The sequence below is a fragment of the Amblyomma maculatum genome, chromosome 4 (genome assembly GCF_055883805.1).
Source record: "Amblyomma maculatum isolate TAMU_Amacu chromosome 4, ASM5588380v1, whole genome shotgun sequence".
NCBI classification, from domain to species: Eukaryota; Metazoa; Arthropoda; class Arachnida; order Ixodida; family Ixodidae; genus Amblyomma; species Amblyomma maculatum.
Genome location: NC_139347.1, coordinates 57,244,526 through 57,532,883, shown reverse-complemented (window position 1 = coordinate 57,532,883; position 288,358 = coordinate 57,244,526). Strand labels below are relative to the sequence as shown.

General features: G+C 46.7%; 5 protein-coding genes across 7 annotated transcripts; all 5 read right to left on the bottom strand.

Moving 5' to 3' along the window:
• Positions 1-84,124: 84,124 nt before the first annotated feature.
• LOC146191131 (uncharacterized) lies at positions 84,125-202,150 on the bottom strand. Of its 2 annotated transcripts, none has more exons than XM_084601609.1 (5): positions 201,535-202,150; positions 108,299-108,379; positions 95,108-95,999; positions 90,947-91,006; positions 84,125-85,720 (listed from the first exon to the last, which is right to left on the bottom strand). In XM_084601609.1, the coding sequence occupies exons 1-5, from the start codon at positions 201,601-201,603 to the stop codon at positions 85,503-85,505; spliced, it is 1,320 nt and encodes a 439-aa protein (XP_084457735.1). In that variant the 5' UTR covers positions 201,604-202,150; the 3' UTR covers positions 84,125-85,502. The 2 variants fall into 2 exon arrangements, with proteins under 2 accessions (XP_084457735.1, XP_084457734.1); XM_084601608.1 differs by lacking the exon at positions 201,535-202,150 and adding an exon at positions 131,019-131,546.
• A 29,524-nt stretch (positions 202,151-231,674) lies between these two features.
• Positions 231,675-238,457, bottom strand: LOC146191130 (uncharacterized). Its single transcript, XM_084600275.1, has 3 exons — positions 238,346-238,457; positions 236,290-236,401; positions 231,675-231,774 (listed from the first exon to the last, which is right to left on the bottom strand). Exons 1-3 carry the CDS (start codon positions 238,455-238,457, stop codon positions 231,675-231,677), a joined length of 324 nt encoding a protein of 107 aa, XP_084456401.1.
• A 3,831-nt stretch (positions 238,458-242,288) lies between these two features.
• On the bottom strand, positions 242,289-260,062 carry LOC146191129 (uncharacterized). 2 transcript variants are annotated; one of them, XM_084599883.1, is made up of 3 exons: positions 259,789-260,062; positions 243,740-243,851; positions 242,289-242,585 (listed from the first exon to the last, which is right to left on the bottom strand). In XM_084599883.1, the coding sequence occupies exons 1-3, from the start codon at positions 259,895-259,897 to the stop codon at positions 242,486-242,488; spliced, it is 321 nt and encodes a 106-aa protein (XP_084456009.1). In that variant the 5' UTR covers positions 259,898-260,062; the 3' UTR covers positions 242,289-242,485. The 2 variants fall into 2 exon arrangements, with proteins under 2 accessions (XP_084456009.1, XP_084456010.1); XM_084599884.1 differs by lacking the exon at positions 259,789-260,062 and adding an exon at positions 249,743-249,854.
• A 1,189-nt stretch (positions 260,063-261,251) lies between these two features.
• LOC146191128 (uncharacterized) lies at positions 261,252-269,262 on the bottom strand. Its single transcript, XM_084600273.1, has 4 exons — positions 269,163-269,262; positions 265,606-265,717; positions 263,324-263,492; positions 261,252-261,341 (listed from the first exon to the last, which is right to left on the bottom strand). The coding sequence occupies exons 1-4, from the start codon at positions 269,260-269,262 to the stop codon at positions 261,252-261,254; spliced, it is 471 nt and encodes a 156-aa protein (XP_084456399.1).
• Positions 269,263-273,692: 4,430 nt separating this feature from the next.
• Positions 273,693-286,333, bottom strand: LOC146191127 (uncharacterized). The gene is made up of 4 exons (XM_084600272.1): positions 286,216-286,333; positions 282,845-282,950; positions 274,761-274,855; positions 273,693-273,970 (listed from the first exon to the last, which is right to left on the bottom strand). The coding sequence occupies exons 1-4, from the start codon at positions 286,331-286,333 to the stop codon at positions 273,693-273,695; spliced, it is 597 nt and encodes a 198-aa protein (XP_084456398.1).
• Between the last annotated feature and the right edge of the window lie 2,025 nt (positions 286,334-288,358).

Genomic DNA, 288,358 nt, shown 5'->3' with positions numbered 1-288,358 from the left:
AAAGCGGGTTCAACGAATGTATATACAATCAGCCGCAGAGACTTTCTTTTTTAAAATTCTCACATCAACCTTACTGGTCAAAACGTGGCTTGCAAAAGGGACTTTTGTACCATGGTCATTAAGAAGAACAGAAGGCTGGGCGAGTTGGTTGCTATAATGGATACCATGGTCAGTAGACTGTCGCCTGTGTCAGCAGCCAGCCAGAAACTATAGATCGTTGCTTTGTGTATTGCCGTGTTGCAGTGTTTTTTTGGGACATTCTTCAGCGGACTCTCAATGAGGACATTGATATTACGCCCTGTACTATAAGATTTTTGCCTACAATGAAAACTTCTGAGGCGCCATGTGACCTTTTTGTGCTCATGGGACTTTTTAGCCTGTGGAACAGCCGCATGACAGATCGCCACTCAGAGCCACCACGTTCATCGAAGTCTCTGTTCAGAGTACAATATGCTATGGTGCAGGGGGTATATGCAGCGCAGGATCGACCTCCTGCCTGGTTACCTTTACTTGATGCATGTATATGTCTCCCGGAATTTTGATGTGTGGTCAAAGTGAGAGCTCGATGCTGGTGTAACTGTGTATTGACAGGTTGCGGAATGCGACCTGGTTAAATTGCTCGAAGTACTTCCATGCAATAAAGAAAAAAGAAATCCTGGGCGTGACGCAGTTGGTTAAAGCTGTCGGCTGTGGATCCGATGAATGGAGGTTCGATTCTCGGTGGAGACAATATTTATTTATTTATTTTTAACTAGCATCCTTACGGAAGAAGGAGAATTATGATGACCGTTTCAAGATCCCGGACGTGGCACAGTTGGTCAAAGCGCTGGGCTGGGGATCCGAAGGATGGAGGTCCGATTACCGGTGCAGATGGTATTATTAAATTATTAATTACCAATGAATTTAAATTGATATAGATCCTGTAATAATTTCGGGCGCTCACGAAATAAAAGAGGGGGACACATACCATATATATTTACGGGAAACTCCACCTGGAGCTCCCCGTTTCGGACCTGCGTTCACGAAGGTGAACTTTGATAATATGGCATAATAACTAGTCCCTAAATTTGGGCCCAGCTCTGTTAACTCTCTCATATTCGTCAGCACACTGTTGTGAGGTACACAGTTATGATGAATGCCAGCCTAAGGTACAAAACGGCTCTTTTATCAAGCCGTTCGAATATTACTACACTGCACAGAATTATCATGTCTTTCAGAACCCAAGGATAGCTGGCTCGATACCCCAGTTCTGCTAACTAGGCGATCCCATGTTTCCTGTGACGTCACACAAACTACCGACCAATCAGCGCCTGGCCAGGCCGCCTGCAAACTGCCACCTGCCGGACGCTTGCTCGCGATTTTTCGCTCGCAAAGCGGACAACGCCAACGGCAGATTTTCTGCAGAATGTCACTTCACGCTATCGAGTTAATACTTTATGAGATGGTTCGCTGTTATATTGAGACTTTCCCAGTATCTTTCGAGCCATTAAAGGATACATGAAAAAACTGCCGATGATTTACCTTAAATAAACCTATGTGTGTAAGTGAAAGCTTCATTACTAAAGGCTACACGTGGTAAAGTTCTTTATTTACAGAAGAAGAAGCCGGCCAAATGGAGCATGAAGATTCGGAAGCTGACAAGAAGAAGATGAAGTAGGAAAAGAAGAAGAAGAAGAAGAAGGGAATCGAGAGGATAAGGACAAAACATCCTTATTTATATATACTGCGAGGGGGGGGGGGGGGGGGCTCAGTTCAGGGTCCCGTTGGCCGTGGCTGCAGTAAGATTCGGAGGACGCCAAAAAGAAGACAGAAGATGGGAAGAAGCAGAAAACTGGGAGCATGCGCAGTTGTGGCCTGCGCTTGGCACGGTGACCTTGGCTTTACATAAAGCTCTCGCTTTATGTAAAGTTTGTGTTGCATATGTCTCCTCCCATAGCCAGGCTCATGTCTGGCGCGGGCCCGTAAATCCAAGCTTCTGGGTGGCTGGAGCGGGACTACAACACGGGTGAGCAGACACCCGAGAGCCCTCCGCGGAAGCGGAGAGGACTCAGCTGTGACCTGATGAAGAGGGACAGGTCAGCCTGGTGGCATTAATTTGTCATCGAGCAAACTAAGGCAGTTTTCCCGATGATGGGTGGATTGACTTTTGGTTGGTCACTGGGAGGGGCTGCGTCCTCCTGTAACCGAGAGGGGTGCAACCATTGGCGATGAAGTTCTGAGGGATAAGGCTGGGAGCAATAGCGCGCTCCTGTAATCGAGAGAGGCCACGCCGGTGAATGCTCAGACGGCCGACTGGAACCTCGGAGCCTTGTGCACTCTGAGGAAGTCTACCCCGCTAAAGCGGGGTAGATTCTCGGGCTTAGGAACTGCTACGCTGGGGCCCACTGAAAATGACAGCCTTTACCGATGATGTACCCTATTGATAAACGGGACTAGGGATAAGGCTGGGGAGCTCCCAACTCCCTGTAATCCAAGGTGGAAGCCGCTGGAGTTGGAGGTGACCACTCCTCGTAGCGGGAAATAAGAGTCTGTTCCCCGCCGGTGCAGTCCAGGGATGGGCTGTGCCGGCTAAGTCTCTATGTATGGACGCCGCGGGGGAATCCCCGCTGACTAATGTCATCAGGGGTAGGGGCAACCCCGTGTAACCCAGCCCGCGAGGAGGCATGGGGGCGCTGTTAGAGACTGTCTTCACTCCACCTCCGGCGTGCCAGGTCCGTCCTGGGAAACACTGAGGCCTTCGGGCGTCTCAGCAGGCTAAGAGAGTGAAGGCGAAGCGAAAGCAGAACTGGTGCAAGCACCCCTTGAGAGTCTGTCAGTAGTACCGCTGTGAGACCAGAGGGGTGGAGGATGAAGCCTCCACTCGCGCTTCCGGTACGTAGGCGGTAGGTCCCAAAGGTTTTGGAATACGGGGCCGGCGTCCAATCCAAGACGCTTAACAAAATTTGGTAGAATCGGGCTCTCGCGTGGAGCGCTGCACGAAGAGAGTTACCGAAGTCGGGGGCGCGAAGGCGTCTGGCAGGGGTGCACGCCATGGGAGTGCACCACGGGTGTTGCGATCCCGCCTGCCCGAGCACGTGGGTGCGACCCACAACACGACCAACGCGGTGGCAGTAGTTGACAAGTCCGCCACGCGCGCTGGGAGAGCTGCAGGATTCGTTTTCAGCTCGACGATGACCAGACGTAAACTGGGACAAGAGCGGTCCCCGGCGTGGGTGTCCGCCATTTTGTGGGACTTGGCTCTTGGGAAGGGGCTCGGCCTGGGCGATCCCATGTAAGCCTGGGGGATACTTGTTGGCGAGCTAAAACTCTTCTTTGGCCACCGAAGCGGTGGCCTTGTGGTAGAGCACCCGCCTCGCATTCGGGAGGTACCGGGCTCGATCCCTGGTGCCGCCGGTTACCCACCGGTTTTTAAATGGGTACAAGCTTTCCTCCGGCCTGGTGCTCGGCTCTTCTGGGGTGAAATGCTTGGGAAAAGGGGTCACGGCCCAAATAGTTGGAACCGAAGCGGTGGCCTTGTGGTAGAGCATCCGCCTCGCATTCGGGAGGTACCGGGTTCGATCCCTGGTGCCGCCGGTTACCCACCGGTTTTTCAATGAGTACAAGCTTTCCTCCGGCCTGGTGCTCGGCTCTTCTGGGGTGAAATGCTTGGAAAAGGGGTCACATAATGGACTTATTCAAAAATAGAGGCGAATAAACTTTTAAAAAGCAATAACGTCAAAATTAGGCGTTATTGCCGTCGTAGTCGGCGTTGCGAGCGAAAGATCGAGGGCGCGACTTTGGTAGTTGGTGGTATAGCTGGTGACATAGCACACTTCTCATAGCCTACATCACTTTCAAAGCGCCCTCGGTTCATTTGTGGGCCTTATCAAACCGCTTAAGAGATAGACTGTGTCCACCACATGGGTTAGAGCTAGGGGGCACAGGAGTGTCTTCTCTTCTGTATCGTCCGCTTGGTCCGATCTCCCTGGTGCACCGGCAGAGATCTGTACGGTAACTTCGCCGTATAAGGCACCTCTTAATCGTATCCTCGTCGGCCCCGGCGTTGGCGCAAAGCAAGACTGCAAAGCTCGAGTCTGCTGCCACTCGTCCAATTGGTGAAGATGTTCGCAGAAACTGGATGCGACCGCCTCGATATCGTGTTGGGGTTCCTAGAACAATACGCTGCTTTAAAAGGGCACTTAAAACTCGGCATTGAAGCTAATGACGACCACCAAGTGCCTTGCTACCTTCCAAGGTACCGCCGCCATCTTTATGGACATAATAATGTGGATCTTCGTCGCCAGCTTCTGATCTAAGTTGAGCAGCGGCTTGTCTCTTATCAGACGCCCTTAACTACTGTTAATAATATCTTGTTCCAAGGACTGGACGATGGAAGCCGCATTGAGGGAAAAGTAACCTAACTCTATACTGTCCAACTGCCCATCCAAGACGTAGTGCGCAGTGCAGAATTGTCCTGCAAAAAGGCACATCACTATTTTTGGTTAGTTGATGTCAGCGCCGAATTCGTTAAGCTTTGCATGTGGAGGAGAAGAGGTCATCCACAGGAGGCTTGGCCTGGAGTCATATTAACTTTGTCGCGTCACACACTTAAAAACGGAGCTGATAAGTGTACCGCACAATTCTTTTTTCTTATCCTAAATTAGTTGGACACATATTCGTAAATGCCAGGAATTGGTTGGGCCTTTTGCGGGTTTGTTTCGGCGGAAAACCGCAGAAAGCTATATGTAAGTTATAGCGGGTACTTCCGTATGAGCCTATACGTTTTGTCAAGGACACCTTCTTTTTGCGTTTTTTCTTGTTCGATGTCCACATGGATTACTTCCCTCCGAATCAGTCTTCTACCTGGATGACACGGGCAGCATTTTGCTGAGGCAACACGGGGCTAGTTAGAGAAACCCCAAGGTTAGACATTTAATTAAATGCTTCGAATTTCAAACAAGTCCTCGGATGGTGATGCTGGAAGCCTGTCCAGCTGCCTTTCAGGTATACTACTGCGCACTCCTCTCTGTCTTCGAGCAACCATCCTCTGGCATGCACAAAAACGCTCGCGAGCCAACCGACTGCCCGCGGTGCACCGCTCGGGCAGCAGGCAGCGAGCTATACGGCGGCTCGCCAAGATCGCAGCGGAGGCGGTCGTGAAGTCTAGATCGGGGCTGGCCCCTGACCTCTTCATCCGTCTTGCTCAGCCGACGGCCGAAGCCCGTCAAGCCGCGCGCGACCGGCTTCTCCTCTTCTCTCCTCCGCCTGACGCATGCTGTATGCATCGCCTCCCGCGAGGCTAGAGCAGGGTCCGTGGAGCGTGCTTCGCCTCGTCCTCGGCGACATTCGGCTTTGTCGCGGCCGCCCTGCCGCCGCCACTCGCGCGTTGCGCACGGCGTCGTCGGCCTCTCTCTGTACACAAAGCGACGGCCGGCGCGCGGCGAGCACCGCTTCGTCCGTCCGAGCAAGAGTACCTCGTCGTGCGACGGAGGAAGCCTGTCGCGCGGTTGTCCTTGCTCGTTTTGCCCGACGTTTCTTTTCCAGGCCTCAGCGCGCTCTTCCTTTAAGCTGTTACGGCTGACACGTGGAAAGAGAGATTCAAAGAAATGAGGCGTCGGACTTCTCGCTTTCCGCCCATATTCGTTTTGTTTTCGATTTCGGAATGGTTGTAAGGAGTGCGGTGAGAGAGGTAGGAGTGAGACTGTCCCGTGGTGAGAAGGGCATCTTCGGACAGCGCATTCCTCACGTCCTCTGCCTGTCTCGTTTGTTGTGCCATCGTGGGGAGTAAAGCATCGTGTCACGGTTGTCGCGCAGCACGCGACTCGCTAAGCCGGCCGTCGCTGGCCTTGCTGGTTTACCTCTAGTGTGAGCGCCCCCGTAAGCCATCGTTCTTACCGAGTAAATTATTGTCCATTTTTTTTCTTCAAACTTTTGAAAGCGAGTACTATGGCCCGGCTGAGTTCTGACTGTATATTGTGCTGTTCAGTGTCATAAGGCCAAGATTGTTTGTGCTGAACTATTGTAGTTACGGAAAAATTGTATCTGTTTGGTTTGGTTTGGTTTCTGGGGTTTAGCGTCCCAAAGCGACTCAGGCTACGAGACGCTGTAATAGAGGACTCCAGAAATTTCGACCACCTGGGGTTCTTTAACGTGCACTGACAACACACATCACACGGGCGCACGGTTTTTCGCCTCCGCCGAAAAGCGGCTGCCGAGGCCGAGATTCGATCCCGCCTCCTTGGGCCAGTAGTCTAGACCTCCTCGATGTTTAAAAACAAACAAGGCGACCGAGGTGGCGCTGCGGTAGTCTGCGATCCCACGGTAGGCAAAAAGCACGGGAGCGGCACTGTAGCCAAACTTGGTTGGTTGGTTGGTTGGTTGGTTGGTTCATAGGAAGGGAAAGGCGCAGTATCTGTCGCACTTGCTCTGTGGACACCTGAACCGCGCCGTAAGGGAAGGGATGAAGGTGGGAGTGAAAGTGGATAGAGAGAAAGGGGGGCCGTAGTGGAGGGCTACGGAGTAATTTCGACCACCTGGGGATCTTTAACGTGCGCTGACATCGCACAGCACACGGACGCCACTTCGTTTCGCCTCCATCGAAACGCAGCCGCCGAGGCCGGGATTCGATCCCGGGAACTCCGGCACAGTAGTCGGGCGTCTTACCACTGCACCACCCCGGCGGGGCAGCCAAACTTGTCAAGAGTGCGTTTTCGTGATGTGCAGGCGCCTTTTCGGCAGAAAATATAACCATCTGCTTAGGGGCTTTTTATGAACCTGACAAACGTCGCGTCGGGTCCCCTTTTAAAAAGAAAGGACAAAACGCAAAGGAAGAGAGCAAAACAGCAGTCACTCGTTCCCCATTCAAAACTGGCTATTTCTCTCAAATAATCGATCTCTACCAGCATTCTGTCGAGTACATGTACACAAGGCAGTACACTGGCAATGTGACACCATGGTGCCATGATGACATGATCCCGCGGGGATCGTAGCATCACTGGTGATGTGACGTACTAAATAAAAAAAGCTCTACGCACTCGTTTGCCTCTTAAAGCGTGCTCAGACGAATGAGGCACACCTTAGATTTGCGCAGATTTAAGTTGTCTCTATTTCCATGACCTTGAACGGGACATGCTTCTCCATTCCAACTCTGGGCACTAAAGATATGTATGTCTGGTCGCTGTTCCTCACAGCATCACTCTTATTGGCATCGCTTATGAGAGGAACACGACTTCAGTGTAAAACAGATACAAAACCATTGCAACTTCGAATATCCTTGTTTGCCAAGAGAAAACAGAGGACTTAAACTAAGTGGAGTTTGTCTGTGCAGTTGTAGAGGAGACGCCGGTCGCAAATGAATAGAGGCACAAGTAAAAATGGCAATGCAAAAGTTTTCATATATCAAAAAGTAAGAAACGTTAGATCTTTTTTATATGTGCTAGCCGTAGCAATTGAACGTAGTGAAAATGCCAGAGTTGTCTATTTCATTCCTCAGTGAATGAAGCCATTATCCACCCTCCAGAAGACTGTCCGCTAGCCACGTTCCGACAGCACTCCACTCGCTTTGGGGATGCTAAAGTATGCTGATGCTAAAGCTTAAGGGCGGAATGCTACGGCGCTACAATAAACGTTGCTACTAAATGTGTGTCAATGCAGCCCGACGTGGTCGTTGTCGCCCTGCTGCTGCAGATACTTCTTATAGATGGCGACAACTGGTGTTGGCCTTCCTAATCGCTTTGGATGCATGGAGCAGCCGCTGCTGTATAATTAAGTACCATTAGGAACAAGTCTGGTCGCTGCAGCTGTAGAGGTGCATATACATGGTTGTGGAATAAGCCTAGCGACTTCAGGTCGTTTATCAGTTTTCAATTCTCGCACCGTGTTGAAATGATTTTGTACTGTTCCGAATTATAGTCATATGAATTTTGTATGGCACAAAGGCGACTATAGCCGGATACAACTCAAGAAAATACCTGATTTTCTCCCGCAAAGGACCCCTGTAGTAAATGGCGTCGATTGATCCTCCTAACATCGTGGTTTATTCCCTTAGACTTGCTAACTTGACGACGCGAGGTGTGCCAGATGAAGGGGGTTTGCCACGGCTACTCTATACCGTGACTTAAACGTATTAACCACCGCGTTATGAGAGGCAGCCGGCCTCATTGGCTGAATGGCCTCCTATCAGAAGCACCTGCCACTTTTGTTCTTAAATTGTATCCAACTGCGGGCTCTGTTGCACCAGATACAAGCTTATAGCATGCTGTTACATGTTTCTGTCATTGAGGTTAAATGTGTTCATCTTTACTTTTCATTTATTTTATTAGTAGATTGCGGGTTAATCCGCAACATTCTTTTGTTTTTCCACCACGGCAGCCACACACGGCATTGGTTTTATTCAATTTCAAAATGACATGCGGAGCTGTCCATAGACGTGTCAGCACACAACAAAGCGCAGATTACAACTGTCGCCTAGCCAGTCACCGCGTTCAGTCATGCATGCATTGCCAGGTGTCCAGTGCAGAAAGGCACGGCGGAAACTCCAGGTAAAATATCCCGTAGCACGGCTTTCTTCGCCTTCTAGCTAGATTGCAGAGTTGGGATTGCATTTGAAAACATTTATTGAGCACAATCGCGGCGACAACTTAGAGCCTCGAACGCGGAAAAGCTTATCCAATTGCATGAAGGAACGAAAACCTGACTCTTGATAAATGCACATCCATACCACACTGCCGTACAAGGTCCATCCGTATGAACGGGAGGTCATGCATGACTCCGGCGCCACTCGATCGGAGTTGAGGAGGGTGGCTAACTGACGTTAGCTGTGAAAGAGAAGGCTTGCAAGTGTCGAGTCGTCGACTAAAGACAAAAAAACAGTGTATTTCGTCGCGTAAGGATGTGTGTACACCATTTCGTAATAGGGCCCCTTCCGTTTCCTTGCAAAATTTACTTGCCTTTCCGCTGTTTTGAAAATAATGACGCATCCTTAGCTGAAATTATCCTACATAAGGATGCAAAAATTCGGGAATGTATACAGTTTGCTGTAGCTTGACAGTCTCTGTTGAAGTCGATGGCAGTACTGGTAGGCCTAGCATTCAGCTGGCGGTATTGTATACCGACTACCCTTTAGATTAAAGGCTTCAAGGAAGATAACATTGAAGTTAACAAGAACAATGTAAACCCTCAAAGCAAAGAGGAGGGCGCGACGGGAACGGAACACGGTCCTGATTAAGGAGTCTTAATAGCAGTCCGGAGTCTGGATGACAACGTCGAGATTTCGATAACTCTGCCGCACAGGCTAGAACGTAATAACAACAAACTTCGTCGGATCAACGGCGAGCTATGCTCCTCTGCCAGAGGACTCTTGGATCTCGGTGAACCACCCGCGTAATTACTTTGTATAAATAAAATTTATTCTCTCTCTCTCTCTCTCGTGTGAGTCAGAATGCTTCGAGACCGTCCAGTATGACGAGAAAGATGTCCACGTAATTGTATCTGGCACTCAAAGCAGGCATAACTGCAGCGGAGGCAACAACAGCTTCGTCGTGCAAGTGGTCTTTGAACAAGCGGCACTGCCAGCGTAGCCGCACTGGAGATATTTAACGGTGGCAGCTAAATGGCTGCCATTTTGGAAGCGTTAAAGGAATGATATGCTATAAATTGAGGGGTCTTCAAGTACAATACTTGAGAACGCTGCTATCAAGTAACTCCAAGGCGTAGAGGTGTTTTATGATTGCGCAGTAAACATTCTAGCAAGAATGTTAGGAGACAAGAGTGGAGTTGAATAGGAGTACCTCTGAAGATTAAGGACATCTACAAGTCGATGCACGGGGGCTGCGCTGTCTGGGTGACCACGTACAAGATCACATATGGGGGCTAAAGGGCAAAGAGTGAATCTATCAACATACGCTTCACTGCTGTCTGAGACAAAGTTGCCGGCTCTGCCGAGAAGAAAGATTGTCGCATTTGATGGCCAGGCTGACCGAGAGTTAAGGATAAAAGCCGAGCTCGATTATATCTTAGGAGCTACAGTAGCCGATCTTTCTGCTGCTCTGATGACCGACAGAACGGTGCTGCAAATGCTTCTGTTGGAAGCCAAAAGCAGAGAGCGCTGCTAAAAATGCGGCAGTGTTGTGAGTGAGGGTCACCAGCCAAAGCACAGTTAGTTCCCAAGACTGCTTCAGAGTTCGTGCACGACAATCCCCGCCCACGGCAAGCGTCGCGGTGCTGCATGGTCATTCGTCCGGCGCAAAGAAATCTTTCATTTTCAAACTTCAATGAAGCATAGTACGGATATCAACCGGGCAACCATCTCCGTCGAAGGAAGAACTTAGCACGGCTAGACATTGTTTTCGCTGCACAAGACGGGGCTCCCAGGCGAAAGACTGGAGATTACATATAACTTGTATGCACTTAAAACGACAGCACACGTAGATAGTTTGTAATTCCAACTGGAAAGTAGGAAGCAGCGGCGCGACAAACGAAGCGATATCCATGGCCCCACCTGCCACCGCAGCCAACGTACACTCGGCAATCGGGAAATTGGCAAAGAAGTCAGTGAAAATTTATCCGCTGCTGAAGTCTCACGAACGCTGAAAGTTCAGTCTTGGGACAGAAGGAGTTCCACTTAAACACATTCAGCTGGGCTAATTCAGAAATGGTTTAATTCAGGGTAGTTGGGCTTCGTCTGCAGGGACCATATGGCCAAAAATAAACGAAGATAGAAGTTCAATTTGTATGCAGCGACGTCCTGCAAGCTTCGATTGAGCCTTTTGCGCAAGGAATGAAGCCGGGAGTAAGGCATTGATAGCAGATAAATTTATGTATGCTGTAATGTCAGCAGTACCTGGAATCAGAATACTAATTGGTTCAGAGCAGCAATGGACGTTCAGAGGTTTGCCGTCACAAAGACGACTTATGTTTAACAGCGGTTCACACCGTCTTAAGGTGAACGTTCGGAGGTCCTTTCAATGTCACCATAACACTGGTTTTGGCAGTCAAACCTTTATGTATATGCTGAGAAAAAGGGTTGAGTCCTCAGACCAAACTCAAACCACACTTCCGGAAATTATTGAAGGCTATCAGTACAAACGATAAGCCCGAAAAGTGTACATAATTTGGACATTTTCGGGGAAAGAATGTTTGAACGTAATTTTTTCGCATATTGTACAACATCACGATAACAATCAATATACCTGCAGGTCTCCTCTCGTCAGGCTTCTAGTTTTCATTTTTTCTATTAATCTTCAAACACGCACTTCGTTTGCATTTCCAACGCAGTGTTACTTAATTTTGTGAGCGTATAAAAACTTCATAAGCAAACTTTCGATACGCATCGAAGCTTAGATCGTTTATACGAATATGTAAACTGATACTAGTATTTTACATAATGCGCAATTGCCTCACAGTTATTGAGAACCACATTTCATTGGTTTTCTGTGGCAGTTTTAATTACTCGCAGAGAACGCAAGAACTTTAAGAGGAAAATTTTGCCACGCATCGAAAGCTTAGCCCTTTGTTTCATGTTATCCACTATAAAGAGCTAGTTCATGTGTATGCTGGTAACTACATTGGACAAAAAAGCTTTGTTTTCGCCGCTCTAGATGACGCCACGATACCGCGGATTATTTAAGACAGTTTTAAAGATGGCTGCCCCTTTTTCGGACGGTAAGTGACATCCATCTGCAATATGTTTTGTTGTAACTCGCTTGTACCCATAATTTGAGCAAATAATTGTATAGAAGATATAGATGAGACACTCGGAGACAAGTGATGCAAACACTGTGGCTGAGTAAAGCGAAGATAATTTTTCAGAACAACTTTTGTAAACTTTCCACTAGAGTGGACATCATGCATGGTGCGAAAAACCGTGCGTACAGAATATGTGACCATTTTCTGCGGCCTATCACTTTCGCTCCTTATAACATCAAAGGCACGGGTTCTGAAGTTTCCTCATTTTTGTAATGCACTACTACTCTATTCTCCGTATGATGCAGCGGGTTAAAAAGAAGAAATCATTAACTGATATCGAAATCGACGAACCGTTTGACTTTTCATTCTCACAAAGTTGGCAGTTATCAACGCATGCATGATTCTTGTACCGCTGTCTCACAGCAGAGTGCACCATCGTACTTAGCCATTTCAAGCTGTCGGTGGCGACAGGGCTAGTATAAACTGAATCAAATGCTACAGGTGATGAACCCGATCCTTCTATGGACCTACAAGCAGCTTCTGTCGCAGTGAAACGAAGACCACCTGTGAAATCAGGCATGGTTTCCAAATATATGCGTTACGGCAGCGTCAGTCATCTTCCTCGTCAGCAAGCATATACCGCTCAAGGTGCAAGATGAGCGAGTGCAAGCGCAAGATCACGTGTCCCTGCGGAAAGTGGAAGGTGTGTTTGTGCGTTGATGGCAAGAGAGACTGGTTTTCTTTTCTTTTTTTTTTTTTTTAGTGCTGTTTCACAATGCAGTGTAACACCGCGTCTAGCCTTTAGTATTCAAGCCTACTTGACAACAAACCTCGACAGCTGAAAAAGGAAAAAAAAAAAAAATAAGAGAGAAAACCATTACTCTGAACATCGGACACCGGAGCTCGGATTCACGTTGTTCTCTGAAGTTGACATTCTGTATCTTGTGTAATAAAAATTTTGAAAGGGGAACATTTTTTTTCTTTGGTTCTCTTGGTTGCACAAAATAGAAAACCAGAAATAAAAGAAAGCATTGCTGTTTGTACCCGTAATTTTTCATCGTGCAAAAAGGGTTAGAACGCTCCTATCAATATGGGCATAACGTTCGGTACTTATAATATCCTGCTGTTGCCTCACAAGCAAAGAGCATTCCAGAGTACTGGATTTCTCCAGTCCTAAATTTTACACAGAAAGGCGATCGCTACGATGTTGCGCCGCCGTGGAAGGGAGAAAGCGCCGTGCTGATGGATAGCAGAACCATGCCAAGGCGCCAACTAAGCAACTTTAAGCAGCTTGGTCGTGACGACGAAGTGACGAAACAATATTCCTAGACTGCTACAGGTAACATGGAAGCGGGATATACGGGAATAGTTCAGTTCCCAAAGGAAGGAAGACCAGCCATATGAGGCTGTAGGCTGCGCCAAACAGTTTTTAAAATTTAGTCGATCACTATAGCGTATAGCGTTCGTCGCGTCATCGCCACCACACGGCAGGGATTCCCGAATGACCAGCTAGAAAAAGAACGAAATTGATCAGTGACTTGGTGCGCATTGTAGAGCAATTTCGCCATTACGAGGTAGAAGGTGTAATGTATATATATATATATATATATATATATATATATATATATATATATATATATATATATATATATATATATATATATATATATATATATATATATATATATATATAGAGAGAGAGAGAGAGAGAGAGAGAGGACATTTCTGCATATCAGCGTCCGACCGAAGGACAGAGAATGGAGATGCGATGATGTTTCTTTTGGTATTAACAGCCCATCAAGAACATTTGTCCAACGTAGGGGAATGACGAATGTCTGAAGCACCGTTTGGCACTACAGCAAACCCTTGCCTTCTCGCAACAACACTTCTACATCATTTCGAGAAGCAGAAGTGCGCTTCAAAAGAAACAGCCGGCATACTGAAGGACAACTTATGTGTTCGGCTTGGGGAGAAAAAATGAAACCGCGACGTCTTAAAGATAGCGACTGAAGCAGCAGACACAATGAAAAGGTTAGTCGTGGTTTAACCCTGTTTAAACCGCGGTGAATCCGTGCGAAAACCCAAGTCAAAGGTGAACCCAAAGATCAAAGACCATTTCTTCCTTGGACAATGTCCACACTCTGGTGACCCCGAGTGGGCAGGGGGTTTGTAATGCTATATATACATAACCTGGCTATGCATGACTTCGGCTCTTTTTAGTTTCAAAAGTACGCCCTCAAGGTCAGGTGTCGCACAAGTTCCGCGATCGGATTTGTTCGTTGGAACTAGCGCATTCGGGCTAATTTTGCTATCACCGTTAGATGGAAGCGTAATATCAATTTTGTGAAAGGAGTACCGCACTCAAGGGTGTCTTACTTCTGCTTCGGTACGCCGTTCCGCATATTAGTTTGAGGTACGCAGTGTCCCCTGAGAGTTGAGGTATAGTTTACGCGCACCTTGCGTTTTGCGAAAATTTCTCTAGATTCGTCTTTTTCTTGAAAGGCGTTTGAGCTGCCCACCTACAAGCTGTTTCTAGGGTAACCAGGTTGAGGTCCGAGATTTTGCTCGGCTGTGGTGTCCGTATGAACATTTTTGCACTAAAATGCAGTAATGTGCCTGCGGATGTGGATGTCAAACTTAGGCGCAGTGCGAAGACCACTGCGCCCACGAAGCATTGCACCGCCTCAGACGATACACTAAGGATGATTTGTCCTCATTGGATGTCCGCAAATGACCACATGACAATATCGCTCGCAAACGAACTAACAACTTGACCAGAGGGAGCCACACGAAACGAGCGGTGTTGCAGCCGTCAGCAACAGTGATCGAATCGACCTTTTGGGTCGTGTGTCTCCATTTGTCGGCAGAGTAAAGATACTCTTTCAGAGACTGAGAGAGAGAGAGAGAACAACTTTTATTTAAAATGCCTGCAGAATCGGTTAGGCTCCCTCCAAGCAGGGAGGACAAGCTTTTACCGCGACGCGGCCACTACGTCAGTCTCGTGCGTTGTGCTCCTTGAGGTCTTGTTACGTCCCTCGCTACTTCCGCGGGTTCGAGAGGGCCGCCGCCCCCTTCTTGGGGGTGCTGCCCCCCCTCTCCTCGGTTTCGCTCGGTCGCTGCCTCTCTAGAGCTGCCGAGACCTGCTGGACGGCCTTGAGTTGTGTCTCTTGATCATAGCTCCTCGTTGCAGCCTCTAGCTGCGGCGGGATCGTCGTCTTCTCGCTGGCTTCGCGCGGATTTACGCTACAGTCACAAAGGATGTGAGCCGCGGTGGCTCTCTCCTTCGCGCACAGTCTACACATGTCGCTCGCGTGCACACTCGGACACATGTGCTTAGCTAGCACCGGGGTGAGCAGGGACCCCGTCTGTAACTGTCTGTATAACACTGCCTCCTTCCGGGTAAGCCCCGGGTGAGGTGGCGGCATAGTCTGTCTGTTCAGTCTGTACCATTTCACTATTTCGTTGAAGGTGGTCATCTTGTCCTTGGCACTGCGCCGCGACCAAGACTCCGAGTCGGCCGTGCTTGCAGCCGCGCGGTTGGTTAGTCCTCGCGCGGCCGAGTTGGCCGTCTCGTTGTGGTTCACGTTTCCGCGTTCCGACCCGTCACTGCCCATGTGGGCCGGAAACCACTTGATCACCACAGGACTTTTGTGTCCGATGTCTTCGGCCTTGCGCAGTATGCGCGCGGCCTCACTACATACCCTACCCTTGGCGTAGTTCTTCACTGCCGTTCTAGAGTCACACAACACTGTAGTGCATCCGGGGTCGGAAACGGCCAAGGCGATGGCCACCTCCTCCGCCCGGTGCGCTTCTCGAGTCCGGACGCTCACCGCGGTCTTCGTGGCACCCGTCGATGCCTCGACAACCACCGCCGCGTATGCGTCGGTGTTCCCTCGATACTCCGCCGCGTCCACGTAGGCGGCGCCTTCTTCTCTGGCGTGGAGGTCTACGAGAGCCCTGGCCCTCGCCAACCTCCGCTCCCTGTTGTGCTCGGGGTTCACGTTCTTCGGGATCGGGAAGACCCTGAGCTTTCTGTTGATGCTATCTGGTATAGGTACGTCTTTCTGCTGCTTGCCTTCCCTCGGTTCGAGGCCAAGGTCCCGCAGTATCTGTCTTCCGGTTCTCGTTTCAGAGAGACGCTCGAGTTGCGCCGTTCTCTGTGCTTCGGCTATTTCGTCCAGCGTGTTGTGGACTCCCAGCGCCATGAATTTTTCGGTGCTCGTGCCCCCGAGGAGACCGAGTGCCGCCTTATACGCCTTGCGTATGGTGGCGTCTATCTTGTTACGTTCACTCGGCCTCCAGTTGTGGAAGGCGGCCACGTACGTTATGTGGCTAACTGCGAAGGATTGAACGAGCCTAGTCAGGCTCTCCTCCTTCATCCCCGCTTTTCTGTTGGACACCCTCTTGATGAGTCTCATTGCCGCAGCCGCTTTGCCCGCGAGCTTGTTGACCGTTTCACCGTTGGCTCGGTTTCGCTGGATGAGCAGCCCGAGTACTCGAATCTTCTCGACCTCCGGTATTACTTGTCCTCCCGCCGTTTTGACCGTGATCTTGGGACGTTCGTACTTGACTTCCATATTCTTTCTTTTCCTGCCCGTTCCTTTCGGGGGAATCACCAGCAGTTCTGACTTGGCCGGAGAGCAAACGAGTCCAGACCCGTCCAGCTGCTCCTCGATGGCGTTGACCGCTTCTTGCAGCGTTGTCTCGATGTGTCCGTCGCTTCCTCCCGGTACCCATAGCGTAACGTCGTCGGCGTAGATGGTGTGCCGGACTCCCGCTACTCTTTCTAGCCGGGTGGCCACCCCGATCATCACGAGGTTGAAGAGTAGCGGGGAGATTACCGACCCCTGCGGTGTTCCGACGCTGCCCAGCTTCTCTTCGAGCTGCAGGTCTCCCGCACAGATTTTGGTGGTCCGTTCCGTCAGGAAGTCTTTGATGTACTGGTATGTCCTCCTGCCCATATTTAGCTTGGATACTTGGGCCAGGATAGCCGAGTGCCTCACTTTATCAAAGGCGCTCTGCAAGTCCAGCCCGAGTACGGCTCTGTTGTCCTTGGTGCCCGTCGTATCGTCGATGATCTCGTTCTTCAGTAAGATCATGGCGTCTTGCGTCCCGAGTTTGTTCCGAAACCCGATGATGGAATTTGGGTAAAACTCCGATTCTTCCAGGTAACGCTGCCACCTGTTCATGAGAACGTGCTCGAGGACCTTTCCCACGCACGAAGTGAGCGAGATCGGCCTGAGGTTCTCTATGTTGGGCGGCCTGCCAGGCTTGGGGATGAGGATCGTCTTGGCTGCTTTCCATTGCTTGGGTAGCCTTCCTTCTTGCCAGCACTTGTTGTAGAAGTTCGTGAGCGTTTCGATGGCCGCTTCGTTGAGGTTCTTGAGCGCTCTGTTGGTCACTCGATCGGGACCCGCGGCAGACCTTCCATTGAGATCCTGCAGGGCAACTCTGAGTTCCCAGGTCTGGATGTCGCGATCTAGCGTCTCGTTCTCTTTGCCTTGGTAATCCGGGTGTCTTTCCGTGGGGGTGGTCGGCAGGTACTTGGCGTCCAAGCGCCGCTTGACCTCGTCTTCCCCGTGTTCGCAGATTGCCTTGTGTAGGATCCTGGCCAGGTTGTTGTGTTGGTGGCCCTTGGTCTTGGTTTCGTCGAGAAGGTTCCGCAGCATGTTCCACGTCTTGCCCTTGTGCATCTGTCCGTCGGCTTCGTTGCAGGCCTCGTTCCACTGTTGGGTGCATAGCACCCTGCAGTGGACCTCGATCTGCCTGTTGAAATCGGCGATCGTCTTCCTTAGACTTCGGTTGGTTCGTCGCTTCTGCCACCTCGCCTTTATGGACTGCTTGGCTTCTATCAGGTGGGCCAGCCGACTGTCCATCTTGTCTATCCGTTCGTCCGTCTCTAGCTCTTTGGTGGCTCCTTCCGTCGTCTCAACGACGTTGGCCGTCCATTGCTCGATGTCCGTAATGTCCACTTGCTCCGCGGGTAGCGCCTTTCGAAAGGCGTCCCAGTCCGTAATGCGATGCTTCCTTATGCCGGTGTTGCCTTGGCCTTCGAGCGGTACGACGACCTCCACGATGTAGTGATCGCTGCCCAGCTCTTGGCCCGTGTTTCTCCATTTCGCTTTTCTTGATCCTCCGTCAGTTTTGACGAAGGTAAGGTCCGGAGTTGTGTCTGTCGTAACAGATGTGCCGATCCTGGTGGGAAAGGCCGGATTCGTGATTAGGTTCAGTCCGACGTCGGTGGCGTCTTGCATCAGCTCTCTCCCCTTGACCGTCGTTCTGTGGTAGCCCCAGTCTTGGCTCGGAGCGTTAAAGTCTCCGCACACTACGAGCGTATTGCTCCCCGCGACTGAAGTTGCCTTATGGAGCAGTGCCTTGAATTTCTGTTGTCCGTGGGACGGATTGCTGTAGACGTTCATCAGGAAAGTGCTCTCCTTCCTCTTCTTGCCCGTGATTACTTCCACCGTGCAGTGTTCGATGGCGCTTCTGCCGATCATTTCGTGTTCCACGAAGGTGATCCCTTTCCTAACGAAGGTGCAGACCCCTCTGCCCTTGCCCTTGGACGTGTCCCTTTTGCTCGGCGGGCTGTCGTGCGACCGGTAGCCCGGCAGTCTCGGCGTCTCTTCGCTGTGTGTTTCTTGAATCATTATGACGTCTGGTTTCCTTGTTAGTTGCTGCAAGTGTTGCTGCAGCACCGCTCTCTTGCCGGTAAAGCCGTTGCAGTTCCAGTGCCAGACCAAGAGGTCTCTCACTGGTGGTGTGGATGTTGCTGTACGTGCTGTCCCGTCCATGATTGCTGCAGTTTGGCGATGATCTGTGCTTCCATACCTTGTATTTGTGCCTGTATCTGCGTCTGCAGCTGTGCTTGCGTTTGCGCCATCATGTTCTGGATCGTGCTCTGTATGTTCGTTGTCATCTGCTGAACCGTTTGCGTGAGCGCAGTAAGGCTTTCGTTGGTTACCTTGCTGATCGCCTCGAGACGGTCGAGTCTGTCGTCCTGTTTTTCGATTCTCTCCATTGTCTTTCGTTCCTTGGCGCCCTCTATGGCTCTCCTCTTGGGAGCCGGTCCCGCCGCTTTCGTGGCTCTCGGGTCCACCTCGACCTCTGGTTCGTCCTCGGTTATATCTTCTTGTTTCCTCTCTTGTGCGGGCTTCGGCAGCAGCTGCTGCTTTTGCTGCATCGCAATTAATGTCATTAGCTTCGCGTTGATTTCCTTGATGGTTGCGTCCTGTTCGGCGATTCTCTGCTTTAGCTTCTCGTTCTCGTCTCTTAGGGCTTTTAATACCACCCCGTTCTCTTCTTGGAACTTCGTGGCGTTTTGCGCCGGTGGTTGTCTCTTCTCTGCCATGTTTGCCTTGACTGTTTCGGCCCAGGCGACTCTTTCCCCCGATTGCGACGGTCTGTGGCGGCTGGCGCTCCTGCCTCCCTTGCTGTTGTCCCTCTTGCGGCTGCTGTCGCGCTGCCTCGAATCTCCGCGGGGTCTCTCGGCAGACGGCTCTCGCAGCGGCGGAAAGCTTTTCGGATCCAGTTGTTGCTGCTTGGCTTCCATCCCGCGTTCCCATTGCCGTTTTTTGAGCACATACGGCATCTTGTACTTGTTCTTGCATTCCCTCTCGCCCGTTGGATGCTGTCCCCCGCAGAGCCTGCACTTGGGCTTGCATTCGCGTTTGTGATCCTCGCTGGGGTTCGCGATTCCGCAGCCGAAGCATACTCTGGTGTTGGGATTCGGGCATACGTCTCTCCTATGGCCGATCTTGCCGCATTGCCTGCACACGTCAAAGTGCTTGCGGTAAAGCCCGCACCTGACTAATATCGAGCCATACTTGACGTAGTTCGGTACTTTCTCTCCTGCGAAGAGTACTATCACCGTGGTTGTATTGCCGATTCTGTGCGCCTCCACCGCTAGGGGGTTGCACGGGTTCACGATGTTTTCGGCTATCTCCTCCGGGGTGTCGTCTACGGCTATGCCTCGGATGACTCCCTTGACCGTGCCGTCCGGCGCCGTTCGGTAGGCGCTGACTTCGTATGTCCTGTCTCCTACGTTAAGGGTTTTGACCTTAGAGTACAGCGTGGCACGCCTCTCGTCCGGGGTGCTGACCACGATGATGTTTTGCTGCGCGTTCGTGCAGATGGTGTCTGCTTTGGCTTCTTCCTTCGTTACTCGAGCAGCCGCCATGACGGCCGACATAATTATTGAAACCTCAGTTCTCGCTACGTTGAGACCTCCCCGTGGTCTCATGACTATCTTAGTGTCTTCCTTCGGCATGTCCATGGGCATCCTCGCCGCTTTCGTTACCGAGGCTGCAACTCTCTTAGCAAAGCTGGCCCTAGTCTTGGGTCTAGACTGGAGAGTAATGGCGGCGGACTCACCGTTTTCCTTGCCGGCCATGATCTGCTTGACGCGCTTGCCGGAGGCCGACCAGCCTTCGACTTCTTCCGGTGTAATGTCCTCTCCTTGAACTTCAATGCACGTACGCCCGCCGTAACTGCCGATGCTTGGTGCTGACGTCATGTTGTCTTCCATCGACGTGGCCACTTCCATTTCGGACGCCATCTTGGTCGTACTCGTCGCCGGTTTAGGCCTAGCGGCCGGGCCCGTCGCCACCGGTGGCCGTACTCGTGGTAGGCCGACGTTAGGCTTAGAGAAAAGTCCTCGTAAATCGGGAGAATCACGTACCGCTTGGTCAAAACTGGTACCGGTCGATGCCCCGCACCTTCGCGCACACTTTGGTACCAAATATATCGCGGTAACTGTAAATTAACACTGCGTTAATTGGCATAATAGCAGGGGCCGATGAGAAGCACGTCCCCTCCCGTCGGCGACCGCAGCGCCACCTTTCAGAGACTCTGGGTAAAGAAATTAGGGTGAGACGGGCGGTTACCGTGGGGTTTCAAAGTGGAGTGGGCACAGTGGTGTTCAGATCTCGTAATTGAGGAATAGTGCGCTTCCCACGCTGAATCGTACACAGTCATTTAATCTCTAGGCAGATGCTTTGCGATGCTATATAGCACGCACGATTAGAGTTCCTGCTCCTATCTGCGTATTCAATGTGACAACGGCAATGTGAGCGCTGACTAATCATTTGCAAAATCAAGAATAGCACCTCTTAAGGCTTTAACTCCCTTTACCTCGACTTGAATTGATGACAGCCCTGGTCGGAACAAGAATGGTCACACACAAGATATGGGGCTTCAGGTAGTTGAAACCTACTTTGGTTCTGGGTCGGCAATTTCTCTACAATGGATTGGGAGCTCAGACAAAAACTGGGCACATTTAGTGCAAATAGATTTCACCAAATACTCGGCAAAGATGGAATCACTGCCCAGGTGCGGAAAATCCAGCTGCTTATGCCTCACTCGAGGAATGAAAGCAGAGGCACTCTTTACTAACGCAAGTTGCTAGTAGGGCCCGGAATGGCTCGCGAGAGCCTCTGATAAGTGGTCATCGGCGAATTGTCTGCTCAAGTCTACAGTATACATTGATAGATGAAGAAAAATTACAGAATTGCACTTAGTTTCGCTTAAAAGCTTAATGGCGAAAGCGTCCTCCTTCATCTCTTCTTGCTCTTCTGTTTACCTCTTCTCTTCTTCCTTTATCTTGCGTGTTTGGGTACTCGTTATATAATTTCATTCCTTTCTTTTCTTTGGCTTCGTCGTCAGAACCTATTGCGACGTCCTTAGCGGGAAATTACGTTACATCAGAACCTATTGCGACGTCTCGCTGGCACATCTCGCGGAATCTCGCTGTCACATCTCGCGAACACATCTAGTGGGATATCTCGCGGACCATCTCGCAGACGCGAGATATTCAACATGAGCAAGGCGTTCGCCTTAAAAGAAAGAAGCTGTCCATCCAGCTTCTCACTGAGGCATCGCATCCGCCTCCTTTTCTACACGCAGACAATTTCAGTAGTTGCACCCGCTTGTTGAAAGGCATGCGCATGGGTGACTGATGGGGTTCATGAGAAAGTGCATCACTGAAAACGAAACAGCTCATGCGTACCCCACAGCAGAAGAGAAACGTGACCCTGAAAAACCTTCGACAGTAAGGGGTGCATGTTCACAGTCTGAGGTCAACTCTCTCTTTCTTTCTCTATCTCTTGATTGCTTAATGACGTCATCGCAGGAAATCTAGTTCCGGCCCTTCCTTGACGCCGACGGCCAGTTACATGTAAACGGCAGTTAGACTTGGCTGTTTCGCAACGCCAGCTCCTCGGTGTGAGATGTGGTTCGTTGCGTGCGACATATTGCAGAAGGAAGACGCAATTGGACGTACTCCTTGGCACCAATGTACAGCAGAATTCATTTAGACTATTTACAACTTCTTTACCATTCGACCAGGGTGGTCGCTACCGTAAAGAACGATCGAGAATGTCACACCAGAGTTCGCCCGCAGCGAGACCTCATACCTTGCCTGAACGACCTAACTCGCGCTACTCGTAGCGGTTCCTCCTTTTTCGGAGCGCGGCCAGTCCAGACCTTGATTCGGTCCGACCTCTCTCATCCGACTTTCCACCATGATACCCACAGGAATTTTTTTTTTTTTTTTGAGCCAATAGGCGAGTATTCTTCAGATTTTAAATGGCACAATGGCCCGAATTTGTTTACTCGCATGCACAGGGTGCATTCCACAAATTCGTTTCATCTCTTGTTATTGAAGAGGTGGTAAATAGACCCTTATCTCAAACAGCTATGAAACAACAAACGCACTCTCAAACGCGACATCGACAAGCTGCGCGCACAGCGCTGATACACATTTCGTTTGAACTCGGCTGCCTATCGGCGGGGTGTGGAAAATAACATCAAGCATCCCATTTCAGCGCCACATCTCGCATGAATTGGTGTACGCCAGCAGTCTTCCATGCGCCACACTTTCCAACCGCCGAAGAGCAAGCTTTCCCGAAAAGGGCCGCAAACTTCACCCACGAACAATTCACCAGGGATCGCGACACAAAAGCCCCGTCGCTGAGCGCGCGTCTTTTTCTTTCCTTGCTGCCGACACAGCTTTTAATTTTTAGCTCGAACGGTCGGACGAGGGAGGTAAGGGCAACGCGAGGAGCTGTTAGAAAAAAAAAATCAAGGCGAAGACCAAAACAGCCGCCGGCTGTGTAGATGTACAGGGCCCGCTGCTCGGTGGCGTGCAAACTCAACTCAGGTTCCTCCATTGTTTGCATTTTCCCGGAAGACATAAAACAGACGATGGTATAGACTCCCGAGGAACCATGCGATCACAAAGCTTGTTATCAAGCAGCTCACCTGCGGACCCTTCACGAAAGGCTACCGACAACAATGACAGAAGTGCGTAATAAATTTGGATGCGGAGCGGCTGTCAAGCAATGGAGATCATCAGAAAGGGTCCGAGCGCCCCTCCCAAGTGATAGGTTGAATGATAGCCGTGCTTTAGGTGTCACTGGTACTAACTTTGCTAGACCCTTGTACACAATGACAAGGAGGATTAGCTCCAATATCTGCATCCCTCTTTTTACCTACGCTGAAGTGATGGCTGTTCAATGGATCTTGTCTCCAATTTAACGACAGAGTGTTTCTTGCTTGTGTTGCTCGTGGGGGACGCTATCTAAAATTTATAGTGACAATGCAGTCACATTTCAGAACGCATGAGATGACATCAGTGCGTTCCGGAACATTCGCAGTACAGAAATGCAAAAAATGATTGCAGTTCACAGAAGATCACGTGGAAGTTTATTATTGAAAAGCAGCCTAGTGGAGAGGCTGGTGGGAACGGATGGAAATATTCGTAAAAGTTACATTAAGGAAATTATTTGGAAGTGATGGCGAAGAGAGTATCTGCTTCATCTACTCTCGATCCACACATCGGCAATAACTCTGGCAAATACCACGCAAGAAGAAGACATCATCTTTCTCCACTACGTTGATGCACCAAAACGTATGGGGTAGATAGCTCACATAGTGTAATTATTCAAATGACGAGACGGCCACATGCACTCTGCGCCATCAAGACGTCAATCGGAGTCAATTTACAGCGGCCAATACTGCTCCTCTACCTTCTAGAGACTATATTGTAAACGAGTCTACTTATTTTTGACGCGGAAGACGTAGTGGATCAAGGCAGGAGTGTCAAGCACAGCTCTCTCCCTAGCTGAAATGCAGCACTGAGAGAAATCGTGGCCCACTACATTAAGTACCAAAGACGTGACCCTTCCAAGGCTACACGTCGACATCATTAGACCATATAAGCCACTTCCCTTCAAGCTACGTCGGAGAGAGGAAACTGTAAAGAATGTGATATTGTTAACTCGAATGTTCAAAATAAAAAGAGACCGTAGCGGCTGTATAGGAGAAACGGGCCGTAAATTCAACTGCTCAGGCGGGAGGAGCTGAATCATTGGCTGCGCTCGTACAGATCGTCATTGCGCCGGGCGATACTCTAAAGTCTTTCTCTGGTCGCCATTCTTACAGCTAGCCAAAAATATCTGCCAGGAACTGATTATCGACAATGAAACCGCCTAAAAATATCCGCAAAGCAAGGTATCGGCGCGTTCGCGATTAGCAATCTAAGTAAGCGAATCTTTGCACATAGCTTGAAAGCTGCCCTGCGTTCTTCCTCAACCGTTCAAGTTCAAGTAATTGAAATGCACTTCCTCTTAACCTTACACATCCTTCGAGGTGTACACCATTAACAGCAGGCGCCAAGTTAAGCGCTTCGCAGGCACGTTATAGCACTAAGCACTTCCTTGTCCGCTGTGGAGGCGGTATACTGCATATATATGCACATACAAAGCTGGTCTACCACGGAATTAACATTCCTGCTCAAGCACCGCGGCCAAACTAGCGAGCCCATGGCGGCGGCTATCCTCTCGTTCACGACGGCACACTCACTTGGCATGGTATTTCTCGCTGGGCGCACGACGCGCGTAATACTACTATACCTATAGTATGCGCCGGACCTGTGAATGAAAGAGCCGCCCAGGAGCACGCGTAGCAAGCAGTTTCTTTTCATCTTTCTAGCCTCCCTTCCACTTACGCGCCGGGAGAACGTCTTGAGCGACGAGTCTAAGCGGCCGCCCCGCGGACACGAAGCCGTGACGGTGTTGGCGTGACCGGGCACGCGTATAAGGTCTTGGCCGAGGGATCGCCGAGTTGACCATTAATAGATCGCCTCTTCAGCCACGTCTCTACGCCGAGGTGAGTTGTGCTGCCCTGCTCGTTTCCGGTGTGCCCTCGCGTTTGCGAGAGGTCGCCGCGTAGGGGAAGGTCAGAGGTTGACACCTACGGCCCGGCCTCCGTCTTCTAGCGCCTGCTTCTGCTGTTGCTGCTGTTGTGGTCACGGTCTAAGGGTTAGGTAGTGCACACACGATGGTGTCTGCGGATCAGGTGCTGCGTGCAAAACGCCTGGCTCGCTTGGAATCTCGTGTCGCAAGTTTTACGAGTACACCTTTCGAAATTACTAGAGAGGGTTGTGTGCTATAACGCTGTGCACTCGGGTACCGCCTTAAGGAAGAGAAAGGTGCAAACACAGCCCGGCTTCATTGGAGCACAGTGCTTAAACTCTATTTAATAGTTCTGCTGTCCAGCAGTGCTTCGATGTTTTACAACGCAGAGGGTCTGTTCATTCCCCGTTCATGCCACAGGTCTTTTACCATGCTTCAGTGTCGTCCTCTCCATCAGCCTCCTTGCACCCACTGTCAGTCTGAGCTAGCTATTGTTTCAAAGGTCTTCCTGCAATGCACATCGATACCTGAGTGTTTACCATCCTCAATTACTCTTCCTTCGTGAGCTTTCTCTTCCCTCATTCACTATGTCATTAGCGTAGACAACCGGTTCTCTCATCTTCGCAGTACGCCTGCTTCCGTTACGCTATATCATCAAGTATCTCGCTAGACAAAACGCCATCTACAGTCTGGGGATGATACCTCGGAGCACTATAAGCTAAACTAAACACTTTACGGCTGCAAGGGAGTTTCGAACCCGAAACGGCGCGAACAGATCTTCTTCGCTGGCCATTGCACTGGAACATGCCATACCGATGCCGTAGCCGAACATTCGGCGTACTAAACTGCCATTCCTGCGTGCTAAAATCCCAGCTTTGCATGACGTGTGTTCATCGACTTCCATTCGTGCGCCGTGTATCCGAAAACCGACACGGAAATCAAGAACAAAGTACTTTCACATCAAAATCGCTTTTGACTAAGTGTCTCGCTATCAATAAAGCCATCTTTCCATGGAATGAAGTAACCTCGGAACAGCCACGGGGAAACCTCAATTAATCCCGTCTTACTAGAGAACAGTTCGTCCATGAATGGTTCCTGAGGAGTGTGGTGTTCAAAAATCTCTAGGCCAAAGTTCGGCGTTTAACAGTACGGACGGACATTTACGAAACTTCTGATACATAATGTCTGTCAAAAACAAATGCATCATTCTCACATCTAACAGCTTTGTAGGCATTCCAAGTGCCACGATATACCGCTGAAAAGCAACCCCTGAGGCCACGCCTCCTTAAATGGTTATGTCGTTACAGAGCATGTCGTCTTCGAACACTTGTTTTTACTGAACCTAGAGAGATGCATTGTAGTTTCGATTTTCGGTACAAGCTGCGGGTGCTAGTGCCATCACATTGAAACAAGATTGATAGTACGAGGTAATTAAGTAAAGCTATAATCACGACCGTCCTCATTGCAAGCGCGCATACAATAGCTCTAGAAGCAGTTGCACATCCTGCTTCCTTTCCTCGTTAACCCTTCGCTTACCCCATCTCCGTCTCCATAGTATTTTATGCTGCTATTGCCCATCACATAAGTAACAGTTTCCGGTTTCCCGGTTGCTCGCTCTGACATTTCTGACGTGCGTGCCATTGACGTCGCGAGCCCTTGCAGCGTGGCGCGTATTATCAGCAGGAACAGACTCGCCACGATTCGAAGCGGCGGTATCACATAGCGTAGAATGCGTATACACACGCAGGGTAGTTCAAAGAATTAAGGCACAACTACATACTCATTCTGCAGCGAGCGGCGCTTCTTTTATCGCGCGATTTCGCCGAAGCTTCACCGCGGGGAATTTCCCGTGCTTTACCGCGCTACCCTGGGGTCTTTTTCGCGTAATCCCTCCCGCGGCGCGGAGCCGCCGCCGGTTCGAAGTTCATTCTGTCTCATCTCATACGACCTCTGCACACTCGCTTCTTGTTAACGCGCACTGACGCCATTAATACAGATTTCACTCAGTACGTGCTTTCTATTTCTTGGTTTAGCGTTTTAGTTTATTTTTGTTTCGTATTACATTATACGCGGAGCAGACTCCTTGCATTGCTGAGCGCATTCCTAAACCAGAGCACAGTGTAGTTAAGTACATATCGTGTGCGCGATACCGCAGGAACGAAAGCCTGAAGATAAAAAAAAAAAAAAAAAAAAAAAAAAAAACAGCGCGCGTGTCGACAAAGGGACGCCTATGGCGTTGGCGTTGGCTTGTCAGGGAGAGAGGGGGTGTAAATAAAACAGGCACTAAAAAAGAAACTATATCTCGTAATCTCATCTCTCGCCTGGGATGTTTAAGCGCGAACGCGATCGTTTTCCAGGAAGCGGCACTTTCCCGCCTCCGCCTGTATACACACTCGGCCGGTGCCTTATGGAAGAAGGCGGAACGTACAGGAAGAAGAACGCGAATGAGAAAATAATAGAAAGAAGAAGGCGCAGAGCCAATCTTTCGGCGCCTCGGTGTGTGCGCACTCTATTTTGTGTACCCATGTAACGCAAGAGCACCGTGTTCTGTAGTGCACCGGCTCAGAGTGTTGTTACATAGCGCGAGACCGCACTCGAGACATGCGGGATGGAGAAACTATAGAGTTGGGAAGTAGAGGAGGGAATAGAAGAGTGAGCGGAGAGGGTGAGGGTTTGTGGCTGGCGCCGTGTAGTACGGCTCGTCGTGTAGTAGCCCTTGTTCCACCTGTTCCTTTGTCTTAGAGGAAAGGACAACGCGAGAGGCGTCGATGATGGCGGCAGTAGAAGAGCGCCGTCGCGTCGCGCCGTCTCGTCTGCAGGTCATCGCAAGGGGTCAGAGGTCACACTGCCCTCAAGCGCGTTCGCTCGCGCGCCGGGCCTCACGCGTTGTTGTGGGCGGAGTGGTTGGCTGATGGTTGCGGCGGCGGCGGCGGGCGCCGCTTGGGTATAGTACACATGTAGCTTGGGGTCCGGTGTGCGTGTGTGCGCACGAGTCGGCCCTAAGTGCAGTTGTATACGAGGAAAAGAAACGAGTGAAATGGAAAGACGGCAAGAGGAAGAGAACGAAGAAACGAGAGAAAAAGAAAGGGCCCGAATGAGTGGCCCTTTAGCGTTTGCGTGCCGTGCCGGTGCCGGCGAATTAACGTGAAAGTGAGGGGGTGTATTTCCGCCGCTGCTGATTGCGAACAGCATGGCTCGACCCTTGCGCTGCAGGCTGTGAGCATCTACGCGCTTTTTTTGCGCTTGTAAGAACACCGCGCTGATTATCCGCTGACTTGCAAGAAATTGAGTGTGCAGTTAAAAAAAAAAAAATAAGAAAACGGAAGGTACCAACGATGGAGGTTAGGGGCGCTTTTAGGATTATTATTCTCGTGAAAATGACCGCCGGACCTGCCACGCTTGTCCTGGTGGAGGGGATGGGCAGCTCACGGAAGTGAAGGAAAGGAGGAGCAAGGGGACGGACAGCGGGCGTCGGAACTCATTAGGTGAGCACGCGGCTTGTCTTCACTGTGACGTACCTGTTTCGCACGAGAAAGGCGATGGAAAGGTAATCTCCCACGTGAGTTGTCGCGCGTAACTTGAGCAACCATTTCGAAATCTAAAGGCACTTCGAACGCGAACTGAACCGGGTGCATGACGTTGTCACTAGCCTAGAGTTACTCAGCCTATTTTTATTTTCGCGAGCAATCTGTATTATGTTTAATTAGTTTTAGTTTAGTTTTTAAACATTCGTCGCAGACCATAAGTGCGGTGCGCAGAGTTGTAGAGCATCTCCGGAAATCACTTAGTAAATTGTTTCCCGCACCATATGTCTCACGTAGTATTTTTTTTTTTTTGCGTTACAAGGACAGACAACGAAACGTGAAAAAGAAAAAGTCACGTGGTGTAACAATGGCGCACTACTAGCGAGGTCATTTCAAGTGCTTGGCGTATGAACAAGGTCGGCTGCAATATGACTGTGGCCACACCGAAGTGACTCTACGTGGCCACCAGAGCGGATTCGCCTGCCTTTGAGAAAGGCCTACCACTTACCCCAAAATACATTCGGTTTCTCATTGCTAATAACTAGTCAAATTCCATATGATGTGCCATCTGCTCGGCTTCATGCAATACGGAACCCTAATACTAATGCCGCCCTGTATGCTCTCATTATATGGGCATAAGCTGCTTGATGCGTACAAGAACCAAGGTGCCTTTGAACTTAATAAATTCATGGATATGCCTTTGCAGAAATGTAAGTACTTTTCTGTGCTAGCTGCATCCACTTGACCCCTGCGAACTTCTTAACCTCATCCGCCCACTTAACTTTCTGCCGCCTCCTGCTACGTTTTCCTTCCCTTGGAATCCAGTTTGTTACCCTAAGCGACCATCGGTTATCCTCTCTTCGCACTACATGTCCTGCCCATGCCAATTTCTTCTTTTTTTGATTTCCACTACAATGTCAGTAACTTGAGTTATTTCTCTGACCCACTCTGCACGCTTCCTATCTCTTAATGTTACCCCTACCATTTCTCGTTCCATAGCCCTCTGCGTTGTCCTCAACTTAAGTAGAACCCTCTTGGTTAGCCTCCACGTTTCAGCCCCATAGGTGACTACAGGTAAGATGAAACTGTTGTATACTTTCCTCTTGAGCGATGCCGGTAAGCTGCTAGTCATGATCTGCGAGTGCTTGCCAAATGCGCTCGATCCCAATCTTATTCTTCTTGTTATTTCCTTTTCATGGTCCGGATCTGCGATTACTACCTGTCCTAAGTCATGGATGCAGCTAGCCCAGAACCGGGCTAATTGGAGAAATATGGGAGAGGCCTTCGCCCTGCAGTGGGCATAGTCAGGCTGATGATGATGATGATGATGATGAAGTACTTTTCGCTGTACGTGCGTGAACAGGTAAAGAAAGTTGTGGCGACAGTATAGCGCTCTCGTGCAGTGGCCAACGATGTTGGTCTGTTCGCGCATTTCCTGCATGTTTATTTTATTTATTTATTTGGGTGTAGCTCGCTTCGGACAAACACACAAACAACTGCTTTTCGTCGGACTGAAAGCCTACGTGCTAACGCACGAAAATAGCACATTCAATCTACGTTACGCGTTCGGCGATTTGTTTCATTACGATACACGTTCGTTTTCAATTTGTTTATTTTTCCTTAGACCGGTAATTAGTACAACACAACTTGGTGAGTGAAAAGATACTATCGAAGCTGCATGTATCTTTAATGCAGTTTGTCCTTGGTAACTAATTACCAACGCTAGCATACAGAAAAGTGCTTAGAATAAGTCTTGGGAGACAGGTTCCGGACCTACTGCGAGCAGCGCATCTCTTCTGTTAATTAAACGTAGCCCCCAAATGAGCTCCTCCCCTGTGCACGTCAGAGGAGTGTTTCTCACGGGAATAGCCGCGAAACTCGCTTCCATTAAGAAGAGATGGCGATGCATACATTGGATTACAGGCGCCCCGGCCGTTTGTCCAGAGGCAGCTGAGGGCCTGGAAGAAGGTGCCGGAAGGGCAAAGAGAACGACAGGCGGGAGCAGTTGGACGGCTTGTTACATGCGGTTCGACACTGCGACCAGCGGATGTATCGCTTGGAGTTGGCGCAGCCGACGTTCACATACTGACATTCGCAAGACAGTGAAGAAGAAAGACGCATGTTCTCATGTTTTTTGTTGTTTTTTTTGACGCAAGGAAGATGTTTTTATTGCAAGGGCTTCTTTTTATCGACGGTTGAAGAGGACGGCAGAGTAATTAGTTTCCGGTGCTTAAGTAATCTCTAAACAAGCTATTTATCTTACTAATCGCCGATTAAGCATTGCAAACTCACCGGCGCCCATTTCATGTGGAGCCTTCTGGAATCGTAACGGTCAGGTCAAATCGGTCAGAAAGGTTCAGTGTATTTCAGTGTATTACAAAGCTTGAACACTACGAACACAAGAAGAAAAATAAAGCCATAAAATTCAGCACACAATGACTCTCCAAGCCAAGTGGGAATCCAGAAAAAGCCAGCGCTTTACACTAGTCTCTACAGTCTCCCCTCTCTCTCTCTCTCTCTCTCTCTCTCTCTCTCTCTCTCTCTCTATATATATATATATATATATATATATATATATTATGGGCACAGAAACATTGCTGAGCTATAGTTACCTTACTTTTTAGCCCGAGGAAACACAATAGGTTACGTGCTCCACGTCACCTTGAACATTCTCTGTCCCTCATGTTATCACAATTGTCTATCCTGCTCCAGCACGATCACTCACTCGAAAAAGGTACGATATTATTCCAAGACAAAAAAAAATCTATAATAAAAACAAAATAAAAACGATACACCTTCTATAAGAATAGCAGAATCGGTGAATCTCGCTGAGGTCTTCAGGTTGTATATTTCGAACTACAGTCGGCTGGACGTAACATGCACTATGTCACTGTCTCTTTCGGCATCCATATTCATTTGTCTTTCCTCGTCCTTATTCGCAAATGAGTCTCGGACACGTCCTCCTGTCGGTGCAGCAACTCCCTATGCTGCCGATCACGGACAGCAGACACCCGGTCCAGGAGCCGGTGCGCAACAACCCTACGGACGCAGTGCACGTCCTTCAAGTCCCTCCAGGAGGCACCTCTTTACGGGTTACTCTGCTCGAGTGTCGTACGGGGCCCACTCGGTCGACTGTACACACGGCCCAACACTTAATGCGTGCACCGGGCGCGCACTCTGGAGTGTGAGATTAGCAACGACTCGTTGAGAGAGAGCTGGTCCCTGCAGGGCAACCAGCGGGCTGCTCTGGTGGCTTCTTCTCCCGTCTCGTCGGGACTGCGGCGGTTTGTGCATACTGGGCTCCACTTGCCCGCCGAGTAAGGAAGAGCAAGACTGGCGCTCCATTTGCAGAGCAAATCGTAGCGGCGCCGCGCGCTACCCCAGCGGGCATGCAGTGTCCCGCGGTGACGCGCCGATGGAAGTCCCAAGTGGCTCCCGTACGCGCTGAAGAATGGATCTGCCAATTGACCTGACTGCCTCTTCTTTCACCCCGCTCTTCAGCGCGCTCGAAGCCGGCACTCGCGGCTGCTGAAGGGCATGACGTGCAGTGGTCATCTGGAATTCCTGCTCTTTTGTGTACTCGGACCGCTGCCGTACGACTGACTGTGGGCTCAAGCCCGTTCATCCTGCGTTTGTAGCGAGCATTGGCCGTGATTGAGTTGGAGACGAGTGGCGGTTGCTCCTCATGTTTGTCATGACGTTGGCTCGCATAGCACGCAGATGGAGTCTAGACGCAGTACTTGTCAAGTTCACAGCCGGCGTGTGACGTCATTTAGTAGCCTGGATGAAGTTTTGTCTGTTCGTTGTGTTAGCAATACAAACTTAGCGATGTCTGGCGGTGGCCTGCTGCAATGACAAAGTGCGCTTATTTTGCAGTGCACTTTGTTCCGAGCACAAACACAATAGGAAGACAAAACTACGCGCACACATACAAGATCGACCTACTGGGATAACTGACATTAGACGCGTAGTTGCGTTGCCATTCTTTTAGAGAATTAGCGTGGTGTTCGTTCTGTTACAAACGCTAAATTCGCCAAGTGTCTTACTTGCGGGGGGGGGGGGGGGGGGGGAGGGGTAAGGCCGTTGTTTGATAGAATCGCAGGTAGCATTTCAGAACCTGGTACCGGCAATAACTAATAAAAGGAAGTAATTCTTCGGATGGCTTAATGTGATGTTTGGTCAGATAGCTGGAGTTTAAACGACTATTTAAGTGTTTACATTGGTCTGTTGAATTCAACTGGCAGTTAACTATATGGCCTGTAAACAGTCCACTCCGTTAAGCATATTTTGACACCTGTAGTGGTCAAGGTCTCGTAGTAAAAATAATGCACAGTAAAGATATAAGAGCATTCCAAAATGTGGCACTCTCAGGTTGTGTGGCTTCTTTCTTTCCTGCCTCTACACAGCCACAGAAAGACGAGGAAGAAATGAAAGACATTCAAGCGACAGACAAGGTGCGCATACGAGTGTATCAAATTTCCGAAGTGCTCTGCGGCGAACTTTTAGCATTGTGAGCAGTGAATAAGAAAGTACGTAATGCATAAACCATTCTGAGCCATGATAATGTTTCTCGTCTCGGACACGTGGCCAGCCAGGTCCATTGTAGTCCAGTTTTCTCCCTTTCTTTTCTTTCTATATTTCGCTTCTCCTGCGCGACGACAGAGATGGGGCCACACTCCCTTTCGTGGCCTGCGGAGACAGCGTTGGACGGGTTTTTTTTCTTCTTCCATCCACCTGAGTCGCCCGATGGTTCTTCAGGGGCCTGGCTGGCCGCACTTCCCCCCTCCGTTGGGTTGGGCCGGTAGAGGTCAGCCGATCTCGACCCGCTTTGGCCGGCTGCCCAGGTGCGCGCGTTTCGCGATGCACCACAACGGGCTGCACTTTCTTCTCTCCCCCCACCCCACATGATTTTTTCTCTCCCTTCTCGACCGCTTCTTTTTATGATGTAACTGGGCGCCGAAAATGATATTATTCTCTTCCTCGGGCTAGGAACCATTCCTACTCTCTCCTCCTTTTGTACTCGTGCATAAGATACGAAAAGTGAATCTCCATTGAGAGCAAGGGCAGCTTAGAGCCCTGGGTCAGCGTTTATGTACTCTCGTCTCTCTCCGCCTGGAAGAACGAACAACAAAATGCAGGTGCTTGAAGTTTGATTCCTGAAACCTTGTAGCATAACGTTCTCGCTGCCTTAATCACTGAGAGGCCAAAATCGCAGTCAGTGAGCTGAATTTCTGAGAAGGCTCTTAGCTCAATGCCACCATTTTTGGTCAATTCCTCGACAATGGTCAAGTGCAGGCACAGGCATGGTGTCTAGATGGGTGCACACAGCGCGCACGCAAAGCTGTACAATTCGTTTATGCACAAGTGAAGCTGAAATGGAGGTCGAGCATTTGTACGCGTCAGCTGCTAATGCTGGGTGTGTCCGCGGACATCCAGTCTGTCCCCCTCAACGATGTCTTTGGGGACATTTTCCCGCATTTGCATTGGCGTCTGCATCTTTCGAGCTTGAAGTTATACACAGTTTCACTCACGCACTCGTCATACCTGAAACAGTGCTATCACGCAGATCGGCACGTGTACCTGGATTACAAGGTACAAACTGCAGGCACTGCAGGGACGCGTAATTCTAAGGTGGCTTAAACTCTGTTCTGCTGCTGAACTCAGGGCCTTTGGCTGAACCGCAGCTGCAGATTCTGCGTGTTGAAACTTATGAAAGGCCTGCTGCAGGTCTGCCTGTGTGGTAGAGAATTTGGTGGGTGGTCGAAATTATTCCTGAGCCCCGCACGGTTGTCCACCTCATTCCAGCTGGATTGGAAATTCATCAGTCATTATTTAACTGCTGACTATGGGCAGTGTTCCCAGACATCTGAAGAGCAGACTTTAAATAGTTGGCCAGCTGGTACGGGCCAAGCGAACTCGTGCGCTGTATGAAAATACAGTAAACCAAAAAGACTCAATGGGGGTGTGGCACAAGATGTCGATGCAATCTGCAAGAAAAATTATACAAAATTGTTCTGCAGGAGCACTCATACATACAGGCAATTAACACTCTGGTACTAGGATATAGATGGTATCATGACCCTTTTCTTTTCGACCAAAAAAAAAAAAACGCATTAAATTTTTCAACATTTTAGGCTTCAAATAATTTCCTATCAAAAACTAAGGCTCCAGAAAAATAACAAAGAAGCTTCTTATTTTCTGCCTTGGAACGCTACTAGCTTGCGTTTGGTTTTAAACATTTTGACGTTGGTTGAGAGGTGAGCCGCAGAGAACGGAACACTCTGAGCAAATTTCTCGGAAACCCGACTCTTCGGGCTAAGGGGTCTGGGGTCTGTCATATATTAACAATCAACCCTCTACACACTCACTTGAGATAAGAGATACAAGGCTGGCGAGCGTTGCATCGACTGCCTGTGCAATGACTCCTTCCCGAAAACACCTCCCAAAAGCAGCTAACCCGTAGCGAAACGTCCGGTTTCTTTTTTTTTTTTTTTTCGTGTACACAGCATTCAAATAGAAAATGAATGAGACAAAACCGTTCCAGGTGTTCAGCGCAGCCTGTGTAAGACCCTTCTTTATTAGGAGTTTGATTTCGCTTGCAGGGTTGTACGCCAACGAAACTTGTATATGGTAGAGGCGTATCTTAATGATGTTTTTGTCATGTTAGTGGTTGGCTATAATTAGTTCCAGGGACAATCATTCAAGGCTGTCATATTCGGAAAGGCGGCCAAGATCTCGATAAAAAACAAAAATATCTTACTTTTCTGCTCTGCTTTGTGTTCACTGTGAGGTTACCTTCAATTGTTGCATCTCAATCCGAAGTTGGGCTATAACTCCTAACTGTTCCGCACCCTATAAGTTTATCTACCTTATAAAAATATCAAACCGAAGCTGAATTTGCACATCAGTAGCGCAGTGACATCTGAAGAAATTGCAAATATGAGTTTATAGCCACGCCGCGATAAAGAAAAGCAGGAACAGGTCACATGTGGCAAAAACGTTTTCTTTTGAGTGGTATAAATATACCGCTTTTGTTTTCTAGGTCTCACTGTGTGTGCTAACTTAAGTTCTGCACATTTTCGCGTTCGATGGGTGCACATCATTGGGCATTGCGTTTGGCGAGAAAAGCTGCTCGTTGTGGTTTGTTGGCTAAAACCGTGGTGATATTACATAAAAAACACAGTCACAACCTGTCAATCTATTGGCCGATATGTACACTGAAAGAATTGACCAAGAGGAGCGGGGATAATTGATCGGTTTGGGATAGAATAGTGACTGGTTTATGATGCGATCTTTGTGCAATATACGGCCTGTAATTTCTACAACTTGGAGAATTCGATGTTCGCTCATGGCGAATGAGTGTAGGAGGTTTGGCACTCGTTGCCTCATGGTTCCCGTGTAGGCAATTTCTTATCGCTAAGTGGTCGCCATGTGTAATGACCATAAGTCGAGTTCAGGATAACCACGTGTCTCTCCGGTAAATATGTAAGCATCAACTTTTAATGCAGAGAGTTAACTACCCAGACCGTATTCCCAAGGTTTTCGCGCCGTGGAGTCTATAGCCGTAGCCACAACGACGGTACAGGGGATATTCGCGTGAAGTATGGGTGCTATCTTCGTTGGGAAGCGTGCATCCTTTAACGGTGGTCTGTGGCAGTCGACAACAAGCCGATTAAGCAAGCGCTTGCCTTTCATCATGCTTAGTGCCCCGGAATAACGGTTACTGTGCTTTGAGTGTATACTTTTTATAAAAAACTGTTTCGTATAGCAGCAGCAAAAATCTTTTTTATTTTCTTGGGGGGAGGGGAAGGGGGGGGGGGGCACCGAAGCATGTTGGCAGCGTCAAAATGCAATACTCGAGTGGCAACATTATGTCGTGAGCAAGAGTTACCTTTTTTCCTTCCTGAGTGTGTGGGGGAGGGCGGGTAGGTGGGAGGGTGACGATATAAAGCTGCACAAGATCATTTGCAATTAAGCCTCGATCGAAACAGCAGTGCCGCCTCAGTTGAGCATCAAAGCCAAGAACTCTAGATCAGCAGCATAACACATGTGCACTGTATACCCCTTCGACGAGCTGAACCAAGCTGGCGTAATGGGTTCGATATAGTTCAAGCTTCCCACCTGTAATAATTTGTAGACTACACGGCCCACGGGAGTCTTAGAACGTCCGTGGCGGGTATCCATCACTATAATCAGCATTCAAAGCAATGATGCTTATGGCAGCAGCCAAATTAAATGTTGTTTTCCCTTCTGTGCCGTCTGTTTTGCCGCTGCTATATATAGTTACCTTGCGTTCTAGCCTTAGATTGGCTTGAGCTTCTTTCTAACTAGGCACGTTTGTAGGCTAATATCCAGTCGTCGAGATAGCCCAGGTAATACAAAAAAAAAAAAAAGTAGAGATGGCTTAGTAGCTATGAAATTAGACTGGCAAGTAAGTGCAAGGTCGTGGCATCGAATCCCACCCTTGGCGGCCACTTTCACATAAAAGTGAAACATAAACTCGCCGGACAGCGCTGAATAACGTTGATAAAAACCCAAGGGGTCGAGATTAGTAAGAGACCTCTCCTTGCATACTCCGGGAGGCTGGAAACCCCTGCACATAAACCACAAATAAACATCTACATTTGCTCAGCTCTATATTAAATTTTAATACGCTGCTAAACTATGTGCGCGCTGCTGTATCCTTCACAAAGAATGCAAGGGCGCCTTGGCTTCTGATTGTCCACAGTTTTGACGTAAAAGGACATGCTTCGGAGAAGGCTATCGGTGCGAGTGACCGCGCTTAGCATGCTGGTCTTCTGAATTATTTTCTTGTTTTTCTTTGCCTGTGCACGGTGACGCTGTCCACCGGACCGAAACGCAGAAGCGTGATCCTTTGCTCGCCCCGAAATGCAAGAAAATAAGTGTCTGGACAGACCTTCTTACTTCGGAGTTTTTCGCTTCTTCTGTTAGCTTCTATCTCTTTTTTTTTTTTCTTGAAGCAGCAAGCGAAGCGACCTCTGTGGCTTATAAAACGGGCAGGCTGCTCGCAGACACTTACGCGGGGCTTCTATACAGCATCGCCCGCACTACGTGCGCGGCGGCGTCCATGAATATTTCATACGGTCCCTCTCATAAATCCACTGACGCGCGAAAACACAGCTGAGATGGCGGTCCTTCTTCGCTTCCTTTATGGGACTCTTTTTTTCTTATTCTTTTGTTATTCTCAGCCTCAGCGCTATACAGCCTTTCTCCGCAGCGCGCTCCTGGGCCCCAGGTTCTACGCGTGTGGTCCCGGAACCATTGTCGCTGGTTCTAGACCGGACAAAGAGATCTGGTGGTCGCAGGGTCCTTCTCCGGTGGCGATACTCCACGCAGCGGAAAGTGAAGAGGTGCGACCATGTATATAGGATAGTGTATATATGCGTGGCTACGAGGAATGTGGCGATATTCGAAAGAGCTGGTTTAGATGAGATGCATAAGAAGTTTGATCTGAGGTGTTTCGTAAACACGTCCCTCACTTTGCCGATATGCGTAACCTGCAAAGCGGGTCCTTTCGTGCGGCTGCTCCTGATTTTCTTTTTCACCGCCAGTTCGAGAAGGAGGGTTTACAGGGTGTTAACAATCCTCAAAGCACTTGCGCTGAGATGGGGAGCTTATATAAGCCGGATGCGCACTTGACAGTTCTTTGGAAGAGCAAATAAAAAAAGATTTTCACTTACGCAATCTTTGCATATCACATGCAAATCACGTTGAGATATCCGAGCCGATGCATGTATGTCGAAGAAAAAATTATTTTTGTTTTTGCCTTTGGTGCCTCACAAAATAACTGTGTTTGGCACTCCTGCAGAATTTAATGAAAATTTGTAGCAGGTTCGACTTCATATGTCCTCTGAGTAGAACTGAAGAATTGCCTTTTCTAAAGCTTATCAGCTAATCAATCAAGTTCATCATAATGTTCATCGTCTAGGTTCATCGCTCGACAGCCTGCTGAGCACATTGTTAAATACAACAAAATAATATCATGTAGGGTGCATAGTGTATAGTATGTGCATTAGGCAGCATGAAAGGGAATCTCGCTCGTCTGTTTCTAACGTGCACGCACACTGTGAGGCGAACAAAGTGTTTCGGTTTTCGTCACAATTCCTCTTGATTAACGAAACTATATACGAAAAGAGCGCAAATACAAATCCAGTGAATGGGGCAGATTTAGCATAGCTGCATTTATATGTTCAAAGAGGAAGTTGGCCCTCAAGGCTAAATTTCTTTGCGCGTCGTTTCCCTTCATACGTGGCGCTATTATAAAACGCGGCAACGTGTCTGTATGCAGCGTTAAGGCAAGCCTTTCGTGAATCCTCTCCACACTGTCACAACTTCAGCCAAGGAAGTCAGATATGTGTACACCACTCATATGCCTGGGCATGCAACAACGGTTGTGTTGCCAATGTCGAGACCTGTAATTCTTGCGACTTTCTCGCATTGTACCATTAAACACCATGGTATATAGCTACGCCTATCCTCTGTGGCTGGCTTAGTCACACGCTTTTCGCTGAGGAGAAGCCAGATCCATCCCGCCATGTAATGTGTATACGCTCGGCGTCCTTCGCCTCGCAAGATGAGCTCGTCTGCGCTCTCTGCATGAACAAATAGTGGCCCTCGCGGTGGTTGGTTGCAACGGGCATATAAATGCGAGCCTTGTCAGCTTCGTCAGGTGGCTGGACTCGAGATCTTTCACAACGCGCCCTCGGCGCGTAAAAGGTGCGCGCTTCTTTCCTGAGACGTACTCGCAAGTCTGACGGACGTTTCTCCTCCATGCGGGCATAACAAGTTATAAGACGGGCTGGGCTGACGCAAGCGCATCTCAGCGCGTACTCCATTTGCTACAACTAAAGGCAATTATACCGTGTCATGCATCGTGTAGCGTGAAGTAACGATCAATAATTGTATACAGAGTAAGTAGTTGCAGCAGCTGTAAATTCGGGTACCGTGTTGGGGCTGCCGTAAACAATATGCCCCAAACACGTCATGCACTTTTCTGGGAATTAAAGTCATTGCTCGTGTTTAGCATTGCATTGATAATTACAATGAACTCTTTCGAATTTGTGCAGTCACCAGTCGTTTTGTTATAGTTATTGAAAAAGTAACTGGAAGCTTTGAGGTAAACGTGCTCCCAGCCGGCTTAAGTCCATGTCACCAGATACCGTATTAATTTAAGCTTGAGCCACGCTGCAAGTGCGTGAACAGACTTCTGTACCCCGCTTTAACTGCACAATACGATTGTCACATGAGTCAGAAATAATTAAACACATGTGTGGCACTAATCCTAAGGTGTTTAACGTCCTAAAGTGACATCGGCTGTCAGGGCAGTGGATGAGAAAGCGGAGGGCTCCGCTAATTTCGATCTCCTAATAGATCTTAAACGAGAGCTGGCGTCGCACAGTGCTCGGGCACCTTGCGTTTCGCCCCCATCGAAATGCGGCCGCCTCCACCGGAATCGAACCCGTGTCCTTGGGCTCAGCAGCCGAGCACCCCAACCGGTGAATGGTGCTTCGTGCACCATGTGCGCTGACAGAAGTGCTTATGTGTTAGTCATAACGTACACTGCTCTCAAAACGCAAATCGCACGTCTAAGCACGTCGGACGAATCTTCACGAATTCAGCTTTAAGTTTCATTATTTTACTCATTTTTGTCCCGCAATACGAAAACATGATTTATAAATAAAACCCAATATTCGGTGCGTAGCTATGCCTGCACCCCCCCCCCCCCTCCCTTTCCTCCTCTTTCCTGTCATGCAGACAGAAGGGACCTATCTCTTTCCTTTTTTTTTTTCTTTTCCAGGTGTAAAAAGGGGGGGGGGGGGGGTGAAGACAGTGTGGAATAGGGGGAATTCCGTCGGGACGCTTGTCACTCTTGCTTAGTTCGTCCACGCGCTTCACTCCTGTGATGTTCCTCAGACGCCGGTTGCGCTTCGGCCGCATCGCGGCGCGCCGATCACGAGGCGCTGCTCAAGCCATGCGCCGTCTTTCATTGCTTTTGGACAGGCGGGAGCTGCATTAGCTTCGCTCTTGCGCACATCCTCTCTTGTGGTTATTTCTTATGCAGGAAATCTTTCTCTCTTTTTCTTTCTTTTTTTTTTTTTGTTAGATTTGTTTCGGCTTGCCTTATCCGACATTTTGGTCCCATGTCATCTGCATTCATTCTAGGCGACCACCGCTGATGCTGATGTCGGCAGCTGCTTATGATGTAATAGAGTGTCCGCGCAACGTCTGCGTGGCTCGCTGTTTGATTGGGGACACGAAAAAAAAAAAAAAAGAGAACGAATATCTGAGGTTGGAGTGAAAAGCCGTGGCCGTGGCGACGATGGCGAAGCCTGACGTCCGTCCCTAATGTTGCGGACGCGCCCACAACGGTGCTGTGGTCGGCCAGGACGGGACGGTGGTGACGGTGCCTTCACTTTTCCCGCTTCGCTCTCTCACTTGTTCGCGTAATTTGGCTTTCACATTTTTATTCACCGATATCGGTGCCCCACCGGACATACGCGTCACACGAGGGCTGCTCTAAGTGTCGAACACTGAGTGAATGAAAGTTCGTGGTTGACAGCACTGCCTTTCAGTGCAACGTATCCTTTTGACGACGACCGCAGCAAAAGCGAGCATTGATATGTTCCAAGAATGAGAGAATCTGCATTAACTCGGGAACATAGGCGGTGGTTTGACCAGCGAAAGGTGATGGCTAAGCGATGTCATTAACACGTCAAGGCTTTACGAGCATGCGTGAACGCCTTGGTAAGTCACTAACTAAGCCCTGAACAAGAGGCATTTGCCAAGTATTGCGATGCGAATTTATATACTTAATTCCCTAATTTATCCCCATACATATGCATAAAAATTTTAACGATCGGAATAGGAAGTCTACCTCACTAAAATCGTTGAATAACCTTATGTGCTCCTTTATTTGCAGTCGAAATAGGTTTTGCTAGCAGACGTACATAATTCATGCAGATGCGAGCCTTTAACATGACTTGGAAACAGCAGGCTAAGACCCATAAGGTATCACTGAAAACGAAATCCAATTACTTAATTTCAAGTAGCTCAAAGTTAACAGCGTTCTTCATGGAACCGCGTCTGACGGGTGTAATCCATCATTTATTGGTTAAACGTTACTTTCTCGTTTGAATAAGATAATCAGACATTTATTCTTCTTTTCTGCTGGTCGACGAGAGTATATGTAAGAATAGTAAATAACTGCACAAAAGGCGTGCCACGATTTCTGTGATATCTCATGAATGGTGTTTAAGAGAGTGCGTTGTTGGACAAGTCGGTTAAGCATGACACATATAAAGTGTCATGCAAGGCGCCCGTGTGCTGTGCGATGTCAGTGCACGTTAAAGAACCCCAGGTGGTCGAAATTACCGGAGTCCTCCACTACGGCGTCTCTCATAGCCTGAGTTGCTTTGGGACGTTAAACCCCCCAAACCAACCAACCAACATATAAAGGGTGCACAAAGTGACAAGGACGGGAAGCGCAGTCTCGAGACTTTGTGCGCAGTATCCTTTATTTGCATCATGGGTGCGTTTTTTACACGCACACCAGGGCTCACAGAACGTAAACCTGTAAGAGATTCTGCATTATCGATGTCGCCAGAAGCAATAACTCTACCAAGAATATTTAACTTGTTACTACAACTCGACGTCAAACAATCGCTAGATCCTAGCGACATTTCAAATGCCTTCCACCGTCATTACTCCGACAGTTAAGCCCCCCCCCCCCCCCCCCTTTTTTTTTTTTTTTTTTTTTTTGCGCGCAATTTTTACAGCGTCACTCCAAACGGCTGCGCTGCCAACCGACTGGCTCCGTGCAAATGACCTTCCGATTCATAAAGAAGGCAATAAACTACTTGTAAACAATTACAGGCCAATTTCACTTACTATACAGTCATCTGCAAAATGGTGGAGAATATAATCTGCAAGACAGTTATCACTTACGTAATCTACTTTACTTCAAACAGTATGGCTTTTTCAAAGGTCTTTCTACGGTAACCCAAATTCTCAAAATAACTCATGACTTTGCTGCAGTAACTAATTCCATGACTTCAAGCTGACGCAATATTCACTGACTTTTCCAAGGTCTTTGACAGGGTGCCCCATCCGAAATTAATTAACAGGCTGAATGCTATAGGTATCGACACTAGCGTAACTGACTGGATAGCCGGGTATCTTTCAAACCGCATGCAGTACGTTAAAATATAGGTGAATGTGAATCTGAAGAACTAGATGTCTACTTCGGTGTTCCACAGGGGTCAGTGCTGGGTCATTTTAGATTCTTAATATTTGTTAAGAAAATTCACTCTCATGTCGAACCTAATATAACTGCAAGGATGTCTGCAGATGACTGCGTTGTCTACACCACAGTGCGCACAATTAAAGACCAGGCACGTCTCAATTCATCCTTGACTAACACGGCTAGGTGGTGCCAAAAATGGGGAATGGAAATTAACAATGAAAAAAAAAAAAAAACTACTCCCATGAGCATAACTCGAAAACAGGTGTTCCTTAAGTTTGCTTATCATCTAATCGGACTACAAGTAGCAGAAGCTGACGCAGTTAAATATTTAGGGATTACTATCACAAACACATTAAAATTGGATATCCACATTAATGAAACGTGCACAAAAGCGTATAGACAGCTTGTATTTTTTCGGAGGAAACTTGCTGGTACCAGCTAAAGTAAAGCTAGCAAGTTACAAGTCCCTGGTACAACCAATCCTGGAGTATGGCAGTATAATCTGGGATCCACATCAAGCGTACCTGAACAATCAATTAGAAGCCATGCAAAACAAAGTCCTTCGGTTTATGTTTATTTTTTTCACAGTACTCACGGCACGTCACCGCAACCACACTACGCAACACAACAGGCGTCCAAACTTTGAAGAGCCGATGCTTTTAAATTTATTTTTTACTTTCTCTATCATGACTGAATGGATATTAACAAACTCGAATACCAGCATTCACCCAGAAAAACCCATGAAAAGACAGTAAGGTCTTTTATCACCCGCTGTAGCAATTTAGAGTATTCCTTCTTTCCCTCCATTATAAAATTATAGAATAAGATGCCACGTGACGTTGTAACTGCCTTATCTGCAGAGGAATTTACTACCAAGGTGGAAATATGTTTTGCTCAAGTGCAACATTGTGAGCAGATGCATTTATGCTGGTGGCTGTAAAGCATCAATTCACGGAGTGTGTAAGTCTTTACAGAAATGCTCAATGTTCCTTGTTGTTCAACGCTCCTTGCTCAGTGCTCAATGTTACTTGTTATTCCGTTTTTTTTTTTGTTTTTTTTTTCCTAGGATGTATTGTAAGTTGTTTGTAAAATTGTGATTTTCTACCCACTCCTGTATGAGCTTGAAAAGAAAAAAAGACTTGCAGAATTAATAAATAAATATCTGGTTCCTATATGTGCCGAGTTCCACGACAAAACATTCCTGGACAGACAGACGCGGTAGCGATCGCTTTCTTTGTTCCCTGATGTCAAAGCTCTTCTTTGCCGTCGCTGCTGTTTTTCCAGGCTTAGCGCAGAATACAGAGACACAAAGAGGTTGAAGTAAGAAATGGCGGCGGGCATGTGCGGACATTCTATCAATAAAAACTGAATCGTCTATGCATCATCAGCCACATCCTTTGCTACGAAGGGGAGACGCATGAAAGAAGTAAGCTAACATTTCTACGCTAAGCAACCCCAAAGAAAGTAATGAATGATACATCTGGGCTCCTGGTGCTCCGAACTCGCGGTCAGGAAACAGCGCATTTGCTATTGAATGTGGTTCAACACTCCCACAACCAGCTTAAGTTTCTTTGCCGTCTTGATTGCCTATTGTCACCAGTCTGTCTGCGTTTATATGCGTATGTTCCTTCTAAATAAAGGTCAATTGAAAGTAGCACTTTGCTTACCTGTTTACTTCGATACCGTTGACCATCTATGCTTCACAAAACTTCAATAAATTTCCAATGGGTCCAACACGTCACTTTGGCTGTCTGCAGTTAATGAGGAATGAAACTAATGGTAGCCTGCCACGAAATTCATTTGACTTCCATGGAACCCTAGAAAAGCCAGTCACTAGGTTCGATAAACATTTTATATTTTTGGGAACATATCAACACAGAGAAAAAAGAAAAACGAGCTAGTAAGCGATGGTTTAGTCAGCGCACTCGAGCCTCGAGTAGGTAGTTCACAAAGCTCACACACAGTTTGATGTCGGCTTCGTGCACCTTATCCGCCGTTGCAGGGCCAACGAACTCACGCCTCGTTTTTGGCGCCATCACCGGGGCCAACAGCTCGGCAAGCCCTTTTTTCCCTTCCTTCCTTGTGCACACGAAAGACCTGCCAGTGAGAAACACCTCATGCAAAGCAGCATCACCTCTTTCTTCCTGTTTCCTCCCTATTTTCGAAGCCCGGCAGAGAAGGACCTTCCGGACATAGTTTATTTTCGGGAGGCAGAAGAGGAAAAGAAAGGAAAAGGGTAACAGGTAAAAGGAAAGGCCGTTGAATTCCCCTGGCCACCCGACGTGCCAGCGAACTATGCCGGCCGAACACGTGCGGTAGAAGCTTTGGCGGTCACGACGGTGCGAGTGGGTTGGTTCCGGGTAATCAAAAGTGAAAGCGCGCGTTCGCAATAAGGGAAAAGATGGGGATAAAAGAGGGAAGGACAGCCCGAGAAGGGACTGGCAAGAAAAGGAAGGAAAACAGAGAAAAAAATAAATCCCGGTGGATGACGCAGCGGAGCGATGCGTGTCAGCGTTGACGGTTGGGCAGGCTCGCAGAGTGACGGGAACCTCCCCTTTTCACGTTTGAGGAAAAGCTCCCTTTGATGCCGCCTGCCAAGGGAGGAGAGGGGAAAGCGGGCCGCAGCGCGCAACCCTTTTGTGCGACGCGACGTTGCGTGGACGGCCTGAGCGACGCCCCTTGATTAATGGTGGTTCGGACAGCGCGACGCATGCACGTCAAGTCACGCGGGCCGCGCGCTTTGTGTCACGCCGTCGCGAAGGGTGCTTACGTAAGGAGCCCTGCACGACGAGCCGCGCATTCTCTCACAGTTGCCTTGCCTGGTTTTGAGCGCGCTGGATGGCGTTCGCGCCATATATTCGACGAGGCAAGACGGCGGCGATGGTGCGCCAAGAAAATGCTCTGGGCGCGCGCCCACACCCACTTTTTTGGCTGCCGTTGCCTCCTCTCTTTTATTCTCTATTCTTTGACGAGCCCTTAGTGGACGTAGAACTATAGTGGAGTCAGGTTGCCGTTGCGTGCATTTCGGCACGTATTTAGTTTTCGCGCCACGCATTCTGAAAGTGTATACATCCTATCACGTTCAATGTGACACATATATGATAGAAACTTGACACATAGTTGAAGCTTATTAAGGTGCCTTGGTCGGTCGGCGCTTCCCAGCTATGTCGACGTGCGCCACCTTCGACTCTTACCTTGACTACATAAAACAATTTGTCTTTCCTTCTTATCGCTGAATATGTCAAAGCTTAGTCTAGGCTTTGTTCATAAAGTATATCATATATCTACACATTCAAATAAAATCAACCGCCGGTTGTTTACACTTTAGAACAATAGCGCTTTTTGAGTAAAAGCCTTTGACTGCAGTGTTCGCCTCTTCACGATGATAAGAACTGCTCTTTTCGAAAGCTCCCGTGGGATCAATTTTTTAATTATGATTTTTGTTGGGCATCGTGTTTCGGGTAATAATGCGTTTATTTGCGCTTAAGGAACTGAGGGAAACGTTTACAATTCAGCCATGTAGTTTGGCAAGAACTTTGGGTACTGTTCGAAGCTTCCTGGTGCTAGCTGTTTGTTTTCACGGTGAGGCGGTGAGATGCATGGGTCGTTATACTGTTTCCTGTTTTTTTTTTTCTTTTTTTTTTTTTTTTTTTTTGCTGTTGGCCTTCTAATTCGGCGAAAACTGCTTTTTTATATTGGTTTCGCTGGGTTAAAATTCAAGTTCATTTACATGCGCGCCTGCTTACGGCTGTACGTCGCGAATAGTTTACGCAGACTTACGTGTAATCAACGAAATAAAGAAGAAAAAGACCCCGTCGATTAAAAAGGCGCCCGACATGTCTCTGGATTTCCCCGCTCCTTTCCTTTCTCTTTGCGAAGCCACGCAGCAGTGGAAATAGTTTGCATATTACTTGCCACACTCTCTTCAAGATAGCATCCTTTCAGCATCATTTCTGAAGCCTGAAGACTTGGCTTTGCGTCACGCTATACACAGCGAGTGCAAGATGTTTAAACACAGAGGCAACGATGCAACACAAACGCTTGAATGCAACTAACACATCTAACTACTAAACGGTGGACATAAACAGATGGGATATTTGCCTTGTTTCACTGCTTCTTGTATGCATGCCTCAAATATTTTTATTGTTTAAGAATTTGCGGAGTATGCCAGGCTATGAATACCTGCACTTCATATGGGCGTGGATTACTACGCGAGAGGCAGAGTTTTTCTGCACCCCAGGAGCGCTGGAATCTCGCTTCCTTCTCCGCACTTTTTCGTCCACAATCGTTGTCGACTGCGTATATTAATAGCGAGCGTTCTATGCGGCAAAGCGTCCAAGGCGCACCCATTTTTCTGCATGCGGGTCTCGACCGTCTGGTTGTTTCTTGGCTCCCCCTGCTCTTCAGTCTCCTGCAGGCTTAGGACATCCACCTCCTTGGGAAATCGCAGTACATATGTTCTCTTTTTTTTTTTTGTTTTTTCAATTTCATCTTTTGACAGTCATCCTCCTTTCGGTGCATTTGTGTGGGTGACATATACATTTTCGTGGAATGTTCTCCGAGCAAAATCTCCATAGTCGTCGCTAACCACCTTTCTTCTATTTTTCCACCTGCATTCTTCGTTGCGTTTTCTTTGTTTGACCACACCTTACTGGCCGTCGGAAGTCCCCCAGGAGAGGAAGGCCTCGCGCGACGGTTGCTTGTAAGGGTGCGGATGCCTTATTCCTCGGCCACTTAATGTACTATCATTGAAAGAGAAAAAGAGGGTGGTGCGTTTGCTCTGACAGCTACTACAGGCCCTTTTTCCTGTCCTTTTTTTGACAGCGATCTCTTGCTTGTAAGACCGTGAGACCGGGTTAAAGTGAACGTACGTGTATACAACCTTGCCTTTGGAAACACCAAGTCGTCCATGTTATCTTTTAGACCTTAAAGATTCGTACAAGATACGAATAAATAGCGTGCATGGTCTCAAGAAAGCAAAGCAAAACACAGCTTTTTTTTTATTTATTTATAGTCGTGGCTTCAAGGATACGTAATTGCGAAAAAAAGGGCTTTTATACAGCTGATTGGCTTCTTGAAGTTTTGAGATAGCTTCTTTGTTACGTTAACAACCATGTGATATGCGCCTGAAATTTAACTACATCAACAGCAGTAGCACGGTACAACCATTTCTTACCAAAAAATGTAAATTTTATTAAAGGAAAAACAGATTTCTGGGGGAAAATTGCAAGTGTAGCCTGCCAAAAGTCATCCAAAGTATGAAACTCTGTCATCCTTGCAACAACGGTCATATGCCGACAACCAGCTATTTTGGCCGATATCTAAGAGTCGATTCCTCGATTACTTATTCGTACATTTTTGCCCTAATTTCCTTCTTGCAGGACAACTTATCGGGTTCGGAACCTCTCTGTTTAAGGGCACAGCAATTTCATTCTCCTATTTTCTGCTATCGAGATGAAAATCTACAAATGAAAGATAATTTCTTGCATACTTATTTTAAATAACCAACACTCCCACAGGTAGAGAAGAAATTAATAAAAACTACTTCATTCATTCATTACAGAGCTTTACCTTCTGTATTTAGCGAGGTAAAAAGGCTTGGTAGCAAAAGTGGCAGCGTATAGCTTGCTACCTCCAGTAAAGGTATGCTGTGGAGATTAGCAGGCTTCTTTGTGAAAAGAGTCGCCTACGTAGCAGCGCCAGCAAATGTGAGCACTGCTGTAGCTAAGAAGTATACGGCGGCGGGAGGTGGATGCTGCGTCGCGAGGCCGGATGGGGTCAGAGAGGATGCGGAAGAGCGATAAGGGGATTCGCAGTAAGGCAGGGCTCCTATAAACCGCCCTAGATAACAGCGCGATTTCCTATGCACCTATAAAGAAGGAACCAGGATGCCACCTTTTGTGGCACGTGCTGACAGGAGGCACGCCGGCGGTGGCAGAGGATGCGAAGTATGTTGACTCGAGTTGCCGCATCTTTTTCTCAATAACTGCGCTACTTTCGTGTTGCATCCTGTTGTAAAGTACAATGGCCGAGACTCGAGAGGTGATATGCCCATAGCTGCCGTGTTCTGTTCGCCTAAACTGGCCTCTCCGAGTGCACACTGAAGTAAATTACGCAATGAAAATTTAAACATTTGTTGGCACGGTGCTTCTAACCATGTACTTTTCACTTTGTGAAGCACTTTGTGAAGCACTTTGTGAAGCACTTTGTGAAGCACTTTGTGAATAACTTCGTGAAGCGATGACCATACCTTGCTGGCTGCTTCCTCAAGTGACGGTGTTTGTGCGCTTAGTTAGCTAAAATAATACGAATTATTTCTTCCAGGAAAGGGGGACATGGACTGGAAACTGCAAGTGAGCCAATAATATACAGAGACATCGCATATTTCACAAACGCAAACCATATTATAGTCGGATACAGGTCAAGAAAAAAGCTGCAAACAGCCCTCAGAGGATGCCCCCCTTCCAGCCTGTGGCATCGCTTCAAATGTGTGACGTCGCGGCACACACGGGAAAAGAAAGAAAAAAACACAGAAAAACGTGTTCTCCCGTGCTCACGGTCTCGCGGACTTTTACCAAAATGGCCGCCTCCGGTTTTCGCGTTCGTCCATCGGTATCGCCAGCGGTGTCATCTTGCAGGGCTCCATGGAGCCATACGAAGTGGCACCGCTGATGCAGTGAAGAGCAGAACAACGAAACGGTTTCGTGAAAACTCGATATTATTCACCATCAGAATTTGTCGTTTTTCTTGTTGTACTCTGATGAGCAAATGACTATCGATCGAATTGAGTAAATGCATGTATTTTTTCTGGAACTCACGAAGCATTTAGGAACTATTTGCCAGCACGAACTTACTCGAAGAAACCATGCACGTTCCAAGCGCTACTCGGTGCAAGGCGGCCGGCCCTGACGTCAAGGTATAACTCGGCAGCTATTGGTTGGAGTGGGGGAAGTGGGGGGGGGGGGGGAGTCCTTTTATAGTTTGATGCCGCTTTTTTTCTTAACCTGTACCCGACTATAGCAGCTAATCTAGATTTTTTTTCGAAGCGGAATAACAAGTGTACATTGGCAGACACATCCGTTACATTTGTTCCTTGCGTAATGCATTCACATGGCATGAATGTGCCAGTGTATTACACAGCTGCATAGACTGCGAAACATGGCTCACATACACCCCAAATAGAGTGACCTCGCAGTTCCGGTCAAGCAAAACGTGTCTTTTCAAAGGAAATCAAGAAGCATCAGCCAGCCGCATCAGCTGGAACAGAGATTCACGGCGCATCACAGGCTCAGCTTGAAGGCGCGGCAAAGTGGATGTTTTCAGCTACGTATACGACGCGCATTGCGGGATGCATTGAGCCGAGATAAGCAAAACTCACGGCGCGTCATGAGAGTTTCTTATCTTCGTCTTATGCGCGTTCATGTCCGCTCCGTGGTACTTCTTCCTTATCTGCGTAGAAGTCAGATGACATTACTAGGAGCGATGCAACATACTTGACTCACCTCGCTCTCTGTCACGCTAAAGATTAGGAAAAGCAAATAGTGATTCTATTCTATATTAGGCATCGCATCCTATACTTTGTTTTATCGTACTAGGTGATTGAGGAGGACCAGAACGGGGTTCCGGTCCCGAAGCTGAAGCCTTTGGTCTTGATGACATTGGTCGATTTATGGATGGTGTCAAGGCTGCAGCAGTGGTGGAGTTAGTTTGGCGTTACAAAATGTGTAACCGAATATCGGGTTATCGACCCTTCGGGACCATGTCTTGAAACGAGCGCCTGTAAAGTTCCTTTTAATTTCGAACACTTGTCATAAGGCCTAAGTTAGAAAATCGTGTAAGCTGCTTCCGTGCAAGAACCCCTTACTACCATCGTCTTGAAGTGATCATCTAAGCTCTTTAAAAGACCAGTCACTGAATTTGGGGCACCCTATAGAATAAGTAAATAAATTTATTTCAGAAAGGGATGGATCTGAAACTTGATTTTGGGAAGGGAAAGAGGATTAGTGACTGGTAATTCCAGGCTCCATCTCCTCTGCCGGGAATATTTAATTTCAGCGCCGTCGTGTGTAAAGTATCGAAAGCGTGAATAATGTTGCAGATGGGACAAGCCCAAATAAAAAGAAAGGTTGAATAATTTAATTCCAGGCACGCAAATTAAGACAAGAAGCATTTCTTTCCCAGATCCTGTTACTCTTAACCGCTGATTAAATGAACGCGTTGTCGAGAAAGCAAGATAAACAAAAAAGTGTCATATTGAGGCGCACTGTAAACTCAGCGATTGGTCACGTTAGTGAACGATCACTCTTAAATGTTTTGTCACAAAATGTTTTGATGATTTCCTTTCGTGTTATATTGCGTGGGCGCATTAGCCATTGGTCGCACATGGTCTTCTGAGCTTCTGAGTGCGTTACGCGAATATCTTATAACTACATGTTTAACTACTGCGAAAAAAAAAAACTGAAATAATATACCTATTTTTTGAGCAGTGGCATCGTATCGCCGCTGGGGATTATTCTTCTTCTTCTGTGTTAATCTTATGCACTTATGAGCTTATTTTTGTCTGGGAGGTTCTGTTTGGTTGGTTTGTGAGGTTTTTAAAGTCTCAAAGCGACTCAGGCTATGAGAGACGCTGTAGTGGAGGACTCCGGAAATTTCGACCACCTGGGGTTAATTAACGCGCAGTGACATCGCATACGGGCGCCTTGCTTTTCGCCTCCATCGAAAAGCGGCCGCCGAGGCCGGGATTCGATTCCGCATCCTTGGAAACAATAGTCGAGCACCGTAACCTGTGCGCCACCCCAGCAGCGTGAAAACTAACTCCGCATTGCGCTCTCTGTCCTCATGCTCTTTATTACACTGCAGGATATGGGATTGGCAGCAGCAAGAAAAAAAAAAAGTAATTGGGGGGGGGGGGGGGGTTGCACAGGGACCTTATCTCAACAGAATCTTTATGTTAAAATTAAGACATTTGCAGTACAAAAACAGCGAAATCGAGGTACTAAGCAGTAATGTAAAGAACCGGTTTCTCTCCATGGACCATATAATACAGATCATGAAGGTAGAACATGAATGTCAGTCGCTATCTTCTCAGATCTCACCCTTCGCTACCCTTAATACTGTTGTAAATATTCTGGGTCAGGAATGACAAGCATTGCTTTTAAGTTCTCATTCCAGTTCGCTCCATTTCACCGCTCCCCAGTGGCCTCCGTGCCTCTGCTATCAGAACCGGTCCTATAGCCCGCCATTCGATATAAAAAGGGCACATTATAGCAGCCACCCGTGGTATCGGCTTTGAGCACGTCTCTTCCATCGCGCTGATGCAACGTTTGCGGGGGGACAAGCAGATGTTGTCGTCGCTTGGGAGATGACACTAACGTAGTACGACTTCCCTCCGGTGAGCGCGTTATCAAACAGTCCCCCTCCTTGTATCGTCGACGCCGCACGACTGGCGTAAAACACCTCTGGCTCACGTACGGAAAGTGATAACGGAAGCGCGATTGCTCAAGCTGTCGGAAACGGAACCGGGGGTCAAATCCGCGTCGCGGAAACCCCCCTGCTCGAGCGGGCGATAAAATTTTGCCGTGGCACGAGGCTTTTCCTCTGACAGGCGGCGTTTCAATGCGTGGAGTGGACGAGGCTGCGCCGTACAGCGCATCTCCAGTCTCCTTATACTCAATGTCCCGTGCGTGAAGCAATGGCTCAGCGCAAGACTTCGACAAAGCGAACTTGGTTGAGCGGCTGCAACTACGTTCTCTCCTTTTCATTGATCGAACGCAGAAATCGTTATATCGGGAAACGAAATGACAGTCGTGACACGCGGTGTTAGTGCCTCTATCTGTATGTAGTAGGTCTTCTCGCACGTCGAGCACTTCGGTCGCCATTTTGTGTGTGCCGAATTGTACCGACGTGGCATTGAACCCTGAATGCCTTAGAAGAAACAAGTATAACGGATCGCACGTTTTAAACGTTCTACCAAGCACCAAATGGAACGCACGTAAAGGGTAGTCTGTTAGGTCAAAAGACTGGACACTAAAATAAGTAGAAAAGGGACGGGAACATGACAAAGAGAGGAGACATGAAATTTGCTTGGATACGATGGCTCGTGACAAGGCTAGATGGCGGACGATGGGGGAAAGCATTTGCCTGATCATGAAAGTATCTGCAATACTATACGGATGACGATTGTGAGGATGATGGGGGGGGGGGGGGGGGGGTGGATGAGGTGGTCATAAAGCATAATGTCGAGAGGCCTTCGTCGCTGGTAAATCTGCATGGCGCTTTCTAGAGCTTCAGCACGCATTTCTTGTGCAAACAAAACGCTGTCCACTACACTTGCGTTGTTCGCAAGGCTCAATGAGAAGCGTCGTGGTACGCCCGCTCCAGTGAGGCTAATGTTCACACCACCTCCGCGTCGCGCGCGCGACTGACGTCCCACACGCTATGGAACGGCGCGATTCCGCTGGTTGGCGGCTGAGTCGCGCGTGGTGCGACGATGCCGCCGGACGTCTTCTCAAGGTCGCACCCTGTCGCGTGGATTGCACGTCGCTCAGGCAGCGGCGGCGACTCGCTACAGACGTCAGCTTCTTGGAATGTCCGCTTGTCGCACCGGTCGACAAAGAGCGCGCGCCGATCGCGGTGCTCGCTTCCTGCCTTTGCCCTGATGATTGCTACACGGAGAAGAGGAGGCGTAGGAGTGGAAGTGCATTTTGCTTCCTCTTGTTGTGCCGTCTCGACAAAGATTTAGGTTTGGTTACAGCGGTAAACGTTCCGTGCTCTAACGTAGTGCTGCAAGCTTTCTAGCCCTCGAAAGACAGACACAACGCGAAGAAGGCAGCACATGCGCTACTGAAACTAAAGACAGTTGCGTATTTCGAACTCTTACACTCTTCATCATGAACAACCAACTTGCCCAATTAGCTGCCCTCATCTGCAAGCTTCTTCGCTGAAAATAAATTTTGATCACTCTCTGAATTGATCACGGTGCTGAGTGCTGACACACTTTTACGTTTGCCAAATACAACGTTCAATTTTTACCAATGGCAACGCTCTAATCTGCTGTTTGACATTGCAAATGAAAGTTGCGCCTATCGCGACCTTAATTTTTTATTTTATTTGCAGTCTCGCAAACGTACCTGTCAAGCGAAGATAAGGCATGAATTTCGTAGGAGGGTCTCTTTCCACTTTATCCAGCGACAATGTGTGAAACTATTTCCCGACTGCTGTAAACAGCGTATAGTTTGTCAGCGTTCCCAGGTGACCGAAGGGGATGTTATTCATGAAGATGGAGCTTAGCCACAAAGACAAGTGGGCATTGTTGACACCTTGCAATCTGTGGTAGTTTACCTGAGTACATACCTATTATAGAGGAGAAACCAAAATATTTTTAAGCATTCCGCAGGTACGTTGGACGAGTTCGCCTACGGACACTTTTGTGACCAAAATGTTTTACTCTATGCAGCCTTCGCTCTAACTTTTCCTCCTCAGAGTCCGATTTGTTCTTGATACCATTATCCGCGTCGCCGTCGGTGCTGTTGCCGATGTAACCGAGCGAAAGAGAGTCACGGCCCACGGGAGAGTCAGGAAGCAAAGGGAATATTTTAGAAGAGAAAGAAGAGCCACCAGCTCAGCCTAGCTCGTTCATGGCTCTTCTTTCTCATCTGAGAAATTCCATTTGGCTCGGTGATGAAATATAAAAAGAAAAGAGTGCTTTGTAACAGCACATACATACATACATACATACATACATACATACATACATACATACATACATACATACATACATACATACATACATACATACATACATACATACATACATACATACATACATACATACATACATACATACATACATACATACATACATACATACACATACACACACATACACACATACATACATACATACATACATACATACATACATACATACATACATACATACATACATACATACATACATACATACATACATACATACATACATACATACATACATACATACATACATACATACATACATACATACATACATACATACATACATACATACATACATACATACATACATACATACATACATATACAAGCTTCTCAAATTATTTGCCTCAATATGTTGAAAAAAGCTTAAATATATGCGCTCAAATTTCGCATTAATAAGTATCATAATGGTCCTTAGACTTTTTTCTTGTTTCGAGCCCTTCAGGAAACGTAAAACTTACGGAGGGCACTTGTGACTACTCAGGCGCTGTGGTTACGGAGGCGTTAATGATTCATCGTGAATTCTATTGCGAGCTCTATTGACCACAAGCATGCACACAAACTCCCGCTTGTCGCTAGCCGTAAAGCGTGCGTTTCTTGGCGCAGTGGGTATAGTATGGCTGGCTTACAGCGCAAGGGTCCGAGTTTCGCGTTTCGCCTGGAACCTATAAAATCTTCCTTTAAACGAAATCAGTTCCTGTATTTAAAAAAAAAAATCACTTTATACATTCGATGGCTAATGCATTGCACGTCACGTTTTGTTCACTTCATTGCACGCTTGACGTTACATTTATGTGAGCGTTTTGGGGCGTTTGAAATTGCCGTGCAATGTCATGTGGCTGTGATATCAAAGGGGTCCTAGACGACGCCGGGTTTCATTGTCGATTAGCCATATAATGTTTTGGTTTGTTTGTGGAGTTCAACGTCCCAAAGCGACTCAGACTACGAGAGATGCCGTAGTGGTCGACTGCAGAAATTTCGACCACCTGGGGTTCTTTAACGTGCACTAACATCAGCACACGGGCGCCTTGCTTTTCGCCTTCTTCGAAAAGCGGCCGCCGCGGCCGGGATTTGATCCCGCATCCTTAGACTGAGAAGTCGAGCGGCCTAGCCACTACACTGCACTGCGGATAATGTTTTCGCACGGATAAGTGTGCCGCACGTACTCGCATACTGGTCGAGGCGTCCTATGGGTCAGCCTCGATCCTAAGCGGATGAAAACTGTTCTGACTTTGTATTGATCAACCCAAGAACATCAGCCGCTAATGTTCTGCATGTAAGGTGACTGGCACAGTAAACCACACACCGGAAGAGTGGCAGCATCGCAAAAACCTCATCACCAGTGAGCTGGGATTCTATCCTACACCCTTGGACAAAGCAATCGAATGCACTGACAAGTTACAACTGCACCACCGCGCGGCGGAATCCAGCTCGATGGGACAAACAGTCGAAGTCTCCTTATGGAAACGCCGGGAAACCGTAGCTCGTGAATTTCTTGCTCGTTGCCGTGGCAAGAAACACTGAGCAACAATAAAAGTTTGGTATGTAGGCATGAGAACAAACAAGACGCGACTCATGCTGTAGCGGATCCTCTTTTGGGCCAAGAAACAGCTTTGTGAAACGTATAACTATGGGCACATTTCCTGCTATTCTTGACGGCTTTAGCCCACTCATTGCACACTGTCTGTTTTGCCTTTCGTGTTAGCAAGAATGCAGTTACAGCTTCTATGAGAACAGTGTCTATGCAACACGCTTTAGGGATCTCAACTAAATGCCTGTAAAGGACAGGTGCTTGAAGCCACTCGAACCCGCTGCCTGCCACCGTCATTCCTTCCCTATACGCTGTCAGTAAACCGTCAAGCGGTTCCAAAACGCAGCGTGCCACGAGTGTCAGCCATTTTCCTCGGGGCTGAATGCTGTCTTTGACTTGAGTCGAACAGCCTCAATTTGCGTTGCGTATCGCTCCATGTAACACATCCGCTATTTGAGTAGCTGGCTCGAAGAAGTGCTGAACGAAGAAGAAAAAATTGCGGACTCAGAAGCAGCCCCCTCTCTTGAGAAGAAAAATGCAGGGCACTTAACAAAACTGCGCTGTAAAAACACGATATTATTCTGTTTATCGCCCGGCGCTTCACGGATCGTCTCCTCGCGATGTTTGACGTGACCCCTGCATGGCCCGAGTATACCGGATCTCTGCAGAATCCGCTCGCTCACGGGGATGTAATAAAAAGAAAAATACAAGAGGGATAACTGCAGCCTTTGTCCGAACAGTGCCGCTACACATGTCAGACACGCGAGCAGCCATGCTCTCGGTTCTGCCTGCGCTACCGCGAAGCTTCACGGGCGACCCGGACCGCTTCCATCCCCCTCCCCCCCTCTCCCCGCACACACACTTGAACGACGAAGAAAACACCGGCATCAATGTGTAATGCCAGGCCGCGAGACAGACCGATCTTTTCGGTGGGCGGGCGTATACTGCGCGGAAAGCAACCGACCACTGGCCGGTGTGATGTGCCTGTATCGCTGCCGCCGAACCGCCGCATGGCTGGCTCGCGCCGACATCGCGGTTTTCCGTCGCTGAGTAAGACCCGAGAGCAAAGCGGTCTTTTAAGAAGCGCCCGCCGGCCTGTTTAGTCGTAATGAGGGGTCTTTGTGCTGCTCTAATGGCCCTAAGTACCTTCGAGTGGCGCTAGGTGGCGCGCGCGATGCGATTCGCGCGCCCCCTATGCAGGCAGGCAGCCTTGCGCCTTTCCGCCTGCGGAAGACCTTAATGACCCGTTGGGTGGACTTTTTGTTTTTTCTCTTTCGAAATCCGGGACTGGCAGGCAATGCATCATAGTCAAGTGACTCTCTCGGCCATCGCCAGTTTGGCTTTCGACTGCGTGCAGCGGACGTGTCGAACCTTCGACGTCAGTGAGCAATGGCTTCGCTTCGACTCCGGATAGCGGAATAGGGCAGCATGTCGCGTATTGTATCTCATTTGATTGAGTCCGAGTACATTCTGAACAAAAACTTGTATATTTACGCAAACAATCAAGCAGTAAGGCGAACGTCATTCGAACCACCGTATATGCATGCATACTCAACGGCGTGTACTGAGCGTTGAGACGTTATTCTTCTTGCTTACTGCTCGTGAGAAACCGCCCAAAAGCTGTGTTGTTTAATGTAAGCAAAATACCAACACGCTCACTAGCTATTTTAATATCTGGTGCATATGTATTGTTTATCTGGCAGTACAGACCCATTTGCGAGCGCGGCATTGTATAACGCTTGTGATATAAAGCGGCCTACATTAGACCGGGTGTGATTACTGAATGACTCAACTCTATTGGCTATTCGAACGCCCCCCCCCCCCCCCCCCTTCCTCTTCTACGCACACGCATTTCGGCAGCAAACTAAAGACAAGAAGAATCTCAAGTGGAAACGCTTAGTCACACGGAACGTATATAACAGACAGAAACGCTTGCAGCGCACTCAGACGTCTTGACGAGCCCAAATGACCCTCGATGGGAGTCGTTTTGGTTAAGTGATCTCCCCTATGAATAACTATGGCCCGCATATATTGGCGAACAAAGTGAAGCGCGCTCAGAATGCGTTGGGGCAACGTGCAATTGACCCCTACCATGGCGATGGCCGGGTGCATGCGGTTAGAAAGCCAAAAATGCGCACCTCGCAAGCGATACCCACCGCCGGACATGTTCACGCGCATGTGCCAGCCGAGAGGTGTAATTTATTACTCGAAGCGAGCAGCCGCGCGCATGCCGTACCGGACGGCCAGACGCTCCGATATGGGCTCGGACGGTTCGGGATCACCGCCGGTTCTACTGCGTGGTGAACCTAGGCGCGCGCGTTCAAATACGTGTAGAACTATTTCATGTTTTTCTCGTTTTGTATTTGAATACAGGTCATCAAACCGATATGACGGTCTGGAGGTGCAAAACGTCTGCGTGAAATTTTGTTTCAACCTTAGCAAAACTGCTCTGTAGGGTATTTGGCTTTCCATTCGCCGAGCAGGAGCTCTAGCTCGACACACTAGGGCCATTTGTTTAACCTACGCCAGCTAAACCAGTGTAGGAAATCTCCTATACCTACAATGGATTTTTGCTGCGCTAGTGTAGCTGGTGTAAATTAAAAAAAAAAAGGCCCTACTATCTCTTTCGGCCGTTCTGTGACAAACGCTGCATTTAGGAAGCACATTCGGATTAGTGAACTTGCGCCACGTTGGCCCAAGTTTTGAAATCAACGCTGCCTTTTTTTTTTAATGGGCGTTTACGAGGTGCTACCAAAAACTTAGGAACATATAAACAGTGAACTGGGTGCAGTGCACTTTTCTGGCAATGTGTACAGTCTTTGCAAACAGTGCAGAGCCCAGGGGATCTGCTTCTGAGCCATGTTGTGCCACTGATTTAGCATTATTTGGAGGTCCTTCCCGTTGGAAAGGGTAGGACAAAAAAAAAAAAAACCTTTTCGACATCAAGAAATTCGGCACACAGGAAATGCATTACAAAGGCGCACGAAGTGGCTCAGGAGCAGACCTCCTGAGCTCTACACTTATGATAAAGACTGTATGTGGCAAGGAGTCTGCATTGTGCGTCAGTGTGCTGACAATCGTGCAGCTGTGAGGAAGCGTTGTTTTCTTGAGAGTAATTTGTCAAGGCTATAAGTTTCAGTGCTTTGGCGTGTTTCCTTTGATGGATTTGGATGGAGTTGGATGGCTTTTCCGGAGGAGATAATATGAGCAGTGTATGGGTGGCAGGGCTCTCGTTAGACATACAACGTTCGCTTTTTTTCCTATGCAAGATGAAATTGTGTAAGCTTAGATAGGCTCATTTCTTAAAGCTTATAACATCCCAAATAGGCATCGGACACGAGGGACGCCGTTGTGGAAGAGTTCACAAGCATCGACCACCTGGATTTATTATTTTTTTTTTACATCATGCACTGAAATCGCAGGGCATACGGGCGCCTTTTATTCCGCCTTCATCTAAGCGCGGCCTCAGCGATGAAATTGAGCCTCGGACAGATAGTTGGGATCAACTGTCGAGCGCACTAACCACTGACCCACTACAATGAACAAGGGATATGCTCCAAATATATGACACGGCAAACACTGTTCCATAGGATATCTACGCGGGCTCGTCATTATTACGTCAAAGCTATTGCAGTGCAAAATAATCTACTTCCACGAAGTTCAACAGGGGGGGAGTTTTGGGCCAGTTGGTTCGACATAGTTGAGGAAGAAAAGGAACCGCGACACAAACAGGAGGAAGAAGAGGAGTGGACAGGACCGCTCGTCCTTTCCAATTTTCGTCTTCGTCCTGTTTGTATCGCGGTTTCTTTTCTTCCTCTACTTCCATGAACGGTGGCGGCAGGAGCGCGCGCAGCAATCGGAGAACAGGCGCGGTCAGCGCCACGGTGGAAGAGGGAGGGGGGTGCACGAGCTAAAGTGAACAAACGCAGCGGCGAACGGTGGCGGCAGGAGCGTGAGCAGCAACCGAAGACTGACTGAAAAACTTCATTGAGCAGAAATAAGGGAGGAGGATGTGTAGGTGGGGTCCCTAGCCTGCACGCGCGGATAGCAGCGGGAGCAACCGGAGAACACTAGGAGGGGGGGGGGGGGGGGGTAGTACACGCAGCGGCGAACGGTGGCGGCAGGGGCGCACGCTGCCGCGGCTGCAGAGCTGGTTACGAGGGACAATGGCTACGGCAACGAAGACGCGAAACGCAGGAACGGGCGCCAAAGAGCTGCGCTCTAAAAGGGTCATTGTATATATAGCAGCGCACTGCGTTCTAGTCATGAAGCGATCAGCCTCACATAAAATGGAGCTGCTGAAATAGAGCAAAAACACCCCTCCCGCCGTGTTCACTTAGGCTATGCTACGCTGTCATTAATTTCAAAATGGCCGCGATTGATCTTTTTTAGTGAGGACGTTACGACCTTGAATCCATTGTTGGGAACATCTTTAAATACAATTTTCTCAGCGATAAATGCGAAACAAACGCCAAACTTACCTTAAAAAAAAGCCAAATAATAAACTTTTATTTGCGTATGGTAACATAGAATTGTCCTCGGTCGTCAGCCATCTTGGTATTTTTTCTTTAACTTATCCTCTATCGAAATGCGCTTGCAGCGGCTAGAATTCGATCTCACGTCTGTACCACTAAATGCCGCCGCAGCGGATCTGACGCCACCAAAGCACATGGGCACGCACACATTCCTTTCAAAGGCAGCATTGCGAGCTGAGTGTCAGCAAATGCGGGTATATTGTACCTGGAGCAGCAGCTTACGATCCCTATCATTAATCGGCTGCCCCCTCTAAAGAAGCACTTTGTCATTCGCCTCATTGACAGCTCCGCGGATGATCTCCGCCTTCAAGAGCATTCCCGCACGGTGCACTTCGTCGTAATTTGCTCTTGGAGGGCGCGTGCGATTCGAGGCGTCCGCTCCAGGTGCGCGAAATGCTTCGCTCGTCAGCGAGTCATTTGTATTGCCTGCTGCTGAATAGAGAGAGAGAGAGAGAGAGAGAGAGAGAGAGAGAGAGAGAGAGAGAGAGAGAGAGAGAGAGAGAGAGAGAGAGTACTTTTGCTTCAGTTGCTAGACGAGTTCCTTAAGAATTCTAAATGGCTGAGCTATGCAGCTAATGACTCATATTCAGCTGCGGCTCTGAAGTAGGAGTGAAGTTATTTTCATTTTTGTCTTCCTTTGCTGGAGCGTGTGAAATGTACGGCGACCTCTTACGCCCCGGCATGGCTTGATGAAAGAACAAAGCAACCAGTATGTTCGTATGGTCAAACTTTATGCAGAAGAGTCGGATTCCCTTTAGTTTATTTTGTGTGAATGTGAAACCTAAATAACGCGGTTCACCCTCCGACAAGCTGTTCGTTACCCTAAATTTCTGTCGACTTGTGGTTGGCATTCCGATGCAACAGGTTACGTATACGGTATATGAGTCGGTTTGATTATGATTTCAAGCGGTGCTGGTTGTTAACACAGTGAAAGGGTAGTGAAGGTTCATGCCTAGCGATTATTAGTTTACATTTGAATATGTGCTCATACAAGCGTCTCATAATATGTGGCAGATACAAGAGGATACCACGTACACCACATCTGATCTATGGGAACAAGGAACTTATTTTCCGTCTTCTTTTTCTTTTTTTAGGTACATTTCAGTATAGATTATCCAGGCGCTGTATAAAAAGGCATAGGAAACGAAAGCTCCTGGAATGCTCTCTTCAGTTTTCACTGCTTTAGTGACCGTTGCGCGTGCGCATATTTGATGAGGCGAATATGCAAAGCCGCTGATGGAAACATGGATGAAGGGAACCAATATAACGGTGGATTGTTTTGCTCATTTCCGCACCTATACTTTTTGCCGGTCATTACTCATTAGTTTGCCGGTCACTAACTTATCAAATATATAACAGGGAGCGTATACTTCAGTAGTCTATCGCCATCCTCGCAGCAAAACTATTCATCCAAGAGCATAGGCGGTGATTACAACAGGGTATACATGGCAGAATAGCTGCAGTACGCGATACATTGCATAAGCCAGAGGGGATTAAAAATGCTACATGGGAACATCTGGTATGCACAGCTCTTAGTTCAGAAAGCAGTTATTGCACTCGTGGAGGCTAACTAGAAAAAGGCGTTAGTGATACTTGAGTCTCACCGCGGATTCGACGAGTGATTGGGAGTCTATCTTGGGGCAACAGAGCATCCAACCGCAGTAAGCTTTTACTACTCAAGAAAAAAAAAAAAAAAAAGGGACAGCTTCTGCGGGTCCTGTAATGACAATGCAAGTGCGGCTAATAGTTACCTTGCTCTTTTAACAGATGAAGCGCGCAACGTGACCGCACAAGCGAGGCGCGAGGAGCCCACTCCCCGTTATTCGCTCGCTATAAATATAAGCGCGGCAGAGCTCTTGCATATACCGTGATAGAGACGCTTTCTCGGGGCCCGCGGCACCGCACCGTCGTCCAATCCGTCTTCATCCGGCGGGTGAATCTGAAATGCAGATGAATGTAAGCGAGGCCATCCTCCCGTGTATTCGGGACATCCTCGACAGCTCGCAGCCTCCGAGAGTCGCTGCATTGTCCCGCCGAGACCCCGGGGCGCGGACTGCGTGGCTAGACTGATCTGCGTGTATATACGGGCTCGCAGTGCCAGCAGCAAGTAGTCAGTCACTCGACTGGCGCGAGGCCAGCGGGGTCTGCATACGTGCGATTCGGTTGCATCTATATACCGCGGTAGGCTGTTCGGCTGCGGAGGCACACTGGCGTAAATGGAAGGTGGGAATTTCGGAATGTCGAGGCGCGCCGCCCCCGCTACTCATTACGGCCGATCGGCTTTCTCGTGCATGACTAGTCGTTTGTTCATGCTTTTGTTTTATTTTACTCACTAAGTCTTTGTTACTCCGTTTCAAGTTGCTGGTCGCGTGCGGAGTGCACCATGTATGTCGCCACCGTCTCTCTTCGTTGTTATTCTTGTCTAGTATCAGTAAAGCTAATGCCAGTTCTAGCTGCATTGCAGAACTGGTTTTGCGTGACGAAACTAAATGGTCAAGCCAGATGTAGGGCAAGGCATGCTGTGAAATGTATGTGAGATAAAGATACAGGCTCGATCAATACCACGAATGCACTTGGTGGAATGAACATCTATTTGACCTCCTACATTATTCTGGGGTAAGGCAGGGAAGAAGAAAAGAGAGAAATAGAGTCATACACCATCATAAGTTTACGGAACGCAGTTCTGTTCACAGAATTTTATGCTTTGCATAGGAGTAACACTGCTTGGAATATGTATTAGCTCAGGGTGTATTAGGACACTTAGAGTTATGACGTACGCTATAGGAGGCGAATGAAATTCATTTTCGGAAAACTTTACTTACGAAGCTTTCAGAGGGAGGCTTACACGGCGGTGATGCAGCATCATCAATATACGCAGCTCCCCGCTATAGCAACTGGTTGCCATGGCGACGAGCAACTCAACACGACTATCAGCGGTATGGTTGCCACGGCAGCCTTAAGGTTATGGAAAAAGCCATTCACAAACAATGTGCGCTTAATTGAGTAAAATTAGTGAAATTTTGTACCGCAAGTCCTGAGTGGAGTCGTATACGGCTAATGCAGAAAACCATAATCTGGAGTTTTACTTATAGATAATCGCTTATGTAGTGCTCTAACCATTCGCAGTGATGTGGTTTTCTTGAAAGATGAGCCAAAACATATCCTGACAGTAACATACTTAGCAGCAGGCGTGCTTAGGGCGGTTATATGTGCACAGCGTTGTAAAGGACGCTATCGATTCTGAATAAATCATACGAGTTTCGCATGATGCATTACTCGCGTCATACTTTTACCCCATAAACGTCACTGCAGGGTCGAAAAAAGGGCAAATGACAAGGGTGGGGGGGGGGGGGGGGGGGGATGTTACGCATATAGTCACGAGCACTGCGCATTTCATCTTTTAGGCTATTTCAGCTAGGGAGGGAGGAAAAAAGAAAGGAAAAGAGGGAGAGGGAGAAGGTGATGACTGGCACCAAGTAAGTCCTTTCATGCCGCCCTCAATCCATCCTCGCGGAGCGCCGTCATGAAAGAAGAGAACCCCGGCGGTGGAGATATATACATGCCGGAGCGTAAAAATCTTGTTGTGGCAACAACACAAGTGTGGCGCGAAACGCGTACTTCCCCGAGGAAGTGATCCATCAGACCGTGGAGTCGGAGTCACCGCGTGAGGCGCTTGAAAAACCTGTCGCGTTCTCTCGCTCGCTACGGAGGAGCAGCACATCGCCAGCATCTTTTGCAAGTACGCTAGTTCCAAGAAAGAAGGCTCCCGAGATGGCGCGGGTGCATGGACAGACGCCACGGCGGCGACGTCACTCCTGGCGGCTTCGTTTGGAGAGCGACGCGACGCGCGGTTGATTCTTGCGGATGCTGAGGAGGCGATGCGACTTACACGCGTTTTTCAGGAGAGCTCCATTGTGCACTATGCGGCCGCCGTCACCAGAGCCCTGTCTCGCGGGCGTCTGTGTCACCAACATGAAGGGGGAAAAAATATAAAAGTAGTCGCCGAGTAGGGGGACATCTCCCATTGTCGAGGTCGTCCGCCGCTGTCACGTTGGTGATCGAACGGATTTAATGCGAGCTGATCTCGGATTGCTCTTCCGGCTCTTCACCACCGCCACGGATGAGTCTCTGTCAGCGGTGTGCCGCCCTGCCCTATTCATTGGGTTCGCGCGACCAGAGCGAGCGCCTTGTTCGAGAAGACGCTGCCAGAAGGCCTCCACATAGACAGCGGCGTTGTTCAATTGGCGTTCAGAGCACACACACACACACGTAAAAGAAGTGGGGTAAAAAAAAAATAATAAACTTGCGACAAAAAATGAAAGGAGCTGTGCCTTTATAGAAACAGTGCTTTATACCCCGTGGTGAGGGGCTGGCCAGGCTGGTTGGCGGTACCGAGGGATACTAATTGGAAGCTGATCGATCGGTTAATCGGCTTTGCTGAGGCGTGCCTTCTTTTATTCGCAAGAGCGTCGGCGCCTTTCGGCGATGTGCGCTGCTGTTGCTGCATCGGTCCCATCGCTCACGAGGTGTCGGGGACCATTGGAGACGGTCCGAGCGCGGCTCCGAATATGGTCTTCTCTTCTCTTCCTGCTGCCTTCTTTTGCAGGCCGGCGTATAACAGCCCTGCTCGCCTTACACGCACCATTTCTCCCGCGGCCTTTACGGGGTGGCTCACTGTCCCCCCATGCACACCGTCTTGCGTATTCGCTGTCAGCGTTGCGCACTGCGGAGTTCCCGTTCTCATAAGCACGCCCGTCTGTCGTTACGTACAATTGATACTTGCTTACGTGGGATTGGGGTCATCTGACTTTTCGGACACTGCTGCGCGTCCCCATCGTCAGCTTTTCCATCTTGCCCACTTTTTCAATCTCCCCTTTTCCTTCAGCTGTCTTTGCTTCTTTTTATTGAGCGTATATCGCTTGTGCGGTTGCATGCTTGTACATTGCATTTGTACCGTTTGGGACTCGTAGCACCGTTTTTCTTTTTTTTTTTGTTATTTATCCAATGGAAACGTAGAGCAGAAAGAGACGAGACGGCGTTGTTGTTACTTACGAGCAATTAAAGATTAGGAAAAATAAAAGATTTGCTTCCGAGCCACAACTGGCGCAGACGAAAATTTCACTTTGAAGTGTTCGCGCGTCTAACCTTTGCGAGAAGCTCGTATGTGTGTGTGTGAGCGCGATTTCCTTTTTCAAGAGTATACGTATAAGCAATATCGTCTTTAAAGTTCTCGTATAAAGTAGCTTACGAGGCCTGTTAGCAGGCTGACAGTTGCAGTCATCATTAAAACGCGCCTGTATGTATTTCTCTTCGCCTCACTAACTGTGAGCTGAACCCTCAATTTTTCTACGTATTCAGCTACACGGGGCACTTTAGAGCTATGACAATAGACGCATTTGTTTTTTTTTTTGTTTGTTTTTTAAGGAAGCCTGTGTACAAAACTGTAGTAATTGAGGGTCTATTAAAGCTTTGCCAATAAAACAGAAAAGAGCTCAAAGGACCGTTGTGCCATGAGTGCGCAACCCGGGATCCGGGAACAGCTGTTGAAATATTTTGACGCGACAGCGGTAAAGGTCCCATGTCGCAGATAAGCCGGTGTCGGCGTTGTGGTTGTAACGCAAAAGTCAGAAGAAAGTAAAGCAACAAAGTTTTGCGGAAACCCGCGGAGTAGACCACGGTTCCTTCGCAGTGCGAGGAGAGCACGCAACCACTCCGCCACAGAACAGCATTGTTTTTCTCCGAATAAAGTAGGACCTAATGTGTACATTGCCTTATGACTGCAATATAATGTTTAGGTGTGTCACTAGAAACAAATTAATTACTGAAGTAATGGTTAAGCGAGAAGCAAAGAACATTTACCTGCTATGCGGTTCTCACTGAAAAATTCCTTCCATCGCACGGCGCTGCCGCAACACATGGCGCGAGCTGCCGCCCGATTCAAAGCCTTATGCATGCATATATCGTCTTCAAAGCATTAGGGGTTAAACGCAATACCTCGTATGATTTTTCGACTAACGCTCCCTTCCTGTCCGCGGTTTCAATACATGGCGCCAGGCCGCTTAGCTTCTGCTCGGCGGCGCTCTTCGCTCAGCCTTCCCACAAGCGCCGCCGCAGATGGATCCAGCTGCATTTCTCCGCTCCTGCCATACTCTCTTTCTTGCTTGCGCAATGAACCCTTCTTCGGGTGCGTTCTGCGGCACCCACCCTGCAGCTGCGCATATTTTAACTCTAAATCCTTACTAGCCCCATTTCGCCACAACTCGTCTGGCTCTGTTGCTGTTTCCAACACTGGATGGTACCAATAAAGATGCCTTCTCAAAAGCAGTTGTTCAGTCGCAGAAAAAGCGAGTGGGATGACGGCACGAGCCCCGCCGGGGTGGTGCAGTGGTAAGACGCCCGACTACTGTGCCGGAGTTCCCGGGTTCGAACCCGACCGCGGCGGCTGCGTTTCGATGGAGGCGAAACGAAGTGGCGTCGTGTGCTGTGCGATGTCAGCGCACGTTAAAGATCCCCAGGTGGTCGAAATTACTCCGTAGCCCTCCACTACGGCTCCCCTTCCTCTCTTTCCACTTTCATTCCCACCTTCCTCCCTTCCCTTACGGCGCGGTTCGGGTGTCCACAGAGCAAGTGTGACAGTTACTGCGCCTTTCCCTTCCTGTGAACCAATTTATTTTTAACGGCACGATCAACTGATAGCGCCACTGCAGTGTCCTTCCCTCATATACCCTCTGGCACTGCATTTGATCGTACGGGAATGCTAACGGAGCTCCATATGGCGCCAGATTTTCCAGTGTCGTGCCACTTTTTCCATTTAGCATCACGAGCTAGTGAGTTTCGAGGCTAATTTGTAAAAGGGATTCGAAGAGACGACATGTGCACCTCCAGTTGCATGCCTTAATCACCTCACCATGTGACGCAGCGGGAGCTGTGAGGAGAGTGGATAGGGCGCCGTCAGAACATAGAGTGCAGAGGGCATCGGTGCGCGCCACGGGAGGGAGGAAGAGTGGAGAGCGGGCATCGCGGCAGTGCATCGCATGAGACTGTTTTTGACTTCACATACGCAGCCGGTTCTCGGTGTCTCTGAGGAATTTTATTAGCGTTGTTCATTGCCTTAGGGCATAGAGGTTCGTCACTCTCCCCGTACCTTCCTCTCCCACAGTAACCATCCTCCGGTTGCCCACTTTTACCCTTTCGTAAATGGATGCCCGGCCGTCGGGGCCGCTTAACGACGGAGGTTCGAAGTATGGCGTCTGTGTGCTGCGCGATGTTAAAGCACGTTAAAGAGCTCCATATGGCCAAATTTTCCCGAGCTCTCCACTACGCCTTTTCTCATTGCCTGAATTGCTTGGGACGTTAAACCATATATAAATGAATCCAACCCATGCACTTCTGGTTTCCCGTTGCACCATCCTTCGGTTACGCATTTGTACGCCCTCGACATACGAAGGGAGGATCTCGGGGCAGCACCCACCTTTGCACATTCTTACGCTCCTGCCATGACCTCCAACCTTCGTAGTTGTTGCCTTCAGAGTGGTTACCAAGACAAGTCACCCTCCGCTTGAGCATTTGGCATTCACATATACCTCCTCCTTCAGTATTAACCCTTCTTCTCCTATACTGGTGAAGAAAACAAAGGAGCAGTTATGCCTCATCAGCAGGAACTCCAAGTGGCTTGATTTTTATCTGTTCTAGGCCGTCATTGCACCCGCCACCGCTTCGGTGGTGGACGACGGCTGTTGTTGCGGCGCGCGTCTTTCTCTCCCTCTTTCTTTTCTTTCTTCTCTATTTTCTCTTCTGTCTGCACGAGGCAGCGGAGGTGGCTCAGCTACAGAGCCAGTAGCAGGCCCGTGCATTTTCTTTTCTTTCTTCCTACAGCCACAACAACAACAAGTCGCTTGAATGTTCGGATTTCAAGCCGATGAGGTCGCTTGAATTTGGTCCAAGTCCCTAACTTTGTAAAATTTAGAGGGCCTCTTAGGTGTTCCTTAAGAGGAGAATGGCGAAAGCCAATCCTTTCTCTCCTGTCATTTGTCTCTCATCACTCGCCTCTTATCGGCGTTCGTTGCAGTGCTACATATAATTATAATCGGTTTACAAGACAGGAAAGGCGCAGTATCTGTCACGCTTTCTCCGGCAAGTGTGAGGTTGGACGTAACGCCATCGCGCTCTTGTCGCGTGGCATTCTTTGGTGCACGTTCAAGTGTGACATCGCAGATGGCAGGAAAGCTAGACAAGAACTAATCTCGTAGAATTTCGTGGAATGTGACAAATCTCGCACAAATCTCGTGCACGGGATTTCGTTTCATGAGCGTTAAAAAGTACTTCGCTCCTGCAACGACCTCTACTTAGCCATCATTCTCCCTAGCAGCCACTCACAACACAGTGTTTCTTTGCCTCTTCTTTTTGAGGCCGTTCTGGGGAGAAAGAGGAGGACGTCTGATCAGGAAAGGTCGATCCCGCGTTGGCCACCGGCTGGGGTATCGACCGGCGGCGGGCCCGAAGGGGACGTAGCAACAAAGAGGCGTCAGCTGCGGTCACGCCCGGTCACGCCCTCTCGCCGGGAGGCGGGACCGGTAATGACCCGATTTGTGACGTGGTGCCGGCGCCGCTGCGTGGGCCGCGGGCCACTGGTGTCACTAGCGCCGCGGGTGCCCCGGGCTAATTGAGTTGTCACGGGCGCCCCTCGGTACACACACGATGTGATGTCGACTCTCGCTCGGCCGTCACGGAATCGAAAGCGAATCACCGCTAAATAAAAGACGGAGAAGGAAGGAGAAGAGATGAGTGAGTCTCAAGGCACGACGTCCGACACGACACGCGCTCTCTTCCAGCTGACCGCACGGCGCTGTTCAAGCGCGTCACGGAACACAAAACACGTAAGCTCCTACACGGTCGCTGTCACGTTGCGGCGTCGCGCAACTCGTTCCTCACCGCGGGGCTCCTTCCCTCGTGCCTATCCGTGACTTCACCGCTGCCTAGGGAACGAGAGGATTATTAGAGACGGTGCTATATGATGCCGCCTGCAACTGGAGGGACAGTCAGAAGAGGATGTGGAAGCTTCAACATGTTATATCTACCGGGTTCAGGTGTCCATAGAAACAAGTGTGACAGATACAGCGCCTTTTTCTTCCTGTGAACCAATTATTATTATTATTATTATTATTATTATTATTATTATTATTATTATTATTATTATTATTATTATTATTATTATTATTATTATTATTATTATTATTATTATTATTATTATTATTATTATATCTACTGTCTGAAAGTTTATGCAACACTCGAACAAGATTCAGGCTTGGTTACTGAACTTTCTCCCCGAAAAAGGCAGAACTAAACAAAGTTAGAGTTTGTTGTAAATAAACAAGCCCTGGTCATGTGGATGGAACTATAAAATGTATGTGTCCTATAGAAGTCTATTGATGAGGATTTAACTGCGTCGGAGCTTCCTTCCACTTGGTTCGCAAGCTGGATTTTATCCCCCGTTCACTGGCGCGCAGAAACCGCATACCTACCTTGATCGCCGAGCCACCGCAGGGGGTCCTTCATCGAACTTAGCACCGCGGCGTAATGCTTTCCCAAAATAATCTGCGCAGATAATTAAAATCAGCACTTGCTTAAGAATGCTTGTGTGGCATACAATTTGTGACAACATGTATAGGCTGCAAACTGCAGGCTACTCAGAATAGAATTGAAATTTTCCCATACACCAATACTCTTGCGCCCTGCCGTGGTGATGCAGTGGTTAAGGCGCTCGACTACTGTGCCCAAGGGTGCGGGATCGAATCCAGGCCTCGGCGGCCGCTTTTCGATGGCGGCGAAAAGCAAGGCGCCCGTGTGCTATGCGATGTCAGTGCGCATTAAAGAACCCCAGGTGGTCGAAATTTCCGAAGCCCTGCGTCTCTTATAGCCTGAGTCGCTTTGAGACATTAAACCCCACAAACCAAACCAAACCAATACGCTTGCGTGTCATGACTGGCACACATGCCGCAAGACAGAAGAGCGCCAATCGAACAAAGGCACATTTCCCCAACAGAAAGAAGAATGGGACCAGTGTACTTTCGCAGCGCTGTTATCATTGTGTATAAGTGCGCTCGCATTCTATAGAGAACTCATGCGTACATCATCTAGCGCATGCTATAGCGCGGCGACTTTGAAGTACACCGTTATCTCCTGTCCCACACAGGGATTTTTGTTCTGCACCCTTTCAGTTTTTGAATGTAATAAGACTACACAAGCATTTATAAACGAAAAAAAAAAATAAATGGTTCGGAACAGTTTCTGACCAGGCAGTAAGAATGCAAGTGCCGAGTTCGCCTACAGACTTTCTTCGCGTTTTACAGTCATGCGCAGGGTCACTGGGGCGCGCTGCTATTTACGAGTGGTGGCTAAGCATTCTGTTTATTCCTGTCCATGCATTTTCCGCGTACGTTATAGTGAGACCAGCCAACTTAGAGTAGTGTAGGATATGTCGATTACTTAAGAATCGCAGCTCTGCAAGTTGCGAAAAACCAAGAAGTTGCTACTTCACCTATACTGCGCAAACCCTCCTAATTCCCGAACGGCCACCCTCCCCTTGCAATTCATTCCTCTGCAGTTTCGCTGGTCTCAATAGGCGCAAGGAGATGCTGACGGAGACATTCTTTTATTATTTTAAGAGCGCTTACAAGCAGTGATTGACTATTTGCTACGAATGCAATATTGACCCGACGTACCCAGTCAATATCGCAAAGCGGTGCCGAATCCTCCAGTCTGTTTCTCCTCACTGCTCCGGAGCGCTGCGCAAAGCCCTCCAGTGCGGCGTGCGGAACAACTCGGATGCAGATTATGAAATCTAGAGGTTCATGAAATCAGAAAGCAGGCTCGTATTTAAAAAAAAAATAATAATAATGAGGGTAAGGGGGATGTGAATTTCTTTGGTTTATGCATCTGCTTCGCTTACTGGAGGTACCGGGTCCGATCCCCAATATCGACATGTACCTACTGGTTTTCCAATGGGTACAAGTGACACTCGGCTTTGTGTTCAGCTTTCCAGTGGTCAAAAGTTTGAAAAGGTCTTAGATCAGGCAGTTTTTTTTTTTTTTTTTTTTTGACGAGCTTGTGATTCGTTCCACCACTAAACGATCGAAATAGGCACCGTACAGTAAAGATCACTTGTGGCCCTTTCCTTTGCCTCAGCGGTGGCTTAGTGGTTTCAGCACCCGCTTCGCATGCCGGAACAGGATGTGCTGGGTTCGATTCCTAGTTGCAAGGCCCATCGATCAGCTGCCTAACGGGCTCAACGTTTCCCCTGGCTTGTAATTACGCTGTATGTGAGGCACATATAAGGCATATTCACCACCCAAAAACAAATTCATCTCTACACCCTTGTTCGAAGTAAGAAGTCACTCTGGGCCACTCCCGAAAACTACTCGCTACTTTACTTGCCTGGAAAATAATATACTATTCTCTTTCTCCCAGTTTCATTCTCAGAATACACTAGTTTGGGAATGCGTTCGCATTTGTGTCGAATATTTCAAATATTCAAACGCGCACACTTTCAGTGGAATGTCGGTTGTTTAATTTCCACTGTCATCTCGCCAAATATGTTTTGTGCTGGCGGATTCACTCTAGCGAACTTTCACTTGCAGTGCAAGGCACGTGAAAAAATTTTCAGGCCACTTATAGGGTCTTCGGACCGTGCAGTGTATAGGGCTCTTACGACGCTCCCGAACCTGAACATCTCTGCAGGGCGTAGGACAAGGAATATAATACCATTATCTCATTTAAGAACCTCGATAGTCTCAAAGGTGTCTTGATTTAAAAATGGTCGTCGATTGCGAACCACTGCGCGTATTTAATCATTGTATAGGCAAATGCGCTGCGTTCTTCGGCAGCCACAGGCGGGCCATGAGAAAATCGTGCTGAAGCAGCTCCAGACATAATGTGTGCGCTTTCAAAAACGAGCGCTGCCGTCAGTGGCCGATACGACTGCGCGCGCACGCGCGCGGTGATGAGGCAACACGACGGAGGAGGAGCTACCGAGACGCGAAGGGGAACCGGCCGGCCGCTGTCCACCATTCCTGCTGAGATTGAGAACGACGCAATGACCCAAAGTGAAGAAACAACAACAAAATGAAAACAGAGGAAGGTAAAACGCGATGTACGCTGCTGGCAGTATTGAAATCGCATGCGAGGTCTTTCACGTGGGCGCAAGGAAAGGAGGTAAAGAGAAATCGAGGAAGGATCGCATGCCCAGCCATCTATTGTGGCCAGGCTTGAGAAGAGAAGAGAAGTAAAAGGAAAGGGAGAAACTGCCAGCATTTTGCTTGAATGAAATGTCAAGGTGAAACGCTCTTTGCTCGCTAAAAAGTGCGCGGGGATAGTTGTCTGTCGCTCAGGCTCGAGTGGCAGAAGGCAAAAGCCAGCCAATATCCAGGGAAGTAGACGGTATACGGGTCGATCTACCACGAGGCGTTTCGGCTCGGCCGTGCATTTCTTAATTTCCTGCCCTCGTCTAATAGCTATATGCTGTCAGAACTACTTCAAGCCAAGACGGAGTTGCAGCGCGTAGTCACGCACATTCGACCCTTTTTCTTTTTCGGCTGAAGGGGGCGTTGTGTCTACAATATATGTCGTACATCCTGTGAGTAGTAACCATAGTTTACTTGCTAAGCCGCACGGCAAGAGACATATGCACAATCGCTCTCATTAATGACGCCAATTCTTTTTCCTTCTCTTTTGTCTCCTTTACTAACGTTGTACCAATAGAAATAATGCTTGTTTTCTCCTGCGCAACGGTACAGCCTTTCACGTTTGGTGTGTGTTTTGGTCGCTCTCCTTTCATGAGCTGCTGCAACAATGCCACGCTGGTTGCAAAGTATACAGTCCTGCTGTGGTTTCGCGATTTCACGGCTGTGCCTTCTATATCACTGATAGTCCTAATTCACATCCAATGATGCGCTCATGTATGTGACTAGATGCAAGCTTTTTGCTATCAGCTGAAAGATGCAGGCAGAGAGTAATGAAGGCGTTCCGTTGTTCGCAAACAGTGCCGATTTCCGTGGTGCATTGCGCTTCCGCTCCCGTCCATTCCATAGAGTTTCTTACTCTAACTAGAGGAAAAGCTGAGGGCGCTGCACTTCAGCCACCATGGGCGCGCTAAGAATCATGGGCCGGTGTGCTACTTGTTGCGGGACAGTTGGTTTTTCTCAGATGCATGGAGTGGCGTTACTATGATGTTTTTATTTCATCATCATCATCATCATCATCATCATCATCATCATCATCATCATCATCTCAAGGTTTGTACATAGACCGCAAAAGTCATAGTAGCGAAGGCGCAAAAGCAGACGTCACCAATACAAGGTTTCTGTTTCTCGAAATGCCACTAAAAACTTCCTTAAGTAATTGTGCAACCATAGATATTTCCAAAACATTTTTTTCCTCTTAAAGTGTGCCTATTAAGTGCGAAATATTGGTATTTGTGCTGCTCAAAACTGAGCCAATGGGAGAAAGAGCCATCGCTTATATTGGATAAATCTCACACTGACATGCTGTTTCTCTCTCTTTTTGCAATTTATAGTCACAATATGGAATGTTAGGACATTGTTTACGGTAGAACAATTTTTATCTTTGCATTAGTTTTGGCCAAAAGTTGTAGTTCTGCACTCGGTAGCTCTCCGGCCTATGATGCCTTGAGCGCCCATGGTGGCGAAACTGGTCGTCCGGAAACTCCATGTAAACTCCCATAGATGGCAGCAGAGCTTTCCCTCTAGGTAAGAGTAAGAAACTCTATGGCCCATTCTACACTCAAATGGGCGCGTTTTTGTGCCGTGTGCTCAAGGAAAATGGTGTGCTTTTACGGCGGTCGTATTTCACTGAATTGCGTGGTTTGCTAGACAGAGACTTTGCATTGCTAGCAGTAGATGACTCTCAATTTTCGTCTGCGCAACCTCTCGCTCATATCCCTTGGTACACAAGTCTTGGACGTTCGCATTGACCACTCTCGTGGAGCACTCTATAGTACGATAAGGGTTTAACGTCTCGAATCTGCACGTGAACAGGCTATGGGGTACGATGTAGTTGTGGGTTGCGGACTTATTTTGCTCACTGAGGTTTTCAGTTATACATCTCCCAACAGACGGGAGATATCACTGTGGGATATTTCACTCCGCTTAAACTCCGTTTTTCGGCATGCCGATCTTTCTGGCCGTAAATATCGGGCACAGAACTTTAGAGATTCTTAGAGATTACTTATTTTAGTTTAAGTGGCCTAAGTGTTATCAGTTCCGTCGGACAGTTCCAGATGTCCCACGTGTGGATGGCAATGTGCAAGACAGCGTTATAGCCAAAGCACGGGAGCGCCGGGAAATTACGCGCGAAAAGCCATCGTTGTTTTGTCATTGAACGGGATTCGAAGACTGTCAAGCTAAAGCTTCTCTGGCTCTCAGAACATCTCGAAGATTTCTACATCCGTGATGCCCTTCTATACAGCAGATCGCTCTAGAGAGTTTCAGGTGGGAATGTGTACATTGGTTCGACGCACTGCCTTGACTTTTGCTGATGACGTCCCTGTCAAAGATGTGCCTCATCTTTTTTTCAGGTGTGACGTCTAGAGTGGTCTTACAGTTCCAGGAAGACTGACTGTGTGTCTCCGTTGCCACAAGTTTGGGCATATACGCGCTGTCACTGCCGTACTCTGTGACTTTAGGCTTTTCAGGCATATGCTACAAAAGAGTGTATAATCTGGTATGCTGGTAAGCTCCTTTGTGGCGGCCATGCTGGTGACGACACTTTGGAGAAGCATTTGATGGATGCAACAGAGGCCCTGGACGCTGCTGTTGACATGCCGGCCGCTACGTCATTCGAGGAAAGACGTGTTTGGTGCCGTTCCTGCATGGTGCAGCATTACACTACTCCGTCTTCACAGACGAATCACAGACGAGTCATCACAGAAGAATTCTAATATTTCATGCGGCACATTTTTGGACAAAATTATATAGTTGTATAAATGTGCTTTTTCATTTGTATCAATAGATAAATGCAGTAAAGGGAGGAAACCTTGGATGACATGAGATCTGTTTAGATTAATCAAAGTTCGAAATAGGCTTTTCAGCCAGTTCGTAAAATCAAAAGATTTAACCCTCTTGGAAGAGTATAAAAAATATAGAAATAAGTTACGTGATGATATAAAAATATATAGAATTAACTACTACGCTGAAAAATCTACCGATGTCTCATTTGACCTACAAAGAACTTGGCATACATTCAAAGATTTTCTACATAAACCGGGGGAAAAAAAATGCACCGACTCAAATGTCTATTGGAAGAACCGTTCTTAGTGATAAAGCTATTGCCAATGAGTTCAACAGACACTTTTTGGCACCTGGAGGTTTTCGTACAGCAACGCCCAATAATGCTGAAAAATATGTATAATCAAATTTGCAGCATAGCCCTTTTTTATATCCCGCCTCTTCTGCAGAGGTCAAGGACATAATACTGGGCCTCAAAAATAACTATTATTGTGTTTTTGAGGGCATTAAGGCAGCATAAGCTAAAGCAATCGCTTACCTAAAAGCTAACCTACTATATCATCTGACAAATACAGTATTGACAACAGGAGGTTTTCCTGACAAAATAACAATAGAGTGACTACTTTTTTTAAAGGCGGTGCGGCAAATATGATAACTATCGACCTATAGCTGTTCTTCGATTGCTTTCCAAAATAGCTGACAAAGTCATTCATACTAGAGTTATAAGCTATATCAGAGTCAATATTAATAAACCTGATATCATCTCATTTTGTCACCGCGGATTAAAAAAAAAATCGACTGAATCGGCCTTGCTTAGCATCAAGGGCAAGCTTACCAAAAACATAGAAAATAATTTTTACACATTAGGTGTTCTCCTAGATTTTAGGCATTCGATTCGATTAAACATGATGTACATCTTAACAAATTGTCGTATTATGGAATACGATGAGTTCCACTCAAATGATAGCAGAACTACCTTTCATGTCGCCCTCAAAATGTTGCACTAAATGATTACACATCTGAATCTGAGCTCATTAAATTTGGGGTTCCCCAAGGGTCAATTCTAGGTCCTACTATATTTACTATCCCGCAAACTCCTGTTGTTATACTTTATGCTGACGATTCAAGTGTACTTTTTTCTGCGCAAAATTTAGGCTTCTTACTGTAAATTTATGACTTCGAAACTTATCTGTCTGACTTGTTGCAAATGAGCTATCATTAAATGTTGACAAAACAGAGTGCACTGTTTTCACTGCTGTTAACAGAGCTGTTCATGTTAGTAATTAAGTGATATTTGAGTCCGAACACTAGAACGGGTTTCAAAAATCTAATTTTAGGTATTCAGTTTCAGGAAAACCTCCGTTGGTACTTCCATGCTCACTTTATTAAACGCAGTGTTGCGCAATACATTGATATGCTTAATAGGTTCCGTTTACTGTTGTCTCGTTATTTGCGGCATCAGCTCTATTTCCGCACTGTTCAATCGAGGCTACATTATTGCCTGCTTGTGTGGGTGACCAGGTCAAATATGGAAAGCCTGTATTTATTGAGAAAAATGCATGCGCTTCATTGAAAACTTATCAAGATTTGATTCAACGCCATTATATTTTAGGCCGAATCGAATCCTGTGCGATTGCCAGAAGTTGCTTGTGTTTGGAAAGTGATCCAGCACTATTCATTTCAATATAAACAAAACACGGACCACATTAAGAATTTAGGAAAACCAGTTTTGTCAAAAATAAATGCAGGACGAACTATAGAACGCAATTATTCAGTTGACAAATTCCTAACCTGCTGAACATCTATCGTTACCTGATCGATGTCATGAAAAACTGTTCCTGTCTATGTGCTTTTCAAAAAACAGGCGAAGATTTTCTTCTTGATATATGTTTAAACTATAGCTCGTGCGTGCGAAAACGCAATGTCAGTATTATTGTTGTTGTTTAGAAGATCATGCACCGCTTCTTGGGATATTTTCATTTTCGCTTTGGCAAGTGACCTTATTTGTGGTTATTTCCTATCCTGAATAAGAGTGTTTTGTGACAAAAGTGTTCTTTATATACGTATCTCCATTGCTATGTGGAAAACCTTGCAGTCTTCCTGCAATATTGTGCAATTTACCTGTGACATTGAATATGCTTTATGTCCAAACTGCGGCCGTAATGCAGGATGTCTGGAGCCTAGTCAGGTCACCATGTGAGTCACCTTTAGCTCTATTCGCCCAGACAATTGCATTTGTCTGAATTGTAATAAACTAAAACTCAAACATTTCCTGCATCCGCGCCTGTGGCTTTGTAAATGATCCTTACCCCATATCCCTCTCAAGCGCTTGTCAGTAAGACATTTAGATGACTTGTCCTTCTCAGAAGCGTCATGCTACGTCCTCTCCATCTAAATCGGATCATCACCATATCGAGACTATGAAAAGTTCGCTAGCAGTTACGAAGAAATCAGATGGGTTCAAAAAGGAGTTGCTGCCGGATTTTTAAAGCAATAGCCATAGCTTCAATCTCTGTACTCCGATGGAACTGTCACTATATCCCATCTTCTTACCACAACCTGCAGCAGCTTATTCTTAAATTTACTCCGAACATTATCTTACTCCCAGAGATCTGGCTTTCTCCTAATCGTCCTTTTTCAGCTTAAAATTACCGTGTTTTTAGCGTTGATCACCCAAACGGCAGTGGTGGGAGCTTGTTGGTTTCAACGAAATTGCTCCATCGCGTCGCGTGAAAGTGCCTCGATTTATGTGACCTGATTGTGAGTTTCTTGCAGTTGAAATCCTTGGTCCGCAGTGTACACAATTGCAAATATATACTTCGCCACAGGTGTCCGTACATGGAAGGATGGGCTAGGTGCTTTACTGCGTAATAACTGAAATGCAATTTTGGTTGGAGACTTCAATTCGCATCATGTAATAGGAAGTTTCAGGTCTATAGTTACTTCGGTTCTGGGTGTCAACAAATGATGTGCATTATTACAACATTCAGGCCATTGCTTAACTTATATGAGGGCAAAATCACATTCTGTTCATCTAAAGAAAAATATTCGTCATTATCCTCTTCTCAATTTTAGTGGAGCTTGGACGCCAACAGAGTAAACGGCGCCTCGGTGTCAACCAGCGGGAGAAAGAGAACACACCAAGAGTTCTAAAAAACAAACAAAATTCACTCAGTGATATGATGTGTCCATTGGATGCCATTTGGTTACGTCACACAACCCGTGATTCGCACTTGACCAATCGCGATTATACTTGCGTTTTTCGCCGCGTCGGGCGAGGCCAGCGTGTTGCTGCGTGCGAAGTGAGAAGAAAATAGCGCAGCGATCTAGCGTCAGAGTAGTTTTTTTTTTCGGCTCCTAATAAGTTGAGTCGTCTGTGCACAAAAAACGTTTTCAGAACTCAGTAAGGCGGTTGGCTGCACCCGGGACCTCGTGGAAAAATTTGTTTACTGCATTGAAAATGTTACCTATCAAATTCCTCTCTACTGTAAATGGTAATGATGCCGGCGACGGTCTGTTCAACTGCTGGCCTTCGAAAGGGCTCTCCTCTGCTGACTGGCGGTCTGTTGAGATGTGCCTGCTGGGCACTTTGGAGAGCTACTCGGAATCGAACGAAGTTACAGCATGTTATTGCAACTCGTCTCTTCTCTCCGAAATGATGGTCGACTATTATATTGACGAATTAAATGTATTCCAGGTTAGCAAGTAAACATAAGGTGACTAAAAGCACCATGAAATTGAAATGCCGGATAATGCTTGGAAATAGAGCTGCCAAGATGTTTCCGTCATTTTGACCATATTTTTTTCTTTTTTTTTTTTTACAGTAGGTCTGCCTAAAACAGCAGCTAATGCTGTTTTGTACTTGGAGGCGCAGATACCTATTCTAAATTCGCAGTTTCAGCTTCTCTGTGAGAACGCTTTTAAGGTCCTTGGAGCCTGTTCCTGGATTGACCAACCCCGTATTTAGAACGAGCCCAGCTCAGTTCTTTCGTAAAGTATGGCCTATAAGTATAAGCTTCCTCAGCTTTTGTTCCTTTATTCCCCGCTATTGAAAATTTCCGTTTCAATAAATTCTTTAGTACAAGTGAGCCACAGGCGGCGTGATACTGCATTCTCATTCGGTGACACTTTCCTAGAGAATGCTAAAATTTTGCCTGCCAATGTATTAAATCGGCTTATAGAAGAGTACCTAGACAATTTTCCTTGCAATATTGCCGTTTTTTGCAGTTGTTTCCCTACAAAATGAAAAGACAGCTACTGGCATATACTCCCGGACTTTTGGAGTTATTCATTTCGGGCTCCTGACTATACACCTATCTTTGTCAATGAGTTTCTCGCGATCGATACTACCTTAAAAAAGTTCCCTTCAATACCTCTATGGTTATTATACCTTCAGACGGTATTTCTGTCTTGACAGAGCTCGAAAATTCAAGGGATACTCCGCTTCGCCTTTCCTTTCATTTTTTTATTCCGCCACATATTGCAGAAGTTACCGCTTCCACTGGGTCCCTGGCCACTATGGCATTACACCGAGTGAGAGGGCTGACTTGTTAGCGAAGTCTGGTCTTGGTGCACCTATTGTCACGTTCGTCCCAAGTACAGTATACTTAACTAAAGCACGCTTTCAACGCTTCCAACATCTCCACTACCTGAGCCATGAGCCTCTCCCCGTTGTAGCGGATCGCCAACACCTGAAATTTCCTTGGATTGTGCGGATATGTAGTTCAACGCAATGTGAAAAGTTCATGACCTTCTTGCGTTGCAAAAGACCCCGCTTGAATATTTATTTGCGCCGTTTAGGGCTATCTATGACCAACCTCTGTGAACTTGTGGCGAAATTGAGTCTATAGACCACTTTTTCCTCTCCTGTCAGCGGTTCGCTTCTCTCCGTAGAATTTACTTGCAGAGATCCCCTTCTCTCGTCTAGGGCTTCCACTATCTATTCCGATTCTCCTATCGTTCAAGGCCAGCGCCAAAGGATACGCTCTGAAACCAGTCTGCAATTCCATTAATTGCCGAGTTGGATCGAATGGATAAGCACAGGGGCCCAGCACAGCGTGCGTGAAAATGTTTTCGTTTGCTGTAGGCTTATCTCATCAAGTAGCAAGAAGTAGGGTTCCTCCAAGTAAGATGCTGAGATAAGAAAAGACTGCGACTTTCGCCGCAGAAATCAGCTATTAAAAGAAGTATTCACTTCATCATCAGTCGGAGTATAGTACTCCGTCAATTAATCCTGCCATGTGCTAGCTGCACCCACCTGACTCCTGGGAACGTCTTAACCTCATCCGCCCACCTGACTTTCTGCCTCCCCCTGCTACGCTTTCCTTCCCTTGGAATCAAGTTTATTACCCTTTTCGACCATCTGTTATCCTCTCTTCCCACTAGACGCCCTGCCCGTGCTGATTTCTTCCTTGTTTTCCACTATAAATGTCATTAACTCGAGTTATTTCTCTGACCCATTCTGCGCGCTTATTATCTCGTAACGTTACACTTACCGTTTTCCATTCCATAACTCTCTGTTGTTCTCAACTTAAGTGGAACTCTTTTAGTTAGCCTTCACGTTTCAGAACCACAGGTGAGTACAGATAAGATGAAACTGTTGTATACTTCCCTCTTGAGCGATACCGGTAAGCTGCTAGACATAATCTGCGAGTGCTTGCCAAATGCGCTCCATCCCAATCTTATTCTCCTAGTTATTTCTCTTTCATGGTAAGGATTTGCGGTTACTACCTGTCCAAAGTATACATATTCGCCTACCAATTCCAGTGCTTCGCTACCTATTGTAAACTTCTGTTCCTTCCCAAGACAGTTGAACATTACTTTATGGCGCATTCGGTTAGGGGGACGAGAGCAGAGGCGCAGAGCAGTGCAGAACAATACAGGAGGAGCACACGCGAGCGAGGGTGCAACTGTCCTCCCACGGGAACGCTCTCGGCGTGTCGAGAGCAGCGCGCCACAACCATGTGACCGCACTAGCCCGCAGTGGCGGCAGTTGCTACCCGAGGAGAGGCCAACGCTCCGTGAAGAATCGCTTTTTTGTCTGCCTTTGTTCTCACAACGCGTCGATCTGCCTCCTTTGGCCCATTCGACGCCAGCAGCGACTCTCAAACATGCATACAGCACCTCAGCAATGCTTTCCGCTCGGCGAGCGCCGACGCTATGCAGCCGCCATTTTAAGCGTCGCCGACTCTAGAGAAAAAATATGGCTCGGATATGACGCTTTATGCCATGTGACTTCCTCTACACTCGCTTTAGACGAGGGAGCAACCAAGAGTGCACTCGGGTGCTCTCGGCGGAGGAGAAGCCCTCCTCCTCTACCATTGGAAGCCAGTGATTCTACTCCTGCTCTCACACTGGAGGGCGCCCGCTTGTCTGAGAGGACTTTCGAAGTGCTCTCGAGTGCGCCTGCTCTCCCACTCGAATTCGCCATTAGTGTTTGCATATCGATTTTCAAACCTATTTTTCTACTCTTCCTGTCTAAGTCATCAATCATTCTTTGCAGTTCATTCCCAGAGTTATTTAGTAAGGCAATATCATCAGCAAATCGTACATTACTGAGGCATTCTTCGCCCCGCAGGGGTGGCGCAGTGGTTAGGGCGCTCGACTACTGTTGCCAAGGGTGCCGGATCGAATCCCGGCCTCGGCGGCCGCTTTTCGCTGGAGGCGAACAGTAAAGCGTACGTGTGCTGTACGATGTCAGTGCACGTTGAAGAACCCCAGGTGGTCGAAATTTCCGGAGTCCTTCACTGCGGCCTCTCTCATAGCCTGAGTCCCTTTGGGACGTTAAAACTCCACAGACCTGACCAGAGGTATTCTCCATCAACGCTTATCCCTAACTGCTCCTATTCCAAGACCGAATACTTCATCTAAGCAAACTGTAAATAGTACTGGGGAGAACGCGTCTCCTTGTTTTTCTTTGTGGAAACTTTTTTATTCTCTTTATGTAGAAGTATGGTTGCTGTGCAGCCAGTATAGATATCTTCCAGTACTTTCACATAGGGCTCACTATACTTGTTCATTTAGTAGTAAGTGATTTTGTTATTGTAGAAAAAAATAAAAATAGTAAAGGAAGGAAAAAGATTGTTTGCCTACGCTTGTATCTGCTTTCGAAATGAGCTGAAGCACCTGAACAGGGGCGGCGGAAATAAAGAATCAAAGAGGTGAGCGACAGGGAGTAAGGACAGTTTAGATTAAAAGGTAAAGGAGTATAATACAATAATGTACATTGTTCATTTACTAGATTTCATTTTTCTCTGCTTGCTGGGCGGCCCGTGAGGCAGGTGATCGGTACAAGAACGGCTGAAAAAGGTCAAGACGACATCAAGACAACACGCAAATTACAATGTTTAAAAGGAAAAGATGGCACTTTCGTTTTATTTCACTTTCAGAGCAAACGTATTTTACAAGTTTTCCAAAAGCTCCTTGAGAAATGAACAAAGTCATTAAAAACAATGATGCCACTTAACATTATAAAAGGGAATGCGATAGCATTTGAGTTCTCAGATGCATTTATATGACGCTTTTACGTCAATGTTTTTATTTATTTTTTTGCTGCATTTGTCACTACACCACCTAACACCTAGCGGCAGTTGAGGTAGGACACAAAACTTTTCTGGTCATTACAGCATTGCTTGCGTATAAATCAATTTAAATTAAAAAAAAAAAAAAAACGTCAAGACCAGCTCTGCAATTTTTCGGTAAACCACGTCCTTTGACGCCGGGTTTCATCAGCAAGTCATCCGAGGGTAAAAACCTCCATTGAACAGTACAAGTGCAACATTCCGTGTTGTTTCGATTTCGGGGGTTTAACTTCCCAAACCGATTCAAGCTATGCCGTGGTGCCATTTTTAAATTTGAAATCTATTTATGGCGCTTCGTTATTGATCCTTCGTAGTCACGTGACCTCCACGCCGTGCCGCACTATTTCGGCCAATCTGGGAATTTCGTCCGAATTTTTTCAGTGGCCAATGGAACACTTCGAATTTTACTCTTGTAGGCGGAGTAAAATTATATGGCATCATAACTGGCAGGTCCAAGGGTGGTGGGGCGACAGGAAATCGAATGCTATCGCATCGAAAAAACCATGAAAGGAGACAAAGGCACTTCCCGCACAAGCATCGGCATGCACATGGCGGTGTGTGACGCTGGTGCTCGGTTGCCATCATGTGCGCTTGCAGTAAGCCGAGTCCTAATCTATGAAAGTATTTACAATAAAATGTATGGCACAAGACAGATCGATTGAGCATAAAGAGAGATGGTGTGACCGTTCATCGGTCGCTTTTGAGCACAACAAGAAACAGTGGGTGTCCTTGAACAGACGCCACATTCCAAAGGTAATAAAGAAAGGCAGTAGGATCGATGAGCAAAATGTGGCGTTTTTGCCTCGTTTCTTAACTTAAAAATGGGAGCTATAAATCGCAGTCAAAAACATTCAGGCACAATGGTGCATAAAAAGAAGGCATGATTCAATCTTTGTCTCACTTTAGCTCTTATCACTGCGCTCTTTTGGACCACGCAAGTTTTTGGCCATGGTGAGCAAATTTGCATGTGCAGTGCAGATTGCAACTGTGATAACCGCCGTAATGCGCATAAGGCACAAGCCCAAAAATTTTGCTGAACTGTTGCAAAAATGTTGTCAGAAACAGGCATGGTTTTAAGTACAAATTATCACTTCGATTTTCGAACGTGTTGTTTGTAAATCAAGTTCAAATTTCCGACCACATAAAGGAAATAAACATCGAAATGAAACAATCAAGACCACTCTTTAAGTTGACACAAGTGTGCAAAAAAGTGTCACCTATTCACACATGATGACAACTACAATTCGCCTCACAAGCTGTTTGCAGCACTGCGACCTAGTCCAATCAAGATATTGCACACTATAATAGATAATTGTGCTCCTATGCCCCTGGCGCACCCCGAACTGGTGTGGTGGGGGCGACAGCAAGATCACAATTATCTAATAGTGCCCAGGGGCGAAAAGTACTTAGGGGCACAATTACCCATTATAGTTCACGTGGTTAAATGGATCGGGGATCCCCTGCCTTTCCCAGTGCTGCAAACATCTTGTGAGAGGAAGGAGAGAAGACAGAGAATAAACAAAGATTTGCCTAACGGCGTCGTATGGCACAAAAAAAAGTTTCCATAAATAAATTCGATTGCGGATAGCAAAGCAGCCAAATTCTTCATTTAGGCGCTTTACAGGTTTATACAAAAGAAGCATGCAACTTTTACAGGCAATTCCTCCATATGATCCAAACATGTACACATCATATTAGAAGCATTCAGGGCATGTTTTGCGGCAAGCGTCATTGTTTTATCCTTTCTTAGTCAACGCTGTGCTGTGTCGAAAAGCCAATTCACGTGCACGTTCATGAAAATGCTGCTCTGGCCAATCCTCCGGCGCCGGTTTTAGCGCAGTCAATTTAGAACAGCCCAAACATTGATTAAGCGTGTTGCACTCTCAGCGAAGCTTCCAACGTACTAGCAAAGAAAAAAGAAAAACAATGCAAACTGTCTCGAGAACGTGAGCCAGAACATGTCAACAACAGTGGACAACAATAAAAACCAACATGATTCCGAAAGACGCGCAGATCTAATTACAATGACAGAACACGCTCAGACGTTCCGCGACTCGAAATCGGTGTCTCTTTGGAGACAACCTCGCGCTTGAACGCCTTACGTAATGGCACTTGATGAATTCTCAAGAAAGCACTGATAAAGGCACAGGAGGAACATGCTTCTTCACAGTCCACGCTACGGTGAGTGGGGTGCCCGCTAGGCGGCGCCGTATCGGCTGAACAACGCGCTGCTTCGAGTCCAGTTCTCGTTTATCTAGGTTCGCCAGTCTCAGACATTGAAACAGTTCGAGGCGCGAGCACACACACGTGCACACACGCACTCACACGGACCAAGATGTAAGCTTCTGAAACGTCTCCCATCTCTTTCGAGCTCCGCGACGGAGACGACCATGCCTCCGAGCGGTGGCGTCACTGGTCCACTTGCGCGTTTGGCTTCACCGTGCAGAAGCAGCGGCCGTGGAAGGAAGAGACGTCTTTGGCTCGTGCCTTTTCATGTGCAGCGCCAGGTGGTCAGACCGGGCGAAGGAACGCATGCATGTCAGGCACTTGAACGGCTTTGCGCCCGTGTGTTTCCGGTAGTGGCGCGTCAGCTCGTCGGAACGAGCGAATCTCCACTGGCAATCCGCCCAGGTGCACCGGTACGGCTTCTCTCCTGGGTTCAGGAATAAGAAAGTTTTCAATTGATGGACCTTATCGGCTGAATATAACACATGCGTTAGTTTTCTAGAAGCTCATCCAATCACTGGCCCCTCTGTAAGGCTAGGGGTGGTGTGAACGGAGAAGGTTTCGTTCAACCCTCGCCGATCGGCAGTTTTTGTGCATTTTCTCTCAAAACAATTTATCATTGTGCAGGTTTCCTTTCATTTTTAGTTTATGCCTTGCACACACATAAGCAGCAAATAAGTGAAAAGAGGCGATGTAAGGGATAGAGCAGCGAAAAGTGCCTATTTCATCGCCACCACCACAAATGCACTCGCAGAGAAGGATGATCGAATAAATCGAATGGACACTTGTCTGCGCGTAGCGCAGGCTCGTAAATTCGCGAGTTTATTAATTCATCGCGCGACACATGCATCTACTGTTTGTTGTTCTGATTTTTGACGAACTGATACGCCGATTCATTGCCACACTTTGTCCGTATATCCGTGTAGGTGACACTGGCTATAGGGCCAACCTTCCTGTCGTATAAGCTTTTCCGAAGTATGCTCTTTATGTCTTTTTCTGGCGTGTTCAGATACCTGCATAACAAAGGCGATAAATATCAGGCTTAATGGATGTCCGTACGCATTTTTTTGCGATTTCTCATTTAAAAATCCTGACAAAAGCAAAGTCATGTTAGCTGTTGACATCGTAAACTGTCGTGAAAGACCGAAGCAAGACGGAGAAGCAGATCCGAAAATCCATATTATTTTTGTAATATCCTCAGCGAAGCGCTCGCCCTGTCTTCTCCTATGTCTGTGTCTGTGTTATTTGCGCTAGTCTTTTTATTTATGGTAATATCCTAACCATGAAGGCTTATATATTAATGACCAAGTGTTAAACGAGGTGCAAGCAGGCGCAGCTTGTGTTGCTAGCAGCGTTGGAGCAGAGCTAATATTCTGAAGTTTAAAAAGATAGCCTATTTGTCGTGCAGAGGGAACATGTTACATTCATCTGCATGGCCAGATGTGAATGTCCTCTCTTTTCTACCGCTGTGGCCATTGGTTCAGAAATTGCAGGGTTTTTTTTTTTTGTTTTTTTACTTCATCTCAATGCGCGACAAAGTAGCCTCGTATTCAATGTGCCCTGGTCCGGCAATCACTTTCAATGCTTGACCCCGGGTACAAGAAAAAGTGGTCCTTTCATGAACGCGGTTTCTTCAATTGCACGCCTGCAAATGCTAGATAAAAAATAAAAATAAAAAAAAAAACTCAGTGGGATGATTTTTCGGAAACCCACGAGATATTTGCGGACGAATAGCAAGGCTCCCATCCGGAGTGTCTGGTTCCGAAGCAACGCAGAACTTCCATTTGCACAATTCGGAATAAGACGTACGGCATGCCTACCACACGTTGGCCCGCCCGAGCGATTACGACGTCCCATTCAATCACTCCCACTTTTATTCTCTTTTCTTCCTATCGCTGCACTCTCCCGCCTCCAGAGAAAATAGTATCGCATCCCCACTCTGTGTCCAACCGCAAAAAAAAAATAAAGAACAGCATAGCAAGGAAGGGGGGGGGGGGGGCAAGAAAGGCTGCCTTCCTTTGCAGGACACGTTAGAAAGTGAACCAAAGTGAACCGGGGTTGGCAAAAGAGAACTTAAGTTTTTTAAAGAATGGACGCATCATTGCACTGGCGTGGTGGCCGGGTACGTGCAGCGAGAGACAGGAATAGAGGTGGACGTGGTGGCGACGACGTCTGAGTAGAATGGAGGCCTAATGGAATAATGTGGTTTCCATCGGAGGATACACGCAACGCGCTCACTCGCCCCACACCGCGTTCCCCCTTCGTTTTTACGCCCGATTGGAGACTTTCTCCGACGCCACGACTGTCCCTCCACACGCAGCCTCCATATCCGTCTCACAGTTTTTAGTTTACTTTTCTTGATAATGCCTTCCTCTCCTCGCTCCCCATTGATACTCCCTCAATGAACCTAATCGCTATTTCCCCTCCCGCTCCTGTGTCAGTGAGATTGGGCAGAGTAACAAGCTCCTCCTCTTTTTCTTTCTCAAAGACCGACTCAAAAGAAACGAAGAATAGAGAGAGAAAAGCCCCAGCCCTACGTGCGCGTTATACAACGTAACCCTGCGCGTAAGCGAAGAAATACGGAGGCTGGGAAGAAGAGAAAAAGCGAAAGAAAGAAGAATCGGCTCTCGTCTTCCCCTACGAGTCCGATGCCTCACGAACACGTCGTCCCCTTCAAGGTCGCAGTATTTTACGGTCTCCGGTCGCATCGCAATAACTTAGCGACTGAAGGAAAGAAGGAAGAAAACCCACGGCTTTGGGATCGGTTCTAGTCTGTTCCTGGCAGGAAGGATCAGGGTAGTCAAGTTCATCCGGTCATTACCGGTTTACGGTGCGCTGCAGGAACAAAAGAACGCGCGCCGCTCTGGTTTTCATGCACGGAGTGCGGAAACGGTTCGTCACGACGAAACAGTGATCCTCTGCGCTCCCGCTGTCTGCGCGACCGGGTTTCCTTTCTCATGGTCTGCGTACCCAGTCATCCCCATTTTCCTCCCCCTCCCCCCCCGCGTAGTCCCCATAGCGTCTGATGATACAAGTTCTAAAAGCTACACTTTTAACTGGAACTTATGTGGAAACAGATGATAACAAAAACTTACGTTGAAACACAGATGGGCCTGTAATATACCAACGTCTCTCAGGGGACGCGAATGCCACATGTTTCATCCTTCAACGAAAGCTATGGAAGCTCAAGCACGAGCGACTCCTAAGTCACTACACAGACAGCGTCCATGCGGCCACTATCAAAGGATAAATTTGGAGCATTTCCCATGTGCACTGCAGCGCCACGTACTGCGCGCAAGGCAGCATGTGCTTCACTCTTCTGAATTCAAGGTGGAGACCTAAAATATGCAGCGCAACATATTGCGGTGGCTGTTCTTTCAAGCCAGGCTAAGGTAAATTCACGAAAAAAAAATGCATTAGGGAGAAAAATATATGACCTAGTAATTTACGATTATTTTACCGGTCGATTATATCGCTCTTCTGCCGTCGGCATACTCGCTGCCTCGTCATAAGTGACACCTAAACAAGTAATCTCATCTATGGCTGTTATCGGAGACCGGACGGCCGATTGGAGAAGAAACAAGAGATTGAATTCGAATCATGAAAAGAATCGCTATAAGAGGCCCCTACAGTGTATGTTTTCATGTTATGTCATACCTACGTCACCAGCTTATGCAACAACTGAGCCCCGCCTGACTGCTCGAACACTGCGCGCATAACGCTTCAATATGAGCGACGCACAAAAGGGCCCGGCGTAAGCGAGGGGAGGAAATAAACGGGGCAGCCAACCGGGGATTAGGACCACTTTCCGGCTGACCGGCTCGGCCCGTCAAAACTTTTACGAACGGACCGCATAAGCCGTGAGATTGTGAAATGGGGCGGCACACCACCAGTACTGCCGCGGCCGGTCCTGTCACTGCCCTGTGACCGAGCTGATCCGTACGGGCAAGCGGCCGCGCCGCGAGCGCGCGCGCGCGCTCAACTACTGCTTGAAGTTTTGAAAAGCGGCGATCGCGGTGCGATGACTTCCGGAGCGCGGTCAATGGGCCAACGTTTACGGCCGCCGGTCAAGGCAAAAAGGCATCCGTCCGTGGAGGGTGTGGAACAACGTATAGGGCTTAGCCAAAGCCGGGGGATCGATCAGCGAGAACAACGGCCTTGGGACAAAAAGCATCTGTTTGGTCCGTTGTTGTCAGTTTTCCACGGTTCTCCTTTTCCTCTGTCGTGGGATAAGATTGCGTACAAGTTATATGTCAGGAGCCACAATATGACCGACTACGACGACAGCCGGGGGCCTAAGAAGTATGGCGTAAGCAAGGGAATATGCCACTGCGTTTCGATGTCCCTTGTTATACCGTTAGTTGGTCTTTTTGCCAATTTCGCAGGTATATGCAAGCAGCGGAAGTGGTGATCGCACAGTATGGTTCCTTACAAAGAGCTCGATGGCACACGCCGTTGCGGATTAAAGCGTAAACATTCATTGAGGGGGAGGGGGTTCAAGTTGCGGCAGTGCGGGTGGCAGCAAATAATCTAGGGTGCATTAGATAAGTGCACATAGATAAAGCACAGACAAAACGCTGACGCTGCGTGAACAATTACTAACGCGAACTTATCGATGCGAAAACCGACGCTGGTAGCATGGGATGTCGTATATAAATAAAAACTGGCACTAAACTTACTGACGCGAATATTCGTTGTTGAAATGCTGACTTTACATGTCAAAGCTTTATAGGCCATCATGGTATAATTCAGGCCGCGTTAGTGAACATCGATTTCTATTGTCACAGTTGCCAGTTCCTCGAGTGCGAAAGGGAATACTCTCGTCACTCATCCATGACTTTGAGATGTGCCATGAATAATGAGAGCCAAGGTTCGTGGCTCAGTAGTACACCCAGTGTTCCTCATACTACTACTGATAATCAATAGATTACCCGAGTTTCGTGCTGAACCGGCCTGTAGTAACGTGTCCGGAAGACTCCATGGTATGAATCAACCCAGATCAAAACCAGCATATCATATCTAAGGAACGAAACGAGAAATTCGGGGTGGGAAGAGACTGTCGAAAACAAATTAATATGCTCGTCATTTTACGTATAGAGATGGGCAAGCCAACGGGACGATCTACTCCAAAGCTTTTAAGAGAAACGTCGAAGATAAAGTAAGTTGCCAGCTAAGTGCATTAGTTAAATGTAACTCGAGGTTGAAACCACAAAAATACTGATGTGGGAGACAAGCAGTAGTTTGTTATTATAGGGGAACGATCCCCAAGGGGGGCGAAGCGTAGGCCTATTTACAACAGCTTAAGCAATGTATATCGGACAATGAGATTAAGCAGTCTGATGAAACAATGTTGCCGCGGTTGGCGTTACTCGAAACCAGTTTAAAATGAATTGGACAACTCACTCTCCTGAAGGAGCACACAGTACGGCCTCAAGCAGCATAAAGCATGGGCCCAAGTTGTTGTCTTGGCAACGCCGATACTGTGTAGGAACAGACTTGATGCGCACATTTCCAATATTAGGCCAGTGTTTTGTGTTGCTTGGGCCAGGTGGCAACGGTATTCGCAATGGTGGTGGTGGTGATGATGCACGTGCAATGCCTTTTAGCTGCTCTTAAGGTAAACAGCAACATCAGTGCAGTAAAGAAGACTTACCAGTGTGTATCCTCTGGTGGGCTTTTAGATGAGAGCTTTTCGTGTACACCTTCGTGCAGCCTGAAAAAGAGAGAAAGAATATCAGGCGAAGAGAAATGAGCCACGAGCTTCAAAATATGCGTTGCCTTCCCGCCTTCATTTCCTGCGCCGAAGCTTGCGCGGTGCACTCAGTATAGAACATTAACTGCAGAGCCACCGCCAGCCACTCGCAGTCACGTGCGGAAGGAACGCTAGCTCCTTCTCCTTGCTTGTCTTACATAAAACAAAGCGGATAAATGAAAGACGAATGTTGCCGCGGTCACAGCCCCCGTGGGGCAATTTCATTTCATCGTCGCCGGCTTCGCGAGTACACTCTTCGGCAGCAATAGGAAAGAGAGAAAAGCACGGCTGGAGGGGAGAGAAAAATGTTCATTGAGAAAAACTGGTTGCCAAGAATGCGCGCGTAGACATCTCCCCCTATCCTACCTGTGTCTCAACCTCTCGCCCTCCATCTTCACTCCCCCCACCTCTCCCTCTTCTTTCTCGTACCCTGTTTTCACGCAACGTAGGTTCAGGAGCGACGGCGTTGCTGTCTCGGCCCGAATCGATCTCCCGGAGTCTTAGGAATGCGAGGGAAGAAAATCCTTCTCCAAGAAGCGATCCAGGAGGGCTATCAGGAGAGGAACGAGAGAGAGAGAGAGACAGAGGGGGGGGGGGGGGGGGGGGGAGGATGTTACGCTGTCATTGCATCGAGAAATAACGAAGGGGGACATCTAGTTGGCAGCGCATACCTGCTGCAAAAAGCGAAGCCTGTTGTATACCTGTACGCTTGCGCAGTGACGATGAAACGAACGAGAGCCGAGAAGAGGTCCGATAAAGGAGGAGGAAGAGGAGATAGATTAGGTGGGGAGTGAGGGAGAGGGTTCTTGTACGGCGCAGATGTTTTGCCCGAGGCCATGATTTTGTTTTGGTTCTTTAACCGTCGCGCGGGCTCGCCGCGCGGTCTGGGCGGACCGCGAAGAAAGGGGCTGGACGGCGCTAGAAAGCCGCACGTGGGGACGTTCCTCGCGACGCCTCCGGTACACGGTCGCCCGGCGTAAGTGTGTGCGTGTGTCTGCTTGTCCTCGCTCTACCGGGGCTCCCTCGGGGGCAAAGCGACGCTGATGCTTATCGGCGGCCGGCTCAATTTGCGACGTTCAAATTGCAGTCCTGTCCGAGCGACAAGCCGAAGCGTTCCTTCCTTCGCCTCCTCCCTGTATACCTTCTGTAACCTCCGCATACATATATTGGCGTCCTTCCTGTGCCGGTCACTCGCTTACTTTTCCTTCTGTTTCACCTTCGTGCTTGATATTATCCCCCCTCCCCCCCCCCCCCCCCTTTTTTTTTTGTGCCTTTGGCTGCGGTGCCCTGTATAGGTCGCACAGTCTCGCGGTGACCGGCTCGTTTAAAGGTGGCTGTTTTATGTTTTACCTGGGTGTCCAGTCCGGCGCGGTGGCGGAGGTTACATTGCTGGTCCAAAATATGCCAGGAATGAACGGCGCGCGTGTGCGACCGATCGTTCCGCTGGCCAATGAAGATGAGGAGGACGTAGATTAGGATACAGGAGAGGATGTCTTTTAAGAGTCTATGACTCGCGGTAAGCACCGTCTCCTTTCTCTCCTGCAAGTGTCTCACCAGGCTAAGACCATGCCGCCCTCATCCCTCTTTCTCCTCCTTTCATCTGTATTCCTCGCGTTCGCTTTTATTTGCATGCAGTCATAATATGTAATGTCGTTCTTTGTCCGCGGTCGCGACGTCCTGCGCGTCGACGAGCGAGGTACTAAAATGCACTGCTGACCGTGTTCACACATGTCACTGTTGTATATGTCAGACAACATTGTATTAGCGCGAACTACACGGACGAAGAACTAGAAAAGAAACCAGAAAAGCAATAGAGACGGATGACAGGGCCCATTGTACTAGGAAGCAAGTTATGCAAGCCGGCAGTATTGGTGTTTGTTTTCTATGCTTTCAAAATTAAGACAGCAACGAGCACAACTTTCTGCATCAAGTATATCTTGATCGTATGCACGGTACAAGCAGCCAACACAAAAGACACTGCTCAGTGTGGAAGATCGAATTTACGTAGACAAGTCTGATGGTGTAGTGTCTTATGTGCAGGCTGTTTTATTGCGAAAGCAATACTACTCGCACTTTCAAGGCTTCGCGTGACCCGGCCGCTGTTACGTCTTACCCACGTGACGCTGTGACGTCACACCCCATGTGACACACGGGCTGACTGGAGCTGCCAACTTGGGTCTCTCATTTCACATGGGACGGTTATATGTCAGAATCAGCCAGCTAGGACCCTGGCATTCACGTTACCCCTATAGGCCACTAAGGCACGTTCATATGGATTGGTTAAAGCGGGGCTTTATATGTGGGCTGAGGAAGAAGAAAAAGAGGAGAAGAAGAACGCTCGGTCACCAGCAGCTAATGCTTTCGCTCAGTATTTGGTTCAGCAGCGTTGAACCCTTGTAATTTTTTGCCGTGCACCATGAACCAACTAGCTCAAAATCAAGTCCTTCTGTTCTGATGGCCTCTTAAAGGAGTTACGGCGCGCGATGTATTAAAGTCAGTGAAATAAAGGGATAAAAAAAAGCGGGGAGGGGGGGGGGGGGGGGATGTGCAGACCTGACACCACGTGCTAAGTTATTTGTCCACCTAACTGAGCTTAGCCAGATTGAATAATTTATTCCTTTTACTCTTTTTTTCTGCGTACTTAAGGATAAGAATTTATTTCACCAACATCACATTCAGTTCCTCATGATAGCGAACCTTCACTTAATGAAACAGCTCTGGATCTACCTACCGGTTGACAGAGTTTCTTTTTGGTTTTTTTTTCCCCCTTTTGTGTGTGTGTGTGTGTGTGTGTTGGGACCGTTAAAGTCGTATGGTCGCGTACGTAGAGCAGAATCTGTTGGAATCTGATTTGATTCGATTAATTTCATTTCTATGATTTGACGCCCTGAGGCGACTAGGATATGAGGGAAGCCTTGGTTGCGAGATCCGAGAATTTCGATAAACTGGGGTTCTTTAATGTGCACTAACATCGCACCGTACACGGGCGCGTTGCTTTTCGCCTCCATAGAAAAGCGGCCAGGATCGGATCCCCGCGTCCTTGGGGTTCAGCGCGGTCGAGACTCGAGCGCCCTACCCAGTGACTCACTGCGGCGGATGTCAGAATCTCCTCACGGTTAAAAGCACTACTAAGTTACAAGAAACACCCGTTTTTAGACTGATGTTATTACATATGTCGTAACTGTTTTAGAGTAATGCACTGGTATGTAATAAAGAAAACCTTAGACCTGCTGCCCCACCTTTTGCGCAAACCGCTGCTAAAAAGAGTTTGATGGCGAAAACAGCCTTGGCCAGACGTCCGTGGTGAGAAGGAATCAAAAGGGTGAAGAAAACGAACCGTGCTATCCTCTGCTACATATACTGGCTGTTGTAAAATTTTAACAAAATATGGATACCGACGGTGGTTCGACTTCCGTCAGCATTATCTATAGCATGATTGCATGAGCTCGTCTTTCGTGCACCATGTCTCCTCCACCCTCTCCTCCCTATTCATGACATGTGTGTCAGGATTACAATGGTCCATCTTTCCTCATTGACGGTTGTATATATACTTTAATGTGTACGGCGGAAATGTATGCTGGTTTTTTTATCTGTGATTTATCTGCATTTGAGCTTAAATGGATGAATTCAATGTGGATTATGAAACAATGCTGTAAAAAATTACGTTGCCTAGAATCTGACTGAAATTTATTGCGAAATTCGTATTCTTCGTAAAATATTTCATATGACCACCTACTCTTTTCGTGCTACGTCCCACCACTGTAACGGCCTCACGGCCAACGGTATTTGTAAATAAATAAATCTCGATGTTTAAAGCTGGCCGCATGGGCACCAATCAGAGCATCCGCGCAGCTACATACGTGAAGGGTTTGGCGAACTTCGACCGAAGGGACCCATTAGGGACCCACTATTGCCCCACTATGGACCCACTAGAGACCCACTATGCCCTCTATTCCTTCATGAAAACATAGGTTCTCTTTTCGTGCTCACCGGGAAAGTCGCAGTAGGTACCCACTATTCCATCACGAAAACATAATATATACGCTCGCTTTTCGTGCTTACCGGGAAAGTCGCAGTGGTGGATCCTGCGCTTCTCAAGCTCCGGGTTGTTTCGCTTATTGTAGCGTAGGCCCGAGGGCGCAGAGCGGCTGGCGGAGGACGTCGCCTGCTGAGCAGGCTGCGGAGGACACTCGGCCGGGTACGGTGGCGGAGGCGTCCTCCTCGAGGAGCCCAGCGGGCCGCCGTCAGTAGCCGGGCTACCGGGCTCCGAGCTGGGCGGCGTGGGGGGCGCGTACACGTAGCCCAAGGTGAACTGCGGTCCTCCCACCATGGTGCTGAACTTGAAGTTCGCTGAAGGTCCCGTAGCACCCTGGGGCGAGTAGCCACCGCTCCCGGGGTAGCAGGAAGCTTCGAGCTCCTGCTTGATGCCAGGCCCCGCTCCGTACTGACAGGGCGCCAGCACCGAAGCTTCGCTCTTTACCGGCACCATGCCCACTGGTCCGGAATGAGGAGGCGGCGCAGGCGTACTGTCCGGGTCCCGGACATTGATGCTTACGTTGATGTCCTGCCACATGCTGTTGAAAGGGCCCGCTCCTCCAGGCGGCGTGGCTGTGGGCGGTTGTTGGTGATGAAGGTGATGCTGATGTGGTTGTGGAGGATTTGGCTTGGCGAACACGCTGTCTTCTGGCTTGGGGGAGGCCGGATGGTACGAGCGGTAGTCTCTCCGCAACTGTGATGGCAACTGGTACGGGTGGGGGTGGGCCAGGTGGCCCTGAGCGTTGGCGTACGAGACGTAGGACATGCCGTCGGTGGGGTCGGTCTGGTGGCCTTCAAAGAACTCGTCCACCTGAGAAGCACTCTCGCGTCGAGCCTTCTGCTGGGCACTCGTTTCGGAGAGCCGTGGCCAGTCGTTAGGGCGCTCCAGGTAGGTGTCGAGGTCGAGCTTGGCAGAACCCTGCGCAAAGGAATTGAGGAAGCGTAACGTGTTTGTCAGATGTGTGTGCTTAATTGTCACAATTGCGTGCACAATCACAACGGTCTCCTAATGACTTCTTGAATGACTAACACTCCACTGCTTAGACGCAAACCACGATGTCGTTTTGTGTGTGTGTGTGTGTGTGTGTGTGTGTGTGTGTGTGTGTGCGTGTGCGTGTGTGTGTGTGTGTGTGTGTGTGTGTGTGTGTGTGTGTGTGTGTGTGTGTGTGTGTGTGTGTGTGTGTGTGTGTGTGTGTGTGTGTTGAAATGAGTACGAATACTAGTTTTCGATGGCAAGGTACCGATTGCAGCTCTACCTAATCCACTTACTATACATCGGTGAATTTAGCTTGCCGATGCGAGCGTTAGCTGGCCAAACATTGGAGCCAGTCGTTCGGACAGTTACTGAGTAAACTTCCAGGCCACGTACGATCAGTGCTCGTCTACGACCTCTCGTAAAGCTCCTCAAACTCACCGCCTCTGATCTCTTAATTTACTGCATATAAATAAAGGCACGCAATTTAACGATCTAAATAAAAATAAGAAAGTAAGCAAAATATTTACATATCAATATATGGTACATTTTATTACACAGAGATCCATTTTTCTTCAATTTTCCTCAAAACATTCAACGCCGCACTACTTAACGCGGTCTAGATATGCGTTTGATTTGAAAGCATGATGCTTGTTATAAACTGATTGGTACAAATATCGCATTGGTTAGTGCTAATGCATTTATTTAGCAAAAAAAAAAATATTGAGAGAATCAGGACCGCCCACGCGTATTAAGGCGAAAGGTCGGTTGTGCCGCGACGCCCGATTCCCACGCTTACTCTTTAGATTTCTCTAGGGTGCCTAGCGCCCTACTGCAGTGCGCGCCACCACGCGACCGGCGGCGTGATGCCCTCTGTGCATCTGTGGTTAGAGAAGCCATATCCTTCTTCTCTGACAGCGCCTTGTCCTCTCCTGTCCTAGCTCATCCTGTCCTGACGGCGCCCACTCCACTCCGCTATTCCTCCTCCTTTAAAAACGCCCGCTACGCTAGGTCACGTGGTGTGGTGCGGTGATTGGAGCATACAATTGGAAGCAAAGATATGTTGGATTGAATTTCCAACGCTAACTATACTAGGCGGTGCATGCCAGGCAAAAGACACCACCCGTAACGCTGCACAAAGAACGGCTACGTCGCAATTTTGATAACGTCGCGCCATAGGCGACACGGAGAGGAAGGAGGGAGTTGCTATGGCAACTTTCATGCGAGAGGGCCACCACGGATGCAGAACGAGGTGCGGTGAGATACCCGATCTTTATTAGCTCTCCTAACCACATACTACACACTAATCCACTTTATACCCATTTACCACAATTACTTTTTACTTCTGACGCTACGCCGCATCATGCGACTTCGTACACTACTTCTACCGACATGTTCTGCGTTGCATGAGATCTATATAATGATTTCGTCTTAGTAATAACAACACCATTAGCCAAGTAGGTCAAGACTCCTGCCAATCTACCCGAAAAGTGCCGTTGGCAATAGCAACGTGTATGGACGTTGGGTCAGTTGGCGCTGTTGTGTAATTCAAGTGCCACTCTCACGACGAGAAAGAGGCAGGAGGCTAGAAATTTCTCCTCCTATCTGTGACTCACAAAGCGGAGATAACCTCAGCTTTCTCGCGCCGGGAGACAAGACCGTTTCCATACATTCACCTCAGATGGGGGCACTTGTGACTCAGAAGGACTGAGTCAAATAACACCTGGCACGCTGCCTGACCGAACATAAAGACGTGCCCGCGAGTACCGGAAAAAGAGAGGGTTGATCACATAGCAACGGCAGCAATAACGTGGTGCTCGCGCATGCCAAACAAACGTCGTTGCGGTCCAGTCGCGTGGGCGGCAAGCTTGCTGAAAAGCGCCGTCGATGGGGACACGACCTCGAAGAGCCACTCGCGTTAAGCACACCGCTCGCAAAAGGGGGAAGTCGGCATGACCTGTGCCGCCTGGAACGCGATTCCACGAACTGACGACACGCGTGGGTTCTCGGGCCCATCTGCCGTTTCCTGCATCGGACGATGCGTGGACGACGACCACGAGAAAGCTCCACCGGCCAAACAAGACGCCCGCATCTCTGCACTGACGCCAAAGCCTGCGCAGTTTTCGCATCCTGCCTCACTTCCCGATTCGGGCCTGTCATAACATTATAGTTTGTTTGTTTTTTCTTCGACTGAGAAGACGCGCTCGCAATTCCGGTGATGCTGTACGCTAATGTAAATAGCAGATGAATATCTATAAACGGTCCCATATTATTCTTATCACCTTGTCACTTCCTGATCACTTGTGCTCCTGTTTCGTTAATATTTACTCTTGATCATGCTGTTATACATGCCTGAAATTTTATTGCACTTACGCCACGTTACATAATCAACAATCAATACAATGTTCAAATATGCAACAATGCCAAATGGGATTAGAAGTATGTGTAAAGTAATTAGAGTAAATATTTTGAAGGTACTGTTGTCGTTTATTTGTATCCGCAGTCGTGCATGTATATATATTCGTATTTGTATTTGTATTCGTATTAATTATGCTCTCTTGTCATCGGTCATCCTCGCCTTCAATACCTTGACTGACCGCTGGTAGTGATCTCTCGATTAATGTTAGGACAAAATATTGAAACAGGGAAATAATCGTACAAGGTATGGTTCCTAGTTTGACTATATGCAGCAGAGAGTGCACAGCAAAACATTTTCTTATTCGATATGATATTAAAGTGGCTGATAACGGTGTGACAAAATCAGATTGTGGTTTAATGCATTTCCCAGTTTTATTTCTTGTATAATGTATACAATTCTTGTAGTCTTTATTGACGAACTCACTTTGCCCGCAGTGTTTGTGGTGTGAAGCTAAATTGGATAAAGCAAGTATACACGTATCCAAATGAGTTCGTCCATAGAGAGTAAAAGAGAGACACGTATACGCGCTTCGCGCTTGTCAAGTGACGTTTAAGACGTACTTTTATCTTTTAAGAAAGATTGTTCAAAATCTGTAAAATCTATCACCACAAGCGACTGTGTCACTGCACCATCACCCTGTACCCACATAGTCCTTGCAGAAAATTTCTGTCGCACGACACGGCTTCACAAAGCAAAAGTATCCAAAAAATCATGGAGGATAAATCCGATTGTTATCGCAGATTTGTCACATCGGACGTCTGATCGTCCCGTATTCTTTTTTGACCGCATCGACCATTCTGACACCAACGTATAAAGTTTGGGCGCGTGTGTGTTGCAGCGATGATCAATATGTAACAAATGAATCAGCGGCAAATCAAGCGCCCGGGCAGCGGAAGTTACAATGAGGCACCCGCGCTCTTTGGGATGAGCAAGGCAAGGCTTCCATGCACGCCTCATGGTCGGAATATAAAGTGCCCCACCAGTTGTACGCTGCTGTTAGTCCTGCGCGGGCAAAGCAACGATGGTGCCCTTGGCCTTGCCCGCCTACGCTGGGTGAATCAGGAGCCCCCATTGAAGGGGTGGGCAAGATAAAGGGTGCTCCCTCAATGGTCGCGTCATTCTGCCCACATCGATGTTTCGCTGCTATTCGGAAATGAGACGGCGCATGTTTCTTCTTTTGTGGCGATATTTGCTGGAACTTTGACATTCACAAATCGCCAACACTGAATCAAAGTACCAGGAACAAAAAAAAATCACTCCGACACTGCGTAAATAACGGCGTCCGTTATCAGATTTACGTGCCGTATCGCGTGCTTCTTGCACAGCTTGCGTTCGTTTATCTGCCACCAAAGTTACTTTCTAACTCAAGAATGGTCTGTATTGCGTATTCCACGTCTAGCGATGTATCGAATATCCTCCTCACGCGTTTGGACCGGCTGCCTATCTACACAAAGAGTTCAGAGTTCAGCATTCTCAGCTGCAAGAGTATCCGTTCCGTCCTGCATTCTGTCTTTGTTTACTGTTTTATCTTTGGCCGGATCAGCGAAGTAAGGAACATTAGCCGACGGAAAGAAAAATAAAACAAGGCGGGAGGGGGGATTATTCACGAAGAAAGATACACGACGAAGCCACATCCGACGTTGCAAATGGGCCCTTCCTGGAAAAAGTCGCGTTTAAAAGAAAGACAACTCAAAAATAAGAAGCCGCAGCAGCAAGCAAGAAGGGATCCTTTAATACAAGTAATGGAAACAAGTTCCAGTCTCCGAAACAAGTTCCAACCACGGCCGAACTCCAATATATTTTTCTTGTTGCTTACAACTGCCCACAATCCGTTTGAAGCCTTCACTAGGCACCGGCCGTCCCGCCAGCCACCATAAAGCCGTGCCTGTACAAGATGTTCTTCGCCACATCTTTTGCCACTCTCCCTCCCGTAAGTTATGCCAGATCACCGGAAACGCGCCATCGTTTACGCAGCCCGCGCTATCCCAGAAGCCTCAGCACGCTGCGCACCGCAGCCAGCGCAGTGCGCACGTCTGACACGGCGTGTTGAAAGTCCTGATCGAGCAGGCGACACGTCTTCGAAAAGCAATTCTTCCTCACCCCCATCCCTCCTCTATTTTCTTTTTTCTCCCGTCGGACTTCTCCCGACGCTTCTTTTTCCACTGATCTCGTTTTCTTGTTCTTTTTTGTCTCCTTGTTGCGTTCTTGTTGTTTCGGCGCGTTCCCACAGCGTTCTCTGAATGCAGAGCCGCTCTCGAGCGGCGATTCGCATTCGAGGCACGCAGCCAACGCTACATGGGGCCATCGCCATTCTAGCGCGTAAATGTGCCCCCGTAGAGTACGCGCGCGAGACAAGAACCGGCGATATGGCAGCGGAGCCGAGCTGCGGACTGACCAGTTCGCATCATTCTGGCCGACAGCGCGAGGATAAAACGAGGCGCGCTTCCTCACTTCTTTTAGTTTTTTTTTTTTTTTTTTAATGCTCTATTTCAGCGTACGAAGATACCCCCTCCCTCCTTCCCTCATTATTATTCTCAGGGTTCTGAGCGGTTTATTCTCTTTTCTGTACGCATCTGTCAAGGCCACGGCCCTGCGGCTTACGCAGAACCGATGGGCTAGAAGGAAAGCGTAATGCCCGAGACCAGACAACACACCCTGACTGTTTTTTTTTTTTTTTTTTTTAATTCCGTGTTTTTCTCAGTGATATTACCTCTGCTGTTGCGCAACGCGGCAGGAGGTATTCCAGCTCCCACATGCGCGTGTTTAGTGTACTGCGTAAAAGAAAGATGCTACGTGAAAAATAAACTATCATGAATCCGTATTAAAGAACCAGCCTCATTGCTGAGTAGAAGCGACGACAGAGCTGCCTAGAAGCGAAGATAAAGCAGGTATAACGTGCCACTCCTCGAACAACCACTACTAACTGCATGCTGAGATGCGGCGGGAAGGCGTTTGAGCCAACAGATAAGAGATGAAAGTATTAGCAACCGCACTTCGAATTTTACCATGGCCGGTTCGCATAAAAGGTGATCAGGACAAGGTTTCACCCCTTATCCTCAACCCCACCCGAGAGAACTGGGAGGCGACCCTGTCCGGCTGATGCTCCCTAGAGGCCCAAAAGGTCTTAACGCAGCGCGCCCGGGCTGCGGCAAACGCCAATAGAGTGCCTGTCTAGGCATCTCACCTAGTGTATATACCTCTCTATAATATAATAAATGTTTTCACCACCACCACCCCCTTATCACGTCGCAATGTAGAGCTATGCTTCAGAAGCGGCGAGTCCCTTGTATAACATTCAAGCACGAACTGTGCAGAACACATGCGCCCGCTTGAAGTGCTTCTTATCACGATGGCTAAAGATCTGCTGTATATATGTATGCTGAACTCAAAATGAGAACCACGAATTAGCAAGGTGCAAATATTTGCGCGCTTCTCTTTCTAAAGAGCCCCTACATCAATCTAGCAACAATATGGAGCAAATATATTAATTTGTGTTCTCCGGAAAGCAAGCGCTACTCGTGGGACTGAGCGGACGCTATGCGTGATTTTCACGACCAAGACGGGCCCCACAATTGATTCAACGCTGTGGAGTAAAGCAGGACTACAGTGGTCGGCCCGATAGCACCCCGCACTTTATACCCAAACGTCGCCCAGAACGTTCAATGCGTTTTTCGACGGATTCCGTCCTTCTACAATCACATCAATAATGCGTCACTCGTTCTCAACAGAGCCATGCCTAGCTACCGCGCGCTGGACATATTTCCCCTTGCGGAGGCTCTGGCTTCGGCCTGCAAGGCCAGCGAGGGCCGCATGTCCGAAAGGGTGCTCTCGACCAGGCGCCAATGTAGATTGCAGTGAAACGAAACCAGTACGAACTTTTCACTTCGGATTGCAGCCAGATTACGGGAGGGGGAGGGGGGGGGGGGCTTTGTTGAATGAAGGGAAACGCTTCCCAGCGGCCAGCTGCTGGGGTGGTGGCAGCCTGGAAGCGAAAACAAGGTGGAGGGACGCACAGGGTGGAAGCTGTCCGTTCAAGGTCGCGGCGGGTACAAAGGGATCCCCGCTCGCTGCAGCAGCGTGCAGGACCTCACTGGGCACTGCGCGGACAGCAGCAGCGGCCCTTTCAGCCCTGCTGACCTTGTACGGCTCGCTGAGAAAGCAACGGAGAGAGCGAAAGCAAAGACGACCGGAAAGCGACAATGGATCTCCCAGTCCGTTCTGCTCGGACGGAACCCAGGACTGCCGCTGTGCGGAAGAACGGAAAAGGGTCACTGTGTTTGTGGGTCTGCCGGCCGTGCCGAAAAAAGAGAAAGATGAATCTACAGATGCTTTTCCAGGAAGCCCTGCGGTTCTTTACGGTACGGGAGAACTTCACTCACGCGAGAACCGCAGCCGAGGAACGGGGTCGTAGTAAAAGAAGAGGCCCGTAAACGAGCCGCGTTCTTCCCTTCTTTTCGCTGTCTCTCTCGCCCTCTCTCGTGAATGGCAGCGAGAGTATTTGGAGGGGGCCGCCCGCAGCCGGTGTGAAAGAGGGGCAAGCTTTGCTCCGGACAACGTCGGTCCCGTATGCCACCGGCCTTCTCCAAGTTTGTGGCACTCGCCCCCCTCAACGCACGTTCGGTCAACAAGGCCTCTGGCAGGCCAGCTCACTACTTGCAAGGGGACGGCAGGAGGCCCGTTCACTCTGGAAAACATTTCTGCGCACGACGCCAAAGGCTTCTGCTTTTGTATTTTTATGGCGCACCGTTGTGTGCGCGCACGTGGCCACGCGCGTAGTATGTTCCACCGGGAAATTGCAGCCCGCTGCGGAACAGCCAGGAACAAGGAAGTGAGCGCGCTTCTGCAGTGGCGCGGGCGATCCACGTACCCGCTGTGCTTGCATGCCGCCGATGGCAGTGGTGGCACTTCGTCATTCTGACGCTTTCGCTCCAGGAGGGGACCCACCAGTCCTCGCAGTTTTTGACGGTGGCGGCGCCAGTCCGGTCTTCTCGGACTAGTCTTCTTTCCTTCGCGCGTTCCACGCAGCATGCGCCCCAGCGAGGATTTTATCGCGCCTCACCCCGCATATATTGTCCCTGCTGGGACTCGGGGACCCAGTTCATTCACGAGTCTCAGCCGGAAGAGCGGGCATAGCCGCCGTGGTTCCGTTTCCCCCCTTTGGGCCCACCCTCACATCGTGCTTCTTCCTTTCTTCGCCTTGCATAACGACGTTCTTCACAATTTCGCGTCGTGAACGAGGAAGCTGCCCCTTAATCTCTCTCTAGGGACTGAAGCTCGTACGACGCTGCCGCCGACGAGTGACGTCAGCACGCCGTTCCATATGGCGGGCCGTCCATCCGCCCTGCATATGGTCGTGTCGCTTGCCGACGACGTCTCGACGCGGTGGCAATCGTTGCTACAGCAAGGACACGAAAGCGCACGCGCGCATTTAAGACGGTGGTTGTGCGCGCGGACGGAAACTCCTCAGCGGGAACCGTCATCATCGCTTCCGTCTGCCGACATGCGCGGATGATTGAACGAGACGACGGCGATGCTCTCGAGCGACAACGGAAGAACGCGTAATTGCAGCTTCCCCGTTCGTTTTTCATTTCGAACGGCAAAATGAAAACATGACCGGCGTTCTACCGAAGGAACTTGGTCGCTCTATTTATGAAGCAATCGCCACGACGCACTTGTTTGCATGCAGAAGGTCAGATATTGATAACGTGTGTATCGGAAAGACGGCACAACAATCAGAGCAGCTTTGATGACATTTCTGCCGGTTCTATACCGACCGAGAGACCGTGTAAACACGAACCTCACGCCCGCGCTCTCCAGCAGAGCTCACGCGATATTGATATCCGCAGGAAGTCTTATCATCGAGAGGAGATAACTCCGACCCAAGCAGCACGTGCGTTTTGTTTACGACAGAAGCGTGACATCGAGGGGAACGCATAGGACGAACAATAAATGTGGAACGAAAAGACATTTCTCGCATGGTGTAATAGCGGTTCTATGAGGAACTCATAGAACGGGGGCTTTCCAAAGATGGGAGGGAGGGGGTCCCAGAGGGATAATGTAGAAGCGAATTTGAATCGGCGCGAACAATAACGGAACAGAACCTGACACTCGCAGCTGTCTCTTCTCGTATAACAGAGCATTCTGCACGGAAAGAGAGGGAGAGGGGAAGAGAACCAGGCCGAGGAACGAACCGCGGTCTCCCGTGGAGATGATGGTGGCCACGTCCGCGGCGGCGTCTTCGCTAGAAAGACGAAACCGCGAGAAACGTGACGCACGTGTTTCTCGGAGCCCTCAAGCGGAGCTGCTGGATGCGAAGAGGATGCGTTCAGCCGCGCGCGAGTGAGTGCTCGCGCGGTTGCGACCATGGGAAACACGGATCTCACTACTGCGACGCGGGAAGCAGAGGAGACGGCACCAGCGACAATGCTCGCTTCTTTCGCCAGTTCCCAGACTAGCTCATGCACTCAAGTGTCACCGTTCTTTCGCTTTCTTTTTAAATTTTTTGCTCTTGGCGTAGATGGGTAAAATGCGACAGTGATGACACACGGGTTCCGATATCGCGCGATAATGAGTCACCGCCGATCTTCGGATAAGAGTGCCTGCTGTCACACATGAGTGAAGAGGGAAAAAAAAATGACGTTTCCATTTCCAGTTCGATGCCCGCATAGTGATCAGCTCTGAGTCGCCAGAACGAGTGACGACAGAGTAGTCGAGACGTGAAAAAAAATCGTCACACAGGGAAGTGACTATGACATAAGGGACGGGGATCCCTGATGATTCCGATATTAGGTTACATGGGAGTCATGAGAGGTTCCAATGCAGTTATGATAATCACCGAGTAGTGCGGTAGCATTACTTTTGGCGTCACCCAATCGAGTGCAGAGCCACACTGTTCAGGCAGCGACATGTATGAGACTTCATGATTGACCAGCTGAACTCCGTGCAGCTCCGTGTACTCCGTTTAGCTCCGTGGCGTCGCATCCTTAAAGGCGGGTCTTTGAAATGTCCCCAAATTTCATTTTCCGCTGCCAACACTCCAACGACATCTCCAATCCCAATATTCATCACCAATGCAGTGGAATATTCATCACTAGCAGCAGTGGAACAACAAAGCGACGGTGAAATTTAATTCAAAGGCGCAGCCGGAAGGTAGTCGACTGTAAAAGCGAAATGTGAAACAATATTGCTAAGCCGATTTTCCCATCTCATTGCGCGACACACATGCACAGTGTTTTGTTTTTTTCTCCTCCGGTATTATATCTGTGTTACGCTGCTGATCAAGAAGGTGGCTTCGCAAATCAGGGCAACACAGAATCAGCCTGTTTTGTGAAGGTCCCCCGAGCACCCACGACCCCATCCACCTCCGGCTTCGCTGTTCATACCAAAGAGCAGGCGCGACCGGCCGCCGCTGATGGCGGCGGTGGTCCCCTTTGTCGCCGCCTCTACCTCCTGACCCCGGAGGTCAACTCGGGACTGTGACCCCGAGCGCGGGGGTGGTGGTGGTGAGGACGTGTCAGGTGCACGTGCGGGTCGCGCGCTGGCTGCCATCTGACGCCGGGTGAACTCCGCAGTCTCAGAGGAGGATAAATAAAGCACGCACATCACCGCCTGCAGCGCGCGGTCCATGCATTGTGCGTCTTGTCTTTTAGCCTCGCTTAAACTTCTTTAGTCATTTTAGTTTCTTTGTCGGCCCTCCGCGAGAGGGATGCTAAACCCGCGTGGACGAGGTCCCGCATGCAGAGTGCGCGCGGCGCGATATCAAACGGGGTTCTCCGCGGCCAGACTTGTTGTTCTCCTCCGCGGGGTCACGAGGTCCCTCCACTCCGCAGAGTGCTAGCAGCGATGGTGCCTTGATGCGTAATATCCTCCCTCCTCCCCTTCGTTCACTCTTTTTTACCGCTTTTTTCTCCCTCGCAGATGCTGACGGCGTATTGCAGGTAGTCTCAGAAAGAGAAAGAGAGAAACGTGCAGGAATAAGTAAAACCAACGCCGTGTGGTCTGTGACCCCTGTGGTTGCCGTATGCTGGGCCAGCTTCAGCGAACTCATCGAAGCACACACATGGAGAGCTTCACACACTAGGAGAGAAGGAGAGTGGAAGGTGGGGGGGTAGGGAAATATGAAGAAAAAAGAACTACGCTTGGAAAAAAAAGAAAAAACGGTGGAGCGCTCGTTCAATGGAAAGTGAGCAGACGAAATCGTGAACGCGGCTCGGAAGGGGGCCTCCAGGTTGAGGGTCGAGCGGATAAGAAAAAGTTACGACACAAGTTTAAAGCCTACTAAGCAATGAAGGTGGGCTAAGAAGAAGAAGGAGCTCTGAGGATCGAGACCTCCCCGCCAATCGCGCACACAAAAAGAAGAAAAAAGAAAAGCTCCGTAAGGAAGAAAAACCGCAGTGGAACCGAGCTCCGCCGATTGCTCGCGAGGGGAACGCATGGAAGGTAAGAAAAGGTGATCGCCGCTTCTTTTTTATGAATGGGCCGAGAACGTAAGCAAGGGGAGAGGAGCGGAGAAGAAAAAAAGCGCTAGGCCGTAAACAAACTGGCTGCGGCGGTGAGAGGGCTGCACTAGCACGGAGGTTTTCCTTCTCTGCGATGCGAATGCCCTTCTGCGTGTTTCTGTCGTTCGTCGGCGCGCAGACGTGCTGCCCAGTTTCCAAGCTGCTCTTCCACGAAGTAAACGGGGACTACGCGACGATCTGCGCGACCTCCATTTGCTTCTCGCCCGGCGGCCATTCCGCTCTGAATGCGTCGCGAAGAAAGTTTGGTTAAGTTCGATTTGCTGTTATATTTTTCTGCCTCCCTTCCCCAGTTAACGCCGCCGCGATTTCGCTGGGGGATATCAAAGCAAAGCAGAGGGGAGGGTCGAGGAAGAGAACAGGACTTCCCAGCTGTTCTTGGTCGCCGACCTTCCACCGACCTGCCCCGTGCACCGAGTTACGCAACGGGGAAGAAAGCGGGTTTTGTTAGCGACGCATTCGAGTTCGGCGTACTTTGATACCTATACTGCACTGCCGTTTCATTTCTGTTCGTATGTCGAACATTTCTCCCGCGGAATGTATTCTTCTGTTGTCGCGCACTCGTGAACAGGGGTTGAAGTGAAGTCATCTTACGTAACGGAGAATTTTTGAATCGAGTCTTTTTGGCGCACTTTCACCCGGGCTGCTGGTGCTGAACTATTTTAGAGGAAAATACGTTGGGCGTGTTGAACTGCCGAAAGGGACGGACGGAGTCGTGCGTGATGGGAAACATCGTTGCTATAATTGACTAACTTTACAGCTTCTAAACATGTTACTTACTTACTCGTGAGGCACAACACAGAAATCAGGAAACTGCCTCACACAGCATGGTACAGAAAAGTAGATTTTAGCATTTGTTTCTTCCTCGAAGATACTGACGGCGTATTGCAGGTAGGCTCAGAGAGAAAGAGAGCAACGTGCAGGAATAAGTAAAGGCAACGCCGTGTGGTCTGTGACCCCTGTGGTTGTGTTTCTCTCCTTCCGGAAAGACATGCTACACAGCTTCTTCAGCACGATTGTCCATGACGCAGTGGACTATGCATACCCGTTAGAGAAGCGCTGTTACGATTTTAGCGGGGTGTTGTTTCTTTTTTTTTTTTATGGTACACTACTTTAAACGCATGTCTAGTAGCTGTGCAAGCGATCCATGAACATATGGTGGCAAAAAAAAAAAAGTGATTTTTTTGTAACTATTTTATAGGGAAGAAGACTTTGCGGCGTTAATTATAGCGGCCGCATAACGCGCACAATCGATCAGGCGAACTATCTCCGTGAAATCGTTCCCATCTGCCGTATACAAATTGACTCACCCGATATCTGGTCTGCCAGGCAGGATCTCTGTGTCTCGCAGCTGGCCAAGCGAAGTTATTGGGACCCGGCCGAAGATTGTCCTGCGCAAAACGAGGAAAATAAGGCAAATGTCAGCAACCCAATGCCACCCGATAGCAAATAAAAGCTCTCAAGCACTAGCCGAGCCACGGCAGAAGCACCGAATTGTATCGCTATTCATAATCACCATATCACAGCTTGATGAGAGCTAGCGTGCTTCCAAGTCAGTACTCCCTCCGCTAGAGGACTGACGAAACGATATGCATGGTTGTCTACAGAACGATGAACTGAGTAATTCGACGTCCTTGAAACCAGACATGGCAGTAATTGAATTACAGTAATGAAATTACTGTAATTTAATTACCTTTTTTGGTAATTTGTAATGTAACGAATTACTTTTTCAGTTCGGTAATTTAGTAATGTAGTGAATTACTTTTAGTAGTAATTTCGCAGCAAAGTAATTAATTCCTCTCGAAATTACTTTTACTAAAGTGCGCCATCACTCCATCAATAGACAACAGAGTAGAGAGCGCGAAAGCAGGAACGACGTGCTGCAATCCGAAGCCAGCGTAACGGATTGGCAAAAGGAGACAGAATTGAGCAGAACTATAGTCAACTAGAATACTCTGGAGAACAAGTTGTTTTGTTTAATAGCTTTACTTAGTGTTACGACCAAGCATCCGCATTTGCGCGCTCTATTGTTCGCCTGTGGGCATGGAAAAGTTTTGTGAATATGTGGTGATGGTCCATTGGCTCTAAGTGAGCCTGTTTCCAGGAATCCTGTTTTGTAAGCATGTTTTGCTTTGTGGACAACCTGCAAATGCCAAATTGGCCCTGTCAAGAGAACGTCTGGAAAAACACAAAGAAACGTCCCCCTGCGGGAAATAGCAGGAAGTGCTTTCTTTTGTTCACCCTTCCAGTCGAGAAGTGCTATCCTCCAGTGATGAATGCCTCCTATCCAAAGGAGACGACAGAGTGACATGTCCGCTGACGTGCAGGACAAGAGAAGAGCATGACTCATACGGCCATTAAGTGATTTCCCGGGAATGCAGGAAAGATTTGCAATTGTCGAAAAGGGACCATGTTGGGAGCCCTATGCGGCGCCACGTGCACTCGGGTTTCTGAGAAGTAAAACCCCCAGAACCAGCCTGTGGTTTCTTTGCTGAAGAATAGAAATGTACCTCCTCTCCTCGCCGTTCCCAAGCTTTTCCCGCCAACAAGTGATCACGCCCAACGAATGAATGCCGGACCAGTCAGTGCTTCAGACCATCAGTGCAGTGATGTGTTCGATTGGATGCCGATACCTGAGGGGCGTGCCCTGGATTTGGTTGGTCAGCATCTTCAGAGAGGGGCTGGACATAGGGGGTTTTTAAGGACGCTGCAGAGCACGAAATGTCGCTCTGGGCCCTGGGTAAACGGCTCATCCAGTCGCTTCTCGCTATGAACTCTTAACGCTTGTCATTTTGCTGATGTACCCTTCTTCTTCATGTAAATATTCTTGTAAATACGTTTTCTCAAAGTGCCAGTAAACCTGCTTGTACATATTTCACCAACTTCGAAGATTCAGTCCTTCTTCAACCCCGAGTCTCTGCACGCTACCAAGTGAAGGCCGGGTCGACATAGCCCCAGCGTCACGACAACTGGTGCCCAGCGGTGGGATCTGAATCTACAAGCACAACGACTGGTGGCAGCGGTGACCAGCGTTGGGATCTGGATCTACAAGCTACAACATCTGGTGATTCGAGGTGGATCTGAATCTACAAGCCACAACATCTGGTGATTGGAGGTGGATCTGAAGCTACAAGCCACAACATCTGGTGATCGGAGGTGGCATCTCAAGCAACAAGCAGGCGCAACAATCGGCCAACAAGAGAGCAGCTCGGAACATCGATCGCATGTGTGGGTGAGTGCTTGGCTTTTCTTCTGATGTGGACCAGGTTCTAGAACAGGGTTAGATTTTAGAACTGGTAAAAAGTGTTGAAACGCCTTTAGGTTTGGTAGTTTGCACTGTTGTTTTGGAAGTAGCCGACACTCGGAGCGATCATGGACCTACAAAAGCTGCAGAAACCGGACCTGTTGCTATTGTGTGAGGAATTGGGAATTGATACAAGTGGTTTGGCACGAAAACCCTTGATTTTAAAGGCAATCACTGATTTGGGAGCCGATGATGAGGAGCTCAGTGAAGCATGGAACCTCATCGCCCAAAACAAGGAGGAACAACTCAGCCAGGAAAAGAGGCGTGAGCGCGAACGTCAGAGGGAAAAAGAGGAAAGGGAGCGCGAACGTCAGAGGGAAAAAGAGGAAAGGGAGCGTGAACTTGAGAGGGAAAAAGAGGAAAGGGAGCACGAACGTGAGAAGCTTGAGAGAGAAGCAAAAAAGCGGGAGCTAGAAATTGAGCTCCGGAAATTAGAAGTAGAGTTGAGCAAGAGGTCGGGCAATTGTCCCCAGCTAGCGGTACCTCTTCTCAACAAGGAGGCAGATTTCAAGATGTCAAAGTACATGCAGCCATATGTGATATCAGGGGATATCGGTCTGTATCTGGGTAACTTTGAGCGAACTTGCGAAGAACTGTCCTTCCAGCGAGACACGTGGTCTCAGAGATTATTGACGGTTCTGCCCTGCGAGGCAGCGGAGGTTGTCGCGCGGCTAAACAAGGAAGACGCGGACAACTACGAGAAGGTCAAAGCTTGCCTTCTGATTTTCGGAGACAGAGATGTGCAGGCCTTAACACGTTCAAAGGCGCGAGAACTAGCTACACTGCTCATTCCAGAAAAATCCACAGCGGAGGAAACGGCAGTTAAAACAGTGGTAAATACGGCAGATAGCAGGTCAGAAAACTTTGAGAGCGAGGCATCTCAGATATGTCAACTTGAAAGTGAGCTTGATGAGACGCGGAATGAGGACGTTCTTGAGAGTAACCTCTTGCCGCCAGTGTCTAGTAATCTCACGAGACTTTTAAGTGGAACTCGAGAGGACTTAGCTATGGAGCAAGCCAATGATCCCAAGAATAAGCTCGAAGTACAGTGGGAAGGACCTGCTAAAGTCGTTGCAGAGCTTTCTGACACTAACTACGCAGTGAAAATCCCCGATAGGCGTAAAGAAGTGCGCATTTATCATTGCAATCTTATGAAGCCTTATGTGCAGAGGGAAGCCGTGGTAAATCTAACGTTAAACCTTCCCGAGGAGATGGGGGACAACTTGATTTGCCTCAGCGGAAAAGGAAGCAACGCTCAGGAGCTTCTCAAAAAGACGGAGCAGAGAGGAGAACTAAAGAAATCCCAGCTGTCCGATCTGGGCGAGATAATAACAGAGTTTGAGGCCTGCTTCGTGGACAGGCCAGGCAGAACTGATTTGACTGAGCACGATATTGAGCTGACTTCAGACGTGCCAGTGCGATCAAGGTGCTACCGATTTTCTCCAAGGCAAAGAGAAATTCTGGATAGGGAAGTAACTCGCATGCTGGAATTGGGAGTAATAAAACCCTCGGAAAGCGATTATGCTTCGCCTATGATCTTAGTAGAAGCTCCAGGTAAAGACCCTAGGCCTGTGGTAGACTACCGAAAGCTAAATTCTCTCACCAGGGATCAAGTGTATCCTATTCCGAATATTGAGGAGAGAGTAGAACAGGTCAGTAGAGCGGCATATGTGACTACGCTGGACCTTACTCGAGGATACTGGCAAGTACCGCTCACTGAACGCGCCAGCAGATACGCGGCTTTCGTCACTCCGACGGGCAGCTACCAGCCAACAATGATGAGTTTCGGGCTCAAAAATGCTCCATTTTGTTTTTCCCGACTCATGGATAGGGTTTTAAAGGGGTGTGAAACATTCGCGGTGCCTTATTTAGACGACATTGCGGTTTTTTCCGACTCATGGGCGGACCATATGGTACATCTAAGAGCTGTACTGAGCCTTTTGCGTCAAGCTGGACTAACCGTAAAGGCCGAGAAATGTTGCCTGGCAAGGGCGACCGTGGACTACTTGGGTCACAATGTAGGTCAAGGTTTCAGGAAACCCAGCGAGATTAAGATTTCTGCGGTAGCAGACTACCCGCGGCCGAGCACGAAGACGGAAATTCGAGCATTCCTGGGTCTGACTGGGTACTACAATCACTACATCCCTAACTATTCAGCTTTGGCTAGCCCTCTGACCGACGCTCTCCGCAAGACAGAACCGACAAATGTAGTCTGGGACGAACAAAAGGAAGCCTCCTTCGTAAACCTGAAGGCTGTGCTGATTAGCCGTCCGGTATTGCGAGCTCCAGACTATGGCCGAGAATTCACGGTCCAGTGTGATGCCAGTGATCGAGGGTTAGGTGCTGTTCTCTGCCAGAGAGATGACGACGGTAATGAGCACCCCGTGCTCTACTTGAGCAGAAAACTGAGTTCTAGAGAGAGGGCTTATTGCGCGTCAGAGAAGGAATGCGCTTGCATTGTATGGGCCATTCAAAAATTGCAGTGCTATCTTGGAGGGGCCAAATTCACCGTAGAGACGGACCATTGTCCCCTGGCTTGGCTGCAAACTGCGACATCGAAGAACAGTCGCCTTCTTAGGTGGAGCTTGATTTTACAGCAGTACAATTTTGAAATAAGATACAAAAAGGGGAAGTTAAATGGGAATGCGGACGCGCTTAGCCGCTCTTTCTAAGCGGTCCGAGATGTTCCTCACCATGTATCCAAATTGATAATCAGGTTTTTTTTTTTTTTCGTGCGCTTGAATATAGATGACTAAGTAAAGCAGCACGTTTGGTTTTCGAGGCATACGTGGGTCCTGAACGTCTTGAGAGTGGGCTTTTCTCGAACAACAATGGCAGTTTTCTTTTGACCTGGTCTCTTCAGACGGGAGCCGAGTGCTTGCTTCGACATGTGGTTGAGTTTCAGATAGCTCAAGCAATTTGGCCTACAACAATCAAGACAACGCGACAAGCAACAGCGAGCTTCAAGCGTTCACGTGCAGGCCATTAAGTCGTCTCTTCATGCAGCAGCTGCGGCTGCTGCCCTCCGAGTCTCTTCTGGCGGGGGAGGAGGCTGTTACGACCAAGCATCCGCATTTGCGCGCTCTATTGTTCGCCTGTGGGCATGGAAAAGTTTTGTGAATATGTGGTGATGGTCCATTGGCTCTAAGTGAGCCTGTTTCCAGGAATCCTGTTTTGTAAGCATGTTTTGCTTTGTGGACAACCTGCAAATGCCAAATTGGCCCTGTCAAGAGAACGTCTGGAAAAACACAAAGAAACGTCCCCCTGCGGGAAATAGCAGGAAGTGCTTTCTTTTGTTCACCCTTCCAGTCGAGAAGTGCTATCCTCCAGTGATGAATGCCTCCTATCCAAAGGAGACGACAGAGTGACATGTCCGCTGACGTGCAGGACAAGAGAAGAGCATGACTCATACGGCCATTAAGTGATTTCCCGGGAATGCAGGAAAGATTTGCAATTGTCGAAAAGGGACCATGTTGGGAGCCCTATGCGGCGCCACGTGCACTCGGGTTTCTGAGAAGTAAAACCCCCAGAACCAGCCTGTGGTTTCTTTGCTGAAGAATAGAAATGTACCTCCTCTCCTCGCCGTTCCCAAGCTTTTCCCGCCAACAAGTGATCACGCCCAACGAATGAATGCCGGACCAGTCAGTGCTTCAGACCATCAGTGCAGTGATGTGTTCGATTGGATGCCGATACCTGAGGGGCGTGCCCTGGATTTGGTTGGTCAGCATCTTCAGAGAGGGGCTGGACATAGGGGGTTTTTAAGGACGCTGCAGAGCACGAAATGTCGCTCTGGGCCCTGGGTAAACGGCTCATCCAGTCGCTTCTCGCTATGAACTCTTAACGCTTGTCATTTTGCTGATGTACCCTTCTTCTTCATGTAAATATTCTTGTAAATACGTTTTCTCAAAGTGCCAGTAAACCTGCTTGTACATATTTCACCAACTTCGAAGATTCAGTCCTTCTTCAACCCCGAGTCTCTGCACGCTACCAAGTGAAGGCCGGGTCGACATAGCCCCAGCGTCACGACACTTAGTTTTTGCCTTTATGGAAACTAGAAAGTAATTTCAAAGTAACTGAATTACTCAGTAGAAGCAATTGTAATGTAATTTTATTACTTTTGGGGAGCAGTAATGAGTAATGTAATTTTATTACTTTTCTGCGATTTTCAACAAAGTAATTAGTAATGTAATTTAATTCCTTTTCAAAAGTAATTTTGCCATGTGTGCTTGAAACGACACTGGTGACAACATCTAATTACAGATCACAGAAGAAAAAAAAAACTGATACCCTGTCTCTTTCTTGCTATGTTGATGTTTTCATTTCTTTTTTATTTCGCCGACAAACTGTTCACTTGCCGGCGAAAAAGCGGGTTGTCTTCCCGCCAGTCGATCCAAACCCACGTCGTCCGCACTGAAAAAGGACGGCTTGTAATTGTTTTGGAGTGAACGACTGGTAACGTAGCCTCCAAGATCCATGGTTAAAGTTGTCGACGCAAACAATTCACTTGCCATATCGACCGGCGACTGTGACGACCACATTTTGTGTTTGCTTTTGTATTTTAAGAACTTGAAAAACCTCGTTTTAGCAATTGAGAGCGGTCCCTTCGAATCCACCACTGGAACACAAATTGTGCCACGATTTCACAAGAAAGCTGGTGAGTACATCCAGTACATACAGAAGCAGTACTGCTTCACCGCACCTCCGACTACTATGCTTGGCACGGCCAAAAGGAAACGCGGGCGATGGGCCTATGGCCGGGTTGAGAAGAACGCATGTCCGGGGCTGATGCACATGTAGGCCCCTACACAATTCATGCAATAGTGAATACGATTAGTTTTACGACACAGAACACAAACGCAGCCACTAACTCTCAAGGCTGAGCTACACGTATACGCGAAAATTAGCGCGTCGCACCAGCCTTCGCGCGAACAGAAATGCATGTATCGCTTGGCTCGTCGCTCGGACCTGCCGAAATAGAAAATTTCCCTTGTTCGCCCGGAAGTGTATGCGCGATCAGTCAATCGCGAAGTGTACATAACTACTGCTCATTTCGAACGCTTTCGTTCTTTTGCAGTGTTTCATTGTGATCGTGCATTACCGTGCTGTCATTACCGTGCTGTCATTACCGTGCTGTATTCTCAGTACGTAGGCATCCTTTGCTCTATACTGCACGTGCATAGCTAATCTGTAGCCGCTTTCCTGTCCATGCGCACCCTGGGACTCGTGAACAGGTGGCTACCAAAGATGTTCGTGACCGCAAGGGAGTCAGAGGAAGAAAGACCATTATTTTAGCCCTGTATTGTGACGTTGCTCCAGTAACCCGAGATGAAATGTATACCACCGAGCCAATCTTCTTCGCTGAAAGGCATTGGGTTTGACACAATTTGCTGTAAACGGCGTCAAATACACTTCGATGTAACACGTCTACATTGTCAACTTCGCATGCGACCCTTCATCAATTCGCCCCCACTTACATACGGACAGCAGTTTCTTCCGCGCGCTAAACCCTAAAATAAGAAGCGAAGTACTGGGCTTTCTACCGGTGTGTTTCGGTCTGACGCCTTCCTGTGTCGGGTAGGGGAAACCAGAGCAATGCTCTTCGACCTTACTTTCACCTTCCACCACTTCGCACGGTGCCCGAGTTCTAGTCTTCGTCGTCTTCTAGGACGACGGAAGCTAAGCACCACCACCACTCTGATGCATGCGACCCCCTCCCCCTCCCTCTCACTCTTAGTGTAACCTTCCCCTCTTTAGTACTGTAGACGGGCACCGGCACCCTCCGGTCCCGACCTGCGCGCTTGTCGCTTCTCTTAACTTCCACGTCCGCCGCTGAAACGCGGTGTTTGCTTCACTCCGGGATCTCCTCTTCCTTCCGTCGGTGCGTTTCATCCCAGCCGTAAAACTCGCAGAAAAAGGAGGGATAATAAAACCGCGGAGAGCGGTAAGCCGCCCCAAGAAATGAAATAGAAAGTAGAAAAACAATCAGCCGCAGCACCAGCAGCGAGTTGCGTCGCGTCGAGGGAAAAAAGAAAATGAAGAGAAATGAAAGCTCGGAGGAATGGCTCAACAACCGAGCGGGCAAGCGGCGGCGGGGGGCATTGTTCTTCACGCAAACAGAGGCTCCGCCGCCACACCGGAACGGCTTCTGCACGCGAGAACACGTACAAACGCACGCACACCCCGTGTGCGCCGCGGCGCCGAGATTTAAATTTATGCACGGTCACTATCTCTCTAATTTTTTTTTTTTCATCCTTCTTTCATTCTTTATCCTCCGCCGTCTCACTCTCCTTCATAGGCACCCGACGAAGATGGCTCAGGTAGTCGAAGCAGAGGCAACAGGTCTTTGAGGTTTCTCTCTCCCAGCATTACCCTTTCCGCTGCGGCGTCATCTCCCTCTCACATTTTCCGCTCTCTCCCCTGCCGACCCCCGGCTCACTATATAGTCGGGCCGGGCTCCGGCAGCGTGAGAATCGTCGAACCGTTGCTCAAACTCCCTGGTGCAACGGTCTCGCCCGTCGGTCGTCTTGTAAACGGCGCAGCTTGCTTGCTGGGTGCTGGCATGTGCGCCCCGGAAATTGACAATATCTGGCGGCGAAAGCCGCAGTTGGGAGCCTCTGAACTGTCTTCAGAGGAGGTGGGACCTTCTTGACGTCATTCGGGCATTGGTTCATCCCCCCCCCCCCCTTCCCGCTGCTTCTTCATTTTTTTCTTTCATGCATTTTATTCTGTTTCCTCAAGTGAAAGCGCAGCTTAGTGCGATCTCCTTCCCCTACATTTTTGTGCATACAGGCATATTTATTTCTCCTGCGAGAAGTCCGACGCGGGGAAAGTGGATGAACAATGTTGTGGCCTCCATCTGGCCGGGACGCAAATTCCGAACGTTATCAGCGACTTCAAAAATATGGCAAAACTCAAGAAGAGAACGGGAAACAGAAAAACGAAGCACTCGCGCGTACCTTTTGTTTTACCCCTGCCATCGTTTTAGGATGTCCCATATTTTTTGAGTGATGCCACATCCTTTCAGCCGAAATACCTCATCATACTAGTTCATTGCTAGGAAGGCGGTCGAGGTACACGCAAGTATGTTGATCGCCCTGTTGCCGGTTTTTGTTGCAAGCAGACTTGTTCAAGCTAAAACTGGTTCGGTTTGTTAACCCGGCTGAAGCCCGTTATACTTAGTGGCATGGGCAGAGGCTCTTTATTTTTCTTTACTTTTGCATGCCTCAGCATAGAATATGTTATCCCGGCTGAGCGATCTCGTGACTGTGACACGCAAGACATACAAAAGCGCACAGGTTCGAAAGGCGCAGAAGAGTATTTGTAAAACAGACATTGATGGGCGGCTGGAAATTTTAAAACACGTTGAAATCTTCAAGGATGCGTTCGAACTATACCTTTATTGCTAAACACAAGGCTTCTTGGAAGCGGCACTGCTCAACCCTTGAGGAGTACCAGGGCCTGCCCTTTAGAAAAGTTAACGCCCACTCGATCATTACCAGATTAAAAGGCAGTGCACTTAGAAGTATGCAGAGTGAGACAAGGCATGTAGAACTTTTGGCTATACATGCGCAAATATATATATATATATATATATATATATATATATATATATATATATATATATATATATATATATATATATTTGCGCATATTTGCGCATGTGTAGCCAAAAGTTCTACATGCCTTGTCACACTCTGCATACTTCTAAGTGCACTGCCTTTTAATATATATATATATATATATATATATATATATATATATATATATATATATATATATATATATATATATATATATATATATGTATGTCCGTGGTGTTTCTAAGAGCATTTGTACATAAATAAATCAACCGGAGGTGTTTGGCTCCGCGTGAAATAAATCATGATGTTTCACATTACTCCGCAATATCCATCTGTCTCGATATATTCTGCCGTTGAAATTGAATCTTTTTCTTTTCGTTAAATTGAAAACCTACCAAGGGGTCACACTCAAGCTTATTTTTCCCCTTGCATCCTATTTTTTAAGGCAAGTGCGCTAGTCTTTCGATCCAGTTTTTGTGGAACAAAACTTCGAACATGTTAATGACGAAGTTCGCGGCTGGCAAGCTGTAGCCTTTAGAAAAGCAAAACATGGTAACTAACCGAAATTGATACAAGAGGGAAAAAAAACGCAATGAAACGCCGCCGATGTCTTTGAAATAGTGTACGCAGCTACTGCCAATTGTAGTATGTATCAGCCATAGCGCTAGACGCCGAAGCATTTTGTTGCGATGCTTCGGCTGCAAATAAAACGGATCCGGATATCTAGTTAATTAGCCTATTTAAAATTTAATACCACTCTACCATGTACACGCGCGATGCAAAGTTTAATTCTGCAAGTGACATTGATTTTTTTCTTTCTCTTTATCATTCTAAGCAGGGGCCTCATATGCAGAGCGATGGCCGCCTAATGTGATAAAACAGCATATATTTTTCCTTTTTCATTCGACATACATCCCGCTGTAGCGCTCCCACTATTGTTGTGACTGATATATGCACCAGGTATGGCAGCATCTTTATGTACAACAGCAGATTTGTGCGACATGAACATTTACAAACATGAGAGCTTTTGGCCGATGACGCATACGTCAGATTCAACAATGGTAGCCATCTGCAGAGCAGTGCGTCACTTTCTCTTGCAGACGCGATCCCTCTCTTACAAATGACATGAACCTTTCATACAAGGATATGCGTGCAGCCTGTTCATTTGTGTCAGTTTTACAACACACTGCTGGAGGACGGCGGGCTTACCTATGTTGTACAACCCTGCCTTCCTATGACACAAAAGTGTGTTTTTGCACGCGTGTGTGCGTGTACGTGCGTGAGTGTTGCTACTACAAGGCATTAGCTTTCTTGTATATTTGACCACACTGGGAAGAATGAGGTTTTCTATACAGCACTCTGAGCGGCGTAGTTTGAGTATATACATATTGTCGCGTCTCGATAGACCCTAAGGAAGGCCTAAAAACAAAACGCTTTCATGGGTGACCAGAAAGAGTCTCGCGTCGCAGCCTCCTTCAGTTGACTTCTTTTCAGCCACCCCTCGTGGTCCCTGCCGTCTTCTTATATGCAACAATCTGAAGCTTTTTACAACTCTCGTATAAGAAACCGTTATGCTGTTTTTGCACAAAAAAAAATGGAAATAAAATGAAACACGCCCATACAAGCACACCTGCAAATGCACGCACATAAAATGATTTCGTCCTACATGACGCAAATGTTCTTAGTTTTTTAACCAGCTCTGATTACAACGTCCAGTAGACAAATAATGAAACAGGTGCCTAACGCTAGCCCATACTCCTTCTGAACGTAAATCCTTATCTAGGAACAAATACTTTCCTACAAACCCGTTTTCTTCGATGTGGATATCACGCTGCTGCAGTAAGCGATTCTTTCGCCGCAAGGCATCACTCACACTTTCACCCCCGCTAACAAAGTCCAGCGCAAATTTGCATGTCGCTTACGGCACTCGCTCTCTTCTTTGATTCTGTTAATTGCTAAAATTCGCAGCGAAGACAATCTTGCCGTTAACTGCGTGCGTCGATTACTTTTGCAGTCGATGACTCTGATAAGCTATGTTAACAACACTTACTATATAACGCGAAAAGGTCACATGAACCTTACTCATTTGTCCTTTTCAGCATAGCAGTGTGGCTTCGCTCTCAAAAAGAAAGTTTACAAGCACTGCTAAGTGTGTTCCAAAGTACAGTAGAGAATAATCTAGGCACAATTGCGTGAAATAAAGTAGTATGTATATCGTATTCAGATATGTGGCGCAAACAAAGACAAACACAGGAGAAGATCCACAACACACGCGCACACTACCAACTGTAAGAAGAACTGGAAAACACTTCCTCTTCTACACTCAGGCACGTCTCAACTTCTTCTTCTCATCTTCCTCTTCTTTGCCAAGGGGAAAATGGCACTCTCTTCCTCGCAGACCATAACCTTGTCCAAACATGGCGGTGACCAATCTCTTTTTCCTCTTCTTCTATTCTTCCTCTTCTTTACTAAGGGGATAGTGACACTTTCTTCCTCTCAGCCCAAAAAACATCGACCAAACATAACAGTCACAAACTCTATACTGTCTTGTAAATCCACACCACTGCATTGCCCAGTAACTCCTACCACACTGGACAGGCAAATATCACCACATAGTCACAAATCATACACTAAAAACACCACCACACAAATACAGCAAATACAGTAGGACATGTCCATCTACACCCCATAACTTAAGTAGTCCCTATCTATTGAGAAACTATATCTTGCCAACATCTAAGAAGCCACGAGGCCCATGTACTTAAGGGGGTTATGGGGTGTAGATGGACATGTCCTACTGTATTTGCTGTATTTGTGTGGTGGTGTTTTTAGTGTATGATTTGTGACTATGTGGTGATATTTGCCTGTCCAGTGTGGTAGGAGTTACTGGGCAATGCAGTGGTGTGGATTTACAAGACAGTATAGAATTTGTGACTGTCATGTTTGGTCGATGTTTTTTGGGCTGAGAGGAAGAAAGTGTCACTATCCCCTTAGTAAAGAAGAGGAAAAAGAGATTGGTCACCGCCATGTTTGGACAAGGTTATGGTCTGCGAGGAAGAGAGTGCCATTTTCCCCTTGGCAAAGAAGAGGAAGATGAGAAGAAGAAGAAGTTGAGACGTGCCTGAGTGTAGAAGAGGAAGTGTTTTCCAGTTCTTCTTACAGTTGGTAGTGTGCGCGTGTGTTGTGGATCTTCTCCTGTGTTTGTCTTTGTTTGCGCCACATATCTGAATACGATGATGCACCAACTAGCCTCTCAAGCCGTTATTTTTAGTATGTATATTTATCTTTCGGTTTCCTTGGTTTTAATCGGCGCGGCAGACGCTCTGAAGCGTAGTTGGAGTTCGAAACCTGAAAACTGTTCACGTTTAACGCAGTGTGCGTTCTATTCTAGGTTCGAGCTTATTTCATTGTTAGCTTTGATGTAGAAAGTGGCATACAATCTGTTTAACCAGCTGCAAGGTACTGAATGGGCATTTCGTGTCTCCAACGTTGCACTTTAAGGAGGAGCTGCCGTTTTCCTTTCTTTGTTTTCCGTCCTCTTACTAGATTACTGTGCAGCGTCGCAAAAACTATCTTGATGTCTCGAAAGCTTAAGTTTAGATGTTTGGTTTACCTTCGCTGTAAACAATCTGTGTGTTTGGGAAACGGGGGGGGCTGACTGTGGCTCCTTGGCGAACAAACCACTGTGCTGCGTGTTTCGTGCGTTCCTACGTCAGACTCGCTTTCTTTCCCTCTTGCAAGAAAACTGGTCAATTATAGCAGTTATTTTCACTGGTGCAACAAGAATCAACATGGCGCAGCTGAAACGACACACGACTACTGGGTGCAGAAAAAGCACACAGAAACTGAAAGAAAATAGCATTCCAGGCGCTTTTATGTGCCTGCGAACTTTTGAAATACAAAACCGTAACGAAGGTCAACTCTCGCAACTCCCATATTACTTTCCGCTCTTTCTATCGCGCGTATCTCTACGGGAGATCGTAAGAAACGTACAGTGTGATATCTTATGCGTTTAATTATTGCTGTCTGCAAAAGTGTCCTAGTTATTTTGTCCCGAAAACACAACGCGTCGCAGGTCGGTGCGCTCGTGACAAGTTTTTGACGTCGTTCGTTCACTCCTTCACCCGAATCCGGTCGAGTCGGTGACAAGACGAGAACCGTGTGAACGGTTTGAAGGTGACGAACCACCACGGCGTGTGGAGGGCCACATGCCGCGCGTCTTGTCTCCCGCCGACTGACTCTGGTGTCGGGGGCCAGTGGCTCCCCTCCAAGGACACATCTTTCTTTTCACTCTGCTCTCTTCTTCCTTCCTTTCGGTTGCCGCAGATGACTAATGTCCCGAAGCCATGAAATGTGCTTTTGTACAATGCGGCGGGCCGCAGCGCGAACCCAACAAGTGCGTGACGGCTGCGAACATAATTAGAGAGGCGGCTGGTCACGTGATGTCGTATCACGTAGCTCTCTCCGTAAACGTACCGCTGACAGGAGCACTGGTTTATGCACTGGCAGCTGCGAAGATATATATGCTATATATGCACCGTCTCCACGGTAGGGGACGTGTGGTGTTGCAAACTATCTTGTTACGGCTGACACTGTGTATACAGCGGACCACGACTCCTCCATCGAGCCGCGTACCGCGGAGCAGGACTGTCTATGGGCCTTCACTTTCGCAGCTGCTTTAGCATTTCATGGCAATCACTTTTGTAGCCACCTAGCAACCACATTTGCAAGATTAGCACAATGTCATCAACAGAATTAAGGATGTTTACCAAATGATTGAGCCAGAAAATAATGGGGAGAATATCAGCGACTGCTGAAAGTTATAACAAGCCGCATCTATGTCTTCAGCCACGTACTGTAATAGCTCCCCGTGGGAACTGTTAACCAAGAGCGGCATTAATTAATAGCCTCATCAGCCGAATGTCCCCATTGTCAGCGATCCACGAGTGCGGTGCTGTTCGTGCTTGGCTTGTACGCATACCGCACGTGCACAACGAATGGTATCGATCCACGATTCGATCTGTGTGCATGTGATCTGCAGTGCGTATACCGTTAAATGCCGAATTCTGTTGCTCCTAATGATCTAAACCATGATATTTGCGAAAGCCTTTCTATGAAAAGGCGATGGACGGACATTCGCTTAACTTTGCATAATACGATGCGATCGGCGATCGCAGATCTTAACTCAGAAGTTTCTCTTTTTGTGCGTGATAACCTACGCAAAAAGGGTGGCAGTTTGAAAAGACGGCAACAAAACAGAAAGCAAGCGTCCAACCGATTTGCTTTGAATACAGAAGTCATGGTCCCTTGGCTGGTGCGGCCATCGGACCAAGACCGCGTTAATTGAAGAGATAAGTGTGAGGCTTCTGTGGATGTAGTCACGCTGATTATAATATTTATGATGACGTAAGTCAACCGCATCAAATATGAACGCTTCCGACATTCAACCCTCGATTAGATTAAAAACCAGAGCGTATAAATGATATGATTAGATGCCTATTGCAGGCAGCCTGTAGCTGTCTGTGACGCCTTTCAATGCATGGCTAATTACTGTATTCCTTTTTTATACCTGCGGCGTTCTTACTATTTCTGGACTCCACTGAACTGCTGAATGCGTAAGCACACACCGCTTTATATACATATAGCGAAGATGCTCAACACTTCATTTATTCTTCTAGAAGTACAGGACCCCGGTATATATATATATATATATATATATATATATATATATATATATATATATATATATATATATATATATATATATATATATATATATATATATATATATATTTATATATATATATATATATATATATATATATATATATATATATATATATATATATATATATATATATATATATATATATATATATATATATATATATATATATATATATATGATGACGCACTTTGTATGGAAATCGCCCACGCCATTAACGTCGCAATCACGCTTATTTAGAGGTGGTCTAGACAGAAGTGTCCTAACACTTGCACACGTCAAAAACGAGTGTTCCCTCGCCCTTGTAGCGTCGCTGTCAACTGGCAGCATCCATTGATTTCAACTGTGACTAGATTCTGCGCCTCAACAAAGGCTTGCCCCTGAGGGCGCACATACAAAAATCAATAGCTAACCTGTAATACCCGCTCAAAAATGCGCTATATTAAAAACGTACCATCCGAGGACAAACTCAATTTGACCTCCATCTATATATATTACGGTATTTTAACGAAAAGTAGCTGCATGCTTTGACTGAAAATGGCGCATTTATAAATTAATAAATGGCCAAAAAAAGCATTAGAAGAGCCACTAGAGGCAGATATTTCTATGTCCACTTGAGCTTTTTTTTTTTTTTTTTTTTTTTTTTTTTTTTTTTTTTTAAAGCCGTAGCAGATCCAAGGGGCCAAGCTACACATCTATTTGGTTCGAAACGGTGATCACGGAGTCTTTCCTGGCTACGATTTTGAATCGAGAGGCGGTAAATGTTGAACGCAATCATTTTTTGCAAAAATACGCCTTTTGCTGCCGGGTACGCTTCAATATAGCAAGAAAGATCTGCAGGATGAATTATCATATAAGAAATTTTGAAAATTGAAAATTATCGGCAATTATTTTAACCTCCATGCAAAAGAGATCGCTATGTCTGATAGAAAGACATCAACACCGTCGAGCTTTTTTCAAGTCTTCTATGAGCATACCAGGAAGACGTAAGAAACCCATTAAAACAAAATGCGGACGTGTTATTGCTTTGTTTTTTGTTTCTGTGGGCGAAAATTTTTCCCCTGTAATTTTGAATAACACGATGTTCAGAACGATATGAGCGAACCACTCTGATGGTTCACATTGCATGTAAATCGGCCTGAATTGGCTGAAATTTTGCAAGCCCTTTATAGTGATGATTTTTTCGTGCACTTTAAGTTTCTGCTCCGAATTATGCCTTTTTGCGCTTGAAGGCATATATATAGCTCGGATATGATTCGAAAATTTCTCAAAGCACCAAGCGACGGGCATTCGCATTCGATGCTCATTAATCCAGCTATTGCATTGCCAGTTGTGCATCCTCCACTACAGCGCGTATCATACCTACAGGTCTTACTTCGAAGATCTCACACCAGAGGCGCAACGACGTGTTACACCAGCGCCAAAGCAGCCGCCATGTCGATAAACCAGTGTTGTGGTGAAGGTCAGCATTGTTATCAGCCTATCGCCCCAACTTCCGAGGAGCTTTGTGGAAGTAACACGTGGTCTACCGAACATGGCAACCGCGACTTCACACACACACACGCCAGCTGCACGCCAAATCAATAATTACCGCGGTGCAAGCGTCCCGAAGTTTTGAAATTAATGGGTTGCGATTACTTGCGGGAAAAATCGGACACACAGCGCTTTCCAGGCCACTTTAATTTGGTTCAGGGATGGGTTTCGTGGAAACAGCGTCGAAGACCGCGAGGTACAGACGAGACGCGACTTTCGCTGCGTTATCAGCGACGGCGAAATGTCAAACAAGGCCCGTTCTCTGGCGCAGCTAGGGAACGCGGCTGCGATAAGACTGTTTCCGCCGCTGCTTACGATGCGCAAATGAAATGCAGATAGGCTAAACCCCGTAAATAAACATCTTATCAGCCGGGCGGTGGAGAAAGGGCTGGCGATCGGGCGACAAGGAGACGCGTGAAGCGAGACTCGCCGAGACTTTGATCGCAAGAGAAAGTACGTATAAGGCGCGCACACTTTGTGTCCCTGCGTTCTTGTAAAGCGGCATGGTAGAGCCGACAGCAAGTAAACACGCGGTTCAGATTGTATGAAATGCAGTTCGAATTAACGTTATTGATGCAGGATGGGAAAGATGCAGAATACTCAGATAGAGAAATTAGAGGTCTCCTAGCCAATGTTGCGCTCCATGAAGTTTTTACAGCGATAAGCCTCGTGCATGATTGGCTTACAAGATAGAATCTTCATCCTATATGCGATGTGCACAACGCGAGCTGCCTTGTCTGCGTCATACATAAAGCGCACGAACACAAGAGGCACAGACGCTTATTCTGATATATCGGAGGGGTTTTCATTATATATGGCTTCATTTGCTTTCTTTTTATGTCACAATGAAATGCTCAGGACAGATATAATTGAAATCGTTCATATCGGCATGCCTGCATTTACCAAGCGCAAAGCGCCGTGAATGCGCATGGGGCGTTAGTCTGAATGTTTTGTATTTTTTGACTGCGCGCACATGTGAAGTTCGTCAGCTCTCAGAAGAACATCTAAGGACTTTTCCCATCGTGGCGGACAAAGAAAACAAAGTTACTTAATTGATCAGAAAAATAAGATTTGATTATTCTGTTCTGCATCACCGGGCTTGATCGACTGCGATTTATCCGGGTCTGTGCATGTGGAACACGACTGTAAGGGCAGGTGCTGGTACGCGGAAGCGCGCTGGGCACAGTAAGCGTCAGAACTCCTTGTGCGCACACAGGACAAAGGTGCTGGTCGACAGCGAGGTAGTATTCGCGCAGTGCTAGGTGGATAGCACTTACGGAGGCTGTTGGAATGGCAGGCGAACAGTGTAACGACTGGTGAGTCGAGGTTTCAACAACAAAACCCGCGTATGGTAAAATGGAGATGCACCTGCTTGGAGAGGTTCGTCTTTTTTGCAAAAAAAAAAGCAAGGGTGAAGGCCTCTGACATTCACTTATCGTATAGGGCGAAACGACAATACTAAATTAGTGTGTCAACCATAGCGTTGGTTGTGACCAGGTGCACTGTGCCATCGCGTAGGCGACATGGGTTTACGAAAGGAAGCGTTGAAAGGGTCAGGTATTTGGTTGTTGGCTTCTGAGTACAAGTTGCTAATGTGGTCACTGGAGTCACTGCCATGCTTTGGCTTTTGTTGTTCTTTGCTTGAACATGTGTCCCGGGAAAGCTGATAGCGCTAGGAAAGTCTGGAGGGGGTGGTAGGCAGCAAGCAACCAATCGGGATGATGCTTGCTGTAATTGGCTATTATTCAAATGTTGTCTGGACCCCGAAGGATTAAAACTGAGCCCCAGGGCCTAGTCGAGGGTTCCGTGCTAGCCAGATCCATTTGTAACCCAACCTTACTGTATATATCGTACAGCCTTTTCTTTTTTGATAAACTTCAGTTCATCTCTTCGTTTACCTCATCAAGAAGTCATCATCCATTATCGTCGTCTTTGGGATAATCGTCTTGGACAAGACCTGAAATATACGAAAACGCAAACTGTTTCTAAGTGCTCTTGAGCCGGTAAGCAACAGGAGACAAAATAAACGACCAGAATCATTTTATACCATTACGTTGGGTGGCACATGTCCAGATACTGTTATGGAGGTTAAGTTTAAGGGCGATCAATAGTGCACATTCTAAATATTTTGAAGCACATAGCCTAATATTGCCACTTGCGCGTATGCGGACGGTACAGATCACGTAGGAGACCAGCTGAGGCCCATAACGAGCAGCGTCACGGATAAGAGAAATTGAGAAAGGAAAGATCGACTCCGACGTGTATTCATTATTAGCTTGATTAAACCCCAGCGATCTGAATTCGCCAGACTTGCATCGTATGCTGCACTAATACGCTAGGTATGTTACGAATCACATATGCTAAACTGCCTTGGGGTTCGAATTTCATTAAATTAGCAAATACACTTACCATCCCGTTAGTAAAAACTCGCATGAACGATCAGCCATACCCGGCTCTATATAACAGCTCCCGCAAACTGAAAACTCCGGTCGTTAATAGGCGGCGTTGCTGGGAATACTGAATCCTACACGACACTCGAGCGCTGCTCCTATAATTTTGTTCAGTGCCAACATGTATACGATGGCAACAGCCTGAATTATGCACGTTTCCACTGTAAGCGTTTGTCTAAAGACCGGTGTTCATGACCAATAATGCGCCCCATATATGCTTAAGTAGCAAATAAAATTTAGTTGTGTCCGTTGTTGTTAGTCCGGTGTTGCGTCAGTTGGAAAACATTGCTGTCACCGGATCACGCCTGACATATCCTTCCTCCTCATCGGACGGCGCGCAGCTGTATTCTCCAGAACAAGCATTGCTCTTAAAAACATGTGTTAAATCGCCAAATACTTCGAGTCCGGCACCCCAAATAGGCGTCGGGAAATTCTCGGTACTGACCGACGGGACGATTTGATATTAATATGGTCGAGCAATGTTAACAGCCGAATGCACACCTGATTCGCCAGCGCAGCACTAACTCAAACATAGAAAGACTTCTCTTCAATCTAGCTAATTGCAAACCTCTTTTTAAGGCGCTCAGTGCTTCTAGCTTCGCTTCATTTAAAGCCAAGAAAAGTTCCTCCTTGGAGCTCGTCCTCTACAGGAAAAAGCTAATGACCCTATACCATCTTTGAACAAGAGGCGCTATTCCAGGTTAGGAGCTTACTGCTTTAACGTGATTGCTATCTCCAAATTAAAATGGCGAATATTTCTGGTTACTGACAAGGACTTCCCATTTATCGGCAGCATGTAGGGCGAGGAAGTTCTACAGAAATACAACTCAGGTGACGAAGGATTGAAAAAAAAAAAAAAAAGGCGAAACAAAACTGAAAAAAGCTCAGCTGTAAATAAAATTACTTCAATAAACTTTTATTTTATTTGCCAAAACCTAACACCTTCTTTATAGAATTTTGTTACTTTATGCAGAACTATGGTTGCTGTGTAGCCACAGTATATATCTTCCAGCACTTTCACATACGGCTCGTATAAACCCTTATTTCACAATGCCTGCATGACCGCCGAGGTTTCAAATGCTTTTTCGTAATCAATGAATGCTATGTATAAAGGCTGGTTATATTCCGAGCATATTTCTATCACCTGGTTGATGATATGAATATGATCGATGGTAGAGTACCCTTTCCGAAAACCTGCTTGATCTTTTGTTGGTTGCAGCAGTTGCAGTCTAAGGTTGTCCTGATTCTATTAGTGATTACCTTAGTAAATACCTTATACGTAACAGACAGTAAGCTGATTGGTCCAATTTTTCAAGTCCTTAGCGTTTCCTTTCTTATGAATTGAGATGATATTTGCGTTGTTCCATGGTTCCGGTGCCGTCGATGACACCAGGCACTGCGTATACAAGGTGGCCAGTTTTTCTAGCACGATATCTCCCCCTTTCAACAAATCTATAGTTACCTTATCCTGTCCAGCTGCTTTCCCTCCTTTTCATAGCTTCTAACGTTTTCTTAACCTCAGCCTTCGTCACTGGCGGAACGTCTGACTGCTTTTCCATACCGTCAATCTCATTATTGTCCTGACTACTTTGGCAACTGTAGAGATCAGTATAAAACTCCTCGGCTACTTCTCATCTGGCTTATAAAATGTCATTGTCGCATTGCAGAGTGTCGGCAAAGATCAATTATGTCTATTTAGTCAACCCGAAGCGACTTTGAACGCATAACAAAGGTTTTCCTTGTTGCTTAGTGTGTAAAAGACACTATCGAAATCACCTAGCTAGATACGGTCAAATGTGCTAATAACGTCGAGTAGACATTTCGGATACTAAATATGCACGAATTTCGCGATGAAATGTCATCAGGTTCTACAGAGCTGACAGGCACGGTAACCACCTTTATTACATGAACATATGCTTACCAAATTTGGAATCTTGACACTTTTAAGCCTCATTTATTGTTGACACTTTCGAGGAGTATAGAATGCACAATTAGCCGAGCTATTGTGCATAGAGATGTTTATGCGACATTGTGCATTTTCCTACCGATACTGTTAGCTCTCAAATAAAAAATATACGAAGTTGTCATCACAAAACAGAATAGATGTTGAGGGAGGAAGTGTAAGAAAAGGCCACGATAAAACGAGTTATGTCAGTTGAGCCCTCGCAACGTGTGTTTAGTGAACAAGGCGTGTTGTAGATCGTGCGGAATTCACCTGAACATGCATATTGTTCGTTCATCAATAAAACACGTTACACGAGAGCACGCTTATTGCACGGCAAAAATAACCTGACACTGCCATAAGGCTTCAACGCATAGGTTTACAAGCTGTGCATATATAATAAGCAACCAGAGCAGCGCGAGTACTTCGTAACAATGACAGACCGTTCACAACATGCACAGTTCACTGCACCGAGTCCGAGGACAACAGACGTGTGCGAACAAAGATATTAATGTGAACCTAGCTAAACGACTCTCGACTGTTAACAGAACACCTGATCCGCGTTGTCACATCAAACCTGACAGGCGAGACATAGTCTAGCCTGCTCGACAGTGCTGCCGTATTCCATGTATATGTATGTATATGTGTCCCATACATGCTTTATGGGGCGGCGATCGCTGTTGTGTAACGAAACCATCTGTTGCTTTGCTGTCAATTATCCAAATGAGTTTTCCAGAAAGGAAAGGTGGATATCACATATGTGAGCTATCATCTGACATGTGCACACACACAAAAAGAAAAGCTGTCTCAGCATGCAGTCAGCGATTATAATCCCGACCGTCATGTGAAAAAACTCACTGTTGTCGATTTTGTAATATTTTTAGGGCGAAAGCCTTTAATGGCTTATACTGTCGTTCGCACGTGTTGCACTTTGCGGCCACCCCAGGTCACGTGATGCCACCCTGGGCTCACGCTTTTCGCTACGAGCTGGCAGCTGACATGGCCGAGCACTAACTGACATTACAGTTCCCAGGAGCTTCCAACTCGGGGCTCTCATTTCATATGGGAGGATGATAGCACAATCAGCCCTTGCGTCTGCTTCTGTAGGCTGTGTGAAATTCAGGAACCAGAAATCGGCGTAGTTTCAAAGGATTTCGCCTTATCGTACTTTAGTGGTCCAAAGTGCCACATACATTTTGCACCTACAGGCATGATTTACGAAAACTGTAGAACAAATCTGGTTCATAACCACAAGGCGTCCCCTTTTATACTGCTCGCAGCTGTATATTTCTTCGGTCTCCTCAAGCATCTAGCGGTGGCATCGGTTTCTTGTTCCCCACGTCGTTGCCGCGCGCGCAGTAGTAAAAAGGCTGTGCTCGCACGCCACTTTCGTCTGGCCGCACCGCATCCTTCGTCGTTAATTAAGGGCCCTGACGGTAGCAATTATCGGCATAAAGAGAGAGAGAGGGAGAAAGAGACGCCGTCGGTGTAGGTACCTGTGCTTTCCAGCGGGGCTCGGCGGTTGGAGGTGGCGTGGTGCCCTGCAACATACAGTCACTCTTGAGGGGCAATACGGGCAGGGTACAGTCGGGCACAATCTGGTCTTCCTCAAAGACAGCGTCATCGCACAGGGCTTCGCCGCTGTCCACACTTGGCCGGGAATCCGTTAGCGCAGTCAACACACCGGGAGACTCCATTGGCCGGCATGCGAACGTCGTGTAGGGTAACTTCGCAGCAGTTACTCCGTGTACTGTTGTGCGGCCAACTCAAAACAAAATATAGTCTCGTCGAATGTTTTGCTTGTACTACGCGCACTGACACGGCTCCGAGTTCGAACTATGCGTCTATCGGGTACGGACGCGCCCACTGGCGGCAGGGAAGACGCATGGCACGCGCACTCGCCGTCGCAACACACGCTCCGCCGCAGAGATGTTCGCCGTGCGTCGCGCGACGCCTGAATGGCGTTTCTTGTTTGCTTCGTGCCAACTCTCTCCTCAGCTTCTCTTGCCGCCGGATGACTCGGAATGCTCCTCCTTTCCACCCTGCTTCTTCAGCGCTTCGCGCGCGCGCGTCTTTCCGCTCACCCTCGTCTGCTCGAGCCGGGTTGCATCTGATTGGCGGAGGAGGTTGCAATCTCCTTTCCCTCGTTCTCTCTCTCTCTCTCATCTTCCTCCGCGCGTTTGCGTCGCAAGATTCGTCGTCGTAGCCGTCGAAGCCGCACGGTGGCAGTACAAGACAGCGTTGCACGCATGTGCTATGCAGTAATCGCTGCGCAGACTCTGTTGAGCGGATGTTCCAGAAGGCGTTGATTCCTTTGCTTCCGTCGGATGTACCGTCGAGGTGTATCTTGTCAAACAGGCGCGTCTGCTCGGCGGTGTCTTCTCTCCACTACGGCGCTCGACTACTGTGCCCAAGGATGCGGGATCGAATCCCGGCCGCAGCGGCCGCTTTTCGAAGGAAGCGAGAAGAAGGCTCCCATGTGCTGTGCGATGTCAGTGCACGTTAAAGAGCCTCAGGTGGTCGAAATTTCCGGAGCCCTCTATTACGGCGTCTCTCATAGCCTGAGCCGCTTTGGGACGTTAACCCCCCTCCTCTTTTCCACAAATCAAACCGAAGCCCTACTCCTTTATTCGCCTTTGTGAGATTTTATTGCGATTATCAGAGGCGGATATGTTTAAACTACGAGAAGACAATTAATAAGCCGACAACTTGGCTAGTGCAGTCTGTTGGCAGACTGGTTCTAGAGTATGCTTGACTTATGCTCTGTATTTGGCACGCAGCAGCTACTTGCGCGCCTTGCTTTTACGACGCCAACCTTCGCGTCGTGTGGTGCGCTGTAGTAAAGAGCAAAAAACAAAAATGAGAATCGCTCACATTACATAGGTCACGCCATGCATTCTTTATTCCTCATGCACCTCGTGATATGAGGATAGAGGAGATATCCCATGGATCTGTGCCGTTAGAAGTCAAGCAGATGGTGGTGTCATCATCATCAGCTCAACTGCGCCGTTTGCAGGGAAAATTCATCTCCCATATATCCCTCCAATTAAGACTGTCCTTATAAAGTTGCCGCAAACTCTCTAATGTCATCCGTCCAATTGGCTCTTATCGATCTCTGCAGCGTTTGACATCCTTCGGTAGACGTGCACCAAGATGACTTATCTTCGCTTCTTTGACGATCGCAAGGTACCTTATGGATGTTGAAAAGAAGGCTTAGGCGAGAAAAATCAAGGTCAGGAGATGAACACAAGGCGACTCTTCTAGATGCTTCTAGCATCATTTGTATTATCTCAATGATTTCCACGAGCGAGGAAAAGAAAAACATATAGGGTGGTGTTGTGACCTCACTGAAACGATTGCAGCCGTGGGTACTCTGCCTTTCCAAGAAGTGTTCGGCTTCTTTGCCTAGGTGTAGCGCAATCGCTTAGTTGTCAACTTGGCTTCTTATCGCTTACGTCCTGCAATCTGCCATGTCCGTATCCGCCTGGTATCTGCGGTGATAACTTCGGTCTTTTCGAGTGCTCTTCGCGTTACGTCATTCTTAACCGCGATCATGTTGCATCAGACTGGTGAGAGACGTTTTCCGTCGTTTATTTTACGGCGGTATCTACATTGGCCATGAAAGTCGTGCACTGTCGCCACCTAGCGGAATAACGGAACTGCGCCAAGGAGGGGCGTAAATTGCAGAGAAAAACCCTCGCCTGCGCCAAAACAATGTTGCCATAGTTGACCGCAGAGGATATCAGCAACGTAAATGGATACAAAATTAAAATTCCCGGTCTCAAGAACCGATAATGTGAATTTGAAAGGTGACGTTTCTGTATTTTTGCACACACTGATAATTAATATGCAGGACTGCTGTCCATAAATTTCAGTTAAGGGCGTACGCAGGCGTCATACATTCTATGCATTTCTATGCATATTTAATACATGTTTTCTCAGCCATTACAGCATAAACCTAGTTTAATTCTGCTTCATTTTATTTCCCATGCTGTCTCCCTTTGTTTGAACTAGAATTGTCTTTTTGTAGATAAGGTTGACAGTACTGTCACGTTTCCCAGAATAATGCTCTCCTGAAGAAAGGAGCATAGATGTGTGCCATTCTAGTTTAAGGCCTTTGCATCTGTGTATACACTGGTTAGCGGCATTAATTAGTAGTCATTATTGATAATTAAGACCTGTATTACTGCCGTCCTGTGTGGGAAGGAGGTCGGCACAGCATTGCGTGATTGTGGGCTGGACAAATATTCAAAGAAATCAGAAGCACATTGCGGAGAGCATATGCGCACCGGGAGCATGCAACAGCAAACACTGTCACGAGGGCTGTTCTGATAGGTTTCTGCTTCAGCGCTTTCGCTGCCGACTCCAAATTAAATCACCAATGGACGACATGTGTAAAGAACAGACTTCTTATCAACGACGAATTTTCGAATATTGCTAGTTTACGGCCTTTGAGGCGCACAGGAGAAAATTCACTGCCGATGATGAACGCAGTGAGAAAGCATTAGTTCTTCTATTATATGCGAAAAGCCGGGGAAATGTCCAAGAGATGGCTATAGAAAAATACAATCATCAGCAGCTGCACGGCTAGAAAGGGGATCGCGTCATCATGCTGCCGAATGACGCACGCAGCAATCCTACCACGCACATTGAGTCATTTCGATGCATCCAGACGATCCAGACCCATCCACTACCAAGGCCACCGCCACTACAGAAAACCTATATACGTGTCGTTCCTCGATGTATACTGGCCACTAACTGACGTACAGCCTTGGTTAAAGGTCCTGAAGCCAAAGAAATTTCGCCTAAGCCACAAAATGAAGCCGTGATAAAGAATATTTTCCTAGCATTTTAAATGCCATTTGGCCTTTAATGGCGGAATGATGCCTCCATTTTCTCACTGAGATAAAATTCGTCTGGCTTCGGGACTTTTGATCAATACTGTAGATGTGGCGCCAGCATTCTCGACTTTCGCCTCAAAATATTGACGCGTTCTGGATGGTTTCATATCAGTTTTCGTTGGACAAATATATATATATATATATATATATATATATATATATATATATATATATATACGCGCCATTCAAGGTATTCCAACCAACGACTTATACAGTACGGTCTACTGTTAAAGGGAACATGCGATCGCGCGACCTATACACTTCGCAAAGCGCTGCCACCGACAAATAGCGAGGAGGGGGGCACTATGTGCATGCTCAAGGAGCGCAGCTAGCGATGCTTACTAAGCATGGACCTTGTGCCATCGATTCTTGTCGGATCTCATAGGAGCGCTTTGCAAAGTGCAGCAGTCTCATATTCTCATGTTCCACTTAACAGTAGACCGTACTGTATACCTCCAATTGCATGCTTTCGAACCAAGGTTTCGGTGATTATGGATCAGTGAGAATTTCGGTCAACATTAATGCTCATCAGGCGATGTCAACAGATTAGGTAATAAAATATTGTGGTGAGTCATCAACTGATCACGTGGTACGAACATGCCCGGACAAAGTGCCAAAGAGTTGATGACGTCATAAATACATACGATAAAACTATGAAGGTTGACAATCTATGTGGAATGCGCAAATAAAGGCATCGAATCAGTACCAGGAATGAAGGGCGACTCCGGCGTTGTTCCGACCTCCTCGAATGTTATTGGCCCTTTCACAGCATACGTTCTCCAGAACTTTTGCTGCCCATTTTTATACCAAATTTCGCAGCGGCCCGATGCTTTGTAGCAGCACGAATGAATTTTTAAAATGTAGATTTCGTAGCCCTCAGTTGGGGAGATTTTTGTGGACAATCATGAGAGCGTGACGTCAGGGGATGCACCGCCGTCTGTATTAACTCCTGAAGGTTTCGATTTCCCAATTTTTTTTTTTTTGTTTTTTGAGCATTATACTTCATATTTCGAAGAACAGCTTTTGTGTCCGGAAGTGGATACTAAGAAATGTGATGCGATTAAAAGCTCAAGATGCTCAAAAAAAGAAAGCACTTCATTTGTCCTTTGAGTACACGACGAAAACCTCACCCGATAGCGTTTCACACACAGGGCTATAACCGTCAGGAAACAGTGAACAAAAAGACGATATATACACTACCCCGTTCTTCAATGTGCTCCCCATTCATGACATGACATGCACCTAATTTCAAATTCTTTCACGCAGTATATGAACGTAGCGCATCATCAAACAATAGCCACTGCCGAGAAAATACATTGCACGAAACGGGATCCACTGGTGGTAATGAGTACAGCGATGAACGAAGAGCATCTTTAATAAATCGGCACTCCGTGATCGCTAGCTGCCCGCGTATACGGTTCCTTCGCCGCGCGCTTGTGCCCTCAGTCATAGTTCTAATTTATCATAATCGGAAATATGCGCTCCACGAATTATACAACAGATGCATCTTCCTAATTCACGATGCTGCTCGATCGTCGATAATGAGAGCTCAGCCAATCGATGCAGAGCACAGCCCTTCGCTGGAGTGGTGGTCAACATGCTGCTCCCAACCGCTTCCGCCATCCAGTACGGATGGTGCGGTTTGTTGGCACACTATATAAAACACTCAGGGACACACAAATAAAAATGGTGCCGGGCAGCTTTCACGAGTAGCGGGCAGCAGAATTTTCAGCCATCATATTACGATGGGCATTCTAACACATCTAAAGTGAAATTATGTGTAAAGCTAACAAAACAAAAATCTATCATCTGTACTCTTGTTTACTTGTATAGCGGAAATGGAAATGACGTTTTAAGATATTCTAGCTCAAACGCAAAGTACATATTTACTTTAATTTTTGACTGAAACATACATGCCTGGCTGAAAGATATGTTTAGCAGCTGCCACAAGTCACGTGGGTGTTACAAGTATACATGTTTCTCGCTTTCTTGCTTGTAAGTTGTCACTGATTCTCCGTCGACTTTGATGTGGCATGTTTGATGTGGCACTTATGCGGACTTTGATGTGGCATATATGTCACTAGTTATGCTGCAATCACCGATTTAGGCTTGACGACTGAATATAAGGTGGCAACCAGAAAAGTCCACTGAAACGCGCATTAGTTTGTCGAGCTCTCTGTGGTGACGTGGTTGAGGTACTCATTGGCACTTCGGATTCGTCCGTACATGAAGCCACGTTTTCAGAGGCGTTCGCGCAATTAGTTGCTGGCAGACAGCCTTTAAGAACTGATTCAGGTCAATATTCGAGAATAAGAGGCTTGTCCGTTATTTTACTGCTGTCTGCTTGTACGAACTGTCATGTTTCGAAAAGGGTAGCAGGGCTAACTCTCGCTATAGGTGACATGCACAAATTCATGTTCCGAGCAGCCCGAGCGTGCCTTCTATAGCTTTCAGCCGGGCTACTCTGCTCTCGAACACCAGGTGTGATTGCGTATCCACTGAATCTGCCGCGCAACACGTTATTCCGCCCCGAAAACGGAATGAAACTGCCTTTACGACGGGAAGGACAAGTATACCGCGGTGCGGTTGGCGAAGGAAATGCAACGTCCCTTTCCAACCGCTCGTCATTTTTTGCTTGTTTGTTTATTTTAGATTCATTGCTTCCATTCTTCGTTGTGCCTTATTTTCCTCAAACAAATCTCAAACTCAAATATGGCAAGCATGACTTCACCCGCCTCCCGAACCACGTATTATAAAAAATAGCTTCGTTAGAATGTTCGTGCCCTTTCTTCGTCATGTTGTTAGTTGTTTTTGATCGATAATATGCTATACTTGAACGAATTTGCTTCCTCCAAGGCCGCCGTGCGAGTCTGGTCACGTGTCTTTGCTTCGCCGGTACCTCGGTTTTTGTACACACCAAGCGAATCAGGGAGACGCCAATTGGCGGAACCGAAAACCAATATCGTTCGCTTCACTGTATAGTTCCTCCGTTTTCCGTGCGATGTCAGTGCACGTTAAAGATCCCCAGGTGGTCGAAATTACTCCGCAGCCCTCCACTACGGCTCCTCCTTCTCTCTTTCCACTTTCACTCCCACCTTCATCCCTACCCTTACGGCGCGGTTGCGGTGTCCACAAGAAAACAAGTGAGACAGTTACCGCGCCTTTCCCTTCCTGTAAATCAATAAGTTTAAATCAATCAATCCTCCGTTTTCCTCCAGGATGCAAAGCGAGGCGCGATCAGTGAAAGCTGTGTGAGCTGTAACTGCGGCAGGTTTGTGGGTACTGTTTTGTTCCCGTTATCTTCTCTTAATGAAATAGCTTCGCAAGCCTGATCGCGAACGATATGCAGTCTCACTTATTCCCGATAGCTGAGAAAGTTGTGACCCATCAGACTATGAGAAATGGCCACGTTGGCATGTAGGCAGGCAGCTGACAGTTTGGCAAGTGTGCTGGTAACGTGGCATGGACGAGCGGATCGGCGGGCCAGGCCATTGGCTCGGCTCCCGTTGGCAGTTGCGCTTAGTTGTGTGTCGACGTGTCTGGACAGGTATCAGCTTGAAATAGGGCCAGAATCAAAAGCCGCATGCGCCTACAGTATATAAAGATCCCCGCAGGCAGAGTGGGCAACCACGGAAATACATCGCTAAAGACGGAGAGCTGCAGAGACAGCGTGTTTGATTGATTTATAGGAAGGAAAAGGCGCGGTAACTGTCTCACTTGTTTTCTGTGGACACCTCAACCGCGCCGTAAGGGAAGGGAGGAAGGTGGGAGTGAAAGTGGAAAGAAAGAAAGTGCAGCGAGCAGCAGCAATCATGGAGGAGGAGGAGGAGGAGGAGGAGGAGGAGGAGGAGGAGGAGGAGGAGGAGGAGGCCGGGCTGTCTTCAGGCTCGAAAGATCAACTTCTTTTACGAAGGCAGCGTACACAGCTCCTTGGGGTGAAAACGCGTTGCCAACGCCGCCCGGTAGCTAACATCTCGGGCGAGATTGCGAGCTCGGATGTTCCCTAGCAATTAACCGACGACATAGGTACGAGCACCTCCGATTGTATGCCGTTCATTAGAAGTGTAAAGTGAGTGCATATACTCCTCCGCTTTTGTTTCCAGAAAAATCGAACCATCTGAATACGTTTAACACTTCGCCAGCTCTGTGCCTGTCTCGCAATGACAAAAATGCGCGGATTGAAAAAGCGGTGTTAAAGGCGCAATCAAGTTTACTCCTAAGGCGAAGCTCGAGCATCTCTCTAAACTTTCAAAAAAATTAAAGAGCACTACAGAATCTGCATTGGACTAGTAATGCGAAAACACGGATGCTGCTGTTGATTGCTTCTGGCTGCTTCTGGTTGCTTCTATAGTTGCTTAATTCACTTCTTGTTTACCCATTTTAGTCTTTGGTACTTTCAAATTGCGCCAATCTCTTCCTATGCCCTTTTTCGGCCCTATTTCCGGTTGCGTGACGTCACATCCTCTACGTCACATTAATTCACTTCTTGTTTACCCATTTTAATCTTTCCTACTTTCAAATTGCGCGCCAATTTCTAGTATGCCTTTTTTCGGCTCTACTTTCGGCTGTGTGACGTCACGTACTTGACGTCACACTTGTTTATCCATTTTAGTCTTTGGTACTTTCACTCTCACCTCTCTCCCTTCATTTACAGCGTGGTTCAGGTGTCCACAGAACAAGTGTGACAGATGCTCACCTTTCTTGTGAACCACCTATTCTAATTAATTACGTAATTAACTTATAGTTCTAATTATTTTTTGGATACAATATTACGTCGCCCTTTATCGATTGACCCCACTAATTAACATCTATCTCTTAATTACTCACAACTGCTGCGGATACGATTTTGCGGACACGTTCTGCAGACAGAAATCTGAACATATATAACGAAGTAATACTTTCGCATTTATGATTCACATACGGACAAAAACACGTTCAAGATAACAGCAGCGCTGCCTGTATGGAGCAAAGTGCGAGCAATTAAAATTAAGTGTTTTATTTTGCATCAGCCGAAAACGCACATGGACAAAATGAGAAAGGAGTCGACACACCAAAGAGGGCTTTGCAACGTCACAAGGCTACTCTTGTGCTTTGGCGAGGGTAGCTATATACGGGCAGTGCAAACGCTTGCTTACACGCGGTGCATTTTCTGTTTCGGTCATTTGTCGTCGCTCATGTGAATGTCTAATGGAACTTTTTGCTAAACACAAGGCGAAACCGTGCAAATAATGTACAAACTATGCGACGACAGTGTAACATGCATGCATAATAGCAGTGCTTATGTTGTCTTTGAAACCGTCTCGAAGAGGGCTTTGCAACGTCGCAAGGCTACTCTTGTGGTTTGTCGGTGGTAGCAATATACGGGCAGTGCAGACGCATGCATATACGAACAAGGCGAAACCGTGCAAACAATGTACTATCCATACGACTATATATGCATGCATAATAGCAGTGCTTATGTTGTCTTTGAAACCATCAGTCCGAGTGTCAGGAGAAACAAGTCCCTTCGTTGTGCTTTAGATCATTTCGAAACAATACAATGAAATTATCTTAAACACACTTTCGTCCTTATAATGCAAACAACTATAAGCCTTATATAAATCTAAATTTGTCATTCATATGCATGCACTTCAACTCTATCTGCCCTAACCAGCATTGTTGAAGAGCGTGTAGTCGATATATTAGCCCGCATAGTGTCGTCCTCGCTACAGAGTTAAGCGGTAACCGCATGAGGCGACAACCCCTAGCGATCCGTCGCGCGACGCCGCCGCCTGTCGTTTTTGCTGGTGCATACCGCACGCAGCGACGGGCTCAGCAACAGAGAGGCGCGTTTTCAGCGTTGCTCTGTTACCGCCGCCTCGTCATTCGGTCAAGGGGAGTGCAATCACGCTATATCCCATTCCTAACACTAAACAGCATGAAGTACGATAAAACACTGATGAAATTTCTTGTAACGCATCGTATTTTAAAGCGTCACAGCGCAGCGGTGCGCTACTACACTGCGATGCCGACTTGCATTGCAAGCAGCGACTTTCTCCTGCTTCTTTCGGACATTAACAATATCTAGCCACGCTAACCTTTTTCTTTCTTTTATTACCCTTCCAAGCTTTTACTGAATTATCTCGATGCACTCATATATACACGGATCAGACGAAGTGAGCGCGTGAAGGCACCAGGTTCTTCGCTCAAACCGGACTAGGAAAACAAACTTCACACGCAATAAAAAGAAAAAAAAAGCCAGAACGGAAGTTGAGCACCCTAAAGCCCTCTGCGATTGGCTGCCTCGCGAGCTGCTTCCGGGCGACACGCGAAATTTTCTAAAAACCCAGAAACCGAGCGACAGCGACGTGCGGCAATGCTTTGGCGGCCCTCAGCCCGTCGCGCGGCATGTCGCCGCGAATTGTCCCCTCATGCGGTTAGCGCTTTATACATACGACACTGCTTGGCGACTTGGTTAGGTTGTGTTGCACACTCGCGACCGCCTGCGTTACGGCGCGCGGTTCATGTGGGATTCTGTGGGCAAGGCACTGCTTCATTTATTTGTTACGCGGTGCCACTTTCCACACTGCCGTTTCGCACGCCTGCTAATAATACCAGGCTTGTTCAGTTTGCGGCGATGTCGTTGCGCAGACGTATCGGATGAGTTTCGGAGCCGTGCCGTGTAAACGATACTCGGTCGTCTTTACGTCGTGAACTCATTACTAGTTTTCTTGGGAGAAGAGGCGTTCCTGAGACAACGGCCTCGCGTATTTATTTGTGTGGTGAACTACCGTCTCCAACTGGTGTTTGGTGAAAATTAGAGATGATGCATTTCCTTGAGGCCGTTCTTTTGTGCAATAGCTACATTGTAATCTTGTTATGTTATTCTCATGTGCTCATGTACCTCATTCCTTGCCTCGTTTCTTAACACACACCTAGGCGACTATGCCACAAAATCTGAGTTTAAAACATGCATAACGATGGTAATCAATATCTTTAAATGCCCGTGCAACTCGCATATAGTGTATATGTGCATGATAAGAGCTTCATGGTGTCATTGTAAACAAGTCCCAGATGAATGTATCCTTGCACTACAGATAATGGGAAGAAAAAATTACCTTAAAAGGCAGTCGACGCTACTCGCTTACTTTGCCTTTGTTTTTTGCTTCGATATCGACTGCGGTGTAAGTGTAATAGTACTTAGTACGTCTTCTTTCTGGCAGGGAATTAAGCTGCGTTATATGAATATGAATACAAGAATGAAGGAAGCGCGAAACAGGGCCCTTATTTGAACAGTGTTGGAAATTTGGACCGCCTGTTTTTTTTTTTTTTGTTTTTGTTTTTTTTTGTTGCTTTGGTATTAGACAGGGCTGACAAGATGATGGCAAACCCTGTGCCAATCTATAACTGCGAAAAACTCGCGGAATGAAGGTCCGACTAATGTACCGGAGATCCCGGGTTCGAACCCTACCGCCGGCGGTTGCGTTTCGATAGAGGCGGGACGGAGTGGCGTCCGTGTGCTGTGCGATGTCAGTGCACGTTAAAGATCTTCAGGCGGTCGAAATTTCCGGAGTCCTCCACTACGGCGTCTGTCATAGCCTGCGTCGGTCTGGGATATTAAACCCTACAAACCACATCTTAAAGTGAATCGTAAGCACCCGCTATTTTTTGTTGGTTATTATTTTGACTACATAACACCAAATTCGTTAAAGTCTATTTATCAGGTACGAAACGGTTCAAAAAGGACACGCGCAAGTCATGTAAAGAACACGCAAGTCACCTAAAGAACAAAAAAGAAAAATCCAAAGCTGAAAGTATAGGCTCAACCAACTTGAGAAGTCAATGCATATCAACTCATGATGCGGACACAAAGCCCATCGTCTGTGCAACGAATGGCCAAACCGGCGACTATAAGTGAGAAAGAGCTTGGGTCACTATTTCTCTGACACGACCTAAACCACGCTTGAAATTTTGACCTTTAGCAAACACAGAGCGAATATTGACAGTTCTTCCAGTAACTACACACACTCACGGTTGTCTCCAGAATGGAAAGTTTTAAATATGCCCAAGATAAGGCGACGCATTTTAATTGTTAGGAAACTCAGGGATATTATAAGGTGTTATTCTGCACATGTTGAAAGAAATCGTCTAAGCTTCTGACACGTGTCGAAAATTTAGTCTAACGTTTTCTCTTTCCTGTGCTCTCTGCGATTACTTAAAACTGCCACAGACTCCATTCTTTCATCTTTTCGTTCTTACCTTCTTTCTTTTCGTTTTTAGGTCTATACCTTCTTTCTTTCCTTTTTTCTTTCTTTCCGTCTGTCCTTTTTTTTCGTTCTTTCCTTCTGTCCTTTTTTCGTTCTTTCCTTCTGTCCTTCTTCCGTTCTTTCCTTCTTTCGTTCTATGTGCACAAAGTGCCCATGAAAGCTGTGATGTTTGACTAAAACGCTATGGATAACGCGCTCTTTCTACCAATGGAGGGATTTAACATTTTGGAGAGGCATTAGGGTAGAGGTACACTGGCTGTACCTGGCGCCAGCTACCACGCATTCACAGTGGAGGCACCTTGTCCCGCCGCTACGTGTGGGTAGGAAGCTTCCACTATACCGGTATATTCGTATACATCAGTACCTCTCCTCGACGCTAAATGTGCTTATTGTCTGCCCCATAGTTTGCGCTTCCTAGTAACCTATATTCATGACCACGCTGAAACAACGTCAGAAGTGTCCATGCAATCGAGCGCCAAAATCGACAGATATTATCAAATGAACCGAACGAGTGGCTCTTCGAAATCTTGACTCGACCATTTCGCTTGAAACGATAACAGAAAGGTGGCAAGGAGAAGGTGGGGTGGGGGGGGGGGGGGAGGGGGGGGGGGGCATATCAGCGGAAAAGTGAGGAAAGAAGGAGAGAAACTTTGCGGCAGATGTCGCAACAAAGAAAAAGTCTCTTGCTTCCAATTTCCTTTGCTTTCCTGGACTTCAGCGCAGAAAAAGCTAGCGGATCGTTGAGAGCCTGGCCTGAAAAGCGGCTGCAAATGCCGACACCCGACTGTGTAAGACCGGCTAAACGGAGGCTGAGTAAACTGTTCAAAAAACATTATTACGCCTAGCCTTCCCTGAAACATGGCTGTCACGGACAGTATCGAAACAACATTTCATGCCCAGTAGTGCCTGCAGATAAACAGTGAAAACAGTGTCTCTATTCGTTCATTGGAACTGTCATCAGCTGTCTACTCTGTATTCAAGGAATGTAACCTAAGTGCTAAAAAAAAAAGGTATTTTTTTCTTTTCTTTTTTTGCTCTATTTATGAGTCGCACCATTGTGAAGAACTTAAGAAATAATAATTTTGACGGCTTATCGAAGTTTATACGCCATCTCCCTAATTCTGGGGACTCATGTTAATCACTGGATATTCAAGGCGTTAAAACTAAAACATTGAGATAAATTCTATTCGTGTCAATATTTGGTAATATTAGAAAAGGATGGCAATTTTTGATGAGTGAGTTTGAAAGCCTAAACATACGCGTTGTTTGAGATATAAAAGGAAATTTCTCTCTCTCTCTCTCTTTTTATTGCAGACAGAGAATGCGGTGCCTGCATTGCACCCGACATGTAGGCGGCCGTGCTAGGTATGTAACGAACATGTTGGTACGGATTTGCGCATGCGCAAACCCACCTACATCGCATGTGAGCGTGCAATGTGTTTTCATGTGTCTCACGCACGAACTTGAAGAAGTAAAGTCTGAGATTTCTTTCAGTTCATTGAAATTTGACGCTCAATTGAAGCAGCCACGGTGGTATAAAAAAAATGATAATTGAAATCAGTATGCCTGTTAGATTGTAGAATAAATAGCACTGGTGAAATCGTGAGATCTCAGGCACAGTGATCTCAGGCGTGAATCGTTCACGCAAAACATTCATGCTGTCCCGGGAAAGAATTTGTTTTAATTTTGGTCTATAAGCTGCTGTTGAAATAAAGTTGATCATTGATAGCGAACTCCGCTGTTTGCTTTCGACGACTGTGTTTTCCTGAACCATACTATCGAGCCCCTACAAGAACTATGTGATTCATCGATATTGTTTTATGGTCGCTGTAGAAACACGATATATGAAATTATGACAAGCTAATCCACGCAGTTACTAATTCCAGTACTCTGAGGTGCTCAAAAGCAGTGTTGGCGGTAGCGCGTTACTTATTTCGATAACGTACGTGACTGGTCACGTTAATATTCAGTTGCTATTCCAGTTGTCCTCCCGCCCCCTCTGCCCCCTATCAAAAAAATAAATAAATAAATAAATAAAGCACAGAGCACCTGAAGGGGTGCTGCAAATAAACAAAATGTACAGGTGCTCTCGACGACCCTTGTTGCGGCTCGTCTATGTATACCAGAAAACACTTGCCCTTGACGACGCCGCCACCCTGCCTAAAATAAATAAATAAATAAATAAATAAATAAATAAATAAATAAATAAATAAATAAATAAATAAATAAATAAATAAATAAATAAACTTTGTTTTAAAATAAATTTTGCTTCTTTTTATCCCCAAAAGCTGCTACGTTTCTGATTATTGTAATGCTGAGCGAGCGAGGCAGACCTTGACAACCTTCACATAAACACTCGCAATTTTTTGCGGTAATTATTGAAAAAAAAAAAAAAAGGTCATGCTCGTAAATATATGTTTTCGAAACTACCATTTAAGAATTTATTTCAACACAATTTGTGCGTCTATTTTGTTAGTAAAAGCACACGGAACATTTTGGAAGATCAAAATTTTGGTAATTGCTGTAGATTTATTACAGCGATATTTTCTTTGTGAGGGTAGAATTGATGAAGAAGTGTAATTTTGTGTATTAAAAAAAAATTGCTTCATCATGTGGCACATAGTTACACGCAATCATATATAAGTCTACAGGAAACTTTAGGCAACTATAACATTGATAAGCTCCAACACATTTCTGCGAAGTATTCTCGTGAAATCAGGATTTCGGGTAAACATGTTGTCTGGCTAGAAGTTTTATGCGAAATATGAGTTTCATAGAATTGTTATCGTGAGTTCTTGCAGCTAAGACGCACTGGGAGAAATCTATAGCCATAGAGTAACGGTAAAGTAACGTGCGGTAGTTGTTTTTCATTAACGGTAACGGTTAACGCGTTTAATTGTTTTGTAGCTAACGTAGAGCGGTAAAGTCTCTCCCCCCCCCCTCTCCCATTTTTTTTAAAAGCGTAGCGAGTACAGTGTTTATTTACTTTTTTTTTTTTTTCGGTAACGCCTCTTTCGAAGCCTATTGGCGATCCTTTCAGCAGGAAACGTCGAAACAGTCTAGGAGGCGACAGTCGTTAGGTACAAAACGAGTTGGTTAGTTTCATCTACGTTTAACTCCCTACCTTGCCTCTCATTTCGATACACGTTCATTTCTTGGAGGGAAAAAATCAATAAACGAAGAGACGGAAAGCAAGCAACACGACAGGGCAAATGACCGCAGGATAACCCGAAGGCTGCCGCGGCCTCACGCTCCATAAACACATGACTGACTGCGTGATCTTCGCGTGCTACAGATACACACACTGGAACCAGCCGACTTACATCGCCACACGACAGACCAACGCCCCAGGCAGCCGAGACGAGGCGGGGTAAGGGTGCCGCGCACAATGTTCGACTGAGTGTATACTCTTTCGAGTGCAAAGAGGTTACGCAGCCGAAAAGATAAGCCCAGAGATAAAAGGAAATCGACACGCGCACGCAGGCGTTCGTGCTCAAAAGGGGGGAAAATGGCCGCCATACACCCGCTGCAGCTCAGCGTTGGCTCTGGCCTAGCGCTCTTTTCTCCTGCAACGCGAACGCCAACAGCAGCAGTACAAGCGACAGCTCGGTCAGCAGCAGCAACCACAAGCGAGCAAGAAAGCGGACAGCAGCTAGCAGCTTCACACAAGACCGATCGCTAAGCCGCGACTCGGGGCTTTCAATTTTCGTCCGGGCGCCCCGCAGCGAGGGCTCAAACAAAAAGACACCCAAAGGACGGCAATTAGGGACAGCGACGCAAGAACCAGTTTGGCCGAGAAGCATCAGCAACAGCAGCAGCGTAATGCCACCGCCAAGAGGCTCGCGAAGCACCAGCTAAGGAGGAGGCAACGGCGGCAGCTTGAGCAAGCAGCGGCAGCATCTGCAGCACCGACTGTCCGGCGCAAGAGCTGGCCGTGCCGAGCGGACGCAAGCTCCGCAGCCGCCGCTGCCGGCGCAGGACTCGTTATGCTAATTGGGAAGGTCCTAAATGGATCCCATGTCGCCCTGACAAGGGAGATTACTCGCGCTCGGCTTGGCTCATGTGTGTGCGTGCGTACCGTTTGTGTTGCCCGGCGCTGCTTTTGGCCTTTTTTTTATATATATACGTGGGACAGGAGGAGTCGCGTATGTGCCTCGCACATATACGCTCTTCCTCCCTTCGCCGTACACGACCGGCCTGGCGTAATAATGCGATGCGCATTCTGAAATCTGCCGACTGGACGCGCCTCGCGGTACGCCATTGGTGCCTGCGGCGCGCCGATGGCGATGCGGATGCTTGAGGAGGTGGTTGGCAATCGGCACGCATCGTGCAGCCAGCGACCTAAAGCCCGCGAAGTTTCGGGGGCTTTACGCCAGCCCACGCGTGCGCGCGCACGCTGGCCAACGGTGCCACGATCGATTTGACTGAACGCGACTTGACAAATGCACTCGCTTTTTCTGCCCCGAGGCTCCGCGGAGTCGCTCACGCCGAGCCAACGGGACGTCCCACTGGGACGAATTGTTGCGCACGAGTAGCCGGCATCCGTAGCCCCTTTATGCTATAGCTTTCAGCGGTTGAAAGGACTTTTTCTTTTTCGTGTTTCACTTCTGTCTCCCGTTTTGAAACGGATGTGCAGCGTTTCTGGGAAAAAACATTCTCTCTAATCCTATCCTTTTCACTTCGTTCGCTTCTGACGTGTTTGAACACAGACTGTGCTTTCTTGGAGCGCAGCAACGCCCCTTGCGTTGGTTGTCTCCTGCCAACTATACATATATGGCGGAGAATCTTGGCATGTAATGAAAATTAATTTACAAGTAAAATGAGTGTCTTGACTCGATTAACGTTGAGGTTGACGCCGTGTATACTAAATTAAGAGCCCGCGGACAACTGAACACGCTCGTTCAAATAAATGCCCCGGTAAATCTATAGACTTAACATCGGCTTGAATAAGGTGTGGTGCTCGCGAGAGAATGCGCGCGGAAGAGAATTTGTACAGTCGTATTGTCTTTAGGTACCAATAAATATAGTGTAAGTAAGGAAGTGCTATAGACACAGAACTGGCATGGCGAGATACGTCTCGGTGAGCGATAGACACAGCAGCACAATAGATTCATGGTGCAAATATACACATATGTTTGTCTATGAACGTACATGATCTGCACCTTAAATTATTACGGTCCCCGAAATATCAGGGAAGAAGCAGGTTCCAGGCGATTAGCCAACGCTGGAGTTTTCCAACAGAATTGCATACCCTCGCTATTTTGTCCCATGCTGATGCTAATGGAAGAGAAGAATTTAAACAGCGCGAACAAGAAGAGAAAGGACAAGATAAAAGGAAGCCACAGTACAAGCGCTGACTCACAACTATATGCCTAAGCCTTTACTCCAAGGCCCAGATAAAAACAAACATGACGAAAACGAAACAATCACGTGAAACAACCCCTGGGTTCACCTGCTGCACAAAATGTCACTCAAAAAAGACATGTGTACCAACTCGCCCAACAAAGTATCTTGAAAGAGAAGAACTTCCACAACAGCAACACTTCAAGCACGTTTTCAGGCGTTGTCAATATAGCTTACGCCAATTTGAGCATAAATCTACCTCAGAACTCTCAAGACAATTCATTTTCGTCTCCGAATGGTTACCTCTGTGCTCATCTCCAACTCGTAACTGTCATGAGCAACAGTTCTTAGATCGAAGCTAGTTTAACATTTATTTTCCCGTCACCACTTTTCGGCCGGGTTTTTCTAATAGAGACGGCGAAAGAGCAAAACAGCGCTGACCATTCAGCGGAGCTTTTGGCCCACCCACGATGATGGGCGCTCACGGGACGCCCGCATTCAACACGCAGTGACGCCTTTGTGGCACCTTGCGGCTCCGACTTGAACGACCCGCGAACGTTCATCTTCCGCACTGCGTGACGCCGTCTGGAATGAAATACGTGCTGGGCCTTCATGCGCGGGCTTTTTCGTGGCTTCTTTCGTGCGACGAAAACAGCGCAGTCAGGCGGCTGTCATTGTTATTGCGTCAAGCGTAGGATTACGTTTTAAATGCGCACAGCCTGGAAATAAGATCCTTTCATCTCAGCGTAGAGAACAATTGGTCATCGCTGGGGGCAGTCTTTGTACTTTTTACGATTGCACAAACGCGCCCCGATTCTAATTTGTGGATTTCCCAGGCCCTGGTGATTTGTGGATCCAGTGAGCTGCCTAATCTTTTTGTTCTGCATTAATCTGCACGAATTTCATAGTCACTGCTTTGATGGCTTTCTCCCGAAATCCGAGCAAAGGAACGCCTACACAGCGGGGAATAAAATCTTGCACTTTTTAGGGACACCGCTATAACTGCCTGCAGTGTTTACACCTCATATGCAACTTTATTCGAGCCTATAATACCTACTTTTATGACTGCTTGCCATATTCTACTCGTTGGGGCTTTTCGTTAAGATCTTTATTTTTAAAAGTAGAAAATAGAATTAAAATATCGGGCATGAACAAGCCCGAAGATTGGCTAGCTGACACTGATACGGCCTTCTGGATCTGCGAAAACTGCAGCTTATTCCTATTTACATGTAAACACAATTAAGCGGCGAATACAGTACTTTCTCAGGAGCAAAACGCTTGCGCACGCAAAGAAGAACGGCTAAACGTAATTGCGCGGTGCTTTCTCCTGTGCCTAACAACTATAGCTGTGCTGAATTATTGTTCGTAACTGTTGGACTGGACTCTGCCTGTATATACCACTGCGAAGGTAATCTGCTTCAGCAGCGGACTAACCATTCTTCCACTCTTCCCCCCCCCCTCCCCCCCTTTAACACTATGATCCCCGCGTGCACATTTTCTGTTTCGAACCGTACACATTATTCCCTAGTTATTGTCACTTCGTTTTGGTAGCTTCAGCCTTCCAACACATCTCCACCAAATCTGCACATGCGGCACCGCCAACTCGCCGCCTTCGCTGCTCTGGTTCATGCTTGTTATCGCACGTGTTGAACAGATGGAGCCTGAGCATACAACAAGACCCGCGCATCCTCAAGCGCGCGAAATTGACCGTCACTAAGCGTGAGTTACAGTCGCCGAGACACGCGCAGATGCACAACCACAGAACGACCACATACGCAAGCAACAAACGGGTCACAGAGGAGGAACCGCAAAGAGTGCGTAGGGGGACTCCCTTCAGGGGATACCTCCAGGAAGCAGTTCCCATATACCTGTCATCACCCCGAAACGATCGCACGCGATCCATACAGGGAAGAGTCACCGCGCGTCGAGGGACAGCAAACACGCTGATCACTGGGTTAAACATTCTTTCTCCCAAACGTGCTGTTTAAAGAGGGAACCGCGCTCAGCTATCGTAAACCCAGATCTGTCTGGTCAATTGGCGCTGACAAATTGTGCTGCTCCGTGCCGCAATGCGTTGGGGGGAGGGGGGAGGGGGGGAGCTGGTATACGGCCGCAGTTTATGGCAACGTCGAGGAGTACCCAAGCTCCGGTCTGCTACGAATTTTGGTTCGGATTGGGGATGGGGAGAGACGCGGTGCTTAACGTGCCTAAGGCAAACGAAAACTTCCGTCTCAGGGGACATCGTGAAAGAAAACCGCTTCAGTGCGTTCGCAGTTCGTGCGCCGTGCGGCACCGCGCCGCCATAAATTTTGAAACGCCAACTCGTGATCGTGACCTTGCTTCTTTTACCTCGGCCAGCTCCTGCCGCTGGCCCAATATTTGAGTTTCACTTTTCGCACCCCTGCAGTAGTCGCCTGGCGAAGACGACGGCGATGAAGGGGAGGAAATGGGGATGCCATTTTCTTTCGATGCCGGAGCTTTCAGTGAGGAAAAATGCTTCCTTTCTTACCCCTGGTCTGCTGCTACTACGCTGGCGCTGCTGGCTTAATCTCCCCACAAAGAAATCATCGCTTTTCCCTCGCTCTGGAGACGTTCCCGAGGAAGATGAGCCTGCGGCATCTCGCTCAGCAACTCCAGTTTGAAAAAGGAAACAGAAATGATGAGACCATGGGGATGCAACCAGAAGATGTGCGCGCTGGATTTATCGCCGGAAGAGAAGACGGCGGCGAGTCTTTTCGTCGACCTTTATCTCCCGAAAGAGAGAAGTTGGAAGAGGAGCCTTTCCCTTCACGTTGCCTTACACGCGTGAATCCCCCTTACCTCCTCCGTTGTTGTTCGTGCTTTCATCTCCTTTCCTTTTGCTCTATACTCGCTCCTTCTTTACCCTTATTTTTTCCACCGTCACCCCCCCCCCCCTTCCCCTTTCAGGGCTGCGTCACCGTTTCCCAGGGACCCATATAGCCGATCTTTGTTTGGCCTCCAGTCTTTGTGCTTTCCCCCGCCCCCCTCTCTGTGCCTGTGTCCCGCTTCCCTAATAACCGTTCCACGCAAGCCTCCTTCCTCACGAGGCTCTACCAGAGACGTCCGGACCGGGCCCCGGTCTGGAAGGAAATCTAAATCTTTTTTCCCTCCTCCACCCTCATCTCTCCACTGTGAGGCTCGAGGCTCGCGAAGGAGACAGGCTTGGGAGTCGGTGGACCCACGGCGGCGGTCCGTGAAGAAGCAGGCTGGCGCGAGAGGCTCGCTTGTCCGAGCGGGTCCATTGTTGCGTCCTGCAGCACCATGGAACAGCAGAGGATGCTCCGCGCCGCTTTGGGCTGGGAGAGTAGATTTGTTTTGGAGCCGCGCCCGTTGTTCCCCTCGTATAAACGTTTCAACGCTTTTCTGCGACGACGGCGGACGGGTCGCCGCCGGCAGTCCGCGAGGCGTCCTTTCTGCGATGGTTCTTCGCGGGCAGCAAGAAGTCTTTTTCAACGCTTCTTTCTCGCTCACGCAGGCGTTCATTGTCGAACTGGGTCTTTCGTTTTGTGTCATAAGTCTGAAGCGCGCGGCGCGCGCGAGTGCTCTCGTTTTGGTCCAGCAGACTTTTGGGGGCCATATTACAGAGGCGACGGTTGCTCTTTGTCTGTTGGAAAGAGTGAGAGAGATGGAGGAAGAGGGGTTTGATATGAAAAAGAAATCTCGCGAGCGTATCTTCTCCGGACCGTGGAAACGTGAGCGAAAGAAATTGTACAAGAATTCCAGGAGACGTCCGTCCCCAGGACACACCCTTGACTTCCCTACCCTTCTGCCACGCTACTCGCGAGTCCTCAAAAAAGGCCGAGAGAGAAAGAGAGAGGGAGAATCGGGGTTTGCCCAAATGTTCAAAGTAATAAGCCAATGAAGACCGTGATACCAAAGAAGTAAGCTTCAAAATGAAAGAACTATAGGCGTAATTTAACTACAATCTTTCTACATTAGGCAGTTGTATTCTCGCAGACCTCCGTCATCGCATACTATATTTTTCCCCGAGAAGCAATATATTACGCCATAAAATAGCACAAGCTTCAATTTTAGCGCCTGGCTTCGATATGCAGAAAAGTACGAACTTAAGTGCGTGGACTAAGCAAAAAAACCCTGACAGTGACAGGGTCCAGCTCAGTTGGATTATAATCTTCTTCAGCTTTAAGCAGCAGCTGACGCTTTCAGAAAATTACTCAGAGGCAATGCGACAGAAGACTGCGACGATGGCACTCGATTAGGCTGCCCAGTGCGAAGCGCCCTTTTGTGCAGCGGTCCGCCTCGAATTCAGTTCCCTCGTGCCCAGCACCGATAGCATCACGATGCGCGTGGTTAAAGCGTGGAGCGTGGCGGCGTTCTTTCAGTAGAGCGCCAGTTTCGGACGGGATCGCTGGACCCAATGTCCCGGTCAGCGCGCGCTTCTAACCTCCGCTAATCGGGAGATCTGTCCAGGGAAAAAATTGCAAGACAGGCATTGATGTTCTGGCTAATCTCGTTCTTTCTTGCAGAGCAGCCAGAGTACGTGCTTCTGCATATCTGAGAAGAAGCATGCAGCCTGCAAAGAATAGTCCCGCAAGTAAAAATCATAGAAGATAAGAAAACAAAATAAAATATGGATTTTTTTTTTTTTTTTTTTGAGACGACTGCGCATTACACAATCCTTCGCAGCACCTCCTGTTACCAGAGGTGTGGCTCGGGACACACGATGACAGTGATTTCTCGGCTGCTGGTCACGTTACACGTTCGCTTGAAGAGAACTGATGCAACTAAGGAAAGAGGACTCAGGTTTGGCCCCATTTGTGTGCCCTTGTGCTCCCATTCCTCATTGACCAGATCCGTCTTGGTCAAAAAACGACCGTGCAAGAAACTTGATCGCTCACGATCTCGTCTTATGGCACGAATGTCGCAATGTTTGCGGTTCTGGACACATCGTGCATTTGTTGGTTTGTAAAGAGTTCAAACCGGTTTATCTGCTTCTGAAATTTGGCCCAGAGTGAATAAGTATAAAGAAAATAGCTGAGAATGACGAAGCGGTACATAACGATTCAGAGTGGCAGCCTGTTCTCGGCACTGCTGTGTCTTGCAGAGCTGTCACCGAGACCTCTGAGCGCACGAAGCAATGTCATGTGCTCACAGTCAGAAGCATACTAACTACCTGGCCTGATGTAAATTGGAGTGGATACTTAGTAGCATCACGAAAACTTTGAAACTAAACGTTGATTACAGAGTGTATACGATCCTCCTGCTCTGTTCTGACGTGCGAACCGTAGCGACTAATTCCCTGCCGCATGTGTATTCCCAATCAAGGCTGACGTAGCCACATATACGGTATGCAGACAAAGTCCAGATATACTTGCATGCTTTTAATTTTTTACGCAGTTTGTTTTTTCTCTTCATTATATACCACAGCATCTGCCAGCAATGAGGTGCTCTAACGAACACGCAAGTCCAAATTTATACAGGACACCACTATACTGATTGCTAGGCAACTGTAGAATAAATATTTCACGACATTTTCAAGAACATATTTGTGGTAATGGTCATATTTTTCCGATACATACTAAAATCTTGCTTTTGAAGGTTTTCATTCGCTCGCACCAAGCAGCTAATAAGGCTGCCGTATAAAACGAATGGGCTGCGCTATTGACAATAAATAACAAGAAAATATAAATCTTTCGAGCGAACGCCGCGCGGATGTATCGCCATCATGAGATTTCATGATAGGCAAAAACTGTGTTCGTAAAAAGCTTCGAATTGCAAAATGCTCCTGTCCAGGATTTCTGAGTATGGTACCAACATGAAACGAATGTCTCTTCATTGACACAGTTAAAAAAAGAAAGTACGAAGGTGCAGGAAATTAATCGGAGAAATCAGAGCAGCAGACGAGTTTAATAAATACGGTTTGAAAGGAAGCACCTTCCAACTGCTTCTTTCGGAAGTTTAACTCATGTTTTGGGGAAAAAGTTGAAAATTTATGGGCAGTGTTCTAAGGAGCCTGGATTCGATCGCTTGCGTGCGTTTTCTGAGGCATAATTTGAACAATACTGTGAATACACTTCGTTTGCCAGGAGAATTCTTTTTCATTCACTCAGAAGGGTGTGTAATCAATGGCGAACGGATTGGTTTCATGAGAATGGGGACGAGGATTTTTTTTTTTTCTGACTCAAAATTTCAATACAATGCAATCGATATCTAAAGAAGGTTGGTGCATGAAGCCATTATACTCTTGCTTACACGCCCACTGTAGCCTTCTATTCAGCCAACGGCAGAGCAATAAAACTGGTCATATTATAAAAGCCGCTAATACGTCTTTTGTGACGGACACGAGACCGGCAAGGTCCAGACAGTCTAAGTCGATTTGGGTAGAAAGGGAAACCGATCGAAGCCCATTGTCGAAATCCAGTTCGGAAACTTGACCGGGAGAAGTCTATTGCCCACACAATTCTTCCCCGCCCCGCCCTTGTGAGAGGGCTGTTGCACCTAGCACCCGGCTACTCTCAAACGAGGTTTGTCACCGAGCTCTCATTGTCTCCATTCCTTACCCTAAAATGGAGAAATGGGGTAGCGTTTCCCCATTTCTTTTATTTCGATCGAACCGCAGGCGAGAATGGGTCCAGACAAAGAAACTCTGCCAGTCCGTGTGAAGACTGATTCAGAAAAAAAAAAAAAAGACAGGAACGAAACTCATGAGTATGAAAAATAAAAAAGGATAACAAGAATGTTGAATAATGCACTGAGAGGTTTGGAATATTCACTTCACGCGCATACCTCCGGGAGGGGGGCGGGGGGGAGGTAGTAAGCTTCTTCGTCGATAGAGGGCGCGTGTTCGAACGCTGCTCTTTTATGAGCGGTCCGTATTGTGTACGCAGGGTATAGGAAAAATGGCTGCGGCTGCAGCGAGGGGCGTGTTTTTTCACGCTTCATTTGGTTTGAACAGAAGGTGGTGCAGTTTCACGCTTGGGTCCTCTTTGTGTGTCAGCGCACGCGCGCAAAGCGGGAAGCAAGAGGCGCCGTCCGCCTTGTTTTGCCTTGCCGTGTTGCGGCCGGGCGGGAACAAAGAGGATGGGCTCGGGAACTTTGTCGCGCACATGGGGACGCTGCTCACTTGGTGTGCGCCACACTACTGCGCAGAGAAGAAATCAAGCCCGGTTTCCCCTTTCCCCTATCAGGTGACAGCGACAGTGCGTGAGCGGGAACAATGGGGAAGCTCCCCTTTCGCTGGGTGCTGTCGTTCCTTGGGCGTCATCGCCCCCCCCCCCCCCTTTTTATTCTTCCCGCTGGCACGTTTTCTCGCCTTGGATTTTTTTATTATTTCATCTTGAAATGAAGTCGGTTGAATACTTTCATGAGGAGGTGCTACCGTGTGGAAGTAATTCCACGAATTCATCGTCCGAAAATTGTCAGCTTGCAGGCACATGGACGTGAAATCGGCGGAAAGGGGTAAACTGACAAGAAAAGAGAAATAATTGCATTTATTTTAGTAAAACCCCAATTATATACCTAGCTGCGTGAATAAAACATACTTCTTAATGAGATCGAAGCCCGCAACTATAAATATAGGGATTTTGAGGAACAAAAGTGTACTCTGCAGCATAGGACCAGTGTAGGTTTCAAAAATGGGCAAGACAGGCGCACGTGATGGTCAAAATTTGCTGAACTTGAATGTCTCTTGCATCGTATTGATCTCTTTTCGCGATGTTTAAATGTCCGTCACCCAGCTTTGCATTCTTCTGAAACTACAGACTAGTTTACTGGCTTACCAGTTAACGTGATACATATGTTTCCCGATTTCCGCCAACATAAGTATTGCAACAAAGCTGAAGCGTTTTTTAGTTGGTTTGTGGGGTTTAACGTCCCAAAGCGACTCAGGCTATGAGAGACGCCGGAGGACTCCGGAAATTTAGACCACCTGGGGTTCTTTAACGTGCACTGACAACGCACAGCACACGGGCGCCTTGCTTTTCGTCTCCATCGAAAAGCGGCCGCCGAGGCCGGGATTCGATCCCGCGTACTTGGGAACAGTAGTCGAGCGCCGTAACCACTGCGCCACCCGGCGGGGCGCTTTTTTACTCTTCAAAAAGCCTATATATAAAAAGGCGTGACAGGCTTTCCTTTGAAAGCATTAGAAGTATACAACTGAGTAGTATTAAAATGACTTTTGAGTATTATTCTACCACATAGGAGGGCATACAACGTCTTACCACCAGGGAGCAATAAGATGCATGACATTGTTTCAAATACGCTCTCATCTCTTATTCTTGTTGCGTCACTGTTCTCGTAACGCGCATGAATGAATTCTCCCGAAGGCACTTTCCGAAAACCCTCGAAATCCGAATCAGTACTAATATATAGCGAGCACGTCTTCATTAACCCGCCATCTGAGTTTCAAGCGCTGCGTTCGATGGCATATCAATTCTGGTTATTACGCAAATGTGAAATATTTTAAAATGCCTTAATGGGCCTACTGAAAGGCAATGTCGAGGCAACAGCAAACTCTCTCTTTTAAAATTAGTCTCTCGCTCACATCATATAGTATACTTAATTCTACCGTATCCTAACGATGAGCGTTTTTTAACAGCAGCAAAAACGCTAGCGAAAATTGCGATGATCCCAAGGGGAGAGCTGAAGATATATTATTTGCTATAGTGTGAGTCTTATGGCATGCGATAAAGCTGCACTCATAAACAACTTCCATTAAAAAAAAAAAAAAAAAGAAACCAACACTTGTACAGAATATCTCTGAATTCATCATCATCATCATCAGCCGGATTATACCCACTGCGAGGCGAATGTCTCACACCAGCTAACTGAATTAGTTGCAGCATAACCGATAGCCACTGACACAAAAGGCTAATTGCCTGTGCATTGCACACGAGGGAAGCAGATGAATATGGCGACTTTGAAGGCATGCCAAATATCTCCACGTGCAGGCCGAAGCGAGCAACATAAGCTTGAAAAAATCCGTGAAGCCTCGCAAAGCACAGCAGGATAAGACGGTCTGGCAGCAAGTTTCCGGCATAGGTGTCCCACAGATAAGTGGCGCCGTGGGCGTGCGATCGAAGAGAGGATATATATCACACTCGACTATATACGTACGTGCAAGCGTGCATTGCCTACGCGCGGTGATTTCTTTGTTTTCTACGGGTTTTCTCTTGTCGCGCATCCTCAGTGCCACACGTATCGACAGTTCCTTTCGGAAGATTCGCATCCTGTGTACTTGCAACATGCTCTGTCCGTTGCAAGGACGCGAATATCCCTGTTAGGAGCGAGAAAAGGCCGGTGGTACGCAGGCCCTATACGCGCGCTGGGGAAACGAGAGGACACTAGAATTTTAAGTGACGTGTCAGCTCATAATTGTAGATGCACCGTATATACTCTAATCCACGGTCAGCAAAAATATTTTTTTGTGCAACTTTTCATTGCGGAGGAACTTAATTTGTGTTCGAAATCATGGCAGTCTCTTCTATAGTTATTCTTAAACTGCTGTGACTAACTCTGGAGAAATAATTTTTTTTTTTTGCTCTGGTACGTGCGCTACTTACACTAAAAAGAAAACAAAAACAGCGCTATAAAACAAATTTGATAACAAAAGAGCCTAGTCAGCAAAACTGACATTTGGTTCTTTCGAGTTACATTAGTATATTATTTTTCTTTCAAACGGGTCATGGGGGGGGGGGGGGGGGGTCCCATTTCCCTGTCAACTTTAACTAAAAAAAGTTAGTTAACTTCAACTTTCACGGGAACCTTAGGTCAAAGGAACGTCTCGCTGAAGGGGCCGGGATTAGAAATCCTAAGGTATCACGCTAAGGAACACGTGTTACAACCGACAAGAACTTTACAGAAAACAACCAAAACGAAAACACAAAGGGAACAAAGACGGATGACTAAATTGGATTTAAAGAGCAGGTTCCGAGAGGTCGAAGGGTATGCCCAACGGAAATCAAAAGTTGAAATGTTACTTGCAGATGAGACAGCGCGAAAGAGCACAAAAGAGTATAATTACGGCATTTAATCAGCTTACTTGTGATCTATCCTGTTGACCTGATGATGCTGTAGATTGTCAGCGCATGGTTCCGGGCGTTAACGAAGAAGTGTGACCGCGTGCGTAGGGAGGCGGTGTATACGAGAACAACGCGCGCATTGCGAAGTAATGTGTCAGCATGGTGGTAGATGAGCTTCGCCGACCAGCCAAACGGCGTCCACCTCAGGCGCACGACAACCAGACGCTGGAGACACGCGCGCCTGAATCCACAGTATAGGGCAGTTCTTTTAACCCGCATGTGTTCGCCGTAGGTTGAAATCAGAGAATAATAGTGGGTGTGTGTGCTATATATAGGTTCGAAGTATGTCGTCTCTTTCCCCTCGTCGCGTGAAAAATGTTGTACGCGAGTAGGGCCTGTTTTCCTGCCCGTGGCTCCTGAAAGACTCTGGGCACACGATTACGTCACAGACATGCGTACAAAAGTTTTTCCACAAAAAAGAATGAATGCCTTTCATCCTCCATGTACCCATTCTTGTTTGGATTCCTTATTATTTTCGCTCTGTTTGTCTACTCACACGAACAGCGCCCTCAACACATTTTGCTGGCATCGTAGAACTCTGCTGCACCGCGCACTGCGCGCAGTGGTTTTGAATAACCGCTGCGCGACTGCTTTCCATTAAAGGTCGCGGAGGTCTTTGGATACGCTGCAGATCAGACTGTACTAGTCTTCGATTGAACGGCTATAGCTATTCTGTCTGTGTGCGTCGCCTGGCAGCTACATCATGCCGCTGCAAGGGGCTTAATAATTTAAGAGAGATCCACATCGCAGATTTCAATGGGACACCTAAAGAAAGAAAGAAAAGAAAACTTTCGGGGGCACAACTCCACCTTTAAGAGTATGTCGCGATAACGTTAATGACTTTTCGTTCGTGTACATTCACTGCGGAGTTCATTTAGTCATTAATCTGTGCCTCTATTATCTTTCATATATGCTCGTTATAGAATACATTAGCACTGGCAGCTCATGCCAACACCGCCATTTCACGTGGTCTCGTGACGTCACACAACCCACCGACCAATAAGTGGCCGGGCATGTCGCCAGCGAACTACCACCTGCCAAAGACACGTCCGTGAATTTGTGTAGCGTGAGCTACACTGGCCGCACTCTCGCTGGCTTCGCGTGGTTATGGGGCGACCGTACTGCGCATGCTCGAGGAGCGAGTGACATCACAGCTCACAGCTGGTTCGCCGCGGCCGCTCGCCGCAGGTGCGCGGAGACGGGTGACGTCACTTCATCGGCGCCGCTCCATGGAGAGCGTTGGAGAGAGTTCTCATGGAGAGCGATGTCAAAGAAAGTCAGGCCGCTGCGAAGCGATGTAAGAGATTGGAAAATCTCAACTTGTCTGAAGCCGAGGTTGTCGCCTGGCATTAGGGCGTTGAACGTAGGAAAAACTTAGCGTGCGGTGGAGACACCGGAGTAAATAGAAGAACGCCTAGCCAAGAGAAGTCACGGAAGCGGAGCGGCGTGCTATTGCCTCGCGGCGGGTCGAAGATGAAACCAGCCAGGACAACGTGAAGAAACACAAACAGAAGAACGCCTTGCAAGCGGCGACGCCCAAATGCAGGGTGCAATAATAATAATAATAATAATAATAATAATAATAATAATAATAATAATAATAATAATAATAATAATAATAATAATAATAATAATAATGTGAACACCTGGAAGGGAGGAAGGTGGGAGAGAGAGTGGAAAGAGAGAAAGAGGAACCATAGTGGAGGGCTACGGAGTAATTTAACCCACCTGAGGATCTTTAATGCGCACTGACATCGCATAGCACACGTACGTCTCTCCGTTTCGCCTCCATCAAAACGCAGTCGCCGGCAGAGCGTAAAAAGCGGCGCATAGCAGCAGCAAAGTGAATATGAGAGTAAGAAGGCGAAGAGAGCAGTGGAGATAGCCAAACAGTGATGCCACACTGCCAAGCTTAATAGACGGAGCATAGCCGCCGAGATGGGGCCTATGCAAGAGTTCAATCAACGGTAACCAACAGACGAGGATCTGACCACAACAAGCTCAGCCAGAGAAACGTACCTCTCGCTACGTATATCCTGGGCTGAGCTAAGCCACTGCCAATTTCGAAAGCAATGGTCACACCGCATTTTCTTGAAAACTTGACATTTAATAATATCGCGTTGATTGATTGATTGAATGTCCTTTATTGAATGGGAAGGCTCATGGCCATGGATGGGGATAAAGGGGAGTAGACATATATCATTGTTTAGGTCGTCACTCGAATCACATTGCTCTAACCAGGCCACTAAGCGAGCCATACTTGGCAAATATCATCTGTGTGTTAGCATCAATTTCTAGAAGGGAACGGTAGTTCAGGCGGTAGGGTTCGATCTCGGGGCGTCCAGTAGAAAAAGCAGGGCAATCCCAAAGTAAATGAGATATATGCCGCCGCAGGTTAGAGTCGTACAGTGGGGGCACGTAATCATTTTCTCCGTATACTGACGCCAGCGGGCCATAATACGTGGCGTGTAAGCCGCATGGGCGATGAGCTTATTCAAAAATACTTCTTGACTTCGGGTGAGGTGGGTTCAAACATGAACGGATCTGTAGCTGTTCTCGTGATGCCGAGAGATAAAAAGATAATGGGCTAAATTATTTTCACTGCCGCGTAGTGTAAATGTCTCACTCTTGCTTGGCGGTATAGATCAGATGAACAACTGCATATTTTGCATGCTGGCCCTTCAGCGAATACGTATATTGTCCAATGCCGTTCAATAGATTGCCTTACATGACGGCCTGCCATAACGCAATCACCTCACATGAAATCATCCCATGCGGACTAATCGTGTTGTGCTTGCAGTAAAACTAGATCCTGGTAACAACCAAAGTGTAATTTATTCTCGGAACAATATGATGTGCCCCACAAGAAGGCGCGATACATTTAGATTGTGTACGTCATGTACACTATATAGATAAAAGAAAGATTTTATGAGTTTGCTTTGGTGTTATCGTCACCACTCGTCGTGTCCTCGTATCAAAATGACGAGCGGGTGTAATCTTGCAAGTTTATCTGTAATGAAACAACTGGTTATATGGTCACACACTCTGGTAATACATAGCGGAAAGCTTTTTTTTTTTCTTTTTTTAATGCCAAGTGGCTGTTTCCCAACTGCTTTCTGAGCCTTTGGTGAATATCTGAACAGCTACGTCATACATGCTTGCTTCCCGTTTCTTGCTATTTTCCCTAATTAAGTTCATTACCTTAAATGCCGACGCCTTCTTTTATGAAAACTGATAGTGGACTTCTGATAAGTCCGCCTCGAAGAGATATAGTTAACACAATCCACATCCGCTTAGTAAAACGTTAATTAGACGTTTCCTAAGAGAGTTCATGACGGCCTCCTTTTTTAACGCAGTGCTCCGAATTGTGTGCTTTCAAAGAACACTGCTTTATATTGATTGTCTATCTCCTTTCTCGCGGTTTCAAAGGAGCTCACTGCGAGCTCATCCGGTTAAATCGAAGCACATGATGCACTGTCTCGCGGCCTTTACCATTCCTCCATCGGATCGTTTGTCGCAATGCTACCTGTTTTACCTCAGTTGCGCAGTGAGCAATCGCGAGAAACTCATGTCTCATAGTATCGAACCATCGGGATTTTCCCAAAGGTGCCATTAATCACCAGCATGATTTCCGCTACGGTGTCATAGCGCAGCCTCGTACGAACCGCCCAAGTGCATGAACAGTGGAAATAGTAGAACGGCGCAGATAACTTCACAAGGGCGAATGCGATAAGTTCATGTATAAAACACTGCGCAACACCTTTCGTGGAAAGCTAACCAGACGAATTCAAGAAAGAGAGATAACGGCAATCTTACTCTTCTCGCGCGTATCGCAAACAACTCTACAAAAGTGAGCCAGAGGTCACCGGTAGAATACAGTATACGCTTGAAACGTGTACCTGACCGACAGCCAGGTATAACGCTGATAAGCGTTCTTGACTTAACTGGAAAGCTCACATACGGTTTCCCGGTTCTGTTCGGTCAAGTGCAAATAGACGTCAGGGTGTAAAGTCGAGATACCCAGGACGGTCATCCACTTGTGAACCTTTCCAGGAAAGTCACGTGACGAACAAGGTGACGTGTGAGCGATTGTACAAGCGTTTCCCGCGCGTTTTTAGCCACGTTGGGGGTGTGCTATCGTACAGCATCGTATTCAGTGGATTTCAATCGGTCGAACTTAACAAATGGGTTGCAAGCGCTTACATCTCACAGCAACACCAAGTCATCTGCAATCAATAAACACGTGGGCGGTGCGATTGCAACTCCGTTGAAGGCCATAGTGAAACACATCTCGCGCTATCTAGCTCCCGACGAAGTGTAACACGAAAACGGTTTAAAGCACACACACAAAAGGTAGGGATTCCTGCGTGCTTACGCAGCGTATTCACAATAAGCAGGATTCGAGATGCATATTGCGCATGCGCAGAAAAAAGACGCAGGCTCCGCAGTGCTACTATCTAACAATGTATTGAGACACGCATAGTGACTCCGGTTGCCCCGAGGTTTTCAAGCAACACCAGTATTATGTGGTATACTGATGGCTGCACATGAAGAGCTACTGCTGTGTTTCTGTTAATTAATATTTTTTAAATAGCAACGCTGCCCACATCTCTGCCACACCGAATCATAGTACTTTCGAGTAATTGATTACAGTTAAGGGAGCGGCACGTCGCCTATACTGTAGAGGAGTTTGCACACGCCTGTGAAAGCACTTACGTGCCCCATATACTTAGGTGGCACTGTGACAATGATGCATACTTCATATAATTTTCACCTATTGAACTTGGTTTCGCCTTGAATAATAAGAGCTGTGCGAATGCTTTGTCTTTTGAAATAACGAATCCAATGCAACTCCCCCTCTCAAACGATATGCTGAATGAAGGCCACTCCATCTATGCGCATGCACAAAATTATTCGAAATGAATCTCATATGTCACGGAGCACACAAACTTTTTTTTTGTCTTTCGCAGTTCTCGTTCTGTCGTGTTACAAGATATGAATTCGATATGTTCTCAAGTTTTCAAAAAGTTTCAGACAACTGGCAAGAGGCTCGAATAAGAGTCGCCATTGTTAATTCTTCGTGAATATTTAAAAAACAGGGTTTTCTCCGACAGCGTATACGAATATATTATCCTGTTACGTTCGGTCGGCCGGGAAGGGTGTTCGAACTCCGTGTACGTTTCCATATTCATCTGCGTATGGTATCCAATATTGGGCGGTGCGACAGAGCTCGGGCAGATTTAGCAAACCTAACCTTGGTCCCCGATCCGGAAAGCAATGAAAAATACTTAGCTCTCTCACTTACCGAGATGTCGCACACGTTTATTCGCCGTCTTCTTCAGTAGCAAACGAGAATTTTTCTTTGTGAATGGCCTGACTGACTGTCACAGAGTTGAACTATCCGTGCTGCATGCCCACTAGTGGAGATCAGTTTCGTATCTGTAACAAATTGCCTACAAGTTCTATCTGGCCGTCGCCACATTGTCCACTGGACCGCTTTGTGCACTTGGCGATAGCACGGGAGAAGCCGCAGCGGAACCGATGTGCGGCATGCAGTCCAGAGAGGAAGAGCGAACACTATGGCATCACTCATGTTGGAAATGTGTATACCCAAAAACACGAAAACTTACAATAGAGGAAGAGCGAACAATATGGCACCACTCCTGTCGGAAATGTGTATACTGTCGTGACGCTGGGGCTACGTCGACCCGGCCTTCACTTGGTAGCGTGCAGAGACTCGGGGTTGAAGTAGGATCGAATCTTCGAAGTTGGTGAAATATGTACAAGCAGGTTTAATGGCACTTTGAGAAACTTATTTACAAGATTATTTACACGAAAAAGAAGGGTACATCAGCAAAATGGCAAGCGTTAAGAGTTCATAGCGAGAAGCGACTGGATGAGCCGTTTACCCAGGGCCCAGAGCGACATTTCGTGCTCTGCAGCGTCCTTAAAACCCCCTATGTCCAGCCCCTCTCTGAAGATGCTGACCAACCAAATCCAGGGCACGCCCCTCAGGTATCGGCATCCAATCGAACACATCACTGCACTGATGGTCTGAAGCACTGACTGGTCCGGCATTCATTCGTTGGGCGTGATCACTTGTTGGCGGGAAAAGCTTGGGAACGGCGAGGAGAAGAGGTACATTTCTATTCTTCAGCAAAGAAACCACAGGCTGGTTCTGACAAGGGGTTTTACTTCTCAGAAACCCGAGTGCACGTGGCGCCGCATAGGGCTCCCAACATTGTCCCTTTTCGACAATTGCAAATCTTTCCTGCATTCCCGGGAAATCACTTAATGGCCGTATGAGTCATGCTCCTTTCTTGTCCTGCACGTCAGCGGACATGTCACTCTGTCGTCTCCTTTGGATAGGAGGCATTCATCACTGGAGGATAGCACTTCTCGACTGGAAGGGTGAACAAAAGAAAGAAAGCACTTCCTGCTATTTTCCGCAGGGGGACGTTTCTTTGTGTTTTTCCAGACGTTCTCTTGACAGGGTCAATTTGGCATTTGCAGGTTGTCCACAAAGCAAAACATGCTTACAAAACAGGATTCCTGGAAACAGGCTCACTTAGAGCCATTGGACCATCACCACATATTCACAAAACTTATCCATGCCCACAGGCGAACAATAGAGCGCGCAATTGCGGATGCTTGGCCGTAACAGCCTCCTCCCCCGCCAGAAGAGTCTCGGAGGGCAGCAGTCCCAGCTGCTGCATGAAGAGACGACTTAATGGCCTGCACGTGAACGCTTGAAGCTCGCTGTTGCTTGTCGCGTTGTCTTGATTGTTGTAGGCCAAATTGCTCGAGCTGTCTGAAACTCAACCACATGTCGAAGCAAGCACTCGGCTCCCGTCTGAAGAGACCAGGTCAAAAGAAAACTGCCATTGTTGTTCGAGAAAAGCCCACTCTCAAGACGTTCAGGACCCACGTATTCCTAGAAAACCAAACGTGCTGCTTTACATAGTCACACATATACAAGCGCACGAAAAAAAAAAAAAACCTGATTATCAATTTGGATACATGGTGAGGAACATCTCGGACCGCTTAGAAAGAGCGGCTAAGCGCGTCCGCATTCCCATTTAACTTCCCCTTTTTGTATCTTATTTCAAAATTGTACTGCTGTAAAATCAAGCTCCACCTAAGAAGGCGACTGTTCTTCGATGTCGCAGTTTGCAGCCAAGCCAGGGGACAATGGTCCGTCTCTACGGTGAATTTGGCCCCTCCAAGATAGCACTGCAATTTTTGAATGGCCCATACAATGCAAGCGCACTCTTTCTCTGACGCGCAATAAGCCCTCTCTCTAGAACTCAGTTTTCTGCTCAAGTAGAGCACGGGGTGCTCATTACCGTCGTCATCTCTCTGGCAGAGAACAGCACCTAACCCTCGATCACTGGCATCACACTGGACCGTGAATTCTCGGTCATAGTCTGGAGCTCGCAATACCGGACGGCTAATCAGCACAGCCTTCAGGTTTACGAAGGAGGCTTCCTTTTGTTCGTCCCAGACTACCTTTGTCGGTTCTGTCTTGCGGAGAGCGTCGGTCAGAGGGCTAGCCAAAGCTGAATAGTTAGGGATGTAGTGATTGTAGTACCCAGTCAGACCCAGGAATGCTCGAATTTCCGTCTTCGTGCTCGGCCGCGGGTAGTCTGCTACCGCAGAAATCTTAATCTCGCTGGGTTTCCTGAAACCTTGACCTACATTGTGACCCAAGTAGTCCACGGTCGCCCTTGCCAGGCAACATTTCTCGGCTTTTACGGTTAGTCCAGCTTGACGCAAAAGGCTCAGTACAGCTCTTAGATGTACCATATGGTGCGCCCATGAGTCGGAAAAAACCGCAATGTCGTCTAAATAAGGCACCGCGAATGTTTCACACCCCTTTAAAACCCTATCCATGAGTCGGGAAAAACAAAATGGAGCATTTTTGAGCCCGAAACTCATCATTGTTGGCTGGTAGCTGCCCGTCGGAGTGACGAAAGCCGCGTATCTGCTGGCGCGTTCAGTGAGCGGTACTTGCCAGTATCCTCGAGTAAGGTCCAGCGTAGTCACATATGCCGCTCTACTGACCTGTTCTACTCTCTCCTCAATATTCGGAATAGGATACACTTGATCCCTGGTGAGAGAATTTAGCTTTCGGTAGTCTACCACAGGCCTAGGGTCTTTACCTGGAGCTTCTACTAAGATCATAGGCGAAGCATAATCGCTTTCCGAAGGTTTTATTACTCCCAATTCCAGCATGCGAGTTACTTCCCTATCCAGAATTTCTCTTTGCCTTGGAGAAAATCGGTAGCACCTTGATCGCACTGGCACGTCTGAAGTCAGCTCAATATCGTGCTCAGTCAAATCAGTTCTGCCTGGCCTGTCCACGAAGCAGGCCTCAAACTCTGTTATTATCTCGCCCAGATCGGACAGCTGGGATTTCTTTAGTTCTCCTCTCTGCTCCGTCTTTTTGAGAAGCTCCTGAGCGTTGCTTCCTTTTCCGCTGAGGCAAATCAAGTTGTCCCCCATCTCCTCGGGAAGGTTTAACGTTAGATTTACCACGGCTTCCCTCTGCACATAAGGCTTCATAAGATTGCAATGATAAATGCGCACTTCTTTACGCCTACCGGGAATTTTCACTGCGTAGTTAGTGTTAGAAAGCTTTGCAACGACTTCAGCCGGTCCTTCCCACTGTACTTCGAGCTTATTCTGCCTTGAACTTCTCAGCAACATCACCTGGTCCCCGATACAAAACGTCCTTTGACGGGCTGTCTTATCATAGTACACCTTGGAACGAGCCTGGGCTGACTTCATGCTGGCCTCAACGAGTTCCTTAGTGTTATGTAAGCGATTCAAGAGGTTCAGAATGAATTCTACTACTGTTGGGTCTTCTCCGCGCCCCTCCCAGGCTTCGCGCACCATTCGCAAAGGTGAGCGCAGTGACCTTCCGTACACCAACTCGGCTGGGCTAAATCCAGTGGATTCGTGCGGCACTGACCGCAAAGCGAAAAGCGCTGCAGGCAGGCAGGTATCCCATTCGCGCTTGTTTTCATAGCATAGTCCCCTCAGGACTCGTTTGAGAACAGAGTGCCATCTTTCTACGCTGTTGCTCTGCGGATGATGGATCGAGCTATGCACTACCTTAATGCCGCATCGCTCGAGAAATGAGGTGGTGAGGACACTCGTGAAAACGCTACCCTGATCACTTTGGACCTCGGAAGGGAATCCAACTCGTGCAAACACTGACAGCAGCGAATCCACTACACTCTCGGACGTCACCTCGCGCAGCGGAACAGCCTCTGGAAACTTTGTGGCTGGGCATAACATAGTGAGGATATAACGGTACCCTGACTCTGTCACAGGAAGTGGCCCAACTACATCTATTACTAACCGGTGAAACGGCTCGGTAATGATTGGTACTAACACCATCGGAGCTTTCCACTTATCTTGTGCCTTTCCAACCGGCTGGCACGTGTCGCATGATCGTACAAAATTTTCCGTGTCCTTAAAACATCCAGGCCAATAGTATTCTTGCAACAGCCTCTGCTTTGTTTTCCTTATTCCAAGGTGACATGACCACGAGCTGCCATGGGAAAGTCGCAGTAAGTCTCCGCGGTACTTTTGGGGAACGACTAATTGGTCCCGCTCTACTCCGCGCTTATCCTTGAATAAGCGATACAGCACTCCCTTTCTCATCTCAAAAGAAATGTTATTTGCTGTCTTAGTGGCGCGGTGGCGCTCTCTTATCTCCTGTATCTTGGGATCATTGGCTTGCTCCATAGCTAAGTCCTCTCGAGTTCCACTTAAAAGTCTCGTGAGATTACTAGACACTGGCGGCAAGAGGTTACTCTCAAGAACGTCCTCATTCCGCGTCTCATCAAGCTCACTTTCAAGTTGACATATCTGAGATGCCTCGCTCTCAAAGTTTTCTGACCTGCTATCTTCCGCATTTACCACTGTTTTAACTGCCGTTTCCTCCGCTGTGGATTTTTCTGGAATGAGCAGTGTAGCTAGTTCTCGCGCCTTTGAACGTGTTAAGGCCTGCACATCTCTGTCTCCGAAAATCAGAAGGCAAGCTTTGACCTTCTCGTAGTTGTCCGCGTCCTCCTTGTTTAGCCGCGCGACAACCTCCGCTGCCTCGCAGGGCAGAACCGTCAATAATCTCTGAGACCACGTGTCTCGCTGGAAGGACAGTTCTTCGCAAGTTCGCTCAAAGTTACCCAGATACAGACCGATATCCCCTGATATCACATATGGCTGCATGTACTTTGACATCTTGAAATCTGCCTCCTTGTTGAGAAGAGGTACCGCTAGCTGGGGACAATTGCCCGACCTCTTGCTCAACTCTACTTCTAATTTCCGGAGCTCAATTTCTAGCTCCCGCTTTTTTGCTTCTCTTTCAATTTCACGCTCTTTCTGCTGTCTGAGCTGTTCCTTTTTTTGACCGATGAGGTTCCATGCTTCACTGAGCTCCTCATCATCGGTTCCCAGATCAGTGATTGCCTTTATAATCAAGGGTTTTCGTGCCAAACCACTTGTATCAATTCCCAATTCCTCACACAATAGCAACAGGTCCGGTTTCTGCAGCTTTTGTAGGTCCATGATCGCTCCGAGTGTCGGCTACTTCCAAAACAACTGTGCAAACTACCAAACCTAAAGGCGTTTCCACACTCTTTTTACCAGTTCTAAAATCTAACCCTGTTCTAGAACCTGGTCCACATCAGAAGAAAAGCCAAGCACTCACCCACACATGCGATCGATGTTCCGAGCTGCCCTCTTGTTGGCCGATTGTTGCTCCTGCTTGTTGCTTGAGATGCCACCTCCGATCACAAGGTGTTGTGGCTTGTAGCTTCAGATCCACCTCCAATCACCAGATGTTGTGGCTTGTAGATTCAGATCCCAACGCTGGGCACCAGTTGTCGTGACGCTGGGGCTACGTCGACCCGGCCTTCACTTGGTAGCGTGCAGAGACTCGGGGTTGAAGTAGGATCGAATCTTCGAAGTTGGTGAAATATGTACAAGCAGGTTTAATGGCACTTTGAGAAACTTATTTACAAGATTATTTACACGAAAAAGAAGGGTACATCAGCAAAATGGCAAGCGTTAAGAGTTCATAGCGAGAAGCGACTGGATGAGCCGTTTACCCAGGGCCCAGAGCGACATTTCGTGCTCTGCAGCGTCCTTAAAACCCCCTATGTCCAGCCCCTCTCTGAAGATGCTGACCAACCAAATCCAGGGCACGCCCCTCAGGTATCGGCATCCAATCGAACACATCACTGCACTGATGGTCTGAAGCACTGACTGGTCCGGCATTCATTCGTTGGGCGTGATCACTTGTTGGCGGGAAAAGCTTGGGAACGGCGAGGAGAAGAGGTACATTTCTATTCTTCAGCAAAGAAACCACAGGCTGGTTCTGACAAGGGGTTTTACTTCTCAGAAACCCGAGTGCACGTGGCGCCGCATAGGGCTCCCAACATTGTCCCTTTTCGACAATTGCAAATCTTTCCTGCATTCCCGGGAAATCACTTAATGGCCGTATGAGTCATGCTCCTTTCTTGTCCTGCACGTCAGCGGACATGTCACTCTGTCGTCTCCTTTGGATAGGAGGCATTCATCACTGGAGGATAGCACTTCTCGACTGGAAGGGTGAACAAAAGAAAGAAAGCACTTCCTGCTATTTTCCGCAGGGGGACGTTTCTTTGTGTTTTTCCAGACGTTCTCTTGACAGGGTCAATTTGGCATTTGCAGGTTGTCCACAAAGCAAAACATGCTTACAAAACAGGATTCCTGGAAACAGGCTCACTTAGAGCCATTGGACCATCACCACATATTCACAAAACTTATCCATGCCCACAGGCGAACAATAGAGCGCGCAATTGCGGATGCTTGGCCGTAACAATACCTAATACATCAAAATTTACAGTCTCGCACTGCAGCGCCGCTGGTAGCACTAAGCTGTTTCGTTCAATTCGCCGCGATACCGTCTTATATAGGTGGCGTCGTTGCTCCAAAACAAAAATGTGGATCGGGAGCCGGCAGCGCTCACAGAAACGCACGCTGCGTCGGTTTGTTTCCAAGTTTAGGCGGCTTTGCTGGCGAAGGAGACATGTCCTCTGCGAATCATCTGTGGATGTGAAAGGTTTGTATTATTCGAAACTCCAGGACGAGATGATGGTGTGTGCGGGAAAAATTCCATAAACACGGTGCAGTCGCGTTCCAAAACGCCTGCATATGGAGTGTCGACAGGCGAATCTTGGAACTGCTTTCCGTGTACTTAAAGTTCACCCTTGTTCCCTGGGAGGAGAACGTGTGCCTCCAGAAAAGCGGCATGTGCATGGGATTGTGGATTGTTTCCTATTTGAAGAACACAACTTTTGAATTTCGCTAATGCTGTTTCAAGACCAAAGAGGCGATTTCCTGTACACATGGCTGGTCAGTACAAATAGTACCTCTGCTGCTTCTACTGCGGCTTCCTCCTCGCCACCTATTTTTTATTTCCTGCTTTCTCTGTGCTCAAATATGCATATGAGATGAGTGGAACTCACAGGCCACCACGACGCTTTACCGCGCGTTAACTACCAGACGATCTCACGACTGCTGCTCGCAGACAGTTCCTAAAGCTCCCGGATCTCCGCCTGTTATTTGTACGCGAAGCATGGAGGACTTGGGAGCATGCGGTCTGCAATTATGAGAAACGAGGAGACTTTGGGCGGAGTCCTGCTCCCCAGCTTTCGCGTGTGACCAGCTCATGAGGATTTCTCTCGAGGAAGCCATTGTGGCTGGACCACATACTCTCGAAGTCATTAAGACGCCGCAGCACGCGGAGATGGATGTATAGATGGATGGATGTCATACAATGTTGGGCGGAGGCTGTGCTTTGGAACACCCCCTAGTGTGGAGGGAAACTGCCCCTTCTGGGTACGTCCCCTCGTCTTATCGTTCGCTGGCACGTCAATGTGTAAGGTAGGGGAAGAGGAAAGAGCGCACGTGTCTTCATTTCGAGGCTGCTAGATGGCGCCCTAATGAGAGTTACAAGCACCGCAAAGGTATTACATACCTACGGGCTATCGCAACACGGACACCGCGTGTCCGGTCTCGATTTTTTTTTTTTTTGTTTTACTCTGGCGGGCTGCAATACAACTGTTTTCTGAGAATGCTCTCTCTATATGCGTGCGAAGTGCGTAATCTAGTGTTCCTACTTAGCCGTCTGCATCCTACAGCGCACCCTGCTGTAAGACATTCTTTGATTTGCCTCATTTTGCTGAAGGGGTCTTGGCAGCAGAAGCTGTTTCCTCTCAGTTTTCCTGGAAGTTGCGGACGAGCACTTTTGGAGCTTTTGAATGCGAAAAGGACGAGTGGGGAAACCCTTGAATTTCACCGATTACCGCAAAAACAGAAGGGAGAAAACGCCATTCCTCGTATGTAATAGTTATTGTCGTCACAGCACTGCGTGAGAGCACAAAATTGATGGGCGCTTTCTGGTGCCTCTGAAAAGTTGGTTGGTTGGTTAGTTTGTCGGGTTTAACGTCCCAAAGCGACTCAGGCTATGAGAGACACCGTAGTGGAGGATTCTGGAAATTTAGACCACCTGGGGTTATTTAACGTGCACTGACATCGCACAGCACATGGACGCCACTCCGTTTCGCCTCCACCGAAAAGCAGCCGCTGAGGCCGGGATTCGATCCCGCATCCTTGGGAACAGTAGTCAAACGCCGTAACCACTGCGCCACCCCGGCGGGGTGATGCCTCTGAAAACGCTGTGTATATCACTTATTTACAATAGCACATATATGCGACAAATATCACCAATTTGTCGTCCGCGGCTTCGCGCTGCTTCGCAATAGATCTCTTCAGTGACTTTTATCTGCGTTATTTTTTGTTCTCCATACGTTCGACAGAAGCTCGCACAATTAGGTATGAAGACCAAGGACAATTAATTGTGCAACGACGTGTAAACAACAAGCAAATCACAATAATTCTATATACGGCAATGAAAATGGTTCCCTGCGCCACATAAGAAAAGGCTGAAATTACTCCATAAAATCTATTACAACCGAACTACTATACCGAGAGAAAAATACATTTCTTTCGTCCACACTACAGATCTGAACGTGTCGATCACAACCACAAAGTGCGCGAAATAATAACTGCATTTCTTGCGCAATGCCTTTCGGGAAGTTGCCTTTTTCTTTTCGTTCTCGCACGCAATACGCACGACTCATGCGGTCAATGAACTTCAGAGGTCTGCCCCGGTGCCAGCATGTGAGGCCGTGATGTGATCTTCGCAAAAAAAAAAAAAAAAAAAAAAAAGAGAACGTGTGAAGTTCGGCGAGCTCGCGAGAACACAATCAGCACCTCGACCGTCATGTTCTGTTTTCGAATCCAGCGCAGAGGATACGCTATTGTTGGGTGGTGCTGCGGTGGGAAGAAGAGACGTCATCTGGTGCCGGCAGCATCCCAGTGCCAGATGTCAGAATGCCTTCCTTCACAAGTCCCGGCCAAACCACTGTAGTTGGGAGAGTTGGAGCGGCATTTGAGGGCGTCAAACAGGGCCGCCTTATCGCCTTACGCGAGATGGGCAGGGAGGAAATGAAAGGCCACGTCCGTTGCCCCGGAGGCACCGTTTCTTTCACGTTTATGTGGGAATAAGGCAGCAGACTGCGCCTAAAGGTCAGGAGTGGTGCGCGCATGTTTTCGTTATGAATATTCTTAACAGGTCAGAGGATGTGCAGGATATACACCCGTAGACATCGTGAAAGCTAATATTGTATGCGAGAACTAGCTCGCCGTCATCCTAATATCGTTTCTGGAAACGCATAAACACGTGTATGTATGTATGTATGTATGTATGTATGTATGTATGTATGTATGTATGTATGTATGTATGTATGTATGTATGTATGTATGTATGTATGTATGTATGTATGTATGTATGTATGTATGTATGTATGTATGTATGTAGAACATATACAGGGTGCCCCAGCTAAAACCCAAGTCTAAATAGTGCGGTGAGCCCTATAGCTAGCCCAATAAAACAAAAAGCTGTTCAGAGTTGGCTAAGATAATTTGCAGTATTTTTTAGTTCACCAAAGTTAAATAATTAGCAAACACTATTTAGCCATTTTCAATAAATGCTGCCTTGAGAGAAAAAGTGTCAATGCAAAGGTTGCAGTTCTCGAAAAAGGGCCAACCACGCAAATAAGATACCCGGTGCAAAAAAAAAAAAAAAAAAAAAAAAAGAAAACCTTCCTAGTGACAGCGGCGCCAGTCCCCCAAAACGTATTCCAAATAAAAAAAATAGACCGATTTTCCCCGCAGTTATCCCTGCGATGAAGCTAGGTGTACATATACTTGGCGAATGATTTAAAATAACAGCTGGTCACCTGACATCACCAAGCCTATAAATAGAGCTGCGTAAGTCTTTGCGTGATGCCAAGAGCGTAGCTAACTGTTTTTCGAGGGGTTCTACAACTTTTGTATTGACTTTTTTTTTTTTCTTCTGTCCGCACGAGGCAGCGTAGGTGGCTCAGCCACAGAGCCAGTAGCAGGCCCGTGCATTTTCTTTTCCATCTTCCCTCAGTACCAACAACAACCGTAGGGCCACGAGCAGCCACCCCAAATAGCAGGCCTCCGTGCGACCCCTTTCATTTCTTTTATTTAGCGCTTCCTCGAACGCCGCACCACACAGCAAAAGAAGAAGATCCAAATGTTTGGTTTAGTTTGTGGGGTTTAACGTCCCAAAGCGACTTAGGCTATGAGAGACGTCGTAGTGGAGGACTCTGGAAATTTCGACCACCTGGGGTCCTTTAACGTGCACTGACATCGCATAGCACACGGGCGCCTTAAAAGAAGACCCAAATGTCTGGCGTTAGTAGAGCAGGCATCAACGGCATTTCAAATTGATTCACAGGATAGAAAAGGCGCAGTATCTGTCACAAATCTCCGCCACCCCCGCGCACACGTGTACCATGCCGTAAAGGAAGGCAGGAAGGTGGCAGTGAAAGAAGAGAGGGAGATAGAAGTGATGTAGGGGAGGGCTGCGATCCACCGCGCTATAATGGCTTTCGCCTCATCGCCCTTTAGTGGTCCGAAGTGCCCTCTCGAATTTTTTGTTTTCACGTTTAGCCGCGGTGTTCTAGCCACTGTAGCCTCGGCCAGTCTGTGCGTCTCTCGTGAACAGAGGAATCGCCTAAAAGCTGTTGTTTGATGGCATCGGGCAACTCGCAAAAAGAATTGGAAGGGAACGTCATCAAGTTTCTTCGCATTGCTTCGCTGCTGTGAGAAGAAATCTGAAGATCGTCACGATTGTGAATAGTTAATTACATGATGCCTTTAAATGGCAGCATAAAGCAACTTGATCAGCTTAATCGATAAATTTAATATATTCCAATGCGTGCATCTCTTGAAATTCTCGAAACACTGTTTCAGCTTCCTTTTAATAGATACTTCTCCAGAAAGCACAGTGTAAACTAGTTCGCATTCGGGAGGTACCAGGCGCGGTCCCCGGTGCCGCTGGGTACCCGCGGGTCTCCAAAGGGCACAAGCTTTCCCCCGGCCTGGTGCTCGGCTCTTCTTGGGAGAAATGCCGATGCGCCAATGATTCGTTCCGCCATCGGAAAACCATAAGTCCGCCTCGTGCGGCAGAACTTGGTACCTGCCGAATGCGAGGCGGATGTGCTTCCGTAAGGCCACCTTAAATTAGTTACGGCTATAGTTCATTTCCCTTCTAACGTTAAGAGCCCCAAAGTAGGGAAGAATCTATCTGTGAATGAAATCCGCGAAACTATAGGAACAAAATAATGAAATCGAGAAATTGACCATTCCTGTCGTAGCCAGAAATGTCATTTAACAATTCCCGTGTATGTCATGGTATTTTGAAGTTACTCCTAAGCAGAGTTAGCAAAAAACAGAAAATGGCCATTTAGAAGGACTGTACTAAAGTCACAAGGCTATTATGAGGAGTGTTTTCAATGCTTATGAATATCCATTCAACGTAGAATATCCACATGCTCATATATACTGCTCAGATTAACGCCAGCAGTAATGATTACCGTGTTGTCCTTCCCCGTTTCCCAACTGGTAAGCTTGTGGTCGACTCTGTTTTTCTGCATGTTGACCTCGCCGGCCGCCCCTACCGTGCCCAAGACTTCAGAGACGCCCTTCGAAACGTGGTGGATTGGAAGAGATCAGCTCTACCAGACAATTTCAAATGTCACATGTCTGGATCAATTAAGGGGAAATGAGGGTGCTCGTTATAATACATGAAGGAAAGAAGCCAACAGTCGGCGACTGTTGGCTTCTTTCCTACATGTCTGGATGGTTACATGTTAATCGGCGCAATCTAAAGGAAAACCAGTTTCATGTGGAGATTTATTGGTTAAGAACCGTCGCTGTGTTGTGGATCCGGAACCGAAGGAGGTAAAGGCAAAACTTCTCTGGCTGCTTGAACGCTTGGATGACTCCTTTATTCGTGAGGCTCTACAAGCTTATGACAAAGTCACCTCGATTTCGAGGGAAAACTGGAAAGTTGCCGACACGGAACAGATGAAGACGCTCAGCCGGGATGTGACTTCGACTCTTGCCAAAGGTGTTAGCGTTGGTGACGTTCCACATCAGCTGACTGCGTGTGGAGTGCAGAGCCTCGTTTTGATACCTGGCCGACCACCTCTCTGCCTCCGCTGCAACAGTGTAGGACACATTCGTCGGCACTGCCGTACGCCACGTTGCGAAGATTGCCGGCGTTTCGGCCACACAGCGGAGGAGTGTGTGGTTACATACGCGGACAAGCTTCGGCACCGAGTCCGGCCTCCTGGCGATGCATTACGGGAGCACATCATGGACGCCTCTGTGATAATTGATGCGTCTGGCAACCTTCCGGAAGGCGTTGTAGCCGAGTCTTCAAGTGCCACTTCACAGGCTCAGGACGAAAAGAATGCTCATGCGTCAGAGGGTAATATGAACAACGCAGCATCTCAGGCCTTGGATGAGACGTCGTGTCAAGTTTCTGGCAAGGAACCAAACGCCGGTAGGGCACCACTCGTTCCCGAACACCCAGTGAGTGCCTCCGCGGGTACTGGGACCCATGTGGCCGCAATTGCTGTGAAACAACGTCCAGACCAGTGCCCGGTTCCTGTGGTTGACGGGCTTGCTGCTGCTGATGAGCCGGTCTTGAAACGCCGTGCATCATGTGACTCCTAATCCAGTGAGGAGGACGATCAAGCTGGCAACAAGCATTGGCGTCGCGGTCGAGCGTCGAAGCACAGAGGGAAGTGCCAGCGTTCGCGGTCGAGGAGGCCTGGCAGTGGTTCGGTGGCGGCTTCACCGTCTTCTGAAAGGCAATTGGAATTGTAGGCAAAACTATGTGCTGCCACCATGGTGGTCTCTGAAGAAATAGCATTTGCAACTCACAATGTAAAATCGTCGGGCGAACGCCCGATGCGGCAAGCTTTGCTTGATGAACGTCATCATGCGACTGCAAAGCTGATTCCGGTATTAATGCGTAATGGCACATTGGTTATGAGTACGATTGAGGTTACGTCCGCATTCGTGGATTATTACTCGATGTTGTTTAGTGCCACTCCTCCTGTGAGAAATTCTGACATTATCTCGCGTTTCACATCCCTGGTGACCCCTTTATCAGAAGATGATTGTTCCGTAATTAGTAGCCCTTTCACGCAGCGGGAGGTAGAAGTGGCAATTGATCAATTACCTCTCCCAGAAACGCCTGGTCCTGAAGGCATTTCCTCCGAATTTTACAAAGTTTTTAAAACTGTTCTTGCTCCTATCCTGCTAGATGTCTTCGTGATGAGTTTTAATGTAGAATCCCTTCCCGAGAATTTTACAAAATGCCACACAATCCTAATTCCAAATAGTACTGATGAAGAAAAATTAAGCTCAATGGAAGGCTATAGACCAATCACACTGGCAAATGTGGATTACAAGATTTTCGCCAAAATTTTATCAAATCGCCTGCAATTCGAAATGTCGGTTCTCATTGGCCCTCACCAGACGGGTGGCTCGAGGGGCCGTGTCATTTAAAATAATGTACACATTGCGCGCACATTCATCGAATCGTGCTCCTGCTCTCATGATCAGGTTGCTTTACTTAAGGTCAACCTCACAAAAACATTTGATTGAGCTCGTCATTCATTCCTGTTTTCTCTTCTGGAGCTAGCGAATGTTGGTTCTGTAGTACTGAAAGGGGTGGTACCTTGCTATATGAATTGTTCGACTCGCCTGATTGTAAATAGCCACCTATCAAGCCCCGTACCAATCAACACTTCTGTGAAGCAAGGCTGTCGAATGTCTCCACAGTTTTTTTGTCTGAGCCGCTTTGTCTGAGTGTTTTACATAATAGTAGTGTCCATGGCTTCCCTCTACTTGGAAATGAGGTTAAAGTTCTTGCATACGCGGATGGTCTTGCGTTTTTCTGCACTGACAAACCAAGCATAGAAAAGGTTATATCCAGCATAGAACAATTTGGCATTGTTTCTGGCGCTCAGATGAATCACTTCAAGAGTTCGGGCCTTTGGTTTGGTTCGTGGGTCTCAACACCGCCCCTATATGCAGGAGTTGAATGGTCATGTGTGCCCCCTAAATATCTGGGCGTTCCATTGCATGCAATTAAGTCAAGTGCAAATTACTGGAAAAAGCGAGTTCTAGTCGTCCAGCGTTATGCCAATACATTTGTTTCCTATCGGTTTTCAATCTTCGGTCGGGCTCAGGCCTGCAACATGTTTCTGGCGACAAAAATTTATTACGTGCTTCAGGTCCTCCACTGTGCTAGACATTACATCCAACGTTTTCACCGAATATTTGTGACGTTTATTTGAATTTTGAACCGATTCGACGTGACAATAACCTACTCAAACCTGTTTGTTCAGGGGGGCTCGGCTTAGTGCATCTGTATGTCAGGCAATTAGCTGCCCGTTTCTTCTTATTTCGTGATTTTTCACATCCGATTACTAGACCATTCCTGCAAGTTTATTTTCATGAATTCGCTTCCCAACTTAGTTGTTTCTTCAGATTTTACTGACCGCTCATAGTTACTAGGATTTATGCAGGAAGTTTATGCGTCGGTGAGGTTTTTGACAGTACGATTCTCGAAGGAGTACTTATATTCTGTTTCACGCTATACAAGGAATTGATAGCAATACTTTTTCCCCCACTGCTGTATCGTTCTTTATACTTTGTTCTTAAGGGTTATGATGTGCTATAGAGGGTGCGCAACATGCAGATTTCTCCTTGCACGAAAACATTTTTCTTTATTATACACTGAAGCTCTATCTGTTAACACATGGCTCCATTGGAAAAATATTTTTGTATCTTTTGTAAACTGCCGGCTGTGTGATGTACCTGAAACAATTGAGCACTGTTTCATTAATATCAAAGACGCATTTCTCTTTTGGGGTGTGCTGCAAAGAACTCTAAAGAAAGACTTTGTTCTAAATTCGTAGTCGGCGATATCTTGCTGTTATCCAATCTGATTACGAACCATATGACATGTTTTTCCTTATTGGACTTCATATCTTGTGGAAGACACGCATGTTGGATCGCAACGCTGAACCTGTTGTTCCACCTACGGACTGCATTTTAGTAGAATGATGCTGCAACTGAAGGACATTTATGATGTAAATGACTTTCAACCTGTTTGGGTTCCGCTGGTGACATGGTGTTTAATTTTGCCTGCTTTTAGTTGTGTTTTCTGTTGTGCAGCTCAACAACGGCTGAGTGCATTTTAAATAGTCTGTTTAAATAACCCTTTCTGTACATAACCACGTGTAATAAATACCATGTCCGAAAAAAAAAACCATAAATGGCGGTGAAGTGGTTAGGGCGCTCGTCTACTATGCCCAAGGATGCGGGATCGAATCCCGGTCGCGACTGCCGCTTTTCGATGGAGGCAAAAAGCAAGGCGCCCGTGTGCTGTGCGATGTCAGTGCACGATAAAGAACCCCAGGTGGTTGCAATTTCCGAAGCCTTCCATTACGACGTCTCTCATAGCTTAGTTGCTTTGGGACGTTAAACACACCAAACCAAACCAGGAAAACTTTTTCAACAAAGCGTAAGCGGCAATAAAAAATAATTGGTTATTTTTGAAACCAGAACCACGGCACTAAAGATTATGCACACTAATATGCGGTCACATCTTGGAATACACTTATCAGCCATGCCTTAGTACGTCGCTGCGTGCCCCTCTGCTATATTTTTATTGCTGGTATACAATTCCAAGTTTGTTTGTTTTCACCAGTAAAATCGTAGATTATTTTTATTTGTAGATACTGCTTGGAGCAGTCGATGATACATCAAAGGGACAAAAAGTTCGGCGAGATACGTCAAATCTGGGGCTACACTGAAGCTGCGCATTTAAGAGCACCACGTGGCACCGTTAATGGTTTGTTCGTGTACAAGCCCTTCGCTAATCGCTTAATGAATATCAATTCTTTTTAATTCCGAAATTGATCTTAATTATATTGTATATTAATATACTTTAATTATTCTTAATTAAGCATAATTATTCACAACTTTCTTAATTCCTAATTCTTTAATTTCCGCCTGCACTACCTAACCCATAGTTCTCAGCGCAGAGTCGTAAGATATAGCGCGTTATGTGAAAGACCACAGGACGTATATATAGATATGAATGCCCGCTGTAACATGCCAGCTTGGCCAAGAAGTATAGCGTGCTTGACTCGGAATCCAGGGGTCCCGGAAGGATCCACTCCCTTGTCATCTTCCCATCTCAATGCAGCTACGTGAGTAGGCAGCTCCTGCTAACAATGTGCTCTCGTGAAGTCATACAACCCCTCATCCAATCAGTTCTCGACAATATCACCTGTCATCTCACGCCTGACACAGACAAGGCCGTGATGTTTCGCTCATAACGCCGACAATGGCGGACACCTGGAGAACGGGACCTGTAACGCTGTCGCTTTAGAAGTAAACGTCAGTTGGGATGGACGCTGCTGCTGTTCTCTTACCTCCGCAAGTGGAATCATCTGTCTCCTCTGTTCATTTCCTAATTCCGGAAATTCCGCTCTTAACTCTCGGTAGAATTCTGCATCCGTCAAAACAGTACCGCTTATGGAGTCCAAGCTGCACCTGATTGTTCGTTCGAATTCGATCCTGAAAACAGGCAACACAGGAAGAGGCTATTATTGGCGAGACATTCAAGTAAATAGTGAGCACAATCAGAGCTTGATGCACATCACTGGTCATGCCATAGCAGGGTAGCCTGCGCTGAAGACAGCGCCGACATATTTGAATAAGTGCATGTTGGGCTAGTTGGTTCATGGTATCTCGTGTAGCACAGCCAACAGAGTACGGCCAGAGCGACGACAGACACAAAGAAAAGAACGCTCTTTTCCCTGAATATTTTTCATCGTCTTTTCCGTATGCTTTTCGCGCTGCTACACAAGGCGACATCTTTGTTTCCCCCGACGTTTTCGGTCAAACGGCTCGCGCTAACAGAGAGATTTAGCTTACCGTGATCCGCGATCCACCACCGTGACTCTCTACCGAACGTGGGCTCAAGCTGATTGGTCCCGACGCGGCAGGTCTGTGTGCCGACATCTAGTATGTGGCGCCATCTATCGGCGTCAAGGGGGGGGGGGGGGGGGGTCTGGGTATGCGCAGTGGAATGCGTGATGGCGGATCACGGTAGCGGATCGCGGATCACGGTAGGCTAAAACTCTCTAATAGTCCGTATACCTTCAACAAGTCACGATGTGGGAAGGTACATGAATGGCGTTAATGAAGTAATAAATCGAGAGAGTAATTAGTCAAGCCTTGTTATCGACGTTCCGCTGCGAATGTGCTTGCTTCCACGGTCATTTATTGCCTGTCATTAGAAATGCGTTGGCGGTGCCAGATTTGCATCGCAACCCAGCGAGCTCGTGGTTTGCGTTGTTTTTGGTTGCCTAATCGCGTTGTAGCAAATTATTCTCCAGCACGATGCGTGGTAGGCTGATGTATGGCGCCGGAGCTGAGCGCGCGACATGAATGGACCTGTATACGCGCGGACATAAATTTGCAACTGTCAATTTTGAGAACAATATGCTCGCGCGCAGCGTCGACTCTCGAAATGTTTGGGCCGATAAAAGGCCACCGTGCCACATAACGATTGAAATAGAACCAGATTAAGCTGCTAATTAATAAGGAAAGCGTTTTACAAAGCTCATAAAGAGCCGCAGAGACTGGCACTTAGGACAAACAAATTTGTAACTGTAAAAAAGTCTAATTTCCATTTGGAGGTATCGGAAAGGAAAAATCACCTCACCCGGAACCGCCGAACGTTTGATAAAAGAGCATAATTTTGAGGTGCGAAGACAAACCTTTCCTGAACATTCGATAACAGCACTGTAAAAACAAACGCAAAATTATCTCCAATTCGCCCCATCTTGAAAAGAGGTTCCCACTGCGCTGAGCCAAACAGCTGTCAAGCAAAGCAGCCCTTGAAAAGACTAAAATTAAGTTAAAGATGGGCATGTCACTGATTGAATTTGAATAGTGAACTGGAAAAGTGGAATGATGCGGTAATTTTTTGAAGTAATTTGTAATGCCATAAACAACCTTGATATCTCTTGATAGCTCTTGTATCTGGTATGCTCAGTGTATACAATTTTCATGTGACGTCGCTTCCGCCGGATGTTCGCCATTGCCAGGTCTGACACTAAATCGCGCAATGCTATAGCTGCTATCATTTGTGCACTGTTGGTGGGCGTTCATTCGGTGCGTACACCCTTTGTCAAAAGTTTACAGCCCAGGGGATCTACTTCTGAGCAATACTATGTGGCTCGTAATGCATTCCCAGGTTTCCATACTCGCTGAAGGCAGGAGTCGTTTTCGTCCTACCCTCTCCAATGGCTAGGACTTGCACGATTATTACAGAAGCCATATTATACGGCTTAAAAGCAAACTCTCTGAGCTGTAAACTTTTGATAAAGGCTGTACCCGAGAGATTCAGTGATGAATGCCGACCAGCGCAAGATTAGCCGATCGTATTTCGAACAGTTTGCGCGGCCTACTAGACCTCGGCATTAATCCAACATGGAAACGTGTGCCAGCGTGGACTCATACACGGAGGTACGCGGAGGGCAGCATTCCAGAGAAAAGAGCGCTTGGTTACTTGAGCGTTCATCTGGGAGCGCTGAAATTTCTGCCCTATCACGTGGTTATTTTTGTATTTCGCGGACCTTATTCGAAGTCCAGTAAATAAAGGTATAAGGAAACCGCAGCTTGAAGGAAACAACGCAGCTAGCTATTTTCTGAGCCGCTCTACGACTTCCGCATTGAAGGTTTCTTCCTCATACCGATAGATAAAAAGGTAGATTTCTTGGCTTTAATATTTTTAAAGCAAACGAACGAAAAGAATAGTGCAGGCTATAGCATAGCCGACTCGACTGTCATCAACTCTCAGTCTATATATATATATATATATATATATATATATATATATATATATATATATATATATATATATATATATATCCAAGAAAACGCTCCGACCGTTCTAGAAAAGAAACTTCGCGGCCTACGGTACTAGGAGGAGCACAATTATCTATTATAGTACGCAGGGGCGATATGCACTTAGCAATTAGCATAACTATATCTTATTGTGAGAAGGGGCGAGATGCACTTAGAAGCTTAATTACCTATCATTGATTCTAAATGGGCCAGGGCTTTTCTGCCACGTCTCCCTCCTTTGGCGGGAAAATTCAAGAGTGCATGTTAGAGTGTGTACGACTTGCTACGCACGCAGTTGGGCATACATATTAAGGATCACTGCGAGAGTGAAGCCTATGCTAATTCTCATTTGTACTCGTACCCTTCGTCATGCGCCCGTATCGCGTCATGCGCTCAATGTTCGGGCATGAGGCGATTTCGCGATCCACTACTTCGTGAGACCGTAAACAAAGGCGTGCACGGCACCCCGTTTCCGCCGAAGGAGCCCTACATGGGTACAACCATGTAGTCTTCTCGCTCACATAATTGTCCGTATCCATACCTGTAAGGAGTCCGAACTTATCTATCCCAAGCACGGTAGCAGAAGAAAGGGTACGAAAAGGCGCGAAATTCGACTCTTTATCCAAATCTCGTTCGGAGAGAGGGTTGTCATGAAGTGAGCCGCTGGTCGACGAAACTCAGTCGATCAATTATCGCAAGCAGCCATTGTGAATGCAGGAAGCGCCCTTCTGCACTGGCTAGGCTAAGCCAGCACTGCACTTGTCGCTTCTGGGGTGCAATCGTCCAGTGCTCTTCTTCTGAACTCGTATGATAGCAGCCTGAACCCCACTTTTGCTTGCACCATTTCGTTTAGAAGCATTTACGCCTTGTAAGTAATTGAACATAGTGTATATTGCCTTCTAGGCTACCTTTTATGACACAGTTTGTCTACAGGACAGAAAAAAAAAAACTCGTTCTTTTTTTTTTTTTTTTTTTACGGTTATACCACATGAAAATAATGTACAACTAACCCCTGGGGCATTGGTTACCTCTCAAGGTTCATTCGGAGATTTTTTTATAGCCAAAATTGCCGTTTAAAACGCATTCGCACGATTCCAGACTTGACACAAAAAGATGTTGTGGGACAAGCGTAAAAAGAGCATGCTTCTTCGTGCTAAAGTAGACAACCCTGTACATTGAGTTTAACAGTGACTTAAGCACAGCGTTGCACTCTAGGCCATCGTATCTTTTTTCTAGCCTGTCGGCGGCGTTCTGGCCTTCACGGTGATTAAGCACGCACGTTCCTTCGCTGTTCTTCGAAAAAAAAAAAAAAATCATATGGCGACTTCTGGGAAGGATGTCTTTTGGCTGCTAATAGATCTTTACGGAAAACATAACTTCGAGATTTCGGCGAATGATGCATTTTTTTTTAAACCAGGGGGCTATACTGCCCATGCTTATCATTCCGCTCAAAAAAAGAAAAATAAGTCTCATAGCCACAGCACGCTTCGTCTTCTGCACCGCATTCCTTGCAGCCCAAGGGGGCCTGTCAGTGTTAGCGAATGTAACTGGTCTTTGATGATAGCTGCGTAAGAAAGCCGAACAGTAAGCTTGCCCGAAGTGAACAAACGAATACTCCTTTAGTGTTTCAGTTAAATATTGAATTATTTGTTGTTAGTTTTTTTTTTGTTTGTTAGTTAGGGGTGGGAGGGGGGTGTAAAGAGACATCCTTGATGCCCATGAAAAAACATGAAATTAACTAGTTTAAGAAGATGCACGCACAAGGAGTGATCGATTGCAATTAAAGCATGCGCGTAATGTTTATTTTTTTTTTTTATTTCTTTAAGTCGTAGACGCAAACATGACATCAATGAATATACGAGAAGTCTCAGAGCACGAAGGCTGTCTGGAGACCCCCTGCCAATCGGCCAGTTGTGCTCATGGAGGGAGTTCTGTCCGCAAACGACATCAGTTGAAACCTGAGTGGTTCAGGTTTTTGAAACGAAACGCTTTGTGAATGGCTAGGGAGCCTATTACTTGAGTCCTGCTGTGCTGCGCATTAATAACGTTTTAGAATTGAAGCGCTTGTCAGAAAGTTGGTCTTCTGAGTGCAAGCAGTCGGAGAGGGGCAGCGCCATTCCCTCTGCAGAAATTTAGGAGAAGGGCAAGGTCACCTCCCCAATTAAACTACCACCCCCTCCCTCCTTGTTCAGGAGTACCCACTGTTGCGGAGTACAGCCTGCACTCAGGACGTATATATATTTCCGAACCGTGAACGTTACAGTGCATGGGTCAAAGTCCGGAATCATGCGAATGAGTTTTGAACGGCAGCTTTAGTCACAAAAATAAAAAACAACAACAACAAAAAGAAAACTTCAAATGCGCCGTAAAAATGCACCGAAAGCCTCAGGGGATAATTAGAGATTATATTCATGGTGGTAACGTTATAAAGAAAAACGAGCTCTCTCTCTCTTTTCTGTGCTATAGAGAAAGTTTCGTTGCAAAGGGTCAGAATTAACGCAACATAGAAGGAAACGTCTTCTAATAAAATCCAATAAAAAAAGAAACACGGGATGCGACATAAGAAGATTTCAAAAATGGTTTGACCTGCCTCTCGATTGCCAAGCATTGGGTCAGCCTTCTGCACAACAGGGCGCCTCCCTCTTTTCAATTTGTAAAATATATTAATAATAATTCGGAAGGGCATCATCAAGCGTAGTAGAGAAATTGATCTGGGGATTTTGGGGGGATCCAGGGCTCCCTGACTTTCGCAGTGCTGCAAACATCTTGTGAGACGAAGTATAATGTCGCAATGTTGAAATTTGGGTTTGTTGGTTCATACTTCGGAGCAATAGCGCAAAAAGACAAGGGACCAAGAACGAGTAGACACACACACAGTGACACATTATGTCGCATTCTCTGCGCAGGTAGTCGCGAGAGGAGAGGGGTGCATGGTTAAAAGTGCTCACTAGTGCTTCCCGATTGTGTTTGCACCCGGAATTTGCTTAATTTGCGAAGGCACCTCGAAAATTCGAGAACGTTATAGCGGACCCACAAACGTGTGCTTGAACAGTACACAAAGACCACATAATTATCTAACAGGGAGAGCACAATTACCTATTATAGTGCACACGATACCGAATCGGCCGGGAACTGCAAACCCTCGCCATTATGTTGGCGCGCATCGCGCTCGCACTCCCTGTCGCCGTAAGCAGGAGAGTTCGCCACACCAGCGCCATGCCAAACACAGTCCGTCAAGCGGTTTCCGACGCTGCGAAAGGCAGGGGCGGCCTGGTTCAATCAGCATCACGCACACTACAATAGGTAATTGGGCTCCTACGCGTCTTTGGTGGAGGCGACAGCAGGAGCACAGTTATCTATTATGGTGATCGTGAATTAGTCAAAGCCCCTCTGCCTTTGCCAGTCCTGCAAACCTCTTGTGAGAGAAGTATATAACCGGGCTGGACGCAGGCGGAAAACTGCGATCGGCGGTTGTGGCTCAACGGCGTGCCGCACCTTATCGCGCACGTGTCTCTCTCTACCTTCTCCTACCAATTAGAGCCCCTTTTGTTGCGCCAGATGTTTCGACCATTGGAAGAGACACACAGGCACAAATGAAGTAGGCAGAGGTAGGCCTATTCGTCCCAGACTCCAGTATCCCTAAGGAGCCCTAATTCTGCTAGCTACCGATAAAATAGTAATGCCTAAAGAGCGTAACTGCGATCGGCAAAAAAACACGCCTGTCAACATTCGCCATCACGTTGCGCGGGAGCAGCAAGGTAAACGGCCGGGCACGATAGGCTAGGCACCTGGCAATGGCGGACGACCAGCGACAGAGACTGGTGTGATGGCAGATGAAAAACGTGTGTACCTTTGAGCGTAGTTTACTTTCGATATTTTTCCAGTGGTGTCACTGGACGGATAAATAGCGAAAACGCAGCCGTTAAATGAAAATCGACATTCGAAGCACAACGTGAAAGGTATATAGTTGGGAGGAACAGGTGATCAAGAAGACGTATAAGCCAAGAGTTGCAGTACGTTCGGTAGCAAATTTTCGAAAAACAAGCAATCGGTCTGTTAAATATGGGGTATTGAAGCAACAACACACTCACGTGTCCAATGCAGCCTTTACGACTTCGTTCTTGGCTAAAAGGTCCAGTAAGGAAGACATTGAGCCATATGGGTCCGCCATGTCATCCATGAGGAGCGTTGTATCGAAACGTCGCGGCAGCTGAAATGGACGCACTTCGCAAAGTCCTCCGTAGAACACTTCAGAAGAGACGTGACCGTTCGGAATACAGAAACCTTGTCTTTCGACCGCTATTCCTGAGACGTTCCAACTAGACACAACGAGCCTGGTATATATACTGCCCGTGGAATCACGTGACGTTATACTAAAGTAATGCTAGCTTTGTCAGAACCTTTCACCATTGGTATGATGAATCATAAAAGGGTACTAATACCGGATTCTATTTCCCCCACTTGTGACCTCTTTTTCCAAACTACACTGTATCTTGATAACGGGGTTCCAGACGAGCGGAAGTCAGGCATTGGGCGCCTTTCCATACATTCCTGGGGACAAAAGGCACAGTAGACCAGAGGGCATTGTGCACGCTCACCCTCTGCTCATTATCTGACGCTCCACTGTTCGCTCCTCGCAGGAGACTCCCGCTCACCGTAAATTCTCGCGCCGCTCTCTTCTCGCCAGAATGCACTCACACACATTGAACAAAAAGTAGCATGTTCACGTTCCAGATTTTCAGCATGTCGTTATCGGCTTGGAAGGTCTCGATTCTTCTTTTCCAGGAATTTGACGCTTTGTCACTGAGATGTAGTCAGGACAAAAAGTTCCCTGTACCCGAGTTCGCGAGAAAACATTCATTTCTGTGTAGCTGGGCAAACATAAGTTAACGAAATATGTTTAATCCCCAGGGGACATGCACGTTCGATTAAGAGGAAAACTGTCAAAGGAAACACTTGATCGCGACTTCAGTCGGCCTGTAGAGAGGCGGATCTCTTGGCTACAATGGGGTATCGGCGCTGATCGGCGCTGATGCAGCTGGTTTTCGACTTCAGACAGCGTGGTGCCTCAGGTGCGACTGGCGCTGGATCTGCTCTAATCGCGTAAACAAGGGTCCCGGGAAAAGAGCCGCACGTGCGCGAAGTGCGTATGAAGAGACCAAAAGCACTTCATTGAGGGCACGACCCTTGAAACGCAACCTTCTAAGTGTTTAACTTTTGCGACTGTGTAACAGCAAAAGATAGAGATCCGGAACAGCAATTAAGGCTGTCAAATAATGCACATTGGCGGAACGGAGCTCATTTCTCGAATTTCATTTTTCGAGCCAAACATGCCGAAATGGTTTCCATGGTGTTTGTGCATGTGTGTGCTACGTCAGATCGGAGAGATACCGCGGAAATAACCAACGCTTGTCCAATGCTTTGGTGCTCAATAATGTCAGCCACTTCGCTTTTTCCCTGAGTTCGAAGTAATTTATTTTTGCGACAGGCTTGCCAAAGTATTCAAGAATATCACGCTTGGCTGGTTGTCCGCGGTTTGTGTGTTTTGAGAAAACATTGTTTTCCCCGATAATCACAGCGCCACGTAACTAGCCGAAAAACACAGATTAAAAAAAAAAAGTATGTAAATACCGAAAAATATCCGCCGAATTTCGGAAAAATAAACACCAGAAAGTACAAGGCTAAGGTATACGCGATGGAAGTCATTACAACGTTACGGCAGCTGATAATGATTTCACGGGTTGTTCATATACTGCCATCTACAGTGTGATTTTAACAGAATTCCTAATTTGTCCTTCCAATAAATATTACTTTGCGTAATATTCGGGGAAATACGTGGAATGTGAAGATGGGACATAATTCGTGAATTTTCCGGAAAATTTGGGAGAGATTAACAGGTAAGCCATATGAAACGACATTTAATATTTTGAACGAGGTTGTTTCCTATCATCATACCTCCATGTTCGTGTAGAGGGAAGCGTGCTTAATTGTGACATTGGTATGCTTAAAATAAAGTGCACAAACATGTGCGAAAAGCTACACGTCTCGCTCTTTTTACTACATGATCTATCATAAGTTCATCGGGAAGCAGTTGACGTAGTTACAACATGCTTTTGCTTTCATTTTTTTCCATCGCATGATAGAGAAATAAGTGCAAGTAAACTATAGTGTAAACAAATCCGTGATTACAAACGAATCGTCTAATTAGGCCACGGCATTTACGGGCTTGGCAGGTTGCACCGCGGTTAATGTTCTTCAAGCTTGTAAGATAGTGTTGAAATTTTGGAACTCACTGTCTTTTTTTTTTGGGGGGGGGGGGTAACGTATATGCGCAGCAATGTGCGCAGTAAACTAGCATTACATATTAGCCATTGTAACGGGCATATAAGAAGTATTCAAAATTATTAAGGTTAGTGTATTTGAGAGCGCTGTTTTTCCAACGATGGTTCGATCAGAGACCGTGGTTGCTGCCCTCTATAAGCACTTCACTATTAATAAATACTATCCCCGGACACATGTATGCTGAAGTACGAAAAAGTAAATTCCCCGCAAATGAGGCCCTCCTGTAAAGGCGTCGACCAGGGACCCACACGTTGCGGTTAATTCCCTTCCACCATTCCACCAGGTATATCGCGTGACGTCGCAAAGTGATTAACCGCGGGCTTACTGATTAACTGCTGCGCCATGAAAAGTAATCGACGCATATATTTGGCACTTCGAAGTCTCAACTAGCCTGCCTGTTGTTGTTGGTTTCTTTTTTTTTTTTTTAAGCAGGGTATTTAGGACATTCGTGTCCTGTTATTTACACCGCTCAAATGCAAACGGTTTTACATTCGTGTTCGCAAATTAAATTGATTGCATTAGCACTTAAAGCCTAACTGCGTTATGGCCAACAATAAGTCATCGCCCCAGCCGTATGTTGAACTCCCATTTTATTTTTCTTCTGCCCTCTGTGTCACTATTTCCAGCTGTGCTTCGGAAGTTGTTGTCTTCATCAACTTTCATCTGCGCGCTTGGTCGAAATCGAAGTGCTGTATATCTATGCGCATTTTGAACGACCACTAGTCAATCATTTCTCCCTTTCTATGATGTCTTTGTTTTTGCGTTGCTATAATTTTGCAAGGCAAAAATAAAAATTCCACCGCCTATATGATCTTCTATTTGCGTTTCATCCACACATATATAGTTAGGATTATATTAATCATGTATACAGCCATAGTAAATGCTGTCCCGCGGAAACACAGTTCGGGAATGGGGTGCCCTAAATGTCTTTTCTGGAGTTGCTACACTGTGGGTGGCGGCACATGCGCAGATGGGCTCCCGTATACATCGTTAAAGTTGACATCAATCTAGTGTGCGATGGGCGAAATATATCTGATAATACGCCGCCCAAGGAGCATTTGGTATACTGCCAGGCGCAAAAACTAGTGAGGGCGACTCCAAAGCAATTTCCACCTTGCCACGTGCCGTCGACGCGTGCGGGAGCACCACCGCAGACGTCGAGAGGGCCATGCAGCTCCATGTTCCTGGTACTGGCTCGCTCATCGTTTCGAATCTACTAAGAAAATTGCAAGCGGTGAAAAATAGCGGAAGGACTGCTAAATATTCATTTCACTCACAGCGCACCAAGATAGGACTAAAGGCGGATAATGTTCAGAAAACGGAGGTGTTTCATTTTTCGTCTTTAGTCCTGTCTTGGTGCGCTGTGAGTAAGATGAATATGTACCAACTCGCCCAAATTTCCACTTTATTGAAAGCTAAATAGCCTTCAGGACGACAAGAAAGGAGTAGGGGACAGCTGCTCTGTCCCTTTCTATTGTTGTAAATAGGTCGCTAGTTTCCGACACGTGTAGCACACGCGTTCACGCCCCAAGTATCTGGCAGGGACAGATCGGAGCTTGCTTGTGACACGCATTATTTTCAGTATCAGAGAGGGGAGGGTCGCGAGCCGGCGAAGATACTGAACGCCGGCCTCAGTTAATCAGCAGCCCCAGTCCGGGCCGCCGCAGGTGCCAGCCGCCTCGCGAGCATGGCGGGCCAAGACCTTTTGGGCTAGGGTGCCTGGATGCGCATGCCCCCCTCCGCTTCTCCGTAGAGAGCACACGCGCGATGCTCGCGTCAGGCGCCGTGCGCATGCGCAGACCGGTTCTGGCGGACGCGAGGGACGACATCGGTCCGGCAGCGCTTGACGCGCGTCTGTGTGAAGCCGAGCCTTTCTGTTTAAAGGACAGCGAGAAGCAACGAAATGCCAAGTAGAGTGTTCGGAAATTCGTCGGTTCCTCGCTGGAATTAGAACCGAGACCAACTCCAAGCGAAGTCGATGCTCGAAGATTTGTTCATTGGTGAAATGTATTTTAGTGAAGCGTTATTTTTTAAACAGATGCTCGAACTGAATGTATAACAACAAGATAGCTAAGCGGGCGAGTTGGTGATACCTTTTCAAAAAAAAAAAAAAAAAACGCGAACAAACGGGGACGAAAGGAAGAAACCACAGGAACAAGCACTATTTTCTCAACTAAAGTTTAATCACAGGAAATAGGCTTATATAAGGAAACAGAAAACAATAAAACACCAAAACCTGAACGCACGTGTTACTATGTGATATTCATATATGCAATCTCACAGTCACGCAGGAGCAGGGATGGTTTGCGGACACACAATCCTTCTTTCTTTGCCATATTATACGCCTCGATGATTTCCCTGGTCAACTAACTGGTCGGGGTGTTTGTACAAAATGTCAGTAAAATGCAAGGACGGAAAACAGAATTGACACTCACGGCAATGATCAACTAGATTAGTGGAGCGATTAGATTTTAATGAGTTGAGATGTTCTCTGAGTCGTGTGTTAATACATCGTCCCGTTTGCCCAATGTATATCTGACCACAGGACAGGGGGATTTTATAAACTACCCCTTTGGAGCACGGCACAAATCTTTTATCGTGTTTAACAGCACAAGACGCTACAGATTTATTAGGATTGCGGGACTTATTTTCTACCACTGAACAAATTTTATTGAGCTTATTAGGGGCCGAAAAGACAACATCAACATCATATCTATGGGCCACATTTTTGAGACCATGAGAAAGGCGATGTACATAGGGAAGGACTGCAAACTTTTTTCGTTTCTGTTCTTTCTGTGAAAACGGCAGCAATGCCCTCGATTTAAGCTTTTTAATTATTTTATTGCAAGCTCAGCTGGATAACCTGCTTCCCTAAGTCTCTAAGCCTGATTATCGAAACATTGTTTCATAGCATGGTGACAGGATTTCGACAACGCAGATGACAATGATGAAACAACAATTCTTCATTTCACTACCTTAGAATGATGCGACTTATAGTTCAGTAGCGGTTTATTGGCCCGTGGTGCGTGATTCCAACACATGTGCCCCTTCCCTTCAGTAAAACACAAATCTAAGAATTGTATCTTGTTATCAACCGGTATCTCAGTGATGAACTGCAAACCCCCTGCATTATCTTTGAATACTTCTAAAACTGTAGACATGTGCCTAGCAAAGTCCGTTTATTTTTTTCAAAAAGAATAAAAAAATCTTCGACATATCTGACAATCGGGACGGCGTCCCAACTAAATCTTTCTGTATACCTCGATCCACCGTTTGTCCGTGCTGTTTTTTGGAAAACTGAATGTAATCGTTCGGCTACTGGATCCAAAGGTGCGGGATCGAGTCGGGGCGTTAAATTACGCATGTATATATAGCATAGTAGCCACATGACGAAGCACTGGCAGTCAATTTCATACTGGAGAATCGTACTCCGATACGAAGAATCTGCCATACAGCGCGAAATATTTGCAAATATACTAATATGCTAGTCAGGAATATGCGGCAATCATGTTGGAATGGTCTAGAATAATGCGGGAACCCCGATGTATCTGTACCTGCTATTCACAGAAAGGAAAGTGCAGTCTTCTCGTGAAGAATCATTACCCTTTTGGCGGCGAGGAGGAAAATAGAGTCTAACCGAAGCGCGCAGCGCCGCTCCTCCTTTCTGGTATTGTGTTGACGCGAGGAGAGGAGAAGTGTCTAACCTGCTCAGACTATGCGAAATATGCACTATCTTTACAGTTTTTTTTTTTTTTTTTCCTGTCCTTTCTTCTCTTCTCCCTTTCTTTTTCTTCCCCGCCCTTAACGGTTCAATTATTTCCGCAGGCCGCAGCTTAGCTGCTCACAAGATCCGCGGCTAGAAAAATATTTTTCTCTTTACTCTGTTGTTCGAATTAACAAGATGATCACAATCGAAAGCAGATGATTAATAAAAGGTTGACATATAAGACAGGGCGAGCGCTAAACATTCACTGAGATTTTACTGCGACAGAAAGGTACATAAATGTACTTCGGTGGCGCATGCGCACTCTGGAATAAAACACAGTAAGCAAAGATCTATAATCAATGTTGCAAACTGTTTCTCAAGTACATATCTGTTTCTTTATTGGACAAGACAAGTGAAGGCGTGCTGACACAGTTATCACCATTCCCTGCTAATCTGATAGGCCTCATGTATCTCATGGCCTAACCTTGTGCCTCCCCTACCAAGCACACACGTGACATAAAGCACCGGCACGCACCCGCAACGCTTACAATGCTTGCCCAAATGCCCCCCTCCCCCCCCTTCCGCTAATTAATGAACCAGCATACAGCGCCCTCGTAGCCGTTCGTTTAGGCAGCATCCACACTGCTGCTCCATGTAGCATCTACCGCAGGAGAGCCGTAGGGGTTGGACCTTTCGGTTCAAACCGAAAAATGGCGATAAAAGTACGCCGAAAGCACTTCAAAAGGTTCGGTTTAAACCAAAAAAGGTCAGTACCTTTTCGTGCACACCGCTAACTCTCGATGACGGGAGAAAATTACGGCAGTGTTAAATTCAGAGGCATGATGTGAGACAGTATAGGATCGCTGGTTTAAGTACAGCGGCTTAGTGTTTTGAGGCATTGTTCATGGCCTCACGAATGGTGAAAGTATGGCAGCCCTGCTACCTGACCCTCATAAACACATCAAGCATCCGAGGAGGGCGGGCGCCTGCAGCAAGGCAGATACTTTGATGGGTGAAGGACAGACAACAACATTTGTAGAGCAATAGCTTCCAGGAAATCGCGAAGACCAAAGCCAGCCAGTATCTTGTCACGTGAAACTTCTCAGACACAAGGCGAGAGAAGCACCTTTGTTTTAGATCATTTGGTTTATGCAAAAATTTGATCGTTATAAATAATATTTCGGTTACTCCTTTGTCTAACGTGTGAATTTTTGTTGTAGATATACGTTTTGTCATAACGCAAATTTCCATCATGGCAACAGCATTTTCTTCCAGAAGCTTGGCTGTACATATATCCAACATGGCGTGAGAACCGAAATAGAAGACAAGCTTCTTCAGGTACCATTTTTAAATTAACCACACGTTTTCCAGCTTCACAATTAAATATCTATAAATATCTATGAACTGCTTTTCGCTTTTGCGAGGCAATTTGATGCACATTACTTTTGAGTTCTCTCGAAATGCAGATACTGTGCACGACAGGAGATAGCGCGCATGTTGTGGCGCGTGATTTTTCGGCTCGGGGGTATGCCTGCTCCACCCACCCGATATTTCGCCAAGTAAAAATTGCAAATGATCGAGTTTAATGTCCCGAACTGATATATGGGCTATGAGTAATGTCGACGACCAGGCGTGGCCAGTGCGGCCCGGATGTTTTCCATACATAAGTCGCACTGACGAAATTTTCAGAAAAAAAAAAAACAATAACCAAGACTTATACGCCGGAATGAGTTTGATCTATAAATGGACGTTGTCCGAGCGCCAATCCCTGAAACAACATTCAGCAGCGACGAATGTGACGCCAGGCTGAAACCATCTTCGTCAAAGAACCAAAGAGAAGGTGCACCGATTTTAGATTTCGATGAGTTTCGAGCGGTTAAATGATTATAACTTGTACTTAAAGCATGCGAAATATCTTGGCGCTAGCATTTGAAACAATGGCGCAATTAGCGATTAATATCGCCACGGCTATCAGGCTTCACCGCACTGCACAGCGACGCATGATGACGTCATTGACGGTACCGGTACGTTTTCTGTATAGACGCACTTGGTTTGAAGAAATGAAAAGAAGGCTGCCGAAAACAAAGCCCTAGAAATGTTGATTAGCACCGTCAAAAAATGTGCAGCAGAACGTGGGCGAAAGCAACGAACATCAGAAATAGTACCGTCCGTGACGTCATTATTGAACTTCTCCGCAGAACTTTAGTGCTATGAGGAGACGCTCGAGGTGTAATCGTCGATTACGCCATCAGTTTGAATGTTAGCGCAAAAAACACTTTGCACCATTACCTACAGCCTATGTAGATTTGAGTCCTTGGATCGAAATTCTCGAAAAGTGATGCAGCTGCTCTTTAAGGACTAAGATGGGGATAATGACCACTGGAAATAAAAGTTAAAAAAAATTGCACTCAATGATTCTGCTGAATGTGAGGTAAGGCAAATCGAAAGCCTGAAGCGCCGTGTAAGATAAAGAACACGCTGAAAAAAAAAGCAGTAATAATGACGAGTTTACTCCGAAGCGAAATGTCCCATATATAGTATAGGTGAAAGCACTACGCCACGATAGCAACACGAACTTATCGTATACGCAACAGTTTTGAACGCCAAGCTCAAGAAATGGCGAATGTTATGCGAGCGTACGTTAAGCTTCAATTTGAAACAGCGTTTCACGAATGTGCTCGTAAAACACGTCGTCCCATATATGCTAGCATGGCAAGCATTTTACACATGGCACAACATACCACAGCATCATAATATCGCCTTCTATACGCACATCGCAGCTTTGGTAGTGCTGCAATGAACTATTGTAATGCAAGCTACTGTATATACAGAGTCCCGGGAAAGTTCGAAAATATTTTGCTGTTAGTTGGTATCCAGCTTTACCTGCTGCTAGTTTGGGGTCAGTTGAAGGCTATCTCGCATTCGTTCCCCAGTAACAATAATTATGAGCAGCTTATATTCTAAAATGTTGCAATGTAGAAACGCTATACAGAAACCTTGCCTCTCTAAGCACTTTCGTGTCAGTACCGCAAATGCCCAACACTGAATTCGTGTTTTATGTCATGTTCGCTATGAACAGCGCAAATTAAGATGTCCGCAGGTACGTTTCTCCAGTTGTAAATCAACATGAACATAATATCGATGACGCAACCAATTTGGGAATATAGCATGCGAAGCGCTTTTTTATGACCTTGAGTCAATTGGTCACGCCGCCATTACAAAGGTAGACCCAATTTAGGCGAATTTCTAATGGAAATTTATTACTCGCTGCTGAATTGGTCAGGTACACCTGCGAGGCGCAAACGTCGCACGAGTGATTACGGCCGATTCATGACGCTCGGCGGCTGAGCTGGGCACTGAAATCGCAAACAATCGACAGAAATCTCTCGTTCGACGGCCGTGATTCGCAGCTGAAATTGCAACGTTATTTAAGGCCTTCTGTTTGATATCAATCAAGCAATCAATCAATCAACCAATCAATCAATCAATCACGTATTTATTTCCTTTAAAAAGAGGAGTACAGGACTAAAAGCTCGGAGAGCAGGACGAGGTCCCGACCCCTTACAAGTCAGCAAACAACAAGATTTAGAAAACAACAAATTTAGAAAAATAGACAAGTAGCAAATAACATGGACAATACACGCTGCAAGTGGCAAAAGCAAGAGAAACAAATAAACAAAAATTCTGGCACAAACAATTAACAATAAAACAGAAGCTGTCAATAAGAACGCGACGAAAAAAAAAATATAAGTCTGTTATATAAATAGCGTCCACTTCAAGACTCTTGCAGCCATGCTGCATGGCAAAGACTGGTGTCGCATCAGTGGCGCCATCTCTCCCACAGCACAGTGGATATAAGCGTCGAAGAAGCTTTACACCTGGGATGGGCTGATGCAGCGATGTATGCAAAAAGCAACGCAACATTTCGGCAGCAGGCTAACAATATAAGTATACGAAGGCCGTATGACACGTTGTTCGCGTTGTTGTGCCCTTGGATATTGGCACTGTTTTCGTATTTCTTCCGCTTCTTTTCTGTTATTTCCACCGTGGTAGCATAGCTGTTAAGGTGCTCGATTGAACCCAAGGACGCGGGATAAAATCCTGGCCTCGGCGGCAGCTTTTCGGTGGAGGCGAAAGGCAAGGCGCCCGTGTACTGTGCGATGTCTGGCATATCACATTAAAGAATTGCAGGTGGTCGAAATTTCCTGAGCCCTCCACTATATGCACCCTGCGTCCGCCAGGCGCCGCCACCGCTAATGCTGCGTTAAGCGCTCCGCGCGGCCAATTTCTCGTCCCCGTCAGGACGGCTCCCCTCGCATCTCCGAATGGATGTCGACTGCTAGCGGCGTGCCGCTGGTAATAGAGTCGGGATTAGAACTATTAATGAAGCTGGAACATGATTCCGAGGAGAAAACAACAGCAAAGGAAATAAGCTTTTTGAAACCGGCCACGGTGCATTGCATGATAGTGGTGAAATGACCGAAGTAGCAGCAAAGTATATATCTTAGGCCGACAATCATTCTGTATGTGCTTATCGGTGCGATGCATACTGAATGCTTTAACATGCATATACGCATGCAAGGCGAGAACCTCAGATTTTGTGTCTTCACACATGGGTATACATTCCAATTTGTAGCTCGTACATTCTACATTACTGCGCACGTATCATATTGCCTTCTGAAGCTCGGCAGCATGGCGCTGCACTGCTAGTCGTGACGGCTAATACTTTCGTCGATCCTTTTATGTTGATAAGAACAATTTTCAATATACTGGACGCTGTTCTGCCGTGCACATAAAACAAAAGAAGATATAGCATGTCCTCAACGAAAAGCTATTTAAAACAGCGTTTTCTGAGGAGCCTGAGAGGACAACCGCAGTGAAAGAATGCGTTTTTATGTCATCGCCGTAAAGTGCTTTGTAACCATCGAAGTATGCTGCTGTTTCAGAAACAGCGTTCTTGGAGGAAGATTAATTGTCTTGTGAAATATGTAGGAACTTGCGTTGCCATCGGATGTTGCGGAGAGGAACGCAAATTCCCCTGTAAAATGCCTAGCCTCAACGTCAGCAGTCGTCATGTATGTCTGCATTACATGAATTAGAAAGAAGCAGCAGATCATTGCTACCTGTTAACATTTCGCGACTTTTTGGCATGTATGGTGCTTTGGAGAAATTACTGAGTACGTTGACAAATCTCTCCTGTGGCACATTTTCTTCACCGTCGCTTTGTAGGGAGTCGGTGTCAGATGTATACAGCTGAATCCGGTAGGCGAACACTATCGTCAGATTGACCTTCATGCCATTTCTTGTCGCTTTACCTTTGCCTGGAAATCGCGAAGCAAAAAATGGCCAGAAAAAAAAAAATATCGGGCACTAGGCAAATAAACAGCCGTTCCGCGCGTACCACCGACAACACGATGTATAGCGATTAAGCTCTTGAACAGTCAAAGCAAAAACGCTTTGAGAAGCACGGCTCTAAAATGGACCGAATACAGCAGCCCCCCCCCCCCCCCCCACACACACACACACATATATATATATATATATATATATATATGTGTGTGTGTGTGGGGGGGGGGGGGGGCTGCTGTATTCGGTCCATTTCGGCTCTAAAATGGACCGAATACAGCAGCCCCCCCCCCCCCCCCCCCACACACACACACATATATATATATATATATATGTGTGTGTGTGTGTGGGGGGGGGGGGGGGCTGCTGTATTCGGTCCATTTTAGAGCCGTGCTTCTCAAAGCACATATATATATATATATATATATATATATATATATATATATATATATATATATATATATATATATATATATATATATATATATATATATATATATATATATACGTTCAGAAAAAAAATAGTTGGACGCGGTGAAGAAAACGAATCTACTATTGACGTTTCGGCCGCGGGACCGGCATTCCGACGAAGGCCGGTCCCGCGGCCGAAACGTCAACACATTTTTTTTCCTCACCACGTCCGACTTCTTTTGAACCTGTCTCAACCAAGCCCAAGGAAACCCTCTTTTTCTCCTATATATATGGTGCATTTGAAAGATAAGCGACGCGCAGTGAGATAACCGGGACGTCCCAAGCTCCATCACCGCAGGCGAGCTGTGTACAACCTTGACACTTGTAGTAATGTGTCCATGCATTGTCTCTTTTCAGACCAACTGCGTAGTCTCGCAACCAATATCTAACCCCGTTGTCACAATACTTAACGCAAGAAAATGAATCCAAATTAGCACGGCTGCCCTATATAAAGCATTCAGAAGAATGACTCAACTGCACTTGATCTTTTCCAGGACGGGACTAGGATGATTGCACGTCCTCATTCGAGTTATCATTACCATGAAATGGCTGCTACAAATTGTGGATTTCAACGAAGGCTCTCAATCCGTGCCATCTTCGCTGAAAAAAAAAAAAAAAAAACAAAAAAACAAAAAAAAAAAACAAAAAAAAAAACAATAAGATAAAAACAAATAAGCAGCATAGGCCTAAATCGCTACGAGCTTGAAACGAGTGAGAATACGGCGCTTTTATCTAACGTCATGCACACTCACTAAAGTAAATCACGACAAATGCCAATAAATTTGCTTTACAAGCGCCTACTCTACACGTAGAAAGTAAAAAAGAAGATCTAACTCCCCCGTTGGCGACGAACCATGCCGAACCTATAACGCTCACGCGGTTCTATCTTCCTATATGCCGCGTTTGGGAATCCATAACTTTTTTTTTTTTTTAAGGTTTACTCATATACGTATTATTGCGCCCTACAACACAGGAGTGTGCACGTATGTTTTTATATGCCATCTGCGCTCGATAAGGACGCGCAGAGCTGCTTCGGAACGACGCGCACAGCACTGCATGTCGTAGTCGTCAGACTGCCTCCGCCCCTTCCTGACAGGGATGCGCGCCGGAATTAGATGTGTGGGGTTCCTATGTGGAGTCCCTCATAGTCTGAGTCGTTTTGTGACTTTAAATCCAATTAACCAGACAAATATGTTCTGTTTTTATGCTTTCCTGTCATTTGCCGAGAATCTGCGATTGTACTGTATCACACTAAAATAATGATTACTGAATCTTACCGCTCCCGTACCAGATAGCCATTAATTCCAGCGCATTGCTGGCGATGGGTGAACTGTATTAATGGCACGTACAACTTTTCCGTCACAGATTTGCATGCCATCATTCTAACATTATTGAGGTGGTGAAAATTAGCAGCTGCTTCAGCTCAACAGGGTGTAATATAAATCTGATGCTTTTCATCCAGGCAGCATACAGTGATATACACATGGAAACCTGCATCTGTTGCGAAGAAGCTAGCGCGAAAATATAAAATAGTGGCAGAGCACCTGATAAAAAAAGACATTCACCATCTTAAATGTGAATGTCTCCTCGATTTGTGTTTTACTAGCGCATTCTTCACAAGATATGCAATAGCACTGCAACTACAGCCTGCCAGCGTGCTGTTCTGAACTTATCGCCGTAATATTCCGATCACGGTTGCAGCTACCAGTATTAGCACGTCAATGGTAAAGTTGATCGATGGTGTCGCAGTTCATCTCATTTTTATGTGCGCAAGAAGACAAATACGAGCAGGGTAAAAAGCCCGGACGAAAAGGATCTCTTTCGAAACATTGTTATGGCCTATATACTCCAGAAGGGGGAATTCCCCTCGGACGCCGTGCAGAGCGAAGGGCCGTGCACCTGTAGAGAATAAGCACGCAGGGGAAGTGCACGGTAGCCGAGCACAGGACGTAACACGGGGGCACACATACCAGCCACTCCTTCCGATACAGAAGCACCGGACGACGTTTTTCACTTTGTTTTGCGGCTGGGGGCGGAGTTGACCTTTAAAGCGACCGCCGAAGGACTTACGGCTAGACCATGGTATAGCCGCACAGACTTTCATGCAGTAAGTGTTCCGAGTTCCAAGGTGAACGACGTGGCACACCTGCATCGCTTGCAGTCGCCAGGCATCTTAGGTGAGGTGTTACGGAGTGAAAGGCTCTGTGCGCTTGTCCGTAGCATCGAAGGCCCTGTGGTTGCTGTTGCTTGAGCCATTCCAGTTCCGAGGGAAACACCGGCAGCTCAGGCATATGCTGTCGTTTAAAGCGCGCTAGATGCCTGCTGGTATGGAGATTGCGTTGAGCTCGGTCGAGTAAAGCTGCTATTTTCCTCTGTACTTCCACTGAAGGCCGCCCAGGCTATCGCTAGACGCTTTGAAGATGCCGAAGGAGTTATATTAAAGGGCGTTGCATGCAAGAATGGCTTCTGACATATTGTCCAACACTCGTAGTTCACATCATCTATGTTGATGCGGCGTTGCCTCGGAAACTTTCTCCGGGCAAATTGCCAGCACCAGCTACAGCTTGCAGCGCTGTACACACGCTGCAGTTTTCGGGCGCTGTTCTACATACCTGTGTGAAAGATGCTCTATGTTGCTATCTTGTGCTTAGCGTTGCTGTTTTTCTGCTTCAGGCGTGATGTACAGTCACTGTAACCTCAAAATCCATGGGCAATTTATCCAAACAAAGATATGCATTTATTAACGTTGATGTGTGCGTGTAATTAATTTTTACTGTATCTATAGGAGGCGTGTACAATATGGTACATAGCGAAATGCACTGCCGTAATTGACGGTCACATCGGATCCAGCTTACGTTGATAATTATCGGCATTGTGTTTGGTCGTAACCGTATATTTGTATCCTGAAAATGTGTCAATAAAGTCAAGGTCTGTTTTCTGAAGCCTAAACCATAAATATTATTACCTTTGACTTTCCCAGTCTCACAAGTAAAAAAATTACGACAGCCGCGGTATAGTTTCATCTCATTTTTCACAGTCGATAGACACACTTCCAAAGGTCCACGATTACCACCATTACTGGACACGCCCCCAGTCGTCCCGCACTGAAAGCAAGAAATGGTTAAAATAAATCGGATCAGGATGATGGAACTCACCCTCGGAAGCACAGGAGACACAAAGTTATTCATCCCCGGAGGAAGCTGAAATCCACAACGGTCAAGCATGGCCACCTTCCCGACGTCCTTCACGTTCTTTGCACGAAATTTTCACGAGAGTGGTCGCACTTGCACCTGGAGGGCTCGGGCATCCAGTCTGTCGAAGACAAACGGGCACTTCACCAGTGTCACAGCTGTGAGTAAGAGCACTATTCACCAGACACGAATACTATCAGGGCCCGCGCGCTCTTGACGATGGAGGCAGAGCAGTGAGCGATGCACCTGACACTCGTGTTCACACAGTGCGTCAAAACTGGAGGTGTCCGGAGGGGGGAGGGGGTAACAAAAACAAAGTGGGGGAGGGGACGGATCATCCGGCGCGTGCAAATCAGTGCACGCGTCACGCGGCACGTGTCATTGTGCACAGGACGCGCTGATCACCGCGTCGATCCCGCTGCAGCAGCGACGGGCGGCGTTACAGCCGCTGCCGACTGGGCGACGTTACGTGAGACGCTACCGCCGCGCTCTTTCACGCGAAGGGGGGAAAGTGGTCGCTGTCGGAGGCAGCAACAACAGCAGCAGCAGTAACCGGCGGCAGTTGCGATGGGGGCGAGGAGCAGCGCGTGGTCTGGGCGCGGTCCGGCACCAGCCGAGGCGTCCGTTGCAGCGGCTTCTTTGGCAGCCAATGGGAGCGCCAGTATGGGCGTGCACTCTTCTATCAGGCCGATCCGGCCCCCCTTGAATGCCGCCGCCGCAGAGTTGCGCGAGCGCGATCCTGATTTCCTTCTCGGTGCGACGGGCGAGGGGAGCGAACCGCCGCCATTACCTGAAGCAGCCGGCGGCCGCGATGACCGCCTACTTGGCTGCCGCTGTTGCGATACCACCGCGGCTTGCGCGTCCTCCCGCTGCTGACCGCTGCCGCCGCGCCACGCTCACCCCAACGAGACTGATGCACGCGCTCGTCGGCACGCTATGGTCGAACGCCGCTGCGGCAATCACCATCACTGGCCTTCTGACTGCCCTGCATTCAGCTTCCCCTCAGTTCATCACTTAAAGGCAGGCTTCACTGCATAAACACATGAATAAAGGAGAAGATGCCACTTTTCTTTCTTTCTTTTTCTTTAATGCGCCATTTACTGATTTCGCTGATGTCATTATCTGCGAAGCTGATGGCAGGTGCTTCAACTTGGACAGAACTTTTGAGATGACTACTGAACACACCGGGACGCTTGGCCCAGAGTCACACACGCTCCATGCCGACACGTTCGTGGGCTCGGTTGAAGCGGGCCTTTATAACTGTGTCAGGTGGCATTGCGCATAATGTGGTAGATTATGACTGCATGCCAATGTAAAAGTTAATAAACAACACTATGTTACACGTCTCCTGAAGCGGTGCCCACGAAAAAAATCACAGTAAGGTATTGCAACCTATTATTACACGTACTGATATATATCGCTACTCCTTTTTTTCCCGATGCAGTAGAAACCTGGAACCAACTGCCACGCGAAGTTGTGGACCAAACAAAAGTATAAAAATTTGAGATAGGTGTTAACACGTTCTTGGAGCATTACAGTGCAAATCTATAATTCTGTTCTATAGAGTGTATTTTAGCGGAAAGAATTGTACTCGTATTGTATGTGTTTCCCTCCCTGTAATGACCCTCATATAGAGGGTTAACAGTATGAATAAATAAAACAAAATAAGTATGAGAGACTGGAAACCGAAATGTTGTGCATCTAATTCGCATTTGGTCTAACCACGTTAAATCGGCCTTGATTTCAGTGCGAGAGTGATCATACGATCATCAGTTCAGCGATCTTGTGCCTAACTATTGATCGGCCCGTCAGATCGTGATGTCACTGTACACGTGTCCTGCATGGCGCAAGTGAAACAGTGCTTTCACACGATGTCATCGCTTTAGCCTAGGAGGGTATATATCCTTCCAGGGTTTAACCAGGTTAAACCACTGATAATATTATTGAGAAAACACCACTTTAGACGGTCAAACCACCAAGGAGGTTGTGGCTTGCATATGTCGGAGCGGATTTGAACCCAAGGATTCCTCGTGGGAAGAGAGTACGAAACGTTGTAGATATCATCCCTCCTTTTTAAACACGGTATTTATTACACTGGAAACATCACATATTTATATGAACTATTTACGGAGGTTTCAGGAAAGGTCACGAAAGACATGCCAAAGATACGGAGTAACTAGACGGGAGGTAAGGCAGATCACTTGTATCCCACAAGAGAGAGTGTCACTGCTATTCAAATTAGGTCTGTTAATTTACCTCCCTCAGATAACAATGATTTGGCAGCAAGGAGATTTTGTAGAAACAATTAACTGATACACAATGCCCATCCATCATTCTAGTTTTCCATTTGCTATGTAGCACCAATTAGAAAACAAAAACAAAAATACAAACGTCATGAGGGGTATCAAAATATTGCGGTGATGTGCCGAGTGGAATGTGATGTCAAATCTGGTCTTTAGCGTTTTCGTGACAAAATAAGAACTGGGCTGGAAAACGGATTTCTAGAATATGTACTGCAAAATAACATCTTATGCACAAACCCTCATAAACAAGAACGGTCAGCAAAGATAGATGACACAGTCAGGGAAGACAAATCATTAACTAAAATTGTCTGCAAAAAAATTATGTATAAACTAATTTACACATATTACACATGATGCATCCCACGACATTCAGAGACGAGTGCCCGTGTTGCGGGAAGACCCCTACCCTGTACTACATAACATGGGAATGCAGCTCACATCAACTACAAAAAAATTGAAAACCCAAATGAAAGACAGTGGGAGGCTTCGCTGGCCAGCTCTGACCCGGAGGCTCAGCTCTACCTGGTCACAAGAGCTCGCAAACTGGCGAAAGCCAGTGGTGCCCTGAACTGGGGGCGCCAACCGCTCGTCAGCCTCGGTTGAAGAGGCGAAGAAAAAGATCCCCGAGCAGTTAATAAAGTTCACTCACTCAATCACTCACTGCAAAAAAACTTGCAAAAAAGTGTTCAGTGGGGTGTATCAGGAAAAAAATAAAAAAGAAAACAAATGGGAAAGCGTGGTTATTTTTGCCGACCAGTCCAGTACCGGTGGGTATACGTTTGTCGAAGCTATCACAGCTCGATAATATATATATATATATATATATATATATATATATATATATATATATATATATATATATATATATATATATATATATATATGTGTGTGTGTGTGTGTGTGTGTGTGTGTGTGTGTGTGTGTGTGTGTGTGTGTGTGTGTGTGTGTGTGTGTGTGTGTGTGTGTGTGTGTGTGTGTGTGTGTGTGTGTGTGTGTGTGTGTGTGTGTGTGCGTGTGTGTGTGTGTGTGTGTGTGTGTGTGTGTGTTTAACTGCAGTAAAGCCATACCATTTCTTATTCCTTTTTTTTCCAGGTGACCGCGTCATTTCTAGGATATCTTATCTTTTACAGGTTCGGATTATAAGCGACTCTTGAAGAGAGCAGATAAGGGCTGGATGAGCGGTCCTGTACCTATACTGTATTTATTGAGCTCTTCCAGCGAAATGACATACAGCTTTTAAGCAATCTTCTCCTGAATTTTTTTTTTTTTTTTGTGAGGGGGACGATTAACTCCCTCTGCCCCTCGCCTTGAATCTTTCCTTTTTTTTTTTCTCAATCTTCCTGATGAACACTGTCTGAGAGAGATCAACTGTACGAAATGCGCGCTACTTTGTATGATCGCTCTTCCCATCTGAGGATAAAGCGACTGCTGCAGCGATGGGGGTTAACTTAAAGCAAAGTTTCGACACAGTGATACCGGCTTGTGCGCTTAAAATGTCTTTGTGGAATGGGGCCTGGCTTTCAGTGTAAATCATATAGCGGATGCTTTGTCTCCCTCCGGATGGTTTCTTGATTGCACACAGTTGTTAGGCAAAATTGCTTTACAGTTGCGGAATGAAGACCATAATACAAGGGAGACTTCCATATTACCACTGCGGCTTCCTGCTAAGTCTCCAGAAGTATTCAAGGCTCCAAGGTGCATGCAGGGAAGGATACAGATATTCTGCCGCACATTATACACACACTAATTTAACGCTCCCTAACGCTTTGATGCCGAAATTGTGATTGTGATGCCGAAGTTATGTCGATTATATTAATCGCATATTGAAACGCCGATGCCGAAAAGTATTCGAGCCGTCCAAATGTGAGAAATCTGCATGTTGCGAGTTCGTGAGTATACAGGCCTTTAGCCATATTTGCGGCTGTGGTGAGCCAACTTGAAGAGTTTAATGAGAAAATAATTTTCTACAAAGAGATGTTTTTCTGTATGAAGAGGCGAAAATTGAGTTCGATGGAAATTTATCTGCTTGTATAGTGCAGTCGTGTTTTACCTCTGCCTGCTCTCGTTTCTTCGGACTCCATTTCTTCTTCCGATTCTCACTTTTTCATTTCATTTGTGTCTGGTTGTGGGCAGCGTGAGAGCCTCTTTAGTCGCACGCTGAGTTATTTTTCTTGCCGTCTTAGCAATATCTGTCATTCATACTGGGATGTAATTTCGTATGAGGCATATTATATGTTTGCCTTTACTATATACAAGGTCATATAATTTGCGGTGATTTTACAATTTATATACTTCAGCATGGACCACAAGTAGAGATGGTTTTGCTAGGTTTTCAGTAAGCGAATGCAAATGGCAATGAAACGTGTTATGAATGATACATTCAACCGCACCGTACGTGGAAACGTCGAGAATAGCGCTGCTAAGAAAGAATTTGTGGCTGTTCTTATGTAAGTTGCGCTAGACAAATTAAAACCTTTTACGTGGGCGCAATTCGTCAATGTAGATCCCTGACACATATCCGCAGGTCTCGCCGTCAGCTACCTGCAGTAGTTGCATGTTTCATTCAGTCTTGTAACAGAAGCAGTGTAGTCGCTAATAACATGTAGCTAACCGTTTAACTTTGACAAAGGGAAAACACTATACACTGCGGTATGTGTTAGCCATCACTTTGTCGTTGCATAGCATACGTCTTCAGAAAAAAATTGTAATCTGTAATATAAACAGTGACTAAAGTAAATCGGTGGCCAAGTTTGTACTCCTTCCGATATGGCCGTACAGTGGGATTATTGAAACTTTGCGTTCTTAATTGACAGAAGGGCCCAAGCTTTCGCTGAGAGATGTCAAGTCAACGCTTCTGCATCTTCGGCAGCTGGCGGCCTGCTTTGAAAAAAAAAAAAAAAAAAAACATATTTTGAAAAATTGGCTTAGAGGATTCGATATTTGTTGAGAACGTCTGTGAAAACTTCGAGGTACATTAATCATTGGGTCAAGTCCAATTTCCCTCTTGCAATGTGATGAATTTACAACAACTAGTTGTAACAGCGCTGTGATGCAAGCAATAATTTCTGAATGAGCGCGAAGAGAAGGCGGGAAGGAATTCGATCTTGCAAGGTAATGAGGTGAAATTAGGATTTTTCGTTTTATTAGTGTACACCCTGCTTTTACGACTTTCGACGTAATTATGAAGAAAAAAAAATGATTTCCTTGCTGTATAAGCAGCTGACAGTTGAGAAAATTAGAACTTGATTTCAAGAAATTTACTTCTTCGTAGCACGAGATTCCGCGAAAGGTTCCCAGGAAGTAGGTGCAGGAGGAAAAAGTAAAAAACAAAAAAGCAATGCAAGCTAATAGCTGTTCCAGCGTATATGGCAGATACGAATTAGTTAGATACGCTAAAACGTCCTAAAATTCAAACCGATATGAATTAAATATATTTAATTGAATTATCCGGGGCCTGACAATTATAATTTCAGACAAAACTTTCTCACATTCATGACTTACTGCAATCGCTGTGTTTGGCCTGTCACCCATGCCAGCTCGTCACTCGCTTACGCAGACAAGGTTGCATCATTCGCATCTTAATAGGCCTATAACGATGGCATCGAAATCCTTCTGGCTCCATTAACAATTATTTTCTCTCTTCTCGTGAGGGTCCAATGTCGTTTGCTATACCAGAAGGAGATGCAATCTGCAGCCGGTTTTTCGGCTTCCATTATAATAGGGAGTTTTAGAATGGGAGGACCCTACAGGTTAGAGGGGTATATGGTAACTTCGGGGCTACAATGCGCACGCGCGTAATGCTGCGATTAATGGTTGGGAGGGGCGGTAATCACTCTGAGCATGCGCACTCGCATCCCGTTATTGCCCTATTTCCTTAGCCGATAGGGTATCCTCCTATTTTAGCTCTCTATCATGTACCATATACTAAAAGCGAGTGGCACAATGGCGTTGGAAATAAAGCTTGTGTAATGGCGCTGTGCAAGGAAAGCATTTGAAGTGAACTAAAGCGATTATCACCATGTGAAGAACATGTCGTCTTCTTGGCAGAGAATTCCATTTTTCGACATTAGACCAAGGCCACTGTGCCCGCATAGGAACGGTCCGATAAACCAGTATATACAAGTATAAGTTAGCACGTCTCCGTGGTTGTAACGAGAAAATGAGCACCAGAATATGGGTCCCTAAGGAAGCCCGCGATTGTACTGCGCTGCCGCAGTATGCAGATGGCGCGCATAAAAGGTGCGCCCATATTTTGTCTCAGAAGCTGTTTGCAGTACTGCGAAATGCAAGGGCGATGGAAGGGTGATATTTCTGCTTGAACTGTCTAAAGGCATGCATATATACGTCCGACGTGCCCATTGAATTCTCATTAAAGGTGCGGAGGACGTCACTTAGGTTCACAAGTCACGCTCACCACGTACCGGATTGATCCTACGGGATATGGTTTGGTAATAAGCTACCCGAAGGTTATCGGCCGGTTATGGTGCCTGCTGCACGCTCTGCATGCACCGCAAAGATACAAAAGTTCGCTTCGTATCGAGACTTTTGAGGGTCTGCAAAGAGAAATTCGTTCTGTCTTACATCTGCGATTCCTATACAAATGACAGAGATCGACGTTTTCCCACCTATAGTTGCGCGACGGTGAGCACAGCTGTCAATCGTGTCAGATTTCTTGGGAGTCACGGTGGCAGGTGACGCGACGTACGCCGGAACAGGTATACGCACTCGCTGAGGGCGTTCGCTTCACACTTAGTAATCACGAAGTCTCGTGAAGTTTAGCTAACTTTAGCCAAGGGTTAAAAATACAACATTTGAGGTAGGCCGGAGAAACCCAGCCACAAGCCGTGTGGCGCATCGCAGGCAATTTTTATTTTGCACTTGACTAATTACTAATTAAGATAATTTTTCTAATTTACTAACTTTTGCCTTTAGGGAATAAATGTGATTTGCAAAGTTGCAGACTTTCTGAAACGTGCACCCATTCCATTTATTTTCGATAAAGAATGCCTCAAGTGTGTCTTTTATTCCAAGTTCTAAAGAAAGCTCGTGAAAAAAAAAAAAAAAACACGTGACTAACGCATTCGCGCGCCACGATTGTGATGCTCTCAATCGTGGTTTGAGTGAACAAATTAGCTGCGCTCGTGACTAGACAGGCCAGTTCCGGCGCTAGGCTGATATGTTGGCGATGGTTTCTGTTGTTGTTCCGACTATAGGAAGAGAGAAAAGAAAATACACGGGCCTGCTATTGGCTCTGTAGCTGAGCCACCTCCGCTGCCTCATGCGGACAGAAAGGAAAATAGAGAAGAAAGAAAGGAAATAAAGAGGGAGAGAAAGATGCGCATCGCAACAGCCGTCGTCCACCACCGAAGTGGTGGCGGGTGCAATGACGGCCTACGACAGGTACAACCGCCGGTGGCAGGCGATCCCCTGCCGCAAATGGCGGGTGCCTAACATTCCCAGCCCGTATAGAAGTGGATGCGAAATTCATCGAGGCACCCTACCATATAGGGAGCAGCCGCCCCCTGCGAGCGCGATGAGCTTGCTGCAACTAGCTCCATCACGTGCGCCGACAGCCTGAAGCGGACGGAGAAGCCATCGCAGACATATCGGCCTGCCGGTGCAACGGGGCTGTGGAGCCACGGCCACAGCTCATTTCGTTCACTGAAGCCCCGGTTGAGAGCAGCACAACCGTGGCGCGCGAATGCGCCCGTCACGTGATATGTATATATATATTTTTTGTATTCCGCGGGCTTTCTTTAAAGCTTGGAAAAAACACATGAGGCTTTCTTTATTGGAAGTAAATCAGATATTTTTTTGTCTAAAGGGAATAGTTGGTAAGTTACCTTAATTACTGATTTGTTAATTGCAACATAAAGAATTGCCTGTGGTGTGCCAGATGGCTGGCAGCTGTATAGAAGTGGTTTCGCTGGCCGACCTTAAATGTTTTTTTAACCCTTTGTTCAATTTAGCTTAAATTTAGTTACATTTCGATCTGCTAGTAATTTCGATCTGCTAGTAAACGGAAAAAATTAGGCGGAAGCTAAAAACTCGCCTTAAGAGTAGAACAACACTTTTTTGTTCCGAGGCCAGAACAGCTGTTAAAGCCTAAGTCTCAAATACGAAGCGTTCAATAGGTGCCCCCTCTAACATGCTTTGCCCCAGTGAGCCCTGCGTGGAAAATAGGCCACGATATGCGTTTGGTATCAAGAGTTCATTACTAATATAACAACTAATCATTATCAGTCAAGCGTTAATTAGTAACCATGATGTAATTAATTATAATATCGTAATCCTGTTCTATTTGCCTAGCATTTGGAAACGCACAATGACCATTCGCAATGCTGATCTTCAAGTCAGAGCTATCAGTGAGTATTTTGGGGATTCTGTCCGAGAGATAATTGATGTTGTAAAAACTCAGTCTTGTGACTGCGAATATCAACCTATTGAAAAAAGTGGACAGCTTTAACATTTTCTATGAGTTTCTTGTAAACTGGCCTATTTTTGACGCTTCAGCTAGTCCATTTTTCTGTGAAATAAATGCATTAAAAATTTAAGAAATATATATTTCGCGGTCAATGCTTTGCATGCCCACTTGGCGCCCAGAAGGCCTCGGTTCGAAAACCAATGGCACCAAATTTATTTCAATGAATTTCTTCTATTTTCTCAAATACACCCCTATCAAATAAACCTCGATCCTTGCAAATATTTGGCTTGAGCCTGAGTCGCTTTGGGGCGTTAAACAGCATAAACCAAACCATACCCTACAGATTTGCTAATACACTTCGGAAAGAGGACAGTTATACGAAAGAATGCAAAATATCCGGCTCAGGCTTGACAGCGTTCATACAGTACGCCACATCACATGCACATAAAGTCGACCTTTAGCCAGAGGGCAACTGCAAATGGTAAAATCCATCAACCCAAAATTTAACATTTATCAAAACCAAATAAATTGGCGTCGTTATTGCGTACAGCAGATCGAGTGACAACAATTCCGGATGATGTCCTCCATTCGGCAGACTCGAAGCCACTGCACACTTGGGGCGGTGACAAGGGATTGGTGCATTTTGCACACAACCGCGGCGAATATTAGAACCATCTCCGCTCTCGGCAGCGCTCAATATATAGGTGAACGAAATCTCGAGATGTGTTTAGGAAAGAAAATATTTACGTATGTACAATTGAACATTTACACAATACATGAACATTCACAGCAGACATTCGAAGCCTCACACTAGGTACGGGAAGCGAGACAAAAAAAAAATAAATATAAAAAAGTACATGAGCACAGGAGAATGACATAACAGGATTATGACGTCGCAAAAAGACGACGTCAAACATCCGCATCATCTCCGATTCGGCCTAAACACCGGGTGGGAGACGTTTGTTGACCTCAGAACTGAGCGGGAAAAACCATTGTCTCGGGAATTCGTCTTCTCCAAAGAAAAAGTTGTTCTGACAAGTAGTTCGCGACGTAGACCACCGAGTATTGACCACACGGTGCAGTGCCCAAGCCGATCGGATACGGCTGGGCAATGATTTCGCCATGCGGCCTGGAAAGCAGCGCTAACAATCTCGAATGCCCTGCAAAGCACGCCGATCGTCACCGCCTTTTCTGTTAGCTGCTTACATCATGTATAGATGCAAATGAGGTGGAACAGCTAGATAATGATAGTGTGATTGGAGCTTCTGCTGTCACGTTAGAACTGTCCCGACGCTAAAAATAGGGTACGACAAGCGGATGCAATTATTGCAGTTTAGACATGAGTAGTGGATTCTTTTGTCTCGTATTTTCTTATAAGATTGAGTCATGAGTAGCACCGCCTCCCCGTCTAACTCTCAGAGGCGGTACTTTTAAAATTTTTGTTCTACACGCATGAAAGAAAAGTGCCCCTGTGTGTGTGTGTGTGTGTGTGTGTGTGTGTGTGTGTGTGTGTGTGTGTGTGTGTGTGTGTGTGTGTGTGTGTGTGTGTGTGTGTGTGTGTGTGTGTGTGTGTGTGTGTGTGTGTGTGTGTGTGTGTGCGAGTGTGTGTGTGTGTGTGTGTGTGTGTGTGTGTGTGTGTGTGTGTGTGTGTGTGTGTGTGTGTGTGTGTGTGTGTGTGTGTGTGTGTGTGTGTGTGTGTGTGTGTGTGTGTGTGTGTGTGTGTGTGTGTGTGTGTGTGTGTGTGTGTGTGTGTGTGTGTGTGTGTGTGTGTGTGTGTGTGTGTGTGTGTGTGTGTGTGTGTGTGCGTGCGTGTGCGTGTGCGTGTGTGTGCGCGCGCGCGCGCGTGTGTGTGTGTGTGTGTAGGGGGAGGGAGGAGGGAGGGGGCACGGCAGGTAGTAGTTATTAGTAGTAGTTTATTGAGGGGCTTTAGTAGTTATAGCTTATTCAATTTTCTTTTTTTTACAGAATAGCGGTCGTTAGCACTGGCTTCAAAAGAAAGGCACATATTATGCCTGATGTGGATATAATGAAGAACTGTTGTCTAAGCATTGCACAGCAGATTAATCTTTATGTCGGAGCAACAATTTTCTTCCCCCGGAGTGATGTTTGAACGCACCCGCTCCTGACAAAACTGCCGAGTTCTCCCCAAGTGGAGTCGTGGCGCCATCTATTGCAGAGTAGAAAAACCAAGCATTGCAGCTGCAGCATCTCGGAGGCTATAAACGAAGCCAGCTGGAATGTTTTCATTTCGGCAGGTGGCGGCAGGCTGGCATGCATTCATTGATGGATGAATGAATGAATGAATGAATGAATGAATGAATGAATGAATGAATGAATGAATGAATGAATTTCAGCCTGCTGCTACCTGCCGGAATGAAAACATTCCAGCTGGCTTCGTTTACGTCCTCCAAAATTTCCCCTCGCTCGCGGGTTTCGAAAAGCGCGTGAGGTGATCTCAGAGGCCAAGCTTCGTTCACGGCTCCAAGACAGCGCATTCTCGGAAGCGGTGCTTTTAAAATTGTTGTTCTACACGCATTATGCGGTTACTTATCTCTTTTTTTTTTTCCTTAGAGCATAACGGCCGTCGTACTGCTTTCAAAACAAAAGAAAGCACCAAATATTCACAATGAACTCCGCACACACGCCATTATAACTCGTCTGTTGTAAGCTTCGCAGATAATGAATAATCGAAATGAACTAATGCATAATTCAGTGAATCAATTAAGCAATCAATCATTCAATCTGCGTTGGCAAAATAGAACGACTAATTGAACCAACAAAGCAAATAAGGGAGGAGAGGACAATAATGATGATTTATAAAGGGTTGCAAGAGAGCGCATAGTTTTCGAGTGCATTTATAATAAAGCACTGGTCGCTGTCTAGTTCTTGTGTAAAACGCAGGCAGATGAATTACGCGGTGATGTCAAATAACATGCTGGAATTTCCGTATGCAATTCTTGATTTTAGCTTGCTAGCTGGTGTAAACTAATTATTGCGCACTTAATTGTCACAAGCATTCATGAAGCTACCAGAAACTTTTTAGCAGTGCCATTGATTATCGACAAAGACATCGGGAAGGGTGGGGTGAAAATGGCACTGATTGACGAGGAAACAGAGAAATCGATTTCAGGCTTCGTATAGATGCCGCGAACCTTTGTAATCTTTATTTGTTGCTGTTGAGAGCTGGCATGCGGCCTTAATTGCCACTCACCTTGTATACCGGGCAGAACTACCTTGTGACTTTCGTTTGCTTACTCTCAGTATTGCCAAAATATGGCTTTATCATTTTCTTTGTTGCGCAAAATGCGCTGAGCTGTATCTCGAATGATTGCAACCACTCGCGTCTGCTTCGACATTGTTCCAGGTTGTTCGTCATTTTTAACGGCTTTATCCAAAATTTTTTATCGGCAACTTTAAATTAAAACGAGTGCAACGGACATTTGCAGTTCGTCGAGCACCGAGCACTTTTGCCGCTATCGCCGCCCCCGGGGTGCGTAGCTTTCTGTGGCGCAAGTCCACCCAAAGAGAGTTCACTTGAAGCAAGCCTATCGTTTGCTGTTTCTGGCATTGTTACCAGCACGTGACAATACCTGACCGTGAGATGTCTGCCAAGTGAAATAGTATCTTATATATAAGTTTCAGGTCAGTTGTAATTAAAAGGAAACATATACGTTGGAGATTTCGTACAACATATTTGAAATAGCCTGTTCGCCCTTGCAACCGAGCCAGGAGGGATTCTTTTCTTTTAAAAATCTCGTGCGGACAGAAGTAGAGAAGAAAGAAAAAGAAGAGGGTAGAGAAAGACGCACGCCGCAACAGCCGTCGTCCACCGCCCAAGCGTTGGCGGGTGCAATGACGGCCTACAACAGATAAAAATTGGTGGCAGGCTAACCCCCGCCGCAAGCGGCGTTGATCTACCGTCCCAGCTAGGGTGCCTAAGGGTGCCTCGACGGCAGCGCCGCCGGCGCGCTACAATGAGGCACCCTGGTCCCAGCCCCGTAGGGCCAGGAACAGCCACCCTTCACCACCTCCCCGACCCCCTTCTGTCAGCACGAGGCAGCGGAGGTGGCTAAGGTTAAGGGAAAGACGCAGTATCTGGCACACTTGTTCCTGTGGACACCTGAACCGCGCCGTAAGGGAAGGGAGGAAAGTGGGAGTGAAAGTGAATAGAGAGAAAGAGGAGTCGTAGTGGAGGGCTACGGAGTAATTTCGACCACCTGGGGATATTTAACGTGCGCTGACATCACACAGCACACGGACGCCTCTTCGTTTCGCCTCCATCGAAACGCAGCCGCCGGGGTCGGGTTCGACCCCGGGTACTCCGGCACAGTAGCTTGGCGTCTTACCAGTGCACCACCCCGGCGGGGCCACTCTTTCATATAAGCCAACTTACATTTTTAAGGCGAAAGCCCTTAATTACTCATGCCGTGATGGACAACGCGTGTCCCGGTCTTGCGCTTTCTGATTGGCCGAGGTGGGATGCATCCCTGCCATCTGCAATGCCACACTTGAACGCATGCCAAGGAACGCCACGCGACAGGAGCGATGGTGTGCCATCCAAACGCACACCTAAAGTGTGACAGATACTGCGCCTTTCCTTTCCTGTAAACCAAATATAATTAAACGTAGCCCTGTAACGAACGCCGATAAAAGAAGTCTCATCTTGTCTAGCGTTCCTGTCATCTGCAATTCGACACTTGAACGCGCGCCAAGGAACGCCAAGCGACAGGAGCGATGGTGTACCATCCAAACTCATATTTGCCTGGGAAAGTATGATAGATATTGCGCCTTTCCTTTCCCGCAAACCAGTTATAATTATATGTAGCACTGCAACGGATGCCGACAAGAAGCTAACGATGGGAGGCAAACTATAGGATAGGAAGGGTATAGCTTTCGCCATTCTCCTCTTAAGAGACATCTAAGAGACCCTCTAATTTTATAACGTGCGCTGACCTCGCACAGCACACAAACACCTCTCCGTTGGTGTGTTGTGCTACAGTGGCTAGAAATTGTGCGATGTCAGTATACATTACAGATTCCGAGGTGGCCAGAATTAATCGTTATTTTGTATTTACCGCTTGCCACAAGACAGTGCTCACAGCATCCCTTCTTAAAGGGACTGGAAAATCTCAATCTCCATCGGTCACTGACATGAAATGCTTGGCGCTGCACGCTTTCAGTGACACTACCAGGGGCGGCATTAAAGAACTGCGTTCAGTTTGCGTTCAGTTGGGAACTCTGTGGTTGGTTGGAAGCACCTCCGCTCAAAAATCTGATTGATTTATAGGAAGGGAAAGGCGCAGTAACTGTCTCAGTTGTTTCTCGTGGATACCTCAACCGCGCCGTAAAGGAAGGGAGGAAGGTGGGAGTGAAAGTGGACAGAGAGGAAGAGGAGCCGTAGGGGAGGGCTACGGAGTAATTTCGACCACCTGGGGATCTTTAACGTGCGCTGACATCGCACAGCACACGGACGCCTCTTCGTTTCGCCTCCATCGAAACGCAGCCGCCGAGGTCGGGTTCGAACCCGGTACTTCGGCACAGTAGTCGGGCGTCTTACCACTGCACCACCCCGGCGGGGCAACCACCGCTCAAAGCCTCTCAGAAGGTGCCATGACGTAAAAGCGTTCAGTTCAGCGGAAGTGTTTCCAACCAATCACAGAGCGTTCCGAAACTGAACGCCAACTGAACGCCAACTGAACGCAGTTCTGTAATACCGCCCCGCTTTATTTCAGCACATTCAGTCTTGAATACTAATGATATGATTATATAGGCTCAGTTCCGGGCTTTCAAGCGCGGCTATTGAAAAGACCGGCTGGAGAAAACTACTGGAAGGCCGCACGTGGTAGAGATGGGTGCGACAAATGCTGGTATTCTTGTTTTCTTTGCTTTCCGCATACCGCATTGTTTGAGCTGGTATATGGTCGAATTGACGATTCATTTTTAATAGCTATATACGTTTTTTTATTGTTTGGTGCATCATACAAGCGCCTTCTAAATGCTTTCACACTTTCAGGGTCGTCCGCATACCGGCAATATTTGAACTTACGAGGCATACATATCATCATCATCAACATCTAAGGGCACAATAGGAACAACAACATTACGCAAACATTCGAACGGCAGCCATCATTGAATTGACAGCTATCCGAGCATTGGTTACATCGGCCTTTCAGCAGTCACTAACGCGAAAACTGCCAACGGTGGAGCTTGGAGGAGACCTCGATTGAGTACATCGGCCTTTCAGCAGCCACAGTCACTAACGCGAAAACCGCCAACGGTGGAGCTTGGAGGAGACCTGGATTGAGAAGTACGACTTAGCGAACGCAGCTACATCCGTGGACGCACCGATGGATTCCTCAGACGCCGCTGGATCCAAGCTCAAGGACGAGAACCAGGGTGAGCAAGAGCTTCCACGCAGCCGCGATGAACGAGGCGACGGTTCGCAGGGGTGCAGGTCGCGAGCAATCGATCTGCGACAGATGTACGCACAGTCAACCATTGCAAATATGGATGTCGAGCAAGCGTCAGCGAGCTTAGCCAATTTGGATTGGGATTTCGCCTTCGGATTTCTGAAGATGCAGAGTGAGCGCATCCACCAAGCGCTCGAACAGCTGTTCAAGCTGGAATGCAACGCTAGACTTTTGAAAGCTTTGCTGAGAGACGAAACGTTGCCAGCGCCAACACTTTCTGGATGCGGGAAGCCGGAGGCGGGTGCCGCAGTTCGGAGTTGGCAAATAGCCTTTCTCCGAGCAAGCGTTGGAGAGGCGCTACGAGAAGTGGAGAAGATAGAGGACATGAAAAAGCGTCGAGACAGGGAGTTGGAACAGATTCGCGCGTCCCAGCACGAGCCAGAGCGACAGGCCATGGGTGCCGTCCACAAGCAAATCAAAGGTTTGAAGCCGCAGCATGACAGAGTCAACGAAGAATTGGCTCCGACTGAACGCGTGCGGCGCATCAACCAGGTCGAACGCGGCGGGCTTGGAGAAGACGTAGCGAACGCTATGGGAGAAGTGCCGCTTCTCCGCGGAGATGCGGAGAGGCAAGCGAGGCTGCTTGGCTTCAAGAAGAAACTCGAGGGTGAGCGAAACAGAGCGCGAATAATGACTGATGCGATGCACGAGGTGCAGGTTCGAGTGAACCAGCTCATTGCCGATCTAGTCACTGAACGGAGCTCGTCAAAACAGTTCTTGCTAAAGGCTTTCAAGTGCCCGTCCGCAGAACTCGGAGAAGCGTCCTTGAACGAATGTCGATGTGCAGAGCTCCTAGCGGAGCTGAAGAGAACAGAGGAAGAGAATAAGGGTGCACAAAACTCGGCTGCGTACCGCCTTCAGGTGCGCCTCATGGAGGCAGCCGATCTTCTGCAGAAGTTTCAGGAAGGAAACCGGGCTGCCAAGAGAGCCATGGAACACTTGGAGAGGCTGCTGGAAATCGCGATTAAGCAGGCTGGCGACACTGAGACGGAATGCACAGGAGTGAAGGAACACGAAGACGGGTTCAACAACCTCGCAAGGCAGCTCAAAGCTGCACTCAGCACCGCCAACCCTCAACACTTGCAGATAGAACGGCGGCTGAAGCTCCAGCTCCAACTGAAGGAGGCCAAAGACCTCTACGATAAGCTCACGGGTGAACTTGTCGCCTGTTGCGAAGCCTGGAGCTCCATCCGAAGGTCGGGAGACCAGCGCAAGCTCTACTAGCGCTACTACCAGACAGGGATGGACTTCGGACCACGCTGCGGACGATAAACTCCCCAACGAGGCTTTGTGCTAAGCGAATAAAAAAGGCTTAGCTGCCGACTGGAAATATCTATGCGTCCACCAATTCAATTATCGATCAACATTGCATATCGGCCAGATGCCCTAATTGCTCCTGGCTGGTAAACTATACCTTGCCAGTTCTTAGGGCACGGTGCGTCAAGTGCCAGTGAACGAAGACTATATCTTTCTTATTTCTTTCTTACTTTCCCTCAATTCATCAGGGCGCGGTTGAGGTGACTATACGAAGAAGCGAGACTTTCTCAGTTTTAATTTCCGTATTGAACGCGTAACGTGTTGTAGGCAGACTTGGCACTGCGGTCAGGTGCTATGCAATTGCGTTGCGTCTTGTTGTTGTGGCTGTAGGAAGAAGGAAAATAAAATCCACGGGCCTGCTACTGGCTCTGTAGCTGAGCCACCTCTGCTGCCTCGTGCGGACGGGAGAGAAAGTAGAGAAGACATAAAAAATTGCCCACGATTACGTTACTTCCCAATGCGAAATTTGAGCTCAGCTCATCAGCTCTTTCACCTTTTCGATAGATTGAGGCAAAGATTTCGAGCAAGACACGTATGTACAATTACAAATTTTGTTTTTATTTTTCACACGTATTCCTTCAAGAAACATAACTAACAGTTCTTGGTTGTCATTAAAAAAGCTTTGTGGTAGGAGAAATGAAGAGAGCAATTGAGTTATCGGGAAGTTGCGGGAGGCAGCGCGTGGGCCCATAGGAACGTTGCGCGACGAACAGATAGCAGCGACTTACTGATGCCGCTGACGCCGCTAGCGAGTAAAGCATGTGAGAACCAGATGCACACACCGTGATCCGCTGATAGCGGGCCGGCGTTTCGGCAACCGAGGAGCACCCTCGCCGTCACGCAGGAAGAGGAGGGGACCCCTCCTCCTCTTTCCGCATGGCGGCGACGGTGTGCTGTGGATGTCAGCGCACGGTAAAGATCCCCAGGTGGTCGAAATTTCTCCGTAGCCCTCCACTACGGCTCCTCTTTCCCTCTTTCCACTTTCACTCCCCCTTCCTCCCTTCCCTTACGGCGCGGTTGAGGTGTCCACAGAAAACAAGTGAGACAGTTACCGTGCCTTTCCCTTCCTATAAATCAATACGCAGTCACTCGCCCCACCGGGTTGGTGCAGGGGTAAGACGCCCGACCACTGTGCCGGAGTACCCGGGTTCGAACCCGACCTCGGCGGCTGCGTTTCGATGGAGGCGAAACGAAGAGGCGTCCATGTGGTGTGCGATGTCAGCGCACGTTAAAGATCCCCAGGTGGTCGAAATTACTCCGTAGCCCTCCACTACGGCTCCTCCTTCGCTCTTTCCACCTTCACTCCCACCTTCCTCCCTTCCCTTACAGCGCGGTTGAGGTGTCCACAAAAAAGCAAGTGAGACAGTTACCGCGCCTTTCCCTTCCTTTTAATCAATCAATCAATCACGCAGTCACATTGTCTTGACTCGCTAGCGGCGGCAGCGGCATCAGTCAGTCGCTGCTAGCGCTGCCTCCGGCGACCCCCCCCCCCCCCTCTTTTCCTTGTATTCTCAGGTTGCACGCGCTCGTGCCCCCATCGTTCGCCGCTGAGTGTACCCCGCCCCCCTCTCTCTTCCTGCGAGGCTCCGGTTGCCGAAGCGCCGGTTCGAACAGGGGGGATGAAAGGGGGGCGGAGCTGATTACGAGGCCGACGCGGCCGACGCCGACGCGAAACCCAGGAACGGGCGATTGATTTATAGGAAGGGAAAGGCCCGGTAACAGTCTCACTTGTTTTCTGTTTCACTGGTAACTGTCTCACTTGTTCTAATGTGGACGTCCAATGGATGTGACTCCAATGGATGTGACGACATGCCAACCAGAAGGAACTGTATAATAATTGGTTGTCAGGAAAGGAAAGGCGCAACACTTTCTGTGGACACCTGAAGCCCGCTCCGTAAGGAAAGGGAGGAAGGTGGGAGCGAAAACGGAAGAAGAGGAAGGGATGCCGTAGTGGAGGGCCGCGGAGTAATTTCGGCCACCTTGGTATCTTTAACGTGCACTGACATCGCACAGCCCACGGACGTCTCTTGATTGAATGATTGATTGATTAAAACTTCATTTTCCACCGATTTAGGAGGTCCCCTACTCCCCGTTCCAGGCACGCAGGCCTGAGGAACGGGGGCTGGAACCTCCGTGACTAAGGACTGGCGAATATACATTGGTTATTCGCGGCCTCAGCCGCCAGGCGGACGGCTCTTTGTTGGTCAGCGGGGACGTCACTTCGCAGCAGGGTCACCTAGGCTTCTCTACTTTTAATGTTGTTCCTAGCACCCGGGGACTTAGGGCATTCCAAAAGTATATGGTCGAGGGTCCCCCTTGCTTCGCAAGCTTTACATTTATAATTTTTTTTCTGTCATCTATCCGGGTGTGAAACAACCAGACAGGGTTTGGGAAATTTCCGGCTTGTAATCGCCGCCAGGCTATGGCCTCTTTATTATTTAAGCTAGGATCCGGTGGCGGCATCAGATGTCTTCCTAATCTATAATTTTCGATGATTTCTTTAAACTCGGCATTCGTCCATCTCCTGGCAGTCTGGCGGCTCCGCGTTTGCCCGGAAGTAGAGATCTCGGGCTAAATAATGGGCCGCCTTGTTGCCCGGGACGGACCTGTGTTCTGGGACCCAAATTAGGGTGATTGTGCAATCGATTTTAGCTGCAGCTGATAGAATTCGGGTGGCTTCTTGCGAGAGCCTGCCTTTTTAGATATTCCAGACAGCAGTTTTACTGTCGCTAAAGATCAATCTAGCCTTCGTTCCGACGCAAGCGAGTGCTATTGCGACCTCTTCAGCCGTGTCTATGTTTCTGCTTCGGATGGCGGCGGAGACGACTGGTGCACCGCTACCATCGACTACCGCGGCGACTGCCTCTCCCGATCGGCCGCTTGCAGCGTCTACGTAGGCAACTTCTTTTATCCTGAATTCTTTTGCTCTTTTAACTAGTACTTCTGCTCTCTTTTCCCGTTTCTCCTTGTGGTATTCTGGTGTATGTTGCGGGGGAGACGACGGACAATGACGTTCTCGCGACATTGTGGCGGTAGGGCAACCTTGTCAGCTGTGCCCCTATCTGTTTTATTACGAAAGCAATACTACGCCAGGTTTCGCATTTTTGGCGTACCGGAGCCTACGCTTCACGGCCGGTGGTCGGTCGCGTGGCTACTGACGTCATACCAGAGCGAGAGACGGAGGACCAAGTCGGCTCTTCAGCGCGCCGCAGCTACGCTCCACGGCCGGTCGACCACCTGCGAACGGCGGCAAGCTATGGACGTCATACAAGTTGCAAGAGCTTGCAGGCCTTGCTGCGGTTCATTGGGCTACAGAAAGAAGAATCTGTGAATGAATAATGAAGTTGGGGACGTCTAAAAAATATGCCTTTCATTTCGTGGGTACACTGGAGATTAGCAATGTGCGCCATCACAAGCGAAACACTGCGTAGCAAAGCGGACATTGCTTTCACAATTTCCAGGCTTAAATAAAGCTAAGACCCAGCTAATTCTTTCTCCATGAAATTTGTTAGCCTTGTTTGGATTACGCGGTCCACAAGCTTTCCAACGCATGAGGTTAGAGAAATAGGTCTGAGGTTTTCCAATTTCGGTGGTTTGCCAGGTTTTGGAATTAGTACAACGTTTGCAGTTTTCCACTGCTGGGGAAGACGACCGTTACGCCATACTTCTTGCATGTAGTTGGTGAGTGCCGTTACGGAGGCGTCGTCTAGGTTTCTTAGCATTTTATTTGTTATCCCATCGGGCTGGGGGCTGATCGCGTCTTTAAGCTTAGGATTTCGGCTCTAACTACCGCTTCTGAGATGGGCGCGTCGAGGCCCTCGTTCGAAGGGCCCGCGTATTGCGTAAGGAGGGATGTTGTATCGCCGACATACGTATCTACAAATTTAGTTATTAGTTCCGCGTCCGTCCCCTGAACGCGTGTCTTCCCTTTGCTAACAGCCACCCTTCACCACCTCCTCGCCTGCATCTCCACGTCTTGGAAATGCAGGCTGGGAGGTGGTGAAGGGTGACAGTTCCTGGCCCTACAGGGCTGGGGCGGTAGGTCAACGCCGCTTGCGGCGGGGGCTAGCCAGCCACCGAATTTTTATCTGTTGTAGGCCGTCATTGCACCCGCCACCGCTTAGGTGGTGGACGATGGCTGTTGCGGCGCGCGTCTTTCTCTCTCTTTTCTTTTTCTTTCTTCTCTACTCTTATGTCGGCACGAGGCAACGGAGGTGGCTCGACCTAGGCGGCTGCGTTTCGATGGAGGCGAAACGAAGAGGCGTTCTTGTGCTGTGCGATGTCAGCGCACGTTAAAGATCCCCAGGTGGTCAAAATTACTCTGTAGCCATTCACTACGGCTCCTCTTTCTCTCTTTTCACTTTCACCCTCACTTTCCTCTCTTCCCATACGGCGCGGTTGAGGTGTCCACAGAAAACAAGTGAGACAGTTACCGCACCGTTCCCTTCCTATAAATCAATCAGTTTTTTAACGGAAGTGGCTCAGCTACAGAGCCAGTAGCAGGCCCGTGCATTTTCTATTCCTTCTTCCTACAGCCACAACAACAGTCAAGATGGCAGGTAGGTCACAGCCGCTTGCGGCGGGGGCTAGCCTGCCACCGAATTTTTATCTGTTGTAGGCCGTCATTGCACCCGCCACCGCTTTGGTGGTGGACGACGACTGTTGTTGCGGCGCGCGTCTTTGTCCGCCTCATCCTTTTCTTTGTTCTCTATTTTCTGTCCGCACGAGACAGTGGAGGTAGCTCAGCTACAGAGTCAGTAGTTAACCGTGCATTTTCTTTTCCTTCTTCCTACAGCCACAACAACAACAACAACAATCTTGGAAAGGCTCATGTTGCCCTTCATTTCATCGCACCTGTTACACCAGTTTTGCTGGCAGAGTTTAATCGCATAATCCTCCATTTCCTTATTCCACCTGGCTATTTTTCGCCTTAGATTTCGGTTCCATCTCTGGCACCGGAGGCGTCTTTCCATACCTTTTTGTTTTGCTTCCCACACGTGAAGGCGTTTCCTGTCGACTGTTTTCGGTGCCTCATCCTCCTCTAGAGTAATGGTAGCGGATTTGATGTGGCGCGTGAGGGTTTCTGCCCAATCGTCGATGTTTTGAATATTTTCTTCTATGTTTCAGGATTCCCTAATTTGTCTGAATTTCTCCCATTCGATTGTGCTTATTATCTTTTCTCGTCTTACTTTGACTCCCCGTTTAAGCGTTATTTCGATGACATAGTGATCGCTCCCAAAGTCGAGGTCTGTGTTCTTCCACCTAAGCTCCTCTATATTTTTGGTGAATGTTAAGTCGGGGGTTGCGTCGTTGCTCACTCTGTTTCCCACCCTCGTCGGGCAGCCAGAGTCTGTCTGCAGGTTGAGGTTTAATTCGTGAAAATCTTCCCATATCTGCCTATACCTTGGGGTCTTGCCTATGATATCCCCACTCCGGATCCGGCTGCCTTCATTGCTGCCGAGGGTTCCCGCGCAAGCGAGCGTTAGTGCAACAACACCTCGAGCAAACAGTAGAAAAACCTCTAGCCGTAGCCCTACAGGAAACTGGCAAAGGAGTGATTAAACTATCAGGATATAAAGCATTTGCTAGCGCCCGGGGAGAAAAATCCCGGGTCACTACATTCGTCAAAAATAACGTAGCTGTGATCTAACATGAAATTAGTTCTCGCGACATTGAGGCGGTTTTTGTTGAAATCATCACGGGCAGGAAGAAGCAACCCAGCATTTTCGTCCTAAACATATGTAGCTCTCCTCAACATCGCAAACTTAAGTTCAAGACATTATTCTGCAAAACGGACGTCTCTTTCGTTTCGCCTCCATCGAAGCGCAGCTGCCGGCGGTCGGGTCAAAGAAGAAAATTTCCACTGCGCAGCACCAGCCGTGGTCTTATGCTATACAAGAGGTGCGCGATGTACCATGCGCAGCAGCAACGTGGCAGTCTTTCGCATTTCTCCAGTGCAGACTCTGCACTGTTCTCGCAATTTTTTGATCGAAAAGATCAATAGGTTCGGATTCGTGGCCCCCTAATGGAGGGCGTCTTTTCCCTCTCACTCCGCAAGATTGGTTTGTGTGTTCTTGTGCAGCTGCCTTACGAGCCTAAGCCAGGCCCCCTTGTGTTTGTGTTTTCTGGTAAGGGATATCGCTACGCAGGAGGGGCGGTGCGGAAAACAACGTCTCCTGTGTCACCCTCACGGATGGCTCATGATCTCAGTCTGTCATTGTTTTGCAAGCCCATTATACCTATAGCAACACGGGCAGAGAGGTTTTATTTTTCACCCTTTTTGATAGCCTCACCATACCAGTCACTGCGTTGGTGTTGGTGGTGAAAACATTTATTGTACATTTTGGAGGTTTGTTTGACGCGGAGCCTTAAGGGCCTCGGCCTTGAAAAACTGGGTGGAGGCCCTAGTCAGGGACCCCATTGGTGGTTGCCGCCGCCCACGCACGCCGCGTTAAGGCCCTTTGGGCCTGTATAGATCGCAGCAGCCTAGCAAGGTCGCCTCCCAGTCCTCCCGGGAAGGGTTAGGGATGGGTTTCGTTAGCAGGCCCATACCATGTGGTAGGTGTCAGCCACCTCCCTACAGTACTGGCACTGGCCAGTGAACTGGGAGTCAAAATATTGAAGTACTGCTGGGCACAGCATAATGCTGGTGAAGAGGCGCAGGTGCAGCCTCTCGTTCGCTTTTCCTAACCACTTGAAGGGTTAGGGTATTTGCGATGCGAGTTTTGATAAAAAAAATTTCAATATCTTTGAATGTATAGGCCGGATTGGAATCAATGTCCTCAGCCGATTCGAGTCCCGAGGAAACTGCTCGGAGAGAAAGCGCGCGGGAGGCTGCGTCAGCTGCCTCGTTCCCTGCAAGACCTTGGTGGCTAGGAGCCCAGACGTGATATCGGCCCGCCAGGTCCGTGTCCCGACTGAAATTTTGATATATTCTATTGGCTAAGGGGGTGGTCCACCCTTGCGCGACGTTCCGACAAGCCCATCGTGAGTCGGTGATGATATATTTAGAAGTGTGGTCTGAGGCGGCGAGGGCAATGGCTACCTCTTCAGCGTGTGTTATAATTCGGCCTTGAATGTAAGGCCATCGACTGTGTTCCCGTTGTGAACGACTGCGGCTGTATACCAGCCCCTCGGATGGGGGCCCGAGGCATCTATATAGAACACACCTGATTTGTTGCCATAATGGCGGGCCAAGGCTTCCGCCCGCGCCAGGCGCGCCCATTATGGTCTTCTCGTGACATGTTGGCAGGGAGAGACCGCACTCCGAGGGCGCGTCTCCAGAGTTCTGGGATGCGGAACATCTCCTCTGTGAACTGTTTATGTTGAATGTTCAGCCGGGCAAGAAGGCGGCGACCCGACACTGTCTGTGTGAGGCGGGTATATTGGTTCATCAAATGTGCTTCTCGAAGCTCCCTGAAAGTGTTCACCACCCCTAGAGCCATGAGCGGATTGTTAGAGCTGGAGATTGGGAGGTCGAGGGCACGTCTCATGATGTTTCGGAGGAACACTTCGAGGGTATCCTCCTCGTGCTTCCGCAAGTGGAGGTAAGGAGTCGAATACAGGATTCGACTGGTTACGAAGGCGTTTGCCAGCCGCAAGGCATCCTTTCTTCGCAACCACCCGCGTTTGTTAGACACCCGGCGGACCATACGGCCATCTGGTCCCCCACCTGGCGGAGCTTGGCTAGTGTTGTGTCAGGGCGTCTTTGGTGATGGATGAAGAGACCGAGTGACTCTGATCTCTTCTGATTCATGAATGGGACCGCTCGCAAGCGAGAGCGAGATTTGTGTAGTGCATCTTGGAGAGGGGCGGAGATGCACAAACTGTAATTTCTGGGGGAACATTGAAGACCACAGCGCCGGGCATAGCGGTCCACTATGCTTGCCGCTGTTTGCAGGCAGGTTTGAATGTCGCCCACACATCCCTGCGTGGCCCATTGGGTGATGTCGTCGGCGTAGAGCGCGTGCTACACGCCTTCGACCTCAGTCGGCTGGGCCGGCAGACGCATCATGGCAATGTTAAAAAGCAGCGGGGAGAGAACTGCGCCCTGAGGTGTGCCCCGCGTGCCGAGCATGAATGGTGCGTGCTCCTTGTCTTGTACTTTGATGTAGGATTGTCAGTCTGTAAGGAATCGTCTTATATAATTGAAAGTATTGCTGCCACAGTGCGGCGCCAACTCATAACGTTTATCCCATGTCATACGCTCGGGAGTGCTCGAACGCGTTGTTTCTCACATACATCCTTGTGAGGTCTGCATCCCGTCGCAGCCGCGTGCGCTTGCGCATCTTTCTGTATTTCAATGCCGTCACCTTCACAGCTGCTTAAGCCGAGCAATGCGGAGCGGTAAGAAGAGTCTTGCGAAAGCGGTCTCTTTGCGAGTTTACACCACAGCAGAAGAACGCGTCAACTTTATATGTCCGCAATCATTTCATGATTACATCTACTCTCGATTACGTTAGAGGCAGTAATTTGTTTGGCTGTTTTTTTCTCGGCCTGAAAACCTTTGTTTGCGGCATCAAGCTACCTCGGGTCACCATGAGTTATGCGTTTTGCACACTCCTTTCATGGGTGTTTTACCCCCAGGGCTTTCGCAATACAGAGAGAAAGGGGGGGGGGCAATGAAACAAAACAAAGTACAAGAGGAGGTGTGAAACAATATAATGCAGTAGAATAGCTCAACACAAAGCTCAATACAATAGGAATACGGCTATGCAGGAGTTAATAAAGCAAATGAAACAGGAATATCTGAAATAGATAGGTGAAAAAAAAAAAGTGTAATAGATGAACAACTTGTAATTAGTCAGATCCAAACCGGGCTATTAGTTTGGGTCTAAAACGCGCAGGGTCGATGATGCAAGTGACAGTCTGGGAAAGATGATTCCAACCATGGTATGTTATGGGAAGGAAGGAGTTTAATAATAATAATAATAATAATAATAATAATAATAATAATAATAATAATAATAATAATAATAATAATAATAATAATAATAATAATAATAATAATAATAATAATAATAATAATAATAATAATAAACAATTGCTTCATAGGAAGGGAAAGGCGCAGTATCTGTCACATTTGCTCTGTGGACACCTGACCAGTGCCGCAAGGGAAGGGAGGAAAGTGGAGGGAGTTAACAAGGCAAATAGTGTTTTTGAGGGGGTGGGGTCCTTGCTCAACACAACCTAGACTAAGGTGGTGTTGCCTTGCTGCGGTGGAAACGCTCCTTCAATAACACCACACCAGAGGCTCGAAAGTGTCTCCTTGCATAGGCTGGTGCTGAACGGACAACTCTTCTTTTTAATCAAGATGTTTACTATTAGCTCAGACATTTCGATGAAGAGTAGAAAGCTGAGAGCGGGATGCGGCATCTCATCGTCTAAACTGGAAGTAACCGACGAACACCACGCGTGACCGCATCCACATAGCAGCGGTGCTCTCGAGCCCTGCGTCAGGAACGGCGCTCTTCGGAGCAAGCCGCGGCCACTGAATAAAACCTGGACCACACAATTTAGACCTCACTCAATGACGATCTCACTGCACCTCAAACTCACACACGATACTAAAGTCCGATTTCCTAACTTACACAAAATATGTCCCATGTGTCTCCTGACCTTATTAATGCAAAACATTGGCAGGCTATGATGGTGCCGGAATGTCCATCATATGTGTCGCCGGAAGTTGGTCTCCTCGTTTCGTCATCACCACTATCTTCCGGACAGTGAAATAATATCATGCGATTCGTAAGCTGAGTTACATATTTAGATAAATAAATATATAGCAATGTACAACTTCAAAACGAAATGATGAATCTGTTAAGAAATTTCCACAAATCACTTCATTTTCCTGTCGTTCGACGACGTCGCGATGAGTCGCATTACACATGCATAGCAGCCGTATGCAATGCGAAGCCAGCGGATGCAATTTGATTGACTGAGATTTCAGAATGACAAGCCGACGCTGATGGTGGGAAGGTGGCGTTGGGCAGCAATTTACACCGGTCTGTTCTTGAGTTGTATCTTAACTTAGCACAAATATGATTCCATAAGTCCATTCCTCCTTTTGTCTTCTCTTCATTTTGTCCTTTATTTTGTCCATTTTGGCAAGTTAAACTATGCCAGGAGTGAAGCTCCAAAGTTCAAATGTGAAGACTAGGTGGAGCAAGGAACTGCGTGGAAGTATTGGTAGGAGTATTAATGCACAAGCTCTATTTGGTATACTATCGTTTGGGCCCGTACAATCACGGTGTCGAAAAGAAGAATGCATTTCATCGCTTTATCCACCACAACTGATGCGAATACCTAAGACAGCTGAAAAAGGTGGCACTGGAAGCTAGAAGTGCCCTATTGAGAGAAATTGTTACTTATGAGTAACCTGGCCTACGGGTTGCGCGGTGGGCTGTCCGGACAAAAACCTTGAAAAGCGGGGAGAGGGACGAGGTCAAGCGGACCGAAGGAACCTGCGACTAGCTAGACACTAAGGTAAAGAAAAGAGAGGAGGGAATGGCAGTAAATGCGCAATCAGTGAGCTGCAGCATGAGAAACTAAGAAAACAATAAAAACCGGTGAGGTGGCGGGAAGAGGCTAGCTTGAAGAAGCGATACAAGAAATAAAAAAAACAACAAGAAAAGTGTAAATGCAATCTTCATTCCAATGCCACTAATGTCAACGAGACTGCTTACAAAACAGAGGGTCCCTGAAACTGTCCCTGTTATCATAGATTTTTATTACCCGTCTGAACCGGTTCGGGCAGGGTCACACTGGTTCGAACTGGAACAGAGTGCGTCTCCGGAACCGAACCTGAAACCGGAAGGCGTGACTCCGAATCCAAACCGAAAAAGTTCCGGTTTGTCAACCTGGGCGCGAGTGTTGAATCGCTGGATAGCTTATGTAAAGTAATAGTGGCTGGATAAATTGAGAGTGCTAATAATCATCGTTAATTGGTCAATTGTGATTAATTGAACCTTTGTGCTGCATCGTTACCAAATATCGTTGGATAGCTTATGCCGAGTATGATGGCACTGGATGAATTGTATGCTTTGATTAATGACAGTTAAATATACAATTGTGATTTAACTTTACCATACTTATGGTTGTATAGCAGCCGTTGAGTGTAACTGCGCAGGACTAATTGTAGGTAATTTATTAATAATTAACTATTTGTGACAACAACTTATCTTTATTCTACAGCGTGGCCTTATGTCATTCTATATGTTATTGTCCAGTATAATTGCTCTCGACTAATCGCAAGGAATAATTAGTTACCATAAGTTAAATATTTGTGATCATTAACGTAAAGCATGAATTCATATATCCTAATTACTACATAAATGGCCGATGTTAGTTATTATCCTTTAAAAAATTACCTATTATTAACAAGTGAACTTGCAACTGCATTGCCAAGGAACATATGCTTGAAGAGGTCTCGGCGAGTAGAATCCGAAATCAAACGCTAAACCACGCAAAACTCGTGTAAATTTTGGTTAAAAATACGCACAACAGAGACGAAACAGCGTCACTTAATCTTGCTCGCAATAAATATAGCAAAAACTTGTTTAGATTTCTGCGGTTTCGCTAAATAACCTGCAAAATTCGGCATAGCGTAGGCGCAAGAACGCAAAATCTTTCAGGTGGAAATGTTCGTGGCACCATCCTTCGGCGACATGAAGCGCCTCAGCCAGAGCCGGCTTCTGATTCCACTACCCTTTTTTTTAGCACACGGTAATTCGTAAACGTCTACAGGGAATGCATTCAAATTTCTATAGACGGCTGAAGATAACTGAATGACTAATAATCTATAGCTCCAGGAACATGAACGTCTCTATAGCTTGCTAAAACGGGTTCTATGGTTTGCAGTCTGTAGCTTTAGATCCATTCAAATTTCTATAGACAGCTTAAGATAACTGTATGGCTAATAGTCTATAGCTTCATGGACATATGGTTTTCTATAGTTACCTAAAGAGATTTTGTATGGTACAGAAGCTATAGACAAAGTGGTATAGAATTTTCTATAGCTGCCTATAAATATTTCAATGGCACTTTATAGCCGACTATAAAACTCCATAGATAGACATAGTAGACATAAATGACCATAAACTTTTCCATTGAAATACATAGACCATTTTTGCATGGGTACTCCATCTCATCTCTGCTTTTGGGCAACTACGTTGAATATAATAGGACGGTTTTTTTTTCTTTTTTTTTTACGCGAGCTTGCCATAAGGCATATTAGAAACTCATGTAAATTATTTTCGGTAAGGAACCGGAGCAGGCTCCCACTCTTGTCGTTGTCAGTGAGCCATTTAGAGAAGTCTTCTTCCCTTGTTGTGGTTAGTCCCACTTCGCGCAGAATCTGTGTCCTTGATGCCCTTGTCCCTGCACAAGACCACAGCGGGCGGCGAACATCCACTTCTGCAGCTAGGGTGGAACACTTCGGGCTTGGTGTTGGTCCGATGTCTGCTTGAGATTCCCATCGGCATGTTACCGACGGGGTAAGGGCCGCCCCAGCTCTTATCCTTCTAAGGGAATAATAGGAAGTTATTAAGTGCCGGTTAATTTACAGGTTTAAAATTGTCCGTCACAATATGTTTTCGTATTTTTTTGCCTAAATGCCAGTAAAATTCGTCGCGCGCCATCATTTTGTTGCCCGCAAGCATATTCATTCATTGTGCATTGTGGTTCCTGGCACTCGCTTGCCCCCTGCCTCCCTGCGTGAGCCTGTAAATCTCTCCGGAATGCATTAGCCCGGCTCGTGAAGGCAGCGGGACCGGGAGTCGTGACGCTCAACTAGCGCTTGGGAGACGCCGGTCAGCGAGCGCAACTCCGGGAAGCCTCCACAAGCCGTCGTGCCGCCACGTCCGTTGACGTTGACGCAAACTTACGGCTCGCCTCCGCCTCGTTAACCCGGCCTAGAGACGCTAATTGCCTAGTGCTAGCCTTTGATCCCCCCTGTACCGTTAATGGAGTCGGCTCCTATTTATGACGCTAGCGGCCCCTTGCCATTGGCTGGTATATGACGCATTGCGGCCTATATCCGGTGTTTGCGTATTCACACGCAGTCGGCTTATCCCGGCGGCCCGATCGTTTGAAGAGGGCAGCATCTCCACCACAAGACGGGGAGAGTCGGGTGGAAGGGGAGAGGGGGCATCGTAAATGCCCGCTGCTTTATTCATAATGCTTCAGAATTTTGTGTTGTGTTGTTGCCATGCGGCTTTAGGCTGAGAGTCATACAATAGTGCAGTCGAGTATATTTAATTCCAACTTTGATTGAGGCTTGCGGTTTGCAGGAAGGACCGTTTTAACCCCGTCAGCATCACGTCTACCAAGGGCTTACTTAAGCTAAACGGCGCATGTCTTAATCAGATTTTTTGTTCCCTAAGACTTTGAGTTATAGACGGGCCAAATGACACTTTGCCTAAAGAGACGCTTTCCTTGCAAAATGGTCATGGCACATTCCTGTTATTCTTGCATCACTCATCCACTGCGGCCATCCTCATAATTAGGATTTTGGTAGAATTGATTCTTCCAGTATAGCAGTCTCGTTTCGCTTGTTTAGCAAGTTGCAGCAACCTTTATTCGGAGGTCTCCTCAGCTGCAAGCGATAGGCGCCCGGCAGCAGCGTGACGCCAAGTTGCCGTACATGTAGAAGCAGCCTCTCCCTGGAGAACGCATGCTGCACTGTTGGACGCTGAAATATAAAGGGAACATACGATGAAGGCAATAAACGACAAGAGGGTGGAGTATATTCGTCTTGTTGTTCTTTTCATTTTTTTTATGGCGCTAGTATTACAAGAGTGTCATGAGTATGACGGCGGAAACTGACTGACGTCATGCGTCTGTATAAACCTTGCGCCTGCTATCCGTTGCCGACGGTAAGCGGTGTTTGCGGCAACTTCCACCTGTTTAGCTCTATCGAATAGGAGGGACTGGTCGGATAAGAGTTTATCGGATAAAACAGAAATGACAAAGAATGGCTCAGCAAACGTTTTATGTAAACAGCGTTTACGAATAGAACAGCAGAATACGATTTGGTTTGGTTTGGTTTGTGGGATTTAACGTTCCAAAGCGACTCAGGCTATGAGAGACGCCGTAGTGGAGGACTCCGGAAATTTCGACCACCTGTGGTTCTTTAACGTCCACTGACATCGCACAGCACACGGGCGCCTTACTTTTCGCCCATGTGCTGTGCGATGTCAGGGCACATTAAGGAACCCCATAGAAGCAGAATAGGAATGGGGTGGAATCGGAATATAATCTGAATTGGTATATGTTACTGAGTGAAAGAAAGATGTCACCGCATTTCCTCCGCGTCAATCCATTTTATCACCTCTAGATGAAAGAAAAAAATTATTCTCTATAGGTGCTCAAACAAGTGGGCTAGATGCATGGTCTGCATACGGCATGACTGAAAACATGTAGTGAACAGCCGCACGTCAGGCGGCAGCTTATGATTTTATGCTGCGAGGTTATAAGATAGTGGATGGACAAAAAAATGAGGCGTCAGTGATGAAGCGAGTAGCAGGGTTCATGTGCACGAACGGGGATACGCAAGGCAGGCTGCATACAGGAGCCATGAACGCTGTCGGTTTCACATCCTTACAGGCGCATGCTTAAGCTTCCACCGAATTTTCGCTTTGGGAATGCAGTGCATGTCGCTCGGAGAAGCGAAAGTGTGCTAGCCCGTTACATCTACGCTCTGGAAAACGGGCGTGACAACCGGAATGACTGAATGAAAACTTTATTTTCACCGAAAAGGAGCCCTTCATCTCCCGTCCCCGGTACGCAGGCCGGAGGGCGGGTCAGGAGGGTCCTGCAGGCTGAGGTTACAAGACCTCTTCACGGCCTCAGACGAGGCGGGTCGCGTGCCGCTGAACGGTGGGATCTCCGCTCTGCAGGCAAACCTCCCAGGCTTCTATACCCTCAGTGGTAATGCTGGCGTCTGGGGAGTCGGCGCATTCCCATATTATATGATCTAGTGTGCCTTTTTGGCCGCAAGTTTTACAATTTGAATCCTCTTCCTCCCCGGTCTGTGTTACGAAAACCCAGACCGGGCAGATGTAGTTACCGGCTTGTAATCGCCTCCAGATGCGTGCCTCATTGTTACTGAAAGACCGATATGGGAGGGGGGGCAAAAAGCAAGGCGGTCGAAGCTTTCCGATGGTGGCAGAAAGCAAGGCGCCCGTGTGCTGTGCGATGTCAGTGCACGTTAAAAATAAGCAGGTGGTCGAAATTTCCGGAGCCCTCCACTACGGTGTGTCTCATAGCCTGATTCGCTTTGGGACGCTAAACTCCCTAAATCAACAAACCTTCCAAAGTCTTTATAGGTCTGTGCTTTTTTGAAAGTTTGATCAATAGTATATTTTTATGATGATCGAAAGTAGTATGTGAGTCTATGCTAGAGAGTGTTAAATGTGTTTAGTCATCGCCCATTTGTCTATGCTGGAGAGTGTTAAATGTGTTTAGTCATAGCCCATTTTGATTTACTAATATTTTCTAAGTAAGACCCTTAAAAATTTAGCCGGATAATTTTCCGTGCAAGGAATGTGCGATGTTTTAGAGGCAATAAAAATTTAGAAATTGTCAGAAATAACTGAACGTGCCCCAAGCAGCCATATGTTTGCTTTATAAAGTTTCAAGCATCTTTTCGTAATATGTTTCATGTTGTTCCCAAGAAATTTCGGCAAAAACTTGCTGCCTCGCCGTCGAAGCCAAATATAAGCACATATTAAACGCATTGCGCATTGCCCACAAACCAAACGTAACCTAATTTCTGATATTTCAAGGCCCCTTTAAGCTGTGGAGGAATGTTAGTAACTGGGAGATGCATGAAATGATATGTTAGGAGAGAGCAAGCAAAAAACGCAAAAAAAAATGCACGTGAAAGAAAATATTTTGAACATTTCTTGACTAGCCATAGTTATACTTGCAAGGACTGTTCCACTGATTTCAAAAAGCAAAGAATGTGTAACACATAAAATTGTGCAGTCGGAACAGACATGTAATCCGATCCGATCGAGGGAAGCATATGTAAGTTCCGCATCTATCACTTTCTCCGTCAAAGAGATGACCTACTTGTACATGTTTTGAAGATGACCACGGATTGCACAGAAAGCCAGTGAGTACAAGTATCTCGGTATTATTATAACAAAACATTAAACTGGAATAAACATGCATCAACCGCATGCTCATTAGCTTTTCTTTTCTTAGACACAAACTGAAACTTGACCGACCCGAACCTAAAAAAATTACCTATTTTTCAATAATAAGATAATCATTAGAATATGCATGCACCGTCTGGGATCCCTACACTAAACGTAACATTGAAGGCACTTGAAATAATACAACACAAAGAAGTCCGTTTTATTTTTCTCAACGTTTCGTGTAACTTACTCGCCAACTACCCTCATGAGGACTCGTGGGATTGAAACTTTATAGCTGCGCCGATAAACTCAAAGATTGAAGCTAGTTTTCTTGCTAAAAAAATCATAAGCTGTCCATGAGTTCAGACCTTTTTCTTACACCTAACACTACGCGCCAAGCAATGAATCATCATGCACAATTACTATCGCCTGCAGTGCTAAGGTTAACGCCTTCAAATACTAATTTTTGCCACACATCATGGAGGAGTGGAACATGTGTCCGCTTAACCTCTTAACCAGCTCTGATTCTTTTGACACGATGTTTATCCTAACCACCACAACGTATGCCACTTTTCTCTTTTTAATATCAGTGGAGTTTGCTTGTCACCGGCCATGTCCGCTTACTCCTGCATAGATCCGACGGCAGTTGTTTTGAAGTACCGACAAGCCTGTGTACTGGCTTCTCAATTATAAAACAAAAGAAAAAAACTCCTCTGGCTGGAAAGAAATTGTCTTTAGACGAATTTTCGCTCAAAGTCCGGGAAAGTTCCACAGATAAGAATAAAACCTCTAGAGTTTGCAGCACTAGTCCGGAACCAAATATACTATGTTAACGCAGCCTTCTAGCTTAGCGTGCGCCGCCTGCGCTACCGGTCCGGAGTTGAAGAGGTAATGCGCCGCCTGTTCTGAGGCTACCGGATGGCTTCACGCGCCCGTCGTCTGCGGACATACCCGTCATCACCGATAGCATGACAAGGAAAGCGCGCCCAGCGACGCACTTCAATACTACGGGATGCCCGGCGAATGATCAGCAAATAAAGCTAAGAGCGCATGACTGATTCCTCGCTACTTAACTCATACCTATGCGCGCCGTTTCGTTTACTGACCCTTCATCGCCCATCTGAAAGACTGGACGTTCGCAGCAAGAAAAGAGGGTAAGACACTGTTTTGGTTATTAGGAGGAGGAGGCAGATGAGTAGGAAAGGCAGGGAGGTTAACCAGTAAAGGAACTGCATGGTTTGCTACCCTGCACTGGGGGAGAGGGACAGGTGGGCACAAAAGTTGTGGGTGAGATAGGGATGGGTGAAGACTCCACAGTCACATCACAGACATGTCACATGACATCACGTCACAGTCATATCACGTAACATAGAAAACCAAAGCCTTTCGATCAGTCCTGTGCTTTTCATAAAGCGGAGCAGTGCCTAGGAGGCCTCCACCGCAGACGATCGCCGTGGCCAGGGACCTAGGATCTTGATTTCAGTCAGTGGGCGTCCATCTAGACGCTCCAGCGCACGGCATAGACACTGTCTTTCCTCGCTGTATATGGGGCACTCACAAAGAATGTGGCCTATAGCCTATGTTTTGGATAAATGTTCTGTGGTGACAGCATACCTGCCGCGTCAGGACCAATCAGGACTTGCTCACTGGTAACCGTAGGTGATATGCTAAAGGTCTCAATAACACATCATTCTAGAACGTGAAACAATTGATTATTAAATATGGTACGAAAGATTGTATCGGGGTAAACGCAACGACTGCGCGTCAGCTTTCGTAGTTGCGAACTTCTAGTAAAGTATGTCCACTGTTCTTAAGTCTAGAACTTGGTCCAAAGTCATTTCAGTCGCCGGTGTGTCTCCCGCCGCTGCCGACTTACAGTCCGTCTCTGTAGGAAGTGCACAATTTTGTCAATACATGACCAATATGCGCGCACTTTTGGTGTGTGTGTGTGTGTGAGTATGGGCCAGTAAATATGGGGCATGTCATTAGGCATCACGAGATAAAAATATTTAGAGGGTGAGTTGAACATTGAGCTAGAGAAAAGAGTTGCAAGGTCAACTCACACACTGAATTGAACTATTCCGTCTTCAGGCCTGCACTCTGCTTCGAAGCATCTCCCATCTTCCACCGTGATGAAGCCGCGCACCATCGGGTTTCCACGATAAACACACCTACCTGCGTCCAGAAAAAAAAAAAAGTGAAACATTGAACCAGAGGAGATATTTCTGACGAATGCTGATTACTTTATCGAGTCCTGCAGACGCCCTCATCGACGCAGTGAAACACGCAGAAATGAACAGTTCCCAACCCGATTCCTCTGCAAGTTCTGTTCAGCCATGCAGTTCGCATTTCGCCCTAGGATGAAGTGTCACCCGTAAGCCCTTTGGTCGAGCCAGGTTTGAAGGCCTAAAGTGAGATTCGAACCCGTGCAAAAATGAACAAACCAGCTTCGCTTACTGATACTATAGACCAATAGGACATCACTGGAGGGTTTCCCTGGGTGCTGCAAACAACCTATAGCGCTGTGCTTTGGAAATGGTCATCATAATTCACCTCCATCTCTGCGCGATACAGAGCCAGAGGCGGCGAAGTACCGGTAGACAGCTTGCAGTCGACGGCTAGGATCGAAGCGTTGCTTGGTTAGTAGTGCTGCTCGAGTCCTGTTAGAGACTCCGCATCGGAGAGTCGGCGATCATCAAGGCGGGAGCGTATGCAGACCCCCAGGGGCGATAGATTGAGTATGCCTGCTTGGCTGCTGGTGACACTAAGCTTTCGCCAATTCAAGTACTTAGCCAGTAATTCTGCAGTGTGAGTTACAAGTCTTAAGCATTAGGAGGGTTCACCTGACGGCACTATTGATACAATGAAGCAGTGAAGTTTCGAGGTAATGAAGCCACTCTACCGTCGTCGTAGTGCAGCGCCACGCACCAGAGTATAGGCGTGTAATTACCAATTATAACAGATGAAGAGCATCCGACTGTAGGCAGGGACGGAACCCGTGGTGAAGTGCGTATATAATGCTTTCTGGCAGCTACATTAAGCGACTAGCCATTGCCGCAGCTTCACTTTACACGTATAATTCACATTACACATTACTGCTTCTTGCTTACATTACACGTCATGCTTCAGAGGACTGCTCGTGTCAAATATGCAGTCACTTTCTCGCGCTGTACACCATAATTTTCATCATTTTCCATTCGTGGAAAGTCAGCACATAAGCAAGACCACGCAGGTCCATTTTGTTAAGAGTTCTCATGCCACCCGATACCACTGGTCGATACGATAGTTATTCGCTTTGGCTGCAATTTCAATTTGCGTGGTCCACAAACTTTTGTCCACAATAGTACATAGTGTACCGATTTAAACCTCTCAATGCTGTGCAGTGCAACAAGCATACATATTTGCATTCAGTGTTATATGCGCGAGTCTTTTGCTGGCTTGAAAGAATTACGGCTTTAAAATAATGTTTCTCTAAAGAAGGATGAGCATAAAGCTTTGACACCAGAAATATACTTGTGTTGCTGATTATTACGCTGGTGTGTTTTCAGTGCCAAAATGATAAGCGGATCTATTCTATATAGCATCCTCTTAGGAGCTGAAAAGCACTACTCTGCTCGTTTGCAGACTACGAGTCCAACAAGGAACAAACTGACGACTTCACATTGCTAGACGTTTTGCAAGCAGATTGTAAATGGCCCTTTCAGCTTTACAGATATAAAGTTTAAGACGAGCTTTTCTCCAAAGAACTACACTTTAGGGTGGCAGATAAAACATATGCTAATCTTCTCACACAACCCATCACAGACACGCACACATAATTTTATCACCCCTTTTATAAGGTTAATCTCTGTGTTGATATCAGCTTCGCGTGTGTGCTGTTACAAACATTTAAACCCGTGCTTTCAAAAAAAAAAAAAGAAAGTGCACAATAACGCAAACATACTATGCATTTAAAATATGCCGAGTACGAAAGGAGTTACCATCCGTAAACGCACTTCTGGACAATGGAAATCGGAAGCACGAGAAATGGTGAATTGACCAGAGATCCTCAGAAGGTATTCAAAGATTCACAATTTGAAATAGCAGTATCTCCAAAGGTGAGTTTCAATGGTTACTCACCATCTCCCAGAACTCTGACTCGTCGCGGAGCAAGAGCCTCAACAGGTACTTCTAGGCCCATCACCGTGACAAACACGATCAGGCTGGTGATGAAGCAGCGCTGAGTGGCCATGGTCAGATGAGAGTGTTCTCTATCTTCTCCCTTCTGAGGTATGACGGCTTTTAACAGCGGCTACGTGTAGGAGAAACACCATAAAGCGCGCACCGGGATACAATACAGTTCCGGGGCGACGCCACACTGCGCCTTTCAGAGCAGATGTGTCCAAAAGGGCCAGCCAATAGCACATTTGGGGAGCCGCGACATTCATCACACCATGGTGTCCCCGATATCCTGCGCAGAGGTTGTTCAGCAAACGGCGGCAGTCACGTTCCCATATATCAGCGCAGAGAAGTGTCTCAGCCTAGATCCACTCGATTCATTGTGCAAACGAGCGCAACGAGGTATAACCTACGACCTGGCTTCGCTGACAGCTGGTCAAGCGATATTAAGGCATACGAAGAAAGCTCGTGCTGCGTGTTTATGCCAGTGAAAAAATAAATACGGGCTGTGTTCAGTCTCATTAGCATATTCACACTATAAAGAAGACGAATGGGAACTGGCTGGTACCGAATAAATCATCCATCTTTGCGATACTTGAGAACTGCCACTCGAAGCCTTGCGTATTAATCAGTGAAAAGATGATAAAAAGCTTCCAGGATATCGTTCGTCGCTAGGGCGATGAAACTATTGCTCTATGCATGAGCACCCTACAATTGCCCCAGAATATGACCCATATTATTTTGAAGAATGGCGTACCAGAGAGGAAAATCTGCAATTCCTGCGCAAAGCACAGTGAAAATAACACCACTCAGCGGGCATGTAAGGTGTAGTTGTACAAAGGCATTAATCTGATGAGTGCATCCTTTTGTACCGTGTGAGTTTCGTGTTTCCTTCCACATTCGTTGTAAAAGCTAAGCGCTCAATACAATTCAGCTGCATTGTAATGCTTTCCAGTGCGCCGTGTAGAAGGCAGGCTGTTTTGGGAGGATGCTTGACGGCATCAATAAAGAAAAAGAATCAGTTTTATAATGTTTTGCAATGTTATCTAAGTGATGAGTTTTAGTAAGGAAAATTATCTGTGTACACTCTAGTGTATACCGCCTTGCTTGTTTGATTTATTCCGGCAGGGGTACTGATATATTTTTTTAAATATCTTTTATACGGAAACATGCTCTCTGAATTGTGTGTGTGCGTGCGTGGGTGCGATATGCGATCTGCAATGTCAACCTTTTTCTGTTGATCGTATGTACGTTGGAGGCTCATACTCGGTCTCTAATGATGGGTCTTGTTATGCATTTCGCCCAATGTGTACATGATATCATTTTTGCACAGCCTTCTAAATTTAAAGCATATACATGCGGATTCATAAAGATCCACGGCTGTTTCTCCTCTCGTGGAGCTGGTCAACTTCCAAATTCAAAGTACCTAAGCACAGAGGTTTAATGGGAAAGTCTTGAAATATTGCGTCCTTAAATGCGCTTGATGATTGGGGTTTCGGATATGTGTGAAATAGTCGGCGGCGTAAACCCACTCTCCTATTGTGTGTAAAATTGCTTGAAGAATAGGGTCGATATCATGGGGTGGACCCTCTAGCTTGCTGCACCTTAATTTATTTGAACGTCTTTGGTGAACATCTTATGTTGTGCTTCACGTGTTATCCGAGGGACAAAAATGACAGCTGAGCTTATGAGAAATTCGACCAGCTGCCGCAAGAATAAAGAGGCATACACTTCGCCACCACTAATAGTCTCTTAAATTCTACACCGAGAAGCTGTCAAACAGAAATTAACGTAGAACGCTTGCGTGCGAAGTAATTACGGTGGCAGTTTATTTTGAGAAGACATTCTTGAAATTGGTGCTTCATTTTGCAGTAAAAGACCCATATTATCGCCGATATCTAAGCAGAGTACCAAAGTTCTTCTTGAATGGATAATTGCTATGGAAAAAAATATAATCGGACCGTGTTGCAATGAATAATACTTCCCCCGGTGTAAAACATCGCATATTTTTCTTTCCCATTAAGCGGATGTGCTAGATTTAGGGCAGTAAAATGTTTAAAAAAGAAATCTGGAATACAATATGTTTTGGTTCACTACTGCGCCTTTCGCTGTTCATTGATTTTCTATAGCCGTCAGAACAAATCGGCGCGAGTGGAGGAAGCATTTTAGTATTCAAGCTTTTCAGCACGTAGGAAGAGAGTGCAATCAAATCAATGTATTCGCGCACCGTCTCGCCGTACTCCATGATTTTCTCCAAGGTAAATGTGAAATTATTCCCAATCAATTACGTAGTGGTGGTCGCTAATAGCGGTCGACAGATGGGGCTACCTGTTGATGCCCAGGAAAGTCAGGCACAAAGGCCAGCTTGGCCCACGACCACGCTTGAATCGATGACATGAAGCTGATTGACAGTATCATTGTTCACAGCGTAGGGCGAAGATAATGCTGATGCCATTTGCGCAGAGAATAAAGCTCATACATATTTGATCGTAAGAATTCATTATCGCTTTTTTTTTCTCGCTGCAGAAGCGATGCAACAAGGAACTAAACGTCAAAGCATAAATACTCGCCTGCACACTCAAGACTGTCAATTTGTGTTTATTTCACTAATACGTATGATCTGAGTACTTGCCTCGTACAAAGTAGCATGGATTTTTACTAAGTGTTAACAGTTCATAGCTACATATACGGCAGAAAATTTCTACGGGTCAGGCTTAGGGAAAAGAATGTAGGTTTGCCGGGTGGGAAATAGACTAGAAAAAGCATCTCAAGTAAAACAAAAAGGCAGAAAAAAACCCACTGTTCTTTTTCTTTTTTTTTTTGTACTGAATTGTCCGCATGAACTTGGAATACTTTCCGCCGTCTCCTCTGTGTTTTCTCGCCCCAGTTCAAATGCTTCAGATATTAAATAGTATATACCGGTGCTGGCAAACATCTTTTCCTTCCGTTTTTTAGTTTCTAATAAAAAGCCGCATACTACTACTGTGTCTTCTCTAGAAAACGAGGAGTCCGGCTTAAAGGCTCAATAATCATGTTTGTTCGGTGCACTAGCGCGGCTCCACTGCCACTGTGGTAAATATCACTGTTCACGCATTCGCGTGTCTTTTGAGCAGCACAGCTGCGGGTATTGCTTTCTATTTTATAATGCCCTCCTACCTACCTCCCTCTTTTTTGTCTATTACTCGTGCGAATGCGCGAAAGTGCAGAAAGAGGACCATGAAGATGACCCACTGATCACACACACACACACACACACACACACACACACACACACACACACACACACACACACACACACACACACACACACACACACACACACACACACACACACACACACACACACACACACACACACACACACACACACACACACACACACACACACACACACACACACACACACACACACACACACACACACACACACACACACACACACACACACACACACACACACACACACACACACACACACACACACACACACACACACACACACACACACACACACACGCACACGCACGCACGCACGCACGCACGCACGCACGCACGCACACACACACACACACACACACACACACACACACACACACACACACACACACACACACACACACACACACACACACACACACACACACACACACACACGCACGCACACACACACACACACACACACACACACACACACACACACACACACACACACACAAAAGAATTAAAAGCGCTTCAGTATTAAGTGCGAACACGACGACTTTTCTTCACCAGTCCTGTACTCTTCTAACGCCACCGAGTTGAAAAAATGGCGAAGAAGCGATGCCCTTTACCAATATTAAGTTACATATAACACGTGCTTCCCCATTTCCGCGCAAGGAAATTCACAGAGTTCTCGCGTTCCTTTCCAAAATTTAGTTTTATTTCACCCTAAGCAGTACATTTCTTCTTGCCTCAAATCATTTTATTTATAAACACTTCGGCATCATGAGAATTCAACCGGTTATTGAAAGCATCTCAGGTTCATATTAGTTCTCTTACATTGGTCTTTCAGGCACATCAACACACAGTGCAGGGCAAAAGGCGTGCCTTGTATCCGCCGTTTTAGTAGCAAATGTGGCTCGGCTTGCAGCAGACATCTTGCAAGAGGCCATCCTGGTAGAAGCATCCTAAGCCCGCAGGCGGCAGCATGCACTCTTTCATACTGAAAAACGAAAGGTGGGAATAAGATAAAGTTGAAGATTAAGAGATAATGACATTTAATATCCAATTTCAGCTAGCAAGACAGGAATTGAGCGATCACTTAGGTGTAAAAGTGCGATGGCCTTAAGGAAGCGCGACACCAAGGATATGTCATGGATGAGTAAATTCCAGCGTTCCCGGGAGCAAAGTTAAATCGGAATGTGTGGTTTATGCTGTTTAACGTCCCAAAGCGACTAAAGTTATGATAAACGCCATAGTTGATAACTTCGTGAATTTCGACCAGCTGAACGTGCACCCCGAGTTTCGACCAGGTGAACGTGCACACGACCAGCTAAACGTGGCCAGCTGAACATGCGTGCATTGCTTTTAACCTCCATCGAAAAGCGGCCGCCGCAGCCAGGATTCGATTCTGGATACTTGGGTACAGTAGTTGAGCGCCCTAAGCACTGCTCCATCACGGCGGGGCAAATCGGATTGTAAGCTTGAACTGGGGGCAGGAGGGGAGAGAAAGACCGCTAATAAGCGTTTCGACCCGACGGGAGAGCCTGTCTTTACACGAGCAGCCTCGTAGCTAGTTCATATTTCAGTTTCGAGAACCATCTTTACTTTCTTCTAATGTGGGTTCTAAAATCCGATTTAAATGTGAAATTTGAGTTTTGCGGGGAGCCCTGAGAACTACGGTCCCCATTTAGATGGGTCAGAAGAGGACTAATTTCACAGCACCAATTCGTTGCACATGCTGCCTATCAATCAGTTGTACTGTATGGTGTATGGCTTCCTCCATCGGCTTAGAGTCTTTATCGGTTATCTGTAGTAACGCTTGCTTTTGACATGTTGGTTTACCCCTCGGGTTGTCTTCTCACTGAAGCTATATGGGTCATACCACGCCTAACGTACAAGAGTTTTCGCTCGACTGTTCAAGTTTTATTCCATAAAATTTGCGGCTCCGTTCTGAACAGTCAAAGGTAATATATGCTGATATCTGATGAGGAAATAGATGGCCCGGTCATGTGTCAGCCCTTGAACATTTAACGCTTTCATTTCTAATGAGGCTCTTTTATTTTCTTCCATGATGTATAAGCTCGAAGGTTTATTCGTGTTTGCCTTATCGCACCTCACTGCAGTGCTTGGTTAAAAACTGCAAGAACATCTTACGGGTTAAAATGCAGCTGGCGTTGTTTGGGTTTGCAGCGTACTTCGAGACACTTGCCGTCGGCCTGCGTGATGTAGGCTTCCCTAATGGACCTGCCCCGGTAGATGCACCTACCTGTGGGAATGAAGGAGGGTACACCTCAGATCTGCATCTATTGTTAGCATATCGCTTCAAACTACCGAGTAGCACTGTTCCTTTTAACGCGGCCTGCTGTGGTAGTAGCGTCGAACTTCGGGCAAAAGTTAGCGTGACCATAATGATTTGCCATAATTATTATGCGTTATGTTTGGTTTCATGCCGCTCCTGCCTGTGCCAAACTTGCAGTATTGTGAAATAAATAAATGACCTACATTAAAGTAACAAAATTGAGCAAGCTTCTTATTTCCGAAGCGCGAAATATTGGCAGGCTCCCACCGAATGTTTCAAAGCTCACTGCATGCAACCGTATTAATCATTCAAGCTATCATAAGAAAAGTCATTGCTGTACTGGCCCACAAATTTGTTCCACTATTCCGCTTGACTGTATCCTAAGGCACATCACTCAAGCAGAATTGGGAGAAAAAATTTACGGGCCACTTCTGTAAACATGTTTGCTATGATACAGGTAAATGGTAAGAGCACCGAAACGGTACAGAATATCGAATCGAGTGAAGGTCAGACGTATAGGCTACTCAAACGAATATCAAGAAATAAATAAATAAATTACACGCCGGATTAAAGAAGACGATCCTATTGAGACTAATAAAATCTTTCGTAAACAGCAGAATCACATACGTGGCACCGTACCTACGTCTAGCCGAAGCAGAAAAGAACCCGATTGAAATCCTAATCAGCAAGGACGTTAAAAACGCCCCGGGCTCCTTCCATATACGATTGTACCCAGAACATACTCAACGTGGGGATTTCAAACACATTAGAGGATCTCACCGAGGCTACGAGTGTAGCGCAACAGAAACCCCTCCTACGCAGCGTATCGGGAATAAAAACAATTGAAAAGCTATGCTTCGAACCTCGAGCCATGGCTCAACCTCTCGGAGAACATCCAAACAGACTTAAAGAACAAAATCAGAATCGCACCATTCCATGGAACGTGCACCCGGTGCACTATGAAGCTAAAAGAAAGGACCACGAGAGCTTTATGTACAAAAAAGAAAAAAAAAAACGGACAGACAGGACGTGGTTTACAATGAAAAGGCGCAATACAAACGTAGAGCGAGTTTCGTAGCCCTAGCAACCAGGGACCGAGGCTCGTGCTGCAGCATGCGACAGAGGGACGCAACGGCGGCTGAGGCGGAGGGCATTGCGCTGGCCCTAACTCAACAGAATGTCAGGGGGATTACAGATTTAACCGATTCCCAATCGGCTATCCGAAACTACAACGTAGGCAGGGTATTCGGCGGAGCAGTCAAAATTTTGGTGGCCGGACCGCCACCGGCTGAGCTAATTAACCTCGCCTTGACTCTGGCCCACGAGTGCCTGCGAGGAAACGAGAGAGCCCACGCATTGTTCCGAGGACTCACAAACCGGGATCCAAGTGCGGTCTCGTCGAGAAGAGAGCCCCTTCAGAACGAGGAGCTGGACATGTATCACGATGCTATTAGTCATTGCAGATCAAGAAGACAGACACTGCCTCTGGCAGGCAAATTTAGGTCTCCACAGAAAGGAAGAGGTCATATGGAGAACGTTTCAGACATTTTTTTTTTCAATCCAATCGCACTAAGCAGATGGATTCCGGCATTCCAGAACCCGAAGTGTAAACACGGTAAGGAAATTGCAGACATGGTCCACATGGTGTAGAGATGTCCTAGCTACAACTAACCAGACCGGAATAAAGAGTCCCAGGAGGCTTGAATGGTCAGCAGTATGAAGAAGATCAAACGAAGGTCATCTATTTGCCCCTGGATACCACTGAATCCTAAGAGATTCCATGCAGCCTGCTTAAAGGGGAGGAAGATGACGGCTGTCGAGAATCAAATCTTCATCGCCGTCTGATTCATTTACAGGGGCAAATAATGTTATTCCATTCGTCCCCTATTCCGCACCCACCTTGAAAAAAATTATGGAGCTGTCACTATGATCGCGAGGAAAAAGAAAGAGACGAAGAAAACATTCTCGCATGCCGCTCCCCCCCCCCCCCCAACCCAGGAAAAAAAGAAAAAGCACACTGATCAACGAGGGACGCCTCATACGCTAAGACCTGCCCATTAATTTCGACTAGCTAGTTCGATAATGGATATGAAACCTCTTCCCTGCGGAATATATGTTTTTGCAAATAATAGTGTAAGTAGGCAAGCAAACGCACAGGTAAACAATGTAGTGTAGTATCTCGTCGTCCAGATTAGAGCAGTATGAAATGCACCGCACTGCGGCCTCGTACATGGCGGACCCTCTTTGGTATTGGCCGCATCCTTCGGTTGCTGTATGTGAGCCATCAGTCCAATCAGCTTCCAGCGCTCTAGACTGCCCTGTTTGCGCCGGAGGCTGTTAAAGTTCCGCCCGGGGCTCAAATTTTTAAAGCGAGAATTAATTTTTTTCTGCTTTTTTCCATCCGTTCACTCTCCGAGAAAGAGATTACCTACATTATGACCACTAACAATGCCGCCTGACAGAAGCGAGCTGAAGGAAATATATGTGAAAGAAAGCATGGGAACAAATAGGAGATGGTTAAGTATACTTGAGATTTCATGCGATAGAATTGCCGTATGAACATTAAGCGTTGTTGCTAGTTGTCGTAATTAGCACCAATAATTTTAGTGTTGCTATTTGGTAGGACAAGAACTAACACTAATAAGTGGTGCTAGTTGGTTGCACCAAGTGACAGTGTTTATTGTGAGTGCTAATCAGTGATATTATGTTTCGACTAAGTGTCGCTGTATGTGAACTGTGGGGTTGCTGGCCGCTCTAAGTTATGAGACGGTCGCATAGTTACTCTACAATATTGCGCTTAGCGGTCAAAGTCAAAGCGCATAATGACTTTTCGGACACGCTGAATAATGAATAGGCGCCTCGCAGCAGCCACTACAGCCTGCAGCGACAAGAAAGAAGAATGAGGGCGCTTAAGCTCTGCGTTTAAATTGCATGACACGACAGCGCTGACGGATCGTGTCTGAGGGGTCACCTTGCGGATCTTCGCTCACGTATATGCAGTTTATTTGCTTCTCGCTTAAACACTGATGCCTCAGTTTGTGTCTCTATTATCTCACAAAGGCTCATTTGCATACAGTCGTGAGCTACCAGGTTGTGGCAAATAAATTTCAACATCCATCCATAAAGTCCGCTTTAACCAAGCCATATATCCTCCTAAGTCCCCAGATCCACTTGGGTTCTCAAAACTTTTTTAAACTTCCAGAATAAGACATTGTGGTTCTGAGGCTGAAAAGCACTAAATATTTTTTCAATGCATTCATAGGTTTGACTCAGCAATATGTTCAATATATTGGACAAAAGGACTCCACCCGGTCAGCTCTCACCCAGCGTGCATGTAATGACATACTCCTGATATTGCGGTCAAACTCGTGGTTAAAATTTTTTTTATTAACTTGGAAGCAAAAATAGTGAATAGAGGACATAAAAATGAGTTTTCCTCTGTTCAGCAAAAATTTCGCCCTTTGGTTCACTTCCTGTGGGCCATTTCAAATTATGTTCGGTCCTTAGTGAGGCAGAACAAAAGCCAATATTTTGTGCAGATTAATAATAATGATTGGTTCACAGAAAGGAAAGGTACAGGATCTGTCACACTTATTCTGTGGACCTCTGAACCGTGCTGTAAGGGAAGGGAGGAAGGTGGGAGTGAAAGGGAAAAAGGAGAGAGGGGGGCCGTAGTGGAGGGCTCTAGAATAATTTCGACTACCTGGGGTCTTTAACATGCACTGGCATCGCAAGACACATGGGGGGCACTTCGTTTCGCCTCCATCGAAACGCAGCCGCCGGTGGTCGGGATCGAACCCGGGTACTCCGTCACAGTAGTCGGGCGTCTTACCACTGCAGCACCGCGGCGGGGCAGTTTAGTTTATTTTTTAGTCCATAAAAACTTTGTTTTCATGTTGCAGCCCTGTAGTCTGCAACGGGTGGAGTCTAAAGTGTCAGCCAGTCTTGGGAAGGGGCCAATGCTCTTATATTGGGGTCCTCTTGTAGATAGTCGGGCCTGCTTTGATAGCGAATACCATTCAGCTTCGTTCTCACTCTCCGTTTTGTCCTGGGCCATTCCTTGAGCCATGAGGTGACACGACTTTATCCGCACGGCGTTAAATACCAACAGTACTACTCTGCGGTTCCTAACAAGGCTATCACAAAAGCGTGGTGACAATAACCGGGTTGAGCCCCAACGTCCAACGTAATGGACAATCAAAATAAAACGAAGCATAGATAAAAGTGAGCGCGTGTACAGTTTAAATTTTGCGTTCTGCGCGTTCCCTCTTGTATTAAATTTAATAGATAATCAAAGTAATGCTCTTAGGTAGAAATAAGAGAAACAGATTTTACTTCTCCGGGAGGTGCCATAAAAAGCGACACCGCTGAATGCCGCATTCTGGAACTGTTTTGGGGGGAATTTGAACCATGTATTTTTATAAATGCTGCTAGTATGGCGCCTGTAGCTGTCCAATATATTGGACAGTGAGGTTTTATGAGGATAAATGTCTTGGCAAAGAAGTACCGTCTCAATACTTAGGACAAATCCCCATAAAGGACATTATAAAGGACAAATCCCCATAGCCGGATCTCAGGAGGCTATGATCGTGCCTTCGTGGCCTAAGAGTAGCGTGTCTTAGGATCTGAGGATCCTAGAGGGTTCGATTCCCATCTCAACCTTCCATATAATCTCGTGTCGAGTTGGCCATATATATCATGTGGTAAACTCAGCCATGTGATGTGATCGTGTGACGTCGCACAACCAGACGGCCAATAAGTGCCAGGCCATGTGCGATGCCACCTGCTAGAGGTATCCTCAAAATTTTTCATTCACAACGACGACAACGAAAGATCTTCAGGAATATGGGGCCCTTTAATATATCGCTCGAATAACAACTTGTATGAGCCATGTATTGATAATTGTATCCATACATCCATGTATTGGCCTATGATTAGGTGTGTCGGTAGGCAGATCTGACACGATTTGTTTTGAGCAAACGTGACCCTCTTACATCTTACATCTCTTACATCTGGCCTTGATAGCTCGAACTGACACGACATAAGTACCTCAACCCTACTTCTAACATTCTTTTTTAACAGACAGCAGGGAATGGAGAGTCTGTGTTGGACGTAAATGTTGCAGCACATTTCTGGGAGAAGGTGGATAATGCGAGGGATAGACGGGATAGTGTTGTGGCTCACCAGATGCTATATCGCTTTACTGCCATGTTTAACCCCTCTTTTGTCACCGTCGTTGGCGGGCAATCCAGGTGCAAATTACTGCAAATGTAACACGGGTGTTCAACCGTGTTACATGGTCATGAGCGGTTTTGTTTACAACGCCAGATTGAATTCTATTCGTAACCTTTCAACCACCTGGAGCCGAATCATCCTACTTTTGAATCGCCATTTGCGGTTTGTTGGTCACCCTTTTTTGTGTGTGTGTGTGTGTGTGTGGGGGGGGGGGGGTATGCTTGTGTGAGAGCGCGCTTGTGTGTTTGCGCCTCGGGGCACGCCCAGTGTCTATCAAAGGTGTACAGACCATAACGGTTTCCTCCTACGACGTTCAGTGTGGCTCGTCTTTCGCCACCAGTTGTCGGCAACTCTCGCGGGAGAGAGGGCCCTTCACTGTATCAGCGTCTTTCCCCTTCCTTCTCATAGCTCTCACCGCTACGAACCTTACAAGCTCTAGCACTGTTTCGAACACTCCGTTACATGTGCGATCAACATATTGATGATAAGAGTACAGGAAACCAGATATTCTAAATTAACAGCTTCGTTACAGCAGCGATTACACTGGCTAACACTGCACGCGCCAACATTGATGACTCCTAACCAAGTCTCGTTCAAGGTTACTGCAGCTATCATCAACTCACCGTTACGTACAGGCACAGTTATGGGACGGGTAGGCGGCGTGATCGCTCCCACCAACTGGACAACAGCGAGCAACAGCAGGAGAAACATGACGTAAGGACGACGGATGGGCATGGTCAGGTTGCGCTCTGTCGGGGCCTAGATTCACTGTGCTGGGCTTAGTCGGCTTTGAACGCCAGAGCTGAGGTCATATTATATACACGTCGGGAGCTGCGAGCGCTCCGACGCTGTCTGGCGCGAGGGAAGCGGCGGCCGAGCCGGCTGGAGCCCAGCGCTGCTGTCCGAACTCGTGAAGAAGCTCCGTGAACGGCCTCGTGTTTTCTGCACGGTTGTGAATGAACTATGTTTTCTCGCCGCCTGTCTCGCTGAAGGCGACTTCGCGTCAACTTCAAAAGCGGCGCCGTTAACAGGGCCAGCTTTTGCAAGTGAGCTTCTCTCAATTTTATTATTATTATTATGCTTCTCTTTTTTTTTTCCTTGCCATCGCATGGCCTTGTTGACGTAACAGATGCGAGAAGCAACTTTAGTAGAGGGCTCCGTCCTCTTTGCCTTGTTTATTGCAGTTGGGGATAAAATATGGAGGAGCTGGCTTCACCATGCCTAAGGATCGGCTGTGTGAAGTCTGGTTTACGATCACACTGAACTTATCTACTGGTCATACACTCCTTGGCAGCTACAATAACACGGTGTGCCGAATGCCGTGGGCAACTACAGGGGCTACCACGAACCGTGTTTTTCAGGTGAGCGGAATAGTTTCAAGCTGTTGTTCTTCCCCTGCTACAAAACTGTATGTCGCAGGATTTAAAAAGGCTGCTGCTTTACGAAGGCCCACTGAACACTACTAGTTCGTTAAGGTCCTATAAAATTTAGTATACCATAAGAATGTAAGTTTCTATCTATTGACTGAAGTAAGTTGCAGCAAACGACTAGCATATACACTAAAATTTTGCTTCAAAAAATTTTTTTTTTCTAGAAATAAAATGTTTATTTATTAAACATAAGCCCTTAAAAAAGCGGGCTAAATTCACTACGCTAGGGCCAAAACAATTGAGCATCTTGACATCCAAAGTAGGAGAGTAGGTTCATTAAGAAATAAGGTTCACTCTGCGAGTAAATACGGCTTTCGTTATATAAACTCCGTGACTTATACTTGGTTAAAATCACTCCTGGGCAATTACCATTCCATTTCATGCTTTCCAACTGACTTAGAATTTCATATTTCATAACAATCATAAATCATGGATAAACACTTTATAAATTCACAAACGCCGCGCACACTGCCCCTCTCATGCAATTACAGCCTTTTAGTTAAACTGAAGCAGATTTGGGCATTTCTGCTTTCCAGCTATTTTTGTAGTCCGAATATATTTTCTGCATGCGAAAAATCAGCTGCTGTGCCATTAAAACGTACCACCCTGCGAGAGACGAAAAAGTGAAAGCGCCAAACAGAGCCCCTTAGGCGCACCTTGCAACTTGGCGATGTCCACCTGCATTAGCTCGGAAAAGGAATTTGTATACATAGTCACCATATGTCCTTGCCATTTTCTCCAGCAGAGATTCCACATTCAGTTCGCACTACCGATCTGTATTAATCTTCTAAACATAGTTGAGGATTCGACGGAAACCCGTCTGGCAAGGAAAATTCAGCTTATTGACGAAAACAGTCAATATGCTGAATCTTCTAAACAGTAAGCGAAATCACTCCAGCAAACAATCAAGTTTATTGACGTTTATAAATTAGTTTTGCATTCAGTTAACAAGGAACGCTTTATCAGAGGGCTACTTTCTGTTATGGAGGAATTTCGAGTGCTGGTTGCTGCAGACGAGTTTTATACGACTGCAATAAAACGCACTTTCTTTCTTTCTTTCTTTCTTTCTTTCTTTCTTTCTTTCTTTCTTTCTTTCTTTCTTTCTTTCTTTCTTTCTTTCTTTCTTTCTTTCTTTCTTTCTTTCTTTCTTTCTTTCTTTCTTTCTTTCTTTCTTTCTGTTTCCTTCTTTTCTCTCTTCTTTATTCTTTCCTTCCTTCTTTTAATCAGCTTTTCTTTTTTTCTTTTTTCCTCTCCAGTATTTCCTTCTTTCTTTTATTTAGTTTTTCTTTTATTTCTTTGTGTGTCTCTCTCACCTTCTTTCTCTCTTTCTTCTTCTCTCCTTCCTTTACTTCTTTCTCTTCCAATTCTATCTTCACCCATTTCTTGACCTATGCTTCTTTCGGTTCGTTGTTTCCTTTATTCTTTTTCTTCCTTTAATGCAACAAGCTTATATCTGCCACTCCACCTAAACTTCGCATCGGCGCAGTCACCAAATAATGCACAGGTGCACGGCTGAAAGATGACGACATTCTCATAATTTCGGTATAATCTTTACAAGCCGCAGGTATTAGAACAAACCCTTGCTTTCGCAAGGAGAAAAAGTCTCTGCGTCAAGCATATTCGCCCTTACGGCAGTCCTAAACGCATCTGGAGAAGTTGTGTCTGTTGCGGAATACCAAAGTTGTTTGGGCCGTTAAAGAGAACACCTGCTCGCCAACACAGGGGCTTTTCACGAGAGCTGCAAGTTTCAAATTATTGTCCTCCAGGCTCCCACGATGACCGTTTTTTAAAGCAGTAGGGTTGAATGTTTCCGGTACATGTTTAAACGCCATATTTTAAAAGCCCATTTTTTAAAGCCCCGGCAACAGCTCGCGTCGGTCTCTTCTGGCACTACATATCAAGAATCATTAGTGGGGTCAAGTCCGAGTTCCCAGCTTCAAATCCACTGAACGTATCTCTGAGGACAGAAATGTAAAGAAAAAAAAAGATATGTTGGATGGACGATCATGTTCTGCACTAACAATTTCTGCCTCAGGATTACGAAAACTTCATGTGACCCTTTGTGAAGCAACGGACTCCGCTCAGTTTCCTGAAGTCACCCAGAATGTAATATATTAATCACTGCTTCAGTGACTATTGTTTAGCTTGCAACGTTTGAGCCCCGTTCAAGTCCTATCTGTGCCGCCATAATTGTACGACGTCTGTGGTGAGCGGGGTCGGCGAGAATTAGACAACTGTTACCAGCAAGCTGGTGTCCAGCTTCACAATACATAGTTCACCAACGTCGCCAGAAGTACCAAACAGGTCGACGGGTGCCGCATACAGAAACTTTACACAGGTCGATGGCCCTTCCCGCCGCTCTGTTGCCTAATGATGCGATTGCCAAGGAATGGTGGTGCACATTTTCGAGCAGCCCCTTAAGCGGATGATCAGGATCGCTACTCCGGTGATCATCAAGCTGGTTGAAACGTCAGTCCTTAGTATAACAATGAAAGGTTACCCGAGCCGAGCAGAATATTTTGTCCCGGGCTGTCTTTTGCCACTTGCAATAAGGTTGCCACCTGGGGCACATTGTCGGCGGTAAACTTAAACTTTAAGTGCAGGACGCGATAACATTGCATTCATTAGACCGTCTGACATGTCTATGTTCCTGATGGCCGTGGTGGGTTGCGGGATGCCGAGCAGAATTTTCCTCACCAAGTTGGCCAGTCCAAAATGTATTAGGGCAGCCTCTGGGCTATCCTATATACCTACCCACAGGCTACGCTGGTGCCGACAGCGTCATTCCTGGCTCAAGCCATTGCAACAGGCGCCCAAGAGCTGCGCTTTAAAACGACACACTATATGCAGAATGAGCAAGATAATCAGATTGAAAGCATGTTAAGGTGACACACGCGCTTTTTACAATATATATGGCCAGTACCAAGTAGTCTAATTTTCTCTATTCCTGAATTTCACTCCCAGCTCATTGGTCTCCCTTACAGTACGAAACCAGCGCTTGCACGGTGCTCCAGCTCGCGTTTCAAGCATGAAATGCTTTTAGCTCGTGTAGTCAGCGACCTTGAGGTGACGTCGAGCCAACGCGGAGAGCGAACATCCGGGCATCGATGCCTCTTCATCCGTGCGCTGATTTCCCGTGACCTGGGTACCAATACGTGAATATCCGGCCATCGAACGAGGTTTCAGAAGACGAGTTCTCCGCTTTATAAGGCGCATCCAGGCCTTATAACACTTACGACGCCGGCGGTAAAAACGAGAGCAGTTCGAAGTGCTATCAGGAATTTGAAATGAATTGTCTTTCACTGTGATGTGACGTCACCTCAGGGTGTTTCCTCCTTTAGCAGGCGGATGTATACACATTCAGAGAGCACTCGAAACCCGCTGCTTCTCCTACATTCTTGTCAGGTCTGCGCCGCGTTGTGAATGTGTGCGCTTCAGCATCGCTATGCATTTCAATGCCGTTACCATCGCAAGCGTTTAGGTCGAGCAAGGGAGTATGATGAAAGCAGAGGTAGCAAGCGTCTGGCGCAAAGCGATAGCTTTACGAGTTTTAAAGCACAACAGAAGACTGCTTGCCCCTTCTGATAACGTGCTATGCCCGTAGTAATTTCATCTTAAAATATATTCAACTTTATTTTCCTTATAAGAAAGAACACAGGGCAGCTTGACAAACGTCACGACACTCTACAGGTTGACTGTAGTCAAATTTTGACTGTGTTCCTCTCCCTATTCTCTATTCCCCTTTTTAATCTCATCATTCATTCCCCCAGAGCAAGGTAGCCAACCTGAATACCTATTCTGATTAACATTCCCGCCTTTCTCCTCCTCTTTCTGTATTTCTGTACGCAACAGCTAGCACACAGAGGTAATACGTCAAGTTTTTAAAGCGTTATACATACAGGTATTAGCACAGTGTCAATTTGTGGCGCAATCATGAAAATAAATTGAAACTTCTAATTTCAGTTTACAAACACTAGTAGACATAAAATATGAAAAAAAAAAATAAAATGACACAGAAATGAGTTCCAGTGCTAATAAGAAAAAACAGTAGTGATATTCAGTGCCAGCAACGCACAAGAAATGCAGTGTGGCAGCAATAACAGAAACATGAAACTAAAAACACAGGGCCGAAATAAGCCAAGTAAAATACAAGGGACGAAAATTTCGGGTTATACGTATTGCCGTATTTTTTTATGACAGAGCTTTTTTATAACAGTGTTTGAATGACGGATGGGATCAAAGTTTAATTAATTTACCGCATTCAGTACAGCTGACATTGCGTAAGACAAGAAAGACAAGGAGTGCTTGCTGTACTTTGCATCAGGCTGCGGGATACTTTACATATGCTTATGAGTGGCTTGACGAGTTTTTATATTTTTCTACAGTATTGCTATAAAAATAGCGGCGCTATTGTTTTCATTTACGTGTGACTAATAGCACATAAAGGGCCTATAATTACGTAACGCGAACACCGGCAGAATATTGTACTTCAATAATAAATCTTGTGTGGATAATAAAATGAAACATTTGCTATGCAATACACAGCTTTCTTCTGCAAGAAATGCAATTTCAAGAAGTTCGTAATCTCAGTCGCGCACCATACAATACTACAGTACTTCAAAAGCATTGTTCAACACAATTTTATTGTTCACAGGCACAATTTGTCACGTAGGCGCCGTCACCCCAACAGCAGAAGATAATTAAGGTTTTAGATAATCAATGGGCAAATTTCAAGTTAGATGCTTGAAAAAATAGATAAAAAGAAACAACTCCAAGAATTCTATCTGAGCATACCTTAAATGCCGAGACTAATGACAAAGATTTGTTTCAACGTTTTTCCTCTGGTGGATAGAGAACAACTCTTGTTGCACTTATACGTAAAAATGTTGCGCCCTCGCACACCTTTAAGTTTCGCAGTGTTTTGTTTGTTACTTCTGTTTCGACTTCGGAGGTGGCCATTGCGAGAACTGTATCATCGGGGTGTGAAAGTAGCATCAGACGTGCTATGCTGTCATTAACATATATTGAAAATATGAGCGGATTAAGCATGTTGCGGCATTCCAGAGTGAATAGATTTTATGGTTGATATGGAAATATTTACATCTACATTATGTTTTCTTTGCGATCGGTAACACTCGAACCGTTATCTGCATAATATCGACCTTAAATAGGAATGATCCCGAAGATCAAATGTTTCCGAGAAATCAATGTAGGCACACAGGGTGACTTTGTTTCTTGCAAAGTTTTCAAATAGAATTTCTTTCTGTGCTCGAAGTGCCGTTTCTGGTGATCGATGTCTTTTAACATCGTGATAGAAAGAATGCAGCAGGTCAGTGTGATTGAAGTATGACAATATTCGAATGCGAATTTTTTTCTCGATGCCTTTTGATAAGGACGACGTACAGTTCTGAAATAGAACAGTAGTTGCTAACTGTTGTTCGATCTCCGTTTTCGCTTTCGGTTACGGGGGAGGAAATAACATTTATTCGTACGCGCTAACCTTCCTTGTTTGCTTAATTATTCCTATCGTAGAGCGCAGCTCTTAGGCGCCCATTTCTCCCGTGGCTTGAGCGGTGTAGGCGTTGGCGTTAGCGTCAGCGTAACTGGTGGGTGATAGGGCGGGCCAGGGGACACACGCATCTAGGGTGCAAGATTCTCCTCGGTCTCCTGTAACTTGCCATAAATTCACCCAGTACAAATAAAGGTAACTCCGAGTTTATCCATTATAGGGCACGGCGTGTCAACCCTTGTCAAGCATTGCGAGCTAAGACAAGTATTTCGAACACTACTGCTGAGGCGCCCGAAAAGTGGCGTGGTTAGTGGCAGGACAGGGGAAGGTGGAAGTGTAAGGTGGAAAGCGGAAGAACTGGGGTAGGCGAGTAGGCGCCACCGTAGTGTATACTGGTCTACTTTGAGAACGAAAAATGTGGGAGTTGGCAGATCACATTGATTGCAGGCATGAGATTAGTATAGACTGCTACCCGAGTGTACAGTTGCCGACTCGGCAGCTGTCAGATAGGAAGGTGGCTTGGGAATCGAACCGGGGATAATTGGATCCCGATTCAGACATGCAACCTCTAGGCCACAGAATGACATTCAGACGGCTTGGTGAAAGCGGGGCTTTACAACTGTGTCGGTTGGACTTGCACATAGCGCGGCAGTTAACGATTACATGCTATGGATGTTTGATATTAAATGTGACATAACAGTATCACGCAAATGGAGATAGTAGAAATATATCGAGTACCGAAGTGCATGAACGGGAATGCAAATTGTAAAGGCGACTCACAGCCGGGAGCTGTTAAAGCGGTGGCATTATGTGGTTGAAGGTAGAGCTTGAGGAAAGCGCAATCAGCGCTGAAATATGTTCGCGCAGAAGAGAAACGCGCCAACGCCGCTCACTTGCCGCTCGAGGCGTGGTCGCTGAAACACATAAGTAGCTGCGGCTGGTGTCACGGAAATGCGTATTTTATAGCAATTAAGATCTGGGAAAGGATTGAGTTCTATGTTGAAAGAAGGTTAGACGGACAACATAGAGTAGGCTCAAACTGCATATATAGAAAAGCAGACGCTTAAAAATTTCTTCCTTAATATATTTAGAAACTAGAGTACCTATAAAGAGCTATAAGCTCAAATTTAACATTATGGAGTATTTTAATTGTGTGCCATTTTTTTTTTCTGTGTGGATATGTCATCATGATTGAACGCGCCGCGACTGGGTGAAAGGGGTATACAAAAACGCAGCAAATGAAGTTTTCAATCACGACGTGATACTGCGATGAGGGCGTAAGCGTCATACTTACATGGCCATGTTACATGCCATGTTACATGGCTTTATTATGATCAAGACGCTGCAGCAAAAGAGCTGGTCCTCATTTTACGGAATAACACGGATAATTTCTTGGTCCATCGTGGTCGTGTCTATGCAGCAGTATTGCCGTCTTTTAAGACACTAAAATGAACAGAAATATCTAGCAGGCTAAGAAAACGATAAATTCTTCCACAAGGTCGAAGTCAGTCATCATACGACCAGAGTATCCATAAATCAGGTAAACAGACTGAGCGACCATCGTCTTTTGTGCGTGCGTGCGTGCGTGTGTGTGCGTGCGTGCGTGCGTGCGTGTGTGCGTGCGTGCGCGCGCGCGCGCGTGTGTGTGTGTGTGTGTGTGTGTGTGTGTGTGTGTGTGTGTGTGTGTGTGTGTGTGTGTGTGTGTGTGTGTGTGTGTGTGTGTGTGTGTGTGTGTGTGTGTGTGTGTGTGTGTGTGTGTGTGTGTGTGTGTGTGTGTGTGTGTGTGTGTGTGTGTGTGTGTGTGTGTGTGTGTGTGTGCGCACGTGCGTGTGCGTGCGTGCGTGCGTGCAAACTATTCCAGTCGAAGAAAAAAACACAGAGCGGTGTTAAAAATACAAAAAATAATGTTTGTTTCCTCGTAACGGTGCGGAGAGTGCGTTCTGTACAGTATTTAGTTCTCTTCTACTTTTCTTCGTTATCTACACAAATTTATTATATAGCTGCAGAAAGTTTTGTAGCCAATACAGATTCCTTGTCAAAAATCACACTGAAATTCTGTTGTGACAACATAAAATTTTCTCTAGTTGTTTTTTATATTGGCAGATAAAGCTGTAATGATGTTAATGGTTTAAGTAGTTCCAATCTCATTCAAAACAATTTGAATACCATAAAAATTGCTACGAATTTTTATGCATAATTTCGAGGGGGTTACGACATACGATTGCTGTTTATAAAAAAATGGTGTAGGCGAAGGAATCTACAGAAGTTAGAATTAATTACTTCTGTAAACAAAATAACTCGTTCACCATCAGCACCCAAAGTGGAGGAAAGGCACTCGCCCATGTCACCCTGCAAGCTCTGCAACGTGACCACAGGGCCTTCCAGATGGCCACCTGTATTACCCTACCAGCGAGTCCGTACGCAGAATCGTCTACCAGGCCCACAGGGCTGAGGCGCGTACGTGGAAACCAAGAATGGCCTTATTTCCTTCAGTGCGACCGCCCCCATCTAGAATGCCCGGCAAGGGCACCAAGGCATCCTGATCATTCAGATTTAAAGACTTAAAGGGCAGGCCTTTATGTCTGTTACGTCTTGTACAGAAATATGAAACCATGCTTTAACTTCCGCCTCACCGGATACTGAACCGACCTGTGCACAAGAGCAGAAATGATCTTTTGCCGCCACTGTGGGGAGAAGCACACTCCCAGCCAAGACCTGGACTTCATCTCCGAAATGCATTATATGCAACGGCTCCTACTTCACGGAATGCAGCAAGTGCAAGTACCTGTTAGTTCGCCCGAAATTGAAGGAGGGCCAAACCAAGGCCTCAGCATCAAAGAAAAGCCAAAAGACCATCAGTCCCGAAAACGTTCAAGATTGAAGTCCCGGCACATGAGCCTCCCCCGTGACCAAGGCTACCAGAAAAGCCGTAGTCGCTTCGCCTCTTTCTCATCACTGGATAACAAGCATAAGGATACTGATTGACCAACGACACCACCACCACCGGACACCGGGCAGAAAAAGTTGTTTCTTAAAACCAAGAAATGGCGCAATAAACTAAAGTTGAATGAATTGAAATGCGTAATTATTAAGGTTCCTCTTCTCAAAGGAGTAGGCTTCAAGAGAAATTTTATTACCTGATAGTGATGAAATGCAAATGAGGCCAAAAGTCGTTATTATTTCAAAGTGAGCTTCCATTCACTGAATAGAATTCTGGCAAGCTTTGTTCTTTTTTTTTCTTTTATTTTGTGGGGGGGGGGGGGGGGGGGCGAAGTACTTGACGGGTAGGACATTCATCGACCCTGTCTACTGTCCGCTTCACTATTTTAATGAAAATAATGGATGTAAGCGCAACGTTCTGAGAGTGCGGAAAAAGCTTGCCTATAGGCAAGCTTTTGAGACGAACCTGTGTACAAACCACTCTATCAACTTCGCACGAGTCGTGGAAACACAACGGGCGCTTTAATTCGTTCCCAGTAAGAATGGAATCTTCCCCTTCATCCCCGTTCTCCTCGGCAACTGACATCTTTTTTTTTTTTTAAACGACGCATTAAGGCTACTTCATGTCGCCGCCTCCTGAGGGCTCATGAAGACGCCTGAACTGCCATGCCATCATAGTAGCTGCGACAAGCACCTGTCGTTCAGCGTACGTGGTTCACCCTAGCCATAGATTATGAAAACGAGATTGACGTGTCGAATTCGTTCAGCTGAGCTGTCAGCAATGACTTACCGTTCCGCACGGGCACTCTTTTCGTCGACCGGTACCCATGGGTCAAGCCGACGTCCAACAGGACAGCACACAGTACCAATGCGACGACGACGCGGCGCTCGATAATCATCTTTTGACGGAAACGACGTCCGTTTGATCGCCGCCAAGGGACAAGAGCTTGTATCCGGCCGCTGTACACGGGCGGAAGTATATGGGCCAAGATTATATGACCGGCTGTTAATCACGGGCGCTGGCTGGCGGTGCTACACTAGCTGTCTCGACACAGCGGCGTCGATAGGCTGAGGCAAGCGCGCCCTGGCTGCGGACTTCGACTTCAGTCACGCCGCCTCACCTATGGCGGCTGAGGCTGAGCTGGCGGCAAGGACTGCTTGCCCGTATTTAGAGACAAAATTCCGCGGAACCACCTAGACAATGACGCACAGCGATTCGGTACCCAGATATCGCGAGACTTCACGGCGTTGCCGCGAAGTGGCGTGCATTCGTGAGGTTAGCGCGCGGGCAGAATAAGAGATGCAGAAACAAAGGAACTCGGCGGTAATAAGGCTTAGCATGTTTATGCGTTCCGAGGCGTGTTCTGGTTCTCGTTCGCTGAATGCGAACTATTGAGATGGCGGAGATGTGAACGAAGGCGTATAGCCTGCTTCTTACCTGGCATAACTGCGTGACTCCCTTTTTTTCTCACCGAATGCACACTAACTGGAACGAAAGTATTAGAAATGACGTCGCCAAGCTAGGTATGTTTGTAGGCCAGAGCTGCTATTCGGTGCGACATGTTTTCCTAGACAACGCTTCCTGATGTGTTTTGGGCTCGGAACTGAGCTTCTAGTCCCCGGAACATAAAACGGCGATAAAATGGGTTGAAAAGAACTGGGTCGCAATACTTGCCTTAAATCTTCCTAGAGTAAAAGAGTTCGCAGGCTCTTTCTCAATTTTTCTCCTCAACACAACCTTATGTGCAGCTGTGGGTAATATGAATTTTATGAGCGTGCTTGTTTATTTTTAACGGGCGGCGCTTGTTTTAATTATGAAACACGAGCTCGCAGCCAGCTGCGAATCAATTAGCTGCAAAAAAGGTAGGCAAGTCCTCACAACTCCTCACGAAGCTGCTGATCTTTTCTGTGGTTTATGGAGTGTATGCAGACTGGTGAGTCCTCATTTTGGACAGTTTTCAGCTCGACTTCAGAAGAGAAAGTAACGACAAGCGTTGAAGGATTTTGTGGCACCTCAGTCGTGATTTCTTTTTTGTTTTAGTTAACTAAGTGGTAGAAATTTCTGAATGCGACTAGACAACAGGGAAATATTTTTGAGTGCTTCCTAGCTTCATGCTTAGAAATAGGAACATGATTAGTAATATGAGAAGCTTCCTCATAGATACCAAACTTGCCCCCTCACGACACCGAACCAACGCAGGTCTAACTTAACGCAGGATATCTTTTCTATGTGCGAGTTATATTGGTGAAGACTCACAAGGACGAGACTATTTCGGACCCACCACCCACGGTCTTCTCAGTACACAAGGTTGGCGAGTTATCGTTTTTCCGCACGCTTTTGATCTGAAAGAACATCAAGCACGAAACTTCACAGTAAACATCTACCACCTCTGGATCCACGCAAAAAAAGATATAAAGAAAAAAGCCACACTTCGAGCCTACAGTTACAGACTTTTCGAGCTCTGGGCACATCTCGACTCCACGTTATACCTGAGCGACAAGGAAGCAGCACCGATGTATGTTTTCTTACTTTTTCTCTCACTTTCATGTTATAAAAACTTCTCTTGTATTTTTATGAATTAAAGGCCTTACTTTATTCACGTCCACGAATTTTCGGTTTTCTCTTTCAGGGTTGCCTCATGTGCGAGCGACCGCACGGCTCTTCCGGTCTGTTCTCTTGGCCTGACACTGCCTGATGTAACTGGCGGTCTGCTGCTTAGACGCGGCAGTGTTTGAATTACTGCCTTTGCTAATTATTTGATTACTTCTTTAAACTTGTGTTTATGTCAGTACATTTCTCGTCTAGTAAATTTGTACAAAGCAAAGATTACTTAGGTGCAGTAATATCTTGACAATGTAATTAAGTACTTTCAAGAGTAATTCTACGAAAAGTGCACCACTACTATTCGTGTAAGCAACGCTTTGGCTCTTTGTTTTCTAGTTCAGGCAACGCGAAAGCAGAGCAACATGTACCGTAAGTCTGGGCCACCAAACCAGCGAAGTTGCAACCGCGAACGATGTTGATGTACGCGTACAGGTGAAAGCCACCTTTCTGACGATGTTAAAAGGAAAATTTACGCAGATTTTTTTACTGGTGGGATTACAGACTACACAGATATGCAATTTTCCAACATATTTCTAGATTTTACCCAAAGCTAAGAGACGCTTTTCACCAAATGAAAAACAAGGTTTGCAAAAGCTACACCCGAAGAACGGCTCTTTCTCATGGCAAATAATATCCTTTCTTCAAATCGTGGCAAAATTTTGAGCGTCCACTTTAGAGCTCAACTGCACCTGTTATTATATGTTTGCATGGATATGAGCACTAGCGAAATTCCTTGAATTCGGGAAAATTGAGAAACAGTTTTATAGTAACTGCATTATTTTTGATAGTAGTTATAACGTAAGATCATTACTCCTTGTTAACCCCAATTTGCAGTGTAACTTAATTACATTTTCCCAATTCTTGAGAAAGTAGTGACAAACACATAAACAACTCATCACAAGATTTTTGCCAGTTACAAACACATATTAACTACACATCACAAGTAATTTTGCCAATTACACTACCCTGTGTACTAACCTTTCACATGGACAACAAAGGATGTTAGACAGGAACCCTACTTACAGGAGCCCACACCATACGCCATGAACAAACTGCTCTTGTATATCCCAGCGGGTCGACGATGCGGGAAGGAAACGAGAAATTGAACTTATTGGCAGCTTCTAATTACACTACTCAAGTCCCATTTCCTTTTACTTACTAGTGTAGTCTCAGTAGTGCTAATTTTAATGAGAGGAGCCATGCAGTTAGTTCCTATAAAGATCGACCTTTGCAGATTTCATCGATGACATACTTGTTAATTCTGTTTAGCTTCGTCCAGCGGAACAATTTTCCGTTCAGCGCAACAGGTTTTGAGGAAGAAGTCGCAGGCATGAAAACCGTGAATGTTCTTCGTACCTTCGCACTGCGTGCTGCAGATTTCAGGGTTATCACAACACCACTGCGTTTAAAACGTGTTTGAATATCTGTTCTGCTTTGTCGGCAAAGTAACGTACTTAAACATAACTGAGCTAAATAGCAATTCGTTTAGGTTCGTGCCGAACCCACAGAGGCAAGTAGGAGTGAAAACATTCTCGACACGAACGGCGTTGCAGCTAGAGTCCTGAAAGTACCGTTGCTAAGCGCCTAAGAACAGCGGGAGAGTTCACCGCTGCCAAAGAATGCATGACGAAGGCGTGGAAAAAGAACAGACTCCAAGACATCATTTTCCCACTTTTTGTCTCTTATAAATGGCACGGCGTCTGGTGGCGAACTTCCTGACCGAGGTCTTGAAGTCCCGATGAACAGGTGCCTTTACAGCAGGGACTGTTGGCTTGGTCAAGATTGTGTGGTCACATTCTGGGTGGTCACAGCATTCAGGGTAGCGGCCGAGCTTTCCTGATGCAATGTAGCAGACACCGTCGGTCAAGTCGACCACGAACTTGGGACACCTGCGACAAGCGGTAGAGTAGAAAGGTCTTCTTTTTTTTTTTTTACCTGTAAAGACTGCTTCGAAAATGCCCCCTAGTTGATTTGTTTCGCCCACTGGGGCCATCTGGAGCAGTTATAGCAGTTTTACACGGTGAAAAAGACCAGCGTATGAAATGGAATATTTCTTGGCTGGATTGTCCGATTCTGTTTTGGTGTGGCAGCTAAACCTGCGGACGTAGCCCACTGTTAAGAAATAGCAATAATTTCGTGAACAAAAAAAGACGAATAAGGCGCATAGCTGAGCAAATCTGCCCCTGTTTTCTAACATTTAATACATCTCATATTAATAAAACTAATACACTTCAGTGATGTGTCATTTTCGTCTCCCCTACGTCCGTGTGCCAACATCAAAACACCAAAAGCGCATTGAAAACATTATTTGGCAGCTCGGGAGCCCATTGCGGTGGGTAGGAGTATTAGTAGTGTTTTTACAACTTTTACACACTTCCATCTGCCTAATGGCAACTTTGCTTTATAGTAGACAAAGGGCGCCGATGTAGGTGGTTGGAAGATGTTTGGCTGAAAAAGATAAAGTTTTTCAAACAAAGTATGCTATGCGCTGCATGCCCATATTGCTTGTTTGAGTAAAACTTTAATTTCCACCGATTTAGGAGGCCCCCTACTCTGCTCCTGGCACGCAGGCCTGAGGAACGGGGGCTGGAACCTCCGCGACTGGCGACTATACATTGGTTATTCGCGGCCGCAGCCGCCAGGCGGACGGCTTTTTGCTGGTCAGCGGGGACGTCGCTTCGCAGCACGGTTACCCAGGCTTCTCTACTTTTAATGTTGTCCCTAGCGCCTGGAGAATTAGGGCATTCCCAAAGTATATGGTCGAGGGTCCTCCTCGCTTCGCAGGCTTTACATTTATCATTTTTTTCTCTCTTCTATCTGGGTGTGAAACAACCGGAAAGCGTTCGGGAAATTTCCGGCTTGTAATCGCCGCTAAGCTATGGCCTCTTTATTATTTAAGCTAGGATCCGGTGGCGGCATCAGACGTCTTCCTAATCTATAATTTTCAATTATTACCCGCGCATGCCTATAATGTAGTATGTGACGTATATTTTCAGGTTCTTGTCCCACATGGGAGTTATTATTACTGCTTATCTCAGCAGAACAGTTCTTTCGCTTTCGTGTTCAGGACCCCTTCAACGAGCAATGCGTTTAGTTTGCCTTATTTGCCTTATCAATTTCACTGGTGCGTCGTCGTTGTTTTGTCATGGTCCACGATGAAGGATGATAAATATCCTAACATGCAGCAAAATAATAGGCAGGGACTGAAAGCGCGTTGGACGACGGTTTTGCTCAGAAAAAGGTTTGTAAAAAAAAAAAAAAAACTGTCAGCTTGTGCCATCAGGAGGAACGATTCGCAACCGCAGAGTCCGCATATTACAGTACGGTGGCTTAAACTTCTATTTGCAGAGCAGCGTAAAATTCACAATAGCTTAGAAGGACATGCGGGAAGGTAAGACACGTACATTGCACTATTATTAAATATCATGGTACCTGCGCATGGTTCAACGCTCCCCTTTCACTATAATAACAACTATAGTATAATGGTGCTGCTTTCTTTAGTTAATCATGTTGTGACAGTCATTATTTTTTTTTTTTTTTACATTGCTTCGACGCAGGGACCTTATCATCGTTCCCTCTTGAACTTTATTAGAACAGCCAACCTTTATTCTTGCACTTAATAGCCTTTTTTATTTTTTTGTTTTACATATTCCTTTATACCCTGAGGCAATAAACAGCGTTACGAAAAAAAAAAAATGTCGAGACAGTTATACATATTTTTCTACCTGATGACCCCGAGATTACCAACTAATATGGTTCTTAAAGAAGTAAATCCAGAAGTGCGTTCTGTGTGGATAACTCGCGCTACCAGAGCAACAATTCATTGAGGTCACGTAAAAGGGACCCATATGACCGTGGTTCAGAAGATCAATGTAGACGCCACTATGAGAAAATACGGCTAATTAGTGCATTAGCTGCAATATTCGGAGCGCCCTGCCACGATGGCTTAGTGGCTAGGGCACCTCGAAGCCCTAAAGTTCGCCGCGATTCGCTGAAACTCACTCGATGAAGGTGATCGACCTCGCGCTGGCATCGCAGACATAGCGCACACAGGCCACGTCATCATAGAACGAATGCCCGTCCAGGATCACCCCAAGGTTGGTGTTGCAGGTACCTGCAACGAAGCATTAATTAAGCAAGCTCTCATTAGGGTAATGAATCGCCATACTTCTAGTGTAGAGAGAGAGAAAAAAAACTGTAGAAGGCTTGTAGTATAATGAATGCTCCGTGACATTTGGCCCTGAGCCATCCTAGCAACGTGGAATAAAGGAAATGCCGTTTGAACAGCACGCTGACGCAGAAAAGGTGTCAAATAATGATGAAGAGGGAAAAAAAAAACGCATCACAGCACACCGAACTCCAACACGAGACCCCCAAAACAAATCAAGTAATGATTTAATAATTAACTATATAAAGAATATAGAGAGTAAGGTGAACAATTCAATCAATATTGAACGATCGCAGCCTGATATAGGTCATATTGCCTCAAATGTACACTGTGGCCAGATTGAAGTCAACCTGTATTGGCGTACTAAAATCAAGACTGGAATCATGGAGTCATTTTTGTCGTAGACGATCCTAGATTGAAACGATTAGCAGGCAAGTCTTTAAATGCAATATCCGCAGCAAGAAGTTCGCGTTTGCTACCGGAAAAATGGCAACATAACCATCGTTAACTCCAGATTTATTTTTACTTAGAACAGATTTAATTAGAGTTGTGCTCTGTGTTCCTTTAAGTGGGCGTAGGAGCACCAAGAACTTGCTAAAAAGACGTGAGTGTGTCATTTGAAGCATATTCCCGAGAATAAATAAATTGCATTTCGATCATGTGCCTAATGTGGTACACAATAAATATTCTCGTTCGTCATGGCGTTCGACATTCTTGTCCGTGGCACACTTCCCTTATTTATGCTTAACTGACAGCGTCACCACTGATAATGTAGGCGTATCCCATTTACTTAAAAGTTTCTCACTGATTGCTTACGCTTTATCGAGGTGTCATTCCCACTCTGAATTTTGAGTTTGTGGTTTAATTTCTAGGTAAAACTACATCCAACCGAATGGCTGTGTTCTTAGCTCCTGGACTTTGTTTGAAATAAGGGATTGCATGCGGAATATGCGTGTAGATTAGATTGATGAACCTTTGCTCCCCTAGCCCGATCACTAGGTTTAATCATGCTGCATTGTATACTCTTGTCATTTAAATTAAAAAAACCTTTATTCAACTTTGCTGAACGCTGTGTAGAAATAAGGGACGAATGATAAAATCACAGAATTTGCATATTTGAATTTTAGAACCTTCAATAATAGCGTCATCTCATATGCTGCAACCCTCGAGCACTAGAAATGCAGTGTACTTACATCATAGCTGAGCAGCAAAGCAATGTTCTAAGCATACTACAATCGTGCTACTTTACTGCCATTTCCTACTCGGAGAGGGCGCATCTCACTCCACACACGGCAACGCTAGCGCTATATATGAGGCAGCGGTAACGTGGCAACGTGGTAGTGGCCCTCACGCTTTTATAAAATGCAGGAGGGGATCGGCTGGGGCTTAGGGGTAAATAAAACAATTACCACCCGTGAAAGAAAGCTATAACTGACCTCCAGCTTAACTCGGCCAGTGCCTCAGGGGCTGTACTTCTGCTGCTGAAAGCAATTTCACATGCTCTCTACCGCCACTCACACCAGTTACAGTTCAACGAGTGCCTATAAACTCCGTTTCATAAGATGTTTACAGCCCTACAAAAGATAAGGGGCGATCTGTAGCCAGTTAGGATCAAGCGGCTGAACTATGCGTGCTTGTCTAAGAATGTGGTAGAAACGTAATCATACTGTGCGCATCAGCCTGGTTTACCCAGTCCGCCTTTGCTTTCACCGTGCTGCTAACAGCTTATGGAGCGAAGTATATATATATATATATATATATATATATATATATATATATATATATATATATATATATATATATATATATATATATATATATATATATATATATATATATATATATATATATGAAAATGCATTTAAAAATCACACCAGCCAACCAAGACTTGCTTGCTTAAACATAAGCTTAACAAAATTGTCTGCTTTACGTAACGACGCTGTGCCGGTTACTATGTATATATATATATATATATATATATATATATATATATATATATATATATATATATATATATATATATATATATATATACATAGTAACCGGCACAGCGTCGTTACGTAAAGCAGACAATTTTGTTAAGCTTATGTTTAAGCAAGCAAGTCTTGGTTGGCTGGTGTGATTTTTAAATGCATTTTCATTAAGTGTACACATAGCTTATGGCAGAAAATTTCGTTCTCTAAACAAGAAACTCAACTTTGTCGTTATCTTGCATCGTCGAAGCCAGATAACGAAGCTTAAACTTCGCATTGTTGCTTTTTATATTGACGTGCGTGGCAATGATTCGGTTCTTTAAAAAGTAATATCTCCAACATGTACATTTCTGCATAGACCACCCTGACATAATGCCACACAACCTTCCAGTACCCTGCCTCTCGCCGTCGCTGACCGTCTGTCTAGCCTCCTGGGACCTGCCCCTTCAAGATGCCCTTGACACCCTCTTGTCGTCTAGAAGTTTAAAGACAGTTTACTCAAGACTAAAGTCCCGTAACAGAGTTGGCAATGGCTAAAGTATCTGCCGTTACCGCCAGGAGTTCCCGTTCTAAGCGATGTCTCTGAACGGTTAATGACTACCCATAACCTCCCCCTTCAAAATGACCTCGACACATTCGTGCTGTCTAGACCTGGCTGTGGTGTCATTGAGGTTCGCAGACATCCATGGAGGAACCCGCGCCTTTCGGCTTTATCTACTTAGGTTCAGCCATGTTGAACCTTTCCTTATTTTTTTTTTATTTAAGGTGAGAGAACGAACTAGGAACTAATCGCATTTGTAAAATCTTATAGCTTCCAATGTTGGTTTGTAATCGACCAATGAGTTTGCAGGCCCTTTCTCTCTCTTTTTTTTCGTCTAGTGGACACGTACTCGGCGCAATGAACACATCGGCTTACATATTTCTCTTCAGTAAACAAAAGACAGTTGCTAAAACTGAGAAACTGAAAGACTTGCGTGTATTATGTAAAAAAAAAAAAAAAAAAAAACATGTTAGCCTTGAATGTTCAAAAACAAAACCTAGTACTAATGTATTAGTTAAAGCCTCATTGTCAGCGTTTTCGATCATGTTCAATTAAGTTGCCAATGGCGTAACATACACAGCTGCTGTCTGCGTAGAACAAAGAATCAGAAAAATATGGTTTCGTTTACTTTTACAGCAGAGTTTCATCATTTTCGTGCCGGCTTCAAATACCTAATTAGCAGCAAAGCCGAATTTATAAATAATAAAGAACAGCGGCAAATTCTTGTTTCGAACACACATTACGTTGACGCTACGGGGCTTCCAAAAAAGAAATACGACAGCTTCGTAAACTGTTCTGTACAATTCGTCATTGACTACTTTTCGCCCGTTTCTTTACAAGTGTATTCTATAGATACGGATCGCAGTTGGCACAGTACCGTTGCTGAAGTCAATCCTGTATAGTATCTCAGCCGCTTGTCCCCCAGTGGTCAGGACGAGTGCAGTTATCCATATGAGCGTTAAACGTGCGCGTTTCATGGCCAACTTTCTGAGGTCAAACCCACCGCAACACTGGCTGGGCTTCGCACAGCAAAGCCACGAGAAAAGAAAAGAAATGCGGGCTCTGATTGAATGTACTTATTTGTTTTGCTTCCCCCCATAACCTGATTGGCAAGCTACGTCACCGTCAAGAAGAAAAGAACTAGAAAGAAAACAAAAAGCAGTCACGCGCCTTTGTGCAGCCCGAATCATTCAAACCATGTGCGCTATGTTATTGTTGTTTTTCCTTCAGCTTCGCGCTTGACTTGAGAAACCTGAACGTGGTTGTATGCAATGGCCAACAGGAAGGATTATTGTAGGCAAGGGACGTGGTTGATTCGGAGCCTTCTGTTTGACGATGCTCGGGCTTCATGCACAACCGCGATCGGCCAGGGAAAAGAAAGACGGTAGGCGAATAAGCTCTAATTACGAATGCATTGTACCAGGGCAGCCTCCAAGTCTGCAGCTGGAGAAGCTGCTGTCAACATTGTGTTTCCTCAGACTTCGTGGCCCTTACCTCCGTCTGAGCGATTTCTAGCCGTCTGCTCTCCTTGTTTTTGACCTTTCTATTGTTAATGCTTCAATCTGGAATGATTATTCAGCCTGCTGTAGGTTTTACTAATCATCACCTCTTTAACAGTAAAGTTAGCGGTAAAAGCAAAAAGGTATATGACAGGTGATCTTGGAAAGTAGTGGTGGTTGTTGTTTTATATGCAACCGCCCCTTCCCTACATCTTTAAATTTGCCATACACCTTTTTCCAAGACATTACGTAGGATATTTGATGAACTGTTTACAGAAGTGGGCTGTCTTTGAGGAGATATAATGTACGTTAATGGCCCCGTTCTCTAAAGAACCCGGTGTCGACGTTGTCGGCGATGTGAGCGAAAATTCGTGGGCACGGGCCTGGTTGCTTGTAATTGGAAGGTGAGTTGACCGGGCCCTGATCGATCGGTGGTTTGTGTAATGTCACCACATGACACGGCCGGGTTGTCAGATGCTACCAACTCGAGCTTCTTTAAGATTGAATTGGTGAAATAGAAATCTAACCCTCCGGCTCGCTTCGAACCAGAGGGTGACACACTACTGCTACGCCATAGATTTAGTTAAAACGAGGATTTGTGTCTGTCAGGTCTTCTTTCACGTGATGTGGTACCTTATTACTATTTGCTAATGAGCAGTTGCGAGATAACAGATGCACAATTATTGAACAAGTAATCTTCCAGCAGCAAAACGCACGTACGCGAAAGAGGATGAGAGCCAGCAGACTGGAGCCATTAACGCTGTTTGCGTCGTAACCTTAACAGTGAAACATATGGGCATTGGTCAAGTTTTAGCTGGCTGGTTACAGGGTCATGCACTGGCTGGTAATCAGGTTGTGTAACGTCACGAGGCTACGTGACATGGTTGATTCGTTCGGCGCTGTCAGCTCGGCTTCGCCTTTGAGATGGGAAGATGGGATCAGAATGAAGCGTTCCATGACATTCGGATCTGCTCTGATGCTGCAGGAACTGATTAAAGGGGGCTTTTATATCTGTGTCGGATGGTGGTGCACATGACATATTAGCTTAAGACTGTATGCTAATGAGTTTCTGAGTGATAATAGCTCGAAGCAGAAATTGAAATATTAGTTATATACAACCAGCAGGGTAAGTTGTATGTGAACAAAGATCAGCCATGCGAGCCGGCAGGCTGCACCATACCCTTAACGCGGAGCTCAAATGATCCCCATATTTATTTTATCTTCATGCAGTACATGATCATCCGCATTCTGTCGGCGACACACGACCTATACCGTCACTGGGGACCTTCAGAGTGCATACGTACGAGCATGTCGAGCATGCAGTCTCGTTGAGATAGGTTTGATGGCTCCGTTCTCATTTCAAAATCTTCACAAACCTTCGGCCGCGGCTATCTATCGAATAATGCGTGCCCTTCGAACAAAGGTGAAAACCTTTTTGCAAATGATGAGCAACATGGTTCGCTGTCGGCAGACAGCGCTGACAAGGTAAATGAAGTCTTAGAAGGGGGACGTAAATTATTACAAAGACAGTGAAATTCAAGGTAACGAGTATGCAAGGGTAGCAGCTTGAGCTTAGATAGGAGACCTATAGCAACGCAGCGCTTGTGTCATCTTTCTGGCCGTGAGTTCGACGCCATAAACTTCCAGCTCGAGTACTTTTCGATGTTAGTGTGCACGTTGAAGGACTCCAGGCAACCTAAATCACCGAAGCCCTCAGAGCAGAGGTCGCTTTGAGACGTCAAACTATATGTACCATATAGCTCAACAGCTAATATCGATGGCTTGAAAGCAGAACAAACTGCGTGACGTCGGCTTCTATTGCCAAATCTTGGCAAGCTCCGAAAACCGCAGTCCGTCGTTGCTTGACCATTATTGCGACTAGCGTGTAGACTTCGACAAAAATTTGGTTACCATATGTATTGTGACTGGAGCGAGAGCACCGTTGAGCAACGGCGCTGTCAGTGCCGAAATAGTGTTATAAGAGGAGGAACATCGCAATCGCTCTTGCGTAACTTACCAGTAAGACCACGGAATTTGAAGAGTGTTCCTCGCCGGGGTATATAACAGGCATAGACGAACGCCGCTGATAGATAAAAGCGTGTGAAGACGCCCGACAGCCACCTTCTTCGGCATTGTGGCGGTGGGCTACGCGCTTCTGATGATATACTCTACATGATATACTCTACACCAAGTTCAAGAGGTGTACGTAGAACTTGTACGGCTAAGCGGCTCAATCATGCAGTGTCCGACAAGTCCACGGGACACTCTCGAGGCGTCTTGACTTAAAGACGTAAAATCTGGTGTAATGCCTTTTGTCTCATTATACAGAACGACTCTGTGACAAAAACCTGTGTCATGGTCTTGACAGCGGCGCACGTCTGCACGCGTCTCCGCGTTAATTTATTCCCGAATTACATTGGTTGAGGCCGTCCTCAAGTTTTGAGGCGAAGGCTCAAAATTGTGGACATGCACAACTCCACTCAAATAACCAGTTGAAGTCTCTCCCTTAGCACAGGAGTACGTATCGCCAACCGTGTTACTTTAGAGAACACTGGTTTGATGCACATTGGTCGGACAAACAATTATGGCTGTGGTGAAATGGAAACATTATGCTGCGCAATATGAATAACAGAGAGATCACAATTGCAGCTGGCGGTCTCGTCATGACACCATCATTTGTATCCACAAATGTCACGCATGCCTTTTTTTTTTTTTTTTTCTCGTGCGAGAGACGGTAAGAGTCATTATAGCAAAAGTTCTCGCCTTCCAATTTGTGCAAGTTTAATAGGCTCGTGCTTCGGTAACCTTTGCGATCCCAAGCTAACACTCTTCTCATCTCTTTTCACACCCTCTTTTTCATCTTCATCTGAGATTTCCTGCCTTTGTGAACGGAAGCGTTGCGCTTGCAGTGTGCTCGCGATCAGATACGGCGCACAATACGGGAGCAAGTCTCCAGTTATCGTTCCGCACTTAATTTACGCAAAGGTAGGTGTCCTCACGTGTGTCATCCTTATGTACTGTTCCTCCCTTTCCTATTCAGATTCATCATTCGCGCTTTGAATCGAGCGATCGTGTTTCAGCTAGGAGTGGACGACCCTGTACATCATGCGTCATCTTTCTATACTGTCTCCTCTTATCGTTCTACCATTAACATACAGGTAGGTGTCCACCAACATACGTCATCCTTCAATATTGTCTTCTCCCTTTACAGTGCCTATTCGTCCTTTGCACTTTGAAAATTTATTTCAGCTAGAAGTGAACACTTACTTTTGCGTAAATAAAATGTAAAAGAAAGAATGAGGCTATATGTTGATTTACCCTCGCGCTGTGCTCATTTCAGCAGAGCAGAGAGAGAGAGAGACTTCTTAATGACAAACAGAGATTTTATCCGGCGTTTAAATTTCGCTGACATGCTACTCTGTGTAGGAAGGGTAATTGGGGAGGGAAAGAATGGAAAATAAATGGTGAGGAGATTAAAATAAATGAAGGGGGGGGGGGGGATAAAATGCTGCCATTAAATGCGTTGTAAGGTGCATCGTGTAGTAATGGTATAAAATGAAATGACGATATGCATAGTCCGATAAATGTGCTTATAGAGTTCACAGCGTGAAAAAATGCCTGAGGGTAACATTCAAGATGATCTTAGGGTTTGTCTAAAAGTCCAATTTCTTTTAAATACGTAAATAACAAGTAAACGGTCTGAGCGGAATCTTTGCTGATACAATAAAGAAAAAAACGAATAGAAACTCGCCTCTCTGTTTTTATTTTTTTAACAACACCATGAGTGGCCGCTTTGATCATGTCTGTACACTTCAGTCCAAAAAAGAAAGAAAAAAAATTATTGAGCGTTGTACCGGTAAACCCTAACGAGCAAGTGAGCAATTTATTTCGCGCTGCTTTTGTCACAATTAAAATCCTTCTTTCTCGGGGGAATTACGCTGCTGCAATTTAATGGGCACTACTTCATCCGGCGTCTCCTCTTCGGAACCGCTTCGGCTCTTTTTCGCCGTACGCCCTACGGGCTCAGACTCAGTGTCTACGGCGCTTTTCCCACCCTTGTAGGGCACCACCTTCAATCGTCGCGCAGCTGATGCACGTGGTCGCTTCTCGGCGGCGGAACGGCCGACTGGCGCCGCCATTTGCTTGTTGGCAGCCTGGGACAGTTGGCCTACGTTGCCAGGGGATTCTGCGAGAACGAGAAGAAGAGCAACGGTATTCGCAACCCGAATATATGCATTGACCGCTGCTGACCAAACTTATATGCAAAGACCCGGTACAGAATGACCAACATCCAACAAAAATGGTAGTTCGAGCGTTAGCTGGTCGCTCATACTGTTTTCACCAGAATGCCACTGATGAATGAGGCAGTCGAATGGAAACACTAGAAGAATAGGATCACGACACAGGCGAACTTGTGGCATTATAGAGGACGTTGCTATGAGGCTATATCAGGGGATCTTGTGTCTGTACTTGTTTGGACGCAAGTCGTATAGTGAAACCGACCAACGTGCCTAACTGAAAACGGAAACCGGAACACAGGCAGGGCAGGGAGAAGTGCTAGATAAAGTGCTGAATTGCCTTTTTCTACGTCAAAGTTGTAGCGGCTGACCTTAATACCATGAAGATAACGCTCGATCGGTCGAGCCAAACTTTTTCTAGCTTAAGCATTGTAAAAGTGGTTTATTCTGAATTCTGTTAGTTGAGTCGGTGCTTATTTAACAGCGCAGTGCTCTACTGGATAAGGCAATGTTTTTCTGGTTGAAACACATTGAATTAATCAATGCAATGCAGTGCTATGAAATAGAATCCGAGTTCGACTTGGTAAGGTAAGAGAACACTGGTTGGAGAAGAGTTTTTCTGTTTGAATCAGTGCGACTAACAGATTAATGCATTAATGCATTAATGTTGGGTTAATGCAACATTGGTTAAAGCGGCGCTCATAATACTAGATACGGTCGCTATGCAATTATACTTACCGACTTGACAGAGAAGCTTCATGCAGCACTCTGGAAAGCGTCCTTTCCCGTGCACTGGTTGGCAATTTTTGCCTCTAGGCTCTGGCTTCCCGCAGCTGCAGTTTGAAAAATACACCAGCCTCAATAAGCGGCTTTTGGTTGTCGATAGTGATGCTGAACTACACTTAAGTCGCTACTGGTACCTGACAGAAAAGCAGCACAGATAGAATGTTGGTTTACTGAGGAAACGGCCAAGGCACTTTGAGCGAATTTAGCATATTGTCAGCAATATTTTTTTTTTTATCGTGATTTGATGACAGGACAAGAAAACGCGATCCATAGGAAATGAACCCACTGATAACCTTCACGATAGGTCGTGTCGCTTTCCGAAATGTTAAGAAAGCAGAAAAGAAATAAAAAAATTTGAACGATACAAAAATTTATAAAGAACACAGCATACTGCTTCGACAAAACAGCGCTCGGCGCAGCACGAAAGCAAAGAGGAAATTGGTGAGAAGGCCGTATAACGCAGTGTACGCTACGAAAATCTAACAATAAATTATCATTATAAAAGTTGAGGATGCACAAACAGCAACAGCAATGCTGGATAACCATTTTAGTTGCTGCTGTCTGGGTTCTCTTCTCGAACACATTTTTGAACATGAAGAGAAGGCTAAGTTCCTGCACTTCAAAGCCTCATAAGTTAGAACGGAAGGAATGAATCCGAGAAGACGTCGTGTAGTTAATATTTTCCTTAAAACTTATCCCCCAAAGAGATCATTTGCCGATTTTTTTTTTCCTGCTGATTGTCCAAGACAACAGAACACAAGACAAAAAAAAAATCATATCCCACCCTGTTGCAATCAATCACCTTACGTTCCACACCATTCTTCCCCAACGTGGCTTGGTTAGCCTCTGACCAGCTGAAAGACCAGTTGGCCTTAGCAATCTGGCTCAGGACATTTTCGACACTTAATACCGCGTTTAATTAGTTGTTTCCTCCTCCAGAAATAATTTGGTTCAACAACTCTTTTTAATGCTAAACAGTATTGCTGTTTTTAATACGAAAGAATTTCTTGGCTTATTGGTGGCATGGCAGAGCCTGTCACCAGAAGTGGCCGCACGAACTGGCAGTGATCAGTTGCATGGGTTATAGATATAAAAGTTGATTAAGGGCGCATGTAAATAGTAGGAATAATTAATTAAGTCAGATAAGCGGTTAAATAAATAGTGAATTGTTTATTTAAGTAATTAGGCCTTGGAAGTCAGCTCTTATCAAAGCTTGCCCGCATGAATAACCAAGTCATTTGACCAAACTTGTTAGTTAGTTTATGTGAGTAGGTGACCACAAAATTTGGATGAGTCACGCCCAAAATTTTCTCCCCTGGACCCCCCAGTGCCAGTTAGGTGGTGACCTCCAAATTGGGACAGTTTCATTCCCCCCCTACACACACACACACACACACACACACACACACACACACACACACACACACACACACACACACACACACACACACACACACACACACACACACACACACACACACACACACACACACACACACACACACACACACACACACACACACACACACACACACACACACACACACACACACACACACACACACACACACACACACACACACACACACACACACACACACACACACACACACACACACACACACACACACACACACACACACACACACGCACACGCACGCACGCACGCACGCACACACACACGCACGCACACACACACACACACACACACACACACACACACACACACACACACACACACGCACACACACACACACACAAATAAAAAATATTGACCTAATCAGAATCTACCTTTTTCACTAAGCCGGTCTGCGTTTGCGCGCCCTATCCTGCTTGCAACCATGGTTGAAACATAGTGGGTTGCAAAGCCTAGAGGTGCATGTGCAATTCTTGGCTTCCGTGAACGACACAGCGGGAGCCGATCGCGGAGGTCATGCGCAGTGCGTATTCGTGACAGGTGTATAACGACAGATGGCGGTTGCTGTCAAGTACACACATTGCCACTTCGCGGCTCCTCAGAGGGCGCCACATCTCGTGAAAAGGGAAGATTGGGCCGAAAATGATGCTTAACCTAAATCGAGTATGACCAATTAAGTGGTGACCTTAATATCGAGATAGGACACCCCTAAAAACTGACCCTTGGATCGCCAAAATTTAACCTCGTCATTATTTAACCAAAATTAATGTCTAACATAATTTGAGTATGAATTGTTCAGTAGTGGCATCCGAATTTACATGTCATACCCTAAATTTGACGTCGTTCATTTCTGACCAGAATTGGTGTTAGCCAAATTGAGTATGACCGACCCAGTGGTGACTTCCAAATTTAGGCGGGCCATCACCCACCAATTGGTTTCTGAACTCCAAAATTTGACTTCGTCCGAATCTGATCAATAGAAAAGCTAATTAAGCAACTGTACTAATTGAGAAACGCAGAACTCATGACTAACTAAAGGAAGTATATTATTAGTATTATTATTGCAACTGCATGCAAGGAGACATAAGTGCACACCTTCAATATTTTTTTACGGTTTCAGCTTAGTTACCTGCCAATTTGTAGCAAATTTTTGCAAGCTGCTTTGTAATTTTGTTTTATTTCTGATCTCAGTCATTTTTTCTCAGTTATTCGCATGAGTGCAGTGATGCATGCACAATGCGCTTTCGGGTTAGTGCACTTTCATCTTAGGCCCACGTTAGCACTAACCATTACTTCTGCATTTCTTCGACGTCTGTGCGGTCCTTCTCATGTGTATGCCTCTGACAGGCGACGGTCCTTTGTGACGTAACGAGACCACGTGTCATGGTTGAATCGGCAGTAGCTGTCAACCTGGACAGCCCTTTTGAGATGGGAATCGAACAGACTTGCAACGTTGGATACCGAGTCGGACACGCTACTCCTAACGCAGGCACGTTCATGCGGTTTGGTCAAATCAAGGCTTTACAGCTGTGCCGGATGCATGTTCCCATAGTGCGGCAGGTTACGACTGTATGCTGATGAGTATCTCTCACCCTAAACTGAAACTGAAGGGAACCAAAGTACCAGCACGTCTATTTCGCATCTAGCTTAACCACACTATGTTGGCCGCAATTTTTTTTTTTCGCTCTGCATGTGTTTTCTTTTATTGCGAAAGCAATACTGCTAGCACTTCGAGCCTTTGGCATGTCGTGGCGCCTCCATACATGACCTTTCAAGTGACCGTGTGACGTCACGCCAGACCTAGAGACGGGGCCCCAGCTCGTGCCATCGGATGGTGGCGGCGAGTCCATATAGACCAACACCGATCTGTGACGTAAGCACGATGCGGTGGCGCTTCTATCGCCAGCGTGGTCCGACTGGGGGTGAAAAATAGGCTTAGCGCCCATAGGAATACATGGAAGCGAAATGTTCCAAAGCAGTTTTCTAATTTCACGGGTCATCTGTGATGTCGTTATTCGGTACAGAGTAACCATGAACATCCTAGAACAGATCACGAAAGCATCAAAACTCATTAACGAGGCGAAGTATTTTTAAAACACCGCGAAACGTATGCGGGTGTGAATTGGGAGGGCGACCCATAGACACACACGTAAACACAACTTACCGCAACATTTTGCTCGGTTCAGCAGCGTTGAACCCTTCTCATTTTTTGGTGAACGTCTTGTACGACGCCCCGACGTCATGTTGCATGACACGTACTACATTCTCTTGCAAGTACTGCAAGTCTGACGACTTGCGGACCGCTCACAACACGATAAACTGACCGCGCACAGTTGCAGACGGCAATGCGCCACCGGCGCTGTCGCTAGCAGACGCTCCGGAGCTGGAGGCGGCAGCGGTGGGTATCGCCAGATACGCTGTCGTCTGCTGCATGCGCGAATCTCGTTCGGTTTATATTATCGTATGGCGTTTGACAACTGCTTTTTAAATGTAATTCTGCCTAGCACGTATCACTGGAGCGACAGTATTATCAAGCTTATTTACCTTATGCGGCAGCATATCAGACTGTAAGCAAAGCTGTGCGATTCGCTACTCCCAGCTTGCCTTTTGGCGGTGTCTGGATTCATAACACAGGTTATTCGGGGAGTTTTAAAAGTAGACTGCCTCCGTAATGACGCACCCTACTTTATCACACACTTCTTCAAAGCGCTGGTCAACGTTTAACGACCGGCCACCACTTCCGATGCTCTGTGAAATGAAAAAAATGTTCCGGTAAGTTGTGTTTACATGTATTTCTACGGGTCGCCCTCCCAATTCGCACCCGCATACGTTTCGCGGTGTTTTAAAAATACTTCGCCTCGGTAATGAGATTTAATACTTTTGTGATCTGTTCTAGGATGTTCATAGTTGCTTTGTACTGAATAACGACATCACAGGTGCCCTGTTAAATGAGAAAACTGCTTAGAAATATTTCGGTTCCATGTATTCCTATGGGCCCTAACCCTATTTTTCACCCCCAGTCGGCTGCGACGCCACGAGCGCCCCCTTTGTTTGTAAACACGGTTTTGGTCTATACGGCGCTGTGTCGCAGCCGAGAGAGAGCGCTCGCTGTTTGTGACGTCATGCTAGGAGGTTAAATGGGGCTGTGGCTCTAGTCGGGGCGCAGCCGCCGAACAAGGCGCAGCCAAGGGTATTTATTGCTTTCGCAATCTTCCAGGCTTAACCAAGCTAAGCCTTCAGACAACTTTTTTCTTTTTCTGTTTGCTGTTCTTTCTCGCGCAGCCTGCTTGCCCATTGCGCTGTACAATGGGTCCACGCAGTATATGTGTTGATAACGCATTGGAGGCGGGACACACTCAAGCTGGCTATCCTTATCCCACATTGTTCTCATCGGTGAATGGGTTAAAAATAAAGGCCTTACTAGTTGGGTTATCTTTACTACATCTATTTACGTTGGAAATATTACTAGCCGTATTCTTGTGTAAGAGAGTGCGTACAAAATTAGCGAGTATAGTTGAGCGTACGAGTCCTTCTTGGCAGCCATTAAAACAACCTCTGGCGAAAGTTCGCACGAACCTTTAAGAACGCAGAGAAAAGCTTAGATTTAAACACTACATCAGCAGAATCTGCCTGAATATGGTAGAAATGAAAATGAGATGTAGGTACCACTATTTTATTTCGACTCGATCAGACGATGACTTTGTAATTTTTAAGCGTACCGAAATCAGTTAACATTCACGACATCGCAAAATATTCAAATGTATTGTATAATAAAGGCATGTAACCTGCTTTTGAAACAAATTACCTCTTCTTTAAATTCCTTCAAGAGGCACACAGACTTGTACAGTTTAAATAATATTGCTTTAAATAAAACTTTTGTTTCCTTGGTGAACTGTGCTCATAATTATTGTTCTGCCAACTGCGACAAATAACTAAAGTTGTTTTTTATCGTCAAAAAATGAGTGCTAAACTAAAACTTCTTTTATCCCTAAGCAGTAGCAGGTTTCAAGACATAGGTGATTAGCATGTTCAGCCATTTTAAAATGTCAGTTATCTCGCCAGCCCAGCCTTAACGACGGTGTAAAAAAACTTCAGGAAAATTTCCCGAGCCTACACTGCTGATTATTTTCCGCCTCTCTGATCTGTGCTAGTAGTGCTACTACCACTTAAAGTGCTCCATGTGAATATATATGCGCCATATCATGTATGCATTATTTGCTAATTTCTCAATGATATATCCCCAACAAAACAGATTATGCTGAATATCACGCGATTTGGAGTGAAAAATTGTCAACATTACAATACGGCGCATGCAACGTAAGCCGTAAGCATAAACTATACGTATAAACCCAAAAACCCAGTCTCTATTTTTTTTTTTTTCTTGTGCTTGGGACTTCAAAAATATAATGGGAATCAGCGGTGTAGAAAAACGGCTTATAAAAAACGTGCCAAAATGGTTTTCACTTGTACAAGTTGTCATGTAACAGTAATCCTTGCTGCATCCTCATTATACCCTCCTTTTATATTTTTTGCACCTCTTTACGGTAAGAAAATCATAGGCAAAAGTAAAAGCAGCGCTGTACTCGTAACAAGAGGTAAAAACCCTGAGCAACGTCAGCTTTGCAATGCCGAGATACACGTAAGCCGTAGAGGAAAGGAAGATGTTAATGACACACAAGCAGTATCTAGTATCATGATTTGCCTAATCGATGTTCTCCTGATGACGGTCATATGCACACAGCTCCAATAAAAGCAGATGCTCCTATTATGCAGTCAATTGCTAACCGCTCGTAGTTTTTCACATGCGATGAAAATAGCGCATGACGGTAATTTATAAAGGAGGCTACAGAAGTGACCAACTCAACCACCTTCCAATATCAGTACTGCCAGCATTTTCTAAAATTGCAGAAAGGGTAACACAGACTCATATTTCTAAATTCTTAGAATCAAATGATATAATAACTAAACACCAGTATAGATTTAGACCGTGATCGACCGAAACAGCACTCCTCAATATCAAAGATAGCATGATTTCCAAGATAGAAAATAAACTCTTTACCGTAGGCATTTTTCTTGATTTTAGAAAAGCCTTTGACAGTATTAAACATGAAATCTTGCTAAACAAACTATAGACGTATGCCACCCGTGGAATACTGCAACAGTTACTACATAGTTACCTTGTTGGAAGAAAACGGTATACAAATATAGACGCAAAGTCAAATCAGACACCGGAACAATAAAATATGGTGTACCTCAGAATTTCTTTTTTAATCATTCTTAGTCTCTTATGGTTCAATTTATATATAAATGATATAGTAAACATCCTTCACACACCTAATATTGCCCTGTATGTGACGACACAAATGTTTTCTTTTCTAGTCCTGATCTTCGTTTAATTGAATAGAGCTCCAATAATTGGTTCAATGACCTTCTAATCTGGCTCCGTGGTAATGAACTTACTAAAACCAAATATACGCTTTTTTATGCAACGAATAAGCCAAGAGACTATGAAATTGATCTACGTATTAACGATCGCGGTTGTTACCAATGGAATCACATACATTTTTGGGAGTATGTTTTCGCAATAACTTTGGCTGGTCTGATCATGTTAGTCATATCCGTATAAAAGTATCTAAATCTATTGGTCTGCTCTTCCGCCCCTGAAATTTCCTGCCTGCGCAGATAGGAGACAAATTTATTTAAATTTAACTCATTCCCATCTAAAATACTGTAACTTGGTATGGGGTATTTCATGCACCAAATCTAAAAAAGACGAAATACACTCCCTTCAAAAAAGTTCATTAAAAGTGTTCTCTGCGTAATGTGAAAAAGATAAATTATTTGAAAGTATCAGAATTGAACTTTTCCAAGAATGCTACACGGAATAGTTAGCAGTTCTGCTGTACAAGAAAGTTAAAAGGGATTTTCTCTCATTTTTTTTCGAACATACGCCGATTGGCCGCTGTCTTACGACTTGCGTTTGGTTTCATTGATAGCCCTAAAATACAAATTATGGGTCGCAGGCTATCCGGCACCATTTAGTGCAATTTTGTAATAACTACCCGGCCTTGATTTCGTGCGCTGTAAATTTCTCAATTTACAAAGAAACTACGGTACATTATTTTAAGCCCCAGAACACCCTTTATGTCAGCCTCTTGTTACCCATAAAATTAATGGAGTGATTATGTTTGTACTAGCTTTTCTATATCTTGCATTATTTTGTTCTACAAAAAAACATGCCCAAATAACATATGTTAGTTCTTTGTTCGCAAAATTAGAGGAAGTTTTGCATTTTTTTTTTTGTGCATCTACTCATTGTATTGCTTCTGTTTGTTCTGCTGGCTGCCGCTGAATTGTAAACTAGATGTAGGCTTAGACAGGAAGCATTAAAGCCTCCTTTTCTCGCACCTCGTGGGCATACTGTTCCAAGAATTATATGTCCAATAAAATTCAAAATTCAAACTTTATACATAATGTCACAACTATTGTCGGGTCAACATGACTTCCTTACCTGGAAGTGACTGGAAATCCCTGCATGCAGGTCATCTTGATACACATTCAAAATTCAAACTTTATACATAATGTCACAACTATTGTCGGGTCAACATGACTTCCTTACCTGGAAGTGACTGGAAATCCCTGCATGCAGGTCATCTTGATACACTTTGCATCGTCGTACCAAACTTCGCCCTCTGTCTTTGTGCCATCTGGTGTGGTGCAGCCCTCTGGCGAAAAGAGATACGCGTCGATTACATTGCATGGAAGTAGCCGTCTTTTGGCTCCGGTGTCGTGAGCAGTCCAAAGCACATCCAGAGCAAATGACACACACTGCAATGTACTTAGAAAATACCGGAGCTGCTTTGAAAACTTCAGAAAGGGAATTGTGTTTAGTTTTTTCGATCATAAATAACCCCCAAATAACTCGATGGATAAAGATATCTACCGCGAAGGAACAGGCATCGTGCTCAGCAACTAAGTGGTCCCGATGCCTCAAGCACGCGAACATTATATAGCTGTATGCTGACAAAATGTGCGGTGAACGAGCTCGCATTTGTTTCTTGCGTTTGGTGCTTGTACAGCGGAGGAAACAACCAATCAGTTACCCAATTTTTCAAACAACCGACCTTTATTTCACGTGCACGGAGGCAGCGAGGGTCGTGTGTTGGTACGACATAGACAAATCAATCTACATACATTTATATAGAAACAATAACTTTGGAACAAGAGCATTCGGATGTCAAAACAAAAGCATTAGGGAAAAACGGCAAGTACAATTAAAAATATGCAGTATTGCAGATCCCAGCCCTAGAATCGAGAGCAATTCAAGGCGCTTAAAAGAAGGAAAAAGAGACGGTGATCAGGCAACATGCGAATACCGGATAAATACTTTCGATTCTTCCCAAAACAAGGTAAGAGGTGTTTGAAGCCCTTCTAGTCGAAGAAGTCTTACGAGAAAACTGTAATTTGTTATGGAAGAGTGCCGACTGTGGAAGGCATCTGTGATGAAATGAGCTGAGGGAAGTTTGAAGTTTTGTTCGTCACACTGCCCATTGTTAACAAGCCTTGCTCTTCTCGCCTCGGAACCAACTTTCCGCACATCGCCTCCTCCTGAATTTTCTGGAGAAGTCCGGCCTCAGTTATACCCTGTCTATAGCCTGTCATGTCAAGAGCTTCTGAAGGCGGCGTCAGCCAACTGCCTCCCACCCCCTTCCCCTCCCCGAAATCCCCCCCTCCCCTCCTTGTCGCCAAGTGTGATGCCACCAAGATGGCCAACATAAGTCACGACCAGTACCCCTTTCCAAAATATCCCATAGTCACGCCCACCACCCCTACCACCACAGGCCTAAGCTGGTCATCGCAGAAAGTATCTGCAGGAACGAGTTTTTAAAAGAAAAGAATGTCTTGCTCTTGTTGCCTTCAAAGGTGGGATGATTGTCAGGACACAGATGTAGACATTGGCGCCTGCTTTCAGTTGACGAATACGGCGCTTGCAAACGGAGAAGACCCCATTCAGAATTTGTTTCGTTATAGTCACTGTGGAACCTACAGTATCCACTAAAACATTTATTCTCATCGAGAATAGATATATAGGCACAGGCACGTAACCGGCTTCGAAGCTTTCTTGAAAATGAGAAAAAAATATTCAAGACACTGAATAGTAATGGGCATTACGTGGGTGAAAAGCAGTATCCCCATATCTCAAATTTCTTTCACCTCCAGCAAAACTGGGCCTCTTACCTTGTAGCGATAGGATGCATTTTGGCACTATAGAAAATTATTTGAGCATCACTGCAACAAAATTAGATTTTGTTTTTGTTGCTTAGCAACCCGGATTTAATGGTAATATATCCGCCCGAACTGTATATCCATCCTGAACGTTTTAATAATAACAAAATGCGACGAATAAGAGTTTCACCGTTGAACATAGGCTTCAATATCAGTAAAAAGGTGGTTTTCCAAGCTATATGCGGTCTGTGAGGCTTGGTCCTGCCTCTCTTATAAAACAACGCAGAGATATATGCGAAAAGCATTCTTTAGCCCCAGCATGGAATTGATCGCTTGTGTAAAGTGGCAACTGATAATTCAAAGCTAATTGTAGAGGAGGCATCACCCCTGAAAAGCGCAAAATACATTGCGGCGCAGAAAAAAAAAAGAATAAAAAAGCATAGAAGTTGCTTTAGTCAGCTAATGTAACATTCGTAAACGTTTTTGGGCTAATATTGCAGTAGCCACTTTGTAGATTATATGTTATCTTTTACAAGAATGAAAGCAACACCTAGCGCCGCTATATTTTGTAGAAAATCACGAACGATATCACAGTGAGCGCTATCACGCAGCCATGTGTGACCTTGAAACCAGTGCTGCGCTGTCCCGGAGCCATCTCTGACCTTGAAATCAGTGCTGTATAAAGGCCGGATCCATGCAATCTGCACTCATAGTGAGCGGAAGCACGATGCTACTCTTTGAGTATTTTTTTTTTTTTTTACACTAACCTAAGTTTATGCTTTTCTGTTAACATTCGAAGCAAATTTTGAGCGCGCAGAAAAAAAAAAGAAAAAGGGGGGGGGGGGGGGGGGGGTGCGAACGACCATCCCATATGCCTCGCGACGCTGTACACCCCAGCAAGGCTAGTTATTTCGTTTCATAGTCAGGAATTCCGGATGTTTTTAGGGCAAGAATCTTTTAGTCTAATTTTCACATATTTTATGACGTCACGATAACAATCAAAATATCCGCACATACTCTCCCGAAATAGAATGCTAAATTCTTGTTATTAATTTAAAAAAAAAAAACGCTCCCCATTTTGTTTTACTCGTTGAGGGCAGGACAACCCTTAGGAGAAAAATTTGGCTACGCATTGGAAGCTTAGACCATGTCTCTCATTATGTTCATAAGACTCGCTTACAGCATTTCACAGCTACCTCGCAACCACTTAAAAACGCACCCGTTGGGTTTATGTGCCAGTTTTAATTACTCGTTATGAGCGCACGACAATCTTTAGAATCCAACTTTTGCCGCGCATTCACCGCGTGAACCAGTTTTATCAATATGCCCATAAAAACATCTTGCAATATTCCACAATTGCCTCGAAGTTATTAAAAAAAAAAAACGCAGCCTTTTGACTCTCTGTGGCCGTTTTAACTAGTCTGAGCGAGATATTTTAACGTGACATGATATTTGTTGCGCATATAAGCCTGTTTTTAGGAGAACAATATCGGACACTTGCGGGAAAGTAGTTTCATCAAAAGCTGCTGATCCATACGATCAGATAACGCTCCGTTCCAAGAAACCAGGAGATGACGCCATTTTGTCGTTCCGGTATTGCGGCAGAGTAATTTACGTCCCGGTAATCCACGCGCACATTCGCAGTCCTTTATGAAAACAGCATCACGCGGTTACGCCGGGTTAAACCTTCTAATGACCTAGCGCCCTCCTTCGCTCGCCTTTCTAAATAGAGAACAACACTGGGACGACGGCATACAGACTTACTCTTAACAGAGTACGCTGTCGCTCGTGCTGCGAGTAGAGCCAACGACAACGCAACCAGAGAGAGAGGCCGCAGTTCCCGTTTGTGAAGCGACATGCTTGCGACGCGGGACAAATCCATCCGTTGCTTAGCGATCCTTTGTGGGCGGGGGTTGTTTGGAAGGAGGGGGGAAGGAATAAAAAGAAAGAAATGGGAAGGGGGAAAGAGGAACAGGAACCTAGTTTGGGCACCAAGCCACAAAACTCTTCTTATAAGGCGCGCTTCTGGGGCCACATCAAGGGGAAAGAATAAAAGAAAAAAAAAAAGGAAAGGAAACAAAGAGCGCAATGGGGAATAGGTGTTTCCAAGAAGAAAGAGTGTAGCCCCACAGCTTGCTGGGCGACACAGCGCCTCCAGCTCGCGCTCAATCACGACCTGTCGCTTTGACACTTTCGCCTCTTATTTCTTTCTGTCTCTCCTCTCTTTACGCGACCTCTCTCCTTCTTCGGACCCCAGTGAGTCCAAACACGGTGGCTGACAGGCTGCCCAGGACGTTCGTTTGCCTCTGGCCCTCCTCCTCCTCCCGAATCTCCCCAGTAAGAACGCAAAGGGTGAAAAACTGGGACCACGAGCGGACATCATTTCGTGTTATTGTTAGGCAATGACCGGCGCTCGACGATGACGAGAGAGAGAGAAGGTGCGTCGCTTATTAGCAACGCGAGATGAGAGCGGAACAAGAGCGATTCGGCGCTCAGTTTTGACCTAGCCCGGACAGCCGTGCACCTCTCCAGCCGTTTCTGTCGCACGCGCACGGCCTTTCTGTGGGCGCCAGACGCTGCCAGATCATTGGCGGCGGCTCGCCGCTTTGTTGCCCTTATTGGGACGACGCGCCGCCGCCAGCTGTTCCTAATTGCTTCCACTTAGTTTAGGGGCGCCCCCTCGGGCTGAATGGGACAGTTTGCTGCGTCACAAAAGGATGATTTACCCCCTTTATTGCTCAGTTCCTACGGGAAAGAAAGCGCTCAAAAGGACGTGCTGTGCTTTCACTAAACAAAGCGGGTAATAAACACTAAATGCAATTGCATTTCACAATTGCGAAAGGTGCGTTCGTTAACGCGAAAGGTAAGGGCGACGATGCACGATTGATCATGCGCTTGTCTTCTCATCGTGCGTGTCTTTCGCGTGTTCGCGTGTATTGGTGCAGACACAGACAAAGATAAGTACAGAAGAGTGACAGCTGTTTACTAAGGGACTAGCGCAATTGCGCATGAAAACAAAATAGAAACTCTGCTGCGACCCTGTCGGTTGTCACAGTGTACATACACCCTTTAAAAAAATGGTCGAGGGATTCCGTTGTAAGCTGCGCTAACTACCTGGCTAGCTATCAAAATTCTGTGAAGGCGAAAGAGCTACGATCTTAACCACCGAAAATTGCTAAGAGGGTTTTGGCAAGTTGCTGATTATTCCTGCTGAATCCAAGTTCCAAATACAGTTCTGAGCTTGTGTAGTGCTATTCGTCACTGCTAAACAAAAAACCGGAAAAGATATTGTTACTTGGTGTTGAGGATGATTGAATTGACAGCAAAGAGTATTGCACGTAGAAAATAAGGGTTTATTCAGGTCAACTCCAGTCATCAATTGCACTATAACTCCTTGGCGGTCCCGGGTTGAGAAGGATTAACTCAACAGAAAAGAGCATTGCCCGCAAAAAAAAAAAAAAAAAAAAAAAGCTTGTTTATTGAGGTTAACTCGAGCCCTCAATTACTCCTAGGCGTCGATGACAACAAGGGGTTTTTGGTGGACTTCGAAAGTCACCGCAACTAATATCTGCGCTTAAAAATTGTCGTCGCCACTATGTATATACATTATGTGACACCCGTCACAACGCCCTGAACCCCTTGACATGTCTTATCAAGTTATCAAGCACACTCTACAGATTGCTTCTCAGCCGCGTGATTCGCTCACTAGCTGAACGACAGGAAGCCACCGTTAATTTCCCGCGTAATTGCTCTCCACGAGTAGTCTACCTTCATATATTTAAAGTGAAGGCCTTACTAACCCCGTCAGAGGAAATTACGTCGACGTCGGTTTTCTGCACTTTCGTGTGAAAATTGTGACACTGACGTTCGTCATACAGCATTCCACTTGAGGTAATGCATTTTATCG

Bases quoted from the DNA above. Each gene is read 5' to 3' on its own strand.
- LOC146191131 (XM_084601608.1), bottom strand. From the start codon at position 131,219: ATGGAGTCTCCCGGTGTGTTGACTGCGCTAACGGATTCCCGGCCAAGT. The intron at 96,000-108,298 runs GTGAGTCAATTT...TCCTTTGCGCAG, and splicing joins CCTGGCAGACCAGATATCGG to GGTTCTGCCAAGCTCGACCT. The intron at 85,721-90,946 runs GTAAGTCTTCTT...TCCTGAACCCAG, and splicing joins CCACCAGAGGATACACACTG to GAGAGAAGCCGTACCGGTGC.
- LOC146191129 (XM_084599884.1), bottom strand. From the start codon at position 249,854: ATGCCCATCCGTCGTCCTTACGTCATGTTTCTCCTGCTGTTGCTCGCT. The intron at 243,852-249,742 runs GTGAGTTGATGA...TCATTCCCACAG, and splicing joins AACTGTGCCTGTACGTAACG to GTAGGTGCATCTACCGGGGC. The intron at 242,586-243,739 runs GTAAGATGTTCT...TTCGTTTTTCAG, and splicing joins CGCCAGCTGCATTTTAACCC to TATGAAAGAGTGCATGCTGC.
- LOC146191127 (XM_084600272.1), bottom strand. From the start codon at position 286,333: ATGGATTTGTCCCGCGTCGCAAGCATGTCGCTTCACAAACGGGAACTG. The intron at 274,856-282,844 runs GTAAGGAAGTCA...TTCAAACTGCAG, and splicing joins GGATTTCCAGTCACTTCCAG to CTGCGGGAAGCCAGAGCCTA. The intron at 273,971-274,760 runs GTAAGTATAATT...TCGTTCTCGCAG, and splicing joins GAAGCTTCTCTGTCAAGTCG to AATCCCCTGGCAACGTAGGC.
- LOC146191130 (XM_084600275.1), bottom strand. From the start codon at position 238,457: ATGGCCACTCAGCGCTGCTTCATCACCAGCCTGATCGTGTTTGTCACG. The intron at 236,402-238,345 runs GTGAGTAACCAT...TTCTGGACGCAG, and splicing joins AGTCAGAGTTCTGGGAGATG to GTAGGTGTGTTTATCGTGGA. The intron at 231,775-236,289 runs GTGAGTTGACCT...TTTATATTTCAG, and splicing joins GGAATAGTTCAATTCAGTGT to CGTCCAACAGTGCAGCATGC.
- LOC146191128 (XM_084600273.1), bottom strand. From the start codon at position 269,262: ATGAAACGCGCACGTTTAACGCTCATATGGATAACTGCACTCGTCCTG. The intron at 265,718-269,162 runs GTACTGTGCCAA...GCTTCGTTGCAG, and splicing joins CAGGATTGACTTCAGCAACG to GTACCTGCAACACCAACCTT. The intron at 261,342-263,323 runs GTCAGGAAGTTC...ATGTTCTTTCAG, and splicing joins ATCGGGACTTCAAGACCTCG to ATCAAAAGCGTGCGGAAAAA.